This window comes from Bombina bombina, chromosome 1, assembly GCF_027579735.1.
Source record: "Bombina bombina isolate aBomBom1 chromosome 1, aBomBom1.pri, whole genome shotgun sequence".
Lineage (NCBI taxonomy): Eukaryota > Metazoa > Chordata > Amphibia > Anura > Bombinatoridae > Bombina > Bombina bombina.
This window is the reverse complement of record NC_069499.1, coordinates 797,604,472-797,892,829: the sequence shown is the minus strand read 5'-3', so window position 1 is coordinate 797,892,829 and position 288,358 is coordinate 797,604,472. Positions and strand designations below refer to the sequence as shown.

At 39.4% G+C, this 288,358-nt stretch overlaps 1 protein-coding gene across 1 annotated transcript; it reads left to right on the top strand.

Moving 5' to 3' along the window:
- Positions 1-90,787: 90,787 nt before the first annotated feature.
- SPIRE2 (spire type actin nucleation factor 2) lies at positions 90,788-275,890 on the top strand. Its single transcript, XM_053699358.1, has 15 exons — positions 90,788-91,383; positions 211,813-211,856; positions 213,756-214,091; positions 214,171-214,239; positions 214,542-214,706; positions 233,751-233,837; positions 233,918-234,041; positions 234,471-234,634; positions 243,567-243,783; positions 243,894-244,015; positions 244,954-245,088; positions 246,999-247,066; positions 254,310-254,337; positions 254,864-254,979; positions 274,403-275,890. The coding sequence occupies exons 1-15, from the start codon at positions 91,137-91,139 to the stop codon at positions 274,596-274,598; spliced, it is 2,118 nt and encodes a 705-aa protein (XP_053555333.1). The 5' UTR covers positions 90,788-91,136; the 3' UTR covers positions 274,599-275,890.
- Positions 275,891-288,358: the final 12,468 nt, after the last annotated feature.

Genomic DNA, 288,358 nt, shown 5'->3' with positions numbered 1-288,358 from the left:
CAGTACAAACAGGTATATTATGATATTTGGTTATTGCAAAAGTATCTTTTCAAAGACAATTTATGGACAAACTACTTGTTAATGTCGAAAAGAGTAGTAAAGCTAGAGAATTTGTTAGAGGGAGCAAACCCAAGTCCTTTCATTAAAACCTTTGTTTCATCATGAGTTAATATATATTTGTAAATATTAACTATGCTCAGATTATCAGCAGAATTTGCTGATGTGGGATCTAATTGTTCTTTTCTTCTTTTATTTCTCCATCTTTGCCTCTTTCTTTTTGGTTATTCTTAGAGTTTTTGGCCGGACCACCGGTGGGTGTTCTTCGGTCTCCTCCGTTGTAGCAAACTATTTTAACAGTTTCTATTTAACAAATGTTGCAAGTTTGTCATTACAAGTTATAGATGTTGCTGTCACTCCACCTAGAGGAGGTAGAAAAAGGAACTTTATTGGATCTTAAAGTTATACACACGCTTCCCTCTAGGTATGAATAGGGAATGTGACATCAATTATTTTATTGATAACTGATATATGGTTGATATTTTGTATTATGTGTTAAATTGATCTAATCAATACCAAATAAGAGTCTTCAAAAGTGGTTCTCTAGAATGTTTGACAAGTAAAAAAATACAAATTAAAGGTAGAATTATGGTAAATACTATGGTAAAAATCTTGAATATGATTATAAACATTTCTTCCATAATAACTTATCCATCTGTAGTAGTATTGTGCTCAAACTTCTTTTAGCTATGATTGCTAAGATTGTCATCTAAATGAAATAATTTTTATAGTTTTTAAATTGCCTTTCTAGTTAATATATTTCTAAGTAGCAATCATTCTGTCTCTATGTTGGTGAGCTATGTTTTTAACCTTTCTTGAGTTTTTTATATGGCACTGAAGCAGTTAACTTTTTTCTATTTCTACCTATAAAAGGAATGGGTAAAGACATAGAAATGAGTCTATGAGTAAGCGCCGCTAGGGGCGGGAAATGCGTCAGACTGTCTGTCCACCATTTCCCCTGCCATGTCTGTCAACCTTTTAAAAGATTTGATTGGATTTTAACTGAATCTAGTTTTGGTGTAGTGCCTGCCGCTCTCTCCTTTGTGCTCCTATTGATGCGGATTGATCCACCACTTTGGCTATGGCACTCTGGGTGACGAAGGATACTGTGTTTCCCTTTGGGCTTTACTTCTGGTTCATTCACTAGCATGCCATGAGCTGCGGTTGCTCTTGCTCCTCAGTCTTAAAACCCAGGGGTGACTTGAGAAACAGAGCCCACAGACTCCCCACATGCATTCCGTGAAAGAGACCCCACTCCTTGCAAGGCAGCTACCATATCCCTGACAGACATCATTATATTCTCACTGCCTAAGTTCACAGGATATGATAAATTCTGAACTGTAGGAGGCCCTGCTACTTTCACACAAGTTGATGTTATTTGTCCCTCATGCACCAAAACACCATGCACATTGGGCAAGGCGGGGTTAAGTGTCACTGCATGCTGATCATTATTGGCTCTTTCACTCACATTCTGCAATGGGTCATTTGCACCAATTGTACTTTGCTCATTCACACTTGGCCCCTAAATAGTAACATTTGCACCTTGATTAAGTACATTTACACTTACACCCCTGTGACCGATATCAAGCTCTCTATCATGAACACTTGCCCCACTATTAAAACTCTCAACCCTGTGATTTACATCTGAATGTGCAGCATCCATAACACTAGTAGCACTCTGATAAATATTAATGTGCCTATGTGACATATTGTGGGGATTATGTGCTATAAAATCCCTTTGGGCATAGTTTTTGTGAGCTGACATCACCCCTATTGAAAAACAGAAAGACAAGCAGTCTGCCAGGAACAAACAGCAGCTCAATAGCTTGTTCTATGGCCCGGTTGCCACCTGGGAGTAGCTTCTTTCTGCCCAATTGTGCTTTTCACAGAGGAAAACTTTCCTGTAGTATTTCAGTCTGATCCCGTCGACATGATCAGTCCAGCCCAGAAATACCAGGCAATTCTCCTCTGAACAAGGAAAATTGCAACAACAGTCGATTGTTTTGGCCCTCTCTGGGCCTCATCAGTGAGATGCAGCCATATTCCTCTAAGCACTTTGGGCAATGAGTACACATCTGGTTTCATCACCCTTAGGAAAACTATCCCCAGGGTCATATTACATATGCAAAACAGAAAGAGAAGCAGTCTGCCAGGAACGAACAGCAGCTCAATAGCTTGTTCTATGGCCCATTGCCACCTGGGAGTAGCTTCTTTCTCACCCCTATCGAACCTGCTTTACATTTGTATTGGTACGTGCTAGGTCATGCCGGCGACCCACTAGGCGGCCTCTGGCTACCTATCGCTATCGGTGCTCACCTGCCAGAGAGCAGCTACGGACTGCGGACGTTCTGCGTGTGAATCCATAAGGTACATCACTGGAAGTCACACTGGAGTAGGCCCGGTCAGGGCGGATGGAGTAGTGCGTGCCGGGAGTAGGCCGGGCAGCTGGGTAAGAGAGGAAAGGGCCTGCAACACCCCTGGAGGGGTAGCGGAGGACACGGGGGCTTTGCACGTGACCTGAAGGCCTACTGGAGTAGGCCTGGGTGGGGCATCTTGTAAAGAATGCAACTGAGGAAGAGCGGCATCCTGTATAACGGATGAAGGGGCCTGCAACACCCGGTGAGGGGGAACAGTAAATACGGGGGATTGAAACTTATTTAATGTGGAAATTATCTCGGGATCAGGATGATCATGTTGGAGGACAGGGACAGTAGGAGGGACAGATTGTTGGGCAAGGCCTGTAGAAACTGGGCGGCCTGTAGAAATAGCTGCTGCGATTAAGGAAAGCAGAGATGCCACAGCACCTGCTGCTGGGAGAGGAAGGGCAGAGAATAGGCTCATAATGGAACCAGAGGTCTCCTGTAGAAAATTAAAACTGCAGACACAGGTGCCTCTAAGGTTGGATTAGCATCCGAACCAGGTGGAGTCTCAGGGATATTAGATAGTGGGCCAAGGAGGGAATCTCTGGGAGGAGGGTGTAATTCAGCCACCACAATATTAGTGGATGGGTTAGGAGGTAGGTCTGGGGACTGGACTGTTATGGGAAGTGGTGGGAGAGAGGTGGGAGTTTCAATTTGGAAAGAAGGTACAAAGTCCTTTAAATTCTTGTATACTCATCTGTTGTTCCTGTTGACCTTGATGTGTCACAGGTAATATTGCCTTCCTTGAATCTTAAAGGTGGAGCAGAAGATCGTGTGGTACGCCTCATGATGGAGAAAAGATGAAACAACTTGCCAGCTTCTTGTCCAGGAGCAAAGAGGAAGAGGAACAGAAACTGCAGACATCAGAATAAAAAAGGTAAGCCACTCTCTGTCCCTGCAACATTGTTGCAAACTCACAGCAACTCTGCTCCATCTATCTCCATGCCAGCCTTAACCCTTATGACGCTGCAAGCCTATTCTGGCTCTACATTTACTAAATGTTTAGCCCATTTAATAAATAAGCAAACTAATTTAAAAAAAATACGATATAAGCTGCACTAGAGATAGGATAGAAAAGACATTTAAGACACAGTTTTCAGTGCTAACACTGGCACATTTATTAACCTCTTATTCAACTGATTGTTGTCAACATTGGTTACTATTTAACTTATATATATATACACTGGTGGAGTGTTTTTAAGTGTGTGTGTGTGAGCAACAAGCAGCTCTCATAACTGTTTTTTTCTGTTCTTTTATTAGAAATTAAATAAAAAGTTACATTTTATATATCTTTAATACATCAGTATCTAGTATCTACAAATAGTACATAGAAGCAAACTTTCTTTAGCATATCCATTCTTGTGGGATCACTGCTGTTGTTTTTGAATTTAATTATTGCTTAAAGTACTACTACTAGTTTTCACCCATAGATTTATTTGACAAGGTGAACTATTAGGTATATATTACATATATCAATCTTTTTCTCTTTTCTCTAATTAAAAATAACACAAAGAAACTGTTTTTAATGGCGGAAAAATATGCAGGCTGTAAAATCTTAAAATATACAGTTTTACAATATCAATAGCAATCCAGGTGATTGATTTCTGTATCTTTAGTTTATTCCTTATAGTATGGTAGTTTAGCCCCTTAATGACCAGACCATTTTTCAATTTTCTTACCGTTAAGGACCAGGGCTGTTTTTACATTTCTACAGAGTTTGTATTTAGCTGTAATTTTCCTTGTACTCATTTACTGTACCCACACATATTATACACCGTTTTTCTCGACATTCAATGGACTTTCTAAAGATACCATTATTTTCATCATATCATATAATTTACTATAAAAACAATTTATAAAATCTGATGAAAAAATTAATAAAAATAATTTTTTCAAAACTTTGACCCCCAAAATCTGTTACACATCTACAACCACCAAAAAACAACCATGCTAAATAGTTTCTACATTTTGTCCTGAGTTTAGAAATACCCAATGTTTACCCCCTTAACCCCTAAAAGGACCGAGCATTTCAGACTAAAACTTCCCCAAAAGACCAGAATGTTTTTAGCATTTTGAGTGGCCCTCTCTGCATCGGTTATCGTCTGGCAGGTATTGCACAATGCCTTAATATCGAGGGATTGTGGCAATACAGTAATAGCGGCTGAAGTGATCACCCATCGCTTCCACCCATCGCTTCCAGCTCTCGTTTTACCGTCATTGGTCCTTAAGGGGATAGTATCTTTATAGTATTTTGTTATTTTAGTTTGTGATTGTGTTTTAGTTTAATCTCATGCAGTTTCTAAAGTTAATAAAATGCTGATCTATTGTTATCGCTCCTTTTGAGCAAGCCTGCAGCCGATAGTTAAGAAGCAGTGGCCAACTCTAAATTGGCGTTTCTCAATCACCCCGGACTTATTCGATAAGGGTTATTAAGAGCAGCAGCGGGTAGTAGATGTCTACCTGGGGGTTGTTAAATGTAGGCTAGGGTTTAATTTTTTTTTTATTTAAAGGTTTTTATTAAGACATTTGCAGGTTCAAAAAACAAAAAAGGAGAACGTACAACAAGCACGAAGATAACATTATGGAATACATTGTGGTCATCATAAACAAGTATTTGTGGAATTTCGGAAGCATTTTAAAGCATAGCATGAAAAAAGATGCATTTGTATAATGCTATGTATACATAATATATTAGTTAGTCTGTTCTTTCCCTATTTCCTCATGTAGTGACCAATAGTGTGTACGTAAAAGCTGGAGAGGATGTCTTAGTTTTCTGATATGGAGAGATAGAAAGGAAGTAAAATTTTAATGATGATTACACCATCCTAGAGATATAGTCCGAGGGATTGAGTATGACAATCAAAACCATAGAGATCGTGGACTGGGGGTTTAAATCTTAGTCTGGCGGTGTAAGTGTTATGTGAGGGGGAAAGAGAAAATAAAGAGTTACAGCAGACAAGAGCCGCTTAGATTTGAAGAAAAGAGAAAGAAAGCATGAGAGTTAGAAAAGAAAGGAAGAGAGAGAGAAAGCTGAAGGCAGGCGGCCTTAGCGGAGAAGGGAGAGATTAAGAGAGAGAGGCAGGAAATGGGAGAGAGAAAAAGAAAGAAAGAAGGGGGGGCGGAGCCAAGATGGAAAAGGAAGGAAAAATTTCCTTAAATTAGTGCTAACGGCTTGGGAGTGTGGGGAGTACAATTGGGGGGGGGGGGGTGCTGGGGTGTCCAAGTAAGTTTTATAGAGGGTGTACAAAGGAGGGTTCAGTTGGTTGGGTGAGAACACCCCTCTAGATAGAAGTGACTTTTGTGGCTGGTGGAAGTGAGTGGTTGAGAATAAGTTCAGAAGGGTAAAGCCTGTGTGGGCTATGTAGGATATCTTCAAGGCTGTTTCGACAAAGGTATAAAGTATGTGCAGTTGGAGCGTGAGGTATGTTTAGGGGGATATTTGAGAAAAATCGTTGTCATATGAGGGAAACGTAGACTGATATAGGAGTGTGTAGAATATTGAATGAAGATGTCTACGTTCTGGGAGACAGGGGGGGTTCCCCGGTGAAACTCTCTATGTGAGAAGTAGGTTCTGTGAAGTAGGTTAGTAACAAGCATGGCACATGAGATAAATAACTAAGATTAATAACAAGCTAATAAACAATCTTTTGCATAAACACAGATATAATTCAGCATAATAGTAACTGCTTGAATGATTGCGTCTCGCCAGTTACATAAACTTCAACATTTCAAATACTATGTAGTGGGGTAGGAAGGAAACATCCCGGACATGACAAAGTTGAGTCTTAAACATATAGGAAATAGAGTCAATTAAATTCAGTTGCATCACCTAGATGGGTAGGAAGTGAGAAGAAATCACTAGTTGGTGGTGCTAGGCGCTGGGCTTTTATGAGGGTAAGAACTGTACCCGTATGTGAGCCCAGTAAGAGTCTAAGTCCAGGTGGGCCTCCCATAAAGGAGGATTGGGGAAGGAGGGGTAGACAACAAGTCCCCAGGCAAGTGGAGACTATGTGACTAGAGTTTCTGAGGATAAATCATAAGCTTTGAAGTTACAGGCTATCCCCTATGTGGGGGGGGGAGTGTAAGTGACTATGAAACAAAGATAGAAACACAAATTCAGGTTTTACCTAATTGTCCGGGGCTTGTCTGTCTGGAGGAGGCGGTATTCTCGGCTGACGAGGACCCCAATCAGGTGCTGAAGGATTCAAGTTGGCCGTCGTTGTAGATGTCTTTCGCTGTGTGTCCTGGGTAGAGGACAGGCCTAGGGAGCGCAGGAGTTTCATGCCTTGTTCTGGAGAAGTGATGACATGTGAGCGTTCTTGATGCTGGAGGAATAATTTCACTGGGAATCCCCACCGGTATTTTATGTTGTTGCGTCGTAGGATTTGAGTAAATTGTTGAAATGTTCTCCTTCTCGCCAAGGTGTGCTGCGAGAGGTCTGGGAATATCTGCAGGTTTTGATATGGTTCCTGTAGGGATTTATTAGAGAAAGAAGCTCTGAGGATTTTCTCTTTAGTGGAGTAGTAGTGGAGTCTTACAATAACATCCCTAGGAGTGTCAGCATTTGAGTTGCGTGGGCGTAGAGCTCTGTGGGCTCTGTCGAGTAGAAGGTCTTGTGCCTGAGATGACCCCAAAAGTTCTTTAAACAAACCATTTAAAAAGTCCGGTAGACTTGCTGTGGTTATGGATTCTGGGATCCCTCTACATCTCAAATTGTTCCTTCGGGATCTGTCCTCCTGGTCCGCTATCTTTCCCTCCAGATCTGTAATTATTTCTGCCAGCGTTTGAGCATAGGCAAGGAGGTTTGCATGATCTACTGCCAGATCTTCGTGTTTCTTTTCTAGCGTTTCTGTACGCTCACCTAAGGATGAAAGATCTCGCCTCAATTCACCTACTGACTGCTTTAGTTCCTGACGTAGGGAGGTGTAGTGGGTATCCATCTTGTCCGATAAAGACTTAATTGTGTCCAAGAATGTGGATTGCGACAATGCTGATTGATCCCTACGTGGGCCATCTGCTTTATTGATTTTGCTGCTAAACGTAGGAGCATCTCTGGACTCATCTTCTTATGGTTCTTGGTCTGATACGTTTCTGCTATGGAAATGGTCTGTGAGAGTTCTCTTGGGGTTTTCTTGACGTTTCTGTTTCTTTCCCATAGCTTTTGACATAGTGATATGGGTAGATAAACACTTCTGGATAAGGGCCCACCCTATGCTGCAGTTTGTGTTAGGATTATAAGAGAAGCAACCAATGGTTTCCACCTTAGAGAGGAGGGCTAGAGGGGGTTCCACCCACACCTTCGAAGCGGCCCTCAGCCCTGCATTGTTTCTTGGATGTGAAGGGATGGAACCTGAGGACTAGGTTTAGGGGGGTAGCTGGTGAAGGTCAGTAGGAGGGGAGGTTCAAGATATCTTATAATAAATATTGGAGAGTGATGTAAAATGACCTCTGTCGGGGAACTCTCTCCTGGGGGAGTGCCCCCTCTTGGGCGAAGTGGGAGAAAGGAAGGTGGTTATGACCCGCTGCTAACCTGTAGCAGCGGGAAAGGGAGGAGAGGGTCCCAGAACTTGAAGCTGAGTTAACTGTTACTTAAACCAAGTCAGAGCGTCCCAGATAGATTTTGAGTGTTCTAGGGGTTGTAACAACTTCTCCAGTTTACAGCAGCAGGCCTTGTTAGTAAATACAGCTGAAAAGTTATATAAGATGTGGAACAATGCCTTTATAGTGCTTGTGCCTATGGGAAGTGACAATGTATCATGCGGTAAAAGCTGTGAGGCTTCTCTGTAGCCGTATAACTGTCAACTTGCCTAAGATAAGTATCAGTATAGTGGTCACTGCAGACCGATGGTAGGGAGTATGTTAGGCAGAGTCCTGAACTTTACTGTAAAAAGTTAATCCCCTTACGCAATTTCAACCCCTCAGGTAAGAATGAGTGGAGTTGTTACCTACACTGAGCCTTTGTGGGTTGCGGTGAGTAAAGACGCTTGCAGAGGGCCTGGTGAGTTGATGGCCTGTGTAGTCTGACAAAGCGTGTAGGGAATACCCGGGGCTGCAATGTACTGCCCCACTCAAGATGGCCGCCGAGGGCGTGAAAGTAAGTTGGCCTCTTCACCGGCTACAACCGCAGACTGCTGCGGGGGTCCGTAGGTGTCAGGACTCACCTATTCTGAATGCAAGTGATGCGGCCCGAAGTGTGTAGGCTAAGGAGTCTGTGAGAGCCTTAGAAGGTGGCGCTCCTAGACGGGCGGGTGATAGACAGGTGAGGCTGCAGTGTCTCTGCGGGATGGTCAGGGGTTCTGTGTCCGTATGCGGGTGAGGCAGGCAGCGTAGAAGTAAAGGATCAGATGAGATCGCTGAGTTAGATCCCCGAGTGCGGACTGATAGATGTAGCCTGTTATGCTCCGGGAGCAGGTATGCAGACTGGCGGGCTGCGCTCCAGAGAGGCGTGAAGTTGATATGCGCCGTTCCTGGGTTGAAATTCAGGATTTTTCGGCAGAAGACTTTTTGTTTGTGCCTAGGGGTAGGATGAATATCAGCTTAGGGGGAATAAAACTTCTGAATAGGGGTTACAACCGTTTTTACTCGCTTTTAGATGGGAGAGCTCCTGCTCTATGCGACTAGTTAGCACGGCTGCTGGCTCCGCCCCCCGGGTTTAATTTTTTTTATGTGTTCACATTTTATGGAGGGTTATACACAAAATTGTTTTGTTTATATATTGAAAAAAAATCTTAAAGGGACATGAAACTCAAACATTTTCTTTCACTATTCTGATAGAGAATACAATTTTAAACAACTTTCTAATTTACTTCTATTATCTAATTTGTTTCATTCTCTTGGTATCAGTTGTCGAAGGAGCAGCAATGCACTACTGCTTTCTAACTGGTTTCTAACACATGGGTGAGCCAATGACAATCGGTATATATATGCAATCACCAATCAGCAGCTAGAAGCTAGGTTCTTTGCTGCTCCTGAGCTTACCTAGATAAACCTTTTAGCAAAGGATACAAAGAGAAGGAAGCAAATTAAATTATAGAAGTAAATTGGAAAGTTGTTTAAAATTGTATTCTCTATCTGAATCATGAAAGAAAATTTTTGGGTTTCATGTCCCTTTAAGCATGGATGTGTTATTTGTATCTATCCGTACATACATATCCGTACATACATATATAAAAAATTCTTAAGTTCTCATAATAGCTTTTCTGACATGATGTGTAAATGTCATGGTCACCAGACAACATAGAATTGACGCAAGAAAGTGCTGTGTATTTAGGTTGTGAACATACCTAGTGATATGAGTCTCCCCTGGAGCATGGAGAAAACTTGTTCAAGTTCATTCTTCAAAGGCCATTGCTTAACCTACAGCAAACACTGCACAGCTATTATGTAACAGGCCAAGCCTTCATTCAGAAAACAAAGCTATACATAATGAGATTGTACTTTCTAAATGTACTTATTGGTAAAGACATGGACAAGTAAAACAAAATACAAACTCTCATCATGTAAAAACCATATTAAATGGTCATACAAGTGGTATGAATTCATTATTTACATTCCAAAGTTTTTCATAAAGAATTATTTTTACGTATGCTTTTTTTTTCTATTTTAAAAATTGCAGTGTTCACTCCTTATTAGAAATACGTTTGTTAAAATAATCACACAAGAAATTAAGCAATCTGTTTGTGGGTATTTATTAGATTTTATTGTATTGAAGCTCCAGATAAAACTGTTATGATCAATAAGAGCTATATTTGTGAAATAGAAAAAATATCTAAATATATCCCAATTTATGATTATTGTGTATTATTTATCAAAATGGCTTTTATGTATCTAATTTGTAGCATGTGTCTTGCCTTTGTAATTTTTTTTTACTTTATTGCCAAATGAAGTTTGTGTTCAGAAAGAAAAAAAAAGAATTATAGTTAACTTATATTTCATATTCATAAATGGCTTTGATGACATCATTTATTAAAGTGTAGGTATATGGAAAAAAAAATTAGATCTTATTTTGGAGTTTTAATTTAAAAAAAAAAATTGATCTGCATAGGATATTTTTAAGTTGCAATTGTATTTAAAAAAATAAATAAAAAAATAGATAATAATACTAGAATTAATTAATATGAATATTAAGGGAATGGCCAGTTTGTTATGTACTCTTATTTAGTAGCCACTAGCTTTCTTTTCTTTTTTGTATTTATCTTCTTTTTTTCCAATAATACTTCAAAGCTTAGTCCATAAATTAAATGCATAACATTTAGTATAATAGTAATAATTTTAGCACAGTGTGATTTCTCTTGATGCCGAAAATTGTGGCTGCACATATAAAGTAAATTGGAAAGTTGTTTAAAATTGTATGCTCTATCTGAATCATGAAATAAAAAATGTGGGTTTCCTGTTACTTTAAAGCAAAGGAATATGTAAATCTTTAAAAACTATACGAAAAATAAGGTTATTGCTCTCAACCACAATGAAACCCCTTCTGCTACAGTACTCAAAAAATACCAAAGATTGCTCTCACTTTATTAATTTTCCAACTTATATATAAAGACACGAATGTTAAAAAAACCTATAACCCCAGTTGTAGTAATTACAAATTAATATCATGTTAAAGAGACAATAAAGACCTTGGGGCCTATTTATCAAAGGTCTTGCGGACCTGATCTGACAGTGCGGATCAGGTCCGTAAGACCTTGCTGAATGCGAAGAGCAATACGCTCTCCGCATTTAACATTTCACCAGCAGCTCACAAGAGCTGCTGGCGCAATGCCGCCCCCTGCTGACTTGCGGCCAATCAGGGAGGTGTCAATCAACCCGATCGTACTCGATTGGGTTGAATTCCGGCGATTCCTGTCCGCCTCATCAGAGCAGGTGGACAGGGTTATGAAGAAGTGGTCTTTAGACCGCTGCTTCATAACTGCTGTTTCTGGTGAGTCTGAAGACTCGCCAGAAACACGGGCCGACAAGCTCCATTCGGAGCTTGATAAATGGGCCCCCTTGTAATTACAAGACATTTCTCAAAAAATATACCCACAAGAGTATAAAATAGGGGCGCTACAACATGTGGTGTATCAGAGTTTCTACATATATCCTGATTATCACACCGAATTATGCTATGTGGCGCCTTCTCTGTCTCGTTATAGAATAACTCGTTGTGGAGGCCTTATACCTCGAGGAGAGCTGCCTTTTATCTTTCTAACAAGACACTGGAGACTCATTGGACTTACTTAGTTCTGTGGGACAATCTTGTTTCATACAGGTTTTTATTACCTGGATTTCCCGTACGTAATTTTATGTATAGGTGACACCCCACTCTGGTATTAATATTTACTATCAGTTATATATGTGTGTGTTACCTTTCTTTTGTATACCATATTTCTTGTTACTTTGTTGGACGGTACATAGATGATCTTAACATTCTATGGAAGGGTGATGTCATTTCAGCTGAATCTTTTACTCAACATCTTAACACTAACAATATGGGGCTTACTTTTACTAGTTCCATAGAAATTGAATCTGTGGTTTTTCTGGACCTATATCTAACATTATCTAAAGGTGGTGGTATTGAGTCCAAAAATCATTTTAAAAATGTAGATTGTAACAGCTATCTGGATTTTTCTAGTAATCACCACCTACCCTGGAAGAAAAATGTCCCTTACAGACAATTTAAACGACTAAGAAGAAATTGTAACAACATATCTGATTTTAATATACAAAGCCAAATACTTATATTATATATGTGGGTACACATATGTTATATATGTTTATATGTAGCAAGCAACCATACATTTGGTGTACTGTTTATTTATTTTGCAGATAACCTGTTTAACATATGTGTATACACATTTTTGGGAATTATGCATTCTTTGCGTAATTAGTTTCCAATCTTCAACTGAGTTGTTATTTAATACCAATATGATTATACTATATATGTTGGGAATTAATGTATATTTTTTATAAATTTACACAAATTGTCATATTTTGATACTCTCACTGCTGGTTGTTTAAACATAAAATGTACACATTTTGTATTGTTCCCGTTTTGTATTTTGTGAGAAGAGTGTGATTTAGCTTCACTCCAGGTATGGTTTTAATTATCCTTTTAACCAATCAGGCAACAGGAACCAGTTTATAGGACTGGTGCACACCTGAGACTGTAGCTACGATTACGGCTTCATTGCCGAAACATGTCAGCAGACAGTCACTGGAGTGAGGCTACATACACTCGCTATTTGGCTTGATTTTCCTGTATCTCTGGAGAGAGAGATATTTTTAAGTGCAATAAAGAAAATTTCATTCACCACCGGCTGTTTGTGCACCTCATTCGATTTTGCTTGTCTTTGTGTTGTGGAGCCGAGGATTGCACCAGTTCCAGTGGGGTTCTCTGCATGTCAGGTGCAGCTCACTGATCCAGGTTTTGGAAATTGCCGATAGCTGCACGGCTCTGCTTCGGAGAGGGAGGTTCCGAGAACCGGAAGTGAGCAAGGTGACGTCACACGCCACCCGAAAGGATCCACGCAGAGGGAACCGGAGCGGTTAGAATAGGCGTCAAGTGCCGGACCGCTTGTGTGTGCACCTGGTTTGCGCACAGAGGGTCGTCGTGGATCCGTTTGTTTTCAGCTAACAGAGAAGGTGTCACCGGACGTCACGTAACCAGGAAAGGTGAGAGACTGATTGCAAAATCACACTTGGCATCAAGGCAATTCGTTCAATATTGGTTTGCTCTTTATAACATTCATGGGAGCACTTGCTTATTGCCAAAGCAACCAGTAGTTTTAAGTGCCGACACACATTGACTTTTTGTTTGTTCATTTCGCTTTTTGGTTCAAGTGATTGTGTCTGTGCACTCTATACACTGGTTATTGTTGCAGAGACTTAATTAATTGCACTCATTACTTTTTGCATCATGGATCAAGCTAGTAGTGATATACAAATTGTTAAGTTTTATTCATTACAATCGACAGATGAGAGAAAAGAGGATATTTTGGAATTGGAATCTGTGTTTTCCTCTGACTTCTCCACTTATAACCTCAGCAAACTTTTTGATACAATGGAGTCCCTACTAGAAAAAGAATTAAGATTGAAATGGGACATTTGGACACTCCAAAAGTATATAAAGAGTGGCATGATACGAAGGGGACTAAGTATAAATAAATTTCCCACGTTTGCTGTGGAAGATATGGAATTCATAAGGGTTTGGAATAGTGTTTTGTCAGACTGTGCCTTTAGACTAATGGGAATGTTAGTAGAATTCAAATTGAGACAGCTAAATTCCATTTCTGATTAAATCAATTGCTTGCAAGTAGAATTAAATACACGTAGCAATGATGTTATGTTCAGTAAGTTTGACAACATTTTGCAAGACACCATAGCAGAGACAAAAAACCTAATTATGGATATTAAACACGATAAATACCTCAGAGATTTAGGGGATTAGGAGTCCAATAAAATATATATTTGGAACAGAAAGCAAAGAACCAATTACAGGAGGGAAAATGATCAGAGAAAATATCCCAAGGGTAATAAAAATAAAAACAAAAATAAAAACAAAAATAATAACAACAAAAATCCCAAATCCAAGAAAGTCACATTCAATGAAAGTGAAGCAGAATCCTCAGGGGATTATTCATCCTCAGGTGAGGAAAGGGAGGAGATAGGAGAAAATAGCAGTGTACACCAATTGAACCACATGTCATCCACTACACTCACACCCAGTGTAGGCTCTAAATACACATTAGAACAAAGGGGAAATATGGAAACTTTAGCCACAGGCAACACTGAGCAGGCAGATATTGTGCAGGTTTTTTCAAAGGCAACAAAAAGATTCGAAGGGGGGGGAGGAGAAAAGGGAGAAAAAGGAATTTTGAAAGGGACTCCACTACCCCCCAGAAGGGGCAGGTCAAAGACCAAATACAATTAAATTCTGTTATCAATCTGTCTTCTTATCCACTAAACGAATTGGAGCGCAAAGTTTTGAGCTTGGGTCTCAACTTTGTGCCGACAGATAATTTTAATCTATTTCAGACGCTGGTGGACGTTAACAGATTGATAAGGAATTTGACCTTAAAGAAATACTACAGTACTACCCCGAATGATCTTTCTTCAGATGGAGAGACTACTGAATATCTCTCGGTCCATAAGGATCCCCCCTTGTCCTTTGAGGAAGCCTGGGATTTGGAGAATCTTGAGACACTGCGAACAGAAGGACTATCAGAATTTGATTTATCTGATTATACCCATAACAAAGGTCCTTCTTTCCGCCGTGCCTCCAGATACTATCCCATTCACATAAGAGGAACAATTCTGGAAAAATTTCAGACCAGGGTTGAGTCAGATTTAAACAAATTGGCTTATACCATTAATAGAAGCAAAAGTTCTAATCTTAGCAAGAAAGAAATTGGTACCCTTAATGGTCTAAAAGAGAATCACAATTTAGTGATTAGGTCAGCAGATAAGGGGGGTCAGTGGTGGTTATGGATAGGTGTTTTTTTTATCCATGAAGCACTAAGACAACTCACTGACCCCGCACAGTACCAGGTATTGGACTTTAACCCTGTACACCGTTTTAAATGTGATCTGTTACAGTTATTGGATGATGGGAAAGAAGAGGGTTTTATCGATCAAACCACATTTGATTTTTTAGTGGTAGATTGCCCAATCACTCCCATCTTTAACTTTTTACCCAAAGTCCACAAGTCCCTTGTGGATGTGAGGGGTAGGCCTATCATTAGTGGCATTGGTTCCCTGTTTGAGCCCCTTTCCCAGTGGCTGGATGAGATTCTGCAGCCACTGGTGAAGGGGCTAAATAGTTACCTGAGAGATACCAAACAGCTACTTAATGAAATGGTTAATGTTGTGTGGAGGGAGGGGTATAGTTGGCTTACAATTGATGTTGTGGCACTGTACTCCTCAATTCCACACAATAAAGGCCTTGAACCTTTGAATTTTTGCCTGTTAAGATTCACGAACTTTAGTCTTGAGTTTCGTGGGTTTATTCTCAGAGTGACAGAATTTCTACTGACACATAATGCCTTTGTTTTCGAGGGAGTTCACTACCTGCAGAGATGTAGGACAGCCATGGGGGCAAAATTTGCCCCTTCCTACGCCAACCTTTTCATGGGTTGGTGGGAGCTGTCCCACATCTTTGGATGTGATGAACTCTGGAAACATAAAATCATTTACTACAGGAGATACATTGACGACCTGCTGATGATATGGCATGGTACAGAAGAAGAAGCTTTGGGCTTTGTATCCTTACTGAATGAAAACAGTATAGGCATAAAATTCACTTTTGAATTTAATAAAGTCAGTATTAACTATTTGGATGTCACTCTGACAGGCAAAAGTAACAGAAACGTTATTAGTAAGGTGTACAGAAAGCCCATTACTGGTAACACTCTCCTCCACGCCAAGAGTAATCATCCGAAAAGAGTCTTTAAATCAGTCCTAAAAGGGCAGTTCATTAGACTCCGGAGGAATTGTACAACAGACAATGAGTATGATAAACAATCTTTGGAGTTGGAGGAGAGGTTTTGTGAAAGAGGCTACAAAAGGGACATGGTCAGTTATCATAGATTATGTATCGGAGCCACCCCAAGGAATATCTATCTTGAAAGTAAAAACAAAGATAGAGAACACAAATTCGAGGGGGTTTCTTTCATCACCCAATACAGCAATCAATTCCATCAAATCTGCAATATTGTCAGGAAACACTTCAATATTCTTAAAGCAGATGATGGTTTGATGGACACTGTTTCAAAAGGGTGTAGATATGCTTTCAGACGAGGTACAAGCCTAGGTAATATACTTGCTCCCACACAGCTCAAGATCAGGGATGATGTTGTTGGTTCATCCTGGATCACATTTAAGGGCACCTATAGATGTAATTTTGCTCAGTGCATTGCCTGTGAATTCCTACAACAAGGTGAAGGTTTTAGGAGCTCCACAACTGGAGAGACTTTTTGACATTTCTCTTGCTTAAATTGTAGAACCAAGTTCGCAATTTATCTTTTGACCTGCATAGAGTGTGGGGTACAATATACAGGGCTCACAACTAGAGAGACTAGGGAAAGGATCAGGGAACATGTTTCAAATATTAAGAATGGCAAGCTGACCACACCCTTAGTCCAGCATTTTAAAACCTGTCACAATACAAGTACCAAGACGCTAAGATGGACCATTATAGAACAGGTCAAAACTAACAAGCGTGGTGGTGACAGGGAAAAGTTGCTGGCTAAAAGGGAAGTGTTTTGGATACACAGACTCAGGACCAGAGTCCCAGAAGGGTTAAATTCAGAATTTGACCTGATAAACTTCTGGGAATAAATTTCTGGTTCTGTGTCTGTGTATCCAAGATTAAGTCTTTGGACTTTTTGAATGCTTTACCTCTACACATGCACACTGTAGCCCTTGTATATATATATGATAAGAGACAATGTGGGTACACATATGTTATATATGTTTATATGTAGCAAGCAACCATACATTTGGTGTACTGTTTATTTATTTTGCAGATCACCTGTTTAACATATGTGTATACACATTTTTGGGAATTATGCATTCTTTGCGTAATTAGTTTCCAATCTTCAACTAAGTTGTTATTTAATACCAATATGATTATACTATATATGTTGGGAATTAATGTATATTTTTTATAAATTTACACAAATTGTCATATTTTGATACTCTCACTGCTGGTTGTTTAAACATAAAATGTACACATTTTGTATTGTTACACTTTGTAATGGGAAAATGACATCCCGTTTTGTATTTTGTGAGAAGAGTGTGATTTAGATTCACTCCAGGTATGGTTTTAATTATCCTTTTAACCAATCAGGCAACAGGAACCAGTTTATAGGACTGGTGCACACCTGAGACTGTAGCTACGATTACGGCTTCATTGCCGAAACATGTCAGCAGACAGTCACTGGAGTGAGGCTACATCCACTCGCTATTTGGCTTGATTTTCCTGTATCTCTGGAGAGAGAGATATTTTTAAGTGCAATAAATAAAATTTCATTCACCACCGGCTGTTTGTGCACCTCATTCGATTTTGCTTGTCTTTCTAAAGGTGGTGGTATTGAGTCCAAAAATCATTTTAAAAATGTAGATTGTAACAGCTATCTGGATTTTTCTAGTAATCACCACCTACCCTGGAAGAAAAATGTCCCTTACAGACAATTTAAACGACTAAGAAGAAATTGTAACAACATATCTGATTTTAATATACAAAGCCAAATACTTATAGAAAGATTTTTAGAAAAAGGGATACCCTAGAGAGTTAATTGAGGGAAGCCTCAATAGAGCTAGATCAGACAATAGGGATGATTACTTTCAAAAAAAGTCTATTAAAGATAAGAATAAAGAAGACCAGAATAAAAACAATAATAGCATGTTTATAACACAATATAATATGAATCATAAATTAATTAATAATATAATTAGAAAACATTGGGGTATAATAATGAGAGATCCAATACTTGAAAAACCAAAATGTGTATTCAGACGGGCACCTACACTTAGGAACTTGTTGGCCCCTAGTAAAGTAATAGTTAATACTAACAACAAAAAGGATTTGATCCCTAAAAGAATTCAAGGATCCCTTACAAATGTAAAAAGGAAAGTCAATAGGAAATGTGTATACAAATGTCAAAATAAGAAATGTAGAATGTGTAAATACATTATATTAGGAACTACTAATTTTACATCTTATACCACGGGCCTTACTTTTTCAATACAAGATCATCTCACGTGTGCATCATCTTATGTGGTATATCTCCTGATATGTCAATTATGTGAAGTTCAGTACGTAGGGCGCACCTGTCGAATAGTTAGGACTAGGTGGAATGAACATTATAGAAACATGTAAAATAAGGTAAAGAATCACATTGTCCCTAAATACTGTCACTCTGTTCATCAGGGTAATTTGAATATATTCTGTATTACACCAACTGAATACATTCCGCCTTCAAATTTATATAACAGGTATAATAGACTGCGCCAACGCGAGACATTTTGGATCTACCAATTGGGAACATTGTACCCTAATGGTCTCAATATGAATGTGGACTTAGTAGCCTTCTGCACATGATTATACATATTAAACACATATTAAATTATATATATTATAATTTAAGAGCACTCGTTTTAATATTAAAGATCACAATCACATGATTAGTATCATTACTCCTCTGATATAGTTGTTTATATATTTATAAATATATGTTAACAATATCATTGGACCTTCTCTTATATATAGATTATACACGAGACACCAAGACTCACTGTATTTGTATTTTTTAAAAATTAAGTAAATTTACATAGGATCACCTATCATGCTTATTCTTATACACTACTAAATTTAATTATTTTAAGTAGATATATGCCACATCTAAAGTTGCTTGCTATCTTATGATAGATAGATCTTGGGTGGATTGATCGATTATGCTGTGTACATATATATATATATATATTTTAATTAGTATGAACTGTACTTGGTAGTAATAATATCATCATACAAGACCACCCTAGATAACGTACACAAGCCGCTTCTATTGGCTCTTATAGACAACTCCCACTTCATTACGAGCACATTGAGTATAGATATTGCATTTGAGCCGCATCTATTGGCTCTTTTTTATAGATAACTCCCATTTTTATTACAAGCACATACAACTATAATGGCTATGCTGTGTAGAACGTCACAATACGTCATGTTAATAAACACCTATTAGAAATGTATACGTCAATCACTTTCTAACTATTGGCAGACCGTAAGTTTGTATACACCGCCCACACACCTATTAGACATTGACACGTCATCCACCCTCTAACTATTGGTGGATCGTAAGTCTGTATACACCGCCAACATTTTCATGCAAATAGTTTCTGCAAACAATACAAATCGGATAGTTAGTAAGTCAAGTTTTATATATATATATATATATATATATATATATATACACACTATCTATATCTCCGCCTGACACTAAGGCATCTGTAAGTTAATAATGAGGGTTATTGCATTACTTTATGCTCGATTGTATATGTCCGTTTTTTATGTTTTTTTATGCCGATTTTGTTATATGATGAACTGTTTATATGATGAATTATGAATTTTATCTTGGATTCATTTGGTATATTGCGCCTCTAGATTGAGGAATGATATAGATCCTATACAGGTTGCGATTGTATAATACCAATTGTAACGGCATGCTGTGTAACATCAACACATACTATTGCTGATGCCTGGGAAACACATTAATTGTTATGTTGTACACATGATCTAGTTTTTATATTTTATATTTTTTATTTATTATTTTTATACATCCTTGAGTGATGTGTATATCATATATTATTACGATTTGTGAAGTCTATTATTATGATTCAGTAATTTTTACCTGCATTCTGAAAGTGTTAATGATCTTGTTTGCTGCCATATTGTATCCCATCTGAAAATCATGTGACCAATAAAGGGAAATTAGGGTGTGTTTGATAAATAGCCATTTCTATTGGCTTTATTAGTATATATTAAGTAGCAAGTTTAGTATAGTTTTATCAGCCTGAGGAAACAGTACTGGATACTGAGAAATGTGTTGCTGTGTTTTTAATGTGTTAATAAAAAACACTTTTATACATACTACTTGCTACGTTGCCTCTTTTGGATATCCCTGCCTGTCGTAACCCTCTAACTGCTGGAGGTGAAACAGTGTAATTGACCTACAAGTATCACGTTCATCTAGTGATTACTAATTGGTTCCTGGGAGTCTGAGCTTGAGAGGAGAGTTTTACCGGACAACTCTGAGGTTCCGGTCTGCCCAGCTTGCACCACATCTTGGTGCTTTACAACACGTGAGTGTATCAGAGTTTCTACTTATATCCTGATTATCACACAGAATTATGCTATGTGGCGCCTTCTCTGTCTCTTTATACAAGACATTTCTGTTGTGTTGCTATAGAATAACATATCACCTACATCTAAACATTTTGAAAAACAAATTAAAATCTTGTTTGCTGCAATTGTTTATCAAAATTCTAACTCCACCCACACTTGCCTTATTTGGAGATGCCAATCCCGGCTTCAGTTTGCAGACAAAGCTAGCCATGATAATTATGTTAGTTTAAAGTGAATTGTTTTGCAGTTGTTATGAGTTAAAGTCAATTAAGGAAATATATGTAGCATGGTTAGACTTGATGAGTCTGTAGGGTGCCTTTAAAGGTCTGAGAATTAGAAAAGCCATACTTTTCAGAACAAAATTACATGATAAGTGGAGGGAAATAAATAATGAAACTATATTGCAAAGTTGTATTACTATACATAACTAACCATTTTATATTAAAATATCAACATGTTTACTTTACTGTCTCTTTAAGTCTACACATAACATGAGAGAATGTCTGTATGTAACTTAAATTATCACAAGAAGTTGCCGTTATAATCTGTAATAATTCCTGTGCAAAGTTCTATATAAGATTTTCTCTGGGATTTTGCATTTAAAGCCATTACAGTTTGTTTTAAAACACCATAATGACAAATTTATCACAAGCTTTTTCATATACATTTGTGGTGCGCCAACACCCTTTATATCTTACATGGTGACAATTTAAAGAACAGTTTTCCAAGCCCTCAAAAAACAAATTTTCTGATATTTCTTTCTTTTTAGAGTTAGCAGGTAAAATTTCTTGAAAATCCATTTGACCGTTTTTCAAGCAACATATTTTTGCACAATCACAGTTTACACATTAATAAACACGATTGCTTTTTTTTGTTTTTTTTGTTTGTGTTTTTTTAAAGTTATGTTCCTCATTGGAATTAAGTGTTTGGAATTTAAACCAATTAGTTAATTATTAAAGGACAAAATAATTATCATTAGTTTATGGATAAAGGGATATACAAGTGTACAAAAAATGCTCCATTGTGTTAGAGCATTTTATTATTGTTATGTTGGCTGCATATATCTATGCACTTAACTATTAACTATCTTAAACATATACCTATGTATTTTTCTATTAACTATATTAAACATTACAGTATGTATATAATAGTCCTAAAGCTCGTGTACACGGGCAATTTCCTGCAGTGTAGCGCTCCCGCCCGGTCACAAGCCCGCTCCAACCCGGCCAGGCCTCCACCATGGCCTCTCCCCTACAGCCACGCACCCCGTCACACCCGCTCCCGTCCCCCTATCTGCTGTCTGATCCCCACTGACAGGTATGTTTGTCCTTGCGCAGTCTGTACTGCGCATGACAGCTTCGGACAAACACAACGGGCCTTTTATTATATAGGATGATTTTAGTTTAACTCCTGAGAAGGACACAATATACTCAGTGTCACATATGTGCCTTAAGAAATCCATTCTAACTTGATTTCATTGTGTAGTTTTTGCAGATTGGATGGCACCAGATCCCTGCTACAAGATATACACCCCAACCAACCCAAAGATAATTACAAAATGTAATTTACTTTTTGTCATTCTCAGATTCCTAGAGATCCTTATCTTTTGGCACCACAAACTATATTCTCACAGTTGCTAAATGACAGTCATGAATAAGTGCACCTGGTCATTATTATTCATAACATAGCGGAGATTTACACCATGAGGTACCTCTTTAAAAATAGTAAAAGCTTGAGATAATTTTGTAAAAAGATTTTAAGTGCCCTCACAAATACATGCTTAACATTAGAAATTCAATGCGTATGCAGTGAATCATGACTGAATGTCTGTGCCCACAGGTACTTTAAAATAGGCATCGACTGGAAAAAAAGAAATGTTCTGAAAAGCTTGAGTATTATTGAACAAAACTCAATAATAGTTCCTAATACGTAATCCTCTTAGTATGTGATTAGAATATATTGCTCTTCTTTAAAGGGATATTAAGCAGTAAAAACATGCTAGACATAATGATGTATTCATAGCAAAGATTAACCTTAGAATAATATTTAGATGTATTTTTTTTACAATGATATTCTTGAAAGCACAATGTGTAAATGCAGCAGAATTATCATGTCATGCAATGCTATATAGCTCTGGGCGTGTCTCTCTTTCACATACAGCCCCTGATAATATATTCAAAAGCTCTCAGCTCAGGAGAGATATTCTAAAATGATCCTCCAGCACTGCGAGATCCCTAGTGAAATATTCAAAAAGCAGAATTTGCTTTGCTTCTCCAAGGGGTGTTTCCTGCAGTTCTGTATGTGAAGGAAAGACAAGCCCAGTGCAATATAGAACTGCATGACATGACAGTTCTGCTGCATTTACACGTCAGATTACATTTTATTACATTTAAACTTTGCACTTTCTATTTTGTATTTTAATTTGTATACTGCTTTGTACTTAGTATTGTGATTTTTTAAATTCTGATTATGCCTTCACAGTTTCTGTGTAACTTTAACAAATTAGACTCATACTTTGTGTGTGTGTGTGTATATATATATATATATGTGTGTGTGTGTGTGTGTTGTATAAATTAGATTGCACTTTGAATGTCTTTTATTTAAATTAAAACTGAAAATTGCCACCTTCCCCATAGTGTCATTACTTTCTGTGGGCCAGATAATCAAACATTCTCTAGTTTGGAGAGAAAATTTAGTGCTGACTTCACAGGGGCAGAACTCACTGAATTTTCTAAGAAAAGGAGAGTAACCTGGAAATCACAGAGAGATTAGAGATGCCTTCCATAGAAAACAATAAAGCTCTCTGGGATAGAAAATTTTAACATGGGAGAGAGAAGGTAAGAACCCCTGGGGCTGATATAAATGCTCTGTTTACATCAATCCCAAATTTAACTTGCATTTGTCTATAGTTTAGTATATATTACTTAAGGGCTGATATCTCACCTGCTAGTTACAATCCCTTAACTTTAATTTACTAGAAAAACCATCCCCCCAAATAAGAGACAAACACATAGAGCTGGGTGTAAGACCATATCATAAATGAAGAGTTAGGGCTCAATGATTGAAAGCTCTCTGGGCTGGCAAGATTATTAAATAATGCTCACCAGTCCTATTTCCCAGGTGGAATGATCTAAAGCCACTTTCTACCCTGAAAACAGGGTGTCTCGCTAAGGGGCGTATACTGCATTTTCATATGAAATGTGCACAACAAAATTTGTATTTTAAACATCATACAAAACAAATATTTGAACCATTCACACAAAAATTAACTGGAAAAAATTGTATTGTTAAGGTGCATCAAAAATAGTAACAAAATTGTGTAATTTACACAGGAATAAATCAAATTAAATATGCGTAAATCGTAATTGTAGTACACTGGATGTGCAAAAATCACAAAGAAATTTGAACTTATAAATACATAATGCTAAGCATAATTGTTTTTTCGAAAAATGGGCTGAACATGGGCGTTCCATGGGCATACATGAAAATGTCTCTCTAATCCCAGCGTAATTCTATAAAGATTTTCGCACTGCAGATATCACGTTTTTTTCTCGCCAACTAAAAGGTGGCAAGCTTTTCTCAGAACACTCAAAACAATTATAACCCTAATAGAAAAACACATATACGAAAATATAGGCGAATGTTAGATGCTTTATGCAGAAAGCAGCAGTGTAATGTGAGTAATATTGTGAGTTCTATTGGCTGCAGGATTTTAATTTTAATGTGCTCCCCCTGCTCCCTCTAAGAAGCGAAGTGTCCCTATCCAGTAAGCTTCAATACTTTTAATAGGTGCCATCTCGTCACTCGCAGGGACTGCCCCTTTTTAACCTTATTCCACCGGGTCAGCCCTGCGAGAGTCGGTGAGAAAAAGTGGCTTTGAGTAGGTGAAGTTTATATCATTTAGGAGAGGCATGCTGTAGAGAAGAGTCATCAGTGTCCTTATTCCACTTGGGCATCACCGGAGTCCTCCTAGCATGCTCCATATTGGCCACTATCTGAAATAAGAGACTTCACTGTCGCATATCCAAGGAAGAAGAGGAAGGACTCTTCATACTGTTGGCCTTATATCTGGTGAGTAAAAAACCCACATCTCACCTCGCAGCAAAGCCCTTGCCTCCCCTTTTATTCTGCAACAATGTTGCTTACTAGGCACCACATCTTCTCTCCCATTCCCTTGCTGTCTTAACCCTTAGCATGTTACAGGCCCGTTATAGGTCCCTACACTATCTTAAGGGTTATAGGCCTCACAGGTCACTCCCCAGTATAAGACATACCAAACATACAATAACTGAAACTCAGACACTTTTTGTGGAAGGTAAACAGGCCGTCACAGCCAACTTTATTAAATACATATATAAAATTGAGCTGACAATACAACTATGGCGGCATAGAGATACTATAAGACCCAGGACAACAAGAGGACAGAGGCCATCGCACTGAACAACAGAGGGCCCTCTGCTCGGTTGAAGATGATACTCAGGGGTTTTGAGACCTTCTGGCCTACCTACACATGGCGGGAAGGGCACACAGGCGAACCTGTGGAGATCCGACCCTCCCATCAGTCTGGCCATCACTCCCCCCTGTTCTCCCTCTCCTTTCACGCAACATGCCGCTGCCTATCACCACCCAAGATCTCTATCTCGCCACCACTGTAACCTCCTGACTTAAAGGAAGATGACCATATACCCAGTCTATGCATTATAGTAGGGTGCCTATTGCGGATCTAATATAATCTATGAATAAACCTATACCTACATTGGATAGGTGAACCCCATCAGGTCTGTATAGATGTACTCTGTCAGCTCTGATTGACTCATGTTTAACCACAAATCCACCTGATTCCATGACGGCCCTACCTGCTTTCCAGTTAATACTTTTTCTCACTCTATAGGCGGCACTGGCAGTTGACAATCCACCTTAAGTCGGTCTTGATTATATTAATTATCTCTAGGACTGACACTGCCCCTTTATATTTCTCACCTAGGTGTAATATAATCATATGGAGTTTTCCCCATCTCCTCCTAGTATCTGAAAGGACACCTGGTAAGTGAGGCCATGTCATCCCCCTATGCCCCAGCCACCTGATGGATTTAATCACTGGATCAAATCCCAGATTCTGTCTCCCTGGGAGTGGTGGCCCAGTGCATGAAAGAATGTCCCACCATCCAGATCATGGTGGGACCACAAACACAACCTGTTAAAAGAAACAGTTTAACCACTGGAAACAACAAAGTTCCAACAACATATTCAACAAGAGGATGAACATAAACTTTGTATCTATTGGAACGCCAGCGACCCAACTGCCTGATGACATCACCAGAAGAGCCCTGCATAGCTGCTGGAGTAGCAGCACCAATTCTAAATAAGGTGTGGATGTAGAGGCGCAGGTCTTTAAAGTTTTCTTTTCTAGTGCTTCAGTTAGGGTCTGAAATGTTCAGAGTCCAACCTCTTCATTTATATATAGCATGTAAACAATATGTTGTGGAGTTTTTGTCTACTCTCTCCTGATGTAGATACAACTGCAAGTAACTTTTTACTGCTCTTGAAAAAGACGAGTATATCATGTAAACGCGTAGAGCCATTCAATAAGAGCTTTTATTTGTCTATAGTGACATGTTTTTAATAAATGTTTGTTTTTCATAACAAATATTTGTTTGCTGCCTTTTGGAAATAACCATATCATCTCCACAATTATCCTGTGAAGCCGGATTCCGATTAATTCGGAGTGAGTAAACTGCACATTATATACACTGTTTAATACAACAAATTTCAGTGTCATTTCTACCACTTGCAGTTGTATCTACATCAGGAGAGAGTAGACAAAAACTCCACAACATATCGTTTACATGCTATATATAAATGAAGAGGTTGGACTCAGACCCTAACTGAAGCACTTGAAAAGAAAACTTTAAAGACCTGCGCCTGTATATCCACATCTACATTTCTATAAACAGTCTTTTGGGAGAGACTGAAAGAAGGCAGCGGTCAGCACAGAGGGGAGTATTATTCTCATATTATTCTTGTCATTTTTGTACAATTCGTGTTATAACATCTAGCATATCTTGTAAAGTATTAGCTTGCCAATTCTACATAAATGAGGCGCATTTCTGTCAACATCAAGGCCCACCCTGGTCACTGCCCCTGGCAATATCCTGTGAAATTGGAAAACAGATATTGCAGATCCATCTTGGTGTAGGAGCAATGTGCCCTGCGCTGAAGAATTAGTGTCCAAAAAGTGTCTTAGTAGTTCTGCTGGACACGTCCTCACCCCCGGGGTTGCTGGAAGGGTTAACCAAGTTCCTCTAGCCTCTTGGTCTGTTTTAGATCGGGGGATGAATAGACGGACAGCTGCTGGGGTGAGTTTGACATGTTGGAGTAAAACCCCTTTTTGCACATTTCAGAGCGAGGTGGACACTAGTTCACTAATTCTTAACACGGCTCCAAAAGTAAAAGTAAAGGCCAATTGGAATAAGAGTACCTTGAAAGGTGAGGAACAAATTTCAGGTAAGACAGAGACTAACTGCTCAAGACGGTCTCTTGTTATAGGTTCCCTAATATTTCTATTAGGTGGTTGCGTCCAACACCAACCCTTAATTACTTGTCTAATGAACCAACTATTCACCCAACAAAGATTGTGACCCACAAGTGGCCTCTGCTCCCTGGGCCTGACAAAATTGAACCCAGTCCTGCCAATATTTACAAAACGAGCTCCACGTGGCCGGTGCCAAGGAAGTGCAGACTAAGGGGAGGAGGGAAATTCAGGTTGAAGTAGCTATCAAAGAAAACCAGGACATAACAAACCTTGTGGAGCAGCGTGAGGTAACAATCTCCTAAATGTCTCCCAATCAAACCTAGACAAAGCATCTGCTAATGTGTTACTAACACCTGGCACATCAGAGCCCCAGTAACAAATCCCGTTAAAATGTTGAAGGAAAGTGTCCCATAAATACTATCAACCCTTTGGATAGAAATATTTTGACAAAAAGCTTTGACCTACTGCTAAGTTTAGCCTCTATTCTCCAGTTAAAAACTCTGCCCATTACTCAACATGCAAAGTTCAATAGGCCAAGTAACGACTGTAATTTTTTCAGCGTTATAACTGAGGAAGCAATGGCCGCCTTTACCGATGAAACCATAGCCTGAACCTTATCTGAAGAAAGCCTATATTTCATGTTCATTGTATCAATTTCAATGCCCAAAAAGGTTAGGCAAGGGGCCTGGGTTTTTTCATCTGCTAAAGGAACACCTAAGGAAGACATCATGAGCCACATTTGTGCCATCAATTGCATACATCTATCTGACTGGCCATCTCCTACTACTAGGAAGTCATCCAGGTAGTGTGCTATGCTATTGCAACCTGCGCTATGAGCCACTGCCCAATGTAAGAATGTGCTAAAATATTCAAAATAAGAGCACGATATGGCACAACCAATAGGCAGGCAGTGATCTTCATAGAAACCCCCTTTAAGCTTAAAACCCATAACATAAAATTATGCTGGGTGTAAAAATCTAAAGGCTGACTCAATGTCTAATTTCACTAGCAGTGCCCCTCTGCCTGTCGCTCGAATCAGCTGTAATGCTCCATCAAAAGATTGATAGTGGACTGAGCTAAGTTGGGGATTAATGGTGTAATTACCCGACTGGCCTTTTGGGTATGATAGGTGATGAATCATGCAGAATTTACCCGGCTCCTTCTTTGGGACAACTCCCACAGGTGAAATAACTAGATTTGGAAAAGGGGGATTTGGGAAAGCGCCAACAATTCTTCCAAAATTAATTTCCTTTTGAATTTTGCTTCTGACTACTTCTGAATATAAGTAAGCGGACTTTATTTTGCAATGCTGAAGAGCACCTCTGTCCCCCGCCCCTACTGGAATATGAAAACCTTCAGCAAACCCTGCTCTGAGGAAACCTGCAGCCTGCTGATCAGATAGGCACTCAGCCATTGTTCAAGGGCGTGCACCCGTTTTGGCATTGGGGCCCTTTGATTGATTGTTAGTATTAGGAGATCGGTCTGACACAGAGTATCTTTTCCTGCTGTATTCTGATCCTGCATTCCCTCCTTTTCTTTCTATTTCTGGTATTATGAAAATGATTGGGAGGAGGGGAAGGAGAGCGTTCTGGGCCCAACCTAGCCCATAGTTGCATATCTGTTGTATCGAATGTGAGCACTGGGTTCCCTGCTATTTTTCAGCTGAACTCGGAATCATATTCTCTCTAGACTCCTTCCTTATATCTCCTGTGGATCCAGTGTATTGTGTCTGTATATTTAAGGATCGCTTGAGCCTGGGAAAGATGTTTAAACAAGTAACACGCCGAAAAGGTCTCGGAAGCAGTGTTACCATTCATCAAAGGAGTCGGGTCTCTTAATACATTTGGGGCCAGTTCCCTCAGAACTCTGTTCTTTTTGCCTGTAGGCTTCCACAGAGAGTTTGAAGACATATTTGGCCTGTTGTATTTTTTGACTACAGATGCTTGTGTAACAAATGAATGGAGGAGGGGTATGAATCCCCTTGTACTGCCACCTTCCCACTGGAAGCTACCGGAGGAGAGGGACAAATTGGCACTTGTACCTGTGCTGCTTGCAAAGTATGTGGAAGTGGTGTTGCTTGAACACTAGCGTTTTTGTTTGCTTTAGTTAATTTGTTAAGGCCATGCAGTATCTTTTTTTGTCATTTTAAACAAGTGTCACTATCTGAGTTGGATTCTGCTGATGTAACATAGTAGATGAGGTTGAAAAAAGGCAGAAGTCCATTGAGTTAAACCTATACAAATCTAAAATACTTACAAAAAGCTCCAGTTAAGCTTAAATAACCCCACTAAAAGGTGACCCATTTAATACTAGCAATCATATCCATGAATTTTGTTTATGTACAGAAATGTATCCAAACAATTTTTAAATGTATCTAGGGTATTGGCATTCACTACCTCCTTTGGTAATGAGTTCCACAATTTTATTGCTCTTACAGTGAAAAAACGTTTCCGTTGCAGGAGATTAAATCTCCTTTCCTCCAGCCTTAAATTGTGACCTCTTGTCACAAACAATTTTCTTGGAATAAACAGAGCCTCTGCCATCTCTGTATATAGGCCTTAAATATATTTATATAAAGTAATCAAATCACCTCTCAAGCTCCTTTTTTTCTAAAGAAAAAAGACACAGTTTGGCTAGCCTGTCCTCATAGCTTAAATTCTCCATTCCCCTTATTAGCTTTGTGGCCCTTCTCTGAACTTTTTCTAGTTCTGCAATATCTATTTTTGCGATTGGTCACCATAACTTATTTTTACTTCCAAAATGTAGAGCCTTGCATTCTCCCATATTAAATCTCATTTTACATTTACCTGCCCATACTTCTAATTTTTGCAGATCCATTTGTAATGAAAGTCATCCTGCTCTGACCTAATGACCTTACTTAACTTAGTATTATTTGCAAAAATAGAGATGTCACTATTTAATCCTTGCTCCAAGTCATTTATAAAAATATTAAAAGAACGGGCCCAGTACTGATCCCTGGGGGACTCCACTGGTTACCTTTGTCCAATCTGAGTATGATCCATTTACTACTACTCGTTGCTCCCTGTCTTTTATCCAGTTATTTATCCATGAGCTAACATTTTCAGCTATTCCCAGTCCCTTCATTTTGTGCATTAATCTCTCATGTGGCACTTTATCAAATGCCTTTGCAAAATCTAAGTATATCAACTGATTCCCCTTTATCTATATTTTTACTTACTTCCTGGTAGAATCTAATTAGATTAATTTGACATGATCTATTTCTCATAAAACCATGCTGATTTGAACTCATAATCTTGTTTACATGAATGTGCTCATCAATGTAATTCCTTATAATCCCTTCAAATATCTTCTCCATCTTGCCTGAGGATAATGAATCTTGAAAAATTAAGAGTAATGGTTTGTCTATAACAGTGCTAAATTCCTATAACACCCTTGGGTGTATTCCATCTGGGCCTGGAGTTTTATTTACCTTAATACTATCCAGTTTTTTCCTGATATCCTCTATAACCCAGTTAATGGTATGGGCTGGTATGTTCTAGTTTGTTCCAAAGTATTGTTTTTTTCCTAATTTCTCTTAACACATTTTTATTTAGCCACATTGGCTTGGATTTTTTATTTTTATAATCATATGGTATTTGTTGATATGTATTTTTATTTAACAAAGTTTTAAATGTTATCCATTTATCCTCTGTATTTTTATTAGAGAATACTTTGTCCCAATATATTTTATTTAATGATTTCCTTAAATCATTGAATTTTGCTTTCTTAACATTAAAAGTCTTAGTTAAACCTTTAAGACACTGCTTATGAAAAGAGAGTTCATATGTGACCATGTTATGATCACTGTTACCCAAATGTTCTTTGCCTTCTATGTTTGATATTATATCTGTATTGTTTGATAGCACTAAATCCAAAATAGCTTTACTTGGCCCAGTGTATATCAGGGTAGTTAAAATCTCCCATAATTACATCACTGTTATTAGCAGCCTTAACTATTTGCATTAGTAGTTGAGTTTCCTCCAGGTCACTAATGTTGGGGGGCTTGTAGCATGTTCCAAGTACTATATTTTTAGGATTTCCCCCCCCCCCCCCACTTAATTTTAACCCACAGGGTCTCTACATTGTTACTTGTATCATAAATATCTTCCCTTATTGTAGATTTAAGGTTAGGTTTAATATACATGCAGATTCCTCCACCCCTTTTATTATTCATGTCCCTCCTAAATAGAGTATACCCCTCTAAGTTAACTGTCCAGTCATGTGAATTATCCCACCAAGTTTCAGTTATACTGATAACATCATAGTCCTCTTCTGCAACTAAGAGCTCCAGCTTCCCCATTTTACCTGTCATGCTTCTTGCATTTGTTTTCATACATTTAATTTTCATGTGCTTTCTGCTGCTACTTGGTGTGCTTTCCTCCATACTTTCTAATGTGACATTTCTTAAGTCATCCCTTCATAGGAGTGACATATTCACAGACTGATCTCTCTGTTTTATTGTGTTCTAACTGACCCTCCCCTCCTTTGCCTAGTTTAAAAGATTCTCTAAACGTGCTATCATCCTTTCCCCCAACACACCTGCACCCATGTTATTCAGGTGCAATCCATCCTTACTGTACAAACTGTACCCAAGTGAAAAGTCAGCCCAGTGCTGTAAAAAGTCCTCATTTTTACACAATGTTTTTAACCATGAATTAACAGACCTTAGCTCCTTCTGCCTTAATGAGTTAGCACATGGCACTGGTAATATCTCAGAAAATATTACTTTGGAGGTCATTGCTTTAAGTTGCTACCTAACTCCCTGAAGTCATTTTTTAGGACTCTCTATCTGCCGCTGATTCTTTCATTAGTACCAATATGTACCATGACTGCAGGATCAGACCCACATCACTCTAACAATCTATCAATATGCTCCACAATATGCCTAACACGGGCCCCTGGAAGACAGCAAACTGTTCTATTTAAAGGGTCTGGATGACAAATTACCCTATCAACCTTCCCAATAATAGTACGGACAGATATTTCATCTCTATCATGACAGAATTCAGTAGACTCAACCATAGCTGGAGGCCTATTCATAGGAGCTGGGACCTCCACCTCAGGGACCTGTGCATCTGGTAAAGGGCCACCTGAACAAACATTTGAGGGCTGCTGTGATGTGCAATCCAGCCTCACTTGAGTATGATTCTGGTCATTGGATGCTATATCCGTCAGCTGTTCACCCAGCTTTTCTTGCAAAAGAGACATCATATAGCGAGTACCAGAGGTAGAAGCAGTAGAAGACCATTGGAAGACTCAATAGTAACTGGCTGACCTGAAGCTGCTTGTGCTTCCATAGTAATTGCATGGCCTATTGAAGATGTAGCAGTCATCGCCGCATTAGGCCCTGAAATTGTGTGTGGCATTATAGCTGTAGCGGTCATCACATTGTGCCCTGAATCTGCCTGATACTCTGCCCCAAGTGGATGGCTTATTACAACTGCAGCGTTGATCACCTCAACAGGCTTTGCACCCTTACTACGCAATCTGCCCCAAAGTAACCCACCCTTCCTCCTATGCTGCGTAGTCTATATGCTGGAGTTCCTTACTGCCATGACTGTCGTCTCCCTCGAGGCGTTCTGACCATTCCCACCCCTCCAGAGTGCTCACCGAGAGGAATCGTCGGAATGTCTGCTCCACTGGGCCTTTCCAATAACTAATGCGGAAGTACATGCATTGGGGGCGTGGCCACCGTGTCATTGACGGTAACTGGAGGAGGTACCTGCGGCTTACTACAATGGATGAGGGTAAATTTTGCAAAGTGTGCAGAGGGTGCCATCTGCACAACGATCTGCGAGAACAACGCAGACATCGCTTGGATGGTGGTTTGGGGAAACTCGGCAATTATAGATGCCATTTGCCAGTGCAACAAGCCTGTCTGTCATGCAAGACCCATGGCCTCTCTAACCTGTATAGTGGGATCTGCAGACTGAATAGGAGGTGTGCAAGGGGGATTTTGCATGGGCCCTGGCCTGCCTGTCTTTGGTGTTTGCAACAGGGGTGTACTAGGAGGATGATGAACATCAGCATTAACCACATAAATATGAGACTGCACCGAAGGAGCAGGCCCAGCATCCATAGAGTTGGAGGTATAACCTCTTCCTCATCAATGATAATAGGTCACTACACTAACTTATCATGCAGTGCTATATTGCACTGGGCTTGTCTGCTTCACATACATAAATGAGAGAAATCTCGCTGTGCTGGAGAGTTCTGCCCTTTTTCTTTTGAAAATTCAGTGAGTTCAGCATTTGTGAAGTCTGAACTACAATTTCTCTCCAAGCTGGAGGGCCACAGAAATTCAGGGAACGCCCCTTGGAGAAGCAAAGCAATATGGGCCCGATCCGATATGCAGCGTCGCCCGCAAAAGCCGACGATGCCAGATTTTGCGCAATTTTGGTATTACATATACGCCGTATTTTTTTTAGCCACAGACTAACATAGAACAGCCGCGCAATTTGGTATCCAATATACAGCAAGGTACAAGATCTGTTGCTCAGTATGCTATTGAGTTCCGTACGCTTGCTGCAGAGGTAGGTTGGAACAATGAAGCCCTTGTTGCCGCCTTCTTTCATGGGCTTTCTGATGCGATTAAAGACAAAGTTGCTGCCAGAGATTTAACAGAGGATCTTGAGGCATTGGTCTTTTTTGATCCTAATTGACATCAGACTCAGAGAGAGGCCCTCTTTCAAGGAGCGATTGTGGAAGCCTCCTGTTCTGTTGTCTCCTACGTGTTCGTTCCCACCCATGCCTCCCTCTCCTCCCATGCCTCCTGGTCCCGAGTCACCAGGTACTGCTGAGCCGATGCAGCTGGGATTCACGCGTCTCTCCACGGCGGAGAGGGCCTTTAGGAGGAGGGAGGGGCTCTACCTCTATTGTGGGTTACAGGGTCACCTTTTGAAGTCTTGTTCTACACGGCCGGGAAACGCTCACACCTAAGGTCCTGTCGGGGGCAGACCTTGGGTGGTTTATCATCATCCCCGGAACTGCTTAAGGAGAAACCTTTGGTCACGGATGTCCTTTCCTGGGTGGACTCCTCCATAGTCACTCAGGCTCTCGTTGACTCCGGTGCTGCGGGCTATTTCATTGACAGTGCTTTTGTATCAAAGCACTCCATTCCTGTTTTGCCTCGGTCCATACCGCTTGCTATTGAGGCCATTGATGGCAGGCCCCTTCAGCCCGCACTTGTTACGAAACTGCTCCGTTATCCATGGCTGTTGGGGCTCTCCATTTTGAAACCCTCCAGTTCCAGGTGATAAACTCTCCACATTTTCCGGTTGTTCTGGGTTATCCCTGGCTCCAAAAGCACAATCCCAGTCTCGACTGGCACAGGTCTGAAATGTTGTTGTGGTCCCCGCAATGTATTTCCACTTGTCTTCGGAAACCAGTTAAAGTCTTGTGCACTTCTTCGGTATCTCAATTGCCAGAGGAGTACCGAGAATTCGTAGACGTGTTTGACAAGTTGCGTGCCGGTACATTGCCTCCTCACCAGTCTTATGATTGTGCCATACACCTGCAACCCGGAGCCATTCCTCCTCAGGGCCGGGTGTACCCTCTGTCTGTTGCACAGAATTGTGCTATGGAGGAGTATGTTGCCGATGCTCTGTCATGGTGGGATCATCCGCAAATCCTGCTCTCCTGCAGGGGCAGGCTTCTTCTTTGTGAAGAAAAAGGGTGGCGAGTTAAGACCATGTATCGATTATAGGGGTCTTAATCGTCTTACCATTAAGAATGCTTACCCTATTCCACTTATTATGGAACTCTTTGACCACCTCAAGGGAGCTACGGTCTTTACTGAACTTGATTTGAGAGGAGCGTACAATCTCGTTAGGATTAAGGAGGTCCACGAATGGAAAACATCATTTAACACCAGGAGCGGGCATTATGAGTATCTTGTAATGCCCTTTGGCCTATGTAATGCTCCTGCTGTTTTTCAGGAATTTATTAATGATGTACTACGAGATATGTTGCAACAGTGTGTTGTGGTATACTTAGACGACATCCTCATACACTCACCCACACTTGAGGCTCATTGTTCTGATGTTACACGGGTTCTTCAGCGACTACGTGAGAACGGCCTGTTTTGTAAACTCGAGAAATGTGAGTTCCATCAGACTCAAGTAACCTTCCTAGGTTATGTTATCTCCGTTGCAGGGTTCTCCATGAATCCTGACAAGTTATCTGCAGTTCTGCAGTGGCCTCGCCCAGTTGGTCTTCGGTCTATTCAACGTTTTTTGGGGTTTGCCAATTACTATAGAAAGTTTATTAAAAACTTTTCTTCCTTGCTCAAACCTATCACAGACATGACCCGTAAAGAGAATGATCCACTCCATTGGTCACCTACTGCCATTAAGGCCTTAAGACTGCCTTTGCTGCTGCTCCAGTTCTGGCTCACCCTAACCCTGTCCTGCCTTTCGTTCTTGAGGTCGATGCATCTGAGACTGGAGTAGGTGCCCTCTTGTCTCAACGTCCCACGCCTGACGATTCCTTGCATCCGTGTGGTTTCTTCTCTCAGAAATTGTCTCCAGCAGAGTGCAATTATGAAATTGGCGACAGGGAATTACTGGCCATAATTTTGGCACTCAAGGAATGGAGGCATCTTCTCGAGGGTACTAGCATGCTAGTGCACATTCTTACTGACCACAAGAATTTAACTTATCTATCTGAAGCAAAAAGTTTGACTCCAGATGGGCGCTATTTTTGTCTCGCTTTAATTATGTGGTCTCCTATCTGCCTGGTAGTAAGAATGTTAGGGCTGATGCCCTCTCTCGACAATGTTTGCCTCTGTCCAAGGAGGAGTCTGTACCTACTCCTGTTATACCTCCTGACCATATTTTGGCTACCATACGTAGTAATTTGACTTCTCCCTTGGGGGAGGAGATCCTGGCTGTACAAACCAATGCACCTCCTGAGAAACCTAGTGGTAAGTGTTTTGTTCCTGAGAATCTTCGAACTAAACTTTTGCACACTTACCACTATCCTAAAGCCGCAGGTCACCCAGGCAAGAACCAAATGATTTAGTCTGTCACTCGGCAATTCTGGTGGCCAAGTCTTCGTTCTGATGTTGCTGCGTATATTGCCTCCTGCTCAGTTTGTGCACAGAATAAGACTCCTCAACGTCTTCCTATGGGTCTTCTTCAACCTATTGCTAATGGTGAGCGTCCTTGGACACATCTTTCCATGGACTTCATTGTCGAGCTTCCTGTTTCCAATGGCAATACTGTTATCCTTATGGTGGTTGACCGTTTTTCTAAAATGTCACATTGCATTCCCTTGATGAAGCTGCTTACCGCTCAGGAGCTTGCTTCAATTTTTGCCGGGGAGGTCTTCCGTTTACATGGGTTACCCAAGGAGATAGTGTCGGACCGGGGTAGCCAGTTTGTCTCCAGATTTTGGCGTTCCTTTTGTGCTCAAATGGGGATCCAGCTTTCCTTCTCCTCGGCATATCACCCTCAATCCAATGGGGCTGCAGAACGGTCTAATCAAGCTCTGGAACAGTTCCTCCGTTGCTATGTCTCAGATCACCACAATAATTGGTCTGAACTGTTACCTGCAGAGTTTGCTCGTAATAGTGCTATCAATGCTTCCTCCAAGTTATTCCCGTTTATGGCGAATTATGGGTTTCAACCATCCTTGCTGCCCGATTCATTCATGTCTCAGGGTATTCTGGCTTTGGAGGAGCATCTCCGGCAACTCCGTTCCACGTGGGTGCAGATTCAGGATTGCCTTCATCGTTCTATGCAGCGCCAAAAGTTCCAGGCTGATCGTAGGCGTCTGCCCGCACCTTCCTACCAGGTTGGTGAGAGAGTTTGGCTGTCCTCCCGCAACTTGAACCTTCGTGTGCCTTCCAATAAATTGGATCCCCGTTATGTTGGTCCTTTTCGAATACTCCGACGGGTAATCCTGTGGCCTAAGCTCTTGACCTTCCTCCTGCTATGCGCATCTCCAATGTTTTTCATGTCTCCCTCTTGAAACCATTGGTTTGTAATCGGTTTACCACTGTGTTGCCTCGTCCCCGTCCTATCTTTGTTGACAACCATGAGGAGTATGAGGTCAGCAGCTTTATTGACTCTCGTATGTCCAGGGGCCATGTACAGTATTTGGTTCACTGGAGGGGCTACGGTCCGGAGGAGCGTTCTTGGGTTCCCTCCTCTGAAGTTCATGCTCCCGCCCTCCTCCGTGCCTTCCATGCCCGTTTCCCCAATAAGCCTTTTGTCCTCCCGTGGGGGAGGGGTCGTTGAGGGGAGGGTACTGTCAGGGTTTTTTCCCTGTTGTGTTTGCCATGTGCTGTTGGCAGCCATTTTACTCACCTCTCTTCCTGACTATGGTGCATTGTGGGGGATGCTGCTCACTTCCTGCACTTCCTTTTATGACCAGGCTGGTGTGCATCATCCATGTGAGACAGGATGCAGTCTCAGAATTGTGATGTCATCACTTATTATTTAAAGGGCCTCTGTTCAGTATGCTTTGCCTTTGCGTTGTCTCAGACCTGTTTGTGAGAGTTTCTGTGTATTACCTGGCTGCCTGACGTCCTTCCTGGTTCTTGATCCCTGGCTTGTTCCTGACTCTGCTGTTTTCCTTGTTTCTGATTCCGGCTCGTCTGACTATTTGCTTTGGCTCCTGACTCCGCTTGTCTGACTACCAGCTCTGGTTTTGACTCCTGGCTTGTTATTTGACTTGTGGACTTTTTATTATTTTTTGCTATTAATAAAGGTGTGATTATTTTTGCACTTCTCGTCTCAGTTTGATTCCTGGCACCCTGACAGAGTGACATTTTCAGCTGCATCTGCTGCTGCTTGAGTACTTTCAGCTATATGTTCTTCTGCAGATGGTGGAGCTCTCCCAAGTGAAGAGGATGGTGGTGCTCTCCCAAGTGAAGAGGATGGTGGTGCTCTCCCAAGTGAAGAGGATGGTGGAGCTCTCAGGGTGGATTGACCAGTGTGTGACCACTCAGCCTGTCCAGTTGGCTCTTCTTGTGACATAGCCTGCGTGTAAAAGCCATGACTGCCCTGAGATTGTGTTGGGGGGGGTAAATACATGGACCCTTTGTGGCTGTCTTGGCTCCCCCTCAAAGCCAAAAGAAGAATATTCCTCTTGCCAGGAATCTTGCCAGGGGTTATATGTCAATGGTGGTGGCATCACTTCCGGGTCCTCAACTGAAGCCATCCAACCCTGCTCATGCCTGGGAAAATAATGTTCATGTGGTTGCCTGACGACTGGTGATGGTGGCTGCATGCCTGTGACTGGTGGTGGTGGTGGTGGAGGTGGCAGCATGCCTGTGACTGGTGGTGGTGGTGGAGGTGGCGGCATGCCTGTTTGTATCCTCGTGACAGGAGGTTCTGTGGAGGAATCAAATGATGAGAGGGATTAGTACAGTCATATATATGTCCATGTGGGCATACAATGTACATTGATACATGCTAGGGCCTATACTGATTCTCATGTCAAACTAACATGCATGTGCACATTGTGATTTGTGATATGAGGGATTTTAATATGCGCAGTATACAGGTATGTGTTTCATACAATAGTTATGTGTACATGTCAATGATGGAGAAAATGTGTTCTTTAAGTGACACTATGGTCACACAATTTACTTTAGCCTGATGTAGGCACTGAACCTGCTTTCTTGAGCTAAAAGTATTGTGATGGCTATAGTGTCCATTTACTGAAAACTCTACATGTGGCTTGTGGCCTATGTTACTCTGAGACATGTTAGTATTGCAGTATTCCACCTCATATCATGAATTGCATTGTGTTAAGTAGCATTAATGTCAAATATAATTGTAGATGTTTTTGTTAGTAGGCCAAATACCATGCTCCTCATTGTGTACATGAATGTGTGACATTAAAGGATGTTATATCTCAAATATATATAATACTGGTGTGTGGGATGTTACTCACCAGCATGATGTGCTGTGGTTGCAGCCCCTGAGTCACGAGCCCCTGGAAGTCCACGGACTGCTGTGATACTCAGGGACCTGCGTATCATCTCCTGCCAGGTGTTGTATTCTATGTCCAGGGGTGGACCACCGCCTGTTCCCCTCTGGTGCATGGCTTCCTGCCCCATCTTTTCCTTCACCCGCCTCTTGCAGTCATTCCACCGCTTTTTAAGGCCCTCAACAGTTTTCCTCTGCGGGGCCACACTGTTGACGGCATCCTCTACCGCCAACCATGCTGTTTTACGCCTTTTGGCAACGCCTTTGCCCTTCACCTGGCCAAAGACGGCACTGTGATTGTCCATGATGGCCTGGACTAGGGCAACATTCGGACATCTCATCCTCTCATCCTCTGTGGACACCTGGCTTGCTCCCTGTGACGTCCCTGGTGTAGGTTCCTCCCTATCCTCTCCCTCCTCCCCCCTTCTGTCCCCATGTGCACCCTCTGTCCCTCTTCTAGATGTGCCTGGTCTCTGGGGCTCTCGGGCATCTCCCCTCCCATCATCCCTTCTAGCACTCCCTCTCTCCACTCCACTTACTCCCTGACGGGGACCCCACTGCTCCTCCTGTCCCCTACAATACTCCTCTCCCTGCCACTCCTCTCCCCTCCTCCCCTCCGCCCTACCTCTCCCTGCCATCCTCACACTACACACACTCACACACACTCACACACTCACACTCACTCCCAGTTCAATCACACACAATCACAACCAAACACTCAGCCTATCACACTGTAAAATTTAAATAAAATGTGTGAGGTGTTTGAAAAAAAGTGTGGTGTCTTTGTATATGTATGTATGCAATATGTGTGCAATATGTAAAAATATGTGTAAGTGTACAAGCTTAATCAACCAACAATGCGACCTAACTAACTCCTCTGTTTGCGCCTCTCTCTCTACTCTGACTAATCCTCCACTCCACTGTAGTGTGCTGTAGCTCAACGAACCATCCAAACACACTGAAGAAAATGGCAGCTGCGCATGGGTTTATATATGACTTTTGAATAGCGTAATTACATGTCGCATTTTTAGATGGAGTCGCGGTTCATTTTTACGAGTGTTAGCCTAATTTGCATAAAACTACTCTTTATTGAGACTTTACGTGGACAAAATACAGGCGTAAGTTACTTGCAACGACTAAAATGTGTATTTGCGCACTTTTCGGAAGATCGCCAGTTTGTCATACTTACGCCAGTTTAGCATCTAACGACGCAGTATATGTAATACCCCGATGTGCAAGGTGAAATTATGGGCGGCGCGGGTACCCACACTTGCGCCGAAAACTACGCCGTATATCGGATCGCACCCTACGTGCCTTTTGAATATTTAACTAGGGATCTCACATTGCTGGAAGAACTTTTTAGAATATCTCACTTGAGCAGAGAGATTTTGAATATCAGGGCCTGAGCGTTAATGATGGGCGAATGTTTCGCAACATTCGAAAAATGAAACAAATTTTAACACATTTGTTCTAATCGAATTTCAAATGTTTACATAACATTCTAATGTTCGGTTTCGAATTTTACGATTACATTCGAAAATATTTGTTTAGAAAAATTCGAATTTATATATTTGTAATAGTATTTCTAATGCTTTCTTTAAATGTAATATTTAAATTATGCAATATTCGAATTCGAAAAATTTGAATTTATATATTTGTAATAGTATTTCTATAATGCTTTATTTAAATGTAATATTTGAATTATGCAATATTCGAATTTGAAAAATTTGAATTTATATGTTTGTAATAGTATTTCTAACGCGTTCTTTAAATGTAATATTCAAATTATGCAATATTCGATCGAAATAGAATCATTTAAATTGATATATTTGTATCTATTATGTATCAATTTACTAGATTCCCTACCATATGAACTATTGAACTCCTGAATAGTATTTGTTAAATAGAATGTTAAATTCGAAATTTCGAATGTGGACATTCAATCTAATTATAAACAATCGAATTCGAAAGTGACATTCGAAAACTGTAAATAGCATTCGATTATAGAATTTTTAATAATATTCGTTCGTATTAACATTCGGATTTGTAATTAGAATTTCGGTAATAACATTCGTTCTAACATTCAAATTTGGAAATTTACATTTTCGCCCATCCCTACTGAGCGTGTAGTTTGATATCCTTTTCGTGGACAGCATAAAATGGGAAAGAATTCTCCCTTTTTGGTTTGTCTCTTTTTTTCCTGCATGGTAGCTCCACAACTATGGCACGGTTCTGTATCCGTTGGCTCTTCCAAACAGATTATGCTGTATGAGAAATATAACTGCAGTATCTTTGTTTAATATTATTTTGCAATAGAAATCTTTGGTCAACAATAAATAATAATAACTAAACCTAACGAAACCACCTAACAGAACCACCTATTCATCCGCTCACCTATTCAATAGCACATACTCCTAATTCAGCACATAATCAAGTGGAAAGCCGGTGAGGTGGTAGAGCGCAAAAGCAGTTAGAGCACACGCTAAAGCAGTACCCATTTGTTTTATGGGTCTCATAGTGACATAACTGGGTGATCATGCTAGGATCTGACTGAATTCTTAGTTTGAAAAACCTATAATTCACAACTGGAAGACTCTGATTTTTATTAGCTTGCAGTATATCTTATATATATTTTATATTTTAGTTTGTGATTTACAGATATGGAGGCTGCTACCATCCCCTAAACTTCAAGTTGCATCATTAAAACCATTTCTAGCAAAATCAATGTCATCCACGTGAGAGAATAAAATGACCTTTAAACCATTATACCATCCTGCAAACATCTATCTATAGCTTTTTCTTTTTTCTTTGCTTTAGCCTAAATATAAGAAGCCTTTTGAAGAATATACTTAGGAGGATCTCACAATAAGAGCAAATAATATTTAAAAAAAGCATAGCATTTCTAAATACAACCAGAAATTCAGTGTTTGCTTTGTTATCTGGAAGGTTATAAACAAATCCTTGTGACAGTTCATTCATTAGTATGAAGTCATATTTTAATTGCAGAGATTAGCAAAGTTACAGATTAACTTGGAGCCTTTATGTGGTTCATGTAGAACATACTATTTCCATGAACCAATCATTTAGTCAGTTTTTATTTAACCTTCTTAAAGGGGCAGTAAACACCTTGTAATTACAAGACATTTCTGCTGTATTGCTATAGAATAACATATCACCCAAGTCTAATTGTTTTAAAACAAATTCAAATCCTTGTTAATACAATTAATTTTCAATAGCCAAACTCTATGCACAATTTACCCTATTTGAAGGAGCCAATCCGGGCTTTAGTCTGCAGACAACCAAGCTAGCCACAGTTATAAATTTAGTATAAAGTGAATTGTTTAGCAGTTGTTATCTGATAAAGCCATTAGGGACATATTTTTAGCAGAGTAGCCTTGAGAAGTCAGCAGGGTGCATTCCAAGTTCTGAGAATTAGAAATTGTTTAATTTGTAGAGCTAAATTATATGAAAAGGGGGCAAAATAAATAATGAAAATATGTTGTTTCATTACGCATAAATAATCATTTTATATAAAAATCTCAAGGTGTTTACGGTCCCTTTAAAAAAAACATTTCTTCTAAATTCAAGGAAGTGATTCAGTAAGGAAGTAATAAAGCACTCAGCAAATAGCTATAATCCTTTCTCAATCCTCAACTGAATAACCAGTTTACTGGAATCCATAAAAAAAAAGATTATGTATAGATTTTTAAGTAATTTCCTCATCCACAAATTACAGTCTGTTTCAGGGATGTTTCATTCATAAAATTACTATTTTAAGAAGCGATTAATTTATTTGTTTCTCAAAAAAACACGGATTCTTCTCTTATGTAGAGGAACAAACTATTTTTTATTTTTTTTACAAGGCACAGGCCAGAGTCCAATGTAATTAAATTACAGCACTGCATTTAATAAAATATGGGTTTCCATATCCATTTTACATTTTCTGGGAACATCAGGACTAATTGCTAAACAAAAACTATTTAAAAAAATCACATTATGTGCCAGATTACAAGTGGAGCGCTATTTAATGCTCCTGCTCGAGCGTTAACTGTGCTAGGAGTTAGTTGGGTAAACATCCGAAGTGCGTAAAAAGCCAACTCAGAATATTGCACGCTCAATAACCTATTCCTCTATAGGAGACAATAGAGCAATAAAAGTGTAATAAAAATACCCTAGTCGCGTGCAAACCCGATTTCATATTCTTAAGAGAGCTAACTCGACATGAAAATATGAATATTTCACATAGAAGAATATGTTCTATTTATTCATAAATACATATTTCTACATATATCTGATTTTTTTTTTACACAAATATGTTTTATATTTATATAGGAATATCTATTTAGAAATACTTATTCTGCCATGTGCAGCACATTGGAATGTGATTTTTTTTTACAGTAAATACATAGTTAAAACCTTTATTAAAAATTAATATTGCATAAATATTATTTTTCATGTTTTTATCTAAACTGTATTTATGTTAAAAAAAAAAAAAAGAGATGTGACCTGGGCGTTGTGATTTCTGAGAAAAAAATGTATTATAAGAAATCTATATGCTGCCAAAATTCACCTATTGTGTTATCCGGATTCCCTCAAATCCAGAAACACAATATAAAAGATTTTTAAGAAGAAAAGGCGGGTTGTGAATTGGCGCAAAAAGTAAATAATTTAAAAGTATATGAAATAATATAAAATAAATTGATATCCACAAGCCCAGTAATTACAAATGGAGTAATACAGTCAATGTTGAGATATTAAAAGTTATGTACTGTTAAAGGTTATAGTAAATAAAACACAATTTAAGTCTAATAGACATTAAAAAGTCCTAGTATAAAAATCATATATAAATAAAATGTCCCAGTAGAAGAAAAACAACAGTAACTCCTTGGTGATGAAAACAGCAATCAAAGGGTTATTATGTGCTAAAAGCTCATAGAGTCAAAATTTAGGAGATCAAGATCCTAGTCCCTTTCGGGCATCTACTTACACTCTTCCTGTGCAGCTGTTGCTGGGTTATCTGTGATTGCATCTCTGGACAACGTTGGATCTACCACTATACAACGTGGAGACAAATTTTCCCTGGTGTCTACGACAAGACCCTCCCTACACTGTGCGGCCCTTACCTCATACAGATTGTGGTAGAAGAGTGTAAGTAGATGCCCGAAAGGGACTAAGATCTTGATCTCCTAAATTTTGACTCTATGAACGTTTGGCACATAATAACCCTTTGATTGCTGTATTCATCACCAAGGAGTTACTGTTGTTTTTCTTCTACTGGGACATTTTATTTATATAGGATTTTTATACTAGGACATTTTAATGTCTATTAGACTTAAATTGTGTTTTATTTACTATAACCTTGAACAGTACATAACTTTTAATATCTCAAATTGACTGCATTACTCCATTTGTAATTACTGAGCTTGTGGATATCAATTTATTTTATATTATTTTATATTATTTCATATACTTTTAAATTATTTACTTTTTGGGCCCATTCCCAACCCCCCTTTTCTTTTTAACTGTATTTATGTGTTTAAAAGTGTATATATGTCTGTAAATGCATATATACACATATAAATACATAGGTACACATATATAAACATATATATACTGTATATACACATACATATACATCTTTAGAGATGTATATGTATGTATCTCAAAGTTAAATCCCTTTGCCTGCCTGAAACCTCATATCTTTGATCCTTTATAACTTATTTGTGCAATATTTTTTAATTTTAAATACTTTATTGAATCTTGTACTTTCACATGAACAAAGAAAATAAAATGAAAGAACTAATACAGTGCATGCTAACAGGTCATTGTATTTTATAAACAATCATTTCTTAAAGGTGTTGGATTGATTCTGGGCACCATAAATCGAGGTGGCCGTACTCGGTGCATAGTGTCTCTGGGAGGTTAAAATAAATAGATCAAAGCAGCCATCAATGCTATGTCTAGGCGAAAACAACGTATAGAACAAAAATAGTTATCGGCAAATACAATAATACATTCCAAAACTGAGAAGACAACAGACATGTATGTGTTATAAAAAACTGAGTATTTTGGACACACCCTTTTCTCTGAGTATACCGCTTTCAAGGGTTCAATGAAGGGGGGTGGGTTAGTGGGATTTTATTGTGGATAGGGCCGATATTTCCCTAAATTATGTTAGTCCACTTGGCTCATCTAGTAGTTCAATCTGGTAATTAAAGAAGGAGACCAAGCTGGTGAGGGGGCAAGGAAAGGAGGCAGGGAAGTTCAACGCCAGAGAATTTGGAGGGAAGGCAAGGAGGGGGGGGGGGGGGGGGGGGGAAGGAAAGGAGAAAGAGAGAAGAGTAAAATCAAAATGACATTCACCCGAGAGAAGGGGGTGAGTTAGCAGAATTTTAATCCCCTCAGGGATTGCAGTAGTGAAACCAGGATTCCCATATGTTACAGTAAGTGTCTTCCTTATTTAGGCTTCAATAGAAACCTTTTTCCATCATGGTAAAAGAATTTACATAGTCAATGATCATGAGACATTTTTTTTAGTGAGGGTAATGGCCTTATTGATCGCTTTAATCGGATTGGACATTGCAAATTCACGTTCCCAAGATTTAAGTTGCCATACTTTTTCTGATCCCATGGATGAAGTAATCGCACCATAATGCCATGAAAGAGCTCTAGGTAATCTGGAGTCAGAACCCCAGAGCTTCTCCCAAGAAGTTAATGCTCTCAAACCAGATTTGGGGAAACCTCAGGATAGGAACAGGCTATATAGACTAGTATGCTCGAATAGGAACCAAGTAGGGATGGGAGAAGCCTCTGGATGAAATTGGCCCAGTGGAAGTAGTGAATCACAGGAGTATAATTGGGATACCTTAACCAGATCCCAGGACTGCCAATGAGAGCCATGGGAATCGGAGAGGCCGAGAAGAAAGCCTGAAACCAAATGATTTGGGGAGGTGTGTGGAGCAATCTCTGGGTAGTGTCTATAAGACTTCCAAGATTCGATATTGTCAAGGACAATCTCGTTATAGATGCTGAGTACCTTCCATTGATATGGAGGTATCCGTGGTAGATCACGTCGCTCTATCCCCATCGGCAGAGAGGCCTGTTCTACCTCTTTCCATTGCTGACTCTCGCCCAATTTCGCCCATGCTAGAATATGAGTAAAATGAGTAGTTTCATAGTAAACTTGTATGTTGGGCATAGAGGCTCAGCCTTGATAAAATCAACTTCGAAGAATTTTACTGGAAATTCTCGGTTTACCTTCTTGCCATACAAACCTTAGGAACATTGATTGGAGACTGTTTAAGGTAACTGCTGGGAAATTAAGGGGCAGGCAGCGGAAGTAGTATAAGATCTTGGGGAGAATGGTCATTTTCAGGGATGCAATTCGGCCTAACCAAGAGGCTTCTCGAAATGTCCAGGATTTTAGTAAAGAGCAAATCTCCTGAAGCAGAAGATTATAATTATTTTTGAGGTCAGGGCCAACTTGTATCCCCAAATGCCTTATAGTGTCTATGGACCAGTGAAAGTCATAGGAGGATTGTAAAATTTCAAGCTTGAATCTGTGAATAAAGGCAGGGCCTTCGTTTTAGAAATATTAATTTTATAGTGGCTAAATTATTCTATTAGTTCAAACACATCCGGAAGAGAGCCCAATGGATGAGACAGAAACATGGTAATGTCATCTGCAAAGAGGGCGATTTCTTGCCCGTTCTTGCTCACCGGTACCCCGTGGATGTGCTTTGATACCTGGATAGCTAGAGTCAAATCCCAATCCTTTAACTCTGGCAGTGGGAGCAGAGTAGAGGGCCTGAATTGCAACAACTAGTTCAGACGGGAATCCAAATTACCTAAGGACCTCCCAGATATATTCCCATCTAACCCTGTCAAATGCTTTTTTGGCGTCCAGAGACAGGGTCAGGGTGGGGAATCTAAGTATGCGTGCCTCGGCCAGAATATTTAAGACTCTTCTGGTATTGTCTGGACCCTCTCTTCCAAGAGTAAATCCGACTTGATCTGGGTGGAGTAGCGATAGGATTACCTTGCACAGGCGTTTAGCCCACAGTTTGGTATACAATTTAACATCCAAATGTATTAAGGATATGGGGCGGTAACTAGCACAGTGCCTAGGGCCCTTTCCTTACTTGGGGATTGTGAGGATGGTAGCCTAGAAAAATTATATTCTGAATGAGCCCAGGTCTCTCGTCTCTACAGTTTCAACAAAACTGGACTGAGAAAGGGAACGGAAGTTTTAAAGAAGAGCGCCGTAAACCCGTCTGGGCCAGGGGCCTTGTTATTCTGCATATGCTTAATTACTTCAAATAACTCTTCTCCTGTAAAAGGAGCCAAGAGTTTATCTTTGGAAGAATTATCGATAGAGGGAAGATTGGGTTTCTCTAGAAAGGCAGCAATGTACTGAGATGGGGAGATCAAGTCATTTTCAGAAGAGCTCAAATTCTAGAGTTTGGAGTAGTAGGTGGCAAAGGTTGCACCGGTATAGGTTTTGCCATCTGATTTAATAGCCAGTATCATAGAGGCTGCAGTACGACCTCTAAGTTTGTTAGCTAAGATTGTCGAGGCCTTATTCCATTGATAGCATAGGCAAAGTTTAAATCGGGCAGGGGCCTCTTGTACTCTTTCAAACTCTTTATCTTTGATTAGAGATTTACATTTTCCAATTGAGGAGAAGGATTGTTTTTAAATTAGTGATTCTTTAGCTCTCAGGTTGGAGACCAATAGTCCCAGTGTAGCACTCCTCTGAGACTTTAAATGAGCCTGTCTCTAAATACAGATAACTTGAAGTTTGAGGGCGGCCCATAAAACCTGATATGAGGTTTGTGAAAGAAATTGTCACACTTGATGTCAGGTTACAGGCTCTAGTATATTTGGTTGCAGGTCTAGTTTATTGAAGGGGGGTAATGTAGCTTTCTTACTTTTAGGCATAATAACGGATGAGAAATACAGGAATTGGTATCACAGGCAGAATACTTGCAATGCCAAGTATAAGAATATAGCAGCATATAGCAGAGGCTGAGCAATGGCAGGTCACAGCAGTTCAGGCAGGCAGAGGTTAAACACAGGCCTTTGCAGTTCAGAAAGCAAGAGGTTAAACACAGGTATTGGCAGTTTAGGCAGACAGAGGTTAAACACATGCCTTGGCAGTTCAGGCAAGCAGAGGTTAAACACAGGCCTTGGCAGTTCAGGCAAGCAGAGGTTAAACACAGGCCTTGGCAGTTTGGGCAGGTAGATGTTAAACACAGGTCTTGTGAGTTCAGGCAGGCAGAGATTATCACAGATTTACGAATTGCAGAACACCAGAAGAACTAATGAGCTGCAGAAAACAAGGTACACACTGAGCTGAAGAGGACCAGGGAAGTTCAGGCACTGCAGAAAAAGATGGCCTCAGGAGCTGCAGCTTAAAGCAGGAAACAACGTCAGACTAGCAGGGTTGGTATCTCTCTGGCAAATAAAGTACAAGGCAAATCCGGAGGCTTGGTCAGAAAACAGGCAAGGTAGAAAATCCAGCAGGTCAGTTCATAATGAGGCTTCAAGGCAAAAGGGTCACACATAAACAGAATCAGGAACTAGCCAAGGTCAAAACCAGAAAGAAAACAGCAAAAGGATTCTTTTTCCACAAACAGACTGAGAAAACTCAATGTCAGGGCCAAGACTGATTAGCCAAGCAGGTTTAAATAGTCTGTTGGTAATTACACATTACCAACAGTTGACAGGAGGTGGAACAGAGAGCTTGAGAGAGAAAGCAGAAAACAAAAGGAAAGCATCCACAAAAAAAAGCCCTCTGGTGGCTCAGTGGAAAGTCACTTGGATACAACATGAGAGACCAGAGTTAAAGGCCCGGTGGGGGCATGACAGTAGCCCCCTCCCAAGACTGACCTCTGGGCAGCTTTAGCTTTCTCATAGACTTGAAAGTCTTCAAAGCAGATGATGGCGTCGTCAGAGGCTTTTACACATCCTGGAGGAAGAGTCTCCACATGCATCATAGAAAGACTGGCAGAAGATGCAGATACAGTAGGGGTTGGCTGTTCAGAGGCTGGAATAACAGAGGTTTCTCATATGTCTCTAGAGGTCAGGCTGCGATCAGAATTGGAAGGCAGGCAGAGGTTAAACACAGGCCTTGGCAGCTGAGGCAGTCAGAAGTTAAACACAGGTCTTGGCTGTTCCGACAAGCAGAGGTTAAACACAGGTCTTGGCAGTTCAGGCAAGCAGTGGTTAAATACAGGTCTTGGCAGTTCAGGCACGTATAGGTTAAACACAGGTCTTGGCAGTTCAGGCAGGCAGAGGTTAAACACAGGTCTTGGGAGTTCAGGTAGGCAGAAGAACTCACAGATTTAGGAATTGCAGAGGACCAGAAGAACTTATGAGCTGCAGAAGACAAGGTACACACTGAGCTGAAGAGGACCAGGAAAGTTCAGGCACTGCAGCAAAAGATGGCATCAGGAGCTGCAGCTTAAAGCTGCAAACAAGGTCAGACTGGCAGGGTTGGTATTTCTCTGGCAAATACAGCGCAAGGCAAATATGGAGGCTTGGTCAGAAAACAGGCAAGGTAGAAAATCCAACACATAAGAATGTCAGCACTCAGGGATAAATGTACGTCACCAACAGGACCTCTGCTCACAGGTCCAGTACAATAACAAAGAACAGTCAGGAAGGTGACAGCATTAATCTAATATTTATTACCTGCTAGAAAATCCAGCAGGTCAATCCAAAATCAGGCTTCAAGGCAAAAGGGTCACACATAAACAGAATCAGGAACTAGCCAAGGTCAAAACCTGAAAGAAAACAGCAAAAGGATTATTTTTCCACAAACAGAGGCACAGGCTGAGAAAATTCAATGTCAGGGCCAAGACTGATTAGCCAGGCAAGTTTAAATAGTCTGTTGATAATTGCACATTACCAACAGCTGACAAGAGGTGGAGCCAAAGAGCGGATAGAGAAAGCAGAAAACAAAAGGAAAGCATCCACAACTAAAGCCCTCTGGTAGATCAGTAAAAAGTCACTGAGATACAACATGAGATACCAAAGTTCAAGACCCGATGGGGAAATGACAGAAATTCAGATATGGAAGTCTGCAAAAGGTGTTTGAATTCAGGATCTGACCACAAACAGCTGGGTAATTTCCAAGAGGGTATGGGAGGATCTTTCTACATCTGTAATGAGCGAAAATCACTGCATCATGGTCAGACCATGAGAAAATGCAGATTTCGGATTTACTGATCTTATTCAACGTCCAGGAGTCAGTAAAAAGGTAATCTAGTCTAGAATAGGAATTATTGAGTTTGGAATAAAAGATGAAATCTCTATCACTGGGGTGTAAGTCTCGCCAGATATCAAAAAGATTGAATTGTAAAATTAGAGTTCTAAATTTGGCTGCCGAATTAGAGGTACAGGTATCCACTTCCTACCCAGATTGAACTTTCTTGTCTAAAGAAGGGTCCCAAACCATGTTGAAATCTCCTCTCAAGACCAAAGTACCATCCTGAGAGGTTCTAACAGATATAGGTGACTTCGCAAAAAGCTGGGTTGGGATTGGTTAGGGGCATAGAGATTAACCTGAGTGAAAACGGTACCATCAAAGTGATGGTAAATTCGCCCAAACTGCTCCACATATTTGTAAAGGTCTTCTACTAACTAGCATATCGATATGCTTATTTATTACAAAAGTCATCAGTACACTAAATAATGTTTGTTTTATTCCTGCTACATTACCTCAATGAATGCAGTCTCTCTATGATTTTTAATTATGCTTATTTGAGTGGCAGCTCTTCAAGCCAATCAGAGCCTCACCATGTGCCCCATGTAAATGTATAGCAGCACACTCCCGTTCTTGGAACTCTGTCATCAACTTGAAATGCGGTACTCCTTATGCTATTTGCGCAACAGAAGAAGTGAATTTGCTTTACCGGTTGCGATTCACTTGGATCCATCTGCAAGGATATCAGCACGTGTAGTATCCATGCTCCACCAATATTTTAGCTATTCTTTGGTGAGTTTGTCAATCAATCTAAAGAATTATGACAGCAAATTTACTTCTTCTGTTGCACAAATAGCGTAAGGAGTAGTGCATGCACATTTCAAGTTTATGACAGAGTTCCAAGCACAGGAGTGTGCTGCTATAAATTTACATGGGGCGCATGGTGAGGCTCTGATTTGCTAGAAGAGCTGCCACTCAAATAAGCATAATCAAAAATCGTAGAGAGAGGCTGCATTCATTGAGGTAATGTAGCAGGAATAAAACGAACATTATTTAGTGTACTGATGACTTTTGTAATAAATAAGCATATCGATATGCAAGTTAGGAGAAGACCTATTGCTATCCTGTTACATAAAAACCTTAAGTATAAAATAATTCATGCAGAAATAGCTGGAGAGGGTAGGTATATCATTCTACAAATTGACATATTGGACCAGAGATATATATTATGTAACATATATGGACCCAATAGTTTGGATAAAAGTTTCTGGAATAAAATTAAAAAGAAGTTATTAATATTTGTAAACGATAGATTAATAGTCGCTGGAGTTTACAACATGATAGCCCAATCCCCAATTGACCGGCTGATTGTGGGGAAAAAATCCAGTAAGCAGCATAGAAATGAAACACGGTTCTTCAGAGTTTTTAGAAATATCTTAAATTTAAAAGACATATGGAGATTGCAAAATCCTGACTTAAAATATTATACATGTGAATCAAAAACACATAAAAAATTGTTCCTGAATTGATTATATTCTAATTAATGAGAAGCTTACAGGCCAGGCTAGATCAGATATTTCTTATATTCGTCTCTCGGATCATGCACTAATTTCACTTTCTATACAAGTTGGTTTATCTAATAAAAATCCTAATGTATTTCTTTTCCCCAAATACCTAGGGGTCGATCCGCTAAAAATCGTCGCCCACAAAAGCCGGCGACGCCAATATTTGCGCTGGTTTGGTATCACATATATGGCGTAACCTAGAAGTTACGCCCGTATATTTCTGCCGTCGCCCGTAGTTTTTTGGGCTATAGGCAGGTATACCAAACCAGCGCAGTTTGGTATCCAATATGCAGCGTAAGGACTTACGTGGCGAAAATGGAGAAAACTTACTCCATTTTCACCTCGCCACAAAAAGCAGCCGTAAGAAGCCTTACGCTGACTATTGGAGCCCCATAACTCCCTAAACTAGCTAGAAAATAAACCTAACACCTAACGCATGCGCAATGTCTATCTACCTGTCACCCGCGATCTGCTAAATAAAACCTAACACCTAACGCATGCGCAATGTCTATCTACCTGTCAACCGCGATCCCCCCCCCGAAATCCCTAATAAAGTTATTAACCCCTAAACCGCCCCTCCCGGACCCCGCCGCCATCTACATAAACTAACCCCCTACTGTGAGCCCCTAAAACCGCCGCAATCTACTTTATCTATCCCCTAATCTGACCCCTAAAACCGCTGCCACCTATATAAAAATGATTAACCCCTAATCTAATCCCCCTATACCGCCGCCACCTATATTAATATTATTAACCCCTAATTTAATCTTCCTACCCCGCCGCCAGCTATATTATCTATATTAACCCTAAGTATATTATAGTTAATATAGTTATTACATTATATATATTAACTATATTAACCCTAATTATATTAGGGTTAATATAGTTAATATAGTTACTATAGTATTTATATTAACTATATTAACTCTATCTAACCCTAACACCCCTAACTAAATTTATATTAAATTAATCTAATTCATATTATAAACTAAAATATTCCTATTTAAATCTAAATACTTACCTATAAAATAAACCCTAAGATAGCTACAATATAATTAATAATTACATTGTAGCTATGTTAGGGTTAATATTTATTTTACAGGTAAATTGTTAATTATTTTAACTAGGTCTAATAGCTATTAAATAGTTATTAACTATTTAATAGCTACCTAGTTAAAATAATTACCCAATTACCTGTAAAATAAATCCTAACCTAAGTTACAAATACACCTACACTATCAAGAAATTAAATAAACTACAAATATCTATCTAAAAATACAATTAAATTAACTAAACTAAATTACACAAAAAAACAAACACTAAATTACAAAAAAATAAAAAAAAGATTACAAGATTTTTAAGCTAATTACACCTATTCTAAGCCCCCTAATAAAATAATAAAGCCCCCCAAAATAAAAAAATTCCCTGCCCTATTCTAAATTAAAAAAAGTTCAAAGCTCTTTACCTTACCAGCCCTTAAAACTTAAAACTTGAATCTGATTGGCTGATTCAATCAGCCAATCAGATTTTTGTAACTTAATTCCGATTGGCTGATAGAATCCTATCAGCCAATCGGAATTCGGCGCACGCCATCTTGGAGGACGTCATTTAAAGGTACCTCATTCGTCGTTCAGTCGTCGGCCGGGATGGATGCTCCGCGGCGGCGGAGCCAAGAAAGAAGATTGAAGATGCTGCCGGAAGGATGAAGACTTTGCTGCCGCTTGGAGGAAGACGTCCCCGGAGGAAGAATTCTTCTTTGCCGCTTGGAGGAAGACGTCACCGGAGGAAGAATTCTTCTTTGCCACTTGGAGGAAGACGTCGCCGGAGGAAGAATTCTTCTTTGCCGCTTGGAGCAAGACATCGCCCGGATCGGATGAGGAGTTCGGCCCGGTGTGGTGAAGACAAGGTAGGGAGATCTTCAGGGGGGTAGTGTTAGGCTTTTTTAAGGGGGGTTTGGGTGGGTTTAGAATAGGGGTATGTGGGTGGTGGGTTGTAATGGGGGGGGGGTATTGTATATGTTTTTAAATGCAAAAGAGCTGAATTCTTTGGGGCATGCCCCACAAAAGGCCCTTTTAAGGGCTGGTAAGGTAAAGAGCTTTGAACTTTTTTTAATTTAGAATAGGGCAGGGAATTTTTTTATTTTGGGGGGCTTTATTATTTTATTAGGGGGCTTAGAATAGGTGTAATTAGCTTAAAAATCTTGTAATCTTTTTTTTATTTTTTGTAATTTAGTGTTGGTTTTTTTGTGTAATTTAGTTTAGTTAATTTAATTGTATTTTTAGATAGATATTTGTAGTTTATTTAATTTCTTGATAGTGTAGGTGTATTTGTAACTTAGGTTAGGATTTATTTTACAGGTAATTGGGTAATTATTTTAACTAGGTAGCTATTAAATAGTTAATAACTATTTAATAGCTATTAGACCTAGTTAAAATAATTAACAATTTACCTGTAAAATAAATATTAACCCTAACATAGCTACAATGTAATTATTAATTATATTGTAGCTATCTTAGGGTTTATTTTATAGGTAAGTATTTAGATTTAAATAGGAATATTTTAGTTTATAATATGAATTAGATTAATTTAATATAAATTTAGTTAGGGGTGTTAGGGTTAGATAGAGTTAATATAGTTAATATAAATACTATAGTAACTATATTAACCCTAATATAATTAGGGTTAATATAGTTAATATATATAATGTAATAACTATATTAACTATAATATACTTAGGGTTAATATAGATAACATAGCTGGCGGCGGGGTAGGTAGATTAAATTAGGGGTTAATCATTTTAATAGAGATGGCGGCGGTGTAAGGGGCTTACATTAGGGGTTAATAATATTAATATAGCTGGCGGCGGTATAGGGGGATTAGATTAGGGGTTAATAATTTTAATAGAGATGGCGGCGGTGTTAGGGGCTTACATTAGGGGTTAATAATTTTAATAGAGATGGCGGCGGTGTAAGGGGCTTACATTAGGGGTTAATAATTTTAATAGAGATGGCGGCGGTGTTAGGGGCTCACTTTAGGGGGTTATAGATTTAATATAGCTGGCGGCGGGGTACGGGAGCGACGGTTTAGGGGTTAATAACTTTATTAGGTTGCGGCAGGGTACGGGAGCGGCGGTTTAGGGGTTAATAACTTCTTTTTATTGTTAGGCTAGTGAGGGGAGATAGCGGATAGAGGGTTAGACGTGTCGGGCTATGTTTAGGAGGTGTGTTAGACAGTGCGGGTGATTTAGACTTTAGTCAGGTTTTGTAGGCGCCGGCAGTTTCTAACGTGGCGCAAGTCACTGGCGACTCCAAAAATCTGTACTTACGCAGATTTCTGGACATCGCTGGCTTGTGAGACTTGCGCCACTTTAGCAAGTGACGGCGCCGCATATTGGATGGCTCGAGTTGCGAGCTGAAACTGCGGGCGACGCGGGTTCCCTCGCTTGCGCCGCAAACTGCGATCTATATCGGATCGCGCCCTTAATATTTAAATGTTAAATTAAAAAATTGGTTAACGGATACCTGGCGTAAGTTTCTGGCACAGAATGAAACTCAGTTAAAAATTTTGAAATGTATTGGGAGGCATCAAAAGCTGTTCTCAGGGGGGAAATAAAAGTCTTTCTTATTAAAATGCATAAAAAGAATTCCGCCAGAAATCTGCAGCTCTCTAATCAGCTAAATAGAGCATTTAACCATTATATCGGTGAATCCACTCCAACAAACTGGGCAAAATACAAGCAAGCTAGGGAAGAAAGGGACATTTTTTGCAGCAGAATGCTACAGCAGACAGTTTGAGAACAAACGCCAGATAATATAAATACGGGGGTAAAATAGGGAAATATCTTGCTAATTTAATCAAGCAAGCTCGTGGATCGAATACTATCTCACAAATTCAAATAGGTAATAGGAGCTTAACTCAGTCTGAAGATATAAGCAAATATTTTTTTGCATATTATCAAAAGCTGTCCCTTGCTAAGGGAATAAATATACAGAATAAGAATTCCTTTTGGAATAGATGTTCCTTACCTCAACTATCACAAGAGGATCTGTCTGAATTAAATAAACCTATTTTGCAAGAAGAGATTGTCAAGGCAATTCAGACAGGTAAATGTAATAAAGCAGCTGGGCCTGATGGTCTTCTCATTGAATATTATTAAATTTTAACTTTAGATCTGGTGCCACCATTACAAAAATTATTCAATATATATTTCGCTCAAAATAGATCCATGTCCAAACCTTTTGCAAACTCACTTGTTACCTTAATTTAAAAAAAAAAGATAAAAATTCAGAAAATTTGGATTCATATCGCCCCATATCATTACTCAATGCGGATTATAAGATTATTGCTAGTATAATCGCATCTAGATTACAGAAATTTATCTCAAATTTGATTCACAGTGATCAGACGGGATTCATAAAGGGACGCTCATCATTCACAAATTTACGTAGATTATTACTTGTACTTGATCATTATAACTTGGAAAGGATAAAAGGGACATGTATTAAAGAGGATAAAGCCATACTTGCATTAGACGTGGAAAAAGCTTTCAATGCTATTAACTGGGAGCATCTTTATGAGTCACTTACCCGTTTTGGGTTTAAAGGCCCTTTTTTGGGTTACATTCGTGCATTATATAATAATCCTCTGTCTGCTTTTATTATTAACGGGGCATGCACTGCACCATTTCAGTTATTTAGGGGAACTCGTCAAGGGTGTCCACTTTTGCCCTTACTCTTTAATTTGAGTATAGAACCCTTGGCTGTGTTATTACGTGAAGAGATAAAAGGGATCCCTGTAGGTAAAGACATTTTGCGAATAGTTTTCTATGCTGATGATTTATTAGTATTCCTAAGTGACATAGATGAAAATGTCCCTAAACTTTTGAATATTCTAAATATTTTCGGCTCTTTCTCAGGGTACGCTGTTAACGCGTTAAAATCCGAATTTTTGTGGATATATAAAAAAAAAAGGAATTGAGGATCGAATTACCTTTCAGAATTGTTACACAATTTAAACATCTAGGAATCAATGTAAGCAAGAATCCAGAGGAGTGGTATCAGATAATTTTTTGTAATTTATTCAATAAAATAAGGGCAGATATTAAGAAATGGTCAATGTTACCATTGTCTTTAGCCAGGAAAAACAATCTAATAAAAATGATAACTTTACCAAAATTATTATATATCATGCAGAATTTACCTTTATTTTTTAAAAATCAGGATATCAAGATCTTGAACGGAATGCTTAGAGAATTTTTCTGGGGTACAGGTAAGCCCAGACTCTCATTATACAGACTTTCGCAGCTCAAGGAATATGCAGGCTTGGGCCTGCCTGCATTTCAGAAATATAAATTAACTTGTCTTATGAAAATTGTTCCAGAATGGTTACTGGAGCCGCCACGGCTATGTATTAAATAAATTGAACTATCCTATTTTAAACCCTATGTTTTCAAGACATTATTACATATAGACTTAAAGCATGGCCACTTGACCTAAATATCTTATCACTTTTAGAAATCCTATAATTGCTTGGCAAAGATTTTGTAAAGATCTAAATGTAGATTTTCATAGCTCTAAATTCTTACCTATTACAGGGAACCCTCTATTCCCTCCCAGATGTGACTCTATAATATTTCGGATATGGAAATCTAAGGGCCTGGAATTTTTCTCACAATTTATTGATAACGTAACTCTAGCGGTTCGATCCTTTACTGATCTTAAAAATATGTTTAACTTACCAAACTGTGATATGTTTGGCTACTTTCAAATAAGGCATATTTTAAATTCAGTTCATTTAGGATCTTTCTTTAAAAATTGGGAAGGAATTTATGCTGGTATTAACCTATTTAAGCAAGGCAGAGCTTCTTTCTCAGGTTGGTATAACCTTGTACTAAAAATGGAAGGGGAAAAAAATCTGGAGGATATTGTGTATAAGTGGAATGTTTAGTTCCCAACATTGAATGTCAACATAGTAAGTAAAAGTATATTTCGTGTATGGCGGGCAACACCTCAGTTATCGTGGCGAGAGTCACATATAAAATTGATTAATAGGACCTATATAACACAATTTAATTTAGGGAAATTGAGAAATAACTCTGAGTATATGTGTTCTAGATGTAGCTCTCCGCTAGCTGATTTAATTCACTGTCTTTGGGATTGCCCGAAACTAACGGATAGATTTAGAGTTGGGCGGTAGCCGTGAAAATCAGCGTTAGAGGCTCCTAACACTGGTTTTTACCGCCCTATGGTATTTGGAGTCAGTCAGGAAAGGGTCTAACGCTCACTTTGCAGCCGCGACTTTTCCATACCGCAGATCCCCCTATGCCATTTGCGTATCCTATCTTTTCAATGGGATCTTTCTAACGCCGGTATTTAGAGTCGTGGCTGAAGTGAGCGTTAGAAATCTAACGACAAAACTCCAGCCACAGAAAAAAGTCAGTAGTTAAGAGCTTTCTGGGCTAACGCCGGTTTATAAAGCTCTTAACTACTGTGCTCTAAAGTACACTAACACCCATAAACTACCTATGTACCCCTAAACCGAGGTCCCCCCACATCGCCGCCACTCTATTAAATTTGTTTAACCCCTAATCTGCCGACCGCACGCCGCTGCCACCTACGTTATCCCTATGAACCCCTAATCTGCTGCCCCTAACACCACCGACCCCTATATTATATTTATTAACCCCTAATCTGCCCCCCTCAACGTCGCCTCCACCTGCCTACACTTATTAACCCCTAATCTGCCGACCGGACCGCGCCGCTATTATAATAAAGTTATTAATCCCTAATCCGCCTCACTCCCGCCTCAATAACCCTATAATAAATAGTATTAACCCCTAATCTGCCCTCCCTAACATCGCCTAACTTCAAGCATTAACCCCTAATCTGCCGACTGGAGCTCACCGCTACTATGATACATTTTTTAACCCCTAAAGCTAATTCTAACCCTAACCCTAACACCCCCCTAACTTAAATATAATTTAAATCTAACGAAATAAATTAACTATTATTAAATAAATTATTCCTATTTAAAGCTAAATACTTACCTGTAAAATAAACCCTAATATAGCTACAATATAAATTATAATTATATTGTAGCTATTTTAGGATTTATATTTATTTTACAGGTAACTTTGTAATTATTTTAACCAGGTACAATAGCTATTAAATAGTTAATAACTATTTAATAGTTACCTAGTTAAAATAATTACAAAATTACCTGTAAAATAAATCCTAACCTAAGTTACAATTAAACCTAACACTACACTATCAATAAATAAATTAAATAAAATACCTACAATTATCTACAATTAAACCTAACACTACACTATCAATAAATTAATTACATAAAATACCTACAATTATCTACAATTAAACCTAACACTACACTATCAATACATTAATTAAATACAATACCTACAAATAAATACATTTAAATAAACTAACTAAAGTGCAAAAAATAAAAAAGAACTGTTACAAAAAATAAAAATATATTTACAAACATTAGAAAAATATTACAACAATTTTAAACTAATTACACCTACTCTAAGCCCCCTAATAAAATAACAAAGCCCCCCAAAATAAAAAAAATGCCCTACCCTATTCTAAATTAAAAAAGTTCAAAGCTCTTTTACCTTACCAGCCCTTAAAAGGGCCCTTTTTGGGGCATGCCCCAAAGAATTCAGCTCTTTTGCCTGTAAAAGAAAAATACAACCCCCCCCCAACATTAAAACCCACCACCCACATACCCCTAATCTAACCCAAACCCCCCTTAAATAAACCTAACACTACCCCCCTGAAGATCATCCTACCTTTATTTATTTTACAGGTAAGTATTTAGCTTTAAATAGGATAAATTTATTTAATAAGAAATAATTTATTTCGTTAGATTTAAATTATATTGTTAGGGGCAGCAGATTAGGGGTACATAGCTATAATGTATCTTGCGGTGGTGTACTGTACGGAGCGGCAGATTAGGGGTTAATAATAATATGCAGGGGTCAGCGATAGCGGGGTCGGCAGATTAGGGGTTAATAAGTGTAAGGCTAGGGGTGTTTAGACTCGGGGTACATGTTAGGGTGTTAGGTGCAGACGTAGGAAGTGTTTCCCCATAGGAATCAATGGGGCTGCGTTAGGAGCTGAACGCTGCTTTTTTGCAGGTGTTAGGTTTTTTTTCAGCTCAAACGGCCCCATTGTTTTCTATGGGGGAATCGTGCACAAGCACGTTTTTTAAGCTGGCCGCGTCCGTAAGCACCGCTGGTATCGAGAGTTGCAGTGGCGTTAAATATGCTCTACGCTCCCTTTTTTGGAGCCTAACGCAGCCCTTCTGTGAACTCTAAATACCAGCGGTATTTAAAAGGTGCGGGAGAAAAAGAGCACGCGTAGCTAACGCACCCCTTTGGCCGCAGAACTCTAAATCTAGCCGTAAGAGTTTTTTGGGGGCAAAATTACATATCGGCTATCTAAGATATTGAAGCGAATAATTGTTTTGAGCAAGGAAGAGATCATTTTTTTCTCAGAGATGAAGCCTGTCTATATTTATCAACTTTGCTATAATGAATGCACAAAATATTATCTTTTCCTCATGGAAAGATAAAAATAGTCCAAAGTTTACTCTTTTTATGAAAAATGTGCAGAACAAAGCAATTTTATAGCAATTTGAAATAAATAGTGCAGTTGAGAAAGAGATACAGGATTATTTTCTAAAATAGGGTAGCTTCATTATTAGTCTTCCAACTTGTATTCAATTACAATATATCAGATCTTTTGCATCCACTATTACTGTTCAAAATATGTGTCTCAGGGGTGAACTCAATATCCTGATGTAAAAGTTCAATAAACTACAGTGAACACAGTGAAGATGCACGAGGTGGTGAGGGAGTATTTTGTTATTATTTTTTTCTGTGTTTTTGTTTTGTTTGTCTGTGTGTTAGTTTGTTTGTCTGTTCTGTTTATGCGTCCAGTGGCGTCACTAGGGGGGTGCGGGGGGTGCGGGTGAAATTCACAGAAATACAATGTAGAGATGCATATATTTTTTATTAGAGGGGCCAGCATTTGTGGACATTAGTGGGACTAGGGAAGTTGTAGACACTTCATTTTTTTGCCCCTTGAGCCAGCGCTGCAATTTCCACAAATAGTTTTCCCGGCTGCTTTTGCTTGTTTGTACTTTGCTCCTCCCCTGCCCAATTTCACTATGAATGTTGTGGGCGTGCCGTGGGGCTTGCAAAGTTGCGATGCTATCCTAAACCTGCCTGCCTGTCTGTGCTCACTGATGTGTAGAGCAGTGGAGTTACTCACTGCTGTGCTGTCTCTCTAAATGGGAACCGAGAAATTGTGAGGGGGATGCCTGGCACCTGACCGCATGACTGTCTGACACTGTCTCTAAAGTGAAGGAGCCACGTATGATGCCCACCAGACCGGTACGGTTACAGTACACTAAGTGCACACTGAAGAGGTAGGAGGGGAGGGTGGACGGGGGTCTGGGGATGGGCAGAGAGCAGAAGTGCTTGGCTATAAGAAGCGGTAGGCATGCGGCCCGGGGCTATGCACTGACAGACTTGGAACAGAGTCAGAGAGCAGAATTTTCAGAGTTTGCTCGCCTAAACCTTTTCTTTAGTGATTTCTTTTTAGAGCACTCTGTTTATCTTTCATTTGATGCTCTGCTGAGCCAGGGAGCAGCTCTAGGCATGAGCTTTATAATGAATGCAGTGCAGTTTACATATTTTGTATGTGTGTGTGTGTGTGTGTGTGTGTGTGTCTGAGTGTTTCTGTGTATGTGCCTGAGTGTTTTTATGTGTGTGCCTGAGTGTTTTTGTGTGTGTGTGTCAGAGTGTTTTTGTGTGTGTGTCTGAGTGTTTTTGTGTTTGTGTCTGAGTGTTTCTGTGTTTGTGCCTGAGTTTTTTTTGTGTGTGTGTCAGAGTGTTTTCTTCTGTTAAGTGTGATCAGTCCACGGGTCATCATTACTTCTGGGATATTACTCCTCCCCAACAGGAAGTGCAAGAGGATTCACCCAGCAGAGCTGCATATAGCTCCTCCCCTCTACGTCACTCCCAGTCATTCTCTTGCACCCAACGACTAGATAGGATGTGTGAGAGGACTATGGTGATTTTATTTAGTTTTATTTCTTCAATCAAAAGTTTGTTATTTTTTAATAGCACCGGAGTGTGTTATTCCTTCTCTGGTAGAATTTGAAGAAGAATCTACCAGAGTTTTTACTATGATTTTAGCCGGAGTAGTTAAGATCATATTGCTGTTTCTCGGCCATCTGAGGAGAGGTAAACTTCAGATCAGGGGACAGCGGGCAGGTTAATCTGCAAAGAGGTATGTAGCAGTTTTTATTTTCTGACAATGGAATTGATGAGAAAATCCTGCCATACCGATATAATATCATGTATGTATATTTTACATTTGAGTATTCTGGGGAATGGTACTTCACTGGAATTACACTGTGTATATAAACTTTAGCCTATTTGCAAGCAACAGGCTTTTTACTAATTTATGTTAAACGTTTTTGCTGGAATGTAAAATCGTTTTCATTTTCTGAGGTACTGGGTGAATAAAATGTTTGGGCACTATTTTTCCACTTGGCAGTTGCTTGATCTAATTCTGACAGTTTACTGATCTCTCTCATTGTTGTGTGTGAGGGGGAGGGGCCTTTTTTGGCGCTTTTGCTACGCATCAAAAATTTCAGTCAGAAAGTCATTGTTGTTTTCCTGCATGTTCCGGTTCATCTCTACAGAACTCAGGGGTCTTCAAAGCTTGTTTGAGGGAAGTAAACTTCACAACAGAGCTGTGAGATTGTAGTTGACTGTGATAAAAAACGTTTATTCTTAAATTTTTTTAGGCCATCAGGGTTAGTTATTCTTTGCTAATGGGAACAAGCCTTTGCTAAAATTGTGTTTTGTTTTACAAAGTTTGATGCTGTAACCTTTTCAGTTTATTGATTTCAACTGTCATATATCTTTCTGTGCTTCTTAGGCACAGTACGTTTTGCATTGTATTTTACTTGTATAATATTTCCAAGTTGCAAGTTTAGTTGCTAGTGTGTTAAACATGTCTGATTCAGAGGATGAGACCTGTACTATTTGTACTAACGCCAAAGTGGAGCCCAATAGAAATTTATGTACTAACTGTATTGATGCTACTTTAAATAAAAGTCAATCTGTACAAATTGAACAAATTTCACCAAACAACGAGGGGAGAGTTATGCCGACTAACTCGCCTCACGTGACAGTACCTACATCTCCCGCTCAGGAGGTGTGCGATATTGTGGCGCCCAGTACATCTGGGCGGCCATTTCAAATAACATTACAAGATATGGCTACAGTTATGACTGAGGTTTTGGCTAAATTACCAGAGCTAAGAGGCAAGCGTGATCACTCTGGGGTGAGAACAGAGTGCGCTGATAATGCTAGGGCCATGTCAGATACTGCGTCACAACTTGCAGAACATGAGGACGGAGAGCTTCATTCTGCGGCTGACGGTTCTGATCCAAACAGAGTGGATTCAGATATTTCAAATTTTAAATTTAAGCTGGAAAACCTCCGTGTATTACTAGGGGAGGTGTTAGCGGCTCTGAATGATTGTAACACAGTTGCAATACCAGAGAAAATGTGTAGGTTGGATAAATATTTTGCTGTACCAACAAGTACTGACGTTTTTCCTATACCTAAGAGACTAACTGAAATTATTACTAAGGAGTGGGATAGACCCGGTGTGCCGTTCTCACCCCCTCCGATATTTAGAAAGATGTTTCCAATAGACACCACCACACGGGACTTATGGCAAACGGTCCCTAAGGTGGAGGGAGCAGTTTCTACTTTAGCTAAGCGTACCACTATCCCGGTAGAGGATAGCTGTGCCTTTTCAGATCCAATGGATAAAAAGTTAGAGGGTTACCTTAAGAAAATGTTTGTTCAACAAGGTTTTATATTGCAACCCCTTGCATGCATTGCGCCGGTCACGGCTGCAGCGGCATTCTGGATTGAGTCTCTGGAAGAGAACCTTAGTTCAGCTACTCTGGACGACATTTCGGACAGGCTTAGAATCCTTAAGCTAGCTAATTCATTCATTTCGGAAGCCGTAGTACATTTAACTAAACTTACGGCTAAGAATTCCGGATTCGCCATTCAAGCGCGCAGAGCACTGTGGCTAAAATCCTGGTCAGCTGATGTAACTTCTAAGTCCAAATTACTTAATATACCTTTCAAAGGGCAGACCTTATTTGGGCCCGGTTTGAAAGAAATTATCGCTGACATTACAGGAGGTAAGGGCCACGCCCTGCCTCAAGACAGAGCCAAACCTAAGGCTAGACAGTCTAATTTTCGTTCCTTTCGGAATTTCAAAGCAGGAGCAGCATCAACTTCCACTGCTCCAAAACAAGAAGGATCTGTTGCTCGCTACAGACAAGGCTGGAGACCTAACCAGTCCTGGAACAAGGGCAAGCAGGCCAGGAAACCTGCTGCTGCCCCTAAAACAGCATGAATTGAGGGCCCCCGATCCGGGATCGGATCTAGTGGGGGGCAGACTTTCTCTCTTCGCCCAGGCTTGGGCAAGAGATGTCCAGGATCCCTGGGCGCTAGAGATAATATCTCAGGGATACCTTCTGGACTTCAAATACTCTCCTCCAAGAGAGAGATTTCATCTGTCAAGGTTGTCAACAAACCAAACAAAGAAAGAAGCGTTTCTACGCTGCGTACAAGAACTTTTGTTAATGGGAGTAATCCATCCAGTTCCACGGTCGGAACAGGGACAAGGGTTTTACTCAAATCTGTTTGTGGTTCCCAAAAAAGAGGGAACTTTCAGACCAATCCTGGATTTAAAGATCCTAAACAAATTCCTAAGAGTTCCATTGTTCAAAATGGAGACTATTCGGACAATTTTACCCATGATCCAAGAAGGTCAGTACATGACCACAGTGGATTTAAAGGATGCTTACCTTCACATACCGATTCACAAAGATCATTACCGGTATCTAAGGTTTGCCTTTCTAGACAGGCATTACCAGTTTGTAGCTCTTCCATTCGGATTGGCTACAGCTCCAAGAATCTTCACAAAGGTTCTGGGTGCTCTTCTGGCGGTACTAAGACCGCGGGGAATCTCGGTAGCTCCGTACCTAGACGACATTCTGATACAAGCTTCAAACTTTCAAACTGCCAAGTCTCATACAGAGTTAGTACTGGCTTTTCTAAGGTCACATGGATGGAAGGTGAACGAAAAGAAAAGTTCACTTGTTCCACTCACAAGAGTTCCCTTCCTGGGGACTCTTATAGATTCTGTAGAAATGAAGATTTACCTGACAGAGGACAGGTTAACAAGACTTCAAAGTGCTTGCCGCACCCTTCATTCCATTCAACACCCGTCAGTGGCTCAATGCATGGAGGTAATCGGCTTAATGGTAGCGGCAATGGACATAGTACCCTTTGCTCGCTTACACCTCAGACCACTGCAACTGTGCATGCTAAGTCAGTGGAATGGGGATTACTCAGACTTGTCCCCTTCTCTGAATCTGGATCAAGAGACCAGAAATTCTCTTCTATGGTGGCTTTCTCGGCCACATCTGTCCAGGGGGATGCCATTCAGCAGACCAGACTGGACAATTGTAACAACAGACGCCAGCCTTCTAGGTTGGGGTGCCGTCTGGAATTCTCTGAAAGCTCAGGGACAATGGAGTCAGGAGGAGAGTCTCCTGCCAATAAACATTCTGGAATTGAGAGCAGTTCTCAATGCCCTCCTGGCTTGGCCCCAGTTGACAACTCGGGGGTTCATCAGGTTTCAGTCGGACAACATCACGACGGTAGCTTACATCAACCATCAGGGAGGGACAAGAAGCTCCCTAGCAATGATGGAAGTATCAAAGATAATTCGCTGGGCAGAGTCTCACTCTTGCCACCTGTCAGCAATCCACATTCCGGGAGTGGAGAACTGGGAGGCGGATTTCTTAAGTCGTCAGACTTTTCATCCGGGGGAGTGGGAACTTCATCCGGAGGTCTTTGCCCAAATACTTCGACGTTGGGGCAAACCAGAGATAGATCTCATGGCGTCTCGGCAGAATGCCAAGCTTCCTCGTTACGGGTCCAGATCCAGGGATCCAGGAGCAGTCCTGATAGATGCCCTGACAGCACCTTGGGACTTCGGGATGGCTTATGTGTTTCCACCCTTCCCGATGCTTCCTCGATTGATTGCCAGAATCAAACAGGAGAGAGCATCAGTGATTCTAATAGCACCTGCATGGCCACGCAGGACTTGGTATGCAGACCTGGTGGACATGTCATCCTGTCCACCTTGGTCTCTACCTCTGAAACAGGACCTCCTGATACAGGGTCCTTTCAAACATCAAAATCTAACTTCTCTGAAGCTGACTGCTTGGAAATTGAACGTTTGATTTTATCAAGACGTGGGTTTTCTGAGTCAGTTATTGACACCTTAATACAGGCTAGGAAGCCTGTTACCAGAAGGATTTACCATAAGATATGGCGTAAATACCTATATTGGTGTGAATCCAAAGGTTACTCTTGGAGTAAGGTTAGGATTCCTAGGATATTGTCTTTTCTACAAGAAGGTTTAGAAAAGGGTTTATCTGCTAGTTCATTAAAGGGACAGATCTCAGCTCTGTCCATTCTGTTACACAAACGTCTGTCAGAAGTGCCAGACGTTCAGGCTTTTTGTCAGGCTTTGGCTAGGATTAAGCCTGTGTTTAAAGCTGTTGCTCCGCCATGGAGTTTAAACCTTGTTCTTAACGTTTTACAGGGCGTTCCGTTTGAACCCCTCCATTCCATTGATATAAAGTTGTTATCTTGGAAAGTTCTATTTTTAATGGCTATTTCCTCGGCTCGAAGAGTCTCTGAGTTATCAGCCTTACATTGTGATTCTCCTTATTTGATTTTTCATTCGGATAAGGTAGTTCTGCGTACTAAACCTGGGTTCTTACCTAAGGTAGTCACTAACAGGAATATCAATCAAGAGATTGTTGTTCCTTCTTTGTGTCCAAATCCTTCTTCGAAGAAGGAACGTCTACTGCACAATCTGGACGTAGTTCGTGCCCTAAAATTTTACTTACAGGCAACTAAGGAATTTCGACAAACGTCTTCTCTGTTTGTCGTTTACTCTGGTCAGAGGAGAGGTCAAAAGGCTTCTGCTACCTCTCTTTCCTTTTGGCTTCGTAGCATAATACGCTTAGCTTATGAGACTGCTGGACAGCAGCCTCCTGAAAGAATTACAGCTCATTCTACTAGAGCTGTGGCTTCCACTTGGGCCTTCAAGAATGAGTCCTCTGTTGAACAGATTTGCAAGGCTGCAACTTGGTCTTCGCTTCATACTTTTTCCAAATTTTACAAATTTGACACTTTTGCTTCCTCGGAGGCTATTTTTGGGAGAAAGGTTCTTCAGGCAGTGGTTCCTTCTGTATAAAGAGCCTGCCTATCCCTCCAGTCATCCGTGTACTTTTGCTTTGGTATTGGTATCCCAGAAGTAATGATGACCCGTGGACTGATCACACTTAACAGAAGAAAACATAATTTATGCTTACCTGATAAATTCCTTTCTTCTGTAGTGTGATCAGTCCACGGCCCGCCCTGTTTTTTAAGGCAGGTAAATATTTTTTAAATTATACTCCAGTCACCACTACACCCTTGGTTTCTCCTTTCTCGTTGGTCCTTGGTTGAATGACTGGGAGTGACGTAGAGGGGAGGAGCTATATGCAGCTCTGCTGGGTGAATCCTCTTGCACTTCCTGTTGGGGAGGAGTAATATCCCAGAAGTAATGATGGCCCGTGGACTGATCACACTACAGAAGAAAGGAATTTATCAGGTAAGCATAAATTATGTTTTTGTGTGTGTGTCTAAGTGTTTTTGTGCGTGTGTCTGAGTGTGGTTCCGAGTGTTTGTGTGTGCATCTGAGTGTGTTTTTAAGTGTGTCTGAGTGTTTGTATGTGTGTGTGGTTGTGTGTTTGTGTGTGTCTGCTTTCTGGGGGGAGGGGGGGTGACACCATAACTTACCGCACCGGGTGACACCAACCCTAGTGACGCCACTGTATGCGTCCTATTAGAAAAACGTCAACAATGTGATTTAGAAATATAGAGTATATTTAAGGTACTATCTCTATTTAAATTTAATTGGATAAATTCTATTCTCTCCAGTACCTGGTAAATGCCTTGATTTAAACACCCTGCGTGGTGTCTCGGTTGTAGGATTTGGCATGTAATGTATTTTCTCTTTTCTGTTATTATTTTCTTGTATGTGTATTCTTTTTGCCATTATCCCATGTTGTTGAAGAAATAAATAAAATTAAAAAAAAAAAAAAGGAGAAGACCTTTCCAAATATTTGGAGCAGTTTGGGTAAAATTACCATCACTTTAAGTTTACAAAAATCTGTCATTATCATCATCATCAGATTCTGAGTATATACGTCCTTTTGATTTCTCTGTATAGGAAGAAAGGAACAATTCAGGGTAATCAGAAGATTTGTACGGATTAGATGGGGAGCTAGGCCAGTGGATCTTTTGTAAGAAAATAACTTTGGCTTGTTTGGATTTCATAAAGTTGGTCATCAAACTCCTTCTAGTGGGAGAATTGAGGCCTTTAGCAACTAGAGAGGCAAAAGTTTCGAGTTTCTTGCATAGTTGCCATTGGGGAAAAGAATGGAGAAGAAAGTGAGAGAGAAAGAAAAAAAGAGGGGAGGAGGAGGGAGTTAGTAAAAAGAGTAAAAAGGGGAAGGATTTTTGAAATAATTTTTATTATATAGTGTAATTAAAAATGCAATTGTAATTTTCGACTTATTTTTGTGTGTGACACTTTTGTTTTGTGAAACAGTTAACCAGATCTCTGACAATGCACTAACCCGACGAGCGTTAACTTCAATTGCCATTTCAACATATAATATGAGTGGAAAACCTAACGTGAGCTTCCCTCGTAATCAAGCCCTATATAGAAACATTTGGTCACACTCGGTTAAGCCCATAGTTAAAGTCCAGAATAAAAATACACTATTGTTTCTGAGCATTACACAACTGCTGAACAATTTTGTAGTTACCTATGTACAATCACTTATGTGCAATAATAAAATGCTCTAATGCTCTAATGAGTGTTATCGCTGACTCTTTGTCCTGTTTCCAGTGGGAGCGGTTTCGCCACATGGAGGGCATACGCCTGGGTATGGAAAAAATGGTGCGAACTGGAAGGGGCCAGGCTTTAAACTGGTGATAGGTGTGTTCAGATGGGGGTCTTGCTGTCATGGGTAAAGCGATGGGGTGAAGAAAGGTTGTCGCCTTCTGAGATAAGGAAGAGGGTGGCAGCATTAGCCTTTTTATTTCAATTGCTGGGGTTAGATGATTTGACTAAGGTGTTCTGCAGTGTTGGAAAGGGTTGTGAGTTGTTTGACGGGTCTGTGTTTTTCTAGGTTTGAAGAGGTTCTATTTAAGACGGCTTTTGTTTTAGCCTTTTTCGGGGCGTTCATGGTGTCAGAGTTGGTGGGTAGGAACGAGAAGGATAATGGGGGTCTCCGCATGGACGAGGTCATTTTGAAAGAAGGAATGGTGGAGTTGTGGTTGAGAAGGTCCAAGACAGATCAGCCAGGGAAAGGATGTTTGATATGTCTGAGGGAAACAAGGGGGGAGTGTTGTCCGGTGGCCTCAGTGCAGAACTTTCTCAGTCTTCGTCCTATAGGGAATGGCATCTTCCCGATTCATCAGGACGGATCAGTTCTGTCCCGATTCCAATTTATATCAGTATTCAGGAAAGCATTGGGGTTGTTGGGTATGAGCGGTCTGGAGTTTGGGTCCCAATCATTTAGAATTGGGGCGGCGACTGAGGCTGCTGGGCTGGGTCTGGATGTAGCTGTGATTAAGAAAAATGGGAGAAGGAGGTCTGAGAGATTTTGGGGGTATGTGAGGCCGGGAATGATTTGTAGATGGGAGAGGCAGATTATACAGCTTTTGTTTTCTTGGCAGGTCCGGTGAGATGCTGGTTGATAGGGCATTCCTATATTTATTGGGCCAGGAAAGTTGCCACAGTGAAGGAGGATGGAGTTCAATTGGGACTGTCCAGGATTGGGTTTTGATAAAATAGTTTGGGGTGAGAGGTATGAAATGGGGACAGTTGGTTGGGAAGGTGTTGGAGTATGCCAGACTGTTTTCCCCTCTGCAGATACTGGTTATTCATGCAAAAGGGAATGATCTGGGATATATGTCCCAAAAGGACTTAGTGTACGAGATAAAAAGGGGTATTGATAGGTTACGGCAGCTATTACCAGGGTTGGTCATAGTGTGGTCTAAAATTTAGAGTCGATTGGTGTGGAGGTCAGCTTGGTATATGGGGAGGTTGGAGGCTTCCAGATGGAAGATTAACAGGATGGTGAGTGGGTATGTAAGACGGGTTGGTGGCGTGGGTTTGAAGCATGTGGAGTTTGAGGGTGAATCAGGGAAATATTTTTATTTGAAGGATGGGGTTCATCTGAATGAGGTGGGTTTGCATCTCTTTAATTTCACATTGAAGGAAGGGATCGAGAAGGCCTTAGCTCTGGGTGGTGGTACTTGCCCGAGGGGCGAGTGGTGGCGGGGTGCTTGCTCTGGTTGGTAGAGGCTTACGCCTGTAATGTTGTGGATTGTACCTCCTGTTTGAGCAACAGGGCGATGGTTTAATGGTGGTAGACCCTCCCCTGAGGTGGGTGGGGCTTGTGAAGTTAATACAAGGGGCAAGCACTATGATTGGTTAATAAGTTATTGTTGTTTATGTTAATCTGTTATGTTAATAAAGGAGCTGCGGCCTTTTTCAATTCCAAGAGAAGGTGTGATGTGTTTTCTGTGGGGGGTTGGAAGGACAGCTTGACTATGTGGGGTCAAGAGTTAATCCTGAATGAGAGAAATGGAAGAAAGGGTTATGTGACCGCACTAGGAAGAAGGGCATGGGGTGAACTAGAGGACAAGGGGCTGGGCTCTGGTGAGGGATTATAAACCCATAACAGGAAGTGGAGTCAGACATTCTAATCTGGAGCAGCACAATAGGAGATTTCCCGCCCTCCCTCCCTCCCTAAGTGTCAGGGCAAATCATGGGTGTCGCAGCTGTGGCAGGGTGCTTGCTCTGGTTAGTAGAGGCTTACGCCTGTAATTATGTGGATTGTACTCATGTTTGAGCAGCAGGGGGATGGTTTAACGGTGGTAGCCCCTCCCCTGAGGTGGGTGGGGCTTGTGAAGTTAATAGAGGGGGCAAGCACTATGATTGGTTAATAAGTTATTGTTGTTTATGTTAATCTGTTATGTTAATAAAAAAAGCTGTGTCCTTTTTCAATCCCAAGAGAAGGTGTGATGTGTTTTCCGTGGGGAGTTGGAAGGACAGCTTGACTATGTGGGGTCATATAAATGTGTGTCCATTTAAAGTGTTTAAAGGGGCATGATGCCCAAATATTAAAGCAATTCAAAGTAATGTAGCATAGCTGTAAAAAGCTGACTAGAAAATATCACCTGAACATCTCTATGTAAAAAAGAAGATATTTTTCCTCAAAATTTTCTTAATAGCCACATTCATTGTAAAGATATTTTAAGCAGCCAATAAGGGTGCTAGTCCTGGGACTTGCTAGGGAGTGTGCATCTGGTATGTGCAGGCACAGTCATGTTATTTTCCTATTCTGTTTAAAATAACAGGAAACCCCAACACTTTCTTTCATTATTTGAATAGAATATACATATTTTAAATAACTTTCCAATTTATTTATATTATCAAATTTGCTTCATTCTCTTGTTATCCTTTGCTGAATAAACAACATTGCACTACTGGCAGCAAGATGAACACATCTAGTTAGCCAATCACAAGAGGCAAATGTGGGCAGACACCAATCAGCATCTAGCTCCCACTAGTGTAGGATATGTGCGTATTCTTTTTCAACAAGGGATACCAAGAGAATGAAGCACATTTGAAAATAGAAGTGAAATTAAAAGTGTCTTAAAATTACATGCTCTATCTGAATAACGCAAGTTCAATTTTAACCTTCCTATCCCTTTAAGGAAGTTTACAGTGAAATCTCATGTTAAAGGGACCTATAACACCTTCTAAAAATTGTTTAAACTAACTTATATTTACTAATAATAATAATAAAGTAATCATGAATCCCTATTCTTGCCGCTCAAAGTAATCAAGAATCCCTATTCTTGCCTATTCTTTACCCCAAACAGTTCAATAAAAGTGTCTTTAATTAGACTGCTGATCTGCCGCTTGGTGATGCTATGTATGCCACCATATTGCCACACGGGCACAGAAGTCACGTGATTGTGCATGGCAGATAATGTTATTAAGTTTAGAGAAGGATTACCAGAATGCTCTCTCACAGTGGTGCTAAGTGAGTGCTGTAATTAGCTGTATGAACATGTTTCATATGTGCCTCTTATTTATATAAATAAATATTCTGTTGTGCATGCATTTTATTAATTTAAAAAAACTCAAAACTTTTTCTAAGCTAGAAGAAATTTATCTGACTGCACTATTGAGAGGAACTGTTGTTTTAGTTAATAGCAAAAGCTGATGCTACACGGAGGGGAAAGGAATGAGCTGAAGATACACGGAGGGGGGAGGAAGGAGGGGGGAGTGGCATGCTCCGTGGGAAGAAGAGAGCTGAATAACGCTGCAATTACATTTACTAGAAGATTTATGCACAAGTGCATAAATCTTCTTGCACTTGTGCATAAATCTTCTAGTAAAGCACCCCAAAAAGCCCTTTTTAGGGCTAGAACATCATTTTTTTCCCCTGTGTAATCTAATTGCAGTTGCCTGCCTGCCAAGCCACTTGCCCAGTGCCACCACTCATATCTGGTGTAACAGTAGTGTAAATTTAAAAAAAACAACTTTTTTGACTGTGAAACATCAGTCTGCTAGTGTAATCTAATTGCAGTTGCCTGCCTGCCTGCCAGCGTATGTGCCAGGCCCACTTGCCCAGTGCCACCACTCATATCTGGTGTAACAGTAGTGTAAATTTAAAAAAAACAAAACTTTTTTGACTGTGAAACATCAGTCTGCTTGTGTATTCTAATTGCAGTTGCCTGCCTGCCAGCGTGTGTGCCAGGCCCACTTGCCCAGTTCCACCACTAATATCTGGTGTAACAGTAGTGTAAATTAAAAAAAAAAAAACTTTTTGGACTGTGAAACATCAGTCTGCTAGTGTAATCTAATTGCATTTGCCTGCCTGCCAACATGTGTGCCAGGCCCACTTGCCCAGTGCCACCACTCATATCTGGTGTAACAGTAGTGTAAATTTAAAAAAAAAAACTTTTTTGACTGTGAAACATCAGTCTGCTTGTGTAATCTAATTGCAGTTGCCTGCCTGCCAGCATGTGTGCCAGGCTCACAGCGTATACTGTGCCCACTTGCCCAGTGCCACCACTCATATCTGGTGTAACAGTAGTGTAAATTAAAAAAAAAAAAAACTTTTTTGACTGTGAAACATCAGTCTGCTTGTGTAATCTAATTGCAGTTGCCTGCCTGCCAGCATGTGTGCCAGGCCCACTTGCCCAGTGCCACCACTCATATCTGGTGTAACAGTAGTGTAAATTTAAAAAAAAAACACTTTTTTGACTGTGAAACATCAGTCTGCTAGTGTAATCTAATTGCAGTTGCCTGCCTGCCAGCGTGTGTGCCAGGCCCACTTGCCCAGTGCCACCACTCATATCTGGTGTAACAGTAGTGTAAATTTTTTTTAAAAAAAAAACTTTTTCAACTGTGAAACATCAGTCTGCTAGTGTATTCTAATTGCAGTTGCCTGCCTGCCAGCATGTGTGCAAGGCTCACAGCGTAGACTGTGCCCACTTGCCCAGTGCCCCCACTCATATCTGGTGTAACAGTAGTGTAAATTTTTTAAAAAACAACATTTTTGACTGTGAAACATCAGTCTGCTTGTGTAATCTAATTGCAGTTGCCTGCCTGCCAGCGTGTGTGCCAGTCTCACAGTGTATACTGTGCCCACTTGCCCAGTGCCACCACTCATATCTGGTGTAACAGTAGTGTAAATTTAAAAACAAAAAACGTTTTTGACTGTGAAACATCAGTCTGCTTTTTTGTGTCAGGCTTACAGCGTATACTGTGCCCACTTGCCCAGTGCCACCACTCATATCTTGTTTAATAGTAGTGTAAGTGTACATTTAAAAATAAAAATAACTTTTTGGACTGTGAAACATCAGTCTGCTTTTTTGTTTCAGGCTCACAGCTTATACTGGGCCCACTTGCCCAGTGCCACCACTCATATCTTGTTTAATAGTAGTGTAAGTGTACATTTAAAAAAATAAAAACTTTTTGGACTGTGAAACATCAGTCTGCTTTTTTGTGTCAGGCTCACAGCGTATACTGTGCCCACTTGCCCAGTGCCACCACTCATATCTTGTTTAATAGTAGTGGCGGCATTGAAATTGGGCAAGTTGGGCAAGTTGACACATGTCCCGTGCATGGCACATGTGTGTAATCTGATCGTACAACGCTTTGTGCATAAGTACCCAGGCTTACAGGATGTCCTGAAGCAGGCCAGGAAGGTGTGTGGCCATTTGAGGCGTTCCTACACGGCCATGGCGCACTTTTCCGATATCCAGCAGTGAAACAACATGCCAGTGAGGCGCTTGATTTGCGACAGCCCGACACGTTGGAATTCAACACTCCTAATGTTCGACCGCCTGCTCCAACAAGAAAAAGCCGTTAACGAGTATTTGTATGACCGGGGTGCTAGGACAGCCTCTGCGGAGCTGGGATTTTTTTTGCCACGTTACTGGACGCTCATGCGCAATGCCTGTAGGCTCATGCGTCCTTTTGAGGAGGTGACAAACCTAGCACCGAAGGCACCATCAGTGACATCATACCATTTGTTTTCTTCCTGGAGCGTGCCCTGCGAAGAGTGCTGGATCAGGCCGTAGATGAGCGCGAAGAGGAAGAGTTGTGGTCACCATCATCACCAGAAACAGCCTTATCAGCATCGCTTGCTGGACCAGCGGCAACGCTGGAAGAGGATTGTGAGGAAGAGGAGTCAGAGGAGGAATGTGGCTTTGAGGAGGAGGAGGAGGAAGACCAACCACAACAGGCATCCCAGGGTGCTCGTTGTCACCTATCTGGTACCCGTGGTGTTGTACGTGGCTGCGGGGAAGAAGATACCTTCAGTGAGATCACTGAGGACGAGGAACGGGACATGAGTAGCTTGGCATCCAACCTTGTGCAAATGGGGTCTTTCATGCTGTCGTGCCTGTTGAGTGACCCTTGTATAAAAAAGCTGAAGGAGAACGACCTGTACTGGGTGTCCACGCTACTAGAACCCCAGTATAAGCATAAAGTGCCTGAAATGTTACAGAATTACCGCAAATTGGAAAGGATGCAGCAGTTCCAAAATAAATTAAAAAGTATGCTTTACACAGCGTATAAGGGTGATGTCACAGCACAACGGGAATCTAACGGGGGAAGAGGTGAAAGTAATCCTCCGACTCCCATGACCACGCCGGCAAGGACAGGACGCTTTACAGACGTGTTGTTGATGGAGGACATGCAGAGCTTTTTAACTCCTATGCATCGCCACAGCCCTTCGGGGTCCACCCTCAGAGAACGACTCGACCGACAGGTAGCAGACTACCTCGCCTTAACTGCAGATCTCGACACTCTGAGGAGCGATGAACCCCTTGACTACTGGGTGTGCAGGCTTGACCTGTGGCCTGAGCTATCCCAATTTGCGATAGAACTTCTGGCCTGCCCCGCTTCAAGTGTCCTGTCAGAAAGGACCTTCAGTGCAGCAGGAGGTATTGTCACTGAGAAGAGATGTCGCCTAGGTCAAAAAAGTCTAGATTACCTCACCTTTATTAAGATGAATAAGGGATGGATCCCGAAGGAACTGACATTGGGCAATACATTCGAGTAAAAAAGGCCTGATGAGATGAGCTGCCTTGGGCTAAAAATGGTCCACACGCTGCTGTATTTTATCTGCGAATGCCGGATGACTTGCGTGACTTATCTGCCACCAACTAGGGTTCAAGCCGCAATGTTTTAGGGCACTTTCTGCCTGGGAAACAAACATCAATTTTTCTGGCCGCTGCTATAGCAGCGGCTGCAACAATACCTAATTTTTCAGGCATGTGTACATGCCAAATTTTTCTGGCCTCTGGTGCTGCACTGTGGCTTCAAAAACCAAACCAAAAAAAAGGCACGTAACAGGGATAAAACTGATAGGAATAGTACTACTTAACACACCACTCCTATCTGGTTAACACACCACTCCTATCTGGTGGCACATTAGATTGCACGCGCAGTGCCCCAAATTTGAAGTAGGAGGACCGACCAAGCATCTTTTTCCATCTCCCGGTTCCTAAAATCCATGCCATATACACGTCGCCTGGCGCTGCAACTGCCTCTGGGAACCTTACCATGGGTCACAGACCGCACGTCTTGTAGTTCTCTGTCTGGGAAATTATCTATCTATCAAATCTATCTATTTATCTATCAAATCTATCTATCTATCGTATCTATCATATCTATCAAATGTATCTATTGCATCTATTGAGCTATCTATCTAATCTATGTATCTATCTATCTATCTATCAAATCTATCTCGTGGCCGGACTGTTATCTGACAGCCACTTGTGTTTCGGCCAAATGTCCGTCGGCCAAATGTCCGTCTGTCAAATGTCCGTCGGCTAAAAGTCCGGCCACGATTGCAAGTGCAGTGCCCCAAATTTGAAGTAGGAGGACCGACCAAGCATCTTTTTCCATCTCCCGGTTCCTAAAATCCATGCCATATACACGTCCCCTGATAGGGGGCGTAACAGGGATTAAACTGATAAGAATAGTACTACTTAACACACCACTCCTATCTGGTGGCACAGCAGATTGCACGCGCAGCTCCCCAAATTTGAAGTAGGAGGACCGACCAAGCATCTTTTTCCATCTCCCGGTTCCTAAAATCCATGCCATATACACGTCCCCTGATATGGGACGTAACAGGGATTAAACTGATAAGAATAGTACTACTTAACACACCACTCATATCTGGTGGCACAGTAGATTGCACGCGCAGTGCCCCAAATTTGAAGTAGGAGGACCGACCAAGCATCTTTTTCCATCTCCCGGTTCCTAAAATCCATGCCATATACACGTCCCCTGGCGCCGCAACTGCCTCTGGGAACCTTACCATGGGTCCCAGACCGCACGTCTTGTAATTCTCTGTCTGGGAAATTATCTATCTATCAAATCTATCTATTTATCTATCAAATCTATCTATCGTATCTATCAAATGTATATATTGCATCTATTGATCTATCTATCTAATCTATGTATCTATCTATCAAATCTATCTATCTCGTGGCCGGACTGTTATCTGACAGCCACTTGTGTTTCGGCCAAATGTCCGTCGGCCAAATGTCCGTCTGCCAAATGTCCGTCGGCTAAAAGTCCGGCCACGATTGCAAGCGCAGTGCCCCAAATTTGAAGTAGGAGGACCAACCAAGCATCTTTTTCCATCTCCCGGTTCCTAAAATCCATGCCATATACACGTCCCCTGATAGGGGACGTAACAGGGATTAAACTGATAAGAATAGTATTACTTAACAAACCACTCATATCTGGTGGCACAGTAGATTGCACGCGCAGTGCCCCAAATTTGAAGTAGGAGGACCGACCAAGCAACTTTTTCCATCTCCCGGTTCCTAAAATCCATGCCATATACACGTCCCCTGGCGCCGCAACTGCCTCTGGGAACCTTACCATGGGTCCCAGCCCGCATGTCTTGTAATTCTCTGTCTGGGAAATTATCTATCAAATCTCTCTATTTATCTATCAAATCTATCTATCTATCTATCGTATCTATCAAATGTATCTATTGCATCTATTGATCTATCTATCTAATCTATGTATCTATCTATCTATCTATCTATCTATCTATCAAATCTATCTATCTCGTGGCCGGACTGTTATTTGACATCAACTTGTGTTTCGTCCAAATGTCCTTCTGCCAAATGTCCGTCGGCTAAAAGTCCGGCCATGATTGCACGTGCAGTGCCCCAAATTTGAAGTTGGAGGACCCACCAAGCATCTTTTTCCATCTCCCGGTTCCTAAAATCCATGCCATATACACGTCCCCTGATAGGGGACGGAACAGGGATTAAACTGATAGGAATAGTACTACTTAACACACCTTATAATAACGCAGAGAGAGGCAATGCAGAGAGAGGAGTCTGAAGAAGAGGAGTCAGAGGATGAAGGTGGCTTTGAGGAGGTGGAAAACCAAACACAGCAGGCGTCCCCGGGGGCTTGTTGTCACCTTTCGGGGACCCTTGGTGTTGTACGTGGCTGGGTGGAGGGTGGAGGAAGAGACCTTCAATGACATCAGTAAGGACAAGGAACGGGACATGGCTAGCTTGGTATCCAACCTTGTATAAACGGGGAGTTTGGTTTGTCACTGTGAAGCGGGCGTAACGCTTACACTACCTGATCGATACAACATCATACCTGATGTTTTAAAGCACGTTATTCCAAACAATTTAGGAATGTTAGGTGATTTATGCCCTTTATGGATTAAAACCAGACTCTGCATCAACTATGTATTTTTCCGTGGGAGTTTTGCCATGGATCCCCCTCCGGCATGCCACAGTCCAGGTGTTAGTACCCTTGAAACAACTTTTCCATCACTATTGTGGCCAAAAAGAGTCCCTGTGGGTTTTAAAATTTGCCTGCCTATTGAAGTCAATGGCGGTTCGCCCGGTTCGCCCATTCCCAAACAGTTGCGGAAGTTTGCGTTCGCCAACGGAAAATTTTAAGTTTGCGACATCACTAAGATTGCTGCATCACTTTCATGTGATTTAGCATATGGGTATTATGTCCCTTTAATAGATTTTTAAAAAAATATAAATTATTGTTTTTAATTCATACCTTTTCCAAATTCTATTTTTGTTTATGATTTCTCTAGCAGGATGCATGGTCTATCTGTATACTCCTAAGTTACTGTGTGATCATAATACACAGACTAAATTTGTTTACAAGCAGGGATCAGCCAATGATTTGATGCAAGAAAACCGTATAGTCTCACACACTACAATGATATAAAGGAAAAGGTTATTATTGTTCTCTTGGGTTTGCATATAAACCACAAAACAGACAGTGAAAAAACTTGTCTGCTCAGTTTTCTGTTTTCCTTTTGTGTAATATCCTATGGGACCGGCAAAGACTGCTCCTTTTACAGGTAATTAGATTCCCTTGTATTCTACAGCCCTTGCTCTATGCCCAGCTGGGCCTCCTTTGCAAGGGCAAATGTATAATATTGCGTTGCACTTATCCATGTACATTATCATTCAGTAATTTCTAAATTTAACCCCCTCGCAAACAAAAACGTAAATCTAAATCTTAGTATTATAGGTGCCTGTTAATAAAGATTGGGTAGATTCTGTTCCAGTTAAAAATATCACAAAGTATATATACAAAAATCTCTATGCATTTTTTATGGGTGATTGATGTGCTCTGTATTCTTTTCTAAAGTCTGTTTTATACTTTTCTGCCACTAGAAAACACATAAACACTTAGGGGTAGATTTAACAAACAGCGGATGCTGCAATCTACCCCCGTAGTTTCAGGTTCCTCTGAAACTGAAGTTAAGAAGCAGCGGTCTTAAGGCCGCTACTCCTTAACTCGTCTGCCACCTCTGAGGTGGCGGACAGCAATCAGCCTGATCGGATACAATCGGGATGATTGATACCCCCTGCTAGCGGACGAATGGCCGCAAATGTGCAGGGGGCGTCATTGCACAAGAATTTCACGAGAAATGCTTGTGCAATAATAAATGCCGACAGCGGATGCTGTCGGCATTTATCGATGTCCGCCCACACAATGATAAATCAGCCCCTCAGACTCTCTCACAAACAGACTTGCAGAAACTGACACACACAGATTCACTCAGTCACAGATTTACAAATACATACAGACACAGACTCACACAAACAAACTCACAGACTCACACACAAAAAGACAAACTCACACACAGGCAGACTCACACACACTCACAGACAGACTCACTCAAAAACACACACTGACTCACACACACACAAAATACAGTAATAAACAAAAAAAATGAAAGCAAAATATAGATGCACAATAATATACACTAATTGTATTTGTAGCAAAAAACACTCAAACACACTCACACAAAGACTCACAAACACACATAGGGGTAGATTTATGAAAGTGCGAGCGGACATGATACGATGTAGCGCATTATGTCCGCCGCGCATTGATACGATGTAGCGTATCATGTCCGCCGCACATTGATACGATGTAGCGTATCATGTCCGCAGCACATTGATAAATGCCGACTTATCATTGCACCAGCAGTTCTTGTGAACTGCTGGTGCAATGCCGCCCTCTGCAGATTCACTGCCAATCGACCGCTAGCAGGGTTGATTTCGGGTTGATTTCTGTCCGCGGCCTCAGAGCAGGTGGACAAGTTATGGAACTGTAGACCGCTGCTTCATAACTTCTGTTTCCGGCGAGCCTAAAGGCTCGCAGGAAACAAGGGGCATCAAGCTCCATACAGAGCTTGATAAAATCTGCCCCTTAGACTCATATATATATATATATATATATATATATATATATATATATACACACAAACACACAGACAGACTTACTCAAACAGACACAGATTTACAGATACATATAGACAGACTCACAGAAACACTACACACTCACACATACAGAGTCACATACAGACACACTCACACATTCATAAATACATATTTCTGCATATATATTATGTTTTTTGGTACTATTATATATATTATGCATAGGTTTAGATATAAACAGATATATTAAGGAATATAAATTTTGAAATACTTAGAACATATTCTGTTATGTGCAGAACATTGGAATGTCAAATATTTACAGTAAATACATAGCTAAAGAAACACTTTAATAAAATGAATATAGCATAAATATGCTTTAACATGTTTTCATTTACTTAACTGCAAAGAGCTCCAATGCACTTGTATATACTGTATGTCTATATATGTGTACATATTTAAGTGTTTATAAGTGTATATATGTATGTAAATACATACATCTTTAGACATGTATATGTATGTATCTCAATGTTAAAGCCCTTTGCCTGCCCTATTTTTTTCTAAAACCTCGTAATCTGGCCCATAATCATTTGCATTTATCTAAAAAAAAAAATTGACATATCCAGGAAGTGCTTACCATGCTGTACTATATTTTACCTATACTGATTTTATCAGGCACCGTGGTCACAATCAAGCTATGTCTATTGCCAACAGAATATTTTAGGGTAGATTACGAGTGGAGCACTATTTTGTGTTCTGGCTTGTGAGTTAATTTTGATAGATGGAGTGAAACCAGACGCACGCAAAAAGATAGACTTTGCAAAGTCGCGAGCTCTGAAGTTGTGCTAACCCGACAGAAGTACAGGCTGACCTCATAGATTTTGCGGTTTTGGTTCAAGACCACCGCAATAAAGAAAATATAGCAATAAAGTGAGTCACACTATTTTTTTGGTTTCCCACTGCAAATAAAAGTTAGATTTTAACTATACTGTAGTCTAATAAATGAGCAATAGCATTATGTCTAAAAAGACAATATATATACCTTAATTAAAAAATACTAACCATTATCTGAACCTTTAGCAAGTTGTAATCTTTCTGCTGGTGGTGTATATATATAGGGGTGTGTATACATGTCTATCCATGTGCATTTATGTGTTTATATATGTATTTATGTGATTATATGTGTATAAATGTTGGAAAAATGGAGCAGATAGCTTGCTCGACACAGGGTAGCCATAAATCCTCAATTTGTAAAAAGAGCAATATCTGCAAAGTGCAATAAAAGGAGGTATGCAGTGTATTTTGGGATTTTAAAACAAGACAATATCAGCCAATGCTCAGAAATAATTATCTTCCAAAAGTAAGAGCAATATTGTGATTAACTCCTCGACAGTGATATTAGTAGCTCTCAGTAAATAAATAAATAAATAAATAAATAAATAAATAAATAATAATAATTTGACAGTACATATCTATTCTTGCATGGTATAGAGTATTTACTCCAAATATGCCCTGGACGTCTCTTACCCTCCTGACATGACATAGATATTTCAGGGCAAATAATTTACACTCTAGGGTTCCTCAAACTCCTAGGAAATGCAAAACAAGACTGACAACACACTTAAAGGGACACTGAACCCATTTTTTTTTTTGTGATTCAGATAGAGCATGCAATTTTAAGCAACTTTCTAATTTACTCCAATTATCAAATTTACTTCATTCTCTTGGTATCTTTATTTGAAATGCAAGAATGTAAGTTTAGATGCTGGCCCATTTTTGGTGAATAACCTGGGTTGTTCTGGCTGATTGGTGGATAAATTCACCCACCAATAAACAAGTGCTGTCCATGGTCTGAATAAAAAAAATAGCTTAGATGCCTTCTTTTTCAAATAAAGAAAGCAAGAGAACGAAGAAATTTGGGTTCAGTATCCCTTTAAAGTGAATGTAAATTTTGATGCTAAAGTGCCCGGTTTTTAAAAATTTGATTAAAAACAGGGGAACTTTAATTCATCAAAATTTACATTTCACTCGTGTTGTGAAAAAATACTTACCTTTTAATCTTGACAGCCGCTCCAGCTTCCTCCGCCCGTTGCAAAGCCTCTTCCTGGGTCTAAAATTAAAAATCCGGCTTCCTCCAATCACGGCGTTGAATCAGACACTGATTCCCCCGGGGGGAGCCGTGATTAGAAGATGACGGTCCATCATTTCTGACGTCAGAAATGCCTTACGACGACCGGGGGAAGCTGGAGCAGCTGTCAAGTTTAAAAGGTAAGTATTTTTTCACAACGAGTGAAATGTAAATTTTGATGAATTAAAGTGCCCCTGTTTTTAATCGAATTTTTAAAAACAGGGCACTTTAGCATCAAAATTTACATTCACTTTAAAAGGATAAGCTTCATTCTGACTTTAATCATATAGTTCATGTTATGCATTTCACAACCACAAGCTAGTCGGTAAACACAGTTTATGTCAATTACAATGATTGAATGTACTGTGTTAGCGCAGGTGCCTAGTTACCAGCTACTTACAAGAGTTTATATTTGAAAGGTAATTTGGTTTAGAGCAGCATAAATGGTGCATTCACAGAGGCTTCCTCTTAGTACAGAGATACTGTGTGTAATATAGAGTAAACATATACAGAAAGCAGGAGATATCTGCTGTGGGTACACAGATGAGCATTCATAAGTGTGAGGCTGCTATTTATACGCAACTGCTGCTTAATCCCGCTCTCGCACCCTCCCTAATGCACTGTGTCACAGGTTATGGGTATTGTAGAGGAGTGACTGTAACACTTTTAGATTTTTATAGGGTGGAGTTTGTGGTTATTTCTATATTTATAATCAGTGTGTGTTAGATAGTGTGGTGTATGTGTAGTAGGTGAGGTACAGGCACTAAGCCAGGTGTTAGTGATTTATCTTTCAAGCGCTGAGCTTTGCACTGGGTTGGGCTGTAACTAGGGTTGTTACCTTTTCTGGCAAAAAATACCGGTCATGCTAATTAGCATAAATTAGCATAAATAATGATATAACATAAATTAGGAACTGAAGCTGCTAGGATCGTTTTTAGATGATCATTGATTTGTAGTTAGTGATGTAGTTAGTGATGTAGCGAATAGTTCGCCGGCGAATAATATGCGATGTTCGGTCCACCCCCTATTCGTCATCATTGAGTAAACTTTGACCCTGTACCTCACAGTCAGCAGACACATTCCAGCCAATCAGCGGCAGACCCTCCCTCCCAGACCGTCCCACCTCCTGGACAGCATCCATTTTAGATTCATTTGGAAGCTGTATTCTTAGTGAGAGGAGGGACAGTGTAGCTGCTGCTGATTTAATAGGGAAATCGATAGCTAGGCTAGTGTATTCAGTGTCCACTACAGTCCTGAAGGACTCATCTGATCTCTGCTGTAAGGACAGCACCCCAAAAAGCCCTTTTTAGGGCTAGAACATCAGTCTGCTTTTTTTTTTCCTGTGTAATCTAATTGCAGTTGCCTGCCTGCCAGCGTGTGTGTGAGGCTCACAGCGTATACTGTGCCCACTTGCCCAGTGCCACCACTCATATCTGGTGTAACTAGGGTTGCCACCCGTCCCTTATAATACAGAACACTTATAAGTTACACATGCTGCAGGGTGTGCAGGGAGGAATATGAATAGTGCTGTCCAGAAACACAATACATGTTCCTCCCTGCACACCCTGCAGCATGTGTAACTCATAAGTGTCCAGGAAAACATGGCTGAGGTGGCAACCCTAGGTGTAACAGTAGTGTACATTTAAAAAACAACAACACTTTTTTGACTGTGAAATAATAGCAGACAGCTGCTAGTACCCAAGATGGCCGCCAATAAGGCAGATGGGGAGGGTTAGAGAGCTGTTTTGGGGGGGATCAGGGAGGTTGGGGGCTAAGGGGGGATGCTACACCACAGCATATGTAAATATGCTTAAAAAATTTAAAAAAAAATAAAAAAACCTTTTATTTTGGTACTGGCAGACTTTCTGCCAGTACTTAAGATGGCGGGGACAATTGTGGGGTGGGGGAGGGAAGGGAGCTGTTTGGCAGGGATAAGGGGGTCTGATGTGTCAGGTGGGAGGCTGATCTCTACACTAAAGCTAAAATTAACCCTGCAAGCTCCCTACAAACTACCTAATTAACCCCTTCACTGCTAGCAATAATACACGTGTGATGCGCAGCAGCATTTAGCGGCCTTCTAATTACCAGAAAGCAACGCCAAAGTCATATATGTCTGCTATTTCTGAACAAAGGGGATCCCAGAGAAGCATTTACAACCATTTGTGCCATAATTGCACAAGCTGTTTGTAAATAATTTCAGTGAGAAACCTAAAATTGCAGTAAAATTTAAGTTTTTTTTAAATTTGATCGCATTTGGCGGTGAAATGGTGGCATTAAATATACCAAAATGGGCCTAGATCAATACTTTGGGTTGTCTACCACACTACACTTAAGCTAAAATTAACTCTACAAGCTCCCTACATGCTCCCTAATTAACCCCTTCACTGCTGGGCATAAAACACGTGTGGTGCGCAGTGGCATTTAGCAGCCTTCTAATTACCAAAAAGCAACGCCAAAGCCATATAAGTCTGCTATTTCTGAACAAAGGGGATCCCAGAGAAGCATTTACAACCATTTATGCCATAATTGCATAAGTTGTTTGTAAATAATTTCTGTGAGAAACCTAAAGTTTGTGAAAAAGTGAACAATTTTTTTTTATTTGATCGCATTTGGCGGTGAAATGGTGGCATGAAATATACCAAAATGGGCCTAGATCAATACTTTGGGTTGTCTACTACACTACACTTAAGCTAAAATTAACTCTACAAGCTCCCTAAATGCTGCCTAATTAACCCCTTCACTGCTGGGCATAAAACACGTGTGATGCGCAGCAGCATTTAGCGGCCTTCTAATTACCAGAAAGCAACGCCAAAGTCATATATGTCTGCTATTTCTGAACATAGGGGATCCCAGAGAAGCATTTACAACCATTTGTGCCATAATTGCACAAGCTGTTTGTAAATAATTTCAGTGAGAAACCTAAAATTGCGGAAAAATTTAAGTTTTTTTTAAATTTGATTGCATTTGGCGGTGAAATGGTGGCATGAAATATACCAAAATGGGCCTAGATCAATACTTTGGGTTGTCTACTACACTACACTTAAGCTAAAATTAACTCTACAAGCTCCCTACATGCTCCCTAATTAACCCCTTCACTGCTGGGCATAAAACACGTGTGGTGCGCAGTGGCATTTAGCAGCCTTCTAATTACCAAAAAGCAATGCCAAAGCCATATAAGTCTGCTATTTCTGAACAAAGGTGATCCCAGAGAAGCATTTACAACCATTTATGCCATAATTGCATAAGTTGTTTGTAAATAATTTCTGTGAGAAACCTAAAGTTTGTGAAAAAGTGAACAATTTTTTTTTATTTGATCGCATTTGGCGGTGAAATGGTGGCATGAAATATACCAAAATGGGCCTAGATCAATACTTTGGGTTGTCTACTACACTACACTTAAGCTAAAATTAACTCTACAAGCTCCCTACATGCTCCCTAATTAACCCCATTCACTGCTGGGCATAAAACACGTGTGGTGCGCAGTGGCATTTAGCAGCCTTCTAATTACCAAAAAGCAACGCCAAAGCCATATAAGTCTGCTATTTCTGAACAAACGGGGATCCCAGAGAAGCATTTACAACCATTTATGCCATAATTGCATAAGTTGTTTGTAAATAGTTTCTGTGAGAAACCTAAAGTTTGTGAAAAAGTGAATTTTTTTTTTTAATTTGATCGCATTTGGCGGTGAAATGGTGGCATGAAATATACCAAAATGGGCCTAGATCAATACTTTGGGATGTCTTCTAAAAAAAATATATACATGTCAAGGGATATTCAGGTATTCCTGACAGATATCAGGGTTCCAATGTAACTAGTGCTCATTTTGAAAAAAAGTGGTTTTGAAATAGCAAAGTGCTTCTTGTATTTATTTCCCTATAACTTGCAAAAAAAGCAAAGAACGTGTTAACATTGGGTATTTCTAAACTCAGGACAAAATTTAGAAACTATTTAGCATGGTTGTTTTTTGGTGGTTGTAGATGTGTAACAGATTTTGGGGGTCAAAGTTAGAAAAAGTGTGTTTTTTTCCATTTTTTCCTCATATTTTATAATATTTTTAATAATAAATTATAAGATATGATGAAAATAATGGTATCTTTAGAAAGTCCATTTAGTGGCGAGAAAAACGGTATATAATATGTGTGGGTACAGTAAATGAGTAAGAGGAAAATTACAGCTAAACACAAACACTGCAGAAATGTAAAAATAGCCCTGGTCCTTAAGGGAAAGAAATTGAAAAATGACCTTGGCCCTTAAGGGGTTAAAAAAAAAAAACTAGAAATTTGACTGGGAAATAATAGCAGTCAGTTTCCTTCACGCGTGTGCGTTTCAGGGTCTGCCAGGGCACAGTGTCACACCAGTGCAACTCATATCTGGTGTAACAGTAGTGTACATTAAAAAAAATACAATTTTGACTGTAATAGATTGAATACCAGTTAGTTGTCTGCAAGCGTGTGTGTCAGGCCTACAGCGTCTAATCTGCCAACTTCTGCCAGTGCACAGTGCCACTCATATCTGTTGTCACAGTAGCTTGCACGCATAGTACCACTAATCGAAAAAAAAATGACAGGCAGAGACAGGCCACCCCGCAGGGGCCGTCGTGGTCGTGGTGCTGTGATTCCCTTTGGCCCTAGAATAATGCCCAGAGTTCAGAGGCCACGTACCCTGAACTCGAAAAGTTCTGAGGACATAGTTGACTGGCTAACACAGGACACCCAATCTTCTACAGCTTCCGCTCGGAACCTTGACGCACCATCCTCCTCCAGCTTAACTTCGGGCACCTCTCAAGTTACCACTCGCCCGCCTGCCGCCACCACCAACACTAGCACCACAGCCGCTTCACTTGATCTGTCAGAGGAGTTATTTACACATCAGTTGTAAGAAATGAGTGATGCGCAACCATTATTGCCAGAGGATGTAGATAACAGGGATATGTCTCAGTCAGGCAGCATTACACACATGGACGTACGGTGTGATGATGATGATGTTGTACCCGCTGCGGGAGTTTGGTCTGTCACTGTGGAAAGGGCGTAACCCTTACACTACCTGATCGATACAACATCATACCTGATGTTTTAAAGCACGTTATTCCAAACAATTTAGGAATGTTAGGTGATTTATGCCCTTTATGGATTAAAACCAGACTCTGCATCAACTATGTAATTTTCCATGGGAGTTTTGCCATGGATCCCCCTCCGGCATGCCACAGTCCAGGTGTTAGTCCCCTTGAAACAACTTTTCCATCACTATTGTGGCCAGAAAGAGTCCCTGTGGGTTTTAAAATTCGCCTGCCTATTAAAGTCTATGGCGGTTCGCCCGTTCGTGAACATTTGTGGAAGTAATTTTTATGTTCGCGACATCACTATTTCTAACATAATTCAAAGTTTTTACCATGATAGCATCTTTATTTCTATAGAAAATCTTTATTTTCAACTTTGACCTGAACCTTACAAATACCGTTTATGTTAATAAAGAAAACGCGAGGCTGACGTAAATGTAAAAGTTTGCTTTTCTAAAATTCTTTGAGAGATCTTGCAGTGCAACTTAGTGCATATTTTGTGGTATGCAATATTTTATTATATGTAATATATGTGCATATATTTATTATTGCTTGTCTTCTTTTATATTTATTATTACTTGTCTTTTGCTGTTTTTATGATATTGGGTATTAATAAAGGATTTTGAGATTATATTATCCCATCACACCCATTTTTATATACAGTTTCTTTTCTAGGTGTATAAGTGGATAGTGGCGCAAGATTAAATGTAGCCACCAATCAGCAAGCGCTACCCAGATGCTGAACCAGAAATGGGCTGGCTCCTAAGCTTACATTCCTGCCTTTTTTCAAATAAAGATACCAAGAGAACAAAGACAAGTTTATAATAGTAGTAAATTAGAAAGTTGATTAAAATTGCATGTTCTACCTGAAGCATGAAAGAAAAAATTTGGGTTTCATATCCCTTTAATTTAGTTACATTATTTGTACTTACCACCACTATTGGAAGTCAATACTATGAATCAACCACCTGGTCAATAAAGAAGTGCTTCAACCAATTACTCCTGAACCTACTACCCTCCAATTTCAGTTCATGACCCCTTGTTTCAGCCTTGGTTTTAATGAATGTATTAATATACCTGAAGGTTTCTATCATACGGGTTAAAAACACCTTTAAAATAATAAAATGTGACACTTGTATGATTTATGTGGATAGCTAAACTACAAATCAATGTTTTGGCTTTAAAAAATGTCAGTTTCATATTGCACATGCTCAACAGAGGCATTTTATACAAGCAGTACAGTCAAACTATACAAAACACAATGGGCAAGATTACAAGTAGCGTCTTATGAGTTTTACGCGCGATGTGATCTTTTCGCAATCAATTTCCATTGGGCAGGTATTACAAGTCTTAAAAAATCACAATTGCGTGTGCACATTCGCCTTTTACGTAACAATCCTTTCCGCCCTTGAAGAGCTGTAGTTAACAGTTTTGCACAACATAAAAGTTTCACGAAACACCTCAAAAATACATAACAAAGTACAGTTACACTCATATTAACACTATCTAATAAAAATTGGTTAAAAAAAATATTGCACACAAAAGTTATAAGGGATCAAAGATACAAGATCTTAGGTGTTAGAAAAAAAAAATCTGACACAGGGATTTTACATTGACATACGTACACATACATCTAGAAACATGGATTTATATGTATGGAGATAATTAAAAGATTTTACATTACAGTCTTATGCACATTAAACAATATCTCAGAGGGATTTTCAAAGAGATATTTGCATATAGATCTCGAGATATCTAGACATATATATATATTGATATACATATCTTGCAATAAATAGATATATCAGTCCAAAAATCATCACATATTTATATAGAGAAATATTTATTTAGAAATTAATTGAAAATATTCTGTTACAAAAACATTTTCAAAATATGAAATAATCGCATTTTTATGTACACTTTTCAAAGAGAATACGTCATGGGCTTTGCGCAACAGATTAGGGTTTTTGTGGTGTTTTTTTTCTTTCTATTTGTCTTCTCCATTGACTTCTATGGGGAATATGTGAAATTGCCTGCAATTTGGCTGTTTGCATTACGCTGCTTACAACGGCACAAAATAAGTTATTTTGTAACTTGCAATAGCTGCGCAGCCCCAAATGTGAAAAAGCCATAACGCGCCTGGTGTTTTCGCAACTTATTTGCCGCGCAACTTGTAATCTTGCCAAATGTAGGTTATTTAAAAATGTTGGTCTGAGAAGTGTTTGAAAAGCACCAGTTCACATTTGCTTACTGATTTTTGTACACCCTGCATAAAAAAAACTAATGCCCAGAATGTCATGTGTCACTCACTGGTGTTACTGATGGTTAATTAAACAAAATAAATCTGTAGTCTTTGGTGCAGTAATGTGGGGGTTAAAGTATACAAGAATGACCCCAGGATTGTCTCTCACTCAGGATAGTTATATTATATAGCTGTCAGGGAAGTCTCCTTGTAGAATCTGCAGGAGACTCAAGTGGTTGCCGAGCCAAAGTTTTTTTCTGAATTTCACAGGCATAAGGGGAGGGGAGTTCAGCTCATTGACAAGAAGGCAGACAAATGAAAGAAAAAGCTGCAGCTAGAAATATTAAGGCATGATGATAAAGAAAAAGCAGCAATCTAAGGTATCTTTACATTGCACTATGCATAAACTGTGCAATGATCCTGCCCACCTACAATAGTACACAGATTGTTTTTCAAATAAATTTAAAACAAAAATAAGAATTTAAAGCTAACACAGAGCATTCAATTCTTTAACAATCCCATGCACATGACTCTTCCAACACTTGAGTATATGTTAGAAGATGAAGAGTTTATTGCCACTCACAGCCCCCAGCACTGACATTAGTGAATCAATATGAAAATATAGAAATGTATATGTTGTAATAAATAGCTGATGGCAGTAGGATACCCGCCTATGGCAGATGGGGGGTTACTCAGTGCACAGCCCCCAGATGGTGAGGAATACATATATACCTAAAGACACTAACAAGCAGCCAGCTAACCTTCACATCCTCACACCCGCCTCCTCCCCCCACCTTATGCTGATTGTCTGCCTATACCCCTGTGTCTTAGACAGCAGCTCCAGACTCCCCCTCTGTCACAGAGTCTCACTCACCCACTAAAATTTTAAGATGGAATAGTCCTATTTCTGCTCAAGGGTAGCTAAATAAACCAAGCACAGAAATGTGCACACAATGCTGGGTGATTACACAACAGCGCTGTAAGATGTGAGAGTCTTTACATTTAATGTAAGGTATTGCCTCAGGGAGTATAGACCCTGCTAGCAAGTGTCACTGTTCATTACTAGAGAAATCACTATCCCACTAAACTGGCTATTTCCTCCAGCTCCTCCCACCAGTAGCATCAGTGTTTTCTGAAACGTCTCTGTACTCTAACGGCAGGCTGCTGGGCTTGGGGAGGTTAGTGGCAGTGTGACTCCTGGTGCCTGAGAAAATACTGGTTTAGTATGAAAGCTCCGGCTTGTGAAATCAAAATTGTGGCTGTGCACGAGAAATTCTGGCCAGGTGGCAACCCTAGCTGTGACTGATCTTTAGAGTATCTTTGCAGTCACTGACTTTATCCTGTACTTAATGATATATCTGATCACATCATACTCAGCGCTACCTTATTTCCCACACCACTTAGCCATCCCCTCCCCATGAAGACAGAGTCCGGTAGGAGGGGTTAGAAGGAGGCGCTTTCCGCAGCCCCTGCACCGGGCAACCGGTGATGGAGAATAACCTTGTGTCCGGAGCAGCCCGGTGATGGAGCTACCCGGATGGCCCAGGACAGTACAAGCAGTGGGGGGACCCCCGGGGGGAGCGGAGAGCTGTCCATAGAAGAGGTGCTGAAATCATACGAGCAACCCATCAATGAGGAGCAGGCGTGGGCCGTGTGTTATCAATGTTCCCGGGGACTAGCAGGAAATCCCCGGGCAGTGGAGGGTAGGATCCGGGATCCCTCCTCCCTGATACTGCACAGGGATGGGATGGTCACTGTTTTACCGGAACCTCGGGACACCCCAGGTAAGTGCAAAGCATTTCTGTGCACTGTAATAAAGGCTGTGTTAAAAAAATCGAGAATAATATTGAGTAGATTATGCTCATGGGATTGCAGGACCTGGGAGGCTAAGAGGTTCAAAATGTGGATAAAATATGTGTTTAAGTGAATAAGACAATGGGCATATGGATATCAGAGGCAGCATAAGGCATGAGTGATAGACTAGCAGCTTGCATATTGGGCGGAGGTGTGTAACTGTATATTATGCCTTTGCAGAAGTCATATGTATTATATAGGTTTTTGGGAATATAAAACCAGCCCCTGGGTAATTCATTTATGGTCAATCTCCCTAGAATGCCTTTAAAAATCATGGCTGGGAAATGACAGGGTAAAATATGAGGCTTGGCAAGAGGGCATTCAAGAGGATACCTAAAACTGTGGTATAAAATATGACACAAAGTCTTGGTGCCATAGTGCAATCAAGAATGGAAGATAGGACATGAAAGGAATAAAAATGTATAGGTTGACACGTGTACCGGGGGCTTGCTATTTAAACAAGGGGACACTTTCCCTATGGGCTGGTCCACATTACATATAATAAAACCCAGGCTAAATAGGGACTGGGACACTAGATTCTGGATTGATTTAGTAAGCTTACCCCTGGCTGAAAGCTGTCAGCCTTCCTTTGGTATGAGGGCTAGTGAGTGCACAGACACATATAGCTGATGTTATTGCTACTGACTTTCCCCAATGTAAACTATATTACTAGATGTGTTTCTTTTAGTTGCTATACTAATTACATCATTTCATATTTATTGCCCCTTTACTGTCAGAAACATTTTTTTTGTAGTAACAATTTTTCACTATTATTAATTGATTTGTTCCAAATGCAAATTGTTTTATGATGCTGTTGAATTACACCAGTTGTCATGTTTTGCAGGTTGTTATCACATAGTATTTATGTGTTTAGTTGATATATGTGTCGCTAGTGAAAACGGCTCTATTTATAACCTTCTAATTTTAAACATTCATTTTCTGTGTCAGTCTTTTGGGTGTGTGGGGAGGGTGTGTGTCAGGAGCTGAACACCTGACCATTGTTTACAATCTGCAGCATGCGACATCTAGCAGCATTATGGCAGCATCCAGGATCCCATCCTCCCCAAACCTACTGCAGAGTGTACAGCATCACTGAGGGGCTGCAATAAAAATATACAGACTGTAGGTGTAAGCTTTTCAAGGAGGGGGATTGTGTGTGTTTGTATATGTGTGAAGTTGTGATTGCAAGGCAGAGATTGTGTTTATCATAAAGTGTCAAACTGAAAACTTATATGACAAAGTGTATGTTATACACTATGATAGTTGGGTGGCAGCATACTGCATTTTATTCATTGAGAATGCAATTAATAAAGTGAATGTAAATTTTGATGCTAAAGTGCCTGGTTTTTAAAAATTCGATTAAAAACAGGGGCACTTTAATTTATCAAAATTTACATTTCACTCCTGTTGTGAAAAAAAACTTACCTTTTAAACTTGACAACAGCTCCAGCTTCCTCCACCCGTTGCAAAGCCTCTTCCTGGGTCTAAAATGAGGAATCCGGCTTCCTCCAATCACTGCGTTAAATCAGATACTGATTCCCCCGGGGGGGAAGCTGTGATTGGAGGATGACCTATCCATCATTTCTGACATCAGAAATGGCTTGCGACGACCTCAGGAAGCTGGAGCTGCTGTCAAGTTTAAAAGATAAGGTTTTTTTTTCACAACAGGAGTGAAATGTAAATTTTAATGAATTAAAATGCTCCTGTTTTTAATCAAATTTTTAAAAACCGGGCACTTTAGCATCAAAATTTACATTCACTTTAACTCGGGTAAGACACATTTCAGAGTTATCCTATACTGCATAACCATTAAATTGTGAGAAAGGAATTCACTTTACAGAACAATATAGTATTTGGAGAGATTTTTCTCATTGGAGAATATTTTTAAATTCTCATTGAATATGTGTGGGTGTGAGTATGAGAGAGAATGAGGCAACACGCTCTGTCTCATATTTTTTCTTTGGCTAATCTCTGCATTTATTCGTACAGTAGAGCAAAAGGGATATCAAGTTGGAAAGTCAATTTATGTATATGCTGTTAAATGTATTTACTTGTATTTTGTAAAATAGTGAGATATTTGGGAATGTGAAACGGTGGATATAAGCAAAAAAAGGGGGGAATTGAAGTGTATGTAAATGACAATATTTACTCAGTAGAGGAACCTAGTGCCAGTGCTGTGCAATTGCCTATTTATTTTGAGAATACTCTAGGGAGACACTATACATAGTTATAGACCAGCAATAGTTTATTAATAACAAGCTGTAATGCATCAGAACATTTTCTTATTGCAGTTTTATGCCCCTGTCATCTAAGCTGAACACTGCAGATAAAAGGTAGAAATTGGCCTTATAGTATCTTCCTAATTCATGGGAAAAGCAGAATTCGGAATACCTCAAATCCCAGCTGACCTGTCCTAAAGAGCTAATTTAGTCTAATGAGCTAATAAAAGGATCTTTGACACTTCTAGGGACCTTTCTAGGGAACTGCTTTGTGTTTACTGACTTGGGTCGAAGAAGAAGAGCTGCCTTTTTGGAACGCGGACCACTATTGCAATGAGAAATATTGTACTCTTTAGATTGGGGGGCTTATATTATTTTTATTATGTTGTTTTAACTCTTGAAGTTTGTAGGGTTGGAATGTATGTAAGAAAGTGAGCCGGATGTTTTTAATGGTGCTTTATTTTGTTATGTATCAAAATTATATTTAGCGTTGGGAAGAGGTGGCGGCCTAAAATAGTTTTAATAGGGCGGCATTTTCAGCAGATATGGTAAGACAGTGAGAATATATATATTTTTTTAAATTTAAAAATAGCCACAAAGAAAAACTACTGAAAACTAACTACCACACTCCCACTTTAATCCAGGTTTTACATGATGGTTATCCTTACTCGCCCTGGGCCAATCTAGTGGCCATTTTTCACAGAGGTGCACTTACAGGTTCTCATTTACTTGGAGGTCTGGTGGTCTAGGTATCTATGTTAAATCAGTGGGCCATATCTTCATGCTTTGTACATCTCATGGCAAGTGACCCACATTTGGGCATCCTTTATGTCAGTTTATTTGCTTTGGGCTAGATTACGAGTGGAGCGCTAACAGTTACATGCAAGTGAAAAGAGGTTTATCGCGGGAGTTTGTACGCCTCGGGTTTTCCCCAGGTATTACAAGTTGAAAGTAAACATGATTGCTTTAACGCAATTCAAGTGAACGAGTGTCGGGTAAGTGCGACCTTAGAGCTATTCACGAAACAAAAAAGTGTCACAAAACACATCAAAAATAGATTGCAAAGTGCAGTTACACTCATAATAACACTATCTGATACAGATTATTAAAATATATATATAGTGCAAAAAAGCTATAAGGGCTCAAAAATATGAGGTCTCAGACATATATACACATAGAAACACATAAATACATATGCACACACATAAATATATAACTGCATTGGAGCCCTTTGCAGTTAATTAGATGAAAACATGTAAAAGCATATTTATGCAATATTCATATTTAATAAAGTGTTATACTCTGTATTTGCTATAAATATTTTACATTCCAATGTTCTTCACTTAGCAGCATATGGTCTGTGCTCTCGCGCTCTCTCTCTCTCTCTCTCTCTCTCTCTCTCTCTCTCTCTCTCTCTATCTATCTATCTATCTATCTATCTATCTATATATATATATACAGTATATATATATATATATATATATATATATATACATAGAAATATGTATTTATGAATACATAGAATATGTTCTTCAATGTGCAGAACATTGGAATGTGAAATATTCATATTTTCATGTTGGGTTATCTCATATTAGAATACGAAGTTGGGTTAGCGCATATGTGAATATGAGTTCAAGTTAGCACGTAAACAGGGTGTTAGTGTCCCCCCCCCCCCACTTTTTTGGTAGAATTTAGCTGCCAATAAGCAAGCGCTATCCAAGGTGCTGAACCTAAAATGGGCCGGCTCCTAAGCTTTGCATTCCTGCTTTCTAAATAAAGATAGCAAGAGATCGAAGAAAATTTGATAATAGGAATAAATTAGAAAGTTGCTTAAAATTGCATGCTCTATCTGAATCATTGAAGAAAGAAAATGAGTTTTAACCATATAACTGCAGAAGATGATACCTGGTCATCATCCACACAATGGCGTTAGTTCAGATGACTAAAACATGTAGTCATCCTGGGGGGGTGCTTTCGCAGCTGATAACGGTCCCACTAAATCCTAGGTGGGCCATGAGGAGGTTAGGCCTAAAATCCCTGGGATGTGACATCACCAAATTTGGTAGTGGTGATGTCAGCTAGACCAGGAAACCCCGGAAGTAACAGGCACAGTAAGTAGCAGAAAACCCCTTCGATCTCAGCTCCCTTAACGCCTACAAACTCAAAGACACACTGTTGGAAAGTTTATCGCCTGCCTTGGTGGCACACAATGTATAAAACATTTTATAAAAAATAAATTAAAAGAAGAAAAGATAAACATTTGTAGGAAGGGGGTCATGTAACGTGATCAAAAAGGCCTAGAGACCCCCATTTCCATTTGCTTTAAAGCCCATAAGCCTCTCTTTAAAATAAAGCCACTATAGTAGTTTTAGTAGTAGCCAGGTGATCACTGTAGTAATAGGGATCACCAAGTATGAATAAAGGTGCATTTATTTGAGCAGAACACACGCACAATTTTGTTTACAACCTTGTTTATTAAAATTGTAATACATTGTTTAAATGAGAGGGTTTCTAGGCATTATAGGCTTATAAAAGGCCCAGAGACCCCTAGGGCCCCTTGTTTTAAAGCCCAGAAGACCCTTTTTAAACTAAAGCCCCTATATAAATTTTAATAGCCAGGTGATTACTGTGGTAATAATGATTATCTGGTGTGAATACATCTTCTTTATTTGAGAAGAGGCTCATGGGAACCCATATGTACACATCAAAGTTATACCCAAAGGCCCTAATTCCTATAATGATAACCCTTTCTTTCTTTCTTTCTTTCTTTCTTTCTTTCTTTCTTTCTTTCTTTCTTTCTTTCTTTCTTTCTTTCTTTCTTTCTTTCTTTCTTTCTTTCTTTCTTTCTTTCTTTCTTTCTTTCCTCTATTCTTTGCAACCTTATTTATTATAATTTAAAAAAAAATATATACATTTTTTCACACATCTTGTAGTAGAGTTCTCACATGTCCTGATATATACACAAAATAATGAACTAGGGCTAGTTTAAGAGTGGAGCACTATTGTTTGTGCGCAAGCAATATCAGCTTTTTTTGGGCATCAGAAATATTGTGCATATTACAAGTTGAAAGCAAACATTTTAGCTTGAGCACAATCGCAATTTACGCTCATCAAGTTTGCAAGACTCAAGCTCTAGTAAAGGGTAGGGGAAGAAAGAAAGTTGCATTAAACACAACATAAATACACTTAAAAGTACATTTACACTCATATAAACAGTACACTATCTGATAACAATTATTAAAAAAAAAATAATTAAAAAGTTATCATACCTCAGATGTATTTTGTATAAGGCAGGGTTCTTCAAACTTTTATTCCCAAGACCCAATGCAGTCATACCACATGCCGTTGCGACCCTATTTTTATGCTCGATATGAAAATTTCTGAAGTAATATACAACACGATAGCTGCAATTTTTGGCAAAGTGAGTAAAATGTGTGTGTACTTTATACCTCGTAGTCAAACTTGAACATGTTGTAAAAGATAATAACACACACGCTCGCGTGCTAACTTTTTAATTTCAACTTGTAATACACTCGCTACCCGAAGCTGGAAAAAAGTCTATCTCTAGCGAAGTTACCCTTATAATCTAGCCCATATTTTAAATCTACGGGGGCTGCTGAAAAAAACAATATTCTTGGGCTACAGTTGGAATTAAATGTGAAGTACTTTATAATTATATTTTCAATATTTAACCCCTTAATGACAACTGACGTACCAGGTACGTCATGCATTAACAAGCAGTTAATGACAATGGACGTACCTGGTACGTCAGTTGTCTAACAGAGTGCTGGAAGCGATCACAAATGCTTCCAGCAGCTCTGAGGGTATTGCAGTGATGCCTCGATATGGAGGCATCCTGCAATACCACTTTACAAGCCCCCGATGCAGAGAGAGCCACTCTGTGGCCCTCTCTGCACCGGTAGCGATAGTGCCGGGTGTGAGGGTGCGCGTGTGTGTGCACGATGTGCGCGCGCATGCACGATGCGCGTGTGTGCACGTAAGCATGCATGTGCGTGTGCGCGCGCGTGCACGTGCACCCATTAGCCACACTGACACCAATGAATGAGGGCAGAAAGGGGGAAAAAAAAGGGATTTTTTTTTTTTTAAAAAATATAAAAGGATCTGGGAGGGGGTGGGGGTGGGGGTATTGTGGGGGGCTGCTACACTACAGAAATAGTTTTTTAAGTAAAAATAAAATAAAAATACTTTTTGGGGGTTTTTTGGGGCCAAACTGGGTACTGGCAGACAGCTGCCAGTACCCAAGATGGTGGTAATTAGGTAGGGGAGAGGGTTAGAGAGCTGGAGGGGGGATCAGGGAGGTTGGGGCTAAGGCAGGGGTCCATCACAGCTAAAATACTTTATTATTTTTATTTAAAAAAAAAAAAAAACTCTTTTATTTAGTACTGGCAGACTTTCTGCCAGTACTTAAGATGGCGGGAACAATTGTGGGGTGGGGGAGGGAAGAGAGCTGTTTGGGAGGGATCAGGGGGTGGGATGTGTCAGGTGGGAGGCTGATCTCTAAAATTAACCCTGCAAGCTCCCTACAAGCTACCTAATTTAACCCCTTCACTGCTGGGCATAATTAACGTGTGGTGCACAGCAGCATTTAGCGGCCTTCTAATTACCAAAAAGCAACGCCAAAGCCATATAAGTCTGCTATTTCTGAACAAAGGGGATCCCAGAGAAGCTTTTACAACAATTTCTGCCATAATTGCACAAGCTGTTTGTAAATAATTTCAGTGAGAAACCTAAAAATGTGAAAAATGTTAAGTTTTTTTTTTATTTGCTCGCATTTGGCGGTGAAATGGTGGCATAAAATATACCAAAATGGGCCTAGATCAATACTTGGGGTTGTCTACTACACTACACTAAAGCTAAAATTAAACCTACAAGCTCCCTAATTAACCCCTTCACTCCTGGGCATAAAACACGTGTGGTGCGCAGCGGCATTTAGCGGCCTTCTAATTACCAAAAAGCAACCCAAAAGCCATATAAGTCTGCTATTTCTGAAAAAATGGGATCCCAGAGAAGCATTTACAACCATTTGTGCCATAATTACAGAAGCTGTTTGTAAATAATTTCAGTGGGAAACCTAAAGTTTGTGACAAATTTTGTGAAAAAGTTAACTTTATTTTTTTTATCGCATTTGGCGGTGAAATGGTGGCAAGAAATATACCAAAATGGGCCTAGATCAATACTTTGGGTTGTCTTCTAAAAAAAAATATATACATGTCAAGGGATATTCAGGTATTCCTGACAGATATCAGGGTTCCAATGTAACTAGCGCTAATTTTGAAAAAAAGTGGTTTGGAAATAGCGAAGTGCTACTTGTATTTATTGCCCCATAAATTGCAAAAAAAGCAAAGAACATGTAAACATTGGGTATTTCTAAACTCAGGACAAAATTTAGAAACTATTTAGCATGGGTGTTTTTTGTTGATTGTAGATGTGTAACATATTTTGGGGGTCAAAGTTAGAAAAAGTGTGTTTTTTTCTATTTTTTCCTCATATTTTATTATTTTTTTTTAGTAAATTATAAGACATGATGAAAATAATGGTATCTTTAGAAAGTCCATTTAATGGCGAGAAAAACGGTATATAATATGTGTGGGTACAGTAAATGAGTAAGAGGGAAATTACAACTAAACACAAACACTGCAGAAATGTAAAAATAGCCATTGTCATTAAGGGTAAGAAAATTGAAAAATGGTCCGGTCATTAAGGGGTTAAACAACTAATACAATTGTAAGAAATACATATAAAATGTATTCCAAGGCTAATTTTCGCTTTGAATAGATCATTATGTCTATCATGTATTTAATGTTTAACATCCGTTTTAAAAACAAAAAAAAACAAAAGTAGGACAAAAAAAAAAAAAGGTTAAATCTCCTTTTTTATTTTGTTTTGTTTTTTAACACAATTAACATTACCAGTTACCTTGTAAAATCATTCTAGGGATGTCCTTTCAAATATGCAAAGGTGTACAATATACTATTTATTGCTGCATACTTTGCAGTGACTGAGTACACACCATGTCTATAAATGGAGAATAATTTTTAAAACGTCATTTACATCCCATATCTCTGTACATTTGTGTTTCAAACTTTTGCATGTAATATCTTGTATAGAATCCAATGTACGTGTATTGGGTAAATTATACTTATTCTGAAATTCCTGCCATTATCTCATCTGCTTCATTAGCTGATCTTATTGGTGAATCATACCATTATTTACCCACTATTTAAAAGGTTGCTTGGTTATACCAGGGATAAATATTTACCGCACATAGATGACATATTTTTCTCCAAGTCAATAAAATATCCCTAAAGATTAAATGATGTTTAATGTCAATAGGAAGGGAATCAAATAGAATATAAAGTGGGATTAGCTAATTCTGTTTGTAATTATTTCACTAATTTCATACTATAAAGAAAAGTGAAAATATCACTGAAACCAGAACTTTACCATAAATAAATCTAATAATCCTTAGCATTTTAAAATCACATATGAAAGAATTGTCATTTATCAAAATGTACATGTAGAAATACAAGACAGCTAAGAATGCATTTAAACAGTGTCAAACAAATGATTCTCTTATACTCTAACAATTTAAAAACACACACCTGAGCTTGATCATTAATTAACTCTTTGTTACCTTTTTCATTACCTCAGTTGTATTGCTATTGGCTCAATTGAGCTCTCTATATTCAGAGGGTATAAGTACATCCTTTGCTGCAGATATTGAACAGAGTTAACCTGTTATACATGATCTTTGCATCTTGTTGATGTAATTATAAATTATTGTTTTATCCTTGTATTTGTTACTTATATGCGTATATATAATAAAACAGTAAACTATGAACGATGAATAAATGTATATTAAATGCCACAAAATGTATAGCATGTGATAATAATATATATACACATATTTTCAAATTCCATTTATGAGCTATAGTATTTAACGATACATATATATACAATTCCAGAATGTTAAGAGGCATCACTACCCATATAGATTAAATGCATCCAATATATCTACATCTGTTTTAAAATTCTATATATTAACTAAAGCATTCCACAATATATATATATTTATTTCCAAAATGTTTAGAGACATCACTTCATATAAGAATCAAATTCATATACAGTAGATTTATATAAATAATATCAACATTCTGTATCTTATGGCTATGTGATACTTTCCATGTATATCGTGTTCTATTTCCAATAGTTAATTAAATCAAATCTTGAGTTCAAGCCCAATGGTAATCTAGTATCCATTCTGAATATCCAATATATTTCTTGTTTATTCAACATTTGTTCTATATTTCCACCTCTATCGTGTGGTTAGATTTTTTCTACAATATGCCAAGTAAATGTGGCTACATATCTGATGTGGTTTTCTACAAAATATCCAACTATGGGTGCCATTTTTTTCTTCTCTTTTTCTATTACTATCTGATACTGAAGTTATGCTATTAAGGTGTTCTCGTATCCTCACTCTTACCTCACGTGTCGTTTTACCAATGTACTGTAGGTGACACTGTTTGAATGAACTAAGATATATTACATCATTGTTTTCCAAACTGTGTGTCGTGACACATTAGTGTGTCGGCAGCAGTGTGTAGGTGTGTCCCTGCTTCAGCACAAATTTGTTTTAATTTAAAATTATTTTTACATTATTTTTTTGGTTTCCGACTTTCCACCTGATTGATACCTAGTGGGTCACATATTATCTTAACCTATTGGCGCAGCTTAGTGGGAACTGAAACTATTCCCATTGATGGCACATTGGCTCCTGACTAGGGTGACCATATTGCCGCTTTAAAAAGGGACACATATGAAAAATACATATGTCAGGGTTCTTATACAAAACATTTCTGAAAACAGCCCTGACACATGCATTTTTCATATGTGTCTCTTTTTAAAGCGTCAATATGTCAGAGCTCTTTTCAGGGCTGTTTTCAGAAATGTTTTGTATAAGAACCCTGACATATGTATTTTTCATATGTGTCCCTTTTTAAAGCGGCAATATGGTCACCCTACTCCTGACTGCACGTGTAGTCTCCTCAATCGCCTCGTGACTGCATGTGTAGTCAGTGAGTGGGACAGCAGTGTGTCTGCAGCGCAGGCAGTAGTCAGTTGGACTCGCAGAGTGCTGAGGTCAGCAGCTTAAACGCTGAGCTGAAGTCAGAAGTCAAAGTGGGGTATTTTTTGCAACTAGCTCCCAGTAGTGCATTGATGCTCCTGCTCTTGATATATGGATAGGAAGTGGAAGCTTAAAAATGCTTGATGATGAAATGTGAGTGTCTTCTCATACATCCCATTAAAATAGTAAGTAGCTATTGGTGTTATTAAACTTTTTTTTAATTCTTGCACATACATACTGTTACTTGTAAATACATTTTGTTATTCTATAATTTATGTTTGTGTCTGCATCTCTTAAAACAAGTTTAACCTCCTGTTTGCTAGTACAACTGAATTACTGTGTCGCAAAATTATGTAGGTCTAAAAAGTGTGTCACCGACATGAAAAGTATGGAAAGCTCTGTATTACATTATTTCTTCTACAGTTAAGGCATTGTTTTGTTTCAAATTGTTCTTTGGTTTCATATGAATAAAAATGAGTTCCAATAGTTACATATTGACAGGCTTTACACTGTGAATAACCACATTTGTGAGTACTTTTTACTTCTAACCATGATGATGTATGTGTTCTCTTTTCTCACAGTTGGAGATATAAGATTTCCTATAGTTTTCCCTCTTCTATAGGAAAAATGATAATTAAGTTTATTTATATGTTGTAATTTATCATCTGCTTTTAGCATTGGTATTTGTTTTTTTAACAATATCACATATTTGTTTGTATTGTGGAGAGTATTGTGTAGTAAAGGTATTTTTCTCTTCATACTTTTTTATGTTATGTTTCTTCTTGTTACTTTTCTTTTTTATCCTTTATTAGCTCTTGCCTTTCCATTGCCATCACCATTTTTTTCGTATCTTTTACTAGATTTTTTGCAAAGCCTCTTCTTTTTAAGTTATTTTCTAGTATGCCCGCCTCACGTCTAAAGCAATAATCTTGTGAACAATTTCTTCTAGTCCTCATAAATTGTCCTTTGGCTATTGCCTTAAAGACTTGTTGTGGGTGATTGCTCTTGGCGTGAATAGGTTAGCAATAGGTTTTCTGTACATCTTTGAATGGTGTTATCATCTTCCTTTATGTACGCTGTAATATCCAAATAATTAATTTCCCTGTCATGTGTTTCATATGTGAATGTAAGATTCATATTATTAGTGTTTAGATACTGAGTAAATCCACTCAAGGCCTGTTCATCTCACTGCCATATGAAAAACAAATAATCTATAAAGCGTTTATACACGATTATATTCTGCTTGTATGGGTATGCATCGCTAAAGATGCGGGACAGCTCCCACCAACCCATATATAGGTTGGCATATGTGGGGCATACTAGGTGCCACTAATCAGTGAACATCTTGGATTCCTTAGGTCAACCAGGGTGGGAGCATCTTGCACAGCAGAGGAATTGTAGTACATTTTTTATTTTATTTTTTCAAATTTTTATTGAAATAAATTGAAGGTATAGAGACTAAGATTATCATAAAATGAGCAACATAAACAAAGTTAGAGTGCAAGATATTGTTACACATAATTGAAACATGAAATACATAACTTCCATCATAGTAGAGCTGCAACAACTAATCGTCATAATCGATAATAATCGATTATGAAAATAGTTGTCAACGAATCTCATAATCGATTACAGGTAGCCCTCGTTTTACAACGGTTCTATTTACACCGTTTCAGAATAACAACCTTTTTTTTCCAGTCATGTGACTGCTATTGAAAAGCATTGAGAAGCAGTGCATTTATTAAAATAGCCAGTAGGTGGAGCAGCCTGCTTGTGTTGCAGCAAATCCAAGCAAGCTGAAATTAATCCGTTTAACCAGATCTGAGCTATAGAGCAGATTTCAAAGGAACAAGATCTCCCTGTCTATAAATCAGTCCAGATTGAAATGCATAGAAAGAACTGTTTGCAAAAAAAAATGCAAGTGAAGCCTGTGTTGTGTGATTACTTTATTAGTTTTATAATGCTGTTTAGCAAATGTTTTTGTTCATTTAACTTAGTTTAATTATATATTCTGTGTTGTGTGATTATTTTATTAGGTTTATAATGCTGTTTAGCATTTAAAGTCTTCATTTCAAAGCTTTAAAAATAATGTATTAGGTGTTACTTATGACAATTTTGAGAGGGGCCTGGAACCTATCTCCCTCACTTCCCATTAACTTACATTATAAACTGGGTTTCAATTTACAACGGTTTCGATTTACAACCATTCCTTCTGGAACCTAACCCCGGCATAAACTGAGGGCTACCTGTAGTTGGTTTGCAATTAGTTGGTCTGTGCACAACATCAGCTGCTTCACTCCAATGAACTCCTGCATATGGTATTGTGTTTTATGGTTAGGTCCTTAGCCTAAAGGACATCTATAGACGTCTACTTTTCACTTTGTCAGGACAGTATACGTTTACAACTACCCCTGACTTATGTGCAACCCAGATATAATAGTCATCATTTGGATTGTTTATATTAAATTTGGTGATTTGGAACTATGCTTTTCATGATATAGTGCCAAGCTTGTTAATTACACCTAGGCCCTAGATTGATGGGAGTTATTTAAATTGATGGTTACTATTATCTGTTTGCACAATTATTAGCGTATTGCTTGCTATTGCTGATTATATGTACTGTATAAATAAATGTGTAAGGCTTTGTCCTGTTATTGATATACAGTCCTTAGCGCTTTTGATTGTTTTTTTATATTTTTAATAAATTGTGATAACATGTACCAGATTCAACCTTTATAAGTATATATTCGTTATTTTTAGAGCGGACTAGATATTTTCCCTAACCTTATAGCGGGTTATTTAACATTGCATATATATATTCAAGATATTTTTATGTTAGAATGAAGTCAAGGGTTACTTTATTGAGAGGTCCTTTGCCAAGGTAGAAAACACTTAGCATTGGTGAAGAGCTAACAAAGATAAATATCCCACTTTGGTGAATTTGGCAAAACCCTACTTATATATCTCAACAGCCTTTTCTCTGCTGCAGGAAATATAGCTGCAAGCAGAGAGCCAGCCTTAGCCAGAAGCATGTGGACATGTTGAGATTTTTGCATTTCAATGCAAAGTTTCTGAAAGAGTGAATTACAGAATGTTATTACCAGTGATAGTCTAACTCTTTCTAGTTCTACCTCTTTTCAGTTTGTGGTTTTGTTTTGTTTAATTATAAAACTGTGCTCTGCTGCTTAAAAATTGAAGAAACAGTTGTGTTAATGTAAAGTTTTAGTCTGAAGTTTATATTTGTAACACTCATTATGTGGATTTTATTTAAAACATAGAAAACTATTATTGATTCTCTTTTTATCCGATTAGTCGATTAATCAAAAAAATAATCGGCCGATTAATCGATTATGAAAATAATCGTTAGTTGCAGCCCTACATCATAGGTACATTTTGTAGGTACAATCTAGAGTGGTATTAGACCTCTTAGGTATATAGGTGTTCTTCCCAGAAGAACAGAATGTTATGATCGTCTATGCATTTAGTGAAAATAAAGTGGTATTGTTCTAATTGAAGTGTATGAGTCACTAGATTTCTCCATGAATCTAAAGATGGCAGGACTGTTTTTTTCCAATATAGTGGTATTTGTCTATTGGCTGAGTTTACCATAATGGTGAGGAGTGTCAGTCATAATTTGCACTTTATTTTAGGAAATGTGTTAAAAAGAAATATCCAGGGATCAAAGGGAAGAGTTAAGGTCAGTACTGTTTCAATTTCTGGTTTGATTGAGAGCCAGTACAATTTGGCTATGGGACACTGCCACCAGATGTGTAAAAAGGTGGCTACCTCTGTACAACCTCTCCAGCATGTGTTGGTTGAGTTAGGGAATAGTTGGTGTAACCTAACTGGTGTATAGTACCATCTACTTAGGAGCTTAACATTCATTTCCATCACTGATATGGAAGATGAAGTCTTGGTGATTTGTTTAAAGATAATACTCCATTCTTTTGGTGGTAGGTGTGATTCAATCTCTGATTCCCATTTAGCTACGTAAGTGGGGGGGAGAAGTATAGAAGATTGAGGACAGTAATTTATAGGTTAAGGATAAAATCCCTTTACTGGGCTGCGGAAGAAAACATATAGTCTCAAAACCTGTTAATGGACGTCTAAAATGAGTTAGATGGGTGTGTTAGTAAATAGTTCAACTTTTGCAAGTGTATATATACCAATTTTGGAATTTAGGCCCTAAGAGATCAATAATCTCTGCATACGATTTGACTTTGCAGTCATAATGAAGGAGTAGGTGTGGTGTTGAGTTTTGTAAAGAGTGTTGTAATTGTAATTTGAGTAGACGACGTAGTCGGAATGTGGGGCTGTTCCTCAATGGATTTAAAGGTGAGTATACAGTAGAGAACAAAGGGTGTTTCTTGATAAGTTTATCCCATATTTTATATGTTTCTGCGGTGCTTCCAACAGTAGTTTTGTGATATTGGCGTTGGGTTGCTGGATCCAGCAGAAATTGCAGTACATTTTAGTATTATTTTTTCTTTAATAGGGATTTTTTTTAATTATGGATGTCAGGTGAAGTGTTGTTGTAACCAGTGCTAGTTCCAAGCTGGAAGTTAGGAGGCGGGAATATTACAAACCTTTTTGCAGCCTTCATGCCTGCACTGAATGGTGTGGAGGGAGGGCTTCAGACTTTGAAGTCAGCTGTAACCTGTAAGCAGAGGCAGACTGTGCTGGAGGGACAGGGGGACATTTACTCCATAGGCTGCCATCAGTGTAGAAATAGGGGCTGGGTGGGTGTAGCAGTGTGTGTGAACTCCTCTGCTGAGGCTTTAGGATGAAGCCAATCACTTGATACTGCACTGTTTTAATCATAGCCTTATAAAACTTTCTTACATCACTGGTTTGTCCTTCTCCTTGTATCTCCTCCGAGTGATGTTAGCTTCCATGTGACACAGCACAAACACACAGAGTAATATACAGCCCTGAAGAAACTGCTAAGGTAAATGAGGCAAGGGGTCTTTGTCAGTGCAGATTGTTGTTCTGTGGAGCTCACATACTGTAAGTAAGAGACAGGTAGACTGTTTATATTAGTAGGTACTGAAGGGCAAACTATTCATCCCTGTATGGCGATTAGTGAGTGTGATGAGTTAGAATGTGTATAAAGGCTCATATAGTTGTAGTATATTGTAGGATATAAATGTGTGTGCCTGTGCACAGTTAAAGTTATGTATTAATAATAGTGTGTATATATATATATATATATATATATATATATATATATATATATATATATATATATATATATATATATATATATATATATATGTGTATGTATCTACAAGGTTATTTTACCCCCATACTTGACATGTGTTAGTCCTAATTTCCGGCAATCCAAACTCTCAATATTTATCAATATACAGGTAGCCCTCAGTTTACGCCGGGGTTAGGTTCCAGAAGGAATGGTTGTAAATCGAAACCGTTGTAAATTGAAACCCAGTTTATAATGTAAGTCAATGGGAAGTGAGGGAGATAGGTTCCAGGCCCCTCTCAAAATTGTCATAAGTAACACCTAAAACAGTATTTTTAAAGCTTTGAAATGAAGACTTTAAATGCTAAACAGCATTATAAACCTAATAAAGTAATCACACAACACAGAATATATAATTAAACTAAGTTAAATGAACAAAAACATTTGCTAAACAGTATTATAAACCTAATAAAATAATCACACAACACAGACTTCACTTGCATTTTTCTGCAAACAGTTCTTTCTATGAATTCCAATCTGGACTTATTTATAAACAGGAAGATCTTGTTCCTTTGAAATCTGCTCAATAGCTCAGGTCTGGTTAAACTGATTAATTTCAGCTTGCTTGGTTTTGCTGCAACACAAGCGGACAGCTCCACCTACTGGCTAATTTAATAAATGCACTGCTTCTCAATGCTTTTCAATAGCAGTCACATGACTGGAAAAAAAGGTTGTTATTCTGAAACGGTGTAAATTGAACGAGGGCCACCTGTATTTAAGGGGCTTTTTTCCACTTATTGAATTCAACAACAAATTGGATGACATTAGAAAGTAACGTCACTAAACAGATACAAATGCTACCTGCACAATCAAAAGTTTAAAATTAAGAAAAAACACTTTAAAAATGAGTGAACTCAATAACTTAACAAACACACATGGCCAATGTACCCATAATGTCTCTGTTAGAATCTTTTAAAAAGACATACATATCTCTATGGTTTTGGAGCGCAAAAATGTTACGTATTAGCATTACTACACTATATTCATGGCATCAATTAGCACAGAGGCACCTCAACCTTTGATCTCATTTTTATGCTCCCATACGTCTCCTTTTCCTAATTGTCATTAATACAGCACGTTGCGTTTTTTTTCGATTAGGAAATTGTGAGATTAATTATGCAGATAACAGTTTTGTGCTGTTTTGGGGAGGTAATGATGGTATTAACGAAGCATTTAGGGATTGTGATCACTTTTAAAACACATTGACAATATCTGCCAATGCTCCGAAATTATCTTACAAAAGCAATCTGCAAATTGTGATGAACTCTTAGACTGTGACATTAGTAGCTCTCAATAAATAAATAATAATAATTTGACAGTACAGATCTATTCTTGCACTCACGGTATAGAGTATTTACTGCAAACATGCCCTGGCATGACATAGATATTTAGGGCAAATAATTTACACTCTAGCGTTCCTCAAACTCCTAGGAAATGCAAAACAAGACTCACAACACACACTTAAACTAAGTTAAAAGGATAAGCTTTATTCTGACTTTTATTCATATAGTTCATGCTATACATTTCACAACCACAAGCTAGTCGGTAAACACAGTTTATGTCAATTACAATAATTGATTGTACTGTGTTAGCGCAGGTGCTTAGTTACCAGCTACTTACAAGAGTTTATGTTTGAAAGGCAATTTGGTTTAGAGCAGTATAAATGGTGCATTCACAGAGGTTTCCTTATAGTACAGAGATACTGTGTTTAATATAGAGTCAACTTATACAGAAAGCAGGAGATATCTGTACACAGATGAGCATTCATAAGTGTGAGGCTGCTGATTATATGCAACTGCTACTTAATCCCACTGTCGCACCCTCCTTAATGTACTGTGTCACAGATTATGGGTATTGTAGAGGAGTGACTGTAACACTTTTTTTGTTTTTATAGGGTGGAGTTTGTGGTTATTTCTATATTTATAATCAGTGTGTGTTAGATAGTGTGGTGTATGTGTAGTAGGTGAGGTGCAGGGACTGAGCCAGGTGTTAGTGATTTATCTCTCAGGCACTGAGCTTTGTACTGGGTTGGGCTGTAACTGATCTTTAGAGGATCTTTGCAGTCACTGACTTCATCCTGTACTTGATATATCTGATAACATCACACTCAGTGCTGTCTACCTTATTTTTCACACCACTTTATCTTCCCCTCCTCATGAAGACAGATCCCTGTAGGAGGGATTAGAGGGAGACGCTTTCCACAGCCCCTGCACCGGCCAGCCGGTGATGGAGAAAAGCGTTGTGTCAGTAGGCCGAGCAGCCTGGTGTGTGTGTTACCAGGATGGCCCAGGGCAATACAAACAGTGGAAGGACTCCTGGGGGGAGCAGAGAGCTGTCCTTAGAAGAGGTTCTGAAATCATATGAACAACCCATCAATGAGGAGCAGGCATGGGCTGTGTGTTATCAATGTTCCCAGGGCCTAGCAGTAAACCCCCAGGCAGTGAAGAGCAGGATCCGGGATCCCTCCTCCCTGATCCTGCACCAAGATGGCATGGTCACTGTATTACCGGAACCTCTGGAAACCCAAGGTAAGTGCAAAGCATTTCTGTGCACTCTAAAAAGGGCTGTGTTAAATATTGAGTATATAATGCTTATGGGGTGTCAGGAGATGGGAGGATAAGAGGTTATAAATGTGGATAAAATGTTTGTTTAAGTGCATAAGACACTGGGCATATGGATATCAGAGGCAGTATAAGGCATCAGTAATAGACTAGCAGCTCTCATACTGGGTGAGGGGGGGGTGTAACTGAATATTATACGTTTGTTGAAATCATCCATTTTATATAAGTTTTTGGGAATATAAAACCAGCCCCTGGGTAATTAATTAGTTTCTATAGTAAGTCTCCTTAGAATGCCTTTAAAAAAAATCACTGCTATGGAATGGCAAAATGGTAAAATATGAGGTTAGGGAGGGAATTCCAAAATTGGATACATGGATTCTTCAAGAAGATACCTAAAACTGTGGTAAAAATATGACAAAAAATATTGGTGCCATAATGCAAACAAGAATAGAAGATAGGACACGAAAGAAATAAAAATGTCTAGGCTGATACAAGTATACCAAGGGTTGGCTATTGAAACAAGGGGACACTTTCCCTATGGGCTGGTCCACATTACATATAATAAAACCCAGGCTAAATATGGACTGGGGAACTAGATTCTGGATTGATTCAGTATGCTTGTCCCTGACTGGAAGCTGCCAGTCAACCTTTGGTATGAGGGTTAGTGAGTGCACAGACACATAGCTGATGTTAGGGTTATTGCTGCTTACTTTCACCAATGTAAACTATATTACTAGATGTAAAATAGTTAAAAAGAACCAGCACCCTAAATAAATATGCATAAAATTGTTTATTCACATCAATAAATACAAAAGGAAAAATATCACAATATAATATATCAATGAGGGGCCCAAACTCATTCACTCAAACATTCAGACTGCATTCAAATCCAAAAGCATAAGCTGAAAAAAAAACAAGGCATCCCAAGGGGGAACCGAGTCACCATAGAAAAAATGTTTTTAAATATCAAAAGATGTCTTCTGTGTTATACCGATGTGATCATGCTGTTGATAGCACGCCAATACTCAGCAACTTTTTACATCCGACTAAGACATTGAGAAATTGGAGCTAGGAGATAGCTTGTTACTAAAATGTATTAACCTGTGTTGGAATACGAACGGTAATGCTACATACAGGGGCGGCTTCAAATTGAATTGTATTGCCTGTGCTCCCAAGCGCCACACATATAATGAATATATGTTGTGAAAAGTTTGTGATGCTGTAAGGATGTTATACCGCTGGAAGAGTGCCATAGCTGCAGCGTCTTTATAGAGATTTGGTCTTGAGTTATGTTGCAGGACAATGGGGCCAATTTAACATTGTGGGGGCGAATGTCCGCCGCACATCGATAAATGCCATTTATCATTGCACAAGCATTTCTCGTAAAATGCTTGTGTAAAACCGCCCCCTGCAGATTCGCTGCCAATCAGCCGCTAGCAGGTGGGGGCCAATCAACCCGATCATATCTGATTGGGCTGATTGCTGTCCGCCGCCTCAGAGATGGCGGACGAGTTAAGCAGCAGCGGTCTTATGACCGCTGCTTCTTAACTTATGTTTCCGGCAAGCCTGAAGCCTCGTGCGGAAACTGCTGCATTTGCAGCATAATAAATTGGCCCCAATATGTTGATATAAGAACTATAAGAGCTGTTACCACTGGTGTTTTGTGACATAAGTTGGATGTTAACAGTGAGGACTTGGTTCATTGATCCCAGTAATTAGGGGGTGGATAAAATCTTGGAGAGTGCTTATGATAGAGATATCTCTTGATATCTAAATTTTAAATTTAAAAACATATTTTCTATAATGACTCGGTCCCCCCTTAGAACACCTTGTTTGTTTGTTTGTTTTTAGCTTATGCTTTTGGATTATTGCAGTCTGAATGTTTGAGCGAATGGGTTGGGGGCGGGCCCCTCATTGATGTATTATATTGTGAGGTTTTCCCTTTTGTATTTATTGAAGTGAATAAACCATTTTTATTTGTTTAGAATGCTGGGTCTATTTGTCTAGTCTATATAGAAAGTGTATGAGCATAGCAGCACTCTGATCCACACACCATATTTACTAATGATATATTTAAAGCAAATAAGTATTTTTTTTTCTGGCTAGCAGTAGTGCTGTCACGTTTGTATGTTTAGATTGAATAACGTATATTACTCGATGTATTTCTTTTAGTTGCTATACTAATTACATCATGTCATATTGATTTTTTTTTTTTTTTCAAAATTAAATTTTAATGATTCAGATAGAGCATGTAATTTTTTTTTTTTGTTATAAATTTTTATTGAGTTTTGAATGACACTAATAATAAAAAAACAACATGTCATATTGTTATTGCACCTTTACTGACAGAATATTCTTTTTGTATTAACAATATTTCAGTATTACTAATTGATTTGTTCCTAATGCAGATGGTTTTATGATGCTGTTGAATTACGCCAGTTGTCATGTTTTGCAGGTTGTTATCACATAGTATTTATGTGTTTAGTTGATATATGTGTCGCTAGTGAAAACGGCTCTATTTATAACGCTCTAATTTTAAACATTCATTTTCTGTGTCAGTCTTTTGGGTGTGTGGGGAGGGTGTGTGTCAGGAGCTGAACACCTGACAATTGTTTACAATCTGCAGCATGCGACATCTAGCAGCATTATGGCAGCATCCAGGATCCCATCCTCCCCAAACCTACTGCAGAGTGTACAGCATCACTGAGGGGCTGCAATAAAAATATACAGACTGTAGGTGTAAGCTTTTCAAGCAGGGGGATTGTGTGTGTTTGTATATGTGTGAAGTTGTGATTGCAAGGTAGAGATTGTGTTTATCATAAAGTGTCAAACTGAAAACGTATACAACATAATTCATGAAGTGTATGCTATACACTATGATAGTTGTGTGGCAAAAAAACTGCATAGAGAATTCAAATAACTCCGGTAAGGCAAATTTGAGTGTTATCCTGTGCTGCAGAACCATTAAATTGCAAGGAAGGAAGAGGGGATCACACTCACAAACATTGATTTTACTTTACAGGACAATATAGTATTTGGGGAGATTTTTTGGAGAAGATTTATAAATTGTCATTGAATATGTGTGGGTGTATGTATTAAAGAGAACGAGGCAACACACTCTGTCTCATATTTATTCTTTGGCTAATCTCTGCATTTACTCAGTTTGTACTTGGGATATCAAGTTGGAAAGTCAATTTATGTATATATGGTTAAATGTATTTACTTGTATTTTAGAAGATAGTGAGATTATATGGGAATGTGAAACGGTGCAAATAAGCAAAAAAAGGGGAAATTATTGAGAAGTGTATGTAAATGAAAATATTTACTCAGTAGAGGAAGCTTGTGCCAGTGCTGTGCAATTGCCTATTTACCTTGAGAATTCTCTAGGGAGACACTTTACATAGTTATAGACCAGCAATAGTTTATTAATAACAAGCTGTAATGCATCAGAACATTTTTTATTGCAGTTTATGCCCGTCATCTAAGCTGAACACTGCAGATAAAAGGTAGAAATTAGCCTTATAGTATCTTCCTAATTCATGGGAAAAGCAGAATTCTGAATACCTCAAATCCCAGCTGACCTGTCCTAAAGAGCTGATTCAGTCTAATGAGCTAATAAAAGTATCTCTGACACTCAGCAGTATTTGTAATTTAGCAGTACATGCTCTGTAATCCAATCTAATGATGTAACTGGAAATATGATTATAGTTTAGTCTTCTTTTTTATTTTTCGGAAAAAAGCGTCTCTTTTGATACATTACAGTGGAAACCCAATATCAGCATAAATAATCATAAAAATCCCATAGTTTTGAACAATATAATTGAAATATGCAGAAACAGTTAAAAAAAAACTACAAATTTTAATTTAAATAGATTTTTATTGAACACTTGTTATATTACATTACATGTCATAAAGGAAATACAGCATTTAAATCAAAGTATGGTTACCTATCTATCATGTAATTACCAAGCTGCCTAAAACTTTAAGGAGTACTAATATGTACCCAAGTGTTCCAATTTTAATAATAATTTAAACAAATGTCAAACAAAATAAATATCACCAATAAACTAGTTCACTGTGTGCCCTCATTCTCTTGTTTATATGGAAATATCTCCTAAAAGATGTCCCTTACTTCTCCCCTGGAGACATGGACTTTTCTCTTATAGACTAGTTTAGATCTTATATAGACTTGTCATGCATAATCCAGTAAAACCAAATCTTACTGAAAGATTCCACTGAGTCTTGAATATGTGCAGCTGACTCATACATTCGAAAAACATTTCTAAGTCTTCCTAGCACTTCTGTCCATTCTGGTGCTCCTGTTTTCCAATATTTAGCTATAGTTATACGTGTTGCTGTGTATACTATTCTCAAGAATGTGTTTATGTATGAGTTAAAGCTTGGATTTCTATCATTCAGTAAAGCCTGCTTTGGAGATAATGTCACCTGTTCCTCCAGAATGTCCACCACATATGATTGTATGTACCTACTTCTGAACAGCCCCTATAACAGTTCTTAGAACTTCCTCTTACCATATGTGATGTCTTCAGGGGAGTTAGTTACCAATGGAACATAGTTTTAATACAATTCTCCCTCAAGTCAGCACTGAGCAGACCTCTGCTTGAATCATGGAACATTTTTTTCCATCTAGTCAAATCTAATTCCTCTTCAATATCTCTCTCCCAGTGAAGGATATTGGAAGACTTGGATATTGCATCCTTCTCTTGTATAGAAAGATACAGTTGGGACACAGCTTGTTTTTGCCTTTGTGTGGCACTACAAAGTTTTTCAAAAGTTGTCTTGACCTTCAGTATCTGTGGGGAGCTAATATATATGTGTATAGCAGATGCTATCTGCAAGTACATAAACCATGGTAATCCTATTGGATCTAGTTTTTGTCATAGTTGAGTAAATGTCAGTATTTTTCTACCTTCAAGGAAGTCAGCTATGCGATATAGATCCTTATGTGCCCACTTGTTCAAATGTCTCCGTGAGTCAACTGGTAGAATATATCTTAGAGGTTTGGTCGAAGAATTAGTGGGTAGTATAGTTCCGTCTTGATTGGTCAGGTCAATATGTTTGATAGTCAGCATAGTGATCAGACTCTGGTAACTACCATCAGTTTTATCTTTTCTTTTTCCCCACAAGCTATCTTCTGGTGAGTCATAACCCCCCATGATAGTTTCAAATTTAGTCCACATCACATCATCTTGTGTCCGTCCAAGTAGAGAGTTTTGAGCTAGCCTGGCTGCTGTATAGTAATCTGCTAGATTAGGAACCCCCACTCCACCTAGTTGTCTGTGTCGGGTGAGTGTGTCTTGAGATATTCTCGCATGCTTGGAGTCTCTAAGAAATTTGTGCAAGTCAGATTGGAAAGTCTTAAGGTCTGATTTATCTATTTTAATCGTTAAAGTTCGAAATAGGTACAGGATTCTCGGCAGAATGTTCATCTTTATTGATGACAGTCTGCCGTACCAAGAAAAGGTAAATTTCCTCCATTTTGCTAAATCAGTCCGTATTGCTTTATATAGAGGGGTATAGTTTGCCTTATATAGTTGTGTGGATTGAGGTGTTAGTTTAATACCTAAGTATTTTATTTCGTTTTTGACCCATTGGAAGTCAAAGTTAGTTTCTATCAATTTGACAGTATGTTTAGGTAAACCCACCGGAAGCGCCTCACATTTATCCATATTTAATTTGTAACCCGAGAGTATCAGAGTATTGTTGTATGATTTTATATAAGTTGGGGAGGGATATGAGTGGGTTAGTCACTGTCAATAGTACATCATCAGCAAATAAGGTGATTTTGGGATGGATATTTCCTAGATGCAATCCAGTAATATCAGGGGAGTTTTGTATATTCGCAGCTAGAGGTTCAATAGATATGGCATAAAGAAGGGGTGAGAGCGGGCAACCCTGCCTGGTGCCATTCAGAATGTCAAAAGTCTTAGACTGATGTCCTATTGCTCTTATATGTGCAGTCGGATTGGAGTATAGTCCCTGTATTGCTGTCATAAATGGTCCCTGGAAGCCTAATTCTGTCAACACCGTGTTCATGTAAGTCCAGTCCACCCTATCACATGCCTTCTCCGCGTCCAAAGAGAGGACCAGAGAAGGAATTTTGTGGTGATGGAGATAGTCAAGTACCGTGACCGTGCGTCGTATATTATCTGGGGCTTCTCTATTTTTAATAAATCCCACTTGATCAGGGTGGATAATGGAGGGGAGAATATGTTTTAGGCAATTAGCTAGAATCTTTGTCACTATTTTGATGTCTTGGTTGATAAGGGATATGGGTCTGTAGCTGGAACATTGAGTGAGGTTTTTTCCTTGTTTTGGAATTACGATTATTTTAGCCTGTAGAAGATCTACAGGAATGGCCTGATCTTCCATGACATGATTGGCAAATTTGACTAGGTGAGGTATTAGAGTCTGTCTAAAAAGTCGATAGTACTCCCCTGAAAAACCGTCTGGTCCAGGGGCTTTCCCTGGTTTCAGCTCTTTCAGAGCCAAAACTACTTCAGCCTGAGTGACTTTGAGTTCAAGTTCTCACTATCTTCCTTTGTCAGAGGTGTTAATTTAGCTTGGTCTAGAAAATATTTCAGAAAACCCTGAGTTTTTTTGTTGTGTTGTACCTTCTTCCCATCGTAAAGGTCAGTATAATATTCCGCGAAGGTATCAACTATGTCTTGTGGTTGTGAGGTAAAGTGCCCTCCCCCAGTCTGTATAGACGGAATCAACATTACTTGATAGCTATCCCTAATTTTTGTTGCTAAGTATTTATCCGGTTTATTTGCATAGATAAAATAATTGACTTTAAGTCTTTGGGCAGCTCTGATTGAATTTTCGTTAAGTAATGTCAGTAGGGTCTGTCTTTTCTGTTGAAATGTGTAGAGAATGAGTTGTGATTTAGTGCGTCTATGCTCTTTTTCTAAGGTATCTATATCAGTTTGAAGGCTATTAATTTGTTTAGTCATTTGTTTTTTATGGACAGCTTTTGCTTTAATTAGCAGCCCTCTAACCACCGATTTGTGGGCTGCCCAGACAGAAATCTGGTTCATTGTCGTGTCTGTGTTGATTTTCCAATAATCGCTCATGTGTCTTAAAATGTCTTTTTTAGTGTTGGGATCCTTTAAAATAGCTGGGTCAAATGACCATGATTTAATTCTACCCGATTTCCCAATAGGACTCTTTTGAAGTTGTGTGATAGAATGGTCTGACCACACACAAGTATGTATAGTGGCCGAATGTAAGGGGGGTAGGAGTATTTGGCTGGTAAATATATAGTCAATCTTAGTATAGCAGTTATGAGCTGATAAGTAGTAGGGCTGCACGATTAATCACATATGCGATTTAAAACAGTGATTAATCGCCGCAATTTTAAAACTGCGAGGAGTCGCGATTTTTTCCTACATAAAAAATTCCTTTAGAAGTGTCTGTAATGCATTGATTTATTTGTGATTTCTTGCAAACCAGCTCCATCTAGTGGTTGCTTTTAGCACACATTTGTAAAATGGCTCTTTTACTTTCACTTTCTGTTCTGAGAAGCAGCTGATCAATCTAGAAATCTAAAAGGAGCCCATGCAGGAATGAAGAGCAGAGAAAGCCACTTACTTATATTTCCTCCTAGGGACGTCTGCAGTCTGAAACTTAGGATATGTTAACATTATGGAACCTCCCACACAATCTCCTGCTCTCTGAGAAACGGCTTAAATACATAGCAGATGCAGTTAACCCTACGGCTCCCAAAAAGGCTAAAACTGCAGTCCCCTCTGCTATTAGCTGCTGGATTAACTTAACTGCATCTACAATGTATTTTATATCAGCAAGGCACAGCATTTCTGAAAGGAGCAGCCCCCCCACCCCTACTGCTATATGCCTGTAATGGATTCCTGGGCAGGAGCAGGGCTCATTTTCAGTCAAATTAAAATGTTTAAAAAAGAAGAAAAAATATATAATATATATATGTGTGTGTGTGTGTGTGTATGTGGCTTACACTGCTTCATTTGTTAATCATACCACTGTCCACAGTTAGAATGACTGTCCAAGAAAACATGACAATGTTGTGTGTCATAAGACCTAATAACTGGCTAGTGGCTACTATTTAATCACATCACAGGCAGCAAATTTTATTTGAACTATTTTGTGGTTTGTATTTTTATGCTCCAAGAGTGTATTAGACATTGAGAAACATGTACATTAAGATTCTGTGGTGTTAAATAAACTTTATAATGCAAAATGAAGGTGTTATAGCAATTTATAAGAAAATCGCGATTAAATTGCAATCACGTTTTTTTTCTTCAAAAAAATCGCGATTTTTTTTTTGCCCATATCGCCCAGCCCTAATAAGTAGTATGTAGTGTCTGTTGTGTCACCATAAAATGTTTTCCATGAGTCTTGTAAACCATGGGGTGATAGTATTTCAAAGATCTTCCTAGCTATAATTTGTTGTGTCTTTTTCTTTGTCATATCAACTATTGTTGTCTTTCCCAGTGCTGCTAGATCTATATTAAAATCTCCTGCTAGAATAGTTCTAATTTTCGACCAATGTGTGAGCAAATTAGATATATGTCTAAAAAAGCCTTCTTGTTGTTCATTTGCTGCATAGATGTTGCACAATAAAACTTATGTGTCTTGAATGAGACAGTGTACTATTATATATCAACCTTCTTTATCTTTTATTGTGTCTTTAAGTATAACATTTAATGAAGAGTGAATCAGTATGGATACTCCTTTTGTTTTGGTGTGTGAGGTTGCATGGAAGTGTTGTGAGTACTCCCTAAGCCAATATTTAGGTATCTGTGACGACATAAAATGAGTCTCTTGGAGGAATACAATATGTGCCCTAAGTCTTTTATACTGTGTTAGTGCCGTACTTCTTTTTATATCGGAGTTAAGTCCCCTCACATTGTGGGAGACTAAATTAATTCCAGGAGCTGTTAACATCTTATTTATACTTAATTACTTCATTTAACAACATGCCTACCATAATTGTCATTACCCATAGCGGCGAATTATCATGAAGGGCGGGGAGGACTAGCGCCACAAGTGGTTCTTGCACACAGAAATTCCGGCCACTCTTCCCTGAATAAATTATTCGAGTGAGTGTGTCAGTGGTGTCTATTGTAGGCGCACAGTGAAACAAACAAAGTTTGAAATAGTGGTACAACAAAAACAAGCAAAACTCAGTAAACAGTAACACATAATAAAAAAAACTAAACAAACACATTTAACAATTCCATAACTGCATTGAACTACATTTTGGGTAGTGAAAAAGAGAGAGAATATATATCATGAGTCTTTCCCCTGTTTTCCTCTCTCGAGAATGGCATTTGACACTATTGGGAATCATGAGAGGAACTAAAGTCAGCCATAAAATATATATTATTCAGGTTTTTCATAAATCCCCACAATCCCCAAAATAATCTGGGGTTATTTCCAACAACATTACCTGACCTTTATCACAAAGAAAAGTTCACAGGATTCAAGGTCCAATGTCAAGTCCAACATCCGAGACATCTTTACCTTTTCCCTTCTCGTGTTAAGTAAAAAAAAAAAAGATTTAAAGTAAGCGTCTCACATTTAGATGTTATATTTTTTGCTTTTGTTAACTGTGGAACATTTTGATGATTTGGGATCAGGAGGTGAAGATATCTTTCCAGCTGTCTCCGACAGATCCGCGTCTGGTGGAATCTCTGGAGTTTCTAGGCCAAATCTCTTGCATACCTCAGGAATCTCTGTAGTTGTTTTGAGTGTAGTCATCCTCCCATCCCTGAGTATGTTCAGAGCAAAAGGAAAGCCCCATCGATACGGGATCTGGTGTTTTCTGAGTATTGTTGTTAGTGGCCGAAACTTGTTGCGTCGCTGTAAAGTCCTTATACAGAGATCTTGAAAAAATTGAACCACATTCCCCTGAAATTTGAATGTGGGATTCTTTCTAGCTGCATTCAGGATCTTTTCTCTATCAGTGAATTTGAGAAGTTTAACTATTACATCTCTTGGAGGCAAATCTTTTTGAGGTCTAGCTCTGAGGGCCCTGTGAGCTCTTTCTATCTGGTATTCTGTGTCTTAAGTGTCCGACGTGATAGCTCCAAAAAGTTTCTGGAGATATGGGATTAGGTCTGAGAAGTTAATCGACTCAGGTATTCCTTTAAGCCTTATATTAGATCTTCTATTGCGATTCTCCATGTCTTCCATCTGTTCATGTAGCTCTGTTATTTGCTGTTGCTGGGAAGACATTTTCTGTGATATCGCACAAACATTCTCTGCTAGATCATCTTTATCATTTTCTAGCGATTCAACTCTGTTTCCAAGTTCCGCCATCTCATTTTTAATATCTGACAGGCTATTGGTTACGGTTGTATGTAAGTTGTCTATTTTATCCCATAGTTTTTCAAAATTAGTAGCTATGTCTTGTTTAGACACCAAAAGGTGCAGATCAGCTTTAGTGGCTTGAGTTTGATCATCTAGGGACAGTTGTTGTCCCGTGTCTGAATCTGATTCCTCCCCGTCATCTGTATTTATGGCTTCTGGTTGCTTATTCGGTTTAGGTGCCCTGAGATAAGTATCTATTAAGGTTGACTTAGTGGCTTTGTCTGGCCTATTAGGCCTTCTGTCAGACATTTGGCACTGGTATGTTGGTCTTGTCGCAGTATGTCACAAATAAGTAAGAGGACAGATCTTCTTTCTTCAAGCTGGTATGGCAGTAGTATATGATCAGGTTATGTATAGATATGTCAACTCCTCCTCTCGATTATGCCGGGCAAATATGGAGGCCTCAGCTAGCTTTAAACAGTTCTGCCTCCTAGCATATGTCCATATTGTCTGTTTCCCATGTGTTTATAATTAGCACGATGAGTTCCTACATAGAAGTTATATTTAATTGCCAGTGTCTCTGGAGATATACCTCTATCTAATAGTGTAAGGTGTATAATCCAACGGGGGGGTGTCAGCGCAGACCAAAGCCTGGGGCCTACGGTACCACGAGAGGCAGATGCAGAGTTATCTGATAAGGAGCTCCCTGAACAGATTCAGACCACGCAGCATTATGATCCAAAGCTATTCATGTTTATTGAACATTGTAATCATGTCTTATAGCATGCAGAGACAGCACATAGGGTTAAGGGGATGACACATTTGGACCGCGTCATATTACACAGTTATACAGAGCAGAAATACATGGAAAAGCTAGAACATGAGTTTCTCATAACAATATTTACAGAGTCATAACAAACTACCATCTGCAGAGACAACCAAGTGTCTAAAGCCTCTTGTTTACATTATCTTATGCTATCTTACTTCTAGGCGTTAGGCCAGGGTACATTGGCAAGGCCGAATAGCTAAAGAAACTCATAACATGCATAATATTCTCACTGCATAATAACCCAGTATAATAAAGTCTATTCATTCTAAAATGGCTACGAGGAACAAGATGGCTGCCATCAGGTTCATATTACCCCTAACATACCACCCTTTTATTCTAACAGAATAACATAAAAACTAGAACAACTTAACGAATATAAAGAACCTTATAGCGAGATGGCTGAGCGGTAACATTATGGAAAAAGGAATGGTGAGGGTTAGCATGAGTACTGGTAAGCTTATTAATCAAACACACAGTAAGCTTATATATGAAAAAGAAAGCAAGAAACAGAAAAAGAAAAAATGCAAAACCCATTAAAATTTTCATACCAAGAGCTCCTAGCCAGGAACTCAGACCAAAGGTCCAATCTATACCATCAAAGAGACCTGTTGGCTGCTTACGTATGTGTGATTGAATGTCATGCAAAGTGTCAAGATCATGGTGTATTCTACCAGTGTTGTTCCAGATAAAAACACAGCAAGAAGAACCTATGCGCTTACATACTCCTCCTTCTGCTGCTAGCAAATAATCTAAAGCCATACGATTCTGGAGAGCAGTCTGAGCGATCTGCTCTTGTCGCATAGTTAAGGACTCTATGGCGTCTGCAGTGGAATTAAAAGCTGCATCTACCAGTGTAGCAAACAAATTAAGCTTATAATATAAGCGCATGACAGCTGCGGTAGGAAACCAAGATGCAGTAGCTATCTCGGCAGTACTAGTCTTAACTGTAAAATCAGAAGCTCTACGTGTTCGCAGTTTAGCATTAGGGAGTGTGTCATGAATACTTAATGCTGGGAATATGTAACCCAAATAACAAGGTGAGAGATGGCTACATGGTATAATTTTAACTGCCCATCTTTCACAAAGCCAATAATAACCATAAGGTAACTTAATAACTGAAGGACATGAGGGAAATCTTTTCCTCTTAGCTTCTGGAGAAGCACCTGTCTGTTTACCTATATTTCTGTTGTTACGCCAGAACCAATTACGAATTGTGTTGTGTGGTTCAGTATACTTGGCAGTAAAATTACGAATATACTCAAAAGAAAGATAGGATCCATCCCATATATTTAACAGTGTAGCATTAACTGGTGTGGCTGCATTGTAGATTAAGGCAACTGTAATAGGCATTTGACTAAGTGTACTGGGGTGAAAACTAGTACCATTAAGATTATGGGACATAATAACACCATGGTTTACACAATTGACTAAGTGTACCCTATCCTTTTCAAAACCTTTATCAGTGTTAACTATTGGTGTAAAATTCCACATAGTATCATCATTTATCATTTGTGTCAAATTGTGTGCGGTAATAGGAAAACCCACAAATGGATAACCCCATTTCCCCCCATGAGGGACATAGCCACAAACCCAACAAGAATCAGTCTGATTAGTCACTTTGTATAAGTTCGTGGCAGCTTTAACAAAAGCATTGTCAGTTTCCCATGCCGACATATGCAACTCTCTGACATCACGGGTGAGAGGGATGGATAAGGGATTAGTGACATTGTCAATTACACTTTTATTATCATTGTGCCGGGGCGCACCAGGACTAGGGAATGGCCTGAGTTTGTGCAGGGGCGCACCAGGATTGAAGATTAGGATCAGGATGACAATCACGGATGCGAAGAACACTGCTGGCAGGAGGTACCACACTATTCGATACTCGATGGAATCATGGAGCGGCCAGGGTTGACGTCGTCTGGGGCCCTCTTGATCCGATTCGCGTGGATCCATACTGGAGCTTCCTCTGTAAGGACAGCGGTTCTCGTCACAGCGATCACTGTAGTTGGAAGACCAAAAGGAGGATCCAGCGACTTATTCTTGTGGAGCTGCTTCACCAAGACAGTATCTCCAGGCTTGAACGGGTGTGTCGGGATACCTGTAGGCTGAGGAAGAGTAGAAGAAACATCACCATAGATGCCATTCAATGTTTCAATCAGATTAGTTACATATTCTTCCCTTACAACATTGATATCTCCCCTTACCACAGGAGAACCTTTTTGTTTACACCATGGGGTTGGAAAAGGTCTGCCCATCAGAATTTCAAAAGGTGAATAACCCGTAGTGGTGCTAGGGGTCATTCTGATTTCTGCCAATACTGCAGGTAAATGTTCAAGCCAATTAGTAAATGTACCACCAGTTCCCTTCCTGAACTTATCTTTAATGGTTCTATTCATGCGCTCTACCTGACCTGATGACTGTGGGTGATAAGGAATATGAAACTTCCAGTCAATGGACAACATAGTACAAATCATTTGTGTAATCTGTGAAGTGAAAGGAGTACCTCTGTCACTGTTTATCTGTAATGGACAACCAAAACGAGGAATAATTTCCTTGCACAATATCTTTGCTACAGTACGTGCATTCTCTTGAGTGGTTGGAAAGGCCTCAACCCACTTACTGAATTGATCAACAATGACTAAAAGATACTTGTATCCACCTCGCGCAGTGGGCATGTGTGTGAAATCAATTTGCAATACCTGCATAGGACCATCAGGGGGTGGTAAATGCTCAAGTTTACCATGTACAAGGCCTCCAGGATTATTTCTGGCACAAGTTAGACATCTGTCCAGTTGTCTATCAATCATGCGCAACAGATCTTTAATGACATACTTGGATGTCATCAGATTCTTGGTCTGTTGTTTACTTATGTGGCCAAAACCATGAAAATGACTAATAAACAATGGTGCGGCAATTTGTGGTATCCCTACTCTCCCCTCCTCGTCTGACCACAGGCCATCTTGGCCTTTGGTCAGACCAGCAGAGATCCAAGTCTGTAAATCAGTTTCAGTTGCGCCAAACTGTAGGTGCGCCACATCCACATCAGATGCTAAGGCAGGAATCATTACCATGTGTAACTGTTCCTGTGTAGTAGTGCTGAGATAGTCAGGGTGCGGTGGACCCCGAAACGCAGCTTCCTTAGCAATGGTGTCTGCAAAATCATTGCCAAGTCTAACGTCAGTGGAGTCAGTACTGTGGCCTTTACATTTAACAATTGCTAGCTTATGTGGTAATTTAATTGCATCTAAGAGTTCCTGTACCAGTGTAGAATGTGAGATACTCTTACCATCAGCTGCAACAAAACCTCTGTTCTGCCAAATCACTCCAAAATCATGCACAACTCCAAACGCATACCTTGAGTCAGTGTAAATGGTCACATCTTTCATCGCAAACGCTCTACATGCCTGAGCTAGGGCTACCAATTCAGCTGCTTGGGCTGACACAAAAGGCAGAGAACCAGCAGTAACCACTGTGTCGGGTAACTGTACCACAGCAAAGCCTGTAAGATAAACACCATCAGCAGGTTTAGAACATGACCCATCAACAAAAACAACTTCTCCCTCCTCTAGTGGAGTTGTTTGCAAGTCTAGACGTGGTGACGTCTCTGTGTGTACAGTGTCTATGCAATTGTGGTCCTCAGGGTGTTCTAAAGGACATTTAGAAATCAATGCATGTAATAAAGGTGCTGGGCCTCCTGTGGGTGCAATGTATTTGATAGTGAGGTTTGCAGTGGATGTGAGAATTGTTTCATAGCCTGACCTTCTCTGTGCAGTCATGTGCTGTGTAGTGAGATTATTTAACACTTGCAAGACTTGATGTGATGTATGCAATATCAGAGAATGTGACAGTACCAATGTTTGTGCCGCTTCCACCATCATAGCGCATGCTGCTGTAGCTCTTAAGCATGCTGGCATACCCTGTACCACCGTTGGCAATAATTTTGAATAAAAAGCTACCGCTCTGTACCCATTACCGTGTTCCTGAGCAAGGACCCCTGCTGCTGTACCTCCCCCTTCTGTGCAATACAGGTGAAATGGTAGGTTATAGTTGGGTAAACCTAGGGCTGGAGCGGAACAGAGTGCCTGCTTGAGGGTGTTGTAGGCCTTATCAAGAGCCTGTGTCCAGTGGATTTGTTCTGGTTCATGCTGACCTGTAACTGAACGCAAAATATGATCATAATATGAACAGTCTGGTATCCATTGCCTGCAGTAAGTAACCATACCCAGAAAAGATAACATAGCAGTCTTTGTTTGTGGTCGAGGAATAACCATGAGAGCCTTAACTCTTTCAGGGGATAACAGTCTCTTGCCTGCTGAAAGAAGAAAACCCAGGTATGTTACTTGTGGAAGACAAAATTGCATTTTTCTCAAAGTCACTTTGTGCCCTGCATCACCTAAGTGCTGAAGCAAATGGAGAGAGTCAGTTTTACAAGTCTGTTCATCAACACTGCACAACAACAAATCATCCACATACTGTATCAAAGTGGAACCTTCAGGAGGTGTCCAGGATTCTAGGGTCTTACGAACTACAGCTGAGTACGCGGCAGGGGAATCAATAAAGCCCATTGGTAAACGATTAAACGTATATTGATTCCCTAAATACGTAAAACCAAACAACGGTTGAGTGTCGGGATGCACAGGGATGCTAAAGAATGCACTGCAGAGATCAATGACTGTAAAGCAAGTTGCAGTACTTGGGATGGCTGTTAAAATAGCATTAACGTCTGGCACTATCGGTGCAAGTGGCTGCACCAGAGCATTTACTGCTCGCAAGTCTTGTGTAAATCTGTATTCTGTACCTCCAGGTTTAGGAACAGGATTGATAGGTGTATTGTATGGTGACAGTGTGCGTCTAATAACTTTCTTAGACAATAGGTCCTTAATTACAGGAGCTATTCCCTGTTCCTTTTCCTTAGACAAAGGGTACTGCTTAATGTATACAGGTTTAGCACCTGGTTTGAGAGTGGCTTTATATGGTGTGCATGAGATGAAACCTGGATCATTAAATCCAGTGGCCCATAAACTCTGTTTTAACTCATCAAGTGCCTCTGGCACATCATTAGTGACATGTGAAGCATGTGTGAATGCATCTGGCTCTAATTGTACAGGTATAACCTTAGGATCTTTTACAATATTCCTGCCATATTTCCATGTCCACAAATGTTCTGGTGTTTGCACATAAACTGTATCTGGTGTAAGTACAACTGCATTAACTGGTGCTTTCCACATCTCTTTCTCAACATGGTCAGTAATCCAAGGTCTGTAAAAAGCTTGTGTCACAACTTTGTCAGGGTGTGAGGCATACTCAAACACATTCTCAAGAGTCTGTAAACTGAGTTTATCAAGGTACAACTGTTTAGTAAGGGCAGGTTCAGGATCAGCTGCATACAGCAACGGAACTGAATCCCAGGGAGTGTCAACATGCAATCCTCCCTTGCAATCAATGTTAACAGACATTTGCATCTTAGCCATTAAATCCCTTCCAAGCAAATTAACAGGACTATTGGGTATTATGCGAAAAGCATAAACAAATCTGTTTGAAGGGCTGTCATTTGGATACACCTCCAAAGGAGGCGTCCTGGGACACGAAATTGGGACTCCTGTAATGCCAACAGATTTTTCACATGTATTAGTCACTGGCCCATTGTATTCTCTAGCAGAAATGCTAGATTTAGTTGCTCCGGTATCTACCAAAAAATCATGTGGGACACCTTGCACAACTAAAGACATTAAGGGTAAATCTTGCCAATGATACGACAACTGAGCAGTATAACATGTGAGCAGTCCCCTCTGCTGGCAATCCTAGCGGGTACTATCCTGATTCTGGGAAGGAGTCCAGGGTATCTGATATCTGGGAGTATTGCTGGGATTCTGGGAGGAATTATTATTCCCACCATACTGATCATTTCTATCCCTTCTAGGCTGTGGGCAGTCCTGCTGCCAATGATCATAAGACCCACAATTCCAGCAAGATCTGTCTGTGGAGTTATGTGCCTCTTGTCTCCTATCACCGTTCCACTGAAATCTGTCTCTTCCCCTTCCTCGAAAGCTTCTATTCTGCCCTCTATTCTGCTTTCTTCCTCTCCTGTTACCTGACGCATTAAACATACTCTCCTGACCTTTCTCATTATACACACGAAAAACATCTGCTGCATCTTTCTCTCTTATAGCCTTTTCAAATTCTTCCACTTTCATTGCATGAATACCTGAAATTGTCTGTCTCACCAATTGCGCAGTTTGCGAGTGCATATTATTCAACAAGTGTTGCACATACAGTTGTGCCAACTCTCCTTGCGTACCCAAACAACATTCCTGTCGCCAACAATCACCAAACCTCTTCAGAAAATCAGACACCTGTTCACCCTTCTTTTGCTTGCATGCACCAGCTTTCGTAATATCTTTACGATCACCATGCTGACTTTTAAAGAATTTCTCAACATCCTCCCACATTACACTCACAACAGCCGCATCTCTCCAGACATAATCATCATTCACTGGAACATCATACTTAGTATCCAGGAACTTGCACACTTCAGTAAAATTCACATCTGTGTATTTAGTGATCACATTCAACAAAAACCTGTAGTCTGGACCACCCAGACACATATCTCTAGTCACCCGTCTAAGATAAGTTATTGCTCCCATCGGATGCTTTACAGGATCAGGACATTTTAATGCCCAATCCATCAAGCGGTCTGTGTCGGGAGGACGAATCATCGTCTGGTCCCCGATTATAAAAAACGGTGCTTCTATGTTCACATCATCCTCTAAATCAGTGTCTGCTCCCTGCGTGTGTGATCTCGTATGCTTCCCTATAGGACTGGGACCTGTGACAGCTGCAGTTTTCACAGCTTTCACAGCTTTTACAGCTTTAGATGTCTTTGCAGCTCCCTGCAACCCCCCTTCTCTGCCCACACTGTTAGGGAATGTGAGAGCTAATTTCTTTACACTACCAGGAGCCCGACATTCCACTCTCTCCCCCTCCCCTTCAGACATTCCTGCATCTGTGCTGCTCTGAAGAGAACCAGTTAACCCTTTTCTAGCACTTAAAGTGGCAACAGCAACATCTTCCAGCTGCTCTATTTCCTTGACGCTGTGTGCTTTCTTAAGCACAGACAACGAAGGGTACAGTGCAGATGGATGAGGCGGAGGAAGTGTCGGGGCAGGTGGGGGCAATGCCGGTGCCGTGGGCACGGCGGCTGATGGTATGGGCACAGCCGCGGATGCCGTGGGCACAGCCAGATATGGTGGAGGCAGGATATTGCATTCAGTCCAAAACACAGACAGCTTTATCCAAACCTCTCCACATTCCTTCATGTATTTCTTATCCCATTTAGGATCGCCCTCTGGTCCCTTATAAGCAGGATCCTTTAAACACATCCCTCTTATCATAGTTACATGCGGTTCACAGAGGGAGCCTATACGGGGGAACGGATTTTGCTCCTGAGGGAACAAAGATTCGCTCCAGCCACTCATGTTATCCACGAATGGAATTACATAATATTGTCCTGCAATTCTAGCTACAAAGTCTTTTGGAGTTTCCCCTTTAACTGGCTTAGGATTTGTAACACGCACAGTATTTTTACCAGCACTGGATGGTACACGCTGCACAGTCTTGTACTTAATATTACATTTCTGATCAGCATTTTTATCACATTTTTTGCTGTGTGCAGACCCCATTGTTACACAAAAATGATTACAGCGATATTAGCAGCAGCAATAATAAAATGCACAATCACTTAATATGTTCTATGCACAGCACAATAAACAAAGCAAAATAAGCAAAAGCAAAGCTTCAGATAGCAACACCAGCCTCAAGTGGATACCAAAACTCTATAACGGAATAAATCAGGGAAACTTCAACACACATGAGACTTACTCACGTCACTGCCAAGTTCGCCCGGGGGACCTTATCTTAAAAGAACCTCCCGTCAACTGGCATTCATATATTACTTGCGCGCTTATCACCGACAGGACTCACAATACCTGTCGTGTCCCAGCACAGGACTGATTACCTGTCTGGAGGGGTATCACAACTGCCGGCAGGACTTTAACCTCCGCAAACCTGTGCTTCAACCACAGGAACCCCTTTAACCTTATATCATATATTACACCTTTTAAAAATACAAACAATTAAATTTAGGTTCAAATTCACAGAAGGAAAGCAGCGTAATAAAACCACGATAACTTACCCTCTGCGAATCCCACTATCCTGACACCAAGAATTGTAAGGTGTATAATCCAACGGGGGGGTGTCAGCGCAGACCAAAGCCTGGGGCCTACGGTACCACGAGAGGCAGATGCAGAGTTATCTGATAAGGAGCTCCCTGAACAGATTCAGACCACGCAGCATTATGATCCAAAGCTATTCATGTTTATTGAACATTGTAATCATGTCTTATAGCATGCAGAGACAGCACATAGGGTTAAGGGGATGACACATTTGGACCGCGTCATATTACACAGTTATACAGAGCAGAAATACATGGAAAAGCTAGAACATGAGTTTCTCATAACAATATTTACAGAGTCATAACAAACTACCATCTGCAGAGACAACCAAGTGTCTAAAGCCTCTTGTTTACATTATCTTATGCTATCTTACTTCTAGGCGTTAGGCCAGGGTACATTGGCAAGGCCGAATAGCTAAAGAAACTCATAACATGCATAATATTCTCACTGCATAATAACCCAGTATAATAAAGTCTATTCATTCTAAAATGGCTACGAGGAACAAGATGGCTGCCATCAGGTTCATATTACCCCTAACAAATAGATTTCAGTGTCCCAGGTATACATTATATTATGCAATCATCCTTTGATAACATACGTGAGTTGTTTTAACATGTTCATCATTTGTTTTATAACCATGCTCTATAGTAGCGGTAAAACTATGACGCACCTTCCTCATGTCTCATACAATCCGCTATTTTTAGCCACCATTTAGCTCCGGTCTATTTGTCAGCATACTTCCAGCCTTTAAGGAGCTCTCAGGGCTTTCGGTAAGAAGTTCAGCTAGCCCTGTGTCACGCTGTGCAGGATAAGATGGCGTCTGCATATTTCAAAGCCGCGCTCGTATAATCTCCTTCACCTTTCTTGTTAGGTAGGTAGGGGAATGTTCCTCAGTTAGCCTTAAGCAGTATCGCTGCAAACATTTGGGAATTAGGGCTCAAATCACCAATCTTTTGGTTTCACTACACGGAGCTCAGCACTCACACGTCCATCTGTGATCGCTGCTTGGCTCCGCCCCAAAAACTACAAATTTTAAAGGGCTATTATAATGAAAAAACTATATGCTCTGATTTATTGAAGCATGTAATTTTAACATGTGACCCTGCAACTCTGTGTTTAACCCCTTTGGGGGGTTTAAACACATAAAGTTATAGCTTTGCTATTGTTCAAATCACAAGGTATAACAAATTAGATCATGTCATTATACCATTTGCATTGTTCTTTAAATCCTTTAGTAATTTGCTTTAGCAATTCCCAGTGTACAATTGGTGCATCATCCCTGACAAAAAAAAGCATTATTATAACATATACAAATTGTTCAACACAGCAATATGTTTTGTGTATATAGTATCAAGGGAGTATTTTTAATTAGGCCAACTAGGCCTGTGTCTAGTACAGCAGGACTTAGGGGTGTAGAACATTTTGAGGATTAGTTCCCAGGCATTATGTTTTCCCATTCTTATACTTTCCAAATGTGTTATTTATTAATTTTATTAGGAATTATCTCTAAAGTGCATATCCCATGCATTTGTCTCTGGACTATGGTTGTGAGAAATAGATGAGGCAAAAATTAGCTAAAATTGTTGTGGGTGGGTTTTCTGTGGGCAACAGATTTCCCAGTTCCCAGAGAAGCACCAATCATATATCTATCTATCTATCTATCTATCTATCTATCTATCTATTTATATATACACACTGTGTGCACAATTATTAGGCAAGTGAGCAAGTGACCAAATCATCATTTTATGCAGATTGACCAACTCCAAGCTGTATAAACTTGAATGCTTATTGGATTTAAGCATATCAGGTGATGTGTATTTGTGCAATGAGGGAGGGTGTGGCCTTAGGGAATCAACACCCTATATAAAGGTGTGCATAATTATTAGGCAGCTTCTTTTCTTCAGGCAAAATGGGCCAAACAAAAGAGATTTAACTGACTCTGAAAAGTCAAAAATTGTAAAAAGTCTTTCAGAGGGATGCAGCAATCTTGAAATTGCTAAGATATTGGGTCGTGATCACAGAACCATCAAACGTTTTGTTGCAAATAGTCAACAGGATTGCATGAAACGTGTTGGGGAAAAAAATATGCAAATTAACTACCAAAGATTTGAGAAGAATCAAACGTAAAACTACCAGGAACCCATTACCCTCCAGTGCTGTCATATTCCAGAACTGCAACCTACCTGGAGTGCCCAGAAGTACAAGGTGTTCAGTGCTCAGAGACATGGCCAAGGTAAGGAAGGCTGAGACCCGACCACCACTGAACAAGACACAAAAGTTGAAACGTCAAGACTGGGCCAAGAAATATCTGAATACAGATTTTCAAAGGTTTTATGGACTGCAGAGATGAGAGTGACTCTTGACGGACCATATGGATGGGCCTGTGGCTGGATCAGTAACAGGCACAGAGCTCCACTTCGACTCAGATGCCAGCAAGGTGGAGGTGGGGTACTGGTATGGGCTGGTATTATTAAAGATGAGCTAGCTGGACATTTTCGGGTTGAAGATGGACTCAAAATCAACTCTTAAACCTACTGCCAGTTTTTAGAAGACATTTTCTTCAAGCAGTGGTACCTTCCTCACCTGACCTAAACTCTATTGAGGGCCCTTCTTTAACAGGAGATTTACGGTGAAAGAAAACAGTACACCTCTCTGAACAGTGTCTGGGAGGCTGTGGTTGCTGCTGCACAAAAAGTTGATTGTCAACAGTTCAAGAATCTGACAGACTCCATAGATGGAAGGCTTATGACTGTTATAGAAAAGAAGGGAAATGTCTATTTGTAAATTTTGAGTTGTTTGTTTATTATTCTTACTTTAACAGATGAAAATAAACAAGTGAGATGGGAAAATTTTCATTTTTCATTTAGTTGCATAATAATTCTGCACATTAATAGTTGCCCAATAATTCTGCACACATAGATATTCCCCTAAGAAAGCCAAAACCTCAATTTTACTTTCTTAAATATTCAGATTTGAGGTGTATTAACATTTTGGATTGACCTTTTTTCCCCTATCTTTAACAGTGGACTAATAGCTTTTTTTGGGCTAGTAGCTTTTAACGAAAATATGAACGGTGATCAGTCTCTTCTTTATTGTACATCCTTAAAACAAAGTAGGCACGGAGGATCAATGGGGTGCTGCGTGTCAGACAGGCTTACGCGTTTCGGCTGGAACCGTAGTCATAGCCTGGTTTGTCTGGCACACAGTACCTATTTAAACACATATGTTGCCAATCATTGGCTAAAAATTAATTACAAGGAACACCCACATTTATGCAAATTGGTACATAATGCTTCTATACAGTTTAGTATAGCAGTGCAATAAGATATCTTCCACTTGAATAATGCTGACCCAATTAAGTATTTGACTCTTCTAGAAAAAGCAGATAGAAACATGTATATATATATTTTATGTAAATGCAAATACAATACAATAGTTAGATAGCGAAGGATAAATCAGGATAAAGAATATATGTTGTACATATGTTGTACATAGCAATATAATAACAATGTAACTCTATATAGATTGATTTACCATACTTTGTAAAGTTTTGCTTATTAACATTTCATGTATGCATTGTTTCTCTCATTGTATTATAAACAGTGTTTTGCTGTCGTATCCCGGATTTATGTACAACATGTATTATTTATCCAGATTTATTCTTCGCTATCTAACTATTGTATTTGCATTTACATAGAAACATGTATATATATATATATTTTATCTGCTATGCCAGAAAAGTCAAATACTGAATTAGGTCAGCATTATTCAGGTGGAAGATATCTTATTGCACTGCTATACTAAACTGTATAGAAGCATTATGTACCAATTTGCATAAATGTGGGTGTTCCTTGTAATACATTTTTAGCCAATGATTGGCAACATATGTGTTTAAATAGGTGTGTGCCAGACAAACCAGACTATGACTATGGCTCCTGTCGAAACGCGTAAGCCTGTCTGACACGCAGCACCCCATTGATCCTCCGTGCCTACTTTGTTTTAAGGATGTACAATAAAGATTGTTTTTTTATGAAGAGACCGATCACTGTTCATCTTTTCGTTCTTTGTGATCTTCTCCCTGCGTCATTAAATGTTGTGATGTATCGGCAGCGTGGTGCTGGATGTAGTTATGGGTAGCGGTGGACAGAGTACTTCATATGGATGCCAGGATTGACAAGAGCGGTTCCGTGAGTAGGCTCAGCAGGAGCTGGGTTTTCCATCATGTAAAAAGTTTTCCAGTTTAACTGTAAGTCTGTGCACCATGAAGGGGAGGTGAGCTTGACACACTGGAGACTGTGTTTATGCTTCACAACGCATTCAACAGAGGCAAGCCGTACTCCACATAGTGGAGCTTTTTATATATGGTTTCTGAGTTGTTCTCTTTACTAGTAGCTTTTAACTCCTGACTAATAAACTATAGTGATATTTTTCCCAGAAGGCACTGAAGCGACTTGGATTGTTATTTACACAGGCCCTTTATATTATCGGACACTACTTGAGTGCAAGGTGGATGTTGATTTAGGTTAGGAAACTAGAAAGGGGGGATTATTTTGTTTGGCTCGTGTTAATTGGAATGAGCACATGATTTTGAGAATAAATTTGGTGCGCTATTACTACTCCTTTTTTTTTCTTTATTTCTGTATTATTATGCTACATGGGAATTTTTAGGTGCTATCTCTCTATCATCTATCTATCTATCTATCTATCTATCTATCTATATATCTATCATCTATCTATCATCTATCTAGTGTACAATTTTTTTAATTGTATGCTTTATCTGAATTGTGAAAAAAATGGGTTTAATGTCCCTTTATTGCATAGAGTAGGTTCTCATTATAATGCATACATAATGACACAAGTGTTATCTTACTGGCCACTGGGGATCCAAAGGAAAATGGAACTAACTTTGAATTTCAAACGAGTTGTAGATTTTTTATGAAAAATGTCAAACTAAGTGATTTTACATTGTCTTATGCATTTATTGATTAGCAGATCTACTGTGTTTACTGGTCCTTTAAAACAATATTTGAAGGAACCTTCTGTTGTTAAAGGGATATGAAACCCAAATGGTTTCTTTCATCATTCAGCTAGAGCATGCAATTTTAAAGGGAAAGTCTTCACCAGATTTTTATTGTTTAGAAAGATAGATAATCACTTTATTACCCATTCCCCAGTTTTGCATAACCAACACAGTTAAATTAATACACTTTTTACCTCTGTGATTACCTTGTATTTAAACCTCTGCAGACTGCCCCCTTATTTCAGTTATTTTGACAGACTTGCATTTTAGCTAATCAGTGCTGACTCCTAGGTAACCCCATAGGCATGAGCACAATGTTTATTTATATAGCACACATGAGCTAACGCCCCCTAGTTGTGAAAAACTGTCAACATGCATTCAAATAAGAGGCGGCCTTCAAATACTAAGAAATTAGCATATGAGCCTACCTAGGTTTAGCTTTTAACTAAGAATACTAAGAGAACAAAGCAAAAAAACAATGATAAAAGTAAATTGGAAAGTTGTCTAAAATTACATGTCCTATCTGAATCATGAAAGTTTAATTTTGACTAGACTGTCCCTTTAAGCAACTTTCTAATTTACTCATATTATAAAGTTGCTTGCTCTATCTGAATCATGAAAGAAAATAAATTGTGTTTTATATCCCTTCTGAGTGTAGTAGCGCAGTCATTTCTCTAGTTTCATTTGCATTCAGTGTAATCCAGGAGCACAGTGTATTTTTGTTTAAAGGGATATGAAACCCAAACATTTTATTTTGTGATTCAGCCAGAGCAAATAATTAAAAACATTTTTTTCCAGTTTACTTTCTTTAAATTTGCTTTGTTCCCATGATATTCCTTGTTGAAGAGATACCTAGGTAGGTGTGTGGTGCTACCATCGAGTGCTCTGTCAAATTGATAACATTCTTGCAAAACTGCTGCCATATAGTGCTTCAGACAGGTGCACGCTCCTGAGCTTACACCCCTGCTTTCCAACAAAAGATACCAAGAGAATGAAGAAAATGTTATAATAGAAGTAAATTAGAAAGGTGTTTAAATTTGCTTGCTCTATCTGAATCATGAAATAAACAATTAGGATTTCATGTCCCTTTTATATAGAGCCAATACCAAAAATGTATCTGCTTTTTCACTTTTGAATGGTAGCTTAAATTGTGTCATAAATGTTGCATTTTTTTTAGTCTCAGCTTTTAATATGGTTTTATAAGTATTTGTATGTGAGGTCTAACTAGTCATAATTAATGCATATTACCAAGATGGTCCAGGGAACACAGTATGAGCTATAGAAAACATAAATCACTTCTCTTCTTATGCAACTGGAAAGCTTTTCAAGTACATGTTCAAAACCCTTTATCCAAAATGCTTTGTATTGGGAAAGGTTCAGATTTGGAAATATTTGTATACATGTATTTGCATCTGTAAAATGAGTACCAAGAGTAAACAAGAATATCTTATGTCATATAGGCATATTTACATCATAAAGGGTGTATTGTAGCCTCGGCAAACAAGGCACTTGCCTAGGGCGGCAGATTGGGAAGGGGCAGCACTTTTTGTGTGGCTATACTTGTAAGAATTTTACAGTTATTTTTGAAGTATTATACAGGTATATAAGGGAGATCTTGTCCAAAGAGCTTACATTCTAGGGGGCATAAGAGACTGCCCTTGGAGTTTACAGTTTAGAGGTAGCTCTCAACCTTTCTTTTGTTCAGCTAGCTATTGCCTTTAGTTATGTTGGCTACCAGCACTTAGTATTGTGTTTGGGGAAGTATTGTTTCAAGAAATCTGTGTTTGTTTGTTTTTTTGTATATTGCAGTGATAGGTGTGTGTATGTATATATGTGTATATATGTACAGTATGTGTGTGTATGTGTGTGTGTATATGTGTGTATGTGTATATGTGTGTATGTGTATACAGCATGTGTATGTGTGTGTATGTATATATGTGTGTGTATATATGTACAGTATGTGTGTATATATGTGTTTGTGTGTATATATGTTTATATGTATGTGTATGTTTGTATATGTGTGTATGTGTATACAGTATGTGTACGTGTGTGTATGTATATATGTGTATATGTGTGTGTATATATGTACAGTATGTGTGTATATATGTGTGTGTGTACGTATGTTTATATGTATGTGTATGTGTGTGTGTGTATGTGTATATGTGTGTATGTGTATACAGTATGTGTATGTGTGTGTATGTATATATGTGTTTATGTGTATATGTGTGTGTATATATGTACAGTATGTGTGTTTATATGTGTGTGTGTGTGTGTGTATATATGTTTATGTGTATGTGTATACGTGTGTATGTGTATACAGTATGTGTGTGTATGTATATATGTGTATATGTGTGTATATATGTACAGTATGTGTGTATATATGTGTGTGTGTGTGTGTGTATATATGTTTATGTGTATGTGTCTATATGTGTGTGTGTGTGTATGTGTATAAAATGCCATCAAAAATTCACTTTACTCCCTAACCTAAAAATATCACAGCTAAAAAAGGCCTAAAACCTTAGAGGGGGAAGGGGGCAGCACAAAACCTTAATACACAAATGCATCATAATACAGTTTATACATGTAACCTAAAGCTAGTTTTATATAATTTTGAATGCTTTTGTATACATAGTACCAATAGAAAGATAGTACAGTACTGTAACCAGAAAAGTAATAGTTGTAAATAAATATAGATGAGCATTTGCATTTTAGAACACAATAAAAACAAACCAAAGATGCAGGCAGAGAAGGTTATTACTTTCTGGTGGTGGGGAAATTGTACTTTTTTAATAATTGTATTTAAAAAAATAATAATAAAAAAGTCTGGATTTCAGAATAATTCCATATTTGAGTATTTGTACCTTTATAAACAATAAAAGAGCAATATACTTTCATTATTTATTTTGCCCCCTTTCATGCAGTTTGTCTTTGGAAAATGTGGTTATTTTCCAAATCTTGCGAGAACTGAAGGTTCATACTTCACAATTTAGTCATTGTTTGAGCACTGTAAAAGCTAATTTATATTGGTTACTAAAGGATTTAAAAGGGTGCTTGAAAACAATGTAAATTCTGCTATGTCTACTCCAGTAGCAAGTCTAGATTGGCTTCTCTAAATAAGGCAGGTGGTGATGGGAGTTTTTGGCTGTAAGAAAACAGCTACAGTAATTAAAGTGTTTATTATATTCAGAAAGATTTCACACTTAGCTCATATGTTAATATATTAAAAGACTGCATCAAAATTCAGTTACACTCTTATTTGAGGATAAGGCATTAAGATAAAGGCTTGTTAATCTCTAGTACTGCTGTTTGTTATTTTTTAATTTAATTTTTAAGTCAAATTAGAAAGAGTTAAAGGAAGGGGTCCAATAACTGTTTAATATTTAGAAGCCAGATATACTTTTAGGAGCCAGATGTATTTGTATATAGATATAAGGAGAATAACCCAAAAAGTTAGGGGCCGGGGGTAAAATTCTGGCTCCTAGGTTACTGGATTTGTCGAGCCCGGGTTTAAGGCATTGCTTCTTGCGTAAATGGGGAAAAAAAACACACACATACACTTTCTCTTTCACTCTTTCTCCAGAATATTATGTGTTCCTACGCCATTCCAGATTGGATTCAGTGAACAACAAACACCACATGCTATCAGAGTGAGATCGATGCATATTGAATGGCACCATATGTGGTTATCTTTTTTCCCATGTTCTGAGACATTCCTACAGACCCTTGTCTTTTCACAATACCATTTATTCAGAATAGAAATATCCATAGTGGATAAGCTATATCCATATGATTTGGTGCTGTTCCTGATATACTAAACTGACAAAGGATTGAATTTTAGTGGCGCATGTTCTTTTAAGGGACAGTGAAGTCAAAATTAAACTTTCATGATTCGGATAGAGAATGCATATTTAAACATTCTAATTTACTTCAATTATATAAGTTTCTTCATTCTCTTTATATCCTTTGTTGAAAAGCATACATAGGTATGCTCAGGAGTAGCAAAACACTACTTGAATATAGCTGCTGATTGGTGGCTGCACATATATGTCTATGTCTCTTGTGTTTGGCTCACATTATGTGTTCAGCTAGCTCTCAGTAGCGCATACCAAGAGAATTAAGCAAATTTGATACTGGAAGTAAATTGGAAGTTGTTCAAATTGTATCTTCCATCTGAATCGTGAAAGGAAAGAATATGGGTTTATGTTCTGAATTGTGTGCTAAGTTCTGAATAAACATTATGCACTGCAGACTTTGTTCATTTGTTATAAGAAAATGCAGTTCCAAACCTCTCATTAGGTGTTTAAGCATGTGCATTTCTAGTAAATTTCAGTAGCATACAGTTACATTTAATTCTTTAATAGTACATTTTTCCCTTTGTCATTTTTAACTAAAAATGTGAATACAATCTAATTTTGAGGAGTTATCTTTTGCATCAGTTTGCGTGCAGTGTGATATATCCTATAGCCAATGTTTGAGTGCTCCTGTCCTTTGTATGTATGTATTGGGTATTTGTAAAGCGCGGCTAATCACCCGTAAGGGTCGTAAGTGCTCATTTTATCTACCTCGGAAGGATGAAAGGCTGAGTGGACCTAGCCGGGGATCGAACCTGCAACCCTTGGGTTGTTACAGAGCTCAGCCACAGTGCCTTAGCATGCTGAGCTATCTGTCCAGCTTATTAAAGGGATATAAATTGAAAACATACTTGTGCTGTATATCCCTAGCACACTTATTCAAGACGCGAAGATACCGATATTGGAGCTTACAGTGTAGCTGATAGGTAGATACAGAGTAAACCTACCATTCAGCATCCAGGTAAACTTGTGAGATCAGAACAGCTGCTACACCATCTAATGCAGGGGCTATATGACCTCAGCATGCCATTAACCGTTTATGTACCTATAATAGTTGCCAGCCCTCCAAAATGAGGGACATTTATGAGTGTAGGTGGGCGGAAATTTACTTTTAAAAGAAAAGAAGTTATAAAATGATCTAAAGTAATATGTCTTATAAAATTCAGTTTATGGTCGTAGATAATTCAGTCTGTAGACTTCAGTCTGTATGAACTTGCACGCTTTCTTTTATTGCTGATAACAGTTATACTAGTACAGTCTATGTAAGGCCATAGGAGAGGCAATACGCTTATGAATATACAGATTTACATAAACAGCAGTTGCTCATATTCATGAGATTCTTTTGGCTTTAATGCTTTTCTTTTTCTTATGTAAATGTTTCTGTTCGGATTGATTCTCTCTAGTTAATGTCTGCTGGCGGAATTCTTTTTTCTTCTTCTTTTCACTAGGTGCTAAACCTGTATGTCTGCTTTTGACTGATAATTACTTAAGATAAATATAGTTTTCATCAAAGGCAATGATTCTGTTTGTGGGTCTGTGGCTTTACGGTTTGAATGCTCAAGTCTGTTTTTTTTTTTTTAATTATTCTTTACCCATGTGAGTTCATGAAGAAGAAATGAATTTGTAGAAGTCTAACATAAATATATTGTTTATAAACAATTTAATATTCTCAAGTTATGTAGACCAGATACATTTTAGTGCCGAACAAGCACTCACAGTCATCCCCTGCATCAGCAAATCGACAGCGGCCAGAAGATCCTTCTCCCACATGGCAGCAAAGACATGGAACACCCTCCCGCTGCACCTCAGACAATCTACCTCCCTTACAAAGTTCAGAAAGGACCTCAAAACCTGGCTCTTCGACTGAACGCCCATCCCCCCCCCTCCTATTCGCTTTCCCTTAGCGCCTTGAGACCCTCACGGTTGATTAGTTTGCGCTCTATAAGTACCCAATAGATAGATAGATAGATAGATAGAGAAACGTGCACAGGTTCATTTCCATCTGAAATAGAAGCATTTTTGCAATATACTTCCATTAGCAAAAATGCTTCTTATATAAGCAATTATTGTTTTTCTGCAGTACACGCACATATCCTGTGAGGGCTTGTGCATCAGTATTTAAACACCACACTGCTCAGAGGGTCAGCAGTAGCTTGTATGACACAAATTATGTCTTCAGAAGCAATTTACACCACTGACAGCTCTCTCTAACTTATAGGGACACTGAACCCAAATTTTTTTCTTTCGTGATTCAGATAGAGCATGACATTTTAAGCAACTTTCTAATTTACTCCTATTATCAAATTTTCTTCATTCTCTTGGTATCTTTATTTGAAATGCAAGAATTTAAGTTTAGATGCCGGCCCATTTTTGGTGAACAACCTGGGTTGTTCTTGCTGATTGGTGGATAAATTAATCCACCAATAAAAAAAGTGCTGTCCAGAGTTCTGAACCAAACAAAAAGCTTAGATGCCTTCTTTTTCAAATAAAGATAGCAAGAGAACAAAGAAAAATTGATAATAGGAGTAAATTAGAAAGTTGCTTAAAATTGCATGCTCTGAATCACAAAAGAAAAAATTTGGGTTCAGTGTCCCTTTAAAAAGAACATGAAAAAGAGAAGATAAGCCAGGGGCAAGTTGTCAACGAGATACCCTACTTATTATTCTATCAAGTATGTGATAGACAACTAAGTAGACTATATTTTGAGTATTATTGGTTTCTATGTTCCGAAAAAAAACTTTGTCTGATATCAAAATATGTATGTTTAAAATTTTAAAGATGAAAGCTATTGTTTTTAATCCTTACTAGGCTAAACGTGTCCTGTATTATGATTCTTGCCACCCCAGGCAAAGATACATTTTACCTGCTTTAACAAGTGCATCTCATGAAAAGCGTCATCCCCAGACAACTCCATTATTTTTAAAAAAAAACAAGCTAAAACATGTGGACGCAGTTTTAGTTAGATGAATTACTTCTTCATTTTGTTTTCGTAGCCGCTAGCTAAACATCCAGCTAAATCACTTGAAGCTGATGCAGTATAACTGTAAAAAGCTGACAGAAAAATATCACCTGAGCATCTCTATGTAAAAAAGGAAGATAGTTTACCTCACAATCTCCTCAGCTCAGCAGAGTAAGTTCTGTGTAAAAAGTTATACTCAGCTGCTCCCAGCTGCAGGTAAAAAAATAATAAAAAAAATGAAGAAATGAACAGCAGCCAATCAGCATCAGCAGTGCTGAGGTCATGAACTCTTTTACTGTGATCTCATGAGATTTGACTTAACTCACATGAGATTTCATAGTAAACTTCCTTTAAACTGAATAGGGAAATAACATGAGGCTCATCCCTTCGGCTGTCCCGGGACAGACATACTGATATGCTGCTTAAAAGTCCTTTACAATGGGATGTGGCTACTGAGGAACTTTTGAGGTAAAATATCTTCTTTTTTTACATAGAGATGTTTAGGTGATATTTTCTAGTCAGCTTTTTACAGCTATACTGCATCACTTTCAAGTGTTTCAACATTTTGGTATTATGACCCTTTAAACTTAAAGATTTAATAAAGATAAAAGCTTTTACCTATCCATCCCTGTTATTTCCTTGGAGTGCAGAGAGCATGGAGTTACATTATAATATAAAATGTTGAATGTTACGTGTAGTTACAATTTTTTTTTCCAACATTCATTATTTATTTCCTCCCCTTTTCCTGTAATTTAACTCTGAAAATTGTTTGTTTGTTTTTTAAACTTCATCGAGTTTATATAAAGTAATGGGACCTTTTATTTATCTCTCTTTTTTAACATTCCTATTTTCCACATGACCTTTTTTGCACACAGTTTTTATTGTTTGTTTTATATCTGTTCTTAATTGTGCTCAGCAGGAAAGATAGATAAGGGGAAAATGTAAGTTAAAACATGGAGGCACCCATTACTTTATAAAAACTAAAGTACTTTATAGGAAAAAAACGTTACATTTATCTCTTAATATTTAAACAAGCAATATAGTTGTAAAAAATGGATCAACATATTCTTGGGGGCAGATTTATTAAGGCCCGAATGCACATTAAAAAGCAGCGGTCTTACCCCTCCTCACCCTGTCCATAGACGCGGAGAAAGCGTTTGACAGGGTGGGGTGGGACTACATGTTTTGCGTCCTGGACCGATTCGGAATCCCTCAGATATTTCGTACAGCTGTTGCAGCCCTTTACTCCTCGCCGACAGCGGTGACCAAGGGTCTGGGCTTCTGTTCCCCTAAAATTACCATCAGAAATGGGACCAGACAAGGATGTCCCCTGTCCCCACTCCTCTTTGCGCTGGTGATGGAACCACTAGCAGAGGCAATCAGAGAGAATCCCAGAGTCCAGGGCCTTCAGATCCATGATACCCACCAAAAGTTAGCGCTCTTTGCTGACGACCTCACGTTGTTTTTAACGAATCCGCTAGAGTCGCTCCCTCCCCTCCTGGAGACGATTGACACCTTTGGCAGAATATCGAACTATAAGATTAATGTCTCTAAGACTGAGGCCTATACGATACACGTTGGGCAGGCTGAACAGAGATGCCTTAGACGGTACTATTCGTTCAGGTGGTCAGTGGACGGGATTAGACACTTGGGGGTCTTCTTATTCCATAGGAAGGACATAGTGATACAGGAAAATTATGATACTCTCCTAAAGGAGGTTGAGAGCAAACTGAAATCTAAGAAATATGAGGAAATTTCTTGGACGGGCAGAATTACCGCATTAAAAATGATGATCCTCCCCAAGTTAACCTACATCATGCGGTGTATCCCTATCCCAGTACCGGAGCGGATCCTGCGAGCCTTCCAAGCATCATTTAATTCCTATGTTTGGGCAAACAAGCGGCAGAGAGTGGCAGCGGCCACGCTTCAGGCTCTGATAGCCCGAGGTGGACTGGGCTTACCCAACGCCCAACTATACTATCAGGCGACTATGATTTCACATGTTTCAGCGTGGGGACCGGCCCTACCCCCCACAAGATGGAGGGAACTAGAACAGGCTTCCCTACCAGCATACACTGAACTCTCAGACCTACTTTGGGTTCCCCCGCACTTAGCTTCGCGAATACCTGTCTCTAACCAACTCATCAAAGGCTGTCAAACAGCCTGGTTCCAACTGCGGCACAACCAGTTGATAGCCCCACACCCATCTCCCATTCACCCGGTCACGTCACTCTTACAAGGGCTGCCAAATGTCCGACTAGCCCTCTGGAAGACCCTTGAGATCATTACTTTAAGCGACTTCTACTTAAATGAGGAACTTCTCTCAAGCCAAGATATGATAGCCAGGTTTGGCATCCCTCGTCGCTTGGAATTCGATCTTATGAGACTTAGATCCTTCATGAGAGCCTGGGGATTTCTGACCGACAAGATCAGGACCCCCACTATCTGGGAGATCAGATGGAAAGCAAACCTGCAACTATACAAACCCCTTACCGCTCACTACAAATCTCTCCTAGGGCCTCCCACCCTTGTAAAAACAAGACATATGACCTCCTGGGAAACTGAACTAAGACTGACTTGCACGTCCCAAGACTGGTCCAGGGCGATACAGTTGACTAAATCTGCACTCCATTGTGCCACGATGTACGAACTTTACTTTAAGATTATTACCAGATGGCACCTAGTGCCGACCAAGCTTCGGACTCTGTACCCTGCACACTCACCCCTATGTTGGAGAGAGTGTGGCGAGATTGGCACCCCGCTCCATGTGTGGTGGTCATGTGACAGACTCCGACCACTTTGGTCTAAGACTTCTGCGACCTGTGCGGCCCTAGAGCTCCCGACGCCAGATAACCCAGGCCTAGCCCTCTTACATATCGGGGTAAAGAAAATACCAAAGCACAAGCGATACTTGTTAGTTTACCTTTTGACATCTGTTAAGATGTTAATAGCAAGGAACTGGAAGAAACAGCATCCCCCAAGATGGCAGGCTGTGGTTGACTACCTGAACTACATTAAAACCATGGAAGACTATGTCTTCCGGATGCAACGCCAACCTGACATCTTCAGCCAAATCTGGGAGCCCTGGGAGGCTCACCTTAAACAGGCCCCTTGACCTGCTTTTGATCGTGACCGTACCTGGACTTAGAGGAAGCATATTGCTGTGATTGTGATTGAGGTGCCCGCCCGTAAGATTCCCCCCCCCCCGCTCTGATACCCTCCCTTCTTTCCCATCCCCCCCTTCCCACAGGGGTGTGGGTGAACTAGTCTCACCCCCTAATTTCTGAACATATATGCTACGTATACCTATTATCTCCTCCTCACGACTGTCAGACCTACTAGGTATGGCATTTATTGCCGTACGACACTTAAAATATAAAAATTTAGATGCTCCTATAGAATAGCCAAAACATAACAACCAAGACATACAGATACACACTAGGGTATGTTTAAATACTCCTTCTGACTTCCTTATTAAGCCCATAGATCTCCTGTTAATGCCATTCCTTTTATGCCTAAGTGTGTATATTTTCGTTCATAACTATGTCAAAAGATAATGGTGTTGTTAAATGGTTTCTGTATTATATTTGCCAATAAAAAACGTATTTAAAAAAAAAAAAAAAAAAGCAGCGGTCTTAAGACCGCTGCTCCTTAACTCGTCCACCACCTCTGAGGCAGCGGACAGCAGTCCGCCAAATCGGATACAATCAGGTTGATTGACACCCTAGTGCCCAATTAGCTGCGAATGTGCAGGGGGCGGCATTGCACAAGCATTTTACTAGAAATGCTTGTGCAATGATAAATGCAGACAGTGTATGCTGTCTGCATTTATCGATGTATGGCAGACATTATCCGCTACAGTGGATCATTTCCGCCTGCACATTGTTAAATCGGCCCCTAAGGCCCATCTTTGCTCTGAATACATAATGTCTAGCATGTGTTTACTACCTTTTTAACACATTTGACATTAAAAGGTACCTTGCGGGGGCGGAGCTAACCGCCAAAGCAGCAAGTAACATCATGGCAGAGCTCCTGGAACTTAATTTCTACAATTAGCTTTTGGACACCCTGAGAATCCCTGAATTTTCACATTTTACTTCTAAAGTAGTCTACAACCTAGATTGCTTATCTTAGGACTGAGACAGTGCCTAAAAGGAACGCTGCTAGTATTGAGGCCTACCTCCTAACTGAAGCCTCTGCGGCGAGTGCATACGCAACAGTAAAACAGATAGAGAAATATCACTGCCACTACTATGGAGACACAGATTCTAATTGCCCTGCGAGAATTGTCCCGCACTATGGATCTCCATCAGATGACCCTCCTATCTGGACTGAAAGCTGTTATGGCTCCGCTTCAGACCGCAATACCTATGGAGGAAGCTTTCTGTGTGACTGACAGGCCTACTCCGGACTCATTACTTTGCCGAACAGACCCAGCCCCAGCTTCTGTGGAACGATATATGCCAGCAGTTAAGATCATGGGGCCGCAGATCTTGGAACGAAACACCACACACCAGTTGAGTGCTATACCTGATTCGCAGAGGACCGGTGTAGTGCTGGCTGTCTCATCATGAGATCCTCCTTCAGATGCCGAGGCCAAACTAGGCGAGAAAGATACACAGGGAGTGCAGCAGAGTACCGGACCCTTGGGACCCACAGCTCCTCAGATGAATACCGAAGTTAAGTCTCTCTATAAGAGTGGGGAGGCCGGAAGCATTGCTCCGTACACCGGAGCAATAAATACCACTAGCGCACAAGAGAACAAGCTGTATCGGCGGAGCATGGAAATTAGTGGCTCGAGACGGATAGCGCTGTTACCTTGTTACATAGGATCTTTCAGAGCGTCTCCTCAGATCCTGGAAAGAGTTTCTTGTAAGTTTCTACTAAAGGTGGTGAAAATAGGTGTTGGGTAAATCTCTCCAGCCCCACAAGAACAGATCTTGACTCTTCTCTTTGATTGAGACGTGGGCTGCGTTTGCCGACTAGTACATTGTATATGTTATTAAGCCCCCTGCGTTATTGCCCCTTTGCTGATACTCCCTGTAATGACGATCTACGATCTGAAACCAATACATTGCAGAGGGACTTCACATTAGCGGTCTGTTAAGTTCTTTTCTATATCAAGAATATTACAACCCTCAAAGACTCAATGGCTATAAGTTGAAGTAAAGTTATGTTGAACTGTTGCTTGGCATCTGTTTGCAGAGGGTGGTTTACTTGTATAATACGATGTCCTATATGTTTTTGTTAAATACCTAGGTACTTTATCCTGCTTAGTTGTCTCTTCAGATGAGGGGCATATAGTCAACCTGCATATGACTAAGTTTACAACATCTTTATAATATTGCTCTATCGCTGCAGTTGTAGGGCAGTAATAATTTTTTCTTACTCCTTTTCATGTCAAGTAGCTAACTAACTACATGTTCTTAGTCTGGGCACTGTTTCTGTTTGCTAGTTTTTATTTATAGCCCTAGTTCATGTGTGTATTCTAAAAGAGTGCCCTGGAGCACATCCATACTGTAAGATAACTAGCATTCCCCACTAATGTCTATTTCATCCAAAATGTTTATATTTTATTCATGGGAAACTGTTTATAGATTCCTGTTATAACTTAGAGGGCATAACCTTGTTGGGGGTGGTTATGCTAGCACTTAGTAGGGGTTGATAAATTGAATCTACTTTTGTTTATAATTATGGTCAGGTTACAAAGCATATAGGTTATATAGACACCCCTACTCCACTATCCCTTAAAAGGTCTTTTTCATCTCCTCTGCCCACATAGTAACTGATATGAACTAATTCCATGGAAATATCTATTTCATATATGTGCCCCAGATAATGTACAGCCTCCTGGTATATTAGCCTGGTAGTATAGTAAATCCTATAATAGTGAGACACTAACTGATCATATACAACTTCTTTATAGACAAAAGGGAGCATGTTAGTTGACTCTAACAAATAGACAATAGCTTCATTACTAAATGTACACAGTACATTCTTCACAGACAGCAGATTGCTCAGTTACACAATATAAGTCTCCTCACTGAGCACAGCTCCTCAGTGTTTCCTGATATGTTGTTGCTCTTCATTTCATATATTTCTTAGCAGTGCTGGGGGACAGCATGGGTCTTGAAATACTGATTCCTGGTATCTCTAACATACCACTGACACCACTCATTACAACCAGCTGAATGCTTGAGCCACATATAGTTGTTGAAAATGCTTTCCACTGTGTATCTTCAGCTCAGTTATAGGCAAAGTTCTTCCTAACTGCTACTTTATGTTATTGTTCAACAACAGAACTTCCAATAGAATAACTCTCAAATAACTATGCTAACATTGAAGTGTTAATCTCTAGGATTTTTATCTATCAATCTCGCACCCTTAGCCTAACTACAAAGTGGGACATCTGTTGTTACAATATGTTATCTGTTGGTTAATTGAATGTATGCCTGATAACTTCCTTACTAGGTTACAAAAGTACTTTTAGGTATAGTTTTGTTTATTAACTAACGTTTGTTGAAAGGGGATAATAGTTATAACTGTTTAAGAAGATTTAATGGTTTTTACATATTCTACTTAGCTCTCAGTCTCTAACACATAACTGACAGACGAGCGAAATAGCACACAAAGAAGCCCCTCAGCAGTAACCGAGGTCAAGTCGATATAAGAGTATTCATAGGATTTCTCTGGGAGATATAACAAACTGCTTGGTACTCTTAGCAGTATGCTTTACAGTAGCTTACAGCTCATGTTAGTAGTAACCCTTCTGAATTAAACTAACCCATCTATAGCCTACCCCCCATCCAGCTTCACTAAGATTCCCCCTCTCCTTCCAGACAAACTCTAAATGTTCAGTAGCTGTCTCATCCATCCCACGTCCCACCCTAGAATATATAATTCCACCTCTCTGTTACTATAGATACTGCCGGGCCGTGTTAACTGGGAAGGCACGGCTCGGCATAACTTTTGATTTTGGTCTGAGACTTATCAGTAGGGGCTAACAGTATGCATAGGTAGAGATACCTGTCTATATTCATCTAGGATTTTCACATATTTCATAAATCCCCCCTGTTTCTATCCTTGTTGGGAAGCTACTCTTACTCTTGTACCTATCCTAGCTTAGCTTAACACACGGTGTAAGTAGAGGACAATTCTATTTCGCAGTATATTCAAATGCTCTGGGTTCCTGAGTTATCTACCTATCCGACATACTAACTGGCTCCGCCCTCCCACCCCTCCTTTTTTACTATCGAGCGGCTCTTGCCCGCTGTAACCCCCCTCCCATTAAAATATAGAGCTACCCCCTCCCTAGCCCCAACCGTTCCTGTATGGATATTTGAATCTTCTTCTCATAGTGCCAGGGGAGGACCTTCCAAGTATATATTATTTTTATGATGCTCTATGATAAAACTGAAGTCTTCCTTTGAAACAGCCCACACCTCTTAGTTACGCTTATGATACCTGAATATGTTACACTGCTAATTATACTATGTCTACACTCTTCTGTATATGTTTGAGGGCATACCTTATATATTGTATCTGTTCATGACTTCAATAAAAATATATTAAAAAAAAAAAAAAAAAAAAAAAGGTACCTTGCAAAAGTATGCTAGGATTACCTTCTAAATAAGCATATCTATTGGTGCATACTTTGCAGTGACACACCGTGTCTGAAAATGGAGCAAAATTTTACATCCCAGATCTGCGTATATTTGTTTTTCAAACTTTTGCATGTAATATCTTGCTTGTATAGAATCAAAACAATGTTATCTCATCTACTTCATTAGCTGATCATATTGGTGAATCATATCATTATTTACCCATATTTAAAAGGTTGCTTGGTTTTTCCTTGGATAACCCAATAATTTAGCATTTACCACACGTAGATGACATATTTTTTCTCCAAGTCAATAAAATATTCCTAAAGATGAAATGTTGTTTAAGGGAACCAAAGTGGAGTCAGAAATTGTAAAGTGGGATTAGCTCATTCTAAATCTAATTATTTTTTATAATATTTTACTTTTGAGAAAAGTGAATTACTGTTTTGAAACTTTATCATAAATAAATATAATAATCCTTAGCATTTTAAAATCACATATGAAAGAATTGTAATATATCAAAATGCACATGGAGAAATACAAGACAGCTTAAAATGCTTTTAAACAAATGCAGCAAATTTTCGACAGTAGATAAAAAATGTTAATTCGATGTGAGAAAAAAAGGTACATCGTTTGTTTCCAAATATAAGATAAATTAGTCTTCTCTCTCCAAATAACAAATAAAGACTATTATAGTGATCTTAGGAACATACTAGGTGCCACTAATCAGCGCACATATTGGATTCCTTAGGTCAACTTGGATGGGAGCACCTTGACCCATAATGCTTTGGAGTAGATGCTATACAACTCTTAGCTCTGGCAAGATTAGATCCACTGCACCTCACTTAATGGGTAACTGTGAGATACATAAAAAAGGGTGGAATCTTTAAGGAACTGCAATTTTTAGTCCCTTAAAAACTAATGAACCTGCACTCTCTACATGTTGCCTCTATACTTTATTCTGGGGGCACCCAGCTCCTCTTTAATCATTATTAAATTAGATAGACACAATATATATATATATATATATATATATATTTATATATATATATATATATATATATATATATATATATATATATATATATACACCTATATATATATATATATATATATACCCCTATATATATATATATATATATATATATATGTATATATATATATATACTTTACCTATATACAGTATATTTCTCCAACATAGGTGTGTCCGGTCCACGGCGTCATCCTTACTTGTGGGATATTCTCTTCTCCAACAGGAAATGGCAAAGAGCCCAGCAAAGCTGGTCACATGATCCCTCCTAGGCTCCGCCTTCCCCAGTCATTCTCTTTGCCGTTGTACAGGCAACATCTCCACGGAGATGGCTTAGAGTTTTTTGGTGTTTAACTGTAGTTTTTATTCTTCAATCAAGAGTTTGTTATTTTAAAATAGTGCTGGTATGTACTATTTACTCTGAAACAGAAAAGTGATGAAGATTTCTGTTTGTAAGAGGAAAATGATTTTAGCAACCGTTACTAAAATCGATGGCTGTTTCCACACAGGACTGTTGAGAGGAATTAACTTCAGTTGGGGGAAACAGTGAGCAGACTTTTGCTGCTTGAGGTATGACACATTTCTAACAAGACGATGTAATGCTGGAAGCTGTCATTTTCCCTATGGGATCCGGTAAGCCATTTTTATTACATAAGAATAAAGGGCTTCACAAGGGCTGTTAAGACTGGTAGACATTTTCTGGGCTAAAACGATTGATATATAAGCATTTTTAATACTTCATAGCTTTGAGGAATTATTTTATTCTTGGGAATTATGTAAAATAACCGGCAGGCACTGTATTGGACACCTTATTCTCTAGGGGCTTTCCCTAATCATAGGCAGAGCCTCATTTTCGCGCCTCTATTGCGAACTTGTTTTTGGGAAGCATGACATGCAGATGCATGTGTGAGGAGCTCTGATACATAGAAAAGGCTTTCTGAAGGCGTCATTTGGTATCGTATTCCCCTTTGGGCTTGGTTGGGTCTCAGCAAAGCAGATACCAGGGACTGTATAGGGGTTAAATATAAAAACGGCTCCGGTTCCGTTATTTTAAGAGTTAAAGCTTTCAAATTTGGTGTGCAATACTTTTAAGGCTTTAAGACACTGTGGTGAAATTTTGGTGAATTTTGAACAATTCCTTCATACTTTTTCACATTTGCAGTAATAAAGTGTGTTCAGTTTAAAATTTAAAGTGACAGTAACGGTTTTATTTTAAAACGTTTTTTGTACTTTGTTATCAAGTTTATGCCTGTTTAACATGTCTGAACTACCAGATAGACTGTGTTCTGTATGTGGGGAAGCCAAGGTTCCTTCTCATTTAAATAGATGTGATTTATGTGACACAAAATTTAGAGAAAATGATGCCCAAGATGATTCCTCAAGTGAGGGGAGTAAGCATGGTACTGCATCATCCCCTCCTTCGTCTACGCCAGTCTTGCCCACACAGGAGGCCCCTAGTACATCTAGTGCGCCAATACTCCTTACTATGCAACAATTAACGGCTGTAATGGATAATTCTATCAAAAACATTTTAGCCAAAATGCCCACTTATCAGCGAAAGCGCGACTGCTCTGTTTTAGAAAATACGGAAGAGCATGAGGACGCTGATGATATTGGTTCTGAAGTGCCCCTACACCAGTCTGAGGGGGCCAGGGAGGTTTTGTCTGAGGGAGAAATTTCAGATTCAGGGAAAATTTCTCAACAAGCTGAACCTGATGTAATTACATTCAAATTTAAATTGGAACATCTCCGCGCTCTGCTTAAGGAGGTGTTATCTACTCTGGATGATTGTGAGAATTTGGTCATTCCAGAGAAATTATGTAAGATGGACAAGTTCCTAGAGGTCCCGGGGCCCCCCGAAGCTTTTCCTATACCCAAGCGGGTGGCGGATATTGTAAACAAAGAATGGGAAAGGCCCGGCATACCTTTCGTCCCTCCCCCTATATTGAAGAAATTGTTTCCTATGGTCGACCCCAGAAAGGACTTATGGCAGACAGTCCCCAAGGTCGAGGGGGCGGTTTCTACTCTAAACAAACGCACCACTATACCCATAGAAGATAGTTGTGCTTTCAAAGATCCTATGGATAAAAAATTAGAGGGTTTGCTTAAAAAGATGTTTGTTCAGCAAGGTTACCTTCTACAACCAATTTCATGCATTGTTCCTGTCACTACAGCAGCGTGTTTCTGGTTCGATGAACTAGAAAAGGCGCTCAATAAAGATTCTTCTTATGAGGAGATTTTGGACAGAATTCATGCTCTCAAATTGGCTAACTCTTTCACCTTAGACGCCACTTTGCAATTGGCTAGATTAGCGGCGAAAAATTCTGGGTTTGCTATTGTGGCGCGCAGAGCGCTTTGGCTAAAATCTTGGTCAGCGGATGCGTCTTCCAAGAATAAATTGCTTAACATTCCTTTCAAGGGGAAAACGCTGTTTGGCCCTGACTTGAAAGAGATTATTTCTGATATCACTGGGGGTAAGGGCCACGCCCTTCCTCAGGATAGGTCTTTCAAGGCTAAAAATAGACCAAATTTTCGTCCCTTTCGTAGAAACGGACCAGCCACAAGTGCTACATCCTCTAAGCAAGAGGGTAATACTTCTCAAGCCAAGCCAGCCTGGAGGCCAATGCAAGGCTGGAACAAAGGTAAGCAGGCCAAGAAACCTGCCACTGCTACCAAGACAGCATGAGATGTTGGCCCCCGATCCGGGACCGGATCTGGTGGGGGGCAGACTCTCTCTCTTCGCTCAGGCTTGGGCAAGAGATGTTCTGGATCCTTGGGCGCTGGAAATAGTCTCCCAAGGTTATCTTCTGGAATTCAAGGGGCTTCCCCCAAGGGGGAGGTTCCACAGGTCTCAATTGTCTTCAGACCACATAAAAAAACAGGCATTCTTACATTGTGTAGAAGACCTGTTAAAAATGGGAGTGATTCATCCTGTTCCATTAGGAGAACAAGGGATGGGGTTCTACTCCAATCTGTTCATAGTTCCCAAAAAAGAGGGAACATTCAGACCAATCTTAGATCTCAAGATCCTAAACAAGTTTCTCAAGGTTCCATCGTTCAAAATGGAAACCATTCGAACAATTCTTCCTTCCATCCAGGAAGGTCAATTCATGACCACGGTGGATTTAAAGGATGCGTATCTACATATTCCTATCCACAAGGAACATCATCGGTTCCTAAGGTTCGCCTTTCTGGACAAGCATTACCAGTTTGTGGCACTTCCGTTCGGATTAGCCACTGCTCCAAGAATTTTCACAAAGGTACTGGGGTCCCTTCTAGCGGTGCTAAGACCAAGGGGCATTGCAGTAGTACCTTACTTGGACGACATTCTGATTCAAGCGTCGTCCCTTCCACAAGCAAAGGCTCACACGGACATCGTCCTGGCCTTTCTCAGATCTCACGGGTGGAAAGTGAACGTAGAAAAAAGTTCTCTATCTCCGTCAACAAAAGTTCCCTTCTTGGGAACAATAATAGACTCCTTGGAAATAAGGATTTTTCTGACAGAGGCCAGAAAATCAAAACTTCTAAACTCTTGTCAAGTACTTCATTCTGTTCCTCTTCCTTCCATAGCGCAGTGCATGGAAGTAATAGGTTTGATGGTCGCGGCAATGGACATAGTTCCTTTTGCGCGAATTCATCTGAGACCATTACAACTGTGCATGCTCAGTCAGTGGAATGGGGATTATACAGACTTGTCTCCGACGATACAAGTAGATCAGAGGACCAGAGATTCACTCCGTTGGTGGCTGTCCCTGGACAACGTGTCACAGGGGATGAGCTTCCGCAGACCAGAGTGGGTTATTGTCACGACCGACGCCAGTCTGGTGGGCTGGGGCGCGGTCTGGGGACTCCTGAAAGCTCAGGGTCTTTGGTCTCGGGAAGAATCTCTTCTCCCGATAAATATTCTGGAACTAAGAGCGATATTCAATGCTCTCAAGGCTTGGCCTCAGCTAGCAAAGGCCAAATTCATACGGTTTCAATCGGACAACATGACGACTGTTGCGTACATCAACCATCAGGGGGGAACAAGGAGTTCCCTGGCGATGGAAGAAGTGACCAAAATCATTCAATGGGCGGAGTCTCACTCCTGCCACTTGTCTGCAATCCACATTCCAGGAGTGGAAAATTGGGAAGCGGATTTTCTGAGTCGTCAGTCATTTCATCCGGGGGAGTGGGAACTCCATCCGGAAATCTTTGCCCAAATTACTCAGTTGTGGGGCATTCCAGACATGGATCTGATGGCCTCTCGTCAGAACTTCAAGGTTCCTTGCTACGGGTCCAGATCCAGGGATCCCAAGGCGACTCTAGTAGATGCACTAGTAGCACCTTGGACCTTCAAACTAGCGTATGTATTCCCACCGTTTCCTCTCATCCCCAGGCTGGTAGCCAGGATCTATCAGGAGAGGGCATCGGTGATCTTGATAGCTCCTGCGTGGCCACGCAGGACTTGGTATGCAGACCTGGTGAATATGTCATCGGCTCCACCATGGAAGCTACCTTTGAGACGGGACCTTCTTGTTCAAGGTCCGTTCGAACATCCGAATCTGGTCTCACTCCAACTGACTGCTTGGAGATTGAACGCTTGATTTTATCAAAGCGAGGGTTCTCAGATTCTGTCATTGATACTCTTGTTCAGGCCAGAAAGCCTGTAACTAGAAAAATCTACCATAAAATATGGAAAAGATATATCTGTTGGTGTGAATCTAAAGGATTCCCTTGGGACAAGATAAAAATTCCTAAGATTCTATCCTTTCTTCAAGAAGGTTTGGAGAAAGGATTATCTGCAAGTTCTTTGAAGGGACAGATTTCTGCTTTGTCTGTGTTACTTCACAAAAAGCTGGCAGCTGTGCCAGATGTTCAAGCTTTTGTTCAGGCTCTGGTTAGAATCAAGCCTGTTTACAAACCTTTGACTCCTCCTTGGAGTCTCAATTTAGTTCTTTCAGTTCTTCAGGGGGTTCAGTTTGAACCCTTACATTCCGTTGATATTAAGTTATTATCTTGGAAAGTTTTGTTTTTGGTTGCAATTTCTTCTGCTAGAAGAGTTTCAGAGTTATCTGCTCTGCAGTGTTCTCCTCCTTATCTGGTGTTCCATGCAGATAAGGTGGTTTTGCGTACTAAACCTGGTTTTCTTCCGAAAGTTGTTTCTAACAAAAACATTGACCAGGAGATAGTCGTGCCTTCTTTGTGTCCGAATCCAGTTTCAAAGAAGGAACGTTTGTTGCACAATTTGGATGTAGTTCGTGCTCTAAAATTCTATTTAGATGCTACAAAGGATTTTAGACAAACATCTTCCTTGTTTGTTGTTTATTCTGGTAAAAGGAGAGGTCAAAAAGCAACTTCTACCTCTCTCTCTTTTTGGCTTAAAAGCATCATCAGATTGGCTTACGAGACTGCCGGACGGCAGCCTCCTGAGGGAATCACGGCTCATTCCACTAGGGCCGTGGCTTCCACATGGGCCTTCAAGAACGAGGCTTCTGTTGATCAGATATGTAAGGCAGCGACTTGGTCTTCACTGCACACTTTTACTAAATTTTACAAATTTGATACTTTTGCTTCTTCTGAGGCTATTTTTGGGAGAAAGGTTTTGCAAGCCGTGGTGCCTTCCATCTAGGTGACCTGATTTGCTCCCTCCCTTCATCCGTGTCCTAAAGCTTTGGTATTGGTTCCCACAAGTAAGGATGACGCCGTGGACCGGACACACCTATGTTGGAGAAAACAGAATTTATGTTTACCTGATAAATTACTTTCTCCAACGGTGTGTCCGGTCCACGGCCCGCCCTGGTTTTTTAATCAGGTCTGATAATTTATTTTCTTTAACTACAGTCACCACGGTATCATATGATTTCTCCTATGCAAATATTCCTCCTTTACGTCGGTCGAATGACTGGGGAAGGCGGAGCCTAGGAGGGATCATGTGACCAGCTTTGCTGGGCTCTTTGCCATTTCCTGTTGGGGAAGAGAATATCCCACAAGTAAGGATGACGCCGTGGACCGGACACACCGTTGGAGAAAGTAATTTATCAGGTAAACATAAATTCTGTTTTTAAATGTAGACTAACGCTATATTTAAAAATAAGACAATTCCTATGTATTGTTTAATTACAAATGTGATTATGATCTAACTTTATTTTTGAGTTATGTTTAGAATGCATATAGTATACATATCATATAGTTTTTAACCCTTGCATAGTGAGCAATGTACCACTTATCCTTTAGCTTCCATCCCTTGCCATGTTCAGCTCCGATCCAGTAGTACAGTAAGAAAATGCCATAACCCATAGCTTTGTATCCCTTTAAACAAAACCCTTGGTTTGATTAAATGCAAAATATAAGGTAAAAGGAAATGAAACTAATATTTATATTGTAAACCAGGGCTAGACAAATCCAGGAGCCAGGGAGCCACTGGCTCCTAAAATTTTACACATGGCTCATAACTTGGTTTTCTTTTGGTTTACCACTGTCTGGCTGCTATAACTATTAAGGCTCCTACATTTTAAACCAATTTTTTTTTACCCCTGCAATCACTTACAAATTATTATATCATCTTCTACCCCTGAAATATACTGAATGCCCTAAGTGGGCCTGATTTTAGTGGACCTGATGAACTTGAGCTTAGCTTTATGTTAAAGGGACTTTAAACACTTTGAGATGGTAATATAAAATGATAAATCATATATATATAAATAAAAGTCTGCAATATACTTTCATTATTTATTTTGTCCTTTTTTTTCCTGTAATTCCATTCTGAAATTGTGAGCTTTTCAGTTCCTGTTAGAAATGGAAGTGCAGAACACTGTTATATTCCACACAGCCATTGGCTGCACACTATAGTGACATATTTATAACTGTCTCTTATTGGCCACAGCAGAGAAAATAACCTAAGTTATAACATGGCAGCCCCCATTGTTTTATAGACACTAAAACTTTACACTTATTTTGTAAATATTTAAACAGCTAATGAAACGTTGAAAATACATCTACATGTTATTCTCAAACAAATCTTTTCTTTAAATGCATTATTCTATCTAGCATTTATTTAGTGTTTAATCAAACTAGTATTAATTATCTACCTCCTTAATGTTCAATATTCTCCCTGCATTGTTGGGATTCTTCATTTACCAATACAGAGGTATGGCACAATGTGTGATGTTTTGACATCACAGCGTCAGTTGTGTCCAAGGAGTCCTGGACATTTTCAGTCAGAAGTGGATTTTCTCAAGATACTGTGGCTCTTTAACTCTCCTTATTGTATAGCTTAGTAGATTACTAAGCGCTGCGGAATCTGTTGGCGCTCTACAAATAACCGATAATAATAATAATAATTACTGTCCAGTCTTATATCATACCAACAAGCTATTGATTTTATGATCAAAAATATGTTTTAGTAATAACTTTAAATAAAGTGAAAATGTTTTGATTATATTTGAGTGAAATCAAAGTGGCTAATTAATCTAAATCAGAATTTAATCATGTTGTATATCCATCTAGCTTGCCTTTCTAGTAAGTTCTTTTATGCTCTCCACCTCCTTCAGGTGCAGTAACCTTTTGTATGAGTGTCTATTTACAGTCAATGGGATGGTTACAGTGACATAATAGGAAATGTTTGAGAATAGTATGCTCCTTATTTATCCTGTCACAGGTCTGAAGGTTTGACCTATGTACTGTAACCCACATTTGCACTATATTAGCTTTTTTTTAAATCTCAGAATCTGCAGTGTAATATTGCCTGCACTTTCCCTGTAATGTTTGATATATACATTCATAACCCAGAACAAACATGTATACAGGTTTTGTACATACTCTAATGTGTGTCATACAGTTCAGGCTGAAACTGGTAGCTTTGGCACTATTACATTTTGTCACATTACAATGTCACTTACTGGAACATGTCATGATAATGTTGGATCACAATCACTACTTTGAGAAACGCAAATGTGATTGCAAGGTCACAATATTTTTACTGCTAGAACCTGTATTATAAGATGCAAGTGAAATAAATATTGCAACCTTACTTGTAAGAACTTGGGGTAACTAACTCTCTCAAAGTGGAAACTCATTCTCATATTACAAGAACCTTGTTGATCCTTGTCATCGAGCGATAATCACATTAACGCTGGAAATATCAAAGGGACAGTCAAGTGCAAAAAAAACTTTCATGATTCAAATAGGGCATGTAATTTTAAACAACTTTCCAATTTACTGTTATCACCGATTTTGCTTTGTTTGCTTGGTATTCTTCTTAGTTGAAAGCTAAACCTAGAAAGTTTATATGCTAATTTCTTAGACCTTGAAGACCGTCTCTAATCTGAAAAAATTTTTTAATCTGAAAACATTTTGACAGTTTTTCACCACTAGAGGGCATTAGTTCATGTGTGTCATAAAGATAACATTGAGCTCATGCATTTGGATTTACCGAGGAGTGAGCACTGATTGGCTAAAATGCAAGTCTGTCAAAAAAGCTGAAATAAGGGGGCAGTCTGCAGAGGCTTAGATACAAGGTAATTACAGAGGTAAAAATTATATTAATATAACTGTGTTGGTTATGCAAAACTGGGGAATGGGTAATTAAGGGATTATCTATCGTTTAAAACAAGAAAAATTCTGGTGTTGACTTCTGTCCCTTTAACCAAAGTAAAAAACTTTGGTAAAGTCACTGTCACTGTTCATACAGGACTTCAGAAACCCCAACACTGTCCTCTTGGGTTTTGTCTTCACACTATTACAGGACCTTTTACAAAATGTGTATAGACAAAACACGCTAATACCGTTTTTAGATTTACTGAAAGGGACAATGTACTGTAAAATTAGTTTCATTTTTAATGTTTATACAATGAATTGTCATACTAGCAGCAGAGTTTAAAACCTATAGTAAAATTCTCCCTTTTTGGTATATTTTCTATATGAAATAGCTGTCTATGCGAATTAAAACCACAAGCTAATCAAAGTGGCTGAGCTTGCAGGGACATCTTATATCTATATTTACTCAAAATCCTCCTTATTTTTTTCTCTAACTGTATACACAGTGAGATCAGTACTTAGGGCCTGATGTTTAAAAACTTGCCGGCATGTAGGGGAATCACACAATAATTTTGGGAGCATTTTCTCAGTATTATAATGTAATGTAGGTGTACATTCTTCACACACAGAAACCTGCACATATAGATAAATGGCAATCAAAGTAAAATTTGCCTTTCTAAATGTTTTTGACATACTTCACAGCACAGTACTGACAATATATGTTAGATTATCTCCTCAGAGCAGAGAGCTTTAGATAATCTGGCCCCTGGATAGAACAATGGCATTATCTCTTTGCCCCCCTACCACCACCGGGAGCTTAATTTCTTCTAAACTTTCTTGTTTACACAGCTTTTCTATAACCAGTACTTAACCCCTTAATGACCACAGCACTTTTCCATTTTCTGTCCGTTTGGGACCAAGGCTATTTTTAAATTTTTGCGGTGTTTGTGTTTAGCTGTAATTTTCCTCTTACTCATTTACTGTACCCACACATATTATATACCGTTTTTCTCGCCATTAAATGGACTTTCAAAATCTACCATTATTTTCATCATATCTTATAATTTGCTATAAAAAAAAAATACAAAACATGATGAAAAAATGGAAAAAAACACACTTTTTCTAAATTTGACCCCCAAAATATGTTACACATCTACAACCACCAAAAAACACCCATGCTAAATAGTTTCTAAATTTTGTCCTGAATTTAGAAATAACCAATGTTTACATGTTCTTTGCTTTTTTTGCAAGTTATAGGGCCATAAATACAAGTAGCACTTTGCTACTTCCAAACCACTTTTTTCAAAATTAGCGCTAGTTACATTGGAACACTGATATCTTTCAGGAATCCCTGAATATCCATTGACATGTATATATTTTTTTTTAGAAGACATTCCAAAGTATTGATCTAGACCCATTTTGGCATATTTCATGCCACCATTTCACCGCCAAATGCGATCAAATAAAAAAAATTGTTCACTTTTTCACAATTTTTTCACAAACCTTAGGTTTCTCACTGAAATTATTTACAAACAACTTATGCAATTATGGCATAAATGGTTGTAAATGCTTCTCTGGGATCCCCTTTCTTTAGAAATAGCAGACATGTATGGCTTTGGCGTTGCTTTTTGGTAATTAGAAGGCTGCTAAATGCCACTGCGCACCACACATGTATTATGCCCAGCAGTGAATGGGTTAATTATGGAGTTTGTAGGGTTAGTTTTAGCTTTAATGTAGTGTAGTAGACAACCTAAAGTATTGATCTAGGCCCATTTTGGTATATTTCATGCCACCATTTCACCGCCAAAAGCGATCAAATAAAAAAAATTGTTCACTTTTTCACAAACTTTAGGTTTCTCAATAAAATTATTTACAAACAGCTTGTGCAATTATGGCACAAATGTTTATAAATGCTTCTCTGGGATCCCCTTTGTTCAGAAATAGCAGACATACATAGCTTTGGCGTTGCTTTTTGGTAATTAGAAGGCCGCTAAATGCTGCTGCGCATCACACGTGTATTATGGCTAGCAGTGAAGGGGTTAATTAGGTAGTTTGTAGGGAGCTTGCAGGGTTAATTTCAGCTTTAGTGTAGAGATCAGCCTCCCACCTGACACATCACACCCCCTGATCCCTCCCAAACAGCTCCCTTTCCTCCCCCACTCCACAATTGTCCCCGCCATCTTAAGTACTGGCAGAAAGTCTGCCAGTACTAAAATAAAAGGTATCTTTGAATATTTTTTAATTTTTTATAGCATATTTACATATGCTGCTATGTAGGATTCCCCCTTAGCCCCAACCTCCCTGATCCCACCCAAAACAGCTCTCTAACCCTCCCCCTCTGCCTTATTGGGGGCCATCTTGGGTACTGGCAGCTGTCTGCCAGTACCCAGTTTGCAACAAAAAAAAATGGTTTCATTATTTTTTTTTATTTTTTTTCTGTAGTGTAGCTTCCCCCCCACAGACCAACACCCCACCAGCCAAACCGATCTTGCTAAATTAAATATAATCCCCCCCCTTTTTCCCCACTTCTAACTAAAATATTTCTGTAGTGTAGCGGTTCCCACCCGCTCCCTCCCCGTGCACGCGCCCGCCCCGCCTACCCGTGCACGTCTGCACGTCTGTGCGCACCCACTGTCATCCCCGCCCCCGATCCCGCCCCCCTCCGCATCACAAGGGCCATCGATGGCCGCCACCCGCCTCCCACACCGGCTCCCACCCACCAACGAACTTAGCCGTTAATGTCCGGTGCAGAGAGGGCCACAGAGTGGCTCTCTCTGCATCGGATGGCTAACAATGGTTATTGCAGGATGCCTCGATATCGAGGCATCACTGCAATAACCAGAAAGCAGCTGGAAGCGAGCAGGATCGCTTCCAGCTGCTTTGCACACTGAGGACGTACAGGGTACGTCCTCAGGCGTTAACTGCCTTTTTTTAAGGACGTACCCTGTTTTTTTCTAAGTTAATTTATTGTAAACAAATAAATAAATAATTGTTTTTGGTTTAGAAACAAAATTAACAATACTGGATATTAATAATATCCCACATAAAAATGGCCATGCCGTTTGCTGGTCACAATAGTGCGTTTCTAAAACATTTCTCACAAAGTTAAGCGAGTTTTGTATGCTCCATTTCTACTGTTGAAAGTTAAAGGGACAGTCAAGTCCAAAAAAAACTTTCATGATTCAAGTTAAACCTAGGAGGTTCATATGCTAATTTCTTAGACCTTGAAGGCCGCCTCTAATCTGAAAGGATTTTGACAGTTTTTCACCACTAGAGGGCATTAGTTCATGTGTTTCACATAGATAACATTGAGCTCACGCACGTGAATTTACATACGAGTGAGCACTGATTGGCTAAAATGCAAGTCTGTCAAATAAACTGAAATAAGGGGGCAGTCTGCAGAGGCTTAGATACAAGGTAATTGCAGAGGTAAAATGTATATTATTATAACTGTGTTTGTTATGCAAAACTGGGGAATGGGTAATAAAGGGATTATCTATCTTTTTAAACAACAAAAAATCTGGTGTTGACTGTCCCTTTAAACTAAAGAGCCGGATCTTTCACACTGCACCAACCATGTTTATTAAATCTGTAACAAACTCCTCCAACTGTGTTTATGCAATCTGGATCATACTGTACCAACCGCGATTGCATAATGGGGTAGCCACAGTTAGATCTTATAAATGCGGTTGGTACAGTGAGATTGCATTAATGCAGTTGGAAGAGTGAGATCCAGTTTACATAAATGTGATTGAGTAACAAAAAAAAATAGGCTCATTAGTTTTAATGTTAGAAATCTCACCTTTTTGCAAAACACATATTACAGCATAAGAAATGTTTCAAAGGGTACTATTGTAACCAGGAAAAGCCGCAGCCATTTTACATGCAAGATATTAATATTCCATACTGTTTATCTTGTTTCTAAATATAAAACATGTAAAAATAGAAAAACATACATTATTTCTAAGTTTGTTTATTGTTAAAAAAACAAAAACAAAAAATGTAATGACCATTTTACTGTATAATGTAGGGTTTGACAATCCCTGGTGCCTTAAAATTAGGTCCTGGCTCTCTGGTTTAGAGTCTTCAAGACACCCATGAGTGCCTCCCATTTCTCCCTTTTGGCTGCAACCACGTGCCCCTAAAATATAGCTTGGTACAGCTGAATCCTTTCTAGGCCTTGCAGCTGTCCTCAAAAATACTGTACACTCTGTCTGTGACTGGGCACAATTGTAAATAAGGATCACACGTTGGCTTTCAAAAGCTCTACCTCCGCTCCAATGTATATTTTTCATAGCTAAGTCATTTTACCCCTTGGCTACCAGTAACATACAAATCAATAGTTTTACCTCTTTGGCTGCCAGTAACACACGTAAACACTCATAAACACAACTGATTTGACCCTCTTGACTACCCCTCACTTCTTTCTGATCCATATTTGTATTGCATTTAGGCCTATAAGGCCTTTTACATTTAGCTAACATTTGTGGACTTAAAAAAAATGGGCATTTAAGTTAAATTAAATTGCAGACATGTAAATTGCTATTGTTCTTTCACTCTGTACAGCAGTAAACACTTGTAAGGGATTTTATGCTGAATGGCCATTATATTAGTGATTTGCATTTGTATTAGGTGTAACTGATAGGCTGGGAATGGGAATCATGGTTTTCCTCTGGCTCTGGTAAGTTGAGCCAGAACTATATTAACACTTTAAAACTTAACTTGTAATATTAGCATACATATACTTTCACACAGGTGCAATGTATGCTAGAAATTTAGCTCAAAATACTGCTCCACTTGTAATCTAAATCTTGGTTGGGGCTCTATAGATTAATTTAATACATGTAAAATTACTGAAAAGGATTTTTTTATTATTTTTTTTTTTTTAAATAAGATAAAAAAAAATTATTCTGTTATTCTGCACCTTAAACATATCACATTGTTAATGGAAAAAAGAAAAGAAAAAAAAAGACTAGAATACATCAGTCCAGGTTAGGACCTAGTGGCTGAGTTGGGGTAGAAATGACATTGAACCAAGCAACTGCTTAAATCATAACACATTTTACAAAGCTTAAAGAAACACTGAACCCAAATTTTTTCTTTCATGATTCAGATGGAGCATGCAATTTTAAGCAACTTTCTAATTTACTCTTATTATAAAATTTTCTTCATTGTCTTTGTATGTTTATTTGAAAAGCAAGAATGTAAGTTTAGATGCCGGACCATTTTCGGTGAACAACCTGGGTTGTCCTTGCTGATTGGACAGCACCAATAAACAAGTTCTGTCCATTGTTCTGAACCAAAAAATTGCTGGCTCAGCTTAGATAGCAAGAGAACAAAGAAAAATAGATAATAGGAGTAAATTAGAAAGTTGCTTAAAATGGCATGCTCTATCTGAATCATGAAATAATTTTTTTGGGTTCAGTGTCCTTTTAAAGGGACAGTCTACACCAGAATTTTTATTGTTTTAAAAGATAGATAATCCTTTTATTACCCATTCCCCAGTTTTGCATAACCAACACAGTTATAGTAATATACTTTTAACCTCTGTGATTATCTTGTATCTAAGCCTCTGCAAACTGCCCCTTTATTTCAGTTCTTTTGACAGACTTGCAATTTAGCCAATCAGTGCCTGCTCCCAGATAACTTCACGTGCATGAGCACAGTGTTATCTATATGAAAAACATGAACTAACACCCTCTAGTGGTGAAAAACTGTTAAAATGCATTCTGAAAAGAGGTGGTCTTCAAAGTCTAAGAAATTAGCATAGCAACCTCCTAGGTTAAGCTTTCAACTAAGAATACCAAGAGAATAAAGCAAATTTGGTGATAAAAGTAAATTGGAAAATTGTTTAAAATTACATTCCCTATTTGAATCATGAAAGTTTATTTTGGACTAGACTGTCCCTTTAAGGGGCCGATTTAAGAAGCTGCGAATGCGCGCCAGAAACTTGAGTCCTCTGAGGCGACGGAAAGCAATCATCCCAATCAGATACGATCGAGATGATTAAAAAACCCTTGCTAGCGGACGATTGGCCGCAAATATGAAGGGGGCGGCATTGCACAAGCATTTCACTAGAAATGCTTGTGCAGTGATAAATGCAGACAGCGTATCATGTCCGCCCGCACATTAACATATAGGCCCCTAAGACTTAGTCAACATGCCAAGCTCATATCCAGTAAAGGGTAGCAGGATCTAGTTCATAAACCAGAGAGTAGTCAGGGACAGTCTCATCAACAGTAAATTAGTCAGATAAGTCCAGCAACAAACTCAAAGTCCAAGTAACAAAAGTCAGTAAACAGCTCAGATCAGGAGCCATGAATTCTTACAGGAAAATCACACCCAGGAAGTGTAAACAACAGGCAACGTGGAGGACAAACCTATGTCATAAATAGGCGGCAAGTTTGCGCCAATAACACATTAAAAATATACAACATTTAAAGCAATGACACACGTGGCAAAAGTGGGGGAAAGAATGTGGCAAAGGTTTGACACGTGGATGGCCTCTGTGTGAGTCATTACAAGCATTATTGCACTCTGAAATCACGATCCTACTGTCATAACACTGTGGAGTAACAATAATAATAATCACATTTTGAATTGACATCCCTGGTTTAAACATTGTCACATTTTGAGTGTGTATCCAGGAACGTCTAATAAAATACCTTTACATACCTAACACATCAGTCATCCTAGTTAATTTCGTGGTCAGAAATTATCTTCCCTGCAAAACCATACTATGATGTTAAAAATAAATCGCCATGTTTTGTCAACTGTTGCTGACTTTAATGAACAATTTTCTCATATTCTAACCTAGAACGCTTGAAACCCTTTATTGAGGGGAAAATGTGATAAAATGAGTTTTAAATAAATTTGATTTATTTTAATATTTGAAACTTTTTGTCTCGGGTTCTCTCACATAATGGATAGTGCCTCAATACTTATGTTAGCTATCTCTTTCTTTAAAGGGACATGAAACCCCTTTTATGAATCAGATAGAGCACGCATTTTTAAACAACTTTCCAATTTACTTCTGTTATCAATTTTGCTTCATTCTCTTGGAATCCTTTATTGAAGGAGCATCAATGCACTACTGGGAGTTAGCTGAACATATTGGTAAACCAATGACAAGAGACATATACAGTATACAACAGAAGTGAGTACACCCCAGTGCAATATCACTTAACCTAGCAGTAACTGCATTATGTCTACGTTTTAAATTAGGGTATTTGCTCTTATGTAAAATAAAAAACTAAGTTTAGATTTACTATATTAAAATACCGCCCCCAAAGCAGGAAATTAATGCAACTAAAAGTCAGTGCACCTTTCATTACTGAGATTAAATACTTTTTTTTTTTTCAATACTTTGTATGTCCACCTTTATTTTTGATGACAAACTCAATCCTCCTTGGCATGGAGGAAACCAGTGTCGTACAAATTTCTGGAGAGATGTTCTGCTCTTCTTCAGAGATATTTTTTTCAGCTGCTCTTGGCTGGAGGGGTTGTGTTGCTCTACCATTCTCTTTAAAATACCCCAAAGGTGTTCTACGGATTCAAGTCAGGTGACATACTTGGTCAGGTCATAGTTTTCACTTGTTTCTCCTTTAGAACCTCTTTTGTGATTGTGGCAGTGTGCTTTGGATCGTTATCATGCTGGAATATTCGTCCTCTACCAAACTTCTAGAGACTGGGAGTCATCTTGTCAGCCAGTATTTTGGTATATTGCAGGCATTCATGGTGCCATTTATAAATGTCATCTCCCCAACACCTTTTGCAGTCATGCAGCCCCATATTGTCACACTCCCACCTCCATCATTCACTGTTGGGACTATGCATTCACTGTAATAATCCTTCATGACCAGGTTCACACCAAACATTCTGCACCTCATCTGAGCCAAAAAATTGTATCTTGGTCTTAGCCATCTTACCAAATAATGCGCTCCCAGTATTCATCAGGCTTTTCATGCTGTTTAGCAAAGTTTAATCTTGCAGTTTTGTGCCGAAGAGCAAGCAAGGGTTTTTTCCTTGGATGCTGTCCATAGAAGTTGACATTATGCAATGTCCTTAGCACTGTCTGAGCTGTCACAGAAACTCCAATTTCTATCGATAATCCCTGCGCCAAATCTGAAGCACTTGCCTTGATGCAGATCGGAAGCACTTGCCTGATGCCTGTTTTTCAGAGCTAGATTGTGCAAGTAGCGAGCGCACTGTCCGTGGCGTCATTTTAGGAGGACAGCCACTGCGGCTCTGATTTTTGGCACTTTGTATCGTTCTATACCTCCTGATTACTGCTGCAACTGCATTTTGACTGATTTTTAGTTGGTCACCAAACTTCCTGTATCTTTTTCCATCTTTGTGAAGTCTCACAATCAGATTTATCAATTCATTTGGCAATTCTTTTCCATGTGGAGACATGATGCAAACTTGCAGAATAAGACACAGCCCATTGGTCAAAAAAATAGACTGTTCTGGTAACAATGCTCATGCAATTAGGCTAATTGGAAATCATGGGCGCAATCCGATATAGATCGCAGTTTGCGGCGCAAGCGAGGGAACCGGCGTCGCCCGCAGTTTCAGCTCGCAACTCGAGCTATCCCATATAAGTCGCCGTCAGATGCTAACGTGCCGTAAGTCTGACAAACCAGCGATGTCCAGAAATCTGCGCAAGTACAAATTTCTGGCGTCACCAGTGACTTGCGCCACGTTAGAAACTGCCGGCGCCTATAAAACCTGACTAAAGTCTAAAACACCCGCACTGTCTAACACGCCTCCCTAACATAGCCCGCACTGTCTAACACGCCTCCCTAACATAGCCCGCACTGTCTAACCCTCTATCCGCTATCCCCCCTCACTATCCTAACAATAAAAAAGCTATTAACCCCTAAACCGCCGCTCCCGTACCCCGCCGCAACCTAATAAAGTTATTAACCCCTAAACCGCCGCTCCCGTACCCCGCCGCCAGCTATATTATATCTATAACCCCCTAAAGTGAGCCCCTAACACCGCCGCCATCTATATTAAAATTACTAACCCCTAATGTAAGCCCCTTACACCGCCGCCATCTCTATTAAAATGATTAACCCCTAATTTAATCTACCTACCCCGCCGCCAGCTATATTATCTATATTAACCCTAAGTATATTATAGTTAATATAGGTATTACATTATATATATTAACTATATTAACCCTAATTATATTAGGGTTAATATAGTTAATATAGTTACTATAGTATTTATATTAACTATATTAACTCTATCTAACCCTAACACCCCTAACTAAATTTATATTAAATTAATCTAATTCATTTATAAACTAAAATATTCCTATTTAAATCTAAATACTTACCTATAAAATAAACCCTAAGATAGCTACAATATAATTAATAATTACATTGTAGCTATGTTAGGGTTAATATTTATTTTACAGGTAAATTGTTAATTATTTTAACTAGGTATAATAGATATTAAATAGTTATTAACTATTTAATATCTACCTAGTTAAAATAATTACCCAATTACCTGTAAAATAAATCCTAACCTAAGTTACAAATACACCTACACTATCAATAAATTTAATAAACTACAAACATCTATCTAAAAATACAATTAAATTAACTAAACTAAATTACAAAAAAAAACAAACACTAAATTACAAAAAATAAAAAAAGATTACAAGATTTTTAAGCTAATTACACCTATTCTAAGCCCCCTAATAAAATAATAAACCCCCAAAATAAAAAAAAATCCCTGCCCTATTCTAAATTAAACAAATTTCAAAGCTCTTTACCTTACCAGCCCTTAAAAGGGCCTTTTGTGGGGGCATGCCCCAAAGAATTCAGCTCTTTTGCATACAAATACAATACCCCCCCCCATTACAACCCACCACCCACATACCCCTATTCTAAAACCACCCAAACCCCCTTAAAAAAGCCTAACACTACCCCCCTGAAGATCTCCCTACCTTGTCTTCACCACACCGGGCCGAACTCCTGATCTGATCCGGGCGATGTCTTCCTCCAAGCGGCAAAGAAGAATTCTTCCTCCGGCGATGTCTTCCTCCAAGCGGCAAAGAAGAATTCTTCCTCCGGCGACGTCTTCCTCCAAGCGGCAGCAAAGTCTTCATTCTTCCGGCGGCATCTTCAATCTTCTTTCTTCGCTCCGCTGCCGCGGAGCATCCATCCCGGACGACTACTGAACTTGGAATGAGGTACCTTTAAATGACGTCATCCAAGATGGCGTCCGCCGAATTCCGATTGGCTGATAGGATTCTATCAGCCAATCGGAATTAAGTTAGAAAAATCTGATTGGCTGATTGAATCAGCCAATCAGATTCAAGTTCAATCCGATTGGCTGATCCAATCAGCCAATCAGATTGAGCTCGCATTCTATTGGCTGTTCCGATCAGCCAATAGAATGCGAGCTCAATCTGATTGGCTGATTGGATCAGCCAATCGGATTGAACTTGAATCTGATTGGCTGATTCAATCAGCCAATCAGATTTTTCTAACTTAATTAGAAATCTTGTAATCTTTTTTTATTTTTTGTAATTTAGTGTTTGTTTTTTTTTGTAATTTAGTTTAGTTAATTTAATTGTATTTTTAGATAGATGTTTGTAGTTTATTTAATTTATTGATAGTGTAGGTGTATTTGTAACTTAGGTTAGGATTTATTTTACAGGTAATTGGGTAATTATTTTAACTAGGTAGATATTAAATAGTTAATAACTATTTAATATCTATTATACCTAGTTAAAATAATTAACAATTTACCTGTAAAATAAATATTAACCCTAACATAGCTACAATGTAATTATTAATTATATTGTAGCTATCTTAGGGTTTATTTTATAGGTAAGTATTTAGATTTAAATAGGAATATTTTAGTTTATAAATGAATTAGATTAATTTAATATAAATTTAGTTAGGGGTGTTAGGGTTAGATAGAGTTAATATAGTTAATATAAATACTATAGTAACTATATTAACTATATTAACCCTAATATAATTAGGGTTAATATAGTTAATATAAATAATGTAATACCTATATTAACTATAATATACTTAGGGTTAATATAGATAATATAGCTGGCGGCGGGGTAGGTAGATTAAATAAGGGGTTAATCATTTTAATAGAGATGGCGGCGGTGTAAGGGGCTTACATTAGGGGTTAATAATATTAATATAGCTGGCGGCGGTATAGGGGGATTAGATTAGGGGTTAATAATTTTTATATAGGTGGCGGCGGTGTAAGGGGTCAGATTAGGGGATAGATAAGGTAGATGACAGCGGTGTAAGGGGTTCTAATTAGGGGACAGATAAGGTAGATGGCGGCGGTTTTAGGGGCTCACAGTAGGGGGTTAGTTTATGTAGATGGCGGCGGGGTCCGGGAGCGGCGGTTTAGGGGTTAATAACTTTATTAGGGATTTCAGGGGGGGGGATCGCGGTTGACAGGTAGATAGACATTGCGCATGCGTTAGGTGTTAGGTTTATTTTAGAAGATCGCGGTTGACAGGGAGATAGACATTGCGCATGCGTTAGGTGTTAGGTTTATTTTAGCAGCCAGTTTAGGGAGTTACGGGGCTCCAATAGTCAGCGTAAGGCTTCTTACGGCTGCTTTTTGTGGCGAGGTGAAAATGGAGTAAGTTTTCTCCATTTTCGCCACGTAAGTCCTTACGCTGCATATTGGATACCAAACTGCGCTGGTTTGGTATACCTGCCTATGGCCCAAAAAACTACGGGCGATGGCAGAAATATACGCGCGTAACTTCTAGGTTACGCCGTATATGTGATACCAAATCAGCGCAAATATTGGCGTCGTCGGATCGACCCCCATAGGTGTACTCAATTTTGTTTCAGTGAACTAACTTGTGGTGTCAGTGACCACAGGTGTATTCACTTTTGTTGCATTAGGTTTGGGGCCTGTATTTTCAATATAATCTTTCTAAAGTATTTGTTTTTGATTGTTTATAATAGCAAATACTCTACTTGTCAACTTAGAAATAAAACAATTATTTAGAGGTGATACAATTTTGAATAATTTGATATTTAAGTGATATTGCCCAGGGGTGTACTCACTTCTGTATACTGTATGCACAGCAACTAATCAGCAACTAGCTCCGAGTCCTGACCTGACCCTACCTAGGTATGCTTTCAATAAAGAATACCAAGAGAACAAAGCAAATTAGACAATACAAGTAGATTAAAAAGTTGTTTCAAATGGTTTGCTCTGTCTAAAGAAAAAAAATGGGGTTCATGTCCCTTTAAATAGGTGTCTAGCTATTTTGGCTTTAGTGTTTTTTTATTTCTTAATTTTGTATTTGTTTCTCTTTGTGCATTTGCTGTGTATGAAACAACGTTCTATGTAATTATCTCCACCCATCCTGCTGATTTATTAAATTGTTTAAATAGCAGTTGTGGTGTAGGAAGAGATAGGAATGTCAACAGGAATGAATGTGGTTTATTACATCGTCTTCTCTACAATCCTCCTGTTTCTAGACCTGCAATTGTATGAAAACCATTTAATAGTGCTCATGACAGACTCACTGGTTCAGATACATGACTCGTATTTAAAGGGATATGAAACCCAAACTTGTTCTTTTATTATTTAGATAGATCACACAATTTTAAACAAATTTCTAATATACGTCTATTATCATTTTTTCTTTGTTCTCTTGGTATCTTTTTTTGAAAAGCAGGGATGTATGCTTAGGAACCGGACTATTTTTGGAGCTCTATATTAGAGCAGTTTTGCAAGAATGTTATTAATTTGCAAGAGCACTAGATTGCAGCACTATTTCCTGCTATGTAGTGCTCCAGAATATCCTGAGAACTAAGCAAATTTGATAATAGAAGCGGAAAGTTTATTAAAAGGGTATGCTATGTCTCAATCACAAAATAAAAGTTTTGGGTTTCATATCCCTTTAAGTGCACATCTGATATCTTCTGTATTCCAAAACGTTAGAAAACTTTTCATGTTTTTGTATTTATTTTTATTTTTGGATTTACTAAATTGAATAGCATTGACTCTTTAAAACCATTTTTGACCTGTTTTCTATGGCATATATTGGCTATTGTTATGCCTTTTTCAATATTTATATTTTCATTTATGTTCGGTTCACATGTTAGTAAATGCAATGATTTCTGGGTTTATTAAAAAAAAAAAAGCTAAACAAACATAAAAGTGCTAAATGAAAATACTCTTATGTGTTAGAGCATATTATTATTGCCCTGTAACTTCTATATAATTATGGCCCAGATTACAAGTGGCATTCAGCGAGCTAATGCTAGCATTGGACGCGATAAGCAGTATTACAAATCCATTAAGCCAGATTTACCAGAGAAGGTTTATCGCTGCCGGCATCGCTCCAACACACCTATAACTTTCAATGGATATCACAACCGCACTAAATAGAGCTGATATTACAAATTGAAAGTTATGGGTTGCGCTTGAGCGAAAGCCCAAATAGTGCTAGAAGAGTTAGCTTGACCTGAGTCTAAATATATGTATGTATGTATGTATACATGTATTAATATGTATATATATATATATACATGTGTATGTGTTTATAGGTGTAAATATGTATTTGCATATCTATACACACACACACACACTTTTGAGTCATTTCCATTAAAATACCTTGAAATATGCAATATCATTTTAATCATGTTTTAATGTTTGTTTTTTAATAGAGATACTTGAAATTCCTATGTTTAATTTTTAAATAGATATTTCTATATATATGTGTATATACAATATCTGTCTATCTTTTACAAAAAATATTCGGATAGATAGATGCATATAATAATATATTTAAAAATAAAATAAATAATTTCTTCAAGACTTGGGCATTCGGCTGCTTTGTTAGCTGCTGAATGCTTCTGCATTCCATAGGCGGACGCTCGTGGACTTTGGCTATTTTCGGTGCCTGATTGATTCTTGTGAAAAATCACCACACTAAGATCTGTGTAAATCCAGATCTTAGTGTGGTGATCTTTCACAATAATTAAATTCAGCACCAAAAATAACCAAAGTCCATGAGCGCCCGCCCATGGAATGCAGAAGCATTCAGCAGCTAACAAAGCAGCCGAATGCCCATGTCTAATTTTTTCTAAATGAAGAACATAGGAATGTGAAATATTCCTAATGCACCTTTGGCTTTAGCACAGTTGATCTAGCACACTTTCGGGTTAGTGCACGATCGATAAAATGAAAAGTAAAAGGATCTACATATAGTTTCATGTGACCAGCAGTAGGACACATCACATGCTCTTCATTATTATAACCTTGAGTGGGCTGTCAAGAATTTCAAATAATTGCTGTTTACAATATCCTCGAACACCCAAGATGCGAAAGCCTATAGTCCTTCAATTTCTTATTATTCCCAACACTGGGACCCTATAAAGTACCTTAGTTTAAAATTTAGAAAACTTCAGATGTACTACAATAGGATACCAACCAAGATTATTTAAAGTACAAATACTCCACCCTCTAACCTGAGTGTCATAATCAATGGCCCAAGTGTTGGCATGATAATTTAAACCCTTGTCTTCTTCCAGCGATTATTATAGTCATACATAAGTTAAGGAGCAATATTACACATATTCAGGAGTATTTTCCAACTTAACACTTGCAAATTACTAAATAATTACCACCGCATGCTGCATTAGTACTACATTAGCTAGTAGGTACCACATTGATGGGGTTGTTAAAAAAAAGATAGGAAACTTTGGAACATCACAGTTAAATATAAAGTCTTACAGGTGCCTGGAAGCAGGATGTTGGTTATAATTAATCTACAGTTTACAAATATATTACTTATAATTGGTCCAAGAATCACATTTATTGTATTTTTATCTTTACGCCTTAACATAGTTCGTATACTTAGTGATCATCCTATATCATATCTATATCACTTGCTAATCTAAGTTTTCTTTTAACATTCCATATGATATTATTGTTTAATTATCAAGGTCCAAGAGGGACTGTTTATATCACTAGATTTCCTCTACCTGGGTACAAGACTGACCCATTAATGATGTTAAAAAGAGGTTCCAATGTATTCAATCAAGAGCAACTTTTACTGTGTAAATTTCTGTTTTCTCTGACAATATTTAGATATATGTGTAGGATGAACTTATCTACATGTTTTCATGTTGTGACAATATAATTACCATTCTGTTATATATCTCCTATGTAACTTACAGATTCACTGTTGTATCCGCTAGCAACCTCAATAAAAGATTTAAACATTTAAAAAAAAATTGGTTAGCCTGAGGAAACAGTACTGGATACTGAGAAACGCGTTGCTGTGTTTTTAATGTGTTATAATAAACACTTTTATTCATACAACTTGCTACTTTGCCTGTCTGGACATCCCTGCTGGGTTTTTTCACCTGTTACTGCTGGAGTTGTTAATACACCTGACTCAAACAGCACTATTATCCTGTGATTACCATCTGGCATTGGGGGAGATCTTGCCTGAGAGGAGAGTTTTACCGGACAACTCTAAAGATCCGGCATGCCCAGCCTGCATCACATCTTGGTGCTTTGCTAAACGTGAGTGCATCTGAGTTTTCTATTTCGTTACCTGATATATCTCACAGAATTATGCTATGTGGCGTCTTCTATGCTTCATTATAAAAAAAATTGGAAAGGCTTTCTTCAGCACTCCCAATAGAAGTCTATGCGGAGAAAGAGTTAGCGTGGTTGCGATATCCGAAGTCCTGAAGTTAACGCACCTGAGTCTTTCATTTTCAAGCTAACTTTACTTTTAAACTTGTAATACCAGTACTAATTTCTTTATCTTAAGTGCAGTTAGTGCTCATGAGCGATAAAAAAATATCATTCCACTTGTAATCTAGACCTCTGCAGTGAGATTAAACACATAGTAAAAATTTAGCTCCATAGCAGCAGTGCATAATTGGGACCTATCAGAAAATATCAGGTGAGCCAACGACATGAAACATATATATATGTGTGTGGGTGGCCACTAGGCCTGTGCATGTGGAAGAAGGCAGCCGCTCACGCCTTTGGCTCTTTTTGGAGCCGGATTTATTCTTGTGAAAGTGCAACATACTAATATATGGATTTGCACAGATCTTAGTGTGTTTAACTTTCACAATAATAAATCTGGCTCAGAAAAGAGCCTAAGGTTGCGAGTGGCCACCTTATTTTGCATCCGGGAAGAAAGCTTAGTAGCCACCAATCCGCAGCTAGCTTCCAGTAATATATTGCTGCTTCTGAGCCTATCTAGGTATGCTTTTTAATAAAGGATACCAAGAAAACAAAGCAAATTTGATAATAAAAGTAAATTCAAAAGTCTCTATTCTATGCTTTATCTGAACCATACAAGTACAAATGTTTTTAGCTCAGCTCACACTTTTAAACTATGAAACATGTTTAACAATGAAAAATTTGATCATCACAATTATTAGGCATGGGCATTCGGATACTTTGTTAGCATCCAAATGCGGAAGAAGGCGGCCGCTCGTGGTGTTCGTCTCTTTGAGAGCCGGGTTTCTTCTTGTGAAAGTGCAACAAACTAAGATCTTTGGAAATCTATGGAACTTTCACAAGAAGGAATCCGGATCCAAAAGGAGCCAAACACCATGAGCATTCGCCTTCTGTATCTGGATGCTAATGAAGTACCCGAAATGCCCATACCTACTAATTTGCTTTGTTCATTTGTATCAAAAAAGCAAACCTGGGTTGGCTGAGGAGCAGCAGTGCACTAGTGGGAGATAGCTGCTGATTGGTGGCTGCACATATATACCTTTTGTGATGGCTTACCTGATGTGTTCAGCTAGCTCCCAGTAGTGGTTATTTTCCTTCAACAAAGTATACTAGGAAAATTAAGCAAATTATCCGGGGGCAGACGGCATCTGCCTTTATATGGTAAGGGAGCAGCAATTGTGCTCCCTTTAACATATGAAGCCAGATCACCGATACAGACAGTGACACACTCTTTAAAATTGGTTTAAAGGGACATGGAAACCATTTTTTTCATCATTCAGATAGAGCATGCACATTTAAATAACTTTCCAATATATTTCTATTATCTAATTAGTTTCTTTCTCCTTTATACCCTTTGTTAAAAAGTATACCTAGGTAGGCTCGGAAGCTGTACATATATGCCTCTTGTTCTTATCATTGGCTTTCTTGTCATTGTTGCTGCTATTTCAATAAAAGATACAAAGAGGATAAAGCACATTTATATAATAGAAGTAAATTGGAAAGATGTTTAATACTTTTTGATCTATCTGAACCATTAAAGAAATGTTTTGGGTTTCATGTCCCTTTAATATTGTATGTGTTGCAGCCTTTTACAGTATAATTTTCTGGTTATAATTTATTTTGGTCAGATATACAACATTTTTATTTTATGTAATATTTGTAATTAATATTTTCTGTGTTGCCTATTTTCCTGTTTTACTTTGTGTGCATTTAATACTTTGGATAGACATGACACACCTGCTAATTCAATTTGGTTGAATTAATGTTACGCGTGTTGTAACCTGTTGTTCTATTTTTATTGCTGGCCATTTTGTTAATGGCCGTGCATGTTTATTTAATAGGGCTTTAGTATTGCTCATGTTGTGGCGTTTTTTGTTTTACTTTCTGGGCCGTGTATACAAACATCACACCCTGTGACTTGGTTGGGAGACAATACCAATCTGATTTTTTAGAATAGTGTTTGTGTCTGTAGTACATATCTTGTAATTTATTTTTTGTACCAGTCCTTCACAATTGCATTTTTAAATCGGTTCATTTTACTTTTTTGCAAGAAAATCCATTTGTTCATAGATATCTAGAAATTTGTCAAACACCATTTTTTTTATTTAGATTTTTTGTTTAAATGAAGTAGCACGAGAACATTTATTTTTTTAAAGGTTGTTTTTCTTCATTGCAGCCATTTTATTGTCCACAGATTAGTTGTCTTTGTCAACCAGTAATACAGCAGCATGAATTAGGAACGAATGTGCTTTTTTAAAACTAATGTAAAGTTTAAAGGGACATGAAACCCACATTTTTTCTTTCAGGAAATATTAAACAACGTTCCAATTTACTTCTGTTATTTAATTATCTAGATAGGCTCAGTAGCTGCTGATTGGTGGCTGCACATAGATGCCTTGTGTGATTGGCTCACCCACGTGCATTGTTATTTATTCAACAAAGAATATTTGAAGAATGAAGCAAATTAAATAATAGAAGTAAATTGGAATGTTGTTTAACATTGTATTTTCCATCTCAATCATAAAATAAACATTTCTCCAACATTGGTGTGTCCGGTCCACGGCGTCATCCTTACTTGTGGGATATTCTCTTCCCCAACAGGAAATGGCAAAGAGTCCCAGCAAAGCTGGTCACGTGATCCCTCCTAGGCTCCGCCCACCCCTGTCATTCTCTTTGCCGTTGCACAGGCAACATCTCCACGGAGATGGTTAAGAGTTTTTTGGTGTTTAAATGTAGTTTTTATTCTTCTATCAAGTGTTTGTTATTTTAAAATAGTGCTGGTATGTACTATTTACTCTGAAACAGAAAAGGATGAAGATTTCTGTTTGTAAGAGGAAGATGATTTTAGCAGACAGTAACTAAAATCGGTTGCTGTTTCCACATAGGACTGTTGAGATGAAGTAACTTCAGTTGGGGGAAACAGTTAGCAGACTTTTCTGCTTAAGGTATGACTAGCCATATTTCTAACAAGACTGTGTAATGCTGGAAGGCTGTCATTTCCCCTCATGGGGACCGGTAAGCCATTTTCTTAGTCAAAAACAAACAGAATAAAGGGCTTATTATGGGCTAAAAAACTGGTAGACATTTTTATGGGCTATATCGATTGCTTTATTTGTGCATATTATTCAAATTTAGGCTAACAATTGACATTTATAATCTTGGGGAACGTTTATAAAACGGCAGGCACTGTATTGGACACCTTTTTCAGTCAGGGGGCCTTTCTAGTCATAGACTGAGCCTCATTTTCGCGCCATTAATGCGCAGTTGTTTTTTGAGAACAGGGCATGCAGATGCATGTGTGTGGATCTAAGAATCTCTGAAAAAGCTTTTAGAAGGCGTCATTTGGTATCGTATTCCCCTCAGGGCTTGGTTGGGTCTTAGCAAAGACTGTATCTGGGACTGTATAGGGGTTAAATTGAAAAACGGCTCAGGTTCCGTTATTTTAAGGGTTAAAGCTCTGAAATTTGGTGTGCAATACTTTTAAGGCTTTAAGACACTGTGGTGAAAATTTGGTAATTTTTGAACAATTCCTTCATACTTTTTCACATATTCAGTAATAAAGTGTTTTCTGTTTGAAATTTAAAGTGACAGTAACGGTTTTATTTTAAAACGTTTTTTGTGCATTGTTGACAAGTTTAAGCCTGTTTAACATGTCTATACCTTCAGATAAGCTATGTTCTATATGTATGAAAGCCAATGTGTCTTCCCATTTAAATTTATGTGATAATTGTGCCATAGCGTCCAAACAAAGTAAGGACAGTACTGCCACAAATAATGATATTGCCCAAGATGATTCCTCAAATGAGGGAAGTAAACATGATACTACATCATCTCCTACTGTGTCTACACCAGTTTTGCCCATGCAGGAGGCCCCTAGTACATCTAGTGCGCCAATACTTATTACCATGCAACAATTAACGGCTGTAATGGATAACTCCATAGCAAATCTTTTATCCAAAATGCCTACTTATCAGAGAAAGCGCGATTGCTCTGTTTTAAACACTGAAGAGCAAGAGGACGCTGATGATAATTGTTCTGTCATACCCTCACACCAATCTGAAGGGGCCATGAGGGAGGTTTTGTCTGAGGGAGAAATTTCAGATTCAGGAAAAATTTCTCATCAAGCTGAACCTGATGTTGTGACATTTAAATTTAAATTAGAACATCTCCGCGCACTGCTTAAGGAGGTGTTATCTACTCTGGATGATTGTTACAATTTGGTCATTCCAGAGAAATTATGCAAGATGGACAGGTTCCTAGAGGTTCCGGTGCCCCCCGACGCTTTTCCTATACCCAAGCGGGTGGCGGACATAGTAAATAAAGAGTGGGAAAAGCCCGGCATACCTTTTGTTCCTCCCCCTATATTTAAGAAATTATTTCCTATGGTCGACCCCAGAAAGGACTTATGGCAGACAGTCCCCAAGGTCGAGGGGGCAGTTTCTACTCTAAACAAACGCACTACTATTCCTATCGAAGATAGTTGTGCTTTCAAAGATCCTATGGATAAAAAATTGGAAGGTTTGGGGGGCGGAGCGAGCCAGCCAGGGAAATGGCCGCGGCTTGAGTGTGCTCCTGAGCCCTTTCTGACTGAGCAACGTTTTTCTCTCATAACCGGGGGAAAAGTTTGGCCCAAAAGTGCTGTCCAGCACTATAATAGAGAGGAGAATCAAATGTGAAGCCAAAATTCTACCGGTACTATACTTCACAGCAGGCGACACGCCGCGCAACGGAACAGGCCTAAGCGCATCAGAGCCCAGCTGCAGCCTTCGCCGCCGCACACAATCACATCCGACTACAACGAGGAGTCTGGCTGCGGGTAAGAGATCCGGATTAATCCTATAACGGACATTTACTTACTTGCCCCGGCATGGTCACCTATATGAGAGGCGTGTTGGCCCTATAATCCATAACGCAACTTACATGCACAGAGCGGAGGCCCAAATATAAGGGGGACTAAATTTAACCTCTTGGGACAAGATTCATTCAAAGAGAGAGAGGAGTGTATTAGAAAAGTCCCTCAATGTAACGGCAAGGCTTCCTAAAGTTTCCCCTAGCATACACAGCTAAACAGGGCCAAAGAGGCTTGAAATGACGCAGCACTACAAAATGTAAGCACGCTGTTCAGCTCCACTTGATTTTCTACTTGGGATCTAACATGTCATGCAAACATAATCGCTCCTAAAATACCTGTATATACATGTTTATGGTGCTAACACATTCTAATCTTCTGTACTGCCCCAAAATAATTGAAGTTACACTTGGCTGCAAGACAGGAAGCACGCTTTACAGCTTTTCATATGGAGGTGACTCTCTTTACAATCATAGCAGTTTTTTCAGGCCACATCTGTAGCTGATTCTACAAGCTTTGCTCAAAACATACAACAATCATCTGACCTCTATCAGGCAATACCTATCACAAAGGGTACGCTTACACAGTGTCTTTGTTTCTATTCAGGGTAAACATGTCTACCAAAAAATCTAATAAAAAAGGTGCGACACAAAAGCAGAGGAACCATGTGACCCCCTCAGTCAACGCTTTTTTTAAAGCAGCGGAGGCCAAATCTACAAACCTCAATCCCGCTGAGGATCAGGATTCTGCCGCAGCTTTCTATTCCTCAGACTCGGATTCTGAAACCACAGCTGACTCTATTACAGTACCCAAAGCCCTGTTTGACTCGCTGCCCTCGAAAAAGGATTTTTCTGCCCGGGTGTCACAGGTCAAGCAGTGTATCAAAGAGGAAATAAGTGAGCTAAAGAAAGAAATTTCGGATATAGGGCACAGAGTGGAGGCAGCTGAAAATACACTGGACGCTCACTCTTCAGCAATCTCGGACTTACATACTACTATCCACAAACAAAATGACACCATACTTGGCCTGGAAGACAAAATAGATGACACTGAAAATCGGAACAGAAGACACAATATCAGAATCAGAGGCGTCCCTGAATCCATCCCTCCCTCTGGCCTAGAGCAATACTTACAAGACTTGTTCAACTCACTGAAACAAACAGAGTCACCCATAAAAATTGATATTGACAGGGCCCATAGGGCTCTACGACCAAAGCCTTTAGATTCGCAACCACCCAGGGATATAATTGTGCGAGTCACAAACTTCCAAGTTAAAGAAGAACTTATGAAGCTAGCTCGCGACCAGCAACCTGTCAAATATGAAAATGCTGATCTTCAATTTTTCACAGACTTATCACAGAGAACTCTCCTCAAAAGAAGGGAACTCAAACCCTTCACCGCACTTCTCAGGAAGTCTAACATCCCATATCGATGAGGGTTCCCTTTTCAATTAATCATACCCTGGCAAGGAAAGAGATTCATATGCACCAACCCAGGAGATGTCAGCCAGATTTGCAAGGCTTTGGACATTATCCCTCCAGAGATAGAGAAGTTGCAGGACATACAGGAGCAACACAATCTGAGGCCCAGCAATAACTCCCTCCCACAGAGGCAAGAATGGCAGCAGGTGCAACAAAGAAAAACACGCAAAATGAATGTGGGCAGCCAAAACTCCTCACTTGAAAGAGCAAGTCCATGAGCCATTCAGGCTGTATCCTTTTTTCTGCTTTTCATATGTTACTGTATAGTTTACAGGTCAAAGCTAATACTCCCTTTTTAAGGGATAATCGTCACAGGACTGTCACGAGATAGCTGACGATCCAGGACAACCAAGTTAATACTGTTATGCCTACATTAGGTTGTTTAGAGTTTAGAAATTTTTGTTCTCCAATTAGCCTTATAAGAAAGTTGTTATTTGTTTACATGTGTTTATCACCTTCTCATTTTCAGGGGCCTATCGGCCATCTCAACATTTAGACCTTGCTGTTCAACCTTTAACATGCAGCCCAGTAGTTAAATTCAGGAGGTTGTATTATCATATTGTTGTAAGTCTAATGTTGTGACATATATGTTCTCAGTCAGATGGGAGATAAATTCTCCTTTAGGTAAAATGATGTATTCTACCCTTTCACTTAGGAAAGGGGTAAAATGTTATTGAATTTGTTTGTTAATTCTTTTTTATTTCTTGTTTTCCTATTTCTTTGTTATCGAGATTGCAATGGACCATTGGCGTATACAAGTGCACTCGGAGTGGGGAGGTGGGCAGAGCATGGAGGTAATGTCTAGTTATGGCACCCTTAAGTCTAAAAATGGTTACTCCACATAAAACACTAGATCAGACCCTCACTATCTTAACCCAAAATGCGAAAGGGCTGAACTGTCCAAACAAACGTAGGATGGCATTGCTAGATTTATCTAGGAAGGGAGGTCATATCCTGATGCTCCAGGAGACACATTTTAAAACCAAACACATACCTAAGTTTTTCTCATCTAACTACCCGCAACATTTTCATAGTACCCACCCCACTAAGAAAATCAATGGGGTAAGCATCTTAATCCATAAGTCAATTGCTTTTAGCAAACTTCACGTAGAGCATGATAAAGAGGGCAGGTACTTATGCGTGACGGGCCTCCTTTATGGCAAACCCATCACCTTGGTAAACTTATATGCACCTAATAGATTCCAAAGCAAATTTATCCATACTATCACCAACTCCATTCTATCACAAACCAAAGGCTCTCTGTTTATAGCAGGAGACCTAAATGTCCCCCTAGACCCCCACATTGATTGCTCCAACCCATGTACCAGACAAAAAATCCCGCGTATGCAAAACATATGGAAAAACCTTAAATTGTTAGGGGTTCACGACACTTGGAGATACATAAACCCCTTGAAGTCAGATTTCACTTTTTTCTCATCCCCAAATAAATGCTACTCTAGGCTGGATTACATTTTCATTGATCATCTCTCTCTATCTTTCTTGAAAACAGCTGAGATTAGGCACACTACATGGTCAGATCACTCACTGGTCTCGTGTGACATAGCCTGGCCCTCAGCCCCACTTAGGCCCTATCAATGGAGGCTAGATGAGTCACTTCTCAAGGGGAAACAGCAAGTAAAACGCTTAGCCAAACTCATTAAATCCTATTTCACCATAAATAACACACCGGATATATCCCATCCCATATTATGGGAAGCACATAAAAGCACAATAAGAGGAGAACTCATCAAAGTCAAAGCTTATTTGAAAAAAAAAAGGAGAGAGGAGCTTTCCTCTTTAGCTAAAGAAATTGCAGATTTAGATTACCTCCACAAACAATCCCCAGAAAACACTGAAATTATGGTCGACCTAACCTGTAAGCGTGACCAATTAAATAAACTCCTGCACATAGATTCTCAGAGACAACTATTGTCTTTCCAGCAAACATTTTACAGAGAGGGTAATAAGGCAGGGAAATGGCTTGCAAGAGCCTTAAAACACAGACAACAAAAGACATATATACACTCAATAAAAAACAAATCGGGGGAAACACCTTGAGGACACCCATAAAATTGCTGAAGCATTCCAATCTTTCTATCATAAGTTATACAACCTATTCCCAGACAGGACAGCCACGTCTCATAACCAAGTATGTCACCAATATCTCTCTAGCATACAACTACCCCAGCTAAGTGAAGAGCAAAGAGAATCCCTGGATAAACCAATTTCTTCTAAAGAGGTGCTGGATGCAATTCATAACCTAAAACCTAATAAAGCTCCGGGCCCGGACGGGTTTTCAGGTCTATATTATAAAACCTTTTCAAAATACTTGGTCCCACATTTAACCTCTTTATTTAACCAGATAGCAGACGGCTCCACATTCCCTGACACCATGCTACAAGCACATATCTCAGTACTAGAGAAACCAGGCAAGATGCCTGATAACCCTGCCAATTTCAGACCTATCTCCCTCCTTAACACTGATTTAAAACTGTATGCTAAAATTCTGGCCACGCGCATAAACCAAATTCTCCCACAAATCATTCATCAGGATCAATCAGGTTTTGTGCCCAATAGAGAGGCTAAAGACAACACCGTGAAAGTGCTTAACCTTATAGAATTTGTATCTAAGACCGAAACACCAGCCCTTTTTTTGTCCACTGACGCCGAGAAGGCATTTGACAGACTTGACTGGACTTACTTACAGACGACTTTAGGACGTTTTAATTTCCCAAATCGATTCATTCAAAAAATTATGGCCCTCTACACTAATCCCACAGCGCAGGTCAGGGTAAATGGGACTCTCTCTGAAACTTTTGAAATAAGGAACGGGTCAAGGCAAGGCTGTCCCCTTTCCCCGCTGCTTTTTATAATATCCCTAGAGCCCCTTGCAATTAGAATTAGGGAGAACTTGCTTATTAAAGGAATAACAGTAGGATCTAAACAACACAAAACTACCATTTATGCAGATGACCTTTTACTGACTTTGACAGACCCTCTCAACTCTATCACACATGTGATGTCGGAACTTTCCTCTTTTGGTGAGGCTTCCAATTTTTCCATTAACATGACAAAATCAGAATTCTTACCGGTTATGATCCCTCAACGGATGCTAGAGGACATTAGAGCTCTTTGCCCCCTGAAGGCACAAACCAGTCGCCTTAAATACCTGGGAATTTATCTGACGCCTGACAGTCAACTAACACGTAAATTTAACTATGATGAACTCATTAGTGAGTTCCAATCCCTGACTTCCTCTTGGCTTTTAAAGAATATTTCGTGGTTAGGGAGAATTCAGGCAGCAAAAATGGTCCTGCTACCCAAAGCTCTGTACATACTCCAGACAGTACCAACCCAACACATCTCTAGAGAAATTGACATCTTGCAAAAAATACTGAATGACTACATATGGAGGCGCAGGCCACCACGCATTAATAAAAGCACGATTTATAAAGCCCCAGACCTAGGTGGACTGGGGGTACCTCACCTCCACTCATATAAACTAGCGATATCTCTTCAACGGGTGTTGGAATGGTGTAGCTCTAATGGGAACCAACCTAAGGGTTGGGTGCAGATAGAAACCTACATGGCAGACACAAACCACCTAGGTAGCAAATGCTGGAACTCTCAAGCATTGGGGAACCATAAAATATCAACGTCCTCCATCTCTAACGAGACGTGGAGGGATTGGCGATTTATTCTCAAGGCGCTTCCAAAAATTTCCTCAAAATACTCTCCACTCACAAGCCTGTTGTCTAACCCGGAATTCCCACCGGGACTCATACAGGAAAGGGGTTTACACACACCTCAAGATCCTTTAATACGGATTCATACCTTGCTAGATAATAATAAGTTAATGTCAAAACAACAAGTCGATTCCCTCTCTCTCCCCTTCTTTACCTCCTGGTTCAACTATCATCAAGCGAGACATTTCATACTCACACACAAACAAAAAGCTGACTTCTTGCAACCATTAACAAAATTTGAGCAATATTGCTTGAGTGATCTAAAGGCTCTTAGATCTGTTTCCACTCTGTATAAACTAGTGTTGGAAAATAGGTTCCCGAGATTACCCTTGTACACCGCAGGATGGGACAGGGAGCTAGACACAACCACAAGTAAAGGAGACTGGCATAATAGATTCGAAAATTTATCACGCTCCTCACATTCCTCAAGAGCGAAGGAAACAAACATAAAAATTTTTACCCGCTGGTATCTAACCCCAACCAAAATTAAGCGTATTTTTAGAGGCAGTTCAGATGCATGCTGGAGAGGCTGTAGTCAGCCTGGAAGTATGGCTCATATATGGTGGGATTGTGTGCCCATAAGAAACTTCTGGACAGCAGTTTTCCGAGAAATTAACGCAGTTCTTGCCACACAACTCCTCCCAAGCATAGAAACGGCCCTTCTACACGACACTCCCCAAATAACATGTAAAATCCGTAGACAACTATTCTACATTTTGGCAAATACTGCGAAACAAATGATTCCCAGATGCTGGAAATCCACTAAAATCCCCACTATTAGCGAATGGAAGAAACTGGTCAACTCTGACTTGATATTAGAAAGATTCCATTACCTTCAAATTGGCAAATTAGATTTCTATGAGAACATGTTACTCCTCTGGGAGCTAGATAGATATAAATCATAGTTAGCCCAACTGATCAACACCCAGTTAAGCTCATGGTAGGTTAACCATATAAGTACCTCCCCATAAATTTCTCGATCAAGCTTATTCAGAGCCATTGCGATGCCCGTCTCCACATCCGAGTGCACAAGGTCTATTTATCGATATTGTAATTTATTCTATTATTGTTATTATTTTTTCCTTAGTTGATTTATTGGGATCTATGTATTTTAATTTTTGGTGGTTTTTCAATGTAATCTCTGTCCACGCCAGACAAGGTTGCCAAGCAGAGGCTTGGTCTGCCATACTGTCTTCACTATTATTTACAAGTGGCAGTCCACTTATAGAAATGAGTACTATTTCTGGAACTATATTTTCTTGTGTTACCTACCTTTATGCACAGATAAATGGACTAATTCTCACATGGACTGCATACTTGACTACTGGACTCGAGGAGTTTATTTTATCCACCAGCTCTGTTTGTAATTGTGTATGATTCCTGTCATGCTCAACAATTGGTTTAATGTTATTGTATGTTTTTTTTTTCTTGTGCTGTTGAAAACCCAATAAAAAACAACTATATAAAAAAAAAAAAAATTGGAAGGTTTGCTTAAAAAGATTTTTGTACAGCAAGGCTACCTTCTACAACCAATTTCATGCATTGTTCCTGTCACTACGGCAGCGTGGTTCTGGTTCGAGGAACTAGAAAAGTCGCTCAGTAGAGAAACTCCATATGAGGAGGTTATGGACAGAGTTCACGCACTTAAATTGGCTAACTCTTTTATTTTAGATGCCGCTTTGCAATTAGCAAAATTAGCGGCGAAAAATTCAGGGTTTGCTATTGTGGCGCGCAGAGCGCTTTGGCTAAAGTCTTGGTCAGCGGATGTGTCATCCAAGACAAAATTACTTAACATTCCTTTCAAAGGTAAAACTTTATTTGGACCTGATTTGAAAGAGATTATTTCAGACATCACTGGGGGAAAGGGCCACGCCCTTCCACAGGATAGGTCTTTTAAGGCTAAAAATAAGCCTAATTTTCGTCCCTTTCGCAGAAATGGACCAGCCTCTAATTCTGCATCCTCTAAGCAAGAGGGTAATGCCTCACAACCCAAACCAGCCTGGAAACCAATGCAAGGCTGGAACAAAGGTAAGCAGGCCAAGAAACCTGCCACTGCTAACAAGACAGCATGAAGGAGTAGCCCCCGATCCGGGACCGGATCTGGTGGGGGGCAGACTCTCTCTCTTTGCTCAGGCTTGGGCAAGAGATGTTCAGGATCCTTGGGCGCTAGAAATAGTTTCTCAAGGTTATCTCCTGGAATTCAAGGAACTACCCCCAAGGGGAAGGTTCCACAAGTCTCACTTATCCTCAAACCAAATAAAGAGACAGGCATTCTTACATTGTGTAGAAGACCTGTTAAAGATGGGAGTGATACACCCAGTTCCAATAAAGGAACAAGGAATGGGATTTTATTCCAATCTGTTCGTAGTTCCCAAAAAAGAGGGAACGTTCAGACCAATTTTGGATTTGAAGATCCTAAACAAATTTCTCAGGGTACCATCGTTCAAAATGGAAACTATTCGAACGATTCTACACACCATCCAGGAAAGTCAATTTATGACTACCGTGGATCTAAAGGATGCGTACCTACATATCCCTATCCACAAGGAACATCATCAGTTCCTAAGGTTCGCTTTTCTGGACAAACATTACCAGTTTGTGGCTCTTCCATTCGGATTAGCCACTGCTCCAAGGATTTTCACAAAGGTGCTAGGGTCCCTTCTAGCGGTTCTAAGACCAAGGGGCATTGCAGTAGTACCTTACTTGGACGACATTCTAATACAAGCGTCGTCCCTGTCAAAGGCAAAGGCTCATACGGACATCGTTCTAGCCTTTCTCACATCTCACGGATGGAAGGTGAACAAAGAAAAGAGTTCTCTGTCCCCGTCAACAAGAGTTCCCTTCTTGGGAACAATAATAGATTCCTTAGAAATGAGGATTTTTCTGACAGAGGTCAGAAAATCAAAACTTCTAAGCTCTTGTCAAGTGCTTCATTCTGTTCCTCGTCCTTCCATAGCGCAGTGCATGGAAGTAATAGGATTGATGGTTGCAACATAGTTCCTTTTGCACGAATTCATCCAAGACCATTACAACTGTGCATGCTCAAACAGTGGAATGGGGATTATACAGACTTGTCTCCAATGATTCAAGTAGATCAAAAGACCAGAGATTCACTCCGTTGGTGGCTGACCCTGGACCATCTGTCCCAGGGAATGAGCTTCCGCAGGCCAGAGTGGGTCATTGTCACGACCGACGCCAGTCTAGTGGGCTGGGGTGCGGTCTGGGAATCCCTGAAAGCTCAGGGTCTATGGTCTCGGGAAGAGTCTCTTCTCCCGATAAACATTCTGGAACTGAGAGCAATATTCAATGCTCTCAGAGCTTGGCCTCAACTAGCAAAGGCCAAATTCATAAGGTTCCAATCAGACAACATGACGACTGTTGCTTATATCAATCATCAAGGGGGAACAAAGAGTTCCCTGGCGATGAAAGAAGTGACCAAAATAATTCAATGGGTGGAGGATCACTCCTGCCACTTGTCTGCGATCCACATCCCAGGAGTGGAAAATTGGGAAGCGGATTTTCTGAGTCGTCAGACATTTCATCCGGGGGAGTGGGAACTCCATCCGGAAATCTTTGCCCAAATAACTCAATTATGGGGCATTCCAGACATGGATCTGATGGCGTCTCGTCAGAACTTCAAGGTTCCTTGCTACGGGTCCAGATCCAGGGATCCCAAGGCGACTCTAGTAGATGCACTAGTAGCACCTTGGACTTTCAACCTAGCTTACGTATTCCCACCGTTTCCTCTCATTCCCAGGCTGGTAGCCAGGATCAATCAGGAGAGGGCCTCGGTGATCTTGATAGCTCCTGCGTGGCCACGCAGGACTTGGTATGCAGACCTGGTGAATATGTCATCGGCTCCACCATGGAAGCTACCTTTGAGACAGGACTTTCTTGTTCAAGGTCCATTCGAACACCCAAATCTGGTCTCCCTCCAACTGACGGCTTGGAGATTGAACGCTTGATTCTATCAAAGCGTGGGATTTCAGATTCGGTGATAGATACTCTGGTTCAGGCCAGAAAACCTGTAACTAGAAAAATTTACCATAAAATATGGAAAAAAATTATATCTGTTGGTGTGAATCCAAAGGATTCCCATGGAATAAGATAAAAATTCCTAAGATTCTCTCCTTTCTTCAAGAAGGTTTGGAGAAAGGATTATCTGCAAGTTCCCTAAAGGGACAGATCTCTGCTTTATCTGTCTTACTACACAAAAGACTGGCAGCTGTGCCAGATGTTCAAGCATTTGTTCAGGCTCTGGTTAGGATCAAGCCTGTTTACAGACCTTTGACTCCTCCCTGGAGTCTAAATCTAGTTCTTTCAGTTCTTCAAGGGGTTCCGTTTGAACCCTTACATTCCATAGATATTAAGTTACTATCTTGGAAAGTTTTGTTTTTGGTTGCAATTTCTTCTGCTAGAAGAGTTTCAGAGTTATCTGCTCTGCAGTGTTCTCCTCCTTATCTGGTGTTCCATGCAGATAAGGTGGTTTTGCGTACTAAGCCTGGTTTTCTTCCTAAAGTTGTTTCTAACAAAAATATTAACCAGGAGATAGTTGTACCTTCTTTGTGTCCAAATCCAGTTTCAAAGAAGGAACGTTTGTTACACAATTTGGACGTTGTCCGTGCTCTAAAGTTCTATTTAGAGGCTACTAAAGATTTCAGACAAACATCTTCCTTGTTTGTTGTTTATTCTGGTAAAAGGAGAGGTCAAAAAGCGACTTCTACCTCTCTTTCCTTTTGGCTTAAAAGCATCATCCGATTGGCTTATGAGACTGCCGGACGGCAGCCTCCTGAAAGAATCACAGCTCACTCCACTAGGGCTGTGGCTTCCACATGGGCCTTCAAGAACGAGGCTTCTGTTGACCAGATATGTAAGGCAGCGACTTGGTCTTCACTGCACACTTTTGCCAAATTTTACAAATTTGATACTTTTGCTTCTTCGGAGGCTATTTTTGGGAGAAAGGTTTTGCAAGCTGTGGTTCCTTCCGTTTAGGTGACCTGATTTGCTCCCTCCCTTCATCCGTGTCCTAAAGCTTTGGTATTGGTTCCCACAAGTAAGGATGACGCCGTGGACCGGACACACCAATGTTGGAGAAAACAGAATTTATGCTTACCTGATAAATTACTTTCTCCAACGGTGTGTCCGGTCCACGGCCCGCCCTGTTTTTTTAATCAGGTCTGATGAATTATTTTCTCTAACTACAGTCACCACGGTATCATATGGTTTCTCCTATATATATTTCCTCCTGTCCGTCGGTCGAATGACTGGGGTGGGCGGAGCCTAGGAGGGATCATGTGCCCAGCTTTGCTGGGACTCTTTGCCATTTCCTGTTGGGGAAGAGAATATCCCACAAGTAAGGATGACGCCGTGGACCGGACACACCGTTGGAGAAAGTAATTTATCAGGTAAGCATAAATTCTGTTTTTGTGTTTCATGTCCCTTTAAACAGCTTTTAATATTTAATTGCAAGTATTTCATATTTATGTCCATAAAATCATGGCTTCCAACAGATAAGCCTAAAGCTCCACATATCCATTTGTCTCTATTTAACTGTTACTTCAAATGTCCCTTGACACCCTCTTTTTCCTGTAAACAGACAACATATATAAGTCATTTTCTATGAGTCTATTAAAAGGGTTAGTTCCAACTATTCTCTCACTCAGAGGCTACATTAAAGGGACACTGAACCCAATTTTTTTTCTTTCGTTATTCAGATAGAGCATGCAATTTTAAGCAACTTTCTAATTTACTCCTATTATCAATATTATTATATTAATATTATATTATCATTTTTTCTCTTTTTATCTTTATTTGAAAAAGAAGGCATCTAAGCTTTTTGTTTTATTCAGGACTCTGGACTGAACTTTTTTTTATTGGTGGATGAATTTATCCACCAATCAGCAAGAACAACCCAGGTTGTTCACCAAAAATGGGCCGGCATCTAAACTTACACTCTTGCATTTCAAATAAAGATACAAACAGAATGATGCAAATTTGATAATAGGAGTAAATTAGAAAGTTGCTTAAAATGTCATGCTCTATCTGAATCATAAAAGAAAAAATTTGGGTTCAGTGTCCCTTTAAGTGGGTTCCTTAAGTGAAGTAGGTTATGCTGCAAAATCAGATTTTTTTTCTCTCAGCTATAATCCTGTCATTTCCTCCTGACACAGCTCATATGCAAGGTGTTTCAGCTGTGAGTCAGTGTGTATGTGAATGCTTTGTCATGGGCTGTTTGCTTTCTAATGTTTGTCATGGGCTGTTTGCTTTCTGTCAGCAGTGCAAGCCAACAGAACAAACAAAACACAAAACATATTCTTTAAGAGTTGACGTTTTAACTCCTTCATGTCTATAAGATTATAGAGCTTCCACAGCTTACCAGGCTTTATTATATTAGTCTATAAAATGTATTTGTAAATTGAAAACTACTATAAAATAGTTTTGTACTTTTGGATACTTTTTATAACTTGTTACATATATTTTCAAATTACCTGCTGTATTACAGCCCTTTTTGACAGCTAGGGTTGTTAAAGGAATATGAAACCCAACATTTTTCTTTCATGATTGAGATAAAACATGCAATTTTAAGCAATTTTCTAATTTACGCCTATTACCAATTTTTCTCCGTTCTCTTGGTATGATTTGTTGAATTAGCAGCAATGCACTACTGGTTGCTGATTGAACACATGGGTGAGCCAATGGCAATCAGTATGTATATGCAGCAACCAATCAGCAGCTAGAACCTAGGTTCTTTGCTGCTCCTGAGCTTACCTAGATAAACCTTTCAGCAAAGGATACCAAGAGAAGGAAGCAAATTAAATAATTGAAGTAAATTGGAAAGTTGTTTAAAATTGTATGCTCTGTCTGAATCATGAAAGAACATTTTTGGGTTTCATGTCCCTTTAAGTGTCTGGTACAGAACTGGGCAGTCTGGTATGGCTAATTGGTAAAATATATGGGGAAAAAACTATGCATGCGATAACCTATTCCCCCATAGAAGTCAATGGAACAAAAATAGTGGGGAACCACCTAACACCCAACTTGCGCACAAACCCGACATGAAAATGTTCTATTTATTAATAAATAAATATTTCTATATACTGTATTGCTGATGTTTTTTGGTACAATATATATTTATATATATATATATTTATATATATATATATATATATATATATACATACAGATATATATAGGAATATCTATTTATAAACACTTAGAACATATTCTGCTATGTTCAGAACACTGGAATGTGAAATATTTACAATAAATACATATTTAAAACCTATATTAAAAATGAATATTGCATAAATTTGCTTTGTCATGTTTTCATCTACTTAACTTCAAAGGGCTCCAATGCATTGTGTACATAGTGTACATATGTATTTATGTGTTTATATGTGTATATCTTTGAGCACTTATAACTTTTTTGTGCAATATTTGTTTTGAATATTTTGTTAACTGCTAACCTGACGAGCGTTAACTTGAATTGCACTCAAGCGTTCGTGTTTACTTTCAACTTCTAATACGAGTGGAATACCCGAAACGTGCAAGCACCCGCGATATATCCCTTATCGCTGGTGCGTAACAGTTAGAGTTCCACTTGTAATCTGGCCCTGTATCGTTTATGCCTGCCTGCCATGGAGTGCAACAGCAGTTAAAGGGATAGTAAACCCAAAAAAAACTTTCCACATTTCAAAACCTCTTATCAAATACTTATATAGCGCAAATAACACGTATAAGCACATTTTTATGGTTTACTTGTTGTTTCCTGACAAAATTATTATTGCTGCCAAGCCCATTTTTTATCTTCATTATTAACAGCATATTAGCGTGTTCTACCTGAGTAGAACAATCATGGCGGCCCACATGCACATTTCCTATGGTATCTGACCCATGCATGTGCAAATTGATTTTTACTAGTTTAGTGTGAGCTGTCGCGTCATCAACCCTGCACCGGGTGATGACAAAGAGGGCCGTGACATTATGGGAGTGGCACACCAGAGTTCAGAAGACGGAGCGGACGAAGCCAATGCAGTCAGTGTAGGAGGAGTGCACGGAGCTGCCGCATATTTTCTAGGTAAGTATTTAGAAACCCCTAGACTGACGAGCATATTTGATAATGTCATAATCATTGCAATTATGACTTTAGGCTGTGTCTGCCGATGCGTGGGAGCAGAAAAATAAAAATGACGAACAGGAGTTCAAGTGTACAGTGCGCATGCGATTTTGCAAGAGACATAACATAGTGAATATTCAAATTAGAGGCGTGATAGTGCGGTGCGATTAGAGGATGTGAGATAATTAATTATTGAGAATTCTAGCCTTCTTTTATGGGCGGTCGTTAGAGCCGTTTTTAGAAGAAATAAAAATCTGATTTATTTATAAGAAGAAGCTTCATTTTTCGATTAAAGTAAGTGCATTTAAAAGTTTTAGTATTGAGGTATCTTGTAATGTTTTTTTTTATTCATACAAATTTGAAAAGATTTCTAACCCTTTAAGTAGAGGAAAACATGATAAAACATATTTATGCAATATTCATTTTTTAATAATAGTTTTAACTTTCTATTTACTGTAAATATTTCACATTCATGTTCTGCACATAGCAGAATGTGTTTTAAGTATTTCTGAATATATATTCCTATATATATCTGTATATATCTATACCTATATATAATAATCTATGCTCTCGATTTCTTTATTTGGCATTATACTATATGATAGTACAATCCATTAATATTGACTGTTTTAAAATGAGACACATTGTAAAAAATTGGTTATATTGCCTTGAACTTGATTCATGTTATAAACTGCCTTTAGTGATAATGACAAATACTGTGGGGAACTTTAAGTATGCCTGGGAAAAGCATAAGGCTATACTACAAACTAGATACGTTTAGACCTTTAAGACATTTTTGGGCAGCCTTGTTGGGCCTAATGGTTCTTTTCTGCTGTCAAAATCTATGTTGCTATATAATTTTTTTTTTCCATTTTATTTTATTGTAATAATTCAGTGGAGTCCTTGAGGTGTAATTATTAGATGGTGCACAAGAGTTTTGAAACTGTTTAATGAACTAATAGCAAAAAAGTATTTGAGAAACACTGAGCTTTGTAATAAGATTTTGAGGGTATTAGGAAATATCTCAAATGTTAGCATATATTTGTATTATAATGAAATTAAATGTCCCAGAAAATAAATATCTCAAAGCACCCCTGAGTAGGCCTATAAAGTGACTTGATATGAAAAGAAGAGACATACAGTACATTTACATTTAGGATTACTGAAATAATAAATATATTTTATTATAAAATGTCAATGTTATTATATAATCATATATTAAAGAAATTATTTGTTACAGTACTTTTTATTAAATTGATAAGAATGCAGTTGTGAACTGCAGGGTACATGCAGTATTCATGGGAAAAATTGACCAGTACTCTCTTCTGTGGTGAAGTCATTTTATGCACATTGCATTTAAGCATCAATTTCAGAATATTCTTTTTTTGTTTTTGTTTTTTACACACACAAACCATGTTTTACTTTTCTCAGACCTCCGAACTGTAACTATTTGAGTGAAAAAGTGCCTGATTCTGAGCTCTGTCCCTCTGAGACAGCGATATGCCCCTCTTTACAGAATTTTCCTTAGCCCCACCCATGGAACACCCAGAAACACCCACAAACTGCCCTGACACACTCACAGACCACCCAGAAACACCCATAATCCCGCCTACCAAGCATCCATGATCCCTCCCCTCCCAACACTGCTCCACCCACAAAATGGTGACAGGCTCCTATCAACCTCATTCTCAGCCACAAATGTTGGGAGGTATGTAAAATTTCTTCAGACTACGCACTTTCAAAGATACCTCCAGCTTTCAGAACCCCCTCCTATGAAATGCTACTATCTAAAAGCATAATGTTAACATAATGTTTTGTTCATACTTGGTTAACATGTTAATAAATACAATTGTATACTGGCTTAATTAAAAAAAACTAAAAATCTAGGAAAGATTACAATTTTAAACAGGCTGTAAGTGTCGTTAGAAGACTGTGACAAAAGCTGGTTATGGGTTTTCTAGATGACCTCATTGATGTGGACAGTGAACTGCGAGATTTTTCTGTTGACTGGTAGTGTGTGAGACCTCCTTGCCAATATTAAAAAGAGTTGAATATCCATTAAATACAGTAGAACTGCATAATCAACAAATGCATATTAAAAAGACAATGTAATAACATTTAGGTGACTGAAACCTTGCTGGCATGGAGATAAATCACTGAAAGTCCTCCAGCTGCTGTTTATAAATTAGACATTAATTTCACATAGGGTTCAAAACACAGCAATGTTTCAGGCTCAATTCATGCCCTTAATAATGAGCATGATTAAGGGCATGTATTGAGCCCGAAACTTTGCTGATTAGTTTTTGAACACTATGGGCTCCATGTACGAAGCAGTGTAAGCTGCTCCAGAGCCCTTGCGGGGCAGGTTCGCACATGCGAGCCTGCTTCTCGCAATGTAAGAAGCAGCAGTGATTAGACCGCTGCTTCTTACACACTTTGTCACCTCTGAGGTGGTGAAGAGAAATCACAGAGAACTTGATCGCTAGCAGTGAATGACAGTCCCTTCTCTCAAGTGATTGGTCGTGCATTACACACTCATTGGAGTGTGCAATGATGCATACGGGCCAGCGGATGAACAGATCCGCTGCCTGTATGCAGTGAAGGAGTGCAGACAGCTTCTCAAGTTGAAAAAAAGTTTGTCCGCACGCCAGTTAATACAAGTTAAATTAATAAAGGTCTTTTTTATATACAACAGCTGAAGGACTTTCACTGTTTTATATTTTGGGCTTAGTCAGCCCCTTCCGAGTACTGCTGCTATATAGTCCAAATTAATGTTCATGACAATGGAAAGAAATCACACAATATTTTTTAGGACTTTTTGAGCATTATATTGTAATGTATGTGTCTCTCTCCTTCACATCCAGAAGCCTGCATATCTAGATAAACAGCTCTTGAGATAAAATTTGCCTTTCTTAAATTATTTGAGAGACCTTGCAGAGATCATCTGGCCCTTAGGTGTAGATTTATCAAGCAGTGGATGCTGCAATCTACCCCTATAGTTTCAGGTTCCCCTGAAACTGAAGTTAAGAAGCAGCTGTCTTAAAAATCTGATCGGATACTATCGGCCCTGCTAGTGGCCGATTGGCCGCGCATGTGCAGTGGGCGGCATTGCTCAAGCATTTCACGAGAAATGCTTGTGCAATGATAAATGCAGACAGAATATGCTGTCGACATTTATCGATGTGCGGCGCAATGATAAATCAACCCCCACCTGATATCCTCAAATGAGAGTTAACATCCTTTTTGTGAAAAAGGGGTAACACGCAATTTGTATGATGGAGAGATGTGGGTCTTCAAATCTATTTCAGCTTAATAGACAGATGGTTGTAATTTTATACTATTTAATAATAGTAGAAATATGATTAAAGCCTCATATTTATTCTTTAACAAAAATAACATTGATCATGGCTAAGTAAAATATATAAAAACATGTCTGCTTGGGTGTCCCATCTATATTTCTAATATTCCACTCATTCTCCTCTTATAATGTGATATCCAGTTATATAACACAGTAAGATGCTATTTCACAAAAACACTTTCAAAAGGTCTCTAAGTTTGTGGCAGGGGCTTAATATACTGGTGGGCTTGAGGTGGGGATTCAATACACTGGTGGGCTTGTAGCAGGGGTTCAATAAACCGGTGGGCTTTCGCAGGGGCTCAGTACACTGGTGGGCTTGTGGCAGGCGTTCAACACACTGGTGGTTTTGAAAGACCCTAGGTTTGTTGCAGGGGCTTAATACAGCAGTGGGCTTGTGGCGGCAGCTAAATACAGTGGTGGACTTATTGCTGTGGCTCAATACACTGATGGACTTGTGATGGGGATTTAATACACTGGTGGTCTTGTAACAGGGTCCAATAAACTGTTGGGCTTGTTGCAGGGGCTCAATACATTGGTGGATTTCTGGGAGGCTCAATACACTGGTGGCCTTCTTACAGGGCTCAGTACACTGGTGGGCTTTTGGTGGGGATTTAATAAATTGGTGGGCTTGTAGCAGAGGTTCAATACACTTGTGTGCTTGTCACAGGGGCTCAATACACCAGTGAGCTTGTGGCAGGAGCTCAGTAGAATGGTGAGCTTGTTGTGGGTGCTTAATACACTGTTGCACTTGTGGCTGGGGATCAGTGCAATGGGAACTTATGCATCTGTATAATCCATATTTTTTTACTAATAAAGTATTATTTTGTTGCTAATGTTTCCCACAGTCACCTTTCATTGATGCTCAGCGACAACATACTACTACTATTTTCTTTGCACGTTAGGTTTGTTTCTTAGCATTCATGAAGCCTTTGCATCTTTCTCCCTATTTGCGCTGAGTAAAAGCAGTTAAATGCTGTGTGTTTCTCCCCCCTTGTATATGGCTTCCATACTGAATACACATTTTATCAGAAGAATTAGAGAAACCTAAAATGTGTTCCAGCAGTAAATAGGCAGATAGTTATAATATTATAGAACACTTATCTACTATTGTAGATGCCTTAGAAACCACAGAGAGAGAGAGGGGCCTTCTGTCAGGGTTTTTTCCCTGTTTTGTTTGCCATGTGCTGCTGGCAGTCATTTTACTCACCTCTCTTGCTGACTCTGGTGCATACTGTGTGATGCTGCTCATTTCCTGCACATCCTTTTATGGCCAGATTGGTGTACATCATCCGTGTGAGACAGGATGCAGTCTCAGAATTGTGATGTCATCACTTATTAATTAAAGGACCTCTGTTCAGTATGCTTTGCCCTTGCGTTGTCTCAGACCTGTTTGTGAGTTCCAGTGTATTACCTGGCTGTCTGACATCCCTCCTGGTTCCTGATCCCTGGCTTGTTCCTGACTCTGCTGTTCTCCTTGTTCCTGATTCCGGCTCATCTGACTACTCGCTTTGACTCCTGACTCGGCTCGTCTGACTACCAGCTCTGGTTTTGATTCCTAGCTTGTTATTTGACTTGTGGACTTTTTATTATTTTTTGCTATTAATAAAGGTGTGATTATTTTTGCACTTCTCGTCTCAGTCTGATTCCTGGCACCCTGACATTACGCAAGGGCCATGAATCCTGATTGTGCTAATAATCCACCTTTACCTGCCATAATTTCCAGGATGGATGAACAGAATCACCGCTTGGATCAATTTGCACTAGCCCTGCAAACCCTGCTGACTCGCACTGCACATTTGGACCAAAGTGTCCCGCAAGTTATGGCTGCTCCTGTTTCCGCTGCTGCACCTAGTCCTACCAGGAGCATGTCCTGTTCTGCACCTCTACCTCAGCGTTATGGAAGTGATCCTAATTAGTGCAGAGGGTTTTTGAACCAAGTGGGCATTTACTTTGAGATGTTACCTCAGGCGTTTCACTCTGACAGAGCTAAGATGGGATTTCTCATCTCGTTACTCTCTGACACAGCTTTTGCCTGGGCTAATCCCTTGTGGGAGACTAATAAACCTGTGATTTCAAATTACACTGAATTTGTGGCCTCCTTTCGAAGGGTATTTGATGTTCCGGCTTGCTCCTCCTTTGCTGCTAAACGACTCATGTCCATTCAGCAAGGTACAAGATCTGTTGCTCAGTATGCCATTGAGTTCCGTACGCTTGCAGCAGAGGTAGGTTGGAACAATGAAGCCCTTGTTGCCGCCTTCTTTCATGGACTCTCTGATGTGATTAAAGACGAAGTTGCTGCCAGAGATTTACCAGAAGATCTAGAGGCATTGGTGTCTTTTTTGATCCTAATTGACATCAGACTAAGTCACCAGGTACTGCTGAGCCGATGCAGTTGGGATTCATGTGTCTCTCCGCGGCGGAGAGGGCCTTTAGGAGGAGGGAGGGGCTCTGCCTCTATTGTGGGTTACAGGGTCACCTTTTTGAAGTCTTGTCCTACACGACCGGGAAACGCTCACATCTAAGGTCCTTGGGTGGTTTATCCTCGTCCCTGGAACCGCTAAAGGAGAAACCTTCGGTCATGGTTGTCCTTTCCTGGGTGGACTCCTCCATAGTCACCCAGGCTCTTGTTGACTCCGGTGCTGCGGGCTATTTCATTGACAGTGCTTTTGTATCAAAGTACTCCATTCCTGTTTTGCCTCGGTCCGTTCTGCTTGCTATTGAGGCCATTGATGGCAGGCCCCTTCAGTCCGCACTCAATACTCACAAAACTGCTCCGTTATCCATGGCTGTTGGGGCTCTCCATTTTGAAACCCCCCAGTTCCAGGTGATAAACTCTCCGCATTTTCCGGTTGTTCTGGGTTATCCCTGGCTCCAAAAGCACAATCTCAGTCTCGACTGGCGTAGGTCCAAAATGTTGTTGTGGTCTCTGCAATGTATTTTCACTTGATTTTTGGAAACCAGTTAAAAGTCTTGTGCACTTCTTCGGTATCTCAATTGCTAGAGGAGTACAGAGAGTTCCTAGACGTTTTTGAGAAGGTGCGTGCCGGTACGTTGCCTCACCGGTCTTACGATTGTGCCATAGACCTGCAACCCGGAGCCATTCCTCCTCGGGGCCGGGTTTACCCTCTGTCTGTTGCGGAGAATTGTGCTATGGAGGAGTATGTTGCCGATGCTCTGTCGTGGGGATCATCTACAAATCCTGCTCTCCTGCAGGGGCTGGCTTCTTCTTTGTGAAGAAAAAGGGTGGTGGGTTAAGACCATGCATCGATTATAGGGGTCTTAGTCATCTTACCATTAAGAATGCTTACCCTATTCCGCTCATTACGGAACTCTTTGACCGCCTCAAGGGAGCTACGGTCTTTACTAAACTTGATTTGAGAGGAGCGTACAATTTCGTTAGGATCAAGGAGGGCCATGAATGGAAAACAGCATTTAACACCAGGAGCGGGCATTATGAGTATCTTGTAATGCCCTTTGGCCTATGTAATGCCCCTGCTGTTTTCCAGGAATTTATTAATTATTTCCTACGAGATATGTTGCAACAGTGTGTTGTGGTGTACTTGGACGACATCCTCATACACTCACCCACACTTGAGGCTCATCGTTCTGATGTTACACAGGTTCTTCAGAGACTACGTGAGAACGGCCTGTTTTGTAAACTCGAGAAATGTGAGTTCCATCAGACTCAAGTAACCTTCCTAGGTTATGTTATCTCCGTTGCAGGGTTCTCCAGGGATCCTGACAAGTTATCTGCAGTTCTGCAGTGGTCTCGCCCAGTTGGTCTTCGGTCTATTCAACGTTTTTTGGGGTTCACCAATTACTATAGAAAGTTTATTAAAAACTTTTCTTCCTTGGTCAAACCTATCACAGACATGACCCGTAAAGAGAATGATCCACTCCATTGGTCACCTACTACCATTATGGCCTTTGATAGTCTTAAGACTGCTTTTGCTGCCGCTCCTGTTCTGGCTCATCCTAACCCTGTCCTGCCTTTCATTCTTGAGGTCGATGCATCTGAGACTGAAGTAGGTGCCCTCTTGTCTCAACGTCATACGCCTGACGGTTCCTTGCATCCGTGTGGTTTCTTCTCTAAGAAATTGTCTCCAGCGGAGTGCAATTATGGAATTGGTGACAGGGAATTACTGGCCATAATTTTGGCACTCATGGAATGGAGGCATCTTCTCGAGGGTACTAGCTTGCCAATGCTCATTCTTACTGACCACAAGAATTTAACTTATCTATCTGAAGCAAAACATTTGTCGCCCCAACAGGCCAGATGGGCGCTATTTTTGTCTCGCTTTAATTATGTGGTCTCCTACCTGCCTGGTAGTAAGAATGTTAGGGCTGATGCCCTCTCTCGACAATTTTCCCCTCTGTCCAAGGAGGAGTCTGTACCTACTCCAGTTATACCTCCTGACCATATTTTGGCTACTATACATACTAATTTGACTTCTCCCTTGGGGGAGGAGATCCTGGCTGCACAAACCAATGCACCTCCTGAGAAACCTAGTGGTAAGTGTTTTGTTCCTGAGAATCTTCTAACTAAACTTTTGCACACTTACCACTATCCTAAAGCCGCAGGTCACCCAGGCAAGAACCAAATGATTTGGTCTGTCACTCGAGAATTCTGGTGGCCAGGTCTTCGTTCTTAAGTTGCTGCATATGTTGCCTCCTGCTCAGTTTGTGCACAGAATAAGACTCCTCGATGTCTTCCTGTGGGTCTTCTTCAACCTATTGCTAAGGGTGAGCGTCCTTGGACACATCTTTCCATGGACTTTATTGTCGAGCTCCCTGTTTCGAATGGCAATACTGTTATCCTTATGGTGGTTGACCGTTTTTCTAAAATGTCACATTGCATTCCCTTGAAGAAGTTGCCTACCGCTCAGGAGCTTGCTTCAATTTTTGCCCGGGAGGTCTTCCGTTTACATGGGTTACCCAAGGAGATAGTGTCGGACCGGGGTAGCCAGTTTGTCTCCAGATTTTGGCGTTCCTTTTGTGCTCAAATGGGGATCCAGCTTTCCTTCTCCTCGGCATATCACTCTCAATCCAATGGGGCTGCGGAACGGTCTAATCAAGCTCTGGAACAGTTCCTCCGTTGCTATGTCTCAGATCACCACAATAATTGGTCTGAACTGTTAACTTGGGCAGAGTTTGCTCGTAATAGTGCTATTAATGCTTCCTCCAAGTTATCACCGTTCATGGCGAATTATGGGTTTCAACCATCCTTGTTGCCCGATTCATTCATGTCTCAGGGTATTCCGGCTTTGGAGGAGCATCTCCGGTAACTCCGTTCCACGTGGGTGCAGATTCAGGATTGCCTTCATCGTTCTATACAGTGCCAAATGTTCCAGGCTGATCGTAGGCGTCTGCCCACGCCTTCCTACCAGGTTGGTGAGAGAGTTTGGCTGTCCTCCCGCAACTTGAATCTTTGTGTGCCTTCCAATAAACTGGCTCCCCCTTATGTTGGTCCTTTTCGAATACTCCGACGGGTCAATCCTGTGGCCTACGCTCTTGACCTTCCTCCTGCAATGCGCATCTCCAATGTTTTTCATGTCTCCCTCTTGAAACCATTAGTTTATAATCAGTTTACCACTGTGTTGCCTCGTCCCCATCCTATCTTTGTTGACAACCATGAGGAGTATGAGGTCAGCAGCATTATTGACTCTCGTATGTCCAGGGGCCGCGTACAGTATTTGGTTAACTGGAGGTGCTATGGTCCGGAGGAGCGTTCATGGGTTCCCTCCTCTGATGTTCATGCTCCCGCCCTCCTCCGTGCCTTTCATGCCCGTTTCCCCAATAAGCCTTTTGTCCTCCCTCGGGGAGGGGTCGTTGAGGGGAGGGTACTGTCAGGGTTTTTTCCCTGTTTTGTTTGCCATGTGCTGCTGGCAGCCATTTTACTCACCTCTCTTGCTGACTCTGGTGCATACTGTGTGATGCTGCTCATTTCCTGCACTTCCTTTTATGGCCAGACTGGTGTACATCATCTGTGTGAGACAGGATGCAGTCTCAGAATTGTGATGTCATCACTTATTATTTAAAAGTTCTCTGTTCAGTATGCTTTGCCCTTGCGTTGTCTCAGACCTGTTTGTGAGTTCCAGTGTATTACCTGGCTGTCTGACGTCCCTCCTGGTTCCTGATACCTGGCTTGTTCCTAACTCTGCTGTTCTCCTTGTTCCTGATTCCGGCTCATCTGACTACTTGCTTTGACTCCTGACTCGGCTCGTCTGACTACCAGCTCTGGTTTTGATTCCTGGCTTGTTATTTGACTTGTGGACTTTTTATTATTTTTTGCTATTAATAAAGGTGTGATTATTTTTGCACTTCTCGTCTCAGTCTGATTCCTGGCACCCTGACACCTTCACAGACATACAGACAAAGGGGTAGATTTATTATAGTGCGAGCGGACATGATGCAATGTAGCGTATCATGTCCGCTGCACATCGATAAATGCAGACAGCATACGCTGTCTGCATTTATCATTGCACCAGCAGTTCTGGTGAAGTGCTGGTCCAATGCCGCCCCCTGCAGATTCGCGGACAATCGGATGATCGGGTGGATTTCTGTCCGCAGCTTTAGAGCAGGCGGACAAGTTATGGAGCAGCGGCCTTTAGACCGCTTCTTCATAACTTCTGTTTCCGGCGAGCCTGAAGGCTCGCGCAGAAACAGGGGTATTAAGCTCCATTCGGACCTTAATAATTCTACGCCATAGCAGCTAGTCTGCACTTAAAGGGACAGTAAACATTTTGCAGTTCTAATATAATAATAATAATGTTGTTATGTATATTAAAAAAATGCAGTGTACTTTTATTATTTTTGCCTTTGACTACTAAAAAAACAACTATATCAATTAAAGTGTTAATGCAGCATAAATATTTTCAAACACACCTAGTATGTTAATTTATTGCGAGACTGCAGAAACATTTTAGTGTTGTCCTTTTGATGTGCATAATGTTATTTGTTTGTTTCATGTGTTATCTCTTTTATAAAACATATTCTGTATATCCATAGGGTTATGTCAGTTTACAAGTGTAGTAGTTTGATTCCTGTTTTCAAAAAGGCTGTGAACTGCTGACCTAGAAAATAAGTCCCATGGCAGGCCACTGAGACAGAAAGTTTTAATTGAAATGCCGCAAACACTGGGATATAAAACTACTTTTCACATGACATTTCTCATCCTGCAGTATAAAGTCACATGGTATGTCACTCACACTGGGTATAAATGTATTTTGTGCATTATGTTACCCATACTGGCCTATAGGAACAAATGACATATTGAGGTCCCTTGTACATAAAGCCACTTCAGGGTTGTCCTGCATTGAAGTTGATCTAGATTTCCATTGGCTGACTAGTGGTTAAAGAAAGGCTTTTGTAATCTACTTTTTGTTGTCTAGGACGCTGAACACAAGTACAACACAGCAACATGTATGAGAGCGTTCCTGGCTCACCTGCATCCCTAATGAACACAAACAGCCAAGACAATGCAGTGATTAAACTTTCTCCTCATACACTCCATACAGGGTTGGGCTTTAGAGACATAATAAACTATATCATATTTTGGATAATAACAGTCATTAAAAAGTTAATTGAAAAACAGGTTTAAACTCATTATTCAGACAGAGCATGTGATTTTAAACAACTTTCCAATTTACTTGAGCTCACCTTGACTTACTCTTTATTATAAGGATACCAAGAGAACGAAGCAAAATTGATAACAGAAATAAACTGGAAAGTTGTTGAAAATGTCATGCTCTATGCAGTCCATTTAAAGGGACACTGAACCCAAATGTTTTATTTCATGATTCAGATAGAGCATGACATTTTAAGCAACTTTCTAATTTACTCCTATTATCAATTTTTCTTCGTTCTCTTGCTATCTTTATTTTATAAGCAGGAATGTAAATCTTAGCAGCCAGCCCATTTTAGGTTCAGCCCCATGGATAGCGTTTGCTTATTGGAGGCTTACATTTACCCACCAATAAGCAAACATAACCCAGGTTCTTAACCAAAAATGGGCCGGCTCCTATGCATCACATTCCTGCTTTTTAAATAAAGATAGCAAGAGAATGAAGTAAAATTGATAAAAGGGGTAAATTAGAAAATTGCTTAAAATTGCATGCTCTATCTGAATTGTGAAAACAATTTTTGGGGTTTAGTGTCCCTTTAAGTTTAATTTTGACTTTACTGTCCCAGGGCCATTTAAGTGCAAACATTGTATGCTAATTAGCTAGAGCATGTCATTTTATCACAACTGACCTGCAATGCTTTGTGTTTAAAACCTGCAAAGGTATTAAACACATAGTTAAAGTATCACTGGTCTCATTTGGAAACTACCACTGATCCAATCAGCAGCACTAGCTGCATGATCCCTACAAAGCAGTTAAACACACAGCATCACAGGGCCTCTAATAATACAATTGCATGCTGTAACAAAATAGAGCATGACATTTGTGTCACTTTAATTGCCCTTTAAAGGAGAAATATATAGATATAAAAATAACTTAAGCTACAATATTATTTTACAGGTCAGTGCCGAATATGCTTTGAATATGTTTTTAATAAATGTATTTATTTAGTTGTCTTTTGTTTTGCATTATTGTGCTTGCTTTTTTCTTTATCCACTTCCCTACAACATGCAAATTATTCCCCTCTCTCCCACATAACCACGTCTACTTCACATCTGTGTATCCTTGCTCCACTTTTAAATCTTAAAAACATATTCGCCACCTTTTTATTTATTTTTTGTTGGTTTTTCTTAGCATAACAATTTAATTGCAAAAATTGTCTCTCTAAATGTAGCCACCAATCGTCAATCGCTATCTAGGGTGCTGAACCAAAAATGGGCCGGCTCCTTTGCGTAGATTCCTGCTTGTTCAAATAAAGATAGCAAGAGAACAAAGAAAAATTGATAATAGGAGTAAATTAGAAAGTTGCTTAAAATTGCATGCTCTATCTGAATCATGAAAGACATTTTTTTGGGGTTTAGTATCCCTTTAAAGGAGCATTAACTACAGTAGAATTGCATCAACAAATGCATAGTTAAAGGGCAATGCAGTAGCACCTATTCTGAATTTCAAATTAGTAAGAGATTGTTTTCTAACAAATTTTAAAGTTGTTTCCATTTCCCCCTCCCCCACTATCATGTGACAGCAATCAGCTGTGAAACTGTTGCTCATACTCAGTAGGAGAAGGTTCCCATAAAGTGTGCATATAAAATAATTGTGCACAATTTGATAATGGAAGTAAATTGTAAAGTTATTTAAACCTGCATGCTCTATCTGAATCATAATAGTTTAATTTTGGCTTTAATGTCCCTTTAACTTGCTTTAATCAGGCATGCAAGTCTCCAAAGCAAAATGTTTTAGTATTTTTTACAATTCTTGCCTCTAACGCTTTCTTGCCCCCCATCCACAAGGACCTGCATTTAATTTTAATGTTCTGGAGCATCCTAACTGCCAAGCCAGTCTTGAACAAAGGATTGTAAATTGCTATAGTGTCTTAAAGGGACAGTCTAGACCCAATACTTATTCTTAATTATTTATTGCTACATACCAGACAAGCATCTTGCAATGGGTTCCACATCTATAAGATTGTAAGAAGTCCATGAAACTTTTAAATAATAATAGTTTGTTAGCTAACGGAAATGTCCGCCAAGCTCCGCCCACAGCTGTTTTCTTGTATGACAGTTTAACAGTGTACATTTATTTTTCAGTTAGCTATTTCAAATTGCACATGCACAAATCAGCATGTGAGAGTAGGAAAACGTATTTAAGAGCCAAGCGTGATTGGAGAAACTTAACATTCCAAAATACACACGCAATAGGTGGGCGGAGCTTCACGGCCATATTCAGCTCCTAACAAACGATGAATTTTTCAATATTTCTTGTACTTCATACAAGCTTATAGATGTGGGACCCGTTGCAGGATTCTGGTATGTAACAATAAGTAATCAAAATTATGTATGGCATTGGGTGTAGAGTAGACATTTTTTTTAGTGACTGTGTAATATTGTCTAGGGGTGGTCAGATTCTTTCTGAGATGGAATCTAATTTTTTTTTAAAGTTTGATAATATGCTCTCACTTTACAAGTACTGAATGGTAAAAGTCCAATTATCTTGTTCTGAATCACACATTTACTGATGCAAAATAATTGTTGTTTGAGACCAATGTATTAATGCAGCATATAGTTCTATAAACCCCAAACTCAATTGTTTTGTATTCTAATAATCATTAATAATCTGCTAGTAGATTGTAATTCATCTATGGGACACAGATGCTATATACATAGTTGCTATATATAATTCATACACATTTTAAAAGTACTCTAGAGTGACTAGATGTAAATTAAAAAGGAACCACATAATACTGCCTTCTAGTGGCTATAGTTGAAAATATTTTTTTTTTTCCATTTGATGTTTTTCTTATACCATATTAGGTAAATCTGCTTAAACGGACAGTCTACAATATTTTTTTTTTATTGTTTTAAAAGATAGATAATCCCTTTATTACTCATTCTCCAGTTTTGCACAACCAACACAGTTTTATTAATATACTTTTTATCTCTGGGAATACCTTGTATCTAAGCATCTTCTGACAGCCCCCTGATCACATGACTTTGTATTAATTATCTATTGACTTGCATTTAATACTGTGTTGTGCTAACTCTTAAAAAAACTCCTCGGGCATGAGCACAATGTTATCTGTATGGCCCACATGAACTAGTAGTCTCCTGTTGTGAAAAACAAATATAGTGATTAGAGGCTGTCTGTAGTGGCTTAGAAACAGACAGACATTTTGAGGTTTAACTGTTATAAAGTATATTGTTATAAAGTATATTAATATATAAATGTTGGTTGTGCAAAGCTGGAGAATGGGTAGTAAAGGCGTTATCTGTCTATCTAACAATAACAATTTTAGTGTAGACTGTCACTTTAGGTAAAATGTATATTTATTTTAAATAGTATAAATACAATGGAAATGGAAAATTGTCTTTTCTTGTTAAAAAAAAAAAAAAAAAAAGTTGTTTTTTTTTAAAATAGTAATTTGTGATCACTCTGTAAGAAGAGTTATTTGTTCTTTCATGATTCAGATAGAGCAGCAATTTTAAGCAACTTTCTAATTTGCTCTTATTATACTTTTTCTTTGTTCTCTTGGTATCTTTATTTGAAAAAGCAGGAATGTAAGCTTACAAGATTTTTGGTTCAGCATTCTGGATAGTGCTTGCTGATTGGTGGCTGCATTTAGCCACCAATCAGCAAGCGCTACCCAGGTGCTGAACCAAAAATGGGCCGGCTCCTAAGCTTTACATTCCTGCTTTTCAAATAAAGATAGCAAGAGAACGAAGAAAAATGATAATAGGAGTAAATTAGAAAGTTGCTTAAAATTACTGCTCTATCTGAATCAGTAAAGAACACATTTGGGTTTAGTTTCCCTTTAAGGTTAGCAATAAAATAATAGTCAATAGAATAGTGAAAAAGCTCAGAGGCACTTACACTTAGAACATAGTTTTTTTTTTTTAATTAAGAGCTGAAATAATCAAAGTGCTACAATAATACCAATGCAAATAGCTACAGAAGTTCCAACGAAGTCCATCAGGCTTAGTAGACTTCTCTAGATATTACATTAATAACTTAAGTGCAATAAGGTTTCTAAAGTGGAGCCTTGTTCCAAGGAAAGGACAAGGGGGAGGTAAAAAAACAATTTTAAACATGCTCAACCCAGTAATACTTAGCTCCCCATAAACCCTTTCTTATAAAGTTACAAAACCACTTTTTGTGACTTCCCACCAGGGAGAATACAATCTAGAGTAAGTGGATGTTTGGCATCTTATAGGTCCCCCTAAAGAGTGAGACCAGCTTTTTTTTTGCTAAGAAACACACATCCAATTAGGACACAGAACAATCCTAAAAACTAGATATCATGTTGGAACCAGGCAGGCACTCCAGCTGCCAGCCTGGGGCAGATGCCATTGTGGAACAGATCTACTGTTTATTTTAAGACAATAGTTACAATTATATAGTATACAGATAATTTATGGTATGCTGTTTTTATTTAAGTTTATGTAATAAAATATTGATGAATATATAAAAAACTAAGAATAAAAACTTTATTTTTGCTTTTGTAAGTTGTGATATTTTTCGGGATAATTACTAAGGCCTAGATTTGGAGTTTGGCGTTAGCCGTGAAAACCAGCGTTAGAGGTTTCTAACGCTGGTTTTAGGCTAACTCCGGTATTTGGAGTCACTCAAAAAAGGGTCTAACGCTCACTTTTCAGCCGCGACTTTTCCATACCACAGATCCCCTTACGTCAATTGCGTATCCTATCTTTTCAATGGGATCTTTCTAACTCCGGTATTTAGAGTCGTGTCTGAAGTGAGCGTTAGACATCTAACGACAAAACTCCAGCCGCAGGAAAAAAGTCAGTAGTTAAGAGCTTTTTGGGCTAACGCCGGTTCATAAAGCTCTTAACTACTGTACTCTAAAGTACACTAACACCCATAAACTACCTATGTACCCCTAAACCGAGGTCCCCCCACATCGCCGCCACTCTATTTTTTTTTTTAACCCCTAATCTGCCGACCGCAAAGCGCCGCCAGCTAAATTATCCCTATGTACCCCTAATCTGCTGCCCCTAACACCGCCGACCCCTGTATTATATTTATTAACCCCTAACCTGCCCCCCACAACGTCGCCGCCAGCTACCTACAATAATTAACCCCTAATCTGCCGACCGCAAAGCGCCGCCACCTACATTATAGCTATGTACCCCTAATCTGCTGCCCCTAACACCGCCGACCCCTATATTATATTTATTAACCCCTAATCTGCCGCCCTCAACGTCGCCTCCACCTGCCTACACTTATTAACCCCTAATCTGCCGACCGGACCGCACCGCTATTATAATAAAGTTATTAACCCCTAATCCGCCTCACTAACCCTATAATAAATAGTATTAACCCCTAATCTGCCCTCCCTAACATCGCCGACACCTAACTTCAAACATTAACCCCTAATCTGCCGACCGGAGCTCACCGCTATTCTAATAAATGTATTAACCCCTAAAGCTAAGTCTAACCCTAACACTAACACCCCCCTAAGTTAAATATAATTTTAATCTAACAAAATTAATTAACTCTTATTAAATAAATTATTCCTATTTAAAGCTAAATACTTACCTGTAAAATAAATCCTAATATAGCTACAAAATTAATTATAATTACATTGTAGCTATTTTAGGATTAATATTTATTTTACAGGCAACTTTGTAATTATTTTAACCAGGTACAATAGCTATTAAATAGTTAAGAACTATTTAATAGTTACCTAGTTAAAATAATAACAAAATTACCTGTAAAATAAATCCTAACCTAAGTTACAATTAAACCTAACACTATACTATCATTAAATTAATTAAATAAAATACCTACAATTACCTACAATTAAACCTAACACTACACTATCAATAAATTAATTAATTAAATACAATATGTACAAATAACTACAATGAAATAAACTAACTAAAGTACAAAAAATAAAAAAGAACTAAGTTACAAAAAATAACAAAAATATTTACAAACATAAGAAAAATATTACAACAATTTTAAACTAATTACACCTACTCTAAGCCCCCTAATAAAATAACAAAGACCCCCAAAATAAAAAATGCCCTACCCTATTCTAAATTACTAAAGTTCAAAGCTCTTTTACCTTACCAGCCCTGAACAGGGCCCTTTGCGGGGCATGCCCCAAAAAGTTCAGCTCTTTTTCCTGTAAAAAAAAACATACAATACCCCCCCCCCCAACATTACAACCCACCACCCACATACCCCTAATCTAACCCAAACCCCCCTTAAATAAACCTAACACTAAGCCCCTGAAGATCTTCCTACCTTGTCTTCACCCTGCCAGGTTCACCGATCGGTCCAGAAGAGCTCCTCCGATGTCCTGATCCAAGCCCAAGCGGGGGACTGAAGATGTCCATGATCCGGTCGAAGTCTTCATCCAAGCGGGGCAGAAGAGGTCTTCCATCCGATTGAAGTCTTCATCCAGGCGGCATCTTCTATCGTCATCCATCCGGAGCGAAGCGGCAGCATCCTGAAGACCTCCGGCACGGAACATCCATCCTGCCCGACGACTGAACGACGAATGACGGTTCCTTTAAATGACATCATCCAAGATGGCGTCCCTCGAATTCGGATTGGCTGATAGGATTCTATCAGCCAATCGGAATTAAGGTAGGAATATTCTGATTGGCTGATGGAATCAGCCAATCAGAATCAAGTTCAATCCGATTGGCTGATCCAATCAGCCAATCAGATTGAGCTTGCATTCTATTGGCTGATCGGAACAGCCAATAGAATGCGAGCTCAATCTGATTGGCTTATTGGATCAGCCAATCGGATTGAACTTGATTCTGATTGGTTGATTCCATCAGCCAATCAGAATATTCCTACCTTAATTCCGATTGGCTGATAGAATCCTATCAGCCAATCGGAATTCGAGGGACGCCATCTTGGATGACGTCATTTAAAGGAACCGTCATTCGTCGTTCAGTCGTCGGGCAGGATGGATGTTCCGCGTCGGAGGTCTTTAGGATGCTGCCGCTTCGCTCCGGATGGATGACGATAGAAGATGCCGCCTGGATGAAGACTTCAATCGAATAGACCTCTTCTGCCCCGCTTGGATGAAGACTTCGACCGGATCATGGACATCTTCAGCCCCCCGCTTGGGCGTGGATCAGGACATCGGAGGAGCTCTTCTGGACCGATCGGTGAACCTGGCAGGGTGAAGACAAGGTAGGAAGATCTTCAGGGGCTTAGTGTTAGGTTTATTTAAGGGGGGTTTGGGTTAGATTAGGGGTATGTGGGTGGTGGGTTGTAATGTTGGGGGGGGGGGGTATTGTATGTTTTTTTTACATGAAAAAGAGCTGAACTTTTTGGGGCATGCCCCGCAAAGGGCCCTGTTCAGGGCTGGTAAGGTAAAAGTGCTTTGAACTTTAGTAATTTAGAATAGGGTAGGGCATTTTTTATTTTGGGGGTCTTTGTTATTTTATTAGGGGGCTTAGAGTAGGTGTAATTAGTTTAAAATTGTTGTAATATTTTTCTTATGTTTGTAAATATTTTTTTATTTTTTGTAACTTAGTGCTTTTTTATTTTTTGTACTTTAGTTAGTTTATTTAAATGTATTTATTTGTAGGTATTGTATTTAATTAATGTATTGATAGTGTAGTGTTAGGTTTAATTGTAGGTAATTGTAGGTATTTTATTTAATTAATTTAATGATAGTCTAGTGTTAGGTTTAATTGTAACTTAGGTTAGGATTTATTTTACAGGTAATTTTGTTATTATTTTAACTAGGTAACTATTAAATAGTTCTTAACTATTTAATAGCTATTGTACCTGGTTAAAATAATTACAAAGTTGCCTGTAAAATAAATATTAATCCTAAAATAGCTACAATATAATTATAATTTATATTGTAGCTATATTAGGATTTATTTTACAGGTAAGTATTTAGCTTTAAATAGGAATAATTTATTTAATAAGAGTTAATTTATTTCGTTAGAATAAAATTATATTTAATTTAGGGGGGTGTTAGTGTTAGACTTAGCTTTAGGGGTTAATCCATTTATTAGAATAGCGGTGAGCTCCGGTCGGCAGATTAGGGGTTAATGTTTGAAGTTAGGTGTCGGCGATGTTAGGGAGGGCAGATTAGGGGTTAATACTATTTATTATAGGGTTAGTGAGGCGGATTAGGGGTTAATAACTTTATAATAATAGCAGTGCGGTCCGGTCGGCAGATTAGGGGTTAATAAGTGTAGGCAGGTGGAGGCGACGTTGTGGGGGGCAGATTAGGGGTTAATAAATATAATATAGGGGTCGGCGGTGTTAGGGGCAGCAGATTAGGGGTACATAAGGATAATGTAAGTAGCGGCGGTTTACGGAGCGGCAGATTAGGGGTTAAAAATAAAATGCAGGTGTCAGCGATAGCGGGGGCGGCAGATTAGGGGTTAATAAGTGTAAGGTTAGGGGTGTTTAGACTCGGGGTACATGTTAGGGTGTTAGGTGCAGACATAGGAAGTGTTTCCCCATAGGAAACAATGGGGCTGCGTTAAGAGCTGAACGCGGCTTTTTTGCAGGTGTTAGGTTTTTTTTCAGCTCAAACAGCCCCATTGTTTTCTATGGGGGAATCGTGCACGAGCACGTTTTTGAGGCTGGCCGCTTGCGTAAGCAACTCTGGTATTGAGAGTTGAAGCTGCGTTAAAAATGCTCTACGCTCCTTTTTTGGAGCCTAACGCAGCCTTTATGTGGACTCTCAATACCAGAGTTATTTTTATGGTGCGGCCAGAAAAAAGCCGGCGTTAGCTTTTCGGGTCCTTACCGACAAAACTCCAAATCTAGCCGTAAGTGATAAAAAAAAAAAAAAAGTGATGTTTAAATACAAAGAGCAAAAACTTAATAAAAAAAGGCTAAGCACTGTTTCAATTAAGTGGATAATTTATCAGTAAAGTATAATGATCAGATATTTTTATCCCTACAGGAAATGCTCTAAGTTCCCCTCTGCCGTCAATAACTGAAACACAGGTAAAGTATATTGGTATAAATTATTTGTATTTAATAAATGTATATTCCATACAAAACAGATCTATAACAAATAAAGGCATAGATTATAATCTTTTAGAAAAGGTTATCAAATGATTTATCTACAAAAAATCCCCATAGACATGGAGCTTGTGATTTTAAACCACTTTCCAGTTTACTTCTATTTTTAAATTTGCTTCATTCTCTTGGTATCATTTGTTGAAAGAGCAGCAATATACTATACTGAGAGCTAGCTGATGACATATGGAGAACCAATGACAAGAGGCATATATGTGAAGCTACTCAGCAGCTTGCTCCCAGTCATGCACTGCTGTGCCTACCTAGGTATGCTTTGTAACTATGGATACCAAGAGAAAACTAAGCAAGTTAGTTAATGCAAGTAAATTGTAAAGTAGTTTAAAATCACATGCTCTGTCTGAATAATGAAAGAAAAATTTTGAATTTCATGTTCCTTTATTGGTTAATTTTGTAGAAATAAATTAGATAAAGCTTAATAATTCAACTTTCAGTCATCAGTAAAATAATGCCTTGAGATCTATCTGGAACTGTTCCCTTTCATGGTGTCTGAATGTGTTTACCTTTAACTTATGTCAAAGCACATTTAATATGTTGTACAGTTCTGATGTTTAGTATCATGGAGTGTAGAACAGATGAAACATCAATCAATGGGTGGAATGAGGGACACTCAAGTAAAATTAAACTGTCATGATTCAGATAGAGCATGCCATTTTAAACAACTTTCCAATTTACTTCCATTAACAAAATGTGCACAGTCTTTTTATATTTACACTTTTTGAGTCACTGACTCCTACTGAGCATGTGCAAGAATTCACAGAATATACAGTACGTACTGGATATGCACTTGTGATTGGCTGATGACTGTAACATGATGCAGTGGGAGTAGAAATAGACATAACTTTGAAATTTGTTACTCATTTGAAGTTCAGACAAAATGCTACTGCATCATCTTGTTATCATGCATGTGTTGATTATGCAAATCTATTGTATTTACTGGTCCTTTAAAGGGACATAAAACCCCCACATTTGGTTTCATGATTTAGATAGAGCATTACATTTTAAACAATTTTCCATTTTACTTCTGTTATGAGATTTGCTTCATTCTCTTGGTATCTTTTGTTTAAGGTGCAGCAATGCACTACTGGGAGCTAGCTGAACACATCAGGTGAGCCAAATGACAAGAAGCATATAAAGACAGCCACCAATCAGTAGCTAACTCCCAGTAGTGCATCGTCGCTCCTGAGCCTACCAAAGTATGGTTTTTAACAAAGGATACCAAGAGAATGAAGCTAATTAGATAATAGAATACAATTAGAAAGTTATAATAGCTCAGTAGCTTGTTACCACTTAGGAGCAGTCTCTTTTAGCCCAATTGTGCTTTTCACTGAGTTGAACTTTCCTGAAGTATATCAATCTGACCCTGCCTATGAATACATGACCATTTGCACCCAGTTTTCTTTGGATTTATATTTGGAACACTTTAGAATTTATGTAGATAACAAAGCAACAGTCTGGAATTTCTTAAAAGGGCACTACCAACAAATAGACTATGTTTCCCCAATTACTATAGAGCCTTACAGTATAATTAGTGCAGTGACACAGCTGGTCCCATATAGGACCCATGATGTCTGCACACCATAAATCCTTTTTTTACATCATTATTTATTTAGTTTACTTTGCCAAGGTTAGATACATCCTTCAAATAGATCAGTGTTCTTCGTGAGATGTGCAATATATGTGCTATTATATCTTTTATCTGCCACTCTCCTGCAGAGGCTTCCATCTTCACATTCAACGTTTTTTTTATCTCGTATTATGTTGTTTTTCATTATTTCCATTGGTAATCTAATTTTTCCATTGTAGATGGTTCAATGTCTGGGCTTTGCCATTTACCGTGCCCTGGACTGGGGCCTAGATGAAAGTGAGGAACGGGAACTCAGTCCTCAGCTGGAGCAGCTGATAGACCTTATGGTTCACAGTGACTCAGATGGGGTCTTAACTGATGAAGGCTACGAGGATGAAGATGAAGAAGGACCTCCACGAGTGGTGCGCAGTTTCTCAGCAGTATTGCGACTTTGTGCATTTCGTCTTCCTGAGCCTTCTGAAGCACCATTACATTATCAGGCTGTCTGTAGAGCCCTCTTTGCAGAGACAGTTGAGCTCAGAGCTTTCTTGTGCAAGATCCGTGAGGCCAAAGAGGTGAGAGGTTAACTGATAACTCATTGACAGGGATCTCAAAAGCAGAGAATTCCAAATAATGCTCTCTATGACTTTCCAGATACTGGTGAAGCTACGGGTGGAAGAAAGAGAGCCAGATGGATTGGTGAACTTGGAGAATACAGATTGGGTGAGAATCTTGTAGTACAATAGTACAAGGGGGTCGTCAAAACTAGGTATCTGGTAAAGGAACTGGTGAATTTACATAGCTTTGGCACACACTCTTCCCTATCTTCTACTTTGTGTACTATAGACTGCAATTACTTTTATCACTTAGGTTTATACAGATTACTTTTTAAACACATTAGAGCAAAAAATGCATAGATCTGTTCCTCAATAGATTGCGGTATCTAAAATATTTGTGTTCTAAGTCACTGTATTTTTGTGTAGCCTGTTCAGTGAGTGTGACATAGTGTGCTCTTTGTGGTACAGGCCCGTCTGTGGGTGCAGCTGATGAGAGATCTGCGGCATGGTGTACAGCTGAAAAAGGTTCGGGAAAAAACATTTAATTCATTGCCCACTGAATACCAACTGACTCCATTTGAGATGCTCATGCAGGACATCAGAGCACGAAATTATAAGCTGCGTAAGGTTATGGTAAGTACAAAACCAGTATTGTAATTATTGTTGCCCATACTTAGGGCTGGGGTTTTCTGTGTGGATACAATGGGTATTTTCTGGGTTCTATGTATATATATATATATATATATATATATATATATATATATATATATATATATATATATATACATCTACATATTTAAAGGTTCATTAAATAAAGTGGAATTGCTTAATAACAAGTGCATAATAAAAAAAAAGACAATGCAATAGCACTAATTCTGAACTTTATGTGACCAGTATTTTTTTTTTTAATGACAAATATTTGATTCTTCAGTTTGCTGGCCCCCATGTGTCTTGTGACAGCCATCAGCCAATCACAGACTCATAGATGTATAAACTGTGAACTCTTGCACATGCTCAGTAGTAGCTGGTGTCTCAGAAAGTATAAAAAGATAGTGCACAGTTTGATAATGGAAATAAATTTGAAAGTTTCTTAAAACTGCTGGCTCTTTCTATACCATGAAAGTTTAGTTTTGACTTTAGTATCTCTTTAAAGGGATATGAAACTCACATTTTTTTTCATGATTCAGATAGAGCATGCAATTTTAAACAGCTTTCTAATTTACTTCTATTATCAATTTTTCTTTTCTCTATTGGTATCTTTGGTTGAAAAGCAGGGACTAAGCTTAGGAGCCTGCCCATTTCTGGAGTACTATGTGGCAGCAGCTTTGCAACAATGTTTTCGAGAACACTAGATGGCAGCACTATTTCCTGCCATGCAGTGCTCCCGACACCTAACTAGGTATCGCTTCAACACAGTATACCATGGGAACAAAGTAAATTGGAAACTTTTTTTAAATTCTATGCTCAGTCTGAATCACAAAATATTTATTTGGGGTTTCGTATCCCTTTAACATTCCTTCTCGGGAGTTTAACAGAGGCACACAATAATTTAATTGTAAAATGCAGCAGTTTTCTAATGCACTTTTATTTACTTTTAAAGGGACAGTCTAGTCAAAATCAAACTTTCATGAATCAGACAGGGCATGTAATTTTAAACAACTTTCCAATTTATATTTATCATAAAATTTGCTTTGTTCTCTTGGTAATCTTAGTTGAAAGCTAAATCTAGGTAGGCTCATATGCTAATTTCTAAGCCCTTGAAGGCCACTTTTTATATTAATGCATTTGACAGTTTTTCACAGCTAGATGGTGTTAGTGCATGTGTGCCATATAGATAACATTGTGCTCATGTCCGTGGAGTTACTTATGAGGGGGCACTGATTGGCTAAAATGCAAGTTGGTCAGCAGAACTGAAATAGGGGGGCAGTCTGCAGAGGCTTAGATACAAGCTAATCACAGAGGTAAAAAGTATATTAATATAACAATGTTGGTTATGCAAAACTAGGGAATGGGTAATAAAGGGGTTTTCTTTCTTTTTAAACAATAACAATTCTGGAGTAGACTGTCCCTTTAAGAAGCAAATTGCTCATTGTGTAGTAAAGTTCCTCTTTCCTTTTAGAGGACCATCTGAGTTTTATTCACAGAAAAGATTAAGATCTTTTTTTATAGGAGAAGCTATTGGTGATTCTAAAGCTTTGCACCTCATATTCAGACTGATTTAGAGGTCCTGTAAAATGTGTTGCCTACTACAATAATCATGCATTTTCAGGACATATACAGCTGCCATTATATACTATGACACCACAACATTTTTTAAAATTATGCGGTATATTCCACTCTGTTTAAAGTGTTTTTTTCCTCCTGGTTTATGCAATTTGATGAGCAGCTTTCAAATTCAGTGGCATTTTAATCTACCAGAAAACCTTGTTTTCAAGAAAGTTTTGGCTTTTTTTTGCGTCTAGGCCAAGTACCTCTTCAAAATGTATTTTGGCCATTATTGCAGAATGAATGGGCCAGATTACAAGGTGCATGCTAATGATAGAGCGGGAAGCGATAAGCAATTTTTGATAAGCAACTTGATTTTACAAGTCAATAGTAAATCCCATTTACTAGAGAAGGGTTAGCTTTGCATCGCTCTAGCGCCATCTATACTTTCAATATCAAGACTCATATTACAATTTAAAAGTTATAGGCCTAGATTTGGAGTTTGGCATTAGCCGTGAAAACCAGCGTTAGAGGCTCCTAACGCTGGTTTTAGGCTAACTCCGGTATTTTGAGTCGCTCAAAAAAGGGTCTAACGCTCACTTTTCAGCCGCGACTTTTCCATACCGCAGATCCCCTTACGTCAATTGCGTATCCTATCTTTTCAATGGGATCTTCCTAACTCCGGTATTTAGAGTCGTGTCTGAAGTGAGCGTTAGAAATCTAACGACAAAACTCCAGCCGCAGAAAAAAGTCAGTAGTTAAGAGCTTTCTGGGCTAACGCCGGTTCATAAAGCTCTTAACTACTGTACTCTAAAGTACACTAGCACCCATAAACTACCTATGTACCCCTAAACTGAGGTCCCCCCACATCGCCGCCACTCGATTTTTTTTTTTTAACCCCTAATCTGCCAACCGCAAAGCGCTGCCAGCTAAATTATCCCTATGTACCCCTAATCTGCTGCCCCTAACACCGCCGACCCCTGTATTATATTTATTAACCCCTAACCTGCCCCCCACAACGTCGCCGCCAGCTACCTACAATAATTAACCCCTAATCTGCCGACCGCAAAGCGCCGCCACCTACATTATAGCTATGTACCCCTAATCTGCTGCCCCTAACACCGCCGACCCCTATATTATATTTATTAACCCCTAATCTGCCCCCCTCAACGTCGCCTCCACCTGCCTACACTTATTAACCCCTAATCTGCCGAGCGGACCGCACCGCTACTATAATAAAGTTATTAACCCCTAATCCGCCTCACTAACCCTATAATAAATAGTATTAACCCCTAATCTGCCCTCCCTAACATCGCCGACACCTAACTTCAAACATTAACCCCTAATCTGCTGACCGGAGCTCACCGCTATTCTAATAAATTTTTAAACCCCTAAAGCTAAGTCTAACCCTAACACCCCCCTAAGTTAAATATAATTTTAATCTAACGAAATTAATAAACTCTTATTAAATAAATTATTCCTATTTAAAGCTAAATACTTACCTGTAAAATAAACCCTAATATAGCTACAATACAAATTATAATTACATTGTAGCTATTTTAGGATTAATATTTATTTTACAGGCAACTTTGTAATTATTTTAACCAGGTACAATAGCTATTAAATAGTTAAGAACTATTTAATAGTTACCTAGTTAAAATAATAACAAAATTACCTGTAAAATAAATCCTAACCTAAGTTACAATTAAACCTAACACTAGACTATCATTAAATTAATTAAATAAAATATCTACAATTACCTACAATTAAACCTAACACTACACTATCAATAAATTAATTAAATACAATGCCTACAAATAACTACAATGAAATAAACTAACTAAAGTACAAAAAATAAAAAAGAACTAAGTTACAAAAAATAAAAAAATATTTACAAACATAAGAAAAATATTACAACAATTTTAAACTAATTACACCTACTCTAAGCCCCCTAATAAAATAACAAAGCCCCCCAAAATAAAAAAATGCCCTACCCTATTCTAAATTACTAAAGTTCAAAGCTCTTTTACCTTACCAGCCCTGAACAGGGCCCTTTGCGGGGCATGCCCCAAAGAATTCAGCTCTTTTGCCTGTAAAAAAAAAACCATACAATACCCCCCCCCAACATTACAACCCACCACCCACATACCCCTAATCTAACCCAAACCCCCCTTAAATAAACCTAACACTAAGCCCCTGAAGATCTTCCTACCTTATCTTCACCATACCAGGTTCACCGATCCGTCCTGAAGAGCTCCTCCGATGTCCTGATCCAAGCCCAAGCGGGGGGCTGAAGATGTCCATGATCCGGTCGAAGTCTTCATCCAAGCGGGGCAGAAGAGGTCTTCCATCCGATTGAAGTCTTCATCCAGGCGGCATCTTCTATCGTCATCCATCCGGAGCGAAGCGGCAGCATCCTGAAGACCTCCGACGCGGAACATCCATCCTGCCCGACGACTGAACGACGAATGACGGTTCCTTTAAATGACGTCATCCAAGATGGCGTCCCTCGAATTCCGATTGGCTGATAGGATTCTATCAGCCAATCGGAATTAAGGTAGGAATATTTTGATTGGCTGATGGAATCCGATTGGCTGATCCAATCAGCCAATCAGATTGAGCTCGCATTCTATTGGCTGATCGGAACAGCCAATATTCCTACCTTATTCCTGGTAAGGTAAAAGAGCTTTGAACTTTAGTAATTTAGAATAGGGTAGGGCATTTTTTTATTTTGGGGGGCTTTGTTATTTTATTAGGGGGCTTAGAGTAGGTGTAATTAGTTTAAAATTGTAATATTTTTCTTATGTTTGTAAATATTTTTTATTTTTTGTAACTTAGTTCTTTTTTATTTTTTGTACTTTAGTTAGTTTATTTCATTGTAGTTATTTGTAGGTATTGTATTTAATTAATTTATTGATAGTGTAGTGTTAGGTTTAATTGTAGGTAATTGTAGATATTTTATTTAATTAATTTAATGATAGTCTAGTGTTAGGTTTAATTGTAACTTAGGTTAGGATTTATTTTACAGGTAATTTTGTTATTATTTTAACTAGGTAACTATTAAATAGTTCTTAACTATTTAATAGCTATTGTACCTGGTTAAAATAATTACAAAGTTGCCTGTAAAATAAATATTAATCCTAAAATAGCTACAATGTAATTATAATTTATATTGTAGCTATATTAGGGTTTATTTTACAGGTAAGTATTTAGCTTTAAATAGGAATAATTTATTTAATAAGAGTTTATTAATTTCGTTAGATTAAAATTATATTTAACTTAGGGGGGTGTTAGTGTTAGGGTTAGACTTAGCTTTAGGGGTTAATACATTTATTAGAATAGCGGTGAGCTCCGGTCGGCAGATTAGGGGTTAATAATTGAAGTTAGGTGTCGGCGATGTTAGGGAGGGCAGATTAGGGGTTAATACTATTTATTATAGGGTTAGTGAGGCGGATTAGGGGTTAATAACTTTATTATGATAGCGGTGCGGTCCGCTCGGCAGATTAGGGGTTAATAAGTGTAGGCAGGTGGAGGCGACGTTGTGGGGGGCAGATTAGGGGTTAATAAATATAATATAGGGGTCGGCTGTGTTAGGGGCAGCAGATTAGGGGTACATAAGGATAATGTAAGTAGCGGCGGTTTACGGAGCGGCAGATTAGGGGTTAAAAATAATATGCAGGGGTCAGCGATAGCTGGGGCGGCAGATTAGGGGTTAATAAGTGTAAGGTTAGGGGTGTTTAGACTCGGGGTACATGTTAGAGTGTTAGGTGCAGACGTAGGAAGTGTTTACGCATAGCAAACAATGGGGCTGCGTTAGGAGCTGAACGCGGCTTTTTTGCAGGTGTTAGGTTTTTTTTCAGCTCAAACAGCCCCATTGTTTCCTATTGGGGAATCGTGCACGAGCACGTTTTTGAGGCTGGCCGCTTGCGTAAGCAACTCTGGTATTGAGAGTTGAAGCTGCGTTAAATATGCTCTACGCTCCTTTTTTGGAGCTTAACGCAGCCTTTATGTGGACTCTCAATACAAGAGTTATTTTTATGGTGCGGCCAGAAAAAAGCCGGCGTTAGCTACGCGGGTCGTTACCGACAAAACTCTAAATCTAGCCGATAGTTTGTGCTTGAGTGAAAACTGAAACTGCGCTAGAATATTTAGCACGACTTGAGACCTGAAGTAAAGTGTACGGGTTAAAAAAATCTCAAAACACATCAAAAACATTAAAGTATTACACTCATATACACACTTTTTAATAAAAAATATAATTTTAATCTTGTTAAAAGGGGATATGGTATATGGCAAAGTGTTTGACTGGAAAGGACTTGAATGTGTGTATATATATATATATATATATATATATATATATATATACTGTATATATATATATATATATATATATACTGTATGTATGTATATATATATATATATATATATATATATATATATATATATATATACAGGGCGTGAAATTTTCAGTGGTCCATTAGTCCCTGACGACTTAGTGTGGTTGAGATATCCAAAGTCCTGAAGTTAACAAACCTGAGTATTTAGCTAACTTTTTACTTTCAATTTGTAATACACGTGCTAATCTGGCCGGGCTAATTTTTTACTTTGAGTGCAGTTAGCGCACAAGCAGAAATAAGTTAGAGTGCCACATGTAATTTAGCCCTGTATTGGCTGTTTGGTAATTTTTTCTATTTTTTTCGGCTGTAAAAAATGTCACTATATTATAATATCTGACATGATTACAAGTGGCACGTTATCGTTAGTGAGGGCACGGTATTGCAATACCACTCCTGCGTTAACTTGCACGTGTATTACAAGTTGAAAGTAAATAATGCACACCGCCGAGCACAATCTAAATTTGTGCTAGTCTAGTTAGCGCGACTGAAGGCCTCACGTAACCGTAAATGGTTATGGATTTTAAAAAGTTGCCCCAAACACAACATAAATACATTTAAAAAAAAGTTATACTCATATATACACTATCTAATAAAAAATATTCATATAAGTATTAATAAAAAAAGTTATAAGGGTTCAAAGGTATATGGTATATGACAAGGTGTTATATATATATATATATATATATATATATATATATACAGTATATATATATATATATATATATATATATATATATATATATATATATATATATACTACCTTTTGGAATAGCACATTGGTATCCAAAATCATGAAGTTAGTTTGGGTATTACTGTTATGTGAGCTTGAAGCACTGATGGGGGGAACGACCTGTTGTCATCAATGCTATGGAGGTAGGTGAGAAGATGGGGGGCCAGTATTTTTTGAAATGGGAATAATAGTTGTTTCCGAACCCAACCGGTTCTGGGGCTTTACCGTGGGGTAGATCGGAGATGGTTTCTAAAAGCTCCTCCTCTGTATAGGGAGTCTCTAGGTAATCAATTTGTTCTTAAGCTAACTTAGGGAGATTAAGTTGGGTTAGGTATTTTGTTACTTTGTCTGGGTCAGGCTCTGGGGTCTTATCTCCAATGTTATATAGTTTCTCATAGTAGTCTTTAAAAGTGTTGGCAATATCTTTAGATGAGGACCACAGTTTCCCAGAATTGTCTTGTATACCCATGACATAATGTTTACATGTTCTCTTTTTTAACTGTCTTGCTAACATTCTCCCTTGTTTGTTAGCCCCTTCGTAGTATATCTTTTTGAGAAAAAGGGCCTTGTTTTTAGCCTCAGTTCCTAAAAGATTACGTAATTGACTTATTTTGTGTTCTATACTATACTCTCTAGGGAGGAATTCTTGGGATGGGCCTTGTGTGTGTCCTGTAATTTATTGAGATCTTCTAATAGGAATTTTAGATATGTATTATTTTGTTTTGTTTTTGCTGCTTTGAGGGCAATAAGCTCTCCCCTGATAACGCATTTATGGGCATTCCATATGTGGTGTATGTCAATATCTGGTGTGTTATTCATCCGAAAGTATTCAATTATGGATTTTTGTATTTGGGTGAGAGCTATTGGATCCCTAAGCCAGGAGTTGTCTAGTTTCCATGCAGTGTGTGTGACATAGGAGATGGGCCAATTTAGAGTGCAGCTGATTTTCGCATGGTCTGACCATGTGAAAGGGTATATGTCTGTGTGATGAACATGTGCTAGACTTGTTACGTCAGTCAGTAAATAATCAATTCTACTGTATGTCTTATGGGGATGGGAGAAGAAAGTATAGTATTTTGTGGTACGGTGATGAAGCCTCCAGGCGTCTTGGACTGCTAATTGTGCAAGGGCAGATTTTATCTGTTTTAGGGACCTAGCCGACACTGAGGAGATACCTGCAGAACAGTCTATGCTGGGATCTAGTGCTAGGTTGAAGTCACTGCCAATTATCAAGCTGCCTCTAAATACTTCTAAAATTGTATTACATAAATGGTGGTAAAAGGGGTCAGTGTTGGGGGCATAAATGTTTACTAATGTTATAGGTCTATGGTACAACATTCCTACCAAGATTATGTACCTTCCTTCTTTATCTTTGTATATGGCTGTTTCATGAAAAGGCATTTTCTCCAACATTGGTGTGTCCGGTCCACGGCGTCATCCATTATTTGTGGGAAATGTTCTCCCCCACAGGGAAAGGCAAGGAGAGCACACAGCAAGAGCTGTCCATATAGCTCCCCCTCTGGCTCCGCCCCCCAGTCATTCTCCTTGCCGCTCTGAACAAGTAGCATCTACCACGGGGATGGCGAGGAGTTTGTGGTGTTAGTTGTAGTTTTTTATTCTTCTATCAAGAGTTTATTTTAAAATAGTGCTGGCTTGTACTATTTACTCTATAACAGAAAAGTGATGAAGATTTCTGTTTAAGAGGGCTATGATTTTAGCACAAGTAACTAAAATCCATTACTGTTACCACGCAGGACTGTTGAAACAAGAGAACTTCAGTTGGGGGTAACAGTTTGCAGACTCATCTGCTTCAGGTATGACTAGTCTCCTTCTAACAACACAGGCTAATGCTAGATGACAGTCATTTTTCCCCTCAGGGGAAACGGTAAGCCATTTTTCTTTCACCTCAGCAAAAAAGATAACAGGCTTCCCCTTTTTGTTTTTTATGCTGGTAGACACTGTTAGGGGCTAAATCGATTGGTTTTTATTACAATATTATACCATTTTAAATATTTTATAAGCTCACATACACTTGGGAACATTTTTTATTGATCTGGCTTGTTTTAGACACCTAAATCTAGTCAGGAAGGCCCCTTCACTCTAGTGTGCTGAGGGAGGAAGCCTCATTTTGGCACTTCAGCTGCGCAGTTGAATTTCAAGGCAGTGCATGCAGATTCATGTGAGAGGGTCCTGTGGTTCAGAAAGTGACTCCAAAAGGTTTTTTTCTGTTAATGGTGACCCCTAAGGAAGGTAAAAAGCTGCAGCAAGGCTGTAGCTGGGATTGTGGTGTATAAAAACGGTTAAATCAAACAATTAGCTCCGGTTTGCTTGTTTTAAGAGCTAGAGTCTCCATATTTGCTGTGCAATACTTTCTAAGCATTAAGACACTGGGGTCCAAATTTCAGAAAAATCGGATATTGCCTTCATAGTTTTTTGAACATTCAGAAATAAAGGTGTCATTTTATTATTTAAAGAGACAGTAACGTTTTTGTTTAAAATCGTTTTTATTGCATTGTTTGCCTGCCTAAATCTGTTTAACATGTCTGTTCCATCAGATAACCTATGTTCTGTGTGTATAGAGACAAATGTGGTTCCCCCTTCGAGTGTTTGTGATAATTGCGCCATTGCGTCCAAACAAAATCAGGACAGCTCTGTTATTTTTCATAATGTTGCCTAAGATGATTTATCTAATGAAGGTAGTGGGGATAGCTCTACATCCTCTCCTTCTGTGTCTACACCAGCTTTGCCCGCGCAGGCGACACCTAGCGCGCCAGTGCTTATTTCTATGCAACAATTATCAGCAGTAGTGGATAATTCTATAGCAAATCTTTTATCCAAACTGCCAGCTTTTCAGAGAAAGCGTGATTGTTCAGTTTTAAATACAGATAAAAAGGATGAACAATCAGATGCTGACGATGCCTTATCTATTTTACCCTCACATCAATCGGAATTGGCTGTGAGGGAAGGGCTGTCTGAGGGTGAAATTTCAGACTCAGGAAAAATTTCTCAACAGGCAGAACCTGATCTAGTGGCATTTAAGTTTAAGCTAGAACATCTCCGCGCTTTGCTTAAGGAGGTATTAGCTACTCTGGATGACTGTGATTCCATGGTAGTACCAGAGAAGTTGTGCAAATTGGACACATTTTTAGAGGTCCCAGTGCACGACGACGCTTTTCCAATACCTAAGAGGGTAGCGAACATAGTGGAAAAGGAGTGGGAGAAGCCAGGTGTACCCTTTGCCCCACCTCCTATATTTAAGAAAATGTTTCCCATAGTAGACCCTAGAAGGGACGCATGGCAAACGGTCCCAAAGGTTGAGGGAGCTGTTTCAACACTAGCGAAGCGCACAACTATTCCTATAGAGGACAGCTGCGCTTTCAAAGATCCTATGGATAAAAAATTGGAAGGATTGCTTAAAAAGATTTTTGTTCAGCAAGGGTTCATCCTTCAACCAGCTACGTGTGTTATTACTGTCACTTCAGCGGCGTCCTTTTGGTTCGAAGAACTAGAAAGGTCGCTCCAGAAAGAGACTTCCTATGATGAAGTCATGGACAGAATTCACGCATTAAAGTTAGCTAATTCCTTTATATTGGATGCCGCCTTTCAAATAACGAAATTGGCGGCGAAAAACTCAGGTTTTGCTATAGTAGCGCGGAGGGCGCTTTGGCTAAAATCCTGGTCGGCGGATGTGTCGTCCAAGACTAAGTTACTGAATATTCCTTTCAAGGGTAAGACCCTTTTTGGGCCGGAATTGAAGGAAATTATTTCAAACATCACTGGGGGTAAGGGCCATGCCCTCCCACAGGATAGGCCTTTTAAGGCTAAGAACAAGTCTAATTTTCGTTCCTTTCGCAATTTCAGGAACGGACCGGCTAATAACTCCACTGCCGCTAGACAAGAAGGTAACGCGGCCCAGCCCAAACCCGCTTGGAAGCCCATGCAAGGCTGGAACAAGGGTAAACAAACCAAGAAACCTGCTGCTGCTACCAAGACAGCATGAAGGGGTAGCCCCCGATCCGGGACCGGATCTGGTAGGGGGCAGACTATCTCTCTTCGCTCAGGCTTGGGTAAGAGATGTTCTGGATCCCTGGGCACTAGAGATAGTTTCCGAGGGATACCTGTTAGAATTCAAGGGACTTCCTCCAAAGGGAAGGTTCCACCTGTCTCGCTTATCTTCAGACCAGATAAAGAAACAGGCATTCTTACATTGTCTAAGAGACCTATCAAAGATGGGAGTGATAAACCCAGTCCCCTCCGGGGAACAAGGTCTAGGGTTTTACTCAAACCTGTTTGTGGTTCCCAAAAAAGAGGGAACTTTCAGGCCAATACTGGATTTAAAGATATTAAACAAATCTCATCATCAGTTCCTGAGGTTCACCTTTCTGGACAAACATTACCAGTTTGTGGCTCTTCCATTCGGTTTAGCCACCGCTCCCAGAATTTTCACAAAGGTGCTAGGGTCCCTTCTAGCGGTCCTAAGACCGAGGGGCATCGCTGTAGCACCTTATCTAGACGACATCCTAATCCAAGCGTCGTCTCTTTCCAAAGCGAGGGCTCATACAGACATTGTATTGGCTCTTCTCAGATCTCACGGGTGGAAAGTGAACATAGAAAAAAGTTCACTGTCACCGTCCACAAGGGTTCATTTCTGGGAACAATAATAGATTCTGTGGAAATGAAGATCTTTCTCACAGACGTCTGAAAGACAAAGCTTCTAAAAGCTTGTCGAGTTCTTCACTCTATTCCTCAACCCTCCATAGCTCAATGCATGGAAGTAATAGGACTTATGGTCGCAGCAATGGATGTGGTTCCTTTTGCTCGAATTCATCTAAGACCATTACAGCTGTGCATGCTCAATCAGTGGAATGGGGACTATACAGACTTGTCTCCCCAAATTCAAGTAGACCAGGTAACCAGGGACTCACTTCACTGGTGGTTGACCCAGGATCACCTGTCTCAGGGAATGAGTTTCCGCAGACCGGAGTGGGTCATCGTCACGACCGACTCTTGTCGCTTCTCCCGATAAACATTTTGGAACTAAGAGCTATATTCAATGCGCTCCTGGCTTGGCCTCAGCTAGCGGAAGCCAGGTTCATAAGATTTCAGTCGGACAACATAACGACTGTTGCGTACATCAATCATCAGGGGGGAACAAAGAGTTCCCTAGCGATGAAGGAAGTAACCAAGATAATCCAATGGGCAGAGAATCACTCCTGCCATCTATCTGCTATTCACATCCCAGGAGTAGACAACTGGGAGGCGGACTATTTGAGTCGTCAGACTTTCCATCCGGGGGAGTGGGAACTCCATCCGGAGGTCTTTGCTCAGTTAACCCAGTTATGGGGCATTCCAGACATGGATCTAATGGCGTCCCGTCAGAACTTCAAGATTCCTTGCTACGGGTCCAGATCCAGGGATCCCAAGGCGACTCTAGTGGATGCATTAGTGGCGCCTTGGTCGTTCAACCTAGCATATGTGTTTCCACCGTTTCCTCTCCTCCCCAGGCTCATAGCCAGGATCAAACCTGGTGAAGGCCTCGGTGATTCTGATAGCTCCTGCGTGGCCACGCCGGACTTGGTATGCAGACCTGGTGAATATGTCATCGGCTCCACCATGGAAGCTACCTTTGAGACAGGACCTTCTAGTACAAGGTCCATTCGAACATCCCAATCTAGTTTCTCTGCAGCTGACTGCTTGGAAATTGAACGCTTGATTTTATCCAAGCGTGGGTTTTCAAATTCTGTGATTGATACTCTGGTCCAAGCCAGAAAACCTGTGACTAGAAAGATTTACCATAAAATATGAAAAAAATATATCTGTTGGTGTGAATCCAAAGGATTCTCCTGGAGTAAGATTAAAATTCCAAAGATTCTCTCCTTTCTCCAAGAAGGTTTGGATAAAGGATTGTCAGCTAGTTCTCTAAAAGGACAGATTTCTGCATTATCCGTCTTGTTGCACAAACGACTGGCAGCTTTGCCAGATGTACAAGCTTTTGTTCAGGCTTTGGTTAGAATCAAGCCTGTTTACAGACCCATGACTCCTCCTTGGAGTCTAAATTTAGTTCTTTCAGTTCTTCAAGGGGTTCCGTTTGAACCTTTACATTCCATAGATATTAAGTTACTATCTTGGAAAGTTCTGTTTTTGGTTGCTATTTCTTCTGCTAGAAGAGTTTCTGAATTATCTGCTTTGCAGTGTGATCCACCCTATCTGGTGTTCCATTCAGATAAGGTTGTTTTGCGTACTAAGCCTGGTTTTCTTCCAAAAGTTGTTTCCAACAAGAACATCAATCAGGAAATAGTTGTTCCTTCTTTGTGCCCGAATCCAGTTTCAAAGAAGGAACGTTTATTACACAATTTAGATGTTGTTCGTGCTTTAAAGTTCTATTTAGAAGCAACAAAAGATTTTAGACAAACCTCATCCTTGTTTGTCGTTTACTCTGGTAAGAGGAGAGGTCAAAAAGCTACTGCTACCTCTCTCTCTTTCTGACTGAAAAGCATTATCCGCTTGGCTTATGAGACTGCCGGACGGCAGCCTCCTGACCGTATCACAGCTCACTCTACTAGGGCTGTGGCTTCCACATGGGCCTACAAGAACGAGGCTTCTGTTGACCAGATATGTAAGGCAGCGACTTGGTCTTCTCTGCACACTTTTGCCAAATTCTACAAATTTGATACTTTCGCTTCTTCGGAGGCTATTTTTGGGAGAAAGGTTTTGCAAGCCGTGGTGCCTTCCGTTTAGGTAACCCGATTTGCTCCCTCCCTTCATCCGTGTCCTAAAGCTTTGGTATTGGTTCCCACAAGTAATGGATGACGCCGTGGACCGGACACACCAATGTTGGAGAAAACAGAATTTATGCTTACCTGATAAATTACTTTCTCCAACGGTGTGTCCGGTCCACGGCCCGCCCTGGTTTTTTTGTTTAATCAGGTTGAAATTTTTTTCTTTATACACTACAGTCACCACGGCACCCTATAGTTTCTCCTTTTTCTCCTAACCGTCGGTCGAATGACTGGGGGGCGGAGCCAGAGGGGGAGCTATATGGACAGCTCTTGCTGTGTGCTCTCCTTGCCTTTCCCTGTGGGGGAGAACATTTCCCACAAGTAATGGATGACGCCGTGGACCGGACACACCGTTGGAGAAAGTAATTTATCAGGTAAGCATAAATTCTGTTTTTTTGTTAATTATTATGCCCACCCCATTATATTTAGTGGAATGAGATGACAACTGAGCCAAATTTATTGAGGGACGTTTTAGGTTTGTGACCCCTCTTAAAGTGAGTCTCTTGAAGTAGTATTATGTCACTTTCATTCTTTTTATAATCCCTCAGGGCCATTGACCTCTTCTGGGGGATATTGAGGCCCTTGACATTATGGGATATTATTTTAACATTTGAAAATGTGTTATCCATGACTGTGTTGGGGGATCAGCAACTGACAAATTAGGACCATAAAAACATATATAAAGTACGGCAATTAATAAACCTGAGTGTCTAATTGGAGACAAACATTTAGTAGAGAACAAGCAAGTACAGTCGCAAACATGAATGGTAAATAACATTTGTAGTAAGTGTATTTGTTGAGTCATACACCATAACGGGGGTAGGAATGTTGCCTAACTAACTCTCAAATAGGGGTATGTAACTTATAACTGGAGGGGCCATAGAAGAGTCCTTCGTTAGTAAGGGCAGTCACTAACAACTACTAGGGACAGGAGTCACTAGTGTACGGAGGTTTCAGGGTAATAAGTAATTACGGGAACTGCATGTCTTAGACTAAGACTGTAACGTACTTCTTCTATAAAGGGCTACAAAGAAGCTAACTAACTAGGGTAATAATAAAGTATACACAGTACAGCAGATATCAAAAAGAAAACAGCACCTTAATTAGTGTTATATCACCCACAAGCACTTCAAGTCCCCACAGCGTCCAAGTCCATAGATCCATTTTGATCAAAGTCAGAGTGAAAAAAGATAAGCTGGTGGCAGGTATTTAGAAGTTTGTGGTATTCACTAGGCCAGCCTTTCTTCTTCAGATAGGGGGGGGGGGCTGTTTTTCTCCTTTTCTATTGCACTCTACACCATTGTGGCACTTGTTCTTTTGGGTTGTATGGACTTGCTTCTGTAGGTATAGGTAGTAGATTGAGTGTAGAGTCCATTGGTGGGGGAAACTTAATGTTGAGTGCTCTTGATAACTGGTCTAGGTCCTTGAAATCTTTGTAGATGGTTTGTGAGCCATTATGTGAAGCGATAAGGCTGAAAGGGAAACTCCAGCGATATTTTAGGTGGTGTTCCTAAAGTGTTGACGGTATGGATTTTATCTCTTTGCGCCTCTGAATTGTGTATAGGCTGAGGTCTTGATAAATTTGGAGAGAGTGACCTTGGTAAGTGATGGTTTGACTAGATCTAGCCGCTTGCCAGATTTCTTCCTTTGCAGTGAATCTTAGAAACCCGGATAATTACATCTCTTGGGGCTAATGGTGGCTTGGGAGGGGGGCGTAATGCCCTATTTGCCCTTTCAATATCCTCATTAGGAATAGGTGGAGATTGAGGTAGGAGTTGCATGAAGAGTCCTTTTAGATAAGCTTTAAGATGCTCCTGTGTGACGTCTTCAGGGATTCCCCGTATACGCATGTTATTCCTGCGCCTGCTGTTGTCTAAGTCCTTGACTTTATCTTGTAATGACTGCATCATTGAGTCCTGGATAGAGATTTGTTGTGTATTCGAACTGACTAAGTTATTCAGGGTGTCTTGTCCCTCTTCTAGGTAGTCAATCCTCTAACCCATTTCATTTAGGTATTTTTTGAGGTATCTCAGCTCTTCTTTTATAAATGATTTTAAAGATTCTAAATCTGATTTAGAGGGCAGGGTCGCAAGTTTTATTTGGATAGCTTGCAGTGAGTCTTGTTGGTTTGGTGGGTCCCCTGAAGCTTGAGCTGCTGTATGAGGGCCGTTGAGAGGTGGGCTTACATTTGCAGCTTGGTCCATTGCTTGGAAAAAGGAGGAGACAGATAATGCTAAAGTTGGTGGTTTTGTGTGTTTATCCATACTCTTTCTTAGGTGTCATTTTAGTTGCTTAATAAAAATATGTCCAGAGATAGCTATTAGGAAGGATATAATATAGCTTGTTATTTAGCGTCCTTATCAGCCTTTGTTTGAGAAAATTAATATGGATAGCAGCCCCTTCCTTAACTATCATTTTGTCGTAGTTTTTTACTTCTTAGAAGGCTCTTTTTAAATTCTAGTCAGCGCTTCCAGGCCTGGTGTTATATATAGTGGCAGAGCTTGGTTATCTATTTTTAGCACAGTTTTAGAAAGATAAGAGTACAATATAACATTAAGTTTGCTATCAGTGTAACGGGGATGTTAGATCGTCCCTGAATACTCACAATCTCACCCCTGGATACGACTGCTGTAACTCCATGTGGGTGTCTGTTTGGCCGTTAGCGATAGAGCGATATAGGGCTCAATGCAGGGGCAGTTCTCATTTTGTGCTTTAAGGGGCGTGCAGTAGTTGTTGTCTGATCGTTCCAATGTCTCTATCCGGTAGCCAACTTGTGTAGCAGAGCATATGTGAGCTATGCGGCACTAGGCCGTTTTCCAAAATGGCAGCGCTCCGGGATCTTGTAAACTACTTTCCTGCCAATTACACTGAAAAGCTGGCAGCAGATAATCCCTTTGTGTCCCAGGTCTTAGATGCACTTTGGGGCTACGATTGATGAGGTAAAGACTCTCTGGGCGCCTTGTTATTTAGTGTGAGCGTTGGCTACTACGGAACTCTCCTAGTGTGCTGCCATGTCCCAGCACGGCTTGCTTGCATGCTATCTTTTTACTTTCAACTTATTATACTCATGCTAACCCGCATTTGTTACAAGTTTACTTTCAACAGTATTAGCTTTCCAACAGGAGAGCTGAATACAGCTCCACTTGTAATGTGGCCCATAGTGAGCAAATCACCCTTTAATTTATAACTCATTTAACAACTGAATGCTTGTTTATATTTAAAATAAAGAGAATATAATTAAAAATGTTAGAATGTCTAGACACTGAACAACAGGGAATGAAAACAAATGCAATCAAATATACCAGGCAGTCATTAGCAATTATAAATGTATTTTGTGGTTACGTCCTCTATTCACATTGGTGCCTATTAAGTTTTATACGTTAACCGTTAAGCAATACATAGCTTGGAGGTGTTAATGGTTAATTAAACATTAAAAATGGTATACACTGGCAGGAAGACAGATCACTGTAATCACACACAGGAAAAACTATCTCATCAGACAACAAAACACTTTGTAGATGTTTCAACAAAGTCTACTTTGGCATCAGGTTGTTCTATTCTTTTTTTCTGCTGGAGGCAGGTTTCTGTGTTCAGTTAAAGTTCCTGTTCAAGTTTCATTTGCTTACAGGTTTATTTAATCTGTACTTACAAAGTCTTGCACTTAACCCATGAGCATCAGGACTGTGTCAATCTAGTTTGCAATCGGATCTCAGTTCTCAAATAATCAACTGCTCCATGCTAACTCTGTCTCTCTCTCTTGCTTCAGTTTTGCGTGACTCTAAAAACTATATTCTTTCACCAAGCAGCAGTGCCCCCCCCACACCTTCTAAAAAAATAAAAAACAGTTAAACTTATTGTACTAAATATCTTCTAAAGGCCACAGCCATCAGCAAGTAATGTAAACAAGCCCTTCTCAGCTAGATTGGAAACAAGTGTATTTTTTTTCTCTGAAAGCTAAGAAAAAGAAAAGCTTTAATATCTGCTAATATTTTAACATTTTGATTAATTATTTTGTGCATGGAATCAGGAAAAATTTCCGATCCCTACACCGGATGTTCCAGAATTATCGCTGGTACAACTGGAGTTGACCAACTTATTAAAACACAAGCGGTTTGCATGTATTGGAATTTTGTTGATAAGAAAATAAATGGTTAAAGGGCCATAATACCCAAATGTTTAAACACTTGAAAGTGATGCAGCATAGCTATAAAAAGCTGACTAGAAAATATCACCTGAACATCTCTATGTAAAAAAGAAAGATATTTTACCTCAAAAGTTCCTCAGTAGCCACATCCCATTGTAAAGGACTTCTAAGCAGCAAATCAGTATGTCTGTCCCGGGACAGTGGAAGGGGCGAGCTTACGTGCACTCTCATCTTATTTCCCTATTCAGTTTAAAGGAAGTTTGCTATGAAATCTCATGAGAGTTAAGTGAAATCTCATGAGATCACTGTAAAAGAGTTCATGACCTCAGCACTGCTGATGCTGATTGGCTGCTGTTCATTTCTTCATTTTTTTTTTTTTTTAACCTGCAGCTGGGAGCAGCTGAGTATAACTGTTAACACAGAACTTACTCTGTCTGCTGAGCTGAGGAGATTGTGAGGTAAAATATCTTTCTTTTTTACATAGAGATGCTCAGATGATATTTTCCTGTCAGCTTTTTACAGTTATACTGCATCAGTTTCAAGTGATCTAGCATATGAGTATTATGTCCCTTTAAGAATTATGGTTTTACACAATCTTTGAAAGAGCAGTATATAAGCCACTGTTATATAGAGTATTATTCAAGCTTCTTTGTAATTAGGTGTCTGACATAAAGCTGCTCCACTTTTGTACATATTTAGGTCACCAATGCATTATTATTTTAAAGAAACATAAAATTTACCTTAAAATTGTTTGGATATACGTATTAAATATTTAAATAGTAAATAATAGAATACCATTTTAACAATACTGTAATTATTGTCCTTTCCAGGGTACTAATGTTAGCAGTTAACATTTAACTTGAGAGTTTATTGATTTAAAGTGATAGTAAATCCTAGCGTTTTTTTAAATGCTAGGATTTATCAGTGCAACAAATAAAGGGGACTTTCAGTCATGAAATATAAAATACTTCATGCTGAAAGTTCCTTTATTTGTCTGCAGCGTTCACCACGCTCAGCACCTCAGGCAGCCCACGGCAGAACGCTATTTTATCACTGATTTGATTTTAGCTAATAGCGTGCTAACTATCTGGCATAATAGAATGGAAACATCACCTCACTGAAAAATAGCGTTCTGCAGTGGGCTGCCTGAGGAGCTCAGCGCGGCGAATGCTTCAGACAAATAAAAGAACTTTTAGCATGAGTATTTTATACTTCATGACTGAAAGTCCCCTTTATTTGTTCCACTGGTAAATCCTAGCATTTCAAAAACGCTAGGATTTACTATCACTTTAAGGGTATCATGGTATGTGACCCAGACTCCATATTATAAGGGAAATACCTTATGCTGTAAAAATATATTTTTTCTACCTCAGTATCGCTAAATGTTTTCCTTACATATCTATACCATTTTGTGTTTTACAGGTCGGAGGAGACATCCCTCCAATGGTGAAGAAAGATGCCCACGAATTGATCCTGGATTTCATAAGATCACGGCCCCCACTAAAACCGGTAACCAAGATTTAATGTGCCATAAGTATTGTGTAAAACAACGGCAATGTAGGTTTATAGCATGCCTTTTTTTTCCACAGGTCTCTAAAAGAAACTTGCCTCCATTACCTATCAGACAGAGAAGTCTTCATGAGAAAATACTGGATGAAATCAAACAAGAACCAAAACTACGCCGTGTGGAGACCCAGGGACGAGGGCAAAAAGGTAGCTTATGCTGCAGATAGCTCTATTGTATCAAAATGCAGTTGTAGCTGTGTTTGTCTGTGTGTTTATGTTTTTTTCTGCAGTGGGAATACACAAAAAGCCAGGGGGTCTTTGAGGCAGGGGCAGCTGAAGTAGAAGATATAGCTGTTTGTCTGAGGTTCCAATACTGGATTAATGGACAATAACCAATAATAGTGCTGGATTGGGGTGCAGTAGTATAGCTGTAGGTAGGAAGGACAGAATGTGACATAGGAAAGAAGACAATTTGTCAGGTTTGTAGTGATGAAATAGAGTTTTCTTCATTTGGTGTCAGTACAGTAGTAGTGAGTTTTCATGGTAAGAGGGGAGTATAATAATACATTTCTATATGTGGAAAATTGAGTATGGGAATAGAAAAAGCGGTTACGGAACATTTCTTTTACCTCTCAGGATTTGGCTCACTCCCCTGCATTGTTGACGCTTGCTCCACTGACTTGAAGTCTACATCTTGCATAAACCTCTCACTTCCAGAGTCTGCAGGCCCCAGACCACGACCTCGCATCCTTCTGAAGGCCCCTACATTGGCAGAAATGGAGGAGATGAGCCTCTCTGAGGTAGAGTGAATTGGATACTTTCCTAAACCCAAAAATCGGGGAACAATATTAAGTATTTTGCAGTGGGCTGCCATTTGTTTGATGTTTGCTGCTTTGGTTGAGTGTACCACAGGAATATGCGATGGAACTGCACCTTAGTTACAATTGGCTTAGAATTACTTTATACCAGTATCTTTATAGCAGGCTGAACATTTCAGCATAAAAAACGGCGTAATTGTTGAGAAGTTGGCAAATGTTGCCAACACATTAAAATATTGCAAATAAAGGAGAGCCCCTTCATGACAAAAAACAAACAGAAACAAAACAAAAATACTTTCAATATTATGTAAAAATCTGACCTCCTGAGAAACAGCTATTCAGAGCAAAAATGAAAGGAATAGTGCCAGAAAGGTGGCATAAACAATACAATAGTGCTATTATCTTTAATAGCAAGAAACACTTCAGAAAAATGCTCACATTGTATACAATAAAACAATAGTGACAATAAAAAATGACACTTGCACTGGAATTTAAACAGCTGTTCCACTAGTGTGCCAGACTCCAAACTCAATACATGTTTTATAGCCACACCCCTTCCTCAGGTGTAGTGGAGCTAGGTTTACCTAATGGTTAAATAGTACTAACAACTAGTAATCTAGTAGGAAAGGTTGACAGATATTTTGATCTTCAAATCACAAAACTCCTAAGATTAATAAGTGAGAAAATCTCAACACCCAATCATATTGTTATAGGAGAGGACAAAATATCTATTATGAGATTGGCTGACCAATATGTCTATGTTAAAACAAGTCAAAACCCTTAATAAACCAAATAAATAATTCCCAAAATACATCTACTTTATAATATAAATGTTATAGTTTTTTTTTTTGGTTTTTACAGATAACTGTAATATAATTCATGGAATCATGCTGGTCATAGATGCAATTCTTATTTGCAAAGTATACTGACATCTAGTGGCAATAGCAAAAAAAGCAAATATAACAAAATAAACACAAATTATTATTATTATTATTCTTTATTTATAAAGCGCCAACAGATTCCGCAGCGCTGTTCATAGGTAACAAAGATAAAAGGACAGTACAATATGAGACACCAGACAAAATTTAACAAACAAATACAGGGGGAATTGGGAGCCCTGTTCCCGTGGGAACTTACAATCTAAATGGGTAGGAGGGTGAGAAACAGGAGGTGCGGACTGCAAAGGTGGGAGTGATGTTAGTGTGAAGTTAGATGAGGGCAACTATTAGGCAAGTGGAATTCATTAGTTACTGATTTGGTTATAGGCTTCCCTGAACAAGAAGGTCTTTAGGGAGCGTTTAAAGGAGGAGAGGTTGGGGGAAAGTCTGACAGCACGAGGAAGTGCATTCCAGAGGGTTGGTGCCGCACGAGAGAAGTCCTGTAGTCTAGCATGAGAGGAGGTGATGGTAGAAGAGGCAAGGAGTAGATCGTTGTTGGATCTTAGGGGACGGGCTGGAGTATATTTGTTGATGAGTGAGGACAGGTATGGGGGGGCTGCATTGGTAAGGGCTTTGTAGGTCAAAGTGAGAATTTTTAATTTAATTCTGCTGTGAATGGGGAGCCAGTGAAGGGACTCACAGAGGGGTGCGGCAGATACAGAGCGTCGGGAGAGGTGGATTAGCCTAGCAGAGGCATTTAGGATGGATTGAAGGGGGGAGAGGCGGGAGAGAGGAAGGCCAGTTAGTAGGTTGTTACAGTAGTCAAGCCGGGAAATTACTAGGGAATGGATTAGCTGTTTAGTAGTTTCAGCGCTCAGAAAAGGACGGATTTTGGAGATATTGCGTAGGTGGTTGCGACAGGATGAAGAGAGCGATTGGATGTGGGGTATGAAGGACAGATTGGAGTCGAGTGTAACTCCAAGGCAGCGGACTTGGGGTGATGGGGAGATAGTGGTGTCACCGACAGTGATAGTAAAGTTAGAAACTGGAGTAGAATTAGTTGGGGGGATTAGAAGAAGCTCAGTCTTGGACATGTTGATTTTTAGGTGGTGAGAGGCCATCCAGGAAGAAATGCCAGATAAGCAGCTGCTGATGTGGGAAAGGACAGACGGAGAGAGTGCAGGGGTGGATAGGTAGATCTGAGTATCATCAGCATAGAGGTGATAGTTGAAGCCATAGCTACTAATAAGTTGACCCAGCAAGGAAGTATAAATAGAGAAGAGTAGAGGGCCTAGAACAGAGCCTTGAGGTACTCCAACAGACAGAGACAGTGGAGAGGATGAGTCACCAGCAAATGAGACAGAAAAGGATCTTTTAGAGAGATAAGAGTGGATCCAGGAGAGGGCAATGTCACAGAGTCCAAGGGAGCTGAGAGTCCGTAAGAGGAGGGGATGGTCAACAGTGTCAAAGGCAGCAGACAGGTCAAGTAAGATAAGTATAGAATAGTGGCCATTGTTTCTCCAACATTGGTGTGTCCGGTCCACGGCGTCATCCTTACTTGTGGGATATTCTCTTCCCCAACAGGAAATGGCAAAGAGTCCCAGCAAAGCTGGTCACATGATCCCTCCTAGGCTCCGCCCACCCCAGTCATTCTCTTTGCCGTTGCACAGGCAACATCTCCACGGAGATGGTTAAGAGTTTTTTGGTGTTTAAATGTAGTTTTATTCTTCTATCAAGTGTTTGTTATTTTAAAATAGTGCTGGTATGTACTATTTACTCTGAAACAGAAAAGGATGAAGATTTCTGTTTGTAAGAGGAAGATGATTTTAGCAGACAGTAACTGAAATCAATTGCTGTTTCCACACAGGACTGTTGAGATGAAGTAACTTCAGTTGGGGGAAACAGTTAGCAGTCTTTTCTGCTTAAGGTATGACTAGCCATATTTCTAACAAGACCATGTAATGCTGGAAGGCTGTCATTTCCCCTCATGGGGACCAGTAAGCCATTTTCTTAGTTAAACATAAAAGAATAAAGGGCTTAAAAAAGGGCTTAAAAACTGGTAGACATTTTTCTGGGCTAAAACAGTTGCTTTACTAGGCATATTATGCAGATTCTAACTAATTATTGGTATTATAATCTTGGGGAACGTTTAGAAAAACGGCAGGCACTGTGTTGGACACCTTTTTCAGATGGGGACCTTTCTAGTTATAGACAGAGCCTCATTCTGGGACTGTATAGGGGTTAAATGTAAAAACGGCTCCGGTTCCGTTAATTTAAGGGTTAAAGCTCTGAAATTTGGTGTGCAATACTTTTAATGCTTTAAGACACTGTGGTGAAATTTTGGTGAATTTTGAACAATTCCTTCATACTTTTTCACATATTCAGTAATAAAGTGTTTTCAGTTTGAAATTTAAAGTGACAGTAACGGTTTTATTTTAAAACGTTTTTTGTGCTTTGTTGACAAGTTTAAGCCTGTTTAACATGTCTGTACCATCAGATAAGCTATGTTCTATATGTATGAAAGCCAATGTGTCTCCCCATTTAAATTTATGTGATAATTGTGCCATAGTGTCCAAACAAAGTAAGGACAGTAATGCAACAGATAATGATATTGCCCAAGATGATTCCTCAAATGAGGGGAGTAAACATGATACTACATCATCTCCTACTGTGTCTACACCAGTTATGCCCACACAGGAGGCCCCTAGTACATCTAGTGCGCCAATACTTATTACCATGCAACAATTAACGGCTGTAATGGATAACTCCATAGCAAATCTTTTATCCAAAATGCCTACTTATCAGAGAAAGCGTGATTGCTCTGTTTTAAACACTGAAGAGCAAGAGGACGCTGATGATAACTGTTCTGACATACCCTCACACCAATCTCAAGGGGCCATGAGGGAGGTTTTGTCTGATGGAGAAATTTCAGATTCAGGAAAAATTTCTCATCAAGCTGAACCTGATGTTGTGACATTTAAATTTAAATTAGAACATCTCCGCGCACTGCTTAAGGAGGTGTTATCTACTCTGGATGATTGTGACAATTTGGTCATTCAAGAGAAATTATGTAAGATGGACAAGTTCCTAGAGGTTCCGGTGCCCCCCGACGCTTTTCCTATACCCAAGCGGGTGGCGGACATAGTAAATAAAGAGTGGGAAAGGCCCGGCATACCTTTTGTTCCCCCCCCTATATTTAAGAAATTATTTCCTATAGTCGACCCCAGAAAGGACTTATGGCAGACAGTCCCCAAGGTCGAGGGGGTGGTTTCTACTCTAAACAAACGCACTACTATTCCTATCGAAGATAGTTGTGCTTTCAAAGATCCTATGGATAAGAAATTAGAGGGTTTGCTTAAAAAGATTTTTGTACAGCAAGGTTACCTTCTACAACCAATTTCATGCATTGTTCCTGTCACTACGGCAGCGTGTTTCTGGTTCGAGGAACTAGAAAAATCGCTCAGTAAAGAATCTTCGTATGAGGAGGTTATGGACAGAGTTCAAGCACTTAAATTGGCTAACTCTTTTGTTTTAGATGCCGCTTTGCAATTAGCTAGATTAGCGGCGAAAAATTCAGGGTTTTCTGTCGTGGCGCGCAGAGTGCTTTGGCTAAAGTCTTGGTCAGCGGATGTGTCTTCCAAGACAAAATTGCTTAACATTCCTTTCAAAGGTAAAACATTATTTGGACCTGATTTGAAAGAGATTATTTCAGACATCACTGGGGGAAAGGGCCACGCCCTCCCACAGGATAGGTCTTTTAAGGCTAATAATAAGCCTAATTTTCGTCCCTTTCGCAGAAACGGACCAGTCTCTAATTCTGTATCCTCTAAGCAAGAGGGTAATACTTCACAACCCAAACCAGCCTGGAAACCAATGCAAGGCTGGAACAAGGGTAAGCAGGCCAAGAAGCCTACCACTGCTACCAAAACAGCATGAAGGGATAGCCCCCGATCCGGGACCGGATCTAGTGGGGGGCAGACTTTCTCTCTTTGCTCAGGCTTGGGCAAGAGATGTTCAGGATCCTTGGGCGCTAGAAATAGTTTCTCAAGGTTATCTCCTGGAATTCAAGGAACTACCCCCAAGGGGAAGGTTCCACAGGTCTCAATTATCTTCAAACCAAATAAAGAGACAGGCATTCTTACATTGTGTAGAAGACCTGTTAAAGATGGGAGTGATACATCCAGTTCCAATAAGAGAACAAGGAATGGGATTTTATTCCAATCTGTTCATAGTTCCCAAAAAAGAGGGAACATTCAGACCAATTTTGGATCTAAAGATCCTAAACAAATTTCTCAGGGTACCATCGTTCAAAATGGAAACTATTCGAACGATCCTACCTACTATCCAGGAAAATCAATTTATGACTACCGGGGATTTAAAGGATGCGTACCTACATATTCCTATCCACAAGGAACATCATCAGTTCCTAAGGTTCGCTTTTCTGGACAAGCATTACCAGTTTGTGGCACTTCCATTTGGATTAGCCACTGCTCCAAGGATTTTCACAAAGGTACTAGGGTCCCTTCTAGTGGTTCTAAGACCAAGGGGCATTGCAGTAGTACCTTACTTGGACGACATCCTGATTCAAGCGTCGTCCCTGTCAAAAGCAAAGGCTCATACGGACATCGTCCTAGCCTTTCTCAGATCTCACGGATGGAAGGTGAACAAAGAAAAAAGTTCTCTGTCCCCGTCAACAAGAGTTCCCTTCTTGGGAACAATAATAGATTCCTTAGAAATGAGGATTTTTCTGACAGAGGTCAGAAAATCAAAACTTCTAAGCTCTTGTCAAGTACTTCATTCTGTTCCTCGTCCTTCCATAGCGCAGTGCATGGAAGTAATAGGATTGATGGTTGCAACAATGGACATAGTTCCTTTTGCACAAATTCATCTAAGACCATTACAACTGTGCATGCTCAGACAGTGGAATGGGGATTATACAGACTTGTCTCCGACGATTCAAGTAGATCAAAAGACCAGAGATTCACTCCGTTGGTGGCTGACCCTGGACAATCTGTCACAGGGAATGAGCTTCCGCAGACCAGAGTGGGTCATTGTCACGACCGACGCCAGCCTAGTGGGCTGGGGCGCGGTCTGGGAATCCCTGAAAGCTCAGGGTCTATGGTCTCGGGAAGAGTCTCTTCTCCCGATAAACATTCTGGAACTGAGAGCGATATTCAATGCTCTCAGAGCTTGGCCTCAACTAGCAAAGGCCAAATTCATAAGGTTTCAGTCAGACAACATGACGACCGTTGCATATATCAATCATCAGGGGGGAACAAGGACTTCCCTGGCGAAGTGACCAAGATAATTCAATGGGCGGAGGATCACTCCTGCCACTTGTCTGCGATCCACATCCCAGGAGTGGAAAATTGGGAAGCGGATTTTCTGAGTCGTCAGACATTCCATCCGGGGGAGTGGGAACTCCATCCGGAAATCTTTGCCCAAATAACTCAATTATGGGGCATTCCAGACATCGATCTGATGGTGTCTCGTCAGAACTTCAAGGTTCCTTGCTACGGATCCAGATCCAGGGATCCCAAGGCGACCCTAGTAGATGCACTAGTAGCACCTTGGACCTTCAACCTAGCTTATGTATTCCCACCGTTTCCTCTCATCCCCAGGCTGGTAGCCAGGATCAATCAGGAGAGGGCCTCGGTGATCTTGATAGCTCCTGCGTGGCCACGCAGGACTTGGTATGCAGACCTGGTCAATATGTCATCGGCTCCACCATGGAAGCTACCTTTGAGACAGGACCTTCTTGTTCAGGGTCCATTCGAACATCCGAATCTGGTTTCCCTCCAACTGACGGCTTGGAGATTGAACGCTTGATTTTATCAAAGCGTGGGTTTTCAGATTCTGTAATAGATACTCTGATTCAGGCTAGAAAGCCTGTAACTAGAAAAATTTACCATAAAATATGGAAAAAATATATCTGTTGGTGTGAATCTAAAGGATTCCCATGGAACAAGATAAAAATTCCTAAGATTCTATCCTTTCTACAAGAAGGTTTGGAGAAAGGATTATCTGCAAGTTCTCTGAAGGGACAGATCTCTGCTTTATCTGTTTTACTTCACAAAAGACTGGCAGCTGTGCCAGATGTTCAAGCATTTGTTCAGGCTCTGGTTAGGATCAAGCCTGTTTACAGACCTTTGACTCCTCCCTGGAGTCTAAATCTAGTTCTTTCAGTTCTTCAAGGGGTTCCGTTTGAACCCTTACATTCCGTAGATATTAAGTTATTATCTTGGAAAGTTTTGTTTTTGGTTGCAATTTCTTCTGCTAGAAGAGTTTCTGAATTATCTGCTCTGCAGTGTTCTCCGCCCTATCTGGTGTTCCATGCAGATAAGGTGGTTTTGCGTACTAAGCCTGGTTTTCTTCCGAAAGTTGTTTCCAACAAAAATATTAACCAGGAGATAGTTGTACCTTCTTTGTGTCCGAATCCAGTTTCAAAGAAGGAATGTTTGTTACACAATTTGGACGTAGTCCGTGCTCTAAAATTCTATTTAGAGGCTACTAAAGATTTCAGACAAACATCTTCCTTGTTTGTTGTTTATTCTGGTAAAAGGAGAGGTCAAAAAGCGACTTCTACCTCTCTTTCCTTTTGGCTTAAAAGCATTATCCGATTGGCTTATGAGACTGCCGGACGGCAGCCTCCTGAAAGAATCACAGCTCACTCCACTAGGGCTGTGGCTTCCACATGGGCCTTCAAGAACGAGGCTTCTGTTGACCAGATATGTAAGGCAGCGTCTTGGTCTTCACTGCACACTTTTGCCAAATTTTACAAATGTGATACTTTTGCTTCTTCGGAGGCTATTTTTGGGAGACAGGTTTTGCAAGCCGTGGTGCCTTCCATTTAGGTGACCTGATTTGCTCCCTCCCTTCATCCGTGTCCTAAAGCTTTGGTATTGGTTCCCACAAGTAAGGATGACGCCGTGGACCGGACACACCAATGTTGGAGAAAACAGAATTTATGCTTACCTGATAAATTACTTTCTCCAACGGTGTGTCCGGTCCACGGCCCGCCCTGGTTTTTTAATCAGGTCTGATGAATTATTTTCTCTAACTACAGTCACCACGGTATCATATGGTTTCTCCTATATATATTTCCTCCTGTCCGTCGGTCGAATGACTGGGGTGGGCGGAGCCTAGGAGGGATCATGTGACCAGCTTTGCTGGGACTCTTTGCCATTTCCTGTTGGGGAAGAGAATATCCCACAAGTAAGGATGACGCCGTGGACCGGACACACCGTTGGAGAAAGTAATTTATCAGGTAAGCATAAATTCTGTTTTTTAGCAGAAAGAAGATCGTTCGTAACCTTGGTGAGGGCAGTCTCAGTTGAGTGTTGGGGACGGAAGCCAGATTGCAGGGGGTCAAGCAGTGAGTTGGAGGATAGGAAGTGTGTTAGGCGATCGAAAACTAGTTTTTCTAGGACTTTAGAAGCTAGCGGAAGTAGTGATATGGGGCGGTAGTTTGCAAGAGAATTGGGGTCGAGGGAGGGTTTTTTGAGGATGGGGGTGACCTTTGCATGTTTGAATGATGATGGAAATGAACCAGTAGTAAGGGATCGGTTGAATATGTGAGTAAGAGCTGGGGTGAGGGTAGAGGACAGAGAGGGTATTAGATGTAAAGGGATAGGGTCAAGGGGGCATGTGGTGAGGTGTGAGGAAGATATTAGGGAACTCACTTCATTCTCAGTGGTTGGGGGGAAGGTACTGAGAGTGTTGGAGGGGGTGACCGGGGGTGCAGTTGAAAGGTTGCAGTCTTGTGGTGGGATGTTGCTTCTGATGGTAAGTGTTTTGTTGAAAAAGTAATCTGCCAAGTCTTGAGCACTAAAGTCAGATGAGGGGGGTGGTGCAGGTGGATAGAGGAGAGTGTTGAAAGTGGAGAAGAGACGTTTAGGGTTTGAGGAGTGAGAAGATATGAGAGAAGAGAATTAGTTTTGAATATCAAGAGAATATCAAAATGATTGACATTGTCCATCTCTGGTTTTACAGACTAGAGTTGTCATGTCATATATCGCTGCTGTTATATGTTGCAGGAAGATGACTCTCCTAGTTCAGAAATTCGGAGGGTGACAAGCGCCCCTCTGCCACTTAAACGGGACCGCTCCTTCTCAGAGCAAGACCTGGCTCAGTTGCAGAGTGAGATGGGACACATTCCACAGAGGGGACCTTCAGTAGTACAGCAAAACACAGAAGGCAGAGCACGGTCATGCAGTGTAACTGGGAACCCCAGGGCTGTGAACAAGTCACTGAGTGAGTAATCAGAGGATAAGCCTAGGGCCCCTTGTGCATTTGTTAGATGTAGAATTACTGCCACAGTATATTAATCCTGCTTATAGTATGAATTTGCTTTTCTCCTACAGCGTCTTGTCCATCTCAGGGCAGCTCCAGTGCACCCTCCTCATCTCACAGGTCTCTTGGACCTGTACCGGAAAAGAAGGAACCTGACTCCCCCTCAGAGGGAAGCTCAAAGCACCGTTGGCTGGTAAGTAAAACTGTGCTGTAGTAACAAAATCTTATTATTGTATAAAGGTCATGAAAAGAATGATGTGAAGTGCAAGTCACAGCTAGAATGAGAGAATAACGAGCATTGCAAAGTGTATGTAAAGTAGTCAGAACTACATAGTAGCATTAGGCATGCAGCATGATGGGTGCAGAGCTGAGTTCGTTTCTCTAATAGTAGCCTGTGTCTAGGGCCAGACGGGGAATAAAAAGCAGCCCTGGACAAATTTGAAGACCAGTCCTATATTCCGTTGAGTCCATTGAATGCACACGACACATTTTTCTCAAGGGAATTACTGGGATATTCATTTCCTCAATATTTTTTTTCAGAATTAATTTTTATTAGCTCATAATAAAAAAAAAGCAAAAAAAAAACCCTGATTGTCGTTATATAGTTAGCCTATAACCCAATTGCATCTATGACTCCCTTTCACAGTGTGACAATGTTTATCCATAGTGTGATCTGGAGAAGACACTCAAAACAGTGTGTCACTCTGTCTCACAATGTGACTTGATTAGAAACCAGGAGGGCTGCTAAAATGGTACATGGTCTAGGAAATAAAAATGACAAGGAAATACTATGAGACTTTAATGCATATAGTTTAGAGGAGAAAAAACGGTGATACAGCAGCACCACCCCTTTAACTTGTAGCTGGCTAACCCTAGCTGCTACGGCCCGCCAAAAAATCTCCTGGTGTCCTGTAAGGCCAATCCAGACCTGTTTGTGTCTGAGTTAGGCTAAATGTAAAATTGAGTTGAGAACTAGATTTCTAGAAATGTTGTGTTCAGAAGGATCAATGCAGAGTGAAGTTTAGAAATACATATGTTGAGTGGAATGGTGGATGATTGGATCGGAGTGTAATGTGGCAGGTTGGCGTTGCAGAACTTCATCTGCATTCTAACAGCCATACTATTGTACAGGAGTTCAGTCATCCCGTGGACACGCTGGCCTTGACGGTGGAGGAGGTAATGAACGTGCGCAGGGTGCTCGTGAAGGCAGAGATGGAAAAATTCTTACCAAGCAAAGAGCTGTATACCAACATAAAGAAAGGGAAGGTAATAAAAGATGTGATACTGGTGCCAACTAACATACACCAGCAAATAGGCTGATGACAAATAAAGCAAAGTGTTAATTTGCAAGGTGAAATAGCAGTCCTGTTACTAGTGTAGCTCATCAGTGGTAATGAGAAGTAATGTGCTTCTATAGCTAGTGCAAGTATTCATGAAGATTTATGCACATACATTGAATCTGCAGTACTAGAATTGTAACCTTAAAGTTTTGCCTTTAGTAGAATGAGGGAGGATGTTCCAAACGAATGGGAGTTATCTTTAGTCTCAAAATAGGAATCAAAATACACCATTATAGGGCATTTGAAAGATTATTCAGTGCCCAGTAACTTGAATTATGATGCACTAAATCTTAACAACTGCAACATTTTAAGATATTACTAATCTATAGTTTATGTTTTGGAGAGCATTTGCATGGCCTTTTTAAAAATAACTCTAAGGCCTCAAGTTATATTAGATTGACAGACAAGGTTCCCAACTAGGGAACCTGTCCGGCTGTCGTTGTGGCGCTACCCACAGTTATCATTACACAAAAAAGCTTTTGTGCTGTGTCGCCCCTGTTCTTGTGTGGACAGTCTCATAAGAGCTGGGCCTGACAGTCACCTGGTGCTTAGTAAATGGAGAACAACTTTCTAATTTACTCATATTATCAAATTTAATTTATTCTCTTGTTATCTTTATTTGAAATGCAAGAATGTAAGTTTAGATGCCGGCCCATTTTTGAATAACCTGGGTTATCCTTGCTGATTGGTGGATAAATTCATCAACCAATAAAAAAGTACTGTCCAGAGTCCTAAACCAAAAAAAAGCTTAGATGCCTTCTTTTTCAAATAAAGATAGCAAGAGAACGAAGAAAAATTGATAATAGGAGTAAATTAGAAAGTTGCTTAAATTTGAATGCTCTATCTGAACCATGAAAGAAAAAATTTGGGTTCAGAGTCCCTTTAAGTTAAATATCTGATATTAACAGACTTTTACATGAACTGATATTGATAAATCAAATCGACTAGTCATGAATTTTAAAATGGTCACTGTATTCAGATCTGGCGAAACCATTTTTTATAAATAAATAAAATAAACTCCTCTTGCAAGTTAATACAAATGTCATATTGGGATTGAGGTAAACAATAAAAATAGCACAATATATTTGTTAATATCACTATAACTTTAGTAATCTTTAAAAAACATTTTCCTACAAAAGCTGAGCAGCTCCACAAAGAAAATAAGTTCTCAGATGCATATGAAGTAGACATGTGCATGGCGAAAAAATTCGGTTCGGTTCGGATCAATTCAGATTTTTTTGAATATCGGTTCGGAGCGATTCGAATTCGGAAAAATTTGAATCATTTCGGTTCGGATTTGTTTCGGATTCATTCGGATTCGAATAAATTCGGTTCGGATTTGTTTCGGATTCATTCGGATTCGAATAAATTCGGTTCGGTTCGGAATTTCGGAATTTCAGTAAGTGTTAGGTGGGATTAGACTAGTATTATGTACTAAATTCGGCTGGATTCGGTTCGGTATTTCGGTAAGTGTTAGGTGGGATTAGACTTATACTGTACAATACTAGTGTAATCCATGGCCATCCGAATTTACCGAATAAATCCGAAGTAATTCGGATTTATTCGGTAATTCGGCAGTATTTTAATTCGGAAATTCGGTTCGATTCGAATCGCCGAATTTTCCGAATTTCCGAATCGATCCGAAACGAATCGCACATATCTAATATGAAGTAGAGGCAAAATGATCAAATCTAATCTTACAATTTCCATAAATATATTTGGGGACTGTTGTTCATCTCTTTCATTTTACTGATACAAAAATAAAAAACTAGACAGTTTTGTTCTAATCATGGCCAAGGGAACTTGCCATACTGACGTTTTCTATTTAATTCACAGGTTTGTTGTTGCTGCAGAGTGAAATTCCCATTATTCTCCTGGCCAGCTAGTTGTCTCTTCTGCAAAAGGTAAGGTGCTGGCTCATTTTCCAGGTTTTAAAGTTGGATGTGAGAGGGTAAACCACATTTAAAGGAACCTTAAACTCAAATATAATTACAAGTAGAGTACTATTTAATGCTCCCGCTCGAGTATTAATTGCGCTAGAAGTAAGCTTTTTGCACAAATCAGGGTGTGCTCTTATTACAAATTGAAAGTAAACTGTTTTCGCTCCCACACTTACTCAACAAACAAAAAAAACGAACTTAGGATATCGCACCCACAATAACATATTCCATCATAGAAGTCAATGGAGAAAAAAAGTAAAAAAAAAACACCCTACTCACGTGCAAACACGATCGTATATTCTCAAATGCGCTAACCTAACATGAAAATATGAATATTTCACATTCCAATGTTCTTCACATAGCAGAATATCTTCTATTTATTCAGAAATACATATTTATAACATCTGAGACCTCATATCTTTGAGCCCTTATAACTTTTTTGCAATATTGTTTTTAATTATATTTATTAGATAGTGTTATTACGAGTGTAACTGTACTTTGTAATGTATTTTGTTATGTGTTTTCTGACACTTTTTTGTTTCGTGAAACAGTTAACCAGAGCTCTGTGGATGCAGTTATCATTCTAGAGTAAATCGCAATTGCTCTCAAGCAATCGCGTTTACTTTCAACTTGTAATGCGAGCATAAAACCCAGATGCGTGCAAACAGCCAAGATAAACCCCTTCTCGCTGGCCCATTATGTTTGTATAAAATATTTGCAGTGTATGCTGTATCATTATTTATTATGGTTTTTTCCCCACTAATTTCCCTGAGAAATTTGTTTTTTCCACCGCTCCAGTTTCCGAACTGGCCACAGTAAAGGAGATAAAATGCATGAAGCTTTTAGCAACATAACAGTCTTAAATGCCTTTAGAACATTTACTTTTGTCCACAGACACTTTGTGCAGTGATTAATTGCTGAAATAGGGACAGATTACAAATGGAGCGCAAAAATACAAACATTATGGAGGATAAACCATATTGGTTGCATTTTTGCTGCGGTATTAGTCCATGTCCATGGTTAATATATTGTGTGCACGGTGATCTAATGTGAGCTACAGTATTCATGTTGAATAGCACAGGTGCGTTTTTTCTCTTTAGATAATAGATTTCTATGAGTGTCCTCATTACAATTCATATAGGGTAATTCTCAAAAGCTGATGGAGAGCTAAAATCCTGCTCAAGTAGTAGAGTTTTTAGTTAAGTTCTTAGCTATGCACTTTTCATGTTTTTGAATCCACAAAAGCGAGTGATAGTGGTTAATAACGGTTTCTTTCCTAAGGTATGGAGAGTCCACGACTTCATTCCAATTACTAGTGGGATATTCAACTCCTGGCCAGCAGGAGGAGGCAAAGAGCACCCCAGCAGAGCTGTTAAGTGTCACTTCCCTTACCCATAACCCCCAGTCATTCTTTGCCTCTGTGATCGGAAGGATGACAAAGATGAGTGTCTGAGAAAATGTAATCCTTTAATGAGTACTTTTCCCTGCAAGCAAGGATTGGGGTCTAGCTGTGTCCATGTAAATCTCTTTAGTAAGAGTAGTGGTGGCTTTTAGCAGTTAGAAGGCAGCGAGGTTGTCTTTGCTTAACTTCTAAAATATTGCTATCCCTGTTATAGAAAACCAGAGTTGGTTATGCTGTTCTTTCTTTTTCTACATGTCCCTGGTAGAAGTGAAGGAATCTACCACACTTTAGATGCCATTCCCTGCCTGACGGCAGGATCCACAGGTAAGTGCTTTCCTTCTAGGTGAGAAGGTACCAGCACTCTTAGAGCTCCTGTGGTTTTAATACTTGGATAATGTTGGGACTTCCTTTATTCCGTATTGGGATATGGAGTATAAGGGCACTGTTGAGGTGGCTTATGAGGCTGACAGGATAAGGCTTGGTATTTTTACGGAGTTCATTTATTTTATTTCTGAACTACTTGAGAGATATTACTTTCATTGGGTGAAATTTTCATCTTTATTTGGATGGGGTCTATGCGTTTTTAGTTTAAAACGCTTCCGTTATTTTTACTATTTATTTTACTTGCACGCCGTTTTTAATAGTGTGGCACAGTTGATTCCAGTTGCGGTCACATGACCGTTCCTCCGCACTTCCGCTTATGGATCTCTAAGTACAGCGGAGTTAATAGCAGTGTGTGTGGGGTCTGTTTCGGCTCCTGCTTTGATGATCTTGTCTCCGGTCCTGCTCTAAATGTAGGAGATACTCCAGTTACTCATTCCATTCTAGTGGGATAGATTGTTTCAGGAGGTGGTAAGCCCTCAGCAGAGCTGAGGTATAACAGTGTTTTTTCTGACTTTCAAGGAAACAGTTTCTATATTCTACTAATATCAGTATTCTTTTGCTTTTGGGCTTATATTTATTTTTCCTTTCTTTTGTGGGGACCCATTTATTCATAGTGATGGACACTAATGAACATAGTGGGTCCTTTGAAAAATGTTTGTTTTGCTTGGAGGCAGATGTGATTCCTCCTGTGCAGTTTTGCTCAATTTGTATAGATAAGACTTTATTATTAAAAGATAAGATTAATATCTCAAAGCCTTCTGTCTCTCAGTATAGTTTTGTACTACCTATGCCTAAGCTTTCCCCTCAAACGTCACAAGGTTTAACAGTTTAACATGCAGTGCCCTGCAGTTCGTCTCAACATCCTCCAGGGGGTGTTTATTTACCGGGGGATTTTGCTTCGCAAATATCTTCTGCGATTTCTGCAGCTTTGTCAGCCTTTCCTGTTACTGGTAAGAGGAAGAGAAAGTCTAAAATTCTTTCTCTCAGCGTTAGTTAGTCTCCCTAAGTTATCTGATGATGACGATACTTCAGTGGCTTCTGAAGGTGAGATCTCAGATTCTGAATCTATGATGGAAAATTCTACTGATTCAGAAGAGGTTAATTTTAGATTTAAGCTTGAACACCTCCAATTACTTCTGAAGGAGGTACTTGCTACCTTAGATGACTCCAACTCATCTGTCGTTGTCACTCCTAAAAAGTCTAGTAAACTTAATAAAGTTTATGATGTTCCTTCATCTGTGGATGTTTTCCCAGTTCCAGACCGTATGTCGGAATTATAGCTCAGGAATGGGATAAACCAGGGATTTCTTTTTCCCGTTCCCCTGTCTTTAAGAAAATGATTCCTATTGCTGACTCTATACGTGACTCGTGGCGCACTGTGCCTAAGGTAGAGGGAGCTATCTCTACTCTAGCCAAAATAATTACTATTCCTATTGAGGATAGTTGTTCTTTCAAGGATCCCATGGATAAGAAGCTTGAAGCTTACTTAAAGAAGATGTACATCTATCAGGGATTACAGTGGAAACCTGCTGCAAGTATTGCTACGGTTGCAAAGGCAGCATCTTATTGTTGCGATGCCTTATCTGAACTAATTTCAGAAGAGACTTCTATAGAGGAGATCCAGGATAGGATCAAGGCTCTTAAAATGGCCAATACCTTTATCTGTGATGCCAACATGCAGGTAATTAGGTTGGGAGCCAAGATGTCTAGCTTTGCTGTTTTCACTCACAGAGCTCTGTGGTTAAAATCTTGGTCTGCGGATGTAACTTCCAAATCAAAGCTTCTGTCTTTACCTTATAAAGTCAAGACTTTATTTGGTCCTGGTCTGGCGATGATCATTTCTGAAATTACGGGTGGAAAGGGATCTTTCCTACATCAGGACAAGAAAAATAGGCCTAAGGCTCGCCAGAATTCTAATTTTCGTTCCTTTCGTAGCTTCAAAGGACAGAAGTCTTCCTCCACTTCTTCCAAGCCATAACAATCCAAGCCCGCCTGGAGGTTCAATCAGCCTTGGAATAAGGGGAAGCAAGCCAAGAAGCCATCCACTGATTCAAAATCAGCATGAAGGGTCCGCCCCCGATCCAGTTCTGGATTAAGTTGGGGGCAAGCTGTTCTTTTTTCGGCAGGCTTGGATACACAATGTCCCAGACCCTTGGGCTGTGGACATAGTATCCCAGGGATACAGAATAGGATTCAAGCCTTGTCCTCCCAGGGGCAGATTTATCCTATCAAGGTTATCCGCAAACCAGGTGAAAAGAGAGGCCTTCTTAAACTGCGTAAAGGACCTATCTTCCCTAGGGGTGATTGTACCCGTTCCTGTAGAGGAACAGGGTCAATGATTCTATTCAAATCTTTTTGTGGTTCTCAAAAAGGAGCAAACTTTTTGTCCCATTTTAGCCCTAAAGTGTCTTAACAAATTCCTCAGAGTTCCGTCCTTCAAAATGGAGACCTTCAATCCATTCTTCCGTTGATGACCATAGACCTGAAGGACACATGTCTTCATGTTCCCAGTCACAGGGATCATCACCAGTTTCTGAGGTTTGCCTTCCTGGACTCGCACTTTCAATTTGTTGCCCTTCCTTTAGGCCTTGCTACAGTTCCCAGAGTCTTCACAAAGGTTCTGGGGGCTCTTCTGGCAGTGGTCAGATCTCAAGGATTAGCGGTGGTGCCTTACTTGGATGACATCTTGGTTCAGGCGTCATCTTTTCATATAGCAAGATCTCATACAGAGATGTTGCCTATTCTACGTTCCCACGGGTGGAAAGTGAATCTGGGAAAGAGTTCCCTTGGTTCAAATACAAGGGTGTGTTTCCAAACTTCTGGCTGCGTGCCTTTCTCTCCAGTCTTCTCTTTCATGGTGGATATCACAGGACCATCTGTCTCAGGGCACATGCTTTCTGAGACCTTATTGGGTGATTGTGACCATGGATGCCAGCCTGTTAGACTGGGGAGCAGTTTGCGGCTCCTTAAAAGCTCAGGGCCTATGGACTCGGGAGGAGTCTTTTCTTCCCATAAACATCTTGGAGTTGAGAACTATCTTCAATGCCTTGACAACTTGGCCTCAATTATCTTTAGTCCGGTTTATCAGATTCCATCAGGGAGGAACTCGGAGTTCCTTAGGTATGAAGGAGGTGACTCACATTCTACAGTGGGTGGAAGCTCACGATTGTCTGCTGCCATCCACATGCCAGGGGTAGACAACTGGGAGGTGGATTTTCTGAGCAGACAGACCTTTCATCCCGGGGAGTGGGCTCTCCATCCAGAGGTGTTCTCAAAGATAACCCTCAAGTGGGGGGTTTCGGAGTTGGATCTGATGGCATCTCGTCAAAATGCCAAGCTTCCAAAGTACGGTTCAAGGTCAAGAGATCCTCAAGCCGATCTGATAGATGCTGTGGCGGTTCCTTGGATCTTCATTTTAGCGTACCTGTTTCCTCCGTTTGCTCTCCTTCCACAAGTCATTGCTCGTATCAAGCAGGAGAGAGCTTCTGTGATTCTAATAGCTCCTGTATGGCCTCGCAGGATCTGGTTTGCGGATCTGGTGAAGATGTCATTGCTTCCACCCTGGAGGTTGTCTCTGAGGAAGGACCTTCTAATTCAGGGTCCTTTGCTCCATCCAAATCTAGATTCTCTGAAGCTGACTGCTTGGAGATTGAACGCCTAGTTTTGTCTACACGTGGCTTTTCTGAGACGGTCATTGATACCATGCTTCAGGCTCGTAAACCAGTTACTCATAAGATTTACCATAAGTATGGTATAGTATCTTTATTGGTGTAAATCTATTGGTTTCTCTTGGAGTAGGGTCAGGGTACCCAGAACCTTGTCTTTTATTCAGGAGGGCCTGGAGAAGGGTTTGTCAGTCAGTACTCTGAAGGGTCAGATTTCACTGTCTGTTCTTTTGCACAAATGTCTGGCGGATTTGCCAGATGTCCAATCTTTTGTTCAGGCCGTGGTCAGAATCAGGCCTGTGTTTAAACATATTGCTCCTCCTTGGAGCCTTAACCTTGTTCTTAAAGTTTTGCAACAGGCTCCGTTTGAGCCGATGCATTCTGTTGATATTAAATTGTTATCTTGGAAGGTTTTGTTTCTTCTTGCTTTTTCTTCTGCACGCAGTCTCTGAGCTTTCGGCTCTGCAGTGTGATTTCCCCTTACCTTATTTTTCATGCAGATAAGGCGGTCCTTCGGACTCAGCTGGGTTTTCTAAGGTAATGTTGGATCGCAATGTTAATCAGGAAATTGTTGTTCCTTCTTTTTGTCCCAATCCTTCTTCCCAGAAGGAATGCCTTTTGCATAACTTGGATGTTGTGCATGATTTCAAGTTTTACCTTCAAGCAACTAAAGATTTTCGTCAATCTTCTGCCCTGTTCGTTATTTTTTCTGGTAAGCGTAAGGGTCAGAAGGCCACTTCTACTTCCCTTTCTCTCTGGTTGAGAAGTGTTATCTGGTTAGTTATGAGACAGCTGGACAACAACCTCCTGAGATAATCACTGCTCATTCCAGTAGGGCTGTCTCTTTTTTCTGGGCTTTCAAAAATTAAGCTTCTGTGGAGCAAATCTGCAAGGCGGCTACATGGTCCTCCTTGCACACTTTTTCCAAATTCTACAAATTTGATACTTTTGCCTCGACTGAGGCTTCCTTTGGGAGAAAAGTTCTTCAAGCGGTGGTGCCTTCTCTTCAGGTCTACCTGTCTTGTTCTCCCTCCCTTTTTAATTCTGCGTCCTCTAGCTTGGGTATTGCTTCTCACTAGTAATTGGAATGAAGTTGTGGACTCTCCATGCCTTAGGAAAGAAAACTAAATTTATGCTTACCTGATAAATTTCTTTCTTTCCAGGCATGGAGAGTCCACAACCCTGCCCTTATTTAAATGAAGACGTCAGTTTTTTTGTGTAAACCAAAGAAACCTCTATACCCTTGTGTTATCTTATTTTTCCATTTCCCTTCGTCCGAATGACTGGGAGTTATGGGTAAGGCAAGTGACACTTAACAGCTCTGCTGGGGTGCTCTTTGCTTCCTCCTGCTGGCCAGGAGTTGAATATCCCACTAGTAATTGGAAGTTTCTGTATGTGAAGGAGAGGCTCCTATACTCCTATATTACAATATAAGGGCTAAAAAAATTTTTAATAATGATTTTGTGTAATTGCTCTCCACAGCGGTGATACATCTGCTATATATATATATAGATAGATAGATAGATAGATAGATAGATACTGCTATAAGTTCCACCCTTAGCAACAATGAGAAACTCTATTATAAATTAATGACTTAAAATGAATTACTGTGGCCATCTGTAATACAAATACCATGCTTCTGTCTTGTGATTGTCAGCCATTTTCACATTTTCATAAAATTGGACTTTTTGAGGCATGAAAAAGCATTTCTATTTCCAGGCTGATTTTGTAATGTGTCTCTGTTTTGTCTTCTTAGGTCTGTCTGTGGGTCTTGTAATATAAAGGTGAGAATTCATCTACAAAAGGGAAAGCAGAATAAATGTGATTCTGAAGCACAGCATTTGTCTATGCAATGTATATAGAGAATGTCTATATAAGTGAGTGCATTATAGTATACAACCCACTTAGTCTAGTTGTGAAAGTGTACTGGTCCCTATTATCAAGTGGCTGACAGAGCAGTATTTTATTATCATTTACTTTTAGAGCTTAGCAAAATTCGATAGAAATGGGTACGAGTTGGAATACACAATGACACTGATTCATTGTAAAATAAAGAATACAGATACATAAAACAGACTAAACAAACTAATTAAAACAAGAGGAGAAGGGTTGTGCACCAAAGAGCTTACAGTCTACAGGTTGATAGGTGAGGAGACAGTGTAGTTTCACTTGTCATGGGGATTGTAGTTGCATCAGTGAGACAACGTAGTACTTAGGTTCAGTATCAGACCAGAGTAGGAAGTGGAACATATGTGGTGGTCAAAGGTAGCAACAGTCAAACATTAACAAAACTCTTGTCTTTGCCAACAGATGAAGCTTCCTGCCAAGAAGTTGGGGCACATTCCAGTTTACACTTTAGGGTTCGAAACCCCTCAAGGAGTAATCAGCACAAGTGGGAACCACAACAGGAAGAGGGACATTTTGCAGTAAGTAATCAAGGCATCAAATTCTAGCACATAACCATACATAGTACATAATATATTTTAGTTTGAAGTAAATATAGCATGTTTGCTGGGGTGGTACAACTTCTTAGCTTGATATTGATATTGAAGAATATGATGGTAATATTAGGCTTTAAAGGGAGAGTAACATCTTGTAATTACAATACATTTTGGTTGTCTTGCTATAGAAGAACATATCAGCCACGCTTTAACTTTTTTAAACAACATCATTTTTACTGCAATTATTATTTTTTAATAGCCAAACTCCACCCACTGTTTGCCTTATTTGGAGGAGCCAATCTGGACTTTAGTCCACAGACAACAAAGCTAGCCATTGTCATAAAGTTAAAATAAAATTAATTTTTTGCTGTTATTTGATAAAGCAATTTAAAGACAGATGTGTCGCAGAGTTAGCCTTGAGACGTCAGCAGGATGCATTTTAAAACGTGTCCCATTAAAACTATCATTCTTTACAAAACATACTTGCCTTGAAGATCTAATAAAAAACACAAGAAAACCTAATATAAAAGTTAGAAAAATTCACCTTCACCTACCTTACTTGTCCTATTCCTCACTTGTCCACCGGTTTTTCTTGTGTTCCAGAAGCATAGCACTACGGCTAATGGGAAGCTGTAACACTAGCTTCTATAGAGCGTAAAGGCGCATGCTCATGATGAGAGAAGGCAGAGTGAGTATGCGCCTTTATACGTATAGTTGAAGAAACCTCCCTTTTGCTGAGTAACATCATACTCTACTTCAGCAGCCATCTTTTGCAGGAGCATCATTCATACATTACAGATAGATATTCCACACTAGATCTAGATTATCAGAATTATTTGGGTAATCTCCAATTTTCATAATTCTGGACTGAGAAACAAGCACTATTAAACGAAGTCTTTCACCCATTTTGCCATTTATATTTCAAATAAAACAGCAAATACTAACCTTTTGTATTCAATGTTTCTAGTTTAGTGCAGTCTTCCTCATTACTACTATCTCATTAAAGCTTTACATGTTGTATACCAATGTCCTTGTATATCCAGTTGTGCACCATACAGATGTCCATTTTTAAGAGACACAATATAATATATGATGATATATCATTACACCACTGTGAATTCATCTAACAGATCCCAGCCCTTGCATATTATTATCTGTTTTTATTTGGTTTCCTTCACCCCATTAGTTACTACTAATGGTGTAAATATGCCCCTTGCCTTTGCATTATAGCCTCCCAATCTGTCCACCATTTGTTCTAGGGGAAACTAAACAGTAGACTGAAAAATAAGGCCACTCATTTTGCTCTGCTCTCTATATACATTCACTTGGACATCTTATGGTTATAATGGGTTTTCAAGCTGTTTATGTACAATGTTCTCATGTGAAACACCTTTATAGGCTATTGTCTGTTCCTTTGTCCATGACAACATTAAAAGGACATTAAACACTAAATAGACATATTTTCTTTGAATGCATCATTCTATCTGAGAATAACATGCAGATGTATTTTTTAAAGTTTCATTAGCTGTTTAAATATTGACAAAAAACAAGAGGAGCTGCCATGTTGTTAATTAGGTTACCTTGTCTGCTGTGGCCAATTAGGGACAGTTATAAATAGGTCACTAGAGTGTGCAGCCAATGGCTGTGTGGAATATAACAGTGTTCCGCACTTCCACTTCTAACAGGAACTGAAAAGCTCACAATTTCAGAATGGAATTACAGGAAAAGAGTTTTTATATATATATATATATATATATATATATATATAATTTATCATGTTATATTATTATATCAAAGTGTTTACTGTCCTTTTAAGTTCAAAAGGGCTAAACCTGACAGTGAGCTCTCTACTGTTGACCCTAAAGGAAGTGCTGTGTGCAGTTCACGCAAATTAAAATCCTCACATTCCCATTACTCTCCTCCTTTGCTTTATGTGTATATCACTCTGAATTTCTAAAGGAAACCTAAAAGAACCACGCACTTAATTACAGAGTTCCAATTTCACATATATAGAGAAGTACACTTGAAGTAATTAGTAAACAAATAGTTTAGGGACAAGACAGAATGACAACTCTATCTGACATACATTACAACAGAAATATAATCTAACTATCATACATCAGATTATTGCAAACTAGCACCAAATCTAAAATTATCAACATAAACAAATATATTGAGAAGTCTCACCCATTACATTATATAGGGCCTTTAATTGGCCAGTCTGTGACTTAGTAAGGTAGATAGAAATAACTGTAATAAACTAACACACACATTCTGGACACTACAGTAGGCAGTATATTAATATTTTCTATATTATTACAGATAAGTCAGTCAAAGTATTAAAAGAAAACATTGTTACTCAGGACCAGATACTTATCTCAATGATCAATCTTCATGATATCCAGCCATATCAGGTGTAATGGTAAAGTCAGAGTTTTGGTTCTCCAAGCTAGTCTTCATCTGACCCTGCTAGCTCAGGTACTGCACTTTGCTTAGAAGGTAGAATCTCCAACAAGGATATACAAATGTCAGGCTTCTCAGACTGATGTGCAGTTCCCCTGACTGCTCTCAGCCTTCTGGTTCTGCTTTGCAAATCTTCAAATCACTTTGCAGGTTGTTAAAGTCTGTGGTATGTATCATAGGTATCCCAGACCTGCTCTTCAGAGCTAACAGGACTTGGAACTGTATTGAAACTGAGCTCAACAGTATGACTTGGCTCCAGTTCTCCTTGTTGCTATCTGCAGACTCGTCAGCACATTTATTGCTGTGGCAATCTTTTGTCTCTGTCATCCATGAGACTGCAGGAAATACTGTGATTATCGTAATAACTTGACACAGACAACAATCTAGCTAGAAAAGGTGCTGTTAAAGAAGACTTTGTACTGCTGCTTCCAACTCTTTAATCACGGCCATGATCTCTAGAGAGACAGGTAGCATTTGGTTCCAAACTCTAGTCTTCCATCAAAATAATTCCAGTAGTAAAATCTGTGAAGATTTTCTGGTATGGAACTGATGTTTTCAAGGGAGTGTGAGCATTGTATTAACTGAATAAAATGCAGAGCAGAACTCTTTCACTGCTTACCCTGTTCGAATGCTTTCTGCTTGCGGACACCGCAGGTCCAGGTCGGCACACAGACAAGGTTCTCCAAAACCAACATAATAAAGTTAATAATAAAATTTATATAAATAATTTATAAAATGTGATGCAGTTCAATGTTCCTAAACAGTTCCTTTATTGTTTAATGCTAGATGCTGATGTTTGGTGGATAATCAGTCTCCACACTATTGCCAATATTGCTGCCATTCATGACAACTGCCGGGACACTCCCAAGTGTAATTGTCAGCTTGAAGAAAGGAGATTGTGCAGTAATAGACAGGCGGGGTTTGCAAGCAGCCCAAGGCCAAACAGTTGACCAACATAGAATCTGTGTGCCTTGAAAACTTTTGAAAATATTTGGAATGTGGTTTAATTAGATTGGGTCTTGTACATTTTCTGGTGCGAATACAGTACTTCACTTCATATTTTACAAGATACTGCAAACTGTATATAATTGCTGTCCACATACTTCTATTACCAAATTTACAAGCCACAACTTGTGAACAATAAAATGTATTGTAAAAACATAATACCATATATAAAAGCATCAAATACACGTGCCAGTGATGTCAGGGGCGGAGTGTAACCTCGCCGGTTGGTTGCAGCAGAATTTGGAGCGGAATTTTTAATGCTCATAATCTGCTTCCATCCACATTGGAAATTAGCTCTGAACAGTGTTAGCAAACTGTTTCATACTTGGACCCTGACCAGGGGCGTATTATGGCCTAGGCCAACAAGGCCGGTGCCTAGGGCAGCAGATTTAGGAGGGGCAGCACATCTGCCCTATCATCTCTCTAAAAGCAAGCACACAGTACAGTGAGCGATAAAGTGCAGGCTTTTACAGAGAAGACAAGGCACATGCACTAATTAAGGTTGCTTTTCACAGGCAGTGCTCCTTTAAACTGTTGCTTCATTTAGAGCCGCCAGCATTTTTTGCAGTGGAAGCGTTCTTGGTGAGAAACTTGCCTGGGGATATGCTTAAAAGGTGAGGCTGGAGGAGAAGACCTTGTGCTGATATGCTGCCTCCCCTTATCATCTGTGGTGGGTCTGCGAGTGCAGTACTTATTTCAGGTCTTAGTAACTAACTGACTGGATGCGTCTGTGTACTGCTTAGATCAGCTTGTGATGTCTAATCATAAACTCTCAGTGCTACTGTATGTTAGCTACTAATAGCTAGCTTTCTCTGCATTCATTAACCCACGGAGTAAATAGTAAATGGACACTTAAAACGTTTCATTACTTGAATGATGATAATTACTGTATGTTGTGGCATGTAAAAGGCAGTGATTGTTTCACAGTGTATTCTTCTTTCCCTCCCTTCCTCTTCTCTCTCTTCTTTCCCTTTCTCCCTCCCTCCCTCCCTCAACTCCCTTCCTTAACTCTCTTCCTCCCTCAACTCCCTCCCTCCCTTCTTTTTCTCAACTCCCTCCCTTGCTCCCTTCTTTCACTCCTTTCTTTCCCTCCCTTCTTTCCCTCCCCCTCTTCTCCTCTCCCTCCCCACTCTTCTCTTCTCTCTCTCTCCCTCCCTTCTTTCCTTTCCCTCCCTTTTCTCCCATCCCCTTCTTTTCTCTCCCTTCTCTCAGGGAGAAAATGGTATGAGATGCATGCAATTCAATTCAACCCACCTGTATGCAAGTGGTTTGCTAGCCCATTTCTTTTGAATTGTTTTGAAAAAACATTTTACACACTGACCCAAAAAAATATTAAGGGGAAAAAAGGCCTAAAACCTTGGGGGGGGGGGGCAGCAGAATTTTGAGTGCCTAGGGCAGCACAAAACCTAAATACGCCACTGACCCTGACTACCATGTGTATACACTGAGCATTTGACGCTTTTATTTATCATGTATTATGATTTTATTGTTCACATGCCATCGGATACTGTTTGCCTACCAGTATAAAAGTAGGTGTGTGGATCTGAGAGAGCTTATTATAGCTCCACTTCACATGAGTAGTAAATCGTCCTTTGAGATACAATTTTTGTTTTATTATTATTAAGGACATAAATAGAATTACATGACATACTGGCATAATAGTAAAAAAAAACTTACATGAAAATTACTGTTGGTCAGAGGCAAACAATGTGTACTTATTACCATATTACAGACAGTGCCTAAGAGTCATAATTATACATACAATATAGTTGTCCTTGTAACATCAAACCGGACCACTTTTGGATCTTCATTATTAGCATATAAAAATTGGTATAGGGAAGTTGTATTAATAATAAAACATGAAGTGGTATAAACGGAAAAATAAAAAGAAAGAGAGATCAAAGGCCGTAACTGGACTAACTGTTCTTACATTGACTTTAAGTGATTGTCAATCTTAGTGTTTGTTAAACGCTAGGATTGACCAATGGAACAAATAAAGGGGACTTTCAGTCATGAAGTCTAAAATACTTCATGCTGAAAGCTCCTTTATTTGTTTCAAGCGTTCGCCACACTGAGCTGCTCATGCAGCCCACGGCAGAACACTGTTTTGCTGAGAGGTGACGTTTTTACCTCTTAGCCAATAGCCATGTGGGAAATCTGACTTGGCTCCTGCTGGAACCCATAGCTATTTGCTTAGAGGTGGAAACGTCCCCTCTTAGCAAAACAGCGTTCTGCCGTGGGCTGCTTGAGCAGCTTTGTGCGGCGAACGCTTGAAACAAATAAAGGAACTATCAGCATGAAGTTTTTTTATACTTCATGACTGAAAGTCTCTTTATTTGTTCCAATGGTCAATCTAAGTGTTTCACAAACGCTAGGATTGACAGTGACTTTAAAGGCGGCTTAGTGAAAATAAATAATTCCTGCATTTAGAAAGAATATGCCTTGAGAATGGAGAAGGAAATGTAAAAAGTGTATGCTCAGCAAATTACAGTGCTACAATATTGTGAGTGGGAGAAATTTTAGACATTTGGGTTATATGGTAAAGATTGCCAATAATTCCAAACTTTGTTATATATTTGGCAAAAATTGCTGACATTGTAATATCGCCATCTGGTGGTCAGCTTAAGTACTACTAGAGAATAAATATGAGACTTCCTCAAGCTCACTTGTCCAATTGAAATTTTAAATTGCACAAATATTATCTTTAGTATTAGGGTTAATAATGGCACACTATGCTTACTATAAGATATCCTGAGATTCAGTCCCACACCATGGCCTCGGCCGCTGGGCACCGGGTAGGCAGAGAAGTATAATTGAAGCTCATAAATCTCCAACATTAGTATAAATATTATGACGTTCAGGAGAATTGTGAGATCTGATAAAGTAACTTTTTTTTTATTTTTTTAAAAGATTGTATTAGTGAGTGTGTGTGAGAATAGATGCACCACTTATAATAACTAAGGCCTAGATTTGGAGTTCGGCGGTAGCCGTCAAAACCAGCGTTAGAGGCTCCTAACGCTGGTTTTGGCCGCCCGCTGGTATTTGGAGTCAGTGATTAAAGGGTCTAACGCTCACTTTTCAGCCGCGACTTTTCCATACCGCAGATCCCCCTACGCCATTTGCGTAGCCTATCTTTTCAATGGGATCTTTCTAACGCTGGTATTTAGAGTCGTTTCTGAAGTGAGCGTTAGAGCTCTAACGACAAAATTCCAGCCGCCTGAAAATAGCAGGAGTTAAGAGCTTTCTGGCTAACGCCGGTTCATAAAGCTCTTAACTACTGTACCCTAAAGTACACTAACACCCATAAACTACCTATGTACCCCTAAACCGAGCTCCCCCCACATCGCCGCCACTCAATTAAAATTTTTAACCCCTAATCTGCCGACCGCCACCTACGTTATACTTATGTACCCCTAATCTGCTGCCCCTAACCCCGCCGACCCCTGTATTACATTTATTAACCCCTAACCTGCCCCCCACAACGTCGCCCCCAGCTACTTAAAATAATTAACCCCTAATCTTCCGACCGCAAAGCGCCGCCACCTACGTTATCCCTATGTACCCCTAATCTGCTACCCCTAACACCGCCGACCCCTATATTATATTTATTAACCCCTAATCTGCCCCCCTCAACGTCGCCGACACCTGCCTACACTTATTAACCCCTAATCTGCCGAGCGGACCTGAGCGCTACTATAATAAAGTTATTAACCCCTAATCCGCATCACTAACCCTATCATAAATAGTATTAACCCCTAATCTGCCCTCCCTAACATCGCCGACAGCTACCTTCAATTATTAACCCCTAATCTGCCGAGCGGACCTCACCGCTATTCTAATAAATGTATTAACCCCTAAAGCTAAGTCTAACCCTAACACTAACACCCCCCTAAGTTAAATATAATTTACATCTAACGAAATAAATTAACTCTTATTAAATAAATTATTCCTATTTAAAGCTAAATACTTACCTGTAAAATAAACCCTAATATAGCTACAATATAAATTATAATTATATTATAGCTATTTTAGGATTAATATTTATTTTACAGGCAACTTTGTAATTATTTTAACCAGGTACAATAGCTATTAAATAGTTAAGAACTATTTAATAGTTACCTAGTTAAAATAATAACAAATTTACCTGTAAAATAAATCCTAACCTAAGATATAATTAAACCTAACACTACCCTATCAATAAAATAATTAAATAAACTACCTACAATTACCTACAATTAACCTAACACTACACTATCAATAAATTAATTAAACACAATTGCTACATTTAAATACAATTAAATAAACTATCTAAAGTACAAAAAATAAAAAAGAACTAAGTTACAAAAAATAAAAAAATATTTACAAACATAAGAAAAATATTACAACAATTTTAAACTAATTACACCTACTCTAAGCCCCCTAATAAAATAACAAAGCCCCCCAAAATAAAAAATTCCCTACCCTATTCTAAATTAAAAAAGTTACAAGCTCTTTTACCTTACCAGCCCTGAACAGGGCCCTTTGCGGGGCATGCCCCAAGAATTTCAGCTCTTTTGCCTGTAAAAGAATAAATACAATACCCCCCCCCAACATTACAACCCACCACCCACATACCCCTAATCTAACCCAAACCCCCCTTAAATAAACCTAACACTAAGCCCCTGAAGATCTTCCTACCTTGTCTTCACCATCCAGGTATCACCGATCCGTCCTGGCTCCAAGATCTTCATCCAACCCAAGCGGGGGTTGGCGATCCATAATCCGGTCCAGAAGAGGCTCCAAAGTCTTCCTCCTATCCGGCAAGAAGAGGACATCCGGACCGGCAAACATCTTCTCCAAGCGGCATCTTCGATCTTCTTCCATCCGGAGCGAAGCGGCAGGATCCTGAAGACATCCAGCGCGGAACATCCATCCGGACCGACGACTGAACGACGAATGACTGTTCCTTTAAGGGACGTCATCCAAGATGGCGTCCCTCGAATTCCGATTGGCTGATAGGATTCTATCAGCCAATCGGAATTAAGGTAGGAATTTTCTGATTGGCTGATGGAATCAGCCAATCAGAATCTAGTTCAATCCGATTGGCCGATCCAATCAGCCAATCAGATTGAGCTCGCATTCTATTGGCTGATCGGAACAGCCAATAGAATGCGAGCTCAATCTGATTGGCTGATTGGATCAGCCAATCGGATTGAACTTGATTCTGATTGGCTGATTCCATCAGCCAATCAGAAAATTCCTACCTTAATTCCGATTGGCTGATAGAATCCTATCAGCCAATCGGAATTCGAGGGACGCCATCTTGGATGACGTCCCTTAAAGGAACAGTCATTCGTCGTTTAGTCGTCGGTCCGGATGGATGTTCCGCGCTGGATGTCTTCAGGATCCTGCCGCTTCGCTCCGGATGGAAGAAGATCGAAGATGCCGCTTGGATAAGATGTTTGCCGGTCCGGATGTCCTCTTCTTGCCGGATAGGAGGAAGACTTTGGAGCCTCTTCTGGACCGGATTATGGATCGCCAACCCCCGCTTGGGTTGGATGAAGATCTTGGAGCCAGGACGGATCGGTGATACCTGGATGGTGAAGACAAGGTAGGAAGATCTTCAGGGGCTTAGTGTTAGGTTTATTTAAGGGGGGTTTGGGTTAGATTAGGGGTATGTGGGTGGTGGGTTGTAATGTTGGGGGGGGGGTATTGTATGTTTTTTTTTACAGGCAAAAGAGCTGAAATTCTTGGGGCATGCCCCGCAAAGGGCCCTGTTCAGGGCTGGTAAGGTAAAAGAGCTTGTAACTTTTTTAATTTAGAATAGGGTAGGGAATTTTTTATTTTGGGGGGCTTTGTTATTTTATTAGGGGGCTTAGAGTAGGTGTAATTAGTTTAAAATTGTTGCAATATTTTTCTTATGTTTGTAAATATTTTTTTATTTTCTGTAACTTAGTTCTTTTTTATTTTTTGTACTTTAGCTAGTTTATTTAATTGTATTTATTTGTAGGAATTGTGTTTAATTAATTTATTGATAGTGTAGTGTTAGGGTAATTGTAGGTAGTTTATTTAATTATTTTATTGATAGGGTAGTGTTAGGTTTAATTATAACTTAGGTTAGGATTTATTTTACAGGTAAATTTGTTATTATTTTAACTAGGTAGCTATTAAATAGTTCTTAACTATTTAATAGCTATTGTACCTGGTTAAAATAATTACAAAGTTGCCTGTAAAATAAATATTAATCCTAAAATAGCTATAATATAATTATAATTTATATTGTAGCTATATTAGGATGTATTTTACAGGTAAGTATTTAGCTTTAAATAGGAATAAGTTATTTAATAAGAGTTAATTTATTTCGTTAGATAAAAATTATATTTAACTTAGGGGGGTGTTAGTGTTAGGGTTAGACTTAGCTTTAGGGGTTAATCCATTTATTAGAATAGCGGTGAGCTCCGATCGGAAGATTAGGGGTTAATAATTGAAGTTAGGTGTCGGCGATGTTAGGGAGGGCAGATTAGGGGTTAATACTATTTATGATAGGGTTAGTGAGGCGGATTAGGGGTTAATAACTTTATTATAGTAGCTTTCAGGTCCGCTCGGCAGATTAGGGGTTAATAAGTGTAGGCAGGTGTCGGCGACGTTGTGGGGGGCAGGTTAGGGGTTAATAAATATAATATAGGGGTCGGCGGTGTTAGGGGTAGCAGATTAGGGGTACATAGGGAGAACGTAGGTTGCGGCGGTTTACGGAGCGGCAGATTAGGGGTTAAAAAAAATATGCAGGGGTCAGCGATAGCGGGGGCGGCAGATTAGGGGTTAATAAGTGTAAGGGTAGGGGTGTTTAGACTCGGGGTACATGTTAGGGTGTTAGGTGCAGACGTAGGAAGTGTTTCCCCATAGGAAACAATGGGGCTGCGTTAGGAGCTGAACGCTGCTTTTTTGCAGGTGTTAGGTTTTTTTTCAGCTCAAACAGTCCCATTGTTTCCTATGGGAGAATCGTGCACGAGCACGTTTTTGAGGCCGGCCGCGTCCGTAAGCAACTCTGGTATCGAGAGTTGCATTTGCGGTAAAAATTCTCTACGCTCCTTTTTTGGAGCCTAACGCAGCATTTGTTTGAACTCTCGATACCAGAGTTAATTTTATGGTGCGGCCAGAAAAAGCCCGCAGAGCGTTAACAGCCCTTTTACCGCCGAACTCCAAATCTAGGCCAAAGAGAATAGATGCACCACTTATAATTGTCTAAATATAACTTTGACGAGGTCTGCAAACCATACATATGACAGAGTGGTTGAATACAAATAGCTTATAACTATAATTTAAATGTGTTATATATTCTATCCTGGACTGTCATATAACAGTTATTAATGGGCTTTTTTAAATTATTCTTATCCAGTCTCGAGGATATGACCACCTCTATGAGAATAAATAGCGCATCCTGTACTGCAAGCCAAGTGGTATTGTTGAAGGGCTGCCGCCTGGGCTAGTGCATCCGAAGGTCCTTTGGTATACAGTATATATATATATATATATATACACTGTATATCTACATTTTTTGTCTAACACCTGAGACCTCATATCATTGAGTCCTTATAACTTTTCTGTGCAATTTTTATTAGATGTTATTTTGAGAGTAACTATATTGTGTAATGTACTTTTGATGTGTTTTGTGACACTTTTTTGTTTCGCAAAACAGTTAACAGCTCTGTGGATACGACAATCATTCTAGTATAAATTGTGATTGCGCAGACACGCTATTATTCCTCACCACGCTATTGATTGCCAGCCACGTGTTAGCCACGCTATTATACCTGTTTTTTCCCTGCGGTCTATCTTAAGGGGCAAGGTGGTCCACTGGTAGACTGCGGTCGATCTTTTGGGCACCCCTGGTCTAGCGGGTGTTTTGTTTTCTCTTGTTAAGTGTATCCAGTCCACGGATCATCCATTACTTATGGGATATTAACTCCTCCCCAACAGGAAGTGCAAGAGGATTCACCCAGCAGAGCTGCTATATAGCTCCTCCCCTAACTGCCATTACCAGTCATTCTCTTGCACCCAACGACTAGATAGGATGTGTGAGAGGACTATGGTGATTATATTTAGTTTTATACCTTCAATCAAAAGTTTGTTATTTTATAATAGCACCGGAGTGTGTTATTCCTTCTCTGGTAGAATTTGAAGAAGAATCTACCTGAGTTTTTACTATGATTTTAGCCGGCGTAGTTAAGATCATATTGCTGTTTCTCGGCCATCTGAGGAGAGGTAAACTTCAGATCAGGGGACAGCGGGCAGATTAATCTGCAAAGAGGTATGTAGCAGCTTATTATTTTCTGACAATGGAATTGATGAGAAAATTCTGCCATACCGATATAATGTAAACTCAGCCTTAAATGCAGTAGCAGCAACTGGTATCAGGCTGTCATGTATGTATATTTTACACTTCAGTATTCTGGGGAATGGCACTTCACTGGAATTATACTGTGTGCATAAGACTTTAGCCTAATTTGCAGGGACTGGCAACAGGCTCTTTAATAACACTTAATTTATGTTAAACGTTTTTTGCTGGCATGTAAAATCGTTTCATTTTCTGAGGTACTGGGTGAATAAAATGTTTTGGGCATTATTTTTTCCACTTGGCAGTTGTTTTATTTAATTTATGACAGTTTACTGATCTCTCTCACTGTTGTGTGTGAGGGGGAGGTCAAAAAATTCAGTCAGAAGCTCATTGTATTTCCTGCATGATCCGGTTCATCTCTACAGAACTCAGGGGTCTTCAAAACTTGTTTTGAGGGAGGTAATCATTCACAGCAGAGCTGTGAGATTGTAGTTGACTGTGATAAAAAACGTTTATTTCTGTAACTTTTTTTTCTGCTATCAGGGTTAGTTATCCTTCGCTAATGGGAACAAGCCTTTGCTAAAATTGTGTTTTTTACAAAGATTTGATGCTATAACCTTTCAGTTTATTAACTTTCAACTGTCATAACTCTTTCTGTGCTTCTTATAGCCACAGTACGTTTTCATATTATAGTAAATTACTTGAAAAGTATTTCCAAGTTGCTAGTTTATTTGCTAGTGTGTTAAACATGTCTGATTCAGAGGAAGACATCTGTGCTATATGTGCTAATGCCAAAGTGGAGCCCAATAGAAATTTATGTACTAACTGTATTGATGCTACTTTAAATAAAAGTCAATCTGTAGAAATTGAACACATTTCACCAAACAACGAGGGGAGAGTTATGCCGACTAACTCGCCTCACGTGTCAGTACCTGCATCTCCCGCTCGGGGGGTGCGTGATATTGTGGCGCCAAGTACATCTGAGCGGCCATTACAAATCACATTACAGGATATGGCTACTGTTATGACTGAAGTTTTGGCTAAATTACCAGAACTAAGAGGTAAGCGTGATCACTCTGGGGTGAGAACAGAGTGCGCTGATAATGTTAGGGCCATGTCAGATACTGCGTCACAACTTGCAGAACATGAGGACGGAGAGCTTCATTCTGCGGCTGACGGTTCTGATCCAAACAGATTGGATTCAGATATTTCAAATTTTAAATTTAAGCTGGAAAACCTCTGTGTATTACTAGGGGAGGTGTTAGCGGCTCTGAATGATTGTAACACAGTTGCAATACCAGAAAAAATGTGTAGGTTGGATAAATATTTTGCGGTACAGTCGAGTACTGACGTTTTTCCTATACCTAAGAGACTTACTGAAATTGTTACTAAGGAGTGGGATAGACCCGGTGTGCCGTTCTCACCCCCTCCGATATTTAGAAAGATGTTTCCAATAGACACCACCACACGGGACTTATGGCAAACGATCCCTAAGGTGGAGGGAGCAGTTTCTACTTTAGCTAAGCGTACCACTATCCCGGTGGAGGATAGCTGTGCCTTTTCAGATCCAATGGATAAAAAGTTAGAGGGTTACCTTAAGAAAATGTTTGTTCAACAAGGTTTTATATTGCAACCCCTTGCATGCATTGCGCCTGTCACGGCTGCAGCAGCATTTTGGTTTGAGTCTCTGGAAGGGACACTTGAATCAGCTCCATTAGATGAGATTACACACAGGCTTAAAGCTCTTAAGTTAGCTAACTCATTTATTTCAGATGCCGTAGTACATTTAACTAAGCTTGCGGCTAAGAATTCCGGATTCGCCATTCAGGCGCGCAGAGCACTGTGGCTAAAATCCTGGTCAGCTGACGTTACTTCTAAGTCTAAATTTCTTAATATACCTTTCAAAGGGCAGACCTTATTCGGGCCCGGATTGAAAGAAATTATCGCTGACATTACAGGAGGTAAAGGCCATGCCCTGCCTCAAGACAGAGCCAAACCTAAGGCTAGACAATCTAATTTTCGTTCCTTTCGGAATTTCAAAGCAGGAGCAGCATCAACTTCCTCTGCTCCAAAACAAGAAGGATCTGTTGCTCGCTACAGACAAGGCTGGAGACCTAACCAGTCCTGGAACAAGGGCAAGCAGGCCAGGAAACCTGCTGGTGCCCCTAAAACAGCATGAATTGAGGGCCCCCGATCCGGGAACGGATCTAGTGGGGGGCAGACTTTCTCTCTTCGCCCAGGCTTGGGCAAGAGATGTCCAGGATCCCTGGGCGCTAGAGATAATATCTCAGGGATACCTTCTGGACTTCAAATACTCTCCCCCAAGAGAGAGATTTCATCTGTCAAGGTTGTCAACAAACCAAATAAATAAAGAGGCGTTTCTACGCTGCGTACAAGAGCTTTTATTAATGGGAGTAATCCATCCAGTTCCACGGTCGGAACAGGGACAAGGGTTTTACTCAAATCTGTTTGTGGTTCCCAAAAAAGAGGGAACTTTCAGGCCAATCCTGGATTTAAAGATCCTAAACAAATTCCTAAGAGTTCCATCGTTCAAAATGGAGACTATTCGGACAATTTTACCCATGATCCAAAAGGGTCAGTACATGACCACAGTGGATTTAAAGGATGCTTACCTTCACATACCGATTCACAAAGATCATTACCGGTATCTAAGGTTTGCCTTTCTAGACAGGCATTACCAGTTTGTAGCTCTTCCATTCGGATTGGCTACGGCTCCGAGAATCTTCACAAAGGTTCTGGGTGCTCTTCTGGCGGTACTAAGACAGCGAGGAATTGCGGTAGCTCCGTACCTAGACGACATTCTGATACAAGCTTCAAGCTTTCAAACTGCCAAGTCTCATACAGAGTTAGTACTGGCATTTCTAAGGTCGCATGGATGGAAGGTGAACGAAAAGAAGAGTTCTCTCTTTCCACTCACAAGAGTTCCCTTCTTGGGGACTCTTATAGATTCTGTAGAAATGAAGATTTACCTGACAGAAGACAGGTTAACAAAGCTTCAAAATGCATGCCGTGTCCTTCATTCCATTCAACACCCGTCAGTAGCTCAATGCATGGAGGTGATCGGCTTAATGGTAGCAGCAATGGACATAGTACCCTTTGCACGCCTACATCTCAGACCGCTGCAATTGTGCATGCTAAGTCAGTGGAATGGGGATTACTCAGACTTGTCCCCTACTCTGAATCTGGATTAAGAGACCAGAAATTCTCTTCTATGGTGGCTTTCTCGGCCACATCTGTCCAGGGGGATGCCATTCAGCAGGCCGGACTGGACAATTGTAACAACAGACGCCAGCCTACTAGGTTGGGGCGCTGTCTGGAATTCTCTGAAGGCTCAGGGACAATGGAATCAGGAGGAGAGTCTCCTACCAATAAACATTCTGGAATTGAGAGCAGTTCTCAATGCCCTTCTGGCTTGGCCCCAGTTAACAACTCGGGGGTTCATCAGGTTTCAGTCGGACAACATCACGACTGTAGCTTACATCAACCATCAGGGAGGGACAAGAAGCTCCCTAGCAATGATGGAAGTATCAAAGATAATTCGCTGGGCAGAGTCTCACTCTTGCCACCTGTCAGCAATCCACATCCCGGGAGTGGAGAACTGGGAGGCGGATTTCTTAACTCGTCAGACTTTTCATCCGGGGGAGTGGGAACTTCATCCGGAGGTCTTTGCCCAAATACTTCGACGTTGGGGCAAACCAGAGATAGATCTCATGGCGTCTCGACAGAACGCCAAGCTTCCTCGTTACGGGTCCAGATCCAGGGATCCGGGAGCGGTTCTGATAGATGCTTTGACAGCACCTTGGACCTTCGGGATGGCTTATGTGTTTCCACCCTTCCCGATGCTTCCTCGATTGATTGCCAGAATCAAACAGGAGAGAGCATCAGTGATTCTAATAGCGCCTGCATGGCCACGCAGGACTTGGTATGCAGATCTAGTGGACATGTCATCCTGTCCACCTTGGTCGCTACCTCTGAAACAGGACCTTCTGATCCAGGGTCCCTTCAAACATCAAAATCTAATTTCTCTGAAGCTGACTGCTTGGAAATTGAACGCTTGATTTTATCAAAACGTGGTTTTTCTGAGTCAGTTATTGATACCTTAATACAGGCTAGGAAGCCTGTTACCAGAAAGATTTACCATAAGATATGGCGCAAATACTTATATTGGTGCGAATCCAAGAGTTACTCATGGAGTAAGGTTAGGATTCCGAGGATATTGTCTTTTCTACAAGAAGGTTTAGAAAAGGGTTTATCCGCTAGTTCCTTAAAGGGACAGATTTCAGCTCTGTCCATTCTTTTACACAAACGTCTGTCAGAAGTTCCGGACGTTCAAGCTTTTTGTCAGGCTTTAGCTAGGATCAAGCCTGTGTTTAAAACTGTTGCTCCACCATGGAGTTTGAACTTAGTTCTTAATGTTTTACAGGGGGTTCCGTTTGAACCCCTTCATTCCATTGATATCAAGTTGTTATCTTGGAAAGTTCTGTTTTTAATGGCGAATTCCTCGGCTCGAAGAGTCTCTGAGTTATCTGCCTTACATTGTGATTCTCCTTATCTGATTTTTCATTCAGACAAGGTAGTTCTGCGTACTAAACCTGGGTTCCTACCTAAGGTGGTCACTAACAGGAATATCAATCAAGAGATTGTGGTTCCATCTTTGTGTCCTAATCCTTCTTCGAAAAAGGAACGTCTGCTACACAATCTAGATGTAGTCCGTGCCCTGAAATTTTATCTACAGGCAACTAAGGATTTTCGACAAACGTCTTCCCTGTTTGTCGTTTATTCTGGTCAGAGGAGAGGTCAAAAAGCTTCGGCTACCTCTCTCTCCTTTTGGCTTCGTAGCATAATACGGTTAGCCTATGAGACTGCTGGACAGCAGCCTCCTGAAAGAATTACAGCACATTCTACTAGAGCTGTGGCTTCCACTTGGGCCTTTAAGAATGAGGCTTCTGTTGAACAGATTTGCAAGGCTGCAACTTGGTCTTCTCTTCATACTTTTTCCAAATTTTACAAATTTGACACTTTTGCTTCTTCGGAGGCTGTTTTTGGGAGAAAGGTTCTTCAGGCAGTGGTTCCTTCCGTATAAAGAGCCTGCCTGTCCCTCCCGTCATCTGTGTACTTTAGCTTTGGTATTGGTATCCCATAAGTAATGGATGATCCGTGGACTGGATACACTTAACAAGAGAAAACATAATTTATGCTTACCTGATAAATTTATTTCTCTTGTAGTGTATCCAGTCCACGGCCCGCCCTGTCACTTTAAGGCAGGTAATTTTTCCATTAAACTACAGTCACCACTGCACCCTATGGTTTTCCTTTCTCTGCATGTTTTCGGTCGAATGACTGGTAATGGCAGTTAGGGGAGGAGCTATATAGCAGCTCTGCTGGGTGAATCCTCTTGCACTTCCTGTTGGGGAGGAGTTAATATCCCATAAGTAATGGATGATCCGTGGACTGGATACACTACAAGAGAAATAAATTTATCAGGTAAGCATAAATTATGTTTTTTTGTGGGAAAAAAAAACAAAAAACTGTTGCTAACTTGCTAATATATAAAGTTTTCAAAACAAGTTAAGACATGCACAATATCAGCATGTGTCAGCAAAGTATTGTGGGAGCTATAGTCCCAGATACTAGGCTATATGGTGCTGTAACCTAGAAGTGAGTACCTGCAGTGGTGTCCTAGCTTAGATTTATGAATAGCGTTGATGCATTTTAGGGATAGATACAAATAAATAAACTCTGGTTATAGAAGGAATTTTACCAAAAAGGGTCAGATATTTCAGCTCACTGGTTCGCATTTATAATCCATTTTTCTTTTCTCTATCCCCCAAACAAGTTTAAAGGGACACTGAACCCAAATTTTTTCTTTCGTGATTCAGATAGAGCAGTGCTTTCCAAACTGTGTGTCGGGACACACTAGTGTGTCGGCAGCAGTGAGTAGGTGTGTCCCTGCTTCTGCACAAATTTTTTAAAAATATTTGTTTTTGGTTTCTGACTTTCCGCCTGCCTGCTACGCATATCACATGGTTGACACGTGATTGACACCTAGGGGGGTCACAGATCATCTTAACCTATTGGCGCAGCTCAGTGGGAACTGAAACTATTCCCATTGGCGGCACATTGGCTCCTGACTGCACGTGTAGTCTCCTTAATTGGCTCGTGATTGCATGTGTAGTCAGTGAGTGGGACAGCAGTGTGTATGCAGCGCGGGCAGTAGTCAATCGGACTCACCGAGCTCTGAGGGCGGCAGCTTAAATGCTGAGCTGAAGTCAGAGGTTTTTTTTGCAGCTAGCTCCCAATAGTGCATTGCTGCCCCAGCTCTTGATATATGGATAGGAAGTAGAAGCTTAAAAATGCTTGATGATGAAATGCAAGTGTATTTATCTAATATTCCACCAAATATTCAGAAATTGTGTTCATCCCATCAACCTCATACATCCCATTAAAATAGTAAGTAGCTATTGGTGTTATTAAAAAATTTTTAATTCTTGCACATACTTACTGTTACTTGTAAATACATTTCATTATTATATAATTTATGTATGTGTCTGTATCTCCTAAAACAGGTTAGTTTAACCTCCTTTTTGCCAGTACAACTGAATTACTGTGTCGCAAAATGATGTAGGTCTAAAAAGTGTGTCACCAACATGAAAAGTTTGGAAAGCTCTGAGATAGAGCATAACATTTTAAGCAACTTTATAATTTACTCCTATTATCAAATTTTCTTCATTCTCTTGGTATCTTTATTTGAAATGCAAGAATGTAAGTTTAGATGCCGGCCCATTTTTGGTAAACAACCTAGGTTGTCCTTGCTGATTGGTGGATAAATTAATCCACTAATAAAAAAAGTGCTGTCCAGAGTTCTGAACCAAATAAAAAGCTTAGATGCCTTCTTTTTCAAATAACGATAGCAAGAGAACAAAGAAAAATTGATAATAGGAGTAAATTAGAAAGTTGCTTAAAATTGCATGCTCTATCTGAATCACAAAAGAAACAAATTTGGGTTCAGTGTCCCTTTAAGTGTTTTTAAACAAATATGAGTGTGGATGTGACCGGACTCCTGAAACAATTAATAAACTAACAGAATGAATGGATGAATGGAAACAAATTTATATAATTTTTTGCACTTACAAAATATTCTGAATTTGGGGTAAGGCATTCTTTTCCTCTCTATCTATCTAGTCTTATTTCTCTATCTAATCTTATCTCTATATCTAATCATATTTATCTAATAGCTTCTATTTTATCGTATCTCTCTATATATCTAATCATATTTCTCTATCTATCTATCTATCTATCTATCTATCTATCTATCTATCCAATCTTATCTGTTCATCTAATCTTATCTCTCTATCTAATCATATCTCTCTATCTATCTATCTATCTATCTAATTACATCTAATTGTATCTCTCTATCTATATATCTAATTGTATTTCTTTATCTATCTGATCATATATTTTTATCTAATTGCATCATTCTATATATTCTTATCTATGTCTTTATTTATAGAAAGTTATGCAGGAGACTTAACATTTGCTTTCATTCAATCTGTTAGTTCCATTATGCATTACATGTGATCTAACAGCACTCTCTTCTTTACTCAGGTCCCGTGGAGGGATGTCATGGAAAAACGTTGAGGGACAGTTCCCCCATATTTATGCTCAAGGTTCATCAATGAAAGATGTTTGTACTGACTGTGCTGGTTTCATCACAGATGTGGTCTGCTCAAGCCGAAAGAGTGTGGACATTTTAAACACAGGGAGCACACGGGCTCCAGGCCGATCGAATAAGAAAGTGTAAACACTCACCCTGTCAGCCCCATCTCTGCACCGGCTGTTACTCGGCCTCTGCTCTGCTAACTGCTTAAAGCAGTAACCCAAATAATAATAGAGGCAACTTCAAACATTGCTTTGTGTTAATTCTATATTTATCATTTCGCTGTCTGACACTATATGAATTGATACCTTTATAGTGAGTGAAGTTCATGCAGGAGAAGCTGTTAGTTTAAAGCACTGGTCTCTGAAGTGGCAATATCACTGTATCTACATATTTACATAAAGGTCATGGCAGAACAGGGGTAATTTAGTATCACTAGACACTAGCTCCCTAGTGAAACTCCGTAACCATTCCCGCCATGGTATAACCTATTTTACTCCAGCTTTTAATTGGCCTTTTCTGTAGTATGAATACACATACCTGCATAATTGTGTGACTATATGTATATTTATATTTGTACATAATCTGATCCTAACAATATGGAAATACTTTCATGTTTAAAACACAGAGGATCTCAGCTGGATCACTGGATCCCTTCAACCAATGAACTAAGCTTGTGGCAATCTATTACTGTTTAGTTAGCCAAGATCCAAGAGCTGGCTCGGTGGATTTTGGCAGCTAGAGTTAAAATGATTATAAGGTCACAGACTTGTCTTGAAGATAAACATTAATGATGGAATCAACAAAAGATCTCAGGTGGACCATTTACCCCATTAATGCTGCAGGGGACATGGTGCACTACTGTGTGGACAAGACAAATGGAGGGACTACAGTGTCCTGGGCATAACAGTGAACTTAAATGCGTGGGCACAAGCCAGTGGCACTGGCATGAATGGATCACACTCAATAAACTGACAAACATTATAGATAAATGCTGCACTAACCTTATGACCCAAAGCTCTGCATGTGACCTTTACAATTTATTTGCACTAGAGAATCTGCACTTCCATGCTGAGTTAGTAAGCCAAATGTATTTCCTTTCTTGATTAACCAACTTGTATCCTCCCTTAGTGCATTGCTGTTATTGAGATGCATTGTACCCAGGCGTAAATAAAAACAATTGCCAGCTCTGATATATACCCCCTTTAGGAGAGGAGGGTAACGCAGTCTGTTGCAGGACAAAACATTGCAGACCCCTTCAATCCTATGTGGCTGAATACCTATTTTTTTAAGAAAATAATTAAAAAAGAATACCAAAAATACAAAAGACTGAATGAGCGAATCTATTGTATGTAAATATAGATAACAGCATCCTTGAAGCAGCACTCTTACCAAACCTGAACTATCTCACTACAGTAAAGGTTGTTTTTTTTATACTCAAAGTCTTTTGTCTTCTTTTTATGCAGGTTTATGTGTTTGTTCCAAAGAAGACTCATACATCACACAACATCTTAGTTATTAGTTGCAATTTCAGTAATCTATGTATGATGTCTTGGAATGGAATATTAACAGTCCCTGTGGCTGATTTAAAGTGGCATGAACCCCTAACTATCATAAGGATGAAATGTGCCAGCAATGTATATGCACATTTATAATGAGAACTGGGTTTTAGGTTCTCAGTTTTTTTTTATAAGAAAAAATATACTGCTTATATACACATGTGTATGTGTAAACACAATATTCTCACTCTGACATACAAAGCCTTCAACTGCACTGCTCCCCCCTATATCTCAGACCTTGAGGCATATTTAAGAAATGTCTTGCGGACCTGATCCGACAGTGTGGATCAGGTCCGCAAGACATCGCTGAATGCGGAGAGCAATACGCTCTCCGCATTTAACATTGCACCAGGAGCTCACAAGAGCTGCTGGTGCAACGCCACCCCCTACAGACTCGCGGCCAATGGGCCGCCAGCAGGGAGCTGTCAATCAACCCGATCGTACTCGATCGGGTTGAATTGTTGCGATTCCTGTCCGCCTGCTCAGAGCAGGTGGACAGGGTTATGGAGCAGCGGTCTTTGTGACCGCTGCTTAACAACTGCTGTTTCTGGCGAGTCTGAAGACTCGCCAGAAACACGGGCCGTCAAGCTCCTTTCGGAGCTTGATAGATAGGCCCTATGTCTCCAGATACTCTCCCTCCCGTCCCCTTCGCTCTGCTCATGACCTCCTACTCTCCTCCTCTCTTGTCACCTCCTCACATTCCTGTTTACAGGACTTCTCCAGACTGGCTCCCATCTTGTGGAAGTCTCTACCTCGCTCCACAAGACTCTCCCCTAGCTTTGAAAACTTCAAGTGCTCCCTAAAGACTCTACTGTTCAGGGATGCATACAACCTACACTAACCTTTCTTTATACCGTTTCCTCTATTCCATTGCTATCCCCTTGAACCCCCTTAGCATGTAAGCCTAAAAGCCATGCTGTTTGTAGATCACCTTCTTTAGAGCTGACTACAACAGTGTGACTCTTGGCAGGGCCCTCTACCCGTCTGATCCCTATAAATGTTTCCTTGTATTCCGCCTATGTTTATAGCGCTGCGGAATCTGTTGGCGCCCTACAAATAACTGATAATAATAATAATGTGTATATACACATATTAACACATAAATATATATATATGGATATAAGCATATACATATATATTTACTGGGGACAGACAGTTCACATAGACTGCTATGTAAAGGCACTTTTCAGTGCCGTTTTTTTTTTTTTTTTTCTAACACCCACGCCTGCCACTTTTAACCCCATATAACTACTTTTTGCAGTTACTATATTAAAAAATAAAGATGCTATAAATAAAAATATGCTATCTTTCGGCTAGATTTGGAGTTTGGCGGTAGATGGGTTGTTAACGCTACGCGTGGTTTATGTCTAACGCACGGCATTGTTTGACTCTGGTATTTAGAGTAAAAAAAGACCATCTAACGATGCTCCTAACGCGTGTATGTCACACGCGTAATCCTGCCCGCGTTAGACAGTCTCCCATAGAGATCAATGGAAAAGCAAAAAAATAGCTTTTTTCACCTAACACTCGATCTCGCGAGAATACGCACAGCTCGGTCATATGACGCATACCACATCATGCACAACAATAACACGCCGCAAATGTCACAACAACAATCAATCAACAAAGCACACAAGCATTACACATTCACAAACGGGGGGATTTTTAATAAAATTTAATACGGGGAATACGCATATACTTTAAGATGCGGAAATTCGCAAAATAACAACAAGGAATAAAAAATATATACATACACTAGAAAAATAATCGCATTCAATATCACTATATATTAGGACAAACATACATATACAACACTTCACTAATAACACACCATCGCAAATTCACATTTAAAAAGAATACTATTGGACAATGTTAGAGAAAACGACCACTATGACATCATCGCATTCTACACATTCCACAAATAATAACTCAAAATGAGCATGCACAAATTCACACAACTAATACACATTGCACTAATATTAATTGCTAATAAAGCACACCTGAACACAATTTACAACGGAAATTGGTACATCATAAAACATTTACACAGGGTATATAAGCACCACACAAGCAGGGCTTCTTTGACTGTGTTGCTGGTGGGTCTTTGGAGATTGGAGGTTTAAGATTAGAGAGTTGGTGCATTATTGTGAGTGAGTTAGTGTTAGCGTGAGAGAGTCAGTTGGTAGTGTTATCGTGAGTGAGTTAGTGGGAGTTAGTGGGAGCGTGAGTGAGTTAGTGGGAGTGGGAGTTGTTAGTGAGAGTTGTTAGTGGGAGCGTGAGTTAGTGGTAGTTAGTGAGAGTTAGTGGGAGTGTTTGTTAGTGAGAATTAGTAGTAGTGTGAGTTAGCGAGCGAGTGATTTTTCTGTACACGTAACACATTTACACGCAAACACATTCAATACAGAACAAGTTCTGCTTAATCTGTCACCATTGTAGTGCACGATTTGCTTGATATTCATTCCCATAAAGATATACCACTGATATTGTGTTAAAATATCCGATGATCCTATCTCTATCTGCCTATCCACCTATTGGTTACTGTTACATTCAGGAACCTAACTAGTTGCTAAGCAACCTGTAGTATTGACACATCGTGTCCAGTCATGCGCATTAGGCATCTTGGGACGCCGTCCTCGACAAATGCTTAGTTTTAGCAACATTTAGCAATCAGTTTGCAACATTTTATTACATACATTCATCTCCTCATAAACATTGGGATTTATTATAGTCTTTGTTATTCTCTCATGTACGCCACCTAAAGACTTAGTACAATTTGGCCTATAACAAGGTATGCAATTATGATTTTATAATTTTTGTTTATATGATAATGATATTATGTATAGACCATTATGAAATCTAATACGAATAACATTAACTAGTAAGTTGTGGATGAATTTTTATATATGTGTTTTTTTGTATATTGTATAATTTGATGACATTTTGTATTTTCTGATTGGCTATGAAGTTAAGTTATATCCTGCACTATCTGATTGGTTATGAGGGTATGAACGATTAAGTTGACCCCTCCCATCACCACCTGTTCATTATCACCTTAATTGATTTTAAAGTATATCTAGCAAGTGTTCAGTAAACATTTTATGAAGCCTGATGAAACAGCCATTGGCTGAGAAACGCGTTGCCTGTTATTATATTTATTTTTAAATAAAGTCAGTTTTAGTATTTGAACACTTGCTGCTCCCTCTCTTTGGGATTTTTATTGCCTTTTTGTCTGAGGATATTCATCACTTTGACCATCTTGGGATCCTGTGAACCAGTACTTCTTTTCTGGATGCCTTGCCATAAGTCTGTTGGGTGACCAAATTGATCCCTTCATGCTCCCATAGCATCAAAAGAGGTGCTTTATACATTGTGAGTACCACTCTTATCATTATCTGAGTTTGTTCACTTGTACCAACAATACTAGGCCATATAGGCACTTGTGTCTTTTCTCTGTCCACATAGACATCAGATCCTGTGCATGAAGTTGGTCTTCTGGGTGACCGAATAGATCCCAGACTGCCCCTATAGCACTAATTGAGGTGCTCTTCTAAATGTGAGTTTGTATCTCATCTTAAAATCTACAAAATTGGACCAAACAATATTGGGCCATGTGGCGCTTCTGTTTTTTCTTCTTTTTATAGATTGCTGTTCCTGGATCCTGGCCTGGATCTTCACAGATAGCTGCCATTTTTCCTCTCCAGAGACTTTTAATACAATTCTATTGCCTCTTCATTGTCCTCTAAAGGCATTGTTACACACTTATAACTTTTAATCAATTGTTACATTCCTCTACTGTATAACTTTATTATTTTCATCATTGTATATTTGTTTTTGAGATATATATATATATTTGTGGTTTTGTGTATGTGTATATGGATGTATATACATGCATATATGTGTGTATATATATATATATACAAATAGATGCTGATTATAAACTTCACCAGTGTTATTAGTTTGTGATTGATAGCCATTCACAACTGACACCACTAGTAATTATTTTTTATATTCACTTATTCACTATACCTCTTTTATTATCACTATAACTCCTGACACATTAGAAGACTGAGTTCTCACTGTTACTATTTATCACCTAGTATTTGTAATAGGGCGCCCCCTCACTTTTTTGTTGTTCACAAGAATCACTGCTCAGTGTTTCTGTTTTTGGCCACTAGGGGAAGCCGACCTATATAGATATGTTATCTGCCATAGAGAGATCGAATAGAAGGAAAACCAATGGTGGTTTAGAAACAACTATGTCTAATATTGAGGCTATTGATGTTGACCCTTCTATGCAGACACTATTCACTAAACTTGAAAATCTGTTGAAGGTTGAACACAGACATTGGTGGGATTATGAAACACTTCTTAAGTATAAGACTAAGAATCAAATCCCTAGAGGTCTCAGAGTACTAAAGAATTGTTCTTTTAAGGAAGACTCTGGAGTACAAAAAGAATGGGAGGATGCCCTCAATGTCTGTGGACTCACCTTCATTGACATTTTAATGAAACATAGACAGAAATTGTATAACGAAGTAGGCATGGAAATAGACAAAACCCAAAAAGAACTTGAGAAATATATTACCCATAATGATTTTGAAAAAGACAGGAAGCTAGCATATGACCGTGCAGAAGACTATCAGAATGATATTATTAGAAAGAAAAATAAAAAATTGACTAGGGATGAGGGGGACTATTCCAGGGGTGAGGTTTACTCCTTTAACCGCACCAATAACAGGAGTAATAATTATCACTCCTCACATGAGAATACTGGGAATAACCCACCTGGATATATACATGAGAGACATAACAGAAACAATTTTGACAACAGACATATGAATAACTATCATAACCACCATCGTGCTGATACAAGTACACAATCTGGCTATCAACAGCCGGTATACAACACATATAGGAATTACAAACCACATATTTACAATAAACCTAGACAATACAATTCATCTGACACGAGAGACCATCATAATAATGGATATCGACAACTATATCATAATACATATCCTAATAGATCATATAATAATGGGAATGATTGTCAAGCTTTTGAGCATTCTAATACATGGAACAGATCGGGAGAACAGAATTTTGCGAATAGACGCAATCAATATACTCCCCACCACTATTACACTTCTAATTCTCCCAACTATCATGCTCATAGATTAGCGAATCAACATAACAACGAACCACGACATACACGGATCTCTGATCCTGTGGAGAGATCTAATAATCAAGAGAGAAATAACCAACACAGACCCCAAGATCATACTCTCCAAGCTAAGAACATCTACAAACCTTTTGAGTCTACTAATAGATATTCACCACTTAACCATGAGAGAATAGAATCCACTAACAAACCTTCTACCTCATATGAGGAAAACCATTGTCACACTCCTTTTTTAGAGATAGGCCACAATCACCCTCCAGAACAGTGGTCACTATCCCCCAGACCTCCAAGACAAAAAAGAGCATACGTAAACGGGGAAGCAGAGGAAGATCCTCAACCGCTAAAAAAGAGAAATTATTGAAATATAGGAAGGGTATCTTTAACTTATCGGACCACAATTTATCAAATGATGAGATTAGAGTCTTAGGGAAGGGGTTATCTTTCTCCCCCTCCAATAACTCCAATATGTTTCAGCTATTCGTTGATGTCAACAATTTTACTAGAAAACTTTCTCTCCAGAAATATTTTGCTGAGAAACGATTAAAGAATACAACTAATATGCCCATCATCGTTGATACCATGAATGAATGTCTAAAAGATGGTTTGATTATGTATGAACCGGACACCCTATTGGAGCAACTGACTGAGAAGTATATACATACCGACTTTAGACCTAGATCTAATTTCAATCCGCCAAGGACAAAAAATTCACATATTAGCATATATCAGTCAATGGTTCTCAAGGACTTAGAAAAGCTTCCTAAGAAATCAAAATATAAGAATAATCTCAGTCCTGGAGAACGCCAGGCCCTTGATTCTCTCAGTGCCAATAAAGAGTTAGTGATCCGCCAAGCGGACAAAGGAGGGGGCATTGTGATTCAGAATATCCGAGATTACATTCAGGAGGCTGATAGGATCCTTAATGATGCCACCTATTATAGGGTATTACCGGGAGACCCTACTCCTTTGTTCCAGAAACAGCTATTCTCCCTTTTATTAGAGGGCTTCGAAGAGGGAATTCTAACTAAAAAAGAGAAAGACTACTTGTATCCCAAAAACCCTAGCGTAGCGTTCTATTACCACCTTCCGAAAGTGCATAAGGATGCGTCCAACCCCCCTGGACGCCCTATAGTGGCTGGCATTGACAGCCTTACCGACCATCTATCTGCGTATGTAGATTCATTTCTACAAAAATATGTAGTGACACTTCCTTCATTTATTAGAGATTCTACCGACTTACTTAATAAATTAATGAGTCTGGGTATCACAAAAACTGAATCTAACATCTGGTGGATAACAAGTGATGTCAGTTCCTTATATTCCAACATCCCCCATGACAAAGGTTTGTTGGCTGTTGAAGCATATCTGAAAACTGACATATATATGCCCCTAAAACAGCAAACATTCATCTTAGAAATGATACGGTTTATATTGCACCATAATTATTTCATCTATCAAGGTAAACATCATCTTCAAGTCAAGGGTACGGCCATGGGCACCAGATTCGCACCCAGTTTTGCCAATCTTTATATGGGCAGATTTGAGGAGACCCATGTTTTTGGGTCTCCTATGAGTGCGGGTCTGGTGTTCTATGGCCGTTATATTGACGATTTGATATTCATATATAAGGGCTCACGTGAAGAAGCCCTTCTTTATTCATCATCTCTAAATAATAATGAATTTGGTCTGGTATTTACCAGTAACATCCAGTCCACTAGGATAGAATATCTTGATCTGTCATTATACTTTTCAGAGGCTGGAACCATCATGTCTGAAACCTTTTTTAAAAAGGTAGATTGTAACAGCTTTCTCAATTACAATAGCAACCACTACCATAGTTGGAAAAAGAACGTACCATACGGACAGTTCAGACGCATTAGGCGGAACTGCAGTACGGTTGATAGTTATATAGCACAATCCCAGATATTAAAGGATAGGTTTCTAGAGAAGGGTTATCCTCTGGATTTGGTACTCAAGGGATACCTTAGAGCCCTAGAAGATGACAGAAACAAATATTTATCATTTGATAAAAAGAAAAATATTAAAAAATCTGCTAACAAACAACAACCAAGTGACACCTTAGAAATACCTCTATTTGTGACTGGCTATAGTAATCAATATCGACAAATTAAGCAAATAATCCATAAACATTGGCCAATTATTTGCAACGATCCTTATCTTAAGGAATATACCTCTATCAAACCGAGGGTAGTGTATAGGAGGGCTCCCACGTTGAAGAACAAACTGGCCCCCAGTAAAGTTGTTAGAGATAAAATTGGTAGCCAGAACTCTAGTGTAGGGACCAGTAGGACTTATCTTGGTAATTTTTTACCAAGATATGGATTATTTAAATGTATGAAATCGAGGTGCAATATGTGTAAGATCGTGAAAAGCGGAACTAATACTTTTTCGTCCAATCAGACAGGGGAAATATTCAAAATTACAAAAAGGTTGTCTTGTGAATCTACCTTTGTTGTCTATCTTGTGAGTTGCGTTTGTGGGGTCCAGTATGTAGGGCGCACTGGACGTACCATCAAGAAAAGATGGAGTGAACACACTTACAACATAAAAAGGAAATTCTTGAAACATAGTCTCTCCAGGCACTGTGCTTATGCACACAGAGGTAGTGCTAAAACACTCTCTATAATACCTATCGAACAGATACCTCGGAATAGTCACAATGCTATGCTTACCCTACGGCGTAGAGAGACCTACTGGATCCATAAACTACATACTCTGGCCCCTGATGGCCTCAACGAATGTGTTGATCTAGCTGCATTTGATTTATGAGTGTCATCCGTCTCTTAAGTTAGGATGGGATCTTACTAGTTTTTTGTTTTTTGTTCTTGTTAATATCTCCTTGCTATATTATATATAGTGGTTGTAGCACTTTATCTGGTTATATTTATATTTTTCTTATGGGCAGTAAGGGAGTCCGATTGTTCCCTGCCCATTATAATATGTTGTTTTTATGCATTTTATATTTGTCTAGGTTTGTATTCGATATAAGGTTGTGTGTATGTGTGTATACATTTATGTATCTTATATGTATGGGTATATGTGTGTATATATATATATACAGACCTGAGTCTATTGAGATACTATGGGTCTCTTCTTAATGGTATTCATAGGTGATTATTAATGCCACTTGTACTCCATTTGAAAATGCCTCATGCTATGAAACTATTGTCACATTAGATATGGATGATCACTTGCTTCCTTGTTGGCAACTCATCTTATTCTGCCTCCTGCATCTGAGCTGATCATGTTGACTGTAGACCATTTATTTATTTCTAATATTATTTAGATACATCTTTGTATAATGAGTTGTGCTGTTTTAGTCCTTTGTAGGTTCATTTGATTATATTTGATAGCTTATTGTGGTTTAATATAATTAGTCAATTATTAAGCATATCAATTCTGTTTACTATCCAGAACACACTGATCAAATATCAAACATATGGCTGACTTGACTAGCCATTTTTCATCTGTCCTGCTAGGTGTGCGAATTATGATGATGTAAAATTTCATTATATGGAATAACTATTAACTGATTACATCTACTAATACTCTTTGGATACATTGGGCTAATTTTGATTAATTTTGAACCCTCATTGGGAAACACCATGACACGATGGGTAAGCTGACTCTGGTTACCAGCTTTGGTGTTGCTGTGGTTACGGTGGCAGCTTTTTTAGTTTTTTTAGTTTTATTATTATTATTATTTTTATCACATTATTTTATCTTGTTGGGCATAGGTATGACATAATATTCCACTTTTTAAAAAACCTAAGTTATCAAACTCTTGTATATTATACATTTATTAATGGATTTCACATACGATTCCTTACCCTATCATCAAACAGTTATTGTATTATTGACGTGTAGCTTATCCAATTATCACTAGATGACTCTCACTTCTGATAGGTCGTAGGGAGTCATGTGCTCTAGTGACGTTTACCGCTATCTCATTTTGCTATAGACATTTTACGAGCACACATAGCTATAGCGGTTCTTGGGACACAAGTGCCTAACATCGAGCGTATTTGTTATTTATTACCAAATTGGAAATGCGCCCTCACTGAACAAGTTCTGCTTAATCTGTCACCATTGTAGTGCACGATTTGCTTGATATTCATTCCCATAAAGATATACCACTGATATTGTGTTAAAATATCCGATGATCCTATCTCTATCTGCCTATCCACCTATTGGTTACTGTTACATTCAGGAACCTAACTAGTTGCTAAGCAACCTGTAGTATTGACACATCGTGTCCAGTCATGCGCATTAGGCATCTTGGGACGCCGTCCTCGACAAATGCTTAGTTTTAGCAACATTTAGCAATCAGTTTGCAACATTTTATTACATACATTCATCTCCTCATAAACATTGGGATTTATTATAGTCTTTGTTATTCTCTCATGTACGCCACCTAAAGACTTAGTACAATTTGGCCTATAACAAGGTATGCAATTATGATTTTATAATTTTTGTTTATATGATAATGATATTATGTATAGACCATTATGAAATCTAATACGAATAACATTAACTAGTAAGTTGTGGATGAATTTTTATATATGTGTTTTTTTGTATATTGTATAATTTGATGACATTTTGTATTTTCTGATTGGCTATGAAGTTAAGTTATATCCTGCACTATCTGATTGGTTATGAGGGTATGAACGATTAAGTTGACCCCTCCCATCACCACCTGTTCATTATCACCTTAATTGATTTTAAAGTATATCTAGCAAGTGTTCAGTAAACATTTTATGAAGCCTGATGAAACAGCCATTGGCTGAGAAACGCGTTGCCTGTTATTATATTTATTTTTAAATAAAGTCAGTTTTAGTATTTGAACACTTGCTGCTCCCTCTCTTTGGGATTTTTATTGCCTTTTTGTCTGAGGATATTCATCACTTTGACCATCTTGGGATCCTGTGAACCAGTACTTCTTTTCTGGATGCCTTGCCATAAGTCTGTTGGGTGACCAAATTGATCCCTTCATGCTCCCATAGCATCAAAAGAGGTGCTTTATACATTGTGAGTACCACTCTTATCATTATCTGAGTTTGTTCACTTGTACCAACAATACTAGGCCATATAGGCACTTGTGTCTTTTCTCTGTCCACATAGACATCAGATCCTGTGCATGAAGTTGGTCTTCTGGGTGACCGAATAGATCCCAGACTGCCCCTATAGCACTAATTGAGGTGCTCTTCTAAATGTGAGTTTGTATCTCATCTTAAAATCTACAAAATTGGACCAAACAATATTGGGCCATGTGGCGCTTCTGTTTTTTCTTCTTTTTATAGATTGCTGTTCCTGGATCCTGGCCTGGATCTTCACAGATAGCTGCCATTTTTCCTCTCCAGAGACTTTTAATACAATTCTATTGCCTCTTCATTGTCCTCTAAAGGCATTGTTACACACTTATAACTTTTAATCAATTGTTACATTCCTCTACTGTATAACTTTATTATTTTCATCATTGTATATTTGTTTTTGAGATATATATATATATTTGTGGTTTTGTGTATGTGTATATGGATGTATATACATGCATATATGTGTGTATATATATATATATACAAATAGATGCTGATTATAAACTTCACCAGTGTTATTAGTTTGTGATTGATAGCCATTCACAACTGACACCACTAGTAATTATTTTTTATATTCACTTATTCACTATACCTCTTTTATTATCACTATAACTCCTGACACATTAGAAGACTGAGTTCTCACTGTTACTATTTATCACCTAGTATTTGTAATAGGGCGCCCCCTCACTTTTTTGTTTGACATTCAATACATACATACACTTATCAATAACACTACATACACTCCATACCCCATACCCCCTCATACTACACTCCATACCCCATTCCCTTTCATCCCATTCCCTTTCATCCCATTTACTCTTATCCCATACCCCATACCCATCCCATACCCATCCCCTAGTTACATTTAGTTTACATATCCTCCTTTTAGTCTTCTTCTTCTTTTGGTTTATTTAAATACTCCTTACCCTCTTTGTTTTTTTACATCCCTCTCACACTTTCAGCACTTTTTTTGTCTTTTTAGTTCTTTATTTTGACCCCCTTTCATTTCATCACACTCACTTTTTGTTTGATTATTTGGGGTTTAGTTTAGGGAACAGATGGAGGCCAGGCAGGGGAGAGGTAGAGGGGGGAAGAGAGGGAGGGGGGGAGGAACAGGGCAGGAAGGGGGGCAGGAAGCGGGGGTGGAAGCGGTGGGTGGACCCAGCCACTTGGTTCAAGATGAACAAGTGGCTGGGCCCAGTGGTGGACAGAGTAGGGCTTCACAGTCCGGGAAACAGAGGGCATCGTCACAGGGGAAGGCCAAGGCGACTAGGGAGGCGAGGTTTTCGATGGAGGAGAAGGAGGCCCTCGTCGAGGCCTATATGGCCAGGTATAGGAGGCTGCAGCACCAGAAGACTACCCCGACTGACAAGAGGAGGCTCTGGAATGAGATAAGAAATGCAGTCAATGCAGTGGGTGGCCGGAACAGAGATATGGACTCTATAAAACATCGATACCGGGACTGCAAAATGGATCTCAAGAAAAAGTTAAGCCTGGAGGCCCGACATGCCGCAGGAACCGGTGGCGGACCTGCCCTGGAAATAGAGTACTGCCGATGGGAGGAAATGTTGCGGCCCAGCATCTCCGAGGTGGATATAGTCGGTATCGGAGGAATTGATACCGGGAACCTGCCACTCTCATCTGACGGTAAGCTCATTGAACAATAAATTCACATACGAATGTATTTCAAGGGACACTATACGCAAACCTTTACTTTCATGATTCAGGTAGCGAATACAATTTGACAAAACATTCAAATGTACTTATATTACCTAATTTGAATCATTCTTGAGATATATTTTAATGAAGAAATAGACATGCACACGGTGAAACAATCACAGGAGGCAGCTATATTCAGCTACCAATCAGCATCTTCTAAGCATATCTAGATATGCTTTTCAGCAAAGAATATCCAGAGAATGAAGCTAATTAGATAAGAAAAGGACATTAGAAAGTTGATTATAAATGTATGCTTCTAAATCATGAAAGATAAAACATTGGGTATAATGTCCCTTTAAGGATCAGATTAATGCTATTACGCTGTTTACACGC

What these genes read in the sequence shown, in the direction of transcription:
- SPIRE2 (XM_053699358.1), top strand. Translation starts at nt 91,137, where the DNA reads ATGGCCCAGGACAGTACAAGCAGTGGGGGGACCCCCGGGGGGAGCGGA. An exon ending in ATAAGCTGCGTAAGGTTATG is followed by an intron (nt 214,707 to 233,750) that starts GTAAGTACAAAA and finishes TGTGTTTTACAG; the next exon opens with GTCGGAGGAGACATCCCTCC. An exon ending in AGGAAGAGGGACATTTTGCA is followed by an intron (nt 254,980 to 274,402) that starts GTAAGTAATCAA and finishes TTCTTTACTCAG; the next exon opens with GTCCCGTGGAGGGATGTCAT.